This window comes from Mirounga angustirostris, unplaced genomic scaffold (assembly GCF_029215605.1).
Source record: "Mirounga angustirostris isolate CCGP_5_RB_7025 unplaced genomic scaffold, mMirAng1.0.hap1 SCAF_5, whole genome shotgun sequence".
Lineage (NCBI taxonomy): Eukaryota > Metazoa > Chordata > Mammalia > Carnivora > Phocidae > Mirounga > Mirounga angustirostris.
Genome location: NW_026991713.1, coordinates 3,963,049 through 4,175,254, shown reverse-complemented (window position 1 = coordinate 4,175,254; position 212,206 = coordinate 3,963,049). Strand labels below are relative to the sequence as shown.

The 212,206-nt window shown below is 45.6% G+C and overlaps 1 protein-coding gene and 1 long non-coding RNA gene across 2 annotated transcripts; both read left to right on the top strand.

Moving 5' to 3' along the window:
- The first annotated feature begins 48,956 nt into the window (after positions 1 to 48,956).
- On the top strand, positions 48,957 to 207,192 carry ATXN10 (ataxin 10). The gene is made up of 12 exons (XM_045872342.2): positions 48,957 to 49,289; positions 69,606 to 69,797; positions 74,527 to 74,609; positions 86,397 to 86,493; positions 89,154 to 89,312; positions 102,154 to 102,234; positions 108,982 to 109,147; positions 117,724 to 117,832; positions 119,718 to 119,887; positions 180,332 to 180,395; positions 206,242 to 206,429; positions 206,871 to 207,192. Exons 1-12 carry the CDS (start codon positions 49,174 to 49,176, stop codon positions 206,871 to 206,873), a joined length of 1,428 nt encoding a protein of 475 aa, XP_045728298.1. The 5' UTR covers positions 48,957 to 49,173; the 3' UTR covers positions 206,874 to 207,192.
- Positions 180,402 to 192,203, top strand: LOC123843152 (uncharacterized). The gene is made up of 2 exons (XR_010411270.1): positions 180,402 to 186,982; positions 189,653 to 192,203. It is a non-coding gene; the product is annotated as an uncharacterized LOC123843152 (long non-coding RNA).
- Positions 207,193 to 212,206: the final 5,014 nt, after the last annotated feature.

Here is a 212,206-nt window from a genome sequence, read left to right as displayed (position 1 = left end):
TCAAGGTCAGATCCTGCCACTCACGAACTGTGTGGCCTTGGGCACATTGCTTTGTGTCTCAGATCCTCAGTTCTCTCTGCTACAGAATGAAAGTAATTCCCTGTACTTCATGGGAGTGACAGTAAGGACAAAATGATCTGATTACATAAACAGCACAAGGACCACCACACATCAGGTCCCCAGGAAATAGCGCTATCATTACAAATAGAGTTGAAGAAGGCATTCTTTATTCAGTTAGTCTCGTGTGGACAAGCCGTGGACACAGCAAGACTCCAGAGGAGTTTATGAGAGAGTCACCTAAAGTGGCTTCGTGTGAGCTGGCTGCCACCACAGACTCCTTGCTCCTTCCATTGGGGACACCAGCAGCTAGAGGTCATGTCCACTTGTCCTCGGGTCACTTCCTGGACCACAGCTGGACTGTCCCCCGGGCCAGTTCGCATATGGTGCCCCCGTCCCTGGCTGCACTCTGCTTGCCTGGATGACGTCTGGGTCTGGGTGTTGGCAACAATTCCTCATCTCCTGTCACACTTCCCAGCATCATTCATGCCAAAGAGATGGGCTCCTAGGGGCTGCTCACCATCCTCCTGGAAGTGGTATGAGACGGAGGGTGACTCTTGAGTGACTTGCGAAGTCTCAAGGGAGAAGTAGAGTGCAGCAGAGCTTGTATAATATGGCCCTTAGGGAGTGTGGGGACAGTCACCGTGACCCCGAATAATCACATTACATTTTGTACAACACCTGTTATGTGTCAGGAACACCTCTGTAACTGTCCCCCCAAATGCACGCACGCATGCACACACATGCACGCTCACGCATGCACACACATGCACGCTCACACACACACACATACACGCATGCGTGCGCACACACTTCATCCTCAGCCCCTCTGCCAGGCCAGCTCAGGGCTATCTTCTCCCAAGAAGACACCTGTCGCATCCCTGGGATGATCCTCCACCCCCGTCACTACAGAATTCATGGTGTCAATTCACAGTGTCACCACCTGTCCTGTGCTCTTGATACATTAGCACAAATCCACAATGCTGCTGTCCCCAACATACTGGATCCGTGACTTTACTTTCTCAAAACTTGCTATCGTAGAACTTTCAAAAATGCATTAAAGTACAGCAAAGAGTCTACGAAACCTCTCATACCCATCACCCAGCTTCAATAATTCCCAACTTTTTGCCAGTCTTCTTTCATCTCTCCCCTCCCCCTGGCTCCTTTATGTTATAGGAACATTTTTTTCAATAAACTTTATTTTTTAGAACTGTTTTAGATTCACAGAAGAGTTGTCAAGATAGGACAGAGTTCACATACACTTGGCCCCCAGTTTCTCCGTTGTTAAGATTTTGTATTAGTCTGGTACACTTGTTATAATTAATGAACCCATATCGGTATGTCTTTGTTAACTAAAACATGTACTTTATTCTGGCTCCCTTGGTTTGTACCAAATATCCTCTTGTTGTCCCAGGACCCCATCCAGGATCCCATGTTACATGTCTCCTTAGCTCCTCTGGGCTGGGACAGTTTCTCAGACTTTCCCTGTTTTTGATGACCTTGGCAGTTTTGAGGAGTACTGGGCAGATATTTGTAGGATGCCACTCAACTGGGATTTGTCTGATGGTTTTCTCATGGTTAGACTGGGTTATGGGTTTGGGATGACCACAGAAGGGAAGTGCCCTTCCCAGCCCCTCCTATCGGGGCACCTGCCATCCACAGGGCTGATCATTGCCAGTGTCATCACCTAGGTGAGGTGCGTCTGTCAAGCTTCTCCACTTGAAGTCACTCTGTCCCTGTGTCCATTCTGTCCTCTTTGGGAGGAAGACATTATGCACAGCCGGGGACTTATTCAGGGATGAGGACTTATTCTCCACCATCTTGAGAGCAGAGTGCAGGAATATTTTAAGGCAAATCCCAGACATCAAGTTATTTCATGTTTAAATACTTTAAACACTTTTTTCATATACATTTCTATTGATGAGGGCTTTTAAAAACATGACCACCATACCTGTTACACCAAACCATAGTAACGATAATTCCTTAATTATTTCTAATAAGTGGCTTATGGTATTTCTAATTCAACTCAATAAGCACTTAGCAAGATAGGTAGAAGGACCCTGCTGGGTGGGGCAGGGGCGGGGGCGGGGGAGGGGGAAGGTGGTGAGGATACAAAGATAAAAAACACCTAATCCCTGGGATGGGGGGATGGGGAGCAAAAGACAAGGCAATTATTTCCTTAACAAAAGGAACTTTTCATTTACCAAAGGATTCACCTTGGGACTGTTCTACAAAACCAGCCTCCACCTTGTGTTCATGGCTTACAACAGATGGACTTGCTTTAGTCTCCACTTTATTCTCCAAACCTCAGCCCAAACGTGTCTCCCAGAGTTGAGGCTTCTCCTGGATCCCCACCATCCAGGGCACAGACTTCCCTTCATACAACACGTGTTTGAAGCGTGTATCCTGCATAATTCCGGGACTGTCTGACCTGGAGTCCCAGGCATGGTCACCTGCTTCCGGGCAGGGCTCTGGCCACTGAGAGGCCAAGTGATCAGAGCCAGGAACTAGAGGCTGGGGAGGCAAGGGAAGGGGAAGGGTGTGAGCAGGACCCCCTGTGCACCTGCTCCCAAGTCTTGTTGGAGTAGGGCAGGGGGACTGAGGTGAGGCGAGGGGGCTAGAACGACATCCCCTCAGCCTCTGTTCGGTAAACGAAATAAAGTTCAAAGTTAGAAGGTACTAATCATCTATGTGTAGGCAGTTAAATAGTCTCCCCCCAAAAGATAGGTTTAAGTCCTGATCCCAAGCACCTATGAGTGCGACCTTACTTGGAAACAGGGTCTTTGCAGATGTGATCAAGTGGGGGATCTCTGGGTGAGCCCATCCCGGATTTATGGTGGGTCTTAAATCCAATGACAGGTGTGATGATAGAAGAAAAGAGAGAGAGACTCAACATGCAGACCCAAAGGGTATGGCCATGTGGAAAGGGACACAGAGGTCAGTGACGCACCCACAAGCCAAAGATTGCCAGCAACCTCCAGAAGCTGGGAGAGTCCCGGGAAGAATCCTCCCTCAGAGCCTCCGGAAGGAGTTAACGCTGCCGACACGTCGATTCCTGGCTGTGGGGGAACATACGTGTCTGCTGTGTCAGCTACTCCTCGGTTTGCAGTAATTTGTTGCCGCAGCCATGGGAAAATGATATCGTGGGGTGTGTGTGTGTGTGTGTGTGTGTGTGTGTGTACATACATGTGCAGGTATATTTTTAAAATTCCTGCTCCATAGTACATCTTTTGGCTTACATACTTCTTGGACATCATAGATAAAGAATTAATACTGTTATTTCCTCATGTTTTGCAAAAACGAGGCACACCTGAGTGTGGGTGCATGCGCCTTGCACGTCCCTTTGGTCTCAGTCCTGAGGAGAGCAGCTCCATCAAGGCACCTGTTTCCCTGGGAATTGCTGCCGGGGGGGGGGGGGGGGCGGCACAGAGCACAGGGAATCATCCACCTCAACACCACTGCTTCAGTGAAAACAAGCATCCTGAGTGATAGCAAGCGGCAGACAAAGTGCAGCTGCCTTCCATTTGGAGAATTCAGCGGTGATTCCCCGTGGCCACCACAAGTTCAAGGTGCCACGATTTAATTATTCAACATTAGGGGGCATTAGAAGGTTTTGGCGCGTGGTGACGAGGGGTCCATTTTTAACACAGCTGGTGTATTCGTGTCTGTGGCATCTCCTGCATGACTCGGGGTCGTTGTAGGCCACGGTACTTTGATCACGCATAAAACTATGTACGGGAAAGGGTCAGCAGTGCGAGTCAAAGTGAAGCGATTCCTTCGAATCATTAAAACCTCCTGGACTTGGTCTCCCTGCAGGTTAATGTCACCCTGGCTTGTTCCTGTTGACTTTCTGCAGGGACTCAGAGTCCAGTGCTATCGCCCTCTGAGCAGTCTTGCACATGGTGTATTTGGTGCCCCGTGAAATAAACACAGGTCTCTTCCACCTGGTGCCAGTCCCTGAGCCATCCTAGACACTCTCAGATCTCCAGGTCCTGCTGCTCCCTGGTAACTTGCTCCTTTAGAGCAGAGAACCCTGGATCCCAGCCCCACCTGGTCCCATTCCTTCATCTACTCTCTTTAGTTCATTCGTTCATTCATTCGCCTCACTTCGCCCCCACCCACTGGTGACTCATTCCACCTGAGTCATCCCACAGCTGCCAGGCTATTCTTCCAAAACCCAGATCGGATGGAGCTCCCCCTGGTCTCGGATCCTTCAGGGGCTCCCACACCAACCTCCTGGTATGGCTACAGGACTCTTCACACTGGCCCTCCACTTACTCCCCACCACTCCCCCCACCCACTCTAGGCAGGGTCCAGACACATGGAACTTACTCGCACACACAGATCCCTCCACCTCGAATAACACCCTTTCCACCTTCTCTGCCTGGTGAACTTCTCCTGACCCTACAAGACCGAGTAAGGAATGCCAACTGTTGTAGGTGCACATCCAGAAGGACTGAAAGCAAGGACTAGAACAGGTATTTGTACATACATGTTCAGAGCAGCATTGTTCACAACAACCAAAAGATGGAGACAGCCCAAGAGTCCGTCAACAGATGCCTGCACAAACAAGCATGGTCTACCCATACAATGGAATATGATTCATCCATAAAAAAGAAGGAAATAAGCCAGACACAGAAGGACAACTATTATATGGTTCTACTTCTAAGAGGTAGGTACCTAGAAGAGGAAAACTACATAGAAACAGAAGGTAGAGCCGAGGTTTCCAGGGGCCAAGGGCATGTTTTAGGGAGCCAGTGTTCGAGGGGCACAGAGTTCTTGTTGGGGAGGATGAAAAACATTGAGGTAGAGAAGGTGTAGGGACAACAACATTGTGAATGTCTTTGGTATCACTGAATTGCACACTTAGGAATGACGAAAATGATAACTGCCATGTTATGTGTATTTTACCTTAATTTTTTTTTAAAGATTTATTTATTTATTTGAGAGAGCGAGAATGAGAGAGAGAGTACATGAGAGGGGGGAGGGTTAGAGGGAGAAGCAGGCTCCTCGCCGAGCAGGGAGCCCGATGCGGGACTCGATCCAGGGACTCCAGGATCATGACCTGAGCCGAAGGCAGTCGCTTAACCAACTGAGCCACCCAGGCGCCCTTTACCTTAATTTTTGAAAGTTTTTTTAAGCACTCCCTCTACCCAGCATGGGGCTCGAACTCATGACCCCGAGATCAAGAGTTGCACGCTCTACCGACTGAGTCAGCCAGGCGGCCCTCATTTTTTTTTTTTAACTCTAAAAATGAAATGCCAATTACTCTGAGATGCCTCCCTTAATCTCCCAGGTGTGATCCGTTCTTCCCTCCTCTGTGCATTTGGAATCGTCCAGTGGGACCTGCTTGCTGAACTGTACTTTAAATGCCCATTCGAGTGCCCGTCCCCTGCCAGAGAGCCAGCGCCTGGAGGGCAGGGACTCATCCTTGTTCTGGGTTTCCCCTGTCACAGTGTCAGGCACAGAATAGGCTCTTGGCACATGTTTATTGGATGGGAAATTTAAAACCACCGTACTGTGGACTAAATTGGTCCCCCCTCCAAATTCGTATGTTAAAACCCTACTTTCCGGTGTGACTCTTTGAAGATGGGGCCTTTATGGGAGTGATTCAGTGTAATCAGGGAGGGGCCCGGAACTAATAGGGTCAGAAGAAAAGACCCCAGAGATCTCATATGGACATCATATGGACACAATGAGAAGGTAGCTGTTTACAAGCCAGAAGAGAGACTCCCCGGGAACCAAGTTTCTTGGCACCTTGATCTTGCATTGCAGCCTCAGAACTGCAAGGAATGAATGAAAGGGAAAGCCTCCATCTGCTGTGTTTGGTACAGCAACCACGCCATGACACGCCGCGGACACACAGGCCCATCAAGCCATCTGATGACCCGTGACAGCTCCGTGGCCAGTGGGCGCGGCTGGCGGTGGGAGTTAAAGAAGGGCCGGTCTCGGGGGGCGCTTCCTGGTCTCTCAAGAATCGAGATAGTCTAGGGTCTCATGGCGGGACTTCTTTCTGTGATCCAACCTAAATCCACCCTTCTCAACCTCCTCTTTTCCCCCATACCATAACTTCAGTCTCACCAGAAAAGAGGCCGTTCATTGAAAAGGCCCAACACCCACGGGGGCAAGACCCAACCTCACATCTGCCCCGAACCAGGCCAGAGGCCTTGGTCTCACCCCCAGGATCCTCTGTGCCCTCTGCCGAGTGTCCTCTCCGAAGTGTAGCCTGGTGTCGGCAGGTCGGGGTTGGCAAAGACCAGGAGCCGCGTCAGCTTCCTCCGCCTGCCTCGCCCCCAGCCTCCAGCCTCCAGCCTCCGGTCTGCACCAAGAACCGCCTTCTCCCCTTCAAATTCTATATTTGCCATATTGTGTTAATACTGCCAACTTTCAGGGGGAGAAGTAGTCACAGCGATAAAAAGCGCTAGATACCTCCGTAACTACGGTTTAGGTTTTAAAAATGATACATACATGCCTAAGCGGGGCTATAACCCCAAAGCACTAGGTGTTGCTTTAACTGTGGCCAGCCGTATGGGGTTTAGAAATTAGAAAGGAATGTTTTCCACTCTGCAGAGTGGAAACACTCTTATCCCATGACCTATCTTGACAACTTGATGGTTGCTCTTCTCAACCCAGCCTAGATAATTGCATAATTAATTGTGCGCAGGTAACTCACCCAGAGAAGGTGGTTATTAGGAGCGGGGAGCCCAACACCCACTCCCCTGGAGAGTCGCCAGGCTCGCCTCTGCGCCAGGTCTCCGGTGTGAAGGAGCTGCCCGCCGGCGAGCGGGGTCTTCTGCACACGCACCGATCCCAGGACGGCTGGACCCGGGAGCCTGGTGGTCCTTGCCACTGCCTGTTCGTTCTGTTGGGTCAAGTCTGAGACTGTTCCTTGGAACCAAGGCCCTGCCAGGGTAGTTGCAGGGGAGCTGAAAAGAGTTAAAAGCTTCCCTTGGGGCTTTGGCCATTCTCCCTTTGGGTTTCCTGAGATACTTCTAGAAAGCCAGCTTCTACTTCCTTCCCCCCCCTACCCTGTACCCTCGCCGCCCCCCCCCCCCAAGGTGCACTTAGCTCAGGGTCTGACGCACCTGTGCCTGGGCTGGTTCCCTGAGTCCTGGCCACAGTCACCATGCTGGGGAACGGATGCAGCCCTACCCTCTGGTCCCCCCTCCCCGGCCTCCAGGGAGCCAGGCCATCGCTCAGAGAGCTGTCATCTGGAGCAGGTATGTCCTCAGAGGGGCCCTGGTACCGCTGGATTAAATGTTTTGGCTGCTGGAGGCAGGGAACTGGTCCCCAAACCAGACTTGGTTCTTTGAATGAACCCCATCTCCACCACCATCACCACGATTCCTGGCCTCTGGTGCTGCATCTGGAGGCACACATTTCTAAGGGCCTCTCCCCACTTTGCCGTTCCACCAACTGGGCCGATGCAGCCGCCGGTGCTGGAGCTCTAGGATTGGGGGGCATGGCCCGGGGCTGTTGTAGAGGGGGTGGTGGAATAATTCCCTTGTGCCGTTACCCTGCAGACGTCCACCTCCCTCCCTTTGCCAGGAATTCGGGACGAAGTACATGGTGTCTGTGTATGGTCACCTTAATCACTTGCCTATGAGCCCGGGATAACCTTAGAGTACATCACAGAAGCCCATGCTGTAGGGAAGCCTGAAGCCCCCCTCCAGCACCTCTCTCTCCCCCCACACCCCTACAGGAACCTAGAGTCTGCCCAGGAGCCCTGGCTTTGGGCAAGACTATTACGAAGAAGGACAAGCAGGGGTGGGAGGTGATGGAGGCAGGAGACAGGCATGCAGAGCTCTGGGCATTGAATAGGACCGAGAAAGAGGGGATTACCTGGATGGTGGGACCCAGAAGCTATTGAAATGTCACAGAGTAAATGTGGCCATCTAACAGCCTGCTAACAGACCTCTCAGAGTAGTGGCCAAGGGCCAAGGTCCTAAACGGGAAATCTAAGCAAGTACCAGAGCTAACTATAATGGTCACAACTATGACCCTGACATTGTATTATTGCATGAAACCCTCCCTCTCAGCCCTGAGTCCCATGCCCTGGCCACCCTGCCCCAGATCCTGCAGCTTTACGGGTGAATTATTCCAGTCTGTCTGTCGAGAAGCCAGTGATCGGCGTCATTCCTAAGAGGTGAAATCCTACTCTGCATTCCTCGTGGGCAAAGGCAGATAGATCCCAGAAGAAACTCCCCTGGACATCCTTTACTCTCTGACTAGTACACTGCGGTGCATGCTGCAGGTGCTTAATTCTTGCCGCAGAGAGCAGAGCCTGCCTGCCCCAGCGCGAAGAGTTTGCGTTTGTACGAAGAAATGACTTCTGCATTGTCTCCCTCGATGAGCCTTTACTGTCAGGAACTGCCAGAGCCCCCCCAGCAGTGTCACCCTGGAAACCTGAGCACGTCGCCCTCCCAAACCAAAAATCATAGCCCAGAAAGCGCCCGGCATCCCTGGGCCATGTGTTAACGTCACTGACGTCAAGAGAGAACCGCCTCTGGTCTGTGTTGAGAACATTAGTGTTGTAGGTGAACAGGAAGAAATCCATTCCCAGCACAATTAACCCAACTGGGATCTAGGGGCCACTGTCCACGTTCCAGACTTCTTCTGGTCCATGGGAGGGAAAAATGACTTTTTTTTGCTTTTTGTCCCACAAAATTTTGGTGGAGAACACTAACCTGGGGTAACGTGAGATAGTTTATGGGGTCGGTCTGTGGCTTTCCTGCCAAGTTTTCTGTTTATTATGCGACAGGAAGACAGAAGCAGCTGGAGGTGAGGCCCAGCGTGGCGGGTTTGCGCCCCGGGCTCCCTCGGGTGGTCGTTGGCGGGGGTGGGGTGGTTAGGGGAGGCAGGACTCCGGCCGCAGGAGGCGGGCTTGCGGAGCTCTGGGATGGAAGCCACCTGCTGCTCACAAAGTCTGTTTCTAACAGAGATTGGAAGAGAAAAGACACTTCCGACTGGACCAGGATGGGTTTCTTTAGAGAAAGACCATACACCACTTCCAGGCAGCACTGGGAGGTCCTTACCAGTAATACCACCTGGCAGAGGACCTACCTGAGCCTCAGAAGTTCAGGGACTTCCCCAGCCTAGCAATTCCTCCTCTGGTGCCCTCCTAGGCTCTTTCCACCGCAGACAGACTCACAGGAGAGACGGCCTTCCGCCTGAGCTCTGATGAACTCTGTGTAGCCAGTCTTTCCTCCTTACCAACTACGTTCAGTTCCATTGGATAAAAATCAGTTGAATTTTAGTATGCAAATCCCTAGGATAAAAACAACAGCACAACAATAACCAAGCCAACAGGCATGGACGCAGGACAGGATCCTCTGTGCACGGGCACAAAACCTTCCAGAAGGCGCGGCTCTGGCGCTGAATGCCTGGAAAGGGGTCCTTTCCTCCTTTCTCCCTGTAGGGCCACACCCAATGCCTAGCACTTTTCTCCAGCTCATGTCAAGATCCTCCTCAGACTTTTCTTTGTGTCAATGTTCTCATCCGAAGAAGCCAGTTTCTTTACTTGTCTCTTGCAACTTACTGGACTAAATTTTGTTTTCATCTCTTTTGTCAGTTTTTCCTCTATGCTCCAGGATATTTAAGACAGAACTCATTTCAATTTCACAAATATTTAGAGAAATAAATTCTCAAAGAAACCTCCAATGAATCGGTCATAATTTAACTCCACTGACTTTACTAATAAAAGCACCATATGCTTTCAGAATCCTGAGACTCAATATATTCCCTTTCACTTTGGCCACTAGGAAGCTCAAGTCTAAATTTAATGTCCAATTGAGTAATACCCTATCTGACATTTAAAATTTAATTTTACCTCCTGCCTTGTTTCTGATCTCCATTATCTTACTCTATACTGTTCTAAATAAAGCATGTTTTTTGGAGGAAGTCATCTCATATCCTTTTTTGCTTATTTCTTAAAGATTTATTTATTTATTTGAGAGAGAGAGAGCTCGTGAGCACGAGCAGGGGAAGGGGCAGAGGGAGAGAGAGAATCTCAGGCAGACTCCCCAATCAGCACTGAGCCCAATGGGGGGCTCAATCCCAGGACCCTGAGATCATGACCTGAGCCGAAACCAAGAGTCAGATGCTTAACTGACTGAGCCACCTGGGCACCCCTCATATCTTTTGTTTTTTAATGAGGCATAAATTATTATTTTGTAAAAGGTGAAGAGAATATGACAATAGAAATCACCTGACACAAGAGCCAAAAAGATAGAAGCAGCCTAAATGTCCTTCGGTGGCTGAATGGATAAACAAAATATGGTCCATCCACACAGTGGAATATTGTTCAGCCTAAAAAGGAAGGAGATCCTGACATCTGCTACAACGTGGATGAAGCTTGAAGACATTTTGCTCAGTGAAACGAGCCAGCCACAAGAGGACAGTACTGTGTGATTTCACTCACCCGAAGTACCTGAGAAGTCAAGTTCATAGAGACAGGAAGTAGAGTGGCGGGTGCCAGGGAATGAGGAAGTGCTTAATGGGAGCAGTTTCAGTTTGGAAAGAGGAAAACGTTCTGGAGGTGGATGGTGGTGATGGTTGTACAGTGTGAATGTCCTTAACACCCTTGAGCCGCAGACTTAAAAATGGTTAGAGTGGTAAATTTTATAGTATGTAGATGTTATCACAATTTAAAAAAAAGAAAGAAATCACCCGAAAATGAACACTGAAATGTTTGTCTTCTAGAAAATGCCCTACGCCAGTCTCTGCTGTTTTTTTCTTGGTGGAGGGCTAATGGAGTAGCCTCCTCCTTTGGACGCCCGTGCCCTCCTACCAAAGTTGATTGTGTTCTAGGGCTCTCCAAGGAGAATCAAAGTAGCACAAACGCTGACTCACCACCACCACGGGGCGCAGCTAACACAGTCCCGCTCAGTGAGATGAGAGAGGTGAGCCCTGTCCCCGAAGCAGCCCCGCATTCAGCTGAGCGGCAGGGCAGAGCCCGGCGGCCAGCGCAGGACAGGAGCCCCGCAGAGCTAGTCTCTCAACCCCCGCCATGGAAGCAGATGGCCTGGGTTTGAGTCCTGGCTCCACCGCCGTGAGCTCTGTGGTATGGGCACGTGGTTAAACCTCTCTGCGATTCATTCGGGGACCCCGATTCCACTAGTGAAAGCTCCTGACACACAGCCCCCTGCCCCCACCCTTCCCCATCAGCATACGGTGAAAAATACAGTCCTGTCGGTTTAGGTCACTCCAGACACCCTCCTGCATGCTCAGCCTGTCTCCGGACTGCCCTCCATCTGTGGAGGGCAGCCTCTAAGGGACAATGATCACCGTCCCCTTCTCAGAACTACTCTGGCTGGTGTCTTGCAGATCAGCAGGGCTAATTCCTAAGGGCTTGACTTGGATGTTCTGCCCACCTAGTCTCTGCGGGATGCAAACCCACAAAACAGGCAGAAATGATCGCGATGCCAACAAAGTATTAGATAAACAGAGAGCGTGATCGTGGTCCAAAAGAGCTGAAGGCAAATCTGTAACGAGGAAATTCAGTTACAGGCGTAAAGCCTAGTGCGGCGTTCGCCGCACAGTTAGCTTGCAGTAAATACCAGCTCCCTTTATAGCCCCTAGAATACGAACGATCCACTTTCCATATGTAAGAATTGGCAATCACAAGGCAAGGCGAGGCCAAGGCCTGATGGAACCAGCAGTAAAGAACAATGAGCCTTATTGGATTTACACGGTTTGTTACTTATGTAGACAGCGAAAGGGAGAGTAACCGCTGGTGCCAGCAACAGGGAGCTGACTCTGGACTGCCCAAAGTGGTTTCATATCGTGCAGTTGTACCCTGGGGGGTCAAGGCAGGAAGTCTCAGACCTCATCAGAACTCAGGACGGGGTGAGAAACAGGATATCGCATTGCTTCACTGTCTCATGACAGCCTCCTTGGTGGACAGGGAAGAGAGTGACAAAGGGTGTGGTGGCAGCTCCCCCTAAGCCTCCGGTGCTCCTATGGTCCAGGAGGACCACAAGACCAGGACTTGGACCAGCTGTGTTTCAGGCTTTGCCCATGTGACCCATGTGTGGGTACAGGCAGGAGCCAGAACGGAGCTGTTCCCCCACAAGAATATGTGCAACATTGCTAATAAAATACTTGATCAGGCACATAGAAGTTTTGGTTCAACTACAATAATTTCGTAAAAAGGTGATTTCTACACTTGGGTCTTAGTTTGTTGTTTTGAAGTGAGGTTTAATGTAAATACAGTGAATTGTATAAATCTTAAGCACACAACTTAAAGAATGTTTATATTTGGGGCGCTTGGGTGGCTTAGTCGATTGAGCATCTGACTCTTGATTTTGGCTCAGGTCATGATCTCAGGGTTGTGAGACTGAGCCCCACATTGGGCTCCACGCTGAGCGTGGAGCCTGCTTGGGATTCTCTCCCTCTGCCCTTCCCCCATCCACCCCCTGCTCGCATGTGCCCACACGCTCTCACTCTCTCTCTGTCTTAAAAAAAGAAAAGAATGGGGGACCCTGGGTGGCTCAGTTGGTTAAGCGTCTGCCTTCAGCTCAAATCATGATCCCAGAGTCCTGGGATCAAGCCTGAGCCCCGCATCAGGCCCCCCGCTCAGTGGGGAGTCTGCTTCTCCCTCTCCCTCTGACCCTCCGCCTGCTCGCTCTCTCTCGCTCACCCTCTCAAATGAATAAATAAATAAACAAAATCTTTAAAAAGAAAAAAATGTTTATATGTGTATACACCCATGTAATCACACCCCCCCCCAAATATAGAACATTTCCAGGATCCAGAAAGCTCCCATGGCCCAGCACCCAGCGGTGAACACTGTCCTAACTCCTGCCACAATTCTGCTTAGCCTTGGACTTGATATAAATGGAATTATGTAGAATGTACTCTTCTGTATCTGGCTTTTTTGGTTCAATATTATGTCTCAGACATTCTTCTTGATCACTGTGTAGTATTCCACTGTGTGAATGAACTACGATTTATTTATCACAGAGTTGCCATGTACTTCCTCGTCTGTGTCTTTTAGCGGACGCAGGCTCCCATTTCTGATGGGTATACAATTTACAGTATCGCATGGGAGGCTCACTCATTCCATAGCCTCGCCAACACTAGAATTGCTGACACTTTCATTTTAGCCGTTCCGGTTGGCCGTATGACTTCAAGTACTTTCTTAACCAAGTCATATCTCATTGTGGTTTTAACTTGAAATTTTTTTTGTGATGGCTAATGAGGCTGAGCCCCTTCAATTATGCTTTCTGGTCATTTGAAAATCCTGAGTGAGAGAGCTCCTCAAGTCTTCTGTCCAGTTTTGATCAAGTTGCTGGTCTTTTTCTTATTGATTCGTAAAGTTTCCTTATATATCCTGGTTGTGAATCCTTCTCTGAATATATCTCCCAGCCTACAGCTTGTGTTCTCACTCACTTACTGCTTTCTCTTAATGAATTTGTTAATTGCTAATTGGTTAATTTGAAATTGTTAATTTCGATGAGGCCCCATTTATCAATCAGCTGTTTTATGATTAATGGCTTTTATGTCATTTAAGAGATCTGTGCTTATCTGAAAGCCATGATGATATTCTCCTACGTTTTCTTCTGGGAGCTTTATTGTTTTACCCTTCTCATTAGGAATATAGTTTATCTTGAATTCATGTTTATGCTACAAGGTAGGGGTCAGGATCTGCTCTTTTCCGCATGCATATCCAAATCACCATCATTTATTGATAAGAACAACCTGTCCTCCATTCTCTTGCTTAAGTACCTTTATTGTAAAGTAAGTGGACATAAATGTGTGAGTCTGTTTCTAAACTCTGAATCTGATCCCATGCCATGGGTCTATGTCTATTCTAACAGCAGTATTCCACTGTTTAATTACTAGCACTTAATTTTGGTTACTTTTTAGTAGATCTTGATATCTACTAGGGTAAATCTTCCAACTTTGTTCTTCCTCCTCAACATTGCCCCAATTATTCTAGGTTTTTTGCAATTCCATATAAATCAGTTTATCAATATCCACTACAAAAACACGGCTGGGATTTTGATTGAAATTACATTGAATCTGTAGATCACTTTGGGAGACTGGACATCATAACAATATTGTACTTCTCAATCCATGAATGTGGTATATCTCACCAATCATTTAGGTCCTTCCTTAATCTCTCCTTAGAAATGTTTTGTAGTTTTCAGTGTGAATTTTGCACATCTTTCAAAAGATTCATTCCTAAGCATTCTATATTTTTATGCTACTGTAAGTTGTTTTTAATTTAATTGTCTAGTCATTGGCTAGTATGTAGAAATAAGCTAAATTTCATATATTGACATTTTATCCAGTGATGCGGCTAAATTCATTTATTGATTCTAGTAGTTTACAGATTCTTTTGGATTTTCTAGTACGTAATTATGCCTTCTGAAAATAAAAACAGTTTTCCTTTCTTCTTTCCTAATTTTTATATCTCTTTCTTTTTCTTGCCTTTTTGGACTGGCTAGGACTTCCAGTACCATGTTGAACAGAAACGGTGATAGTGGGCAAGAGGAAAGTGCTTAGTAGTTTCATTTACATTAACCATAGAGTTTTTTATTTTTTTTAATTTTATTTATTTATTTTTTTTAAAGATTTTATTTATTTATTTGACAGAGAGAGACACAGCGAGAGAGGGAACACCAGCAGGGGGAGTGGGAGAGGGAGAAGCAGGCTTCCCGCCGAGCAGGAAGCCCGATGCGGGGCTCAATCACAGGACCCTGGGACCATGACCTGAGCCGAAGGCAGACGCTTAACGACTGAGCCACCCAGGTGCCCCAACCATAGAGTTTTTTTAAAATGCTGTTTATCAGAACAAGGAAATTTCTTTTTATTATTAATTGATGGACAGTTTATATCATGAATACATATATCAGATGTTTTCCTGCATCAATGGGCATGATCATACTTTTTTATCCTTTATTCTGTTACTGTTAGAAATTACACTGATTGATTTTCAAGTGTTAAACCGATCTTGCATTTCTAGAATAAACTATTTGGTCAAGAAGTATTATCCTTTTAATGTATCTCTAGATTTGATTTACTAATGTTTTATGTAGGGTTTTCATCTACATTCCTGAGAGATATAAGCCTGTAAATTTCTTTTATTGTAATGTCCTTGTCAATTTTTAATACCAGGGTTTTGCCAGCCTTATAAAATGAGTTGGGAGGTGTTCTTTTTTCTTTTTCTCTGTAAGACTTTGTGTAAGACTGGTATTATTTTTTTCCTTAAGTGTTTGGAAAATGACTAGTGGAACCATCTGAGTCTGGAGTTTCCTTTGTGAGAAGGTTTTTCATTTCAGATTTGGTTATTTTAAACTATAAGTATAGGATGCTTAGGATTATCCATTTCTTCTTGTATTAGTTTTGCTAAATTGTGGTTTTTAGAGAATGTGCCCATTTCTTTGAGGGTGTCCTTTTTATTGGCATAAAGTTGTTCATAATATCCTGTTATCCCATTTAAAATGTATTAGGCTCTGTACTGATGGCCTTCTTTTATTTCCAGTATCGATGTGAAAAAAATCTGGGGCTATGTTTTCTGGGTTTTTTCCGTGATCAGTCTTGACGGGATTATCAATTTTGTTAATCTTTTCAAACACCTAGTTTGGTTTTGTTGTTGTTTCTGTTGTACTTCTCCTCTCTAGTTCACTGATGTCAACTCTTGATTACTATTGTCCTTCCATTTTCTTTAGATTTAATTTACTGGGTTTTTCTACTTTCCTGAGACAGAGGCTTAGATCACCTACTTTCAACCCCCTTATTTTCTAGCTCATGCATTTAAAACTAAAAACTCTCACTTGGGCACTTCCTCAGTGGCTTCTCACAAGTTTCAATACGTTTATTTTCATTATCATTCAGTTCAAAGTATTTGCTAACTTCCATTGTGATGTTTCCTCTGGCCTGTGAGTTATTCAGAAGTGTGTTGCTTAATTTCCAAACACTTGGGGATTCAACAATTATCTTTCTGTTATTAATTTCTTGTTTAATTGCACTGTGGTCAGAGAATGCACAGAGAATGAAATGTGTGATTTCAGCCCTTTGAAATCTGTTGAGACTTGCTCTAGGCCCCAGCATATGGTCTATTTTGGTACATATTCCATGATTTCATTTATCCCTTTCCTGGTGCCATAGATACCATGCATTTTAGCATTTGGTCACTTATTATTTCTCTAGATAGTTAATATTACCCTATATTTACCCTATTCTTCATTCCTTTCTGCAGTTTGGTGCTTCCATCTGGGGTCACTTTCCTTCAGCATGAAGGACTTCATGGGATTTCTTGTGTATTGACTTCCTGGTAACTAATTCTCTTAGCTTTTGAAGACATTTTTGCTTTAGCCTTCATTTCTGAAAAAAAAATCTTCTACAAAAAGATTGGCAGGGTGTTTTTTTTCCCTTTCAACAATTTAAAGATGTTATTCTATTGTCTCCTGGATTACAAAAATGCAAATGCTTCACAGATCTGCAGGTCACCCTTGCCACCTTCCACGTGCGTCATTCCAATGTTGGTATATATGTTCTTGGTACTCTGGGTCCACCAGCCTCTTTTCCATTCCTCAGACGGCCCAAACTCCTTCCCACATTGGAGTCCTTTGCGCTGTTCCCTCAGTCAGCATGCTTGTCCTGGCCCTCATCACCTGGCTCGCTCCACTCTCCCAGGAATCCCTTTCAAACATTCCTTTTCAAACTGTCCATTTTGACCCCTCTCCCAATTCAAGTCAGTTCCCCTTTATAGTCTTTCATCATCTCCTCTCATTTCCTTCTTTTTTTCTTTCTAGAACTTGCCATACACTGCGATGGCATAATGAGTCTTCTTGTTATTTATGTCATCTTGTAATGTATCTGTGTTGCCTCTTTTAGACCACGAGCTCCTCAAAGGCGTGGGCACATCTATTTTGTTCCTGGCTGTCCTCCCAGCCCCCGGCCAAGAACTTGGCACCCTGAGTCTTTCCTCATGCTCACCGGCTCTCCTCCTCTCCCTCTGTGCTCCGTTCACACTCTCCTCGTCCTCCTCCCGGGCTGTGGGTGTGGGGGGTTGGGGGGGTAAACCAACAGCTGCTCTTCTTCTCTCCCACCTCCCGATTCTAGTGCAGACAAGCCAGGGAATTTCTGGGAGCTGCGCAGGTGCGTAGAGGTGGCTGCCTGGCGTGATCGTACTGGCCGGATCATCGCAGGGCTCCTGGCAGCTCGGCTTGATAACATGTTTACCTGAGTCATCTTTGGCAAAGCCTGCCAGGCTCCAGGATGGAACATGTGTGCGAGAAATAGCTCTTGTGTGGCACGCCCACCCCTCTTGAAAGTCAGTCGAGGGAGGCGGGCATGGACGCCAGGGAAAGAAGCCTGGAGAATACCAGGGTTGAGGAGCTCATGTGCCAAATGTGAAGTGGGTTTCTTTTTCAAGAAGCATCGGCACGGTTACTGTTCTGAGCACAGCCCACGCCTCTGGATCTAGAGCGGAGGGGTGAACAGGGGCGAAAGAAACAAAACAGCAAACAGCCTCTGATGCCATTGAAAGCAATCACTGATGATATTGAGATGTAACATTTGCAAAGTCTGCGCCCTTCCTGCAGAGCCCTGGGGCTCGCTGGCGGGACGGGGGCGAGGCCAGGTCTGCGCTGTGTGTTTCCAGCCCGAGCTCCCCTGGCACGGCTGGCTTATCTGCAAGGGCCTGGGCCACACACATTTCGTGGCAAGGGAGCGGCCTCTGCGGCGACGCTTATCTGCTGGGTAGGTCTCGCCCCGGATTCCTTTTCGGGGACTGTGTGAAGCAAAACAAACCCCCAAACCTCTAACGAAACGGGACACAACAAATCAATGGAAACGCCGCGGTAAGGCATGTTCACTTCTGTAAAAGGTTTCTAGAAACCCAGGATGCTTCCGATCCGAGTGACTGGGGCGGGGCCCCGGTGGGGATGGCTCTCTGTGTCTGTCCCCTCGATGGAGCCAACCTGGAAATCACTGGGAACCGCTCTGGACAGACTTAAAGGTAGACTCACTCACTTCGGCAAGACAGATCTGTGGCTGCTTCGAGCTCAGCGATTATACTTTCTGGCAGGAGGAATACACTTAGTGAAAAAAAATACAAATAAAAATAGTGTGACTTGTGGCGGCCCTGACTGTTGCAGCAAGAGCCTTTCTGGGGCCCCCTCCAGCACGCCCTGCACCCTTAAAAAGAACCCTTTCTTCTCTCTCTCTCTTTTCGGTGATGTTACTCTAGCCGTTAGAGGCCTATCCAGCAGAAAGCATCGCATCTCTTCAGGGAGATACACGGGACGGCGTTTGAAAACGGCTCCCAGCAAGCAACCTCTGGCAAAACGCAGAGACTTGCAGCCTCTTACCTGACATCTGTTGGGTCTGGACACGTCCTCTCAGCTCTCTATTTCCTGGTGGCGGACGTGGGAGCACTCACGCACGCCCCGCGCTGAGGTTGCTCCGTGAGCAGTACCTAGTCCCGCGCCGAGTCCTCCCTGCGAGCTGGCCGTCCTCACGAGCAGTCACGGCCCCTGTAATTTGTCACACGCTCTCCCCACCTGAACAATGGATGCGGGCCTCGGCCACAATTTCTACTGAGAACCTGCTAGAATTCTGGGCAAGGGGTGAGAAAATGACATCGGAGGGCACGTGAATGACTTGGCCAAGGTCACAAAGCTGGTCAGATGCTGAGCTGGAATTAAAATGCAGAATTTCTCTTTTTTCTCCTTTCTTTGTCGCTTAACATGCCCTCCCCTGCCCCCAGCCCCCCTAAGAGTGTTAATGAGCTCAGCTTCTAGAAATGCGACCTTTTATACTCAGTCTGTCATGTGGAGAGTTATTGTCGGGCTTTCCTCCCCCGGCCGCCCCTCCCCTCGCTCCTCTGTCAGAAATGAGGACGATCCTGGGGCCGGCCACATGCCGTGGTCAGGCGGGCCACCGCTAACTAGTCTAGCTGGGTAAGAGTTAGCTAGTTTAGGCACCTGACCTCACATTACTCCCTCATAGATGACTCCCCCGCCCACCTCGTCCTCCTTCCGTGAATCTCACAGCACAGTTATTCCTCCTCCGGGGGGGCGGGGGCCCTGCGGGGGAAGTTCGGCCTTTTGGGCCACTTAATAGCTGTAGGGAAAAGTGTGGAAGTCGTGGCTCAAAGAGGCTCGAGCTTCTGTATGGGCTGGTTCACTGCATCTGGCCCTCGCCCTTCGTCACCGATTATCCCAATTAAACTGTGAAGTGGCCCCCAAATTCACATTTCTGAAGTAGATTGTAGGGGTGGGAACAGGGTGGAGGCTCACTCGTTCATTCATTCACTGGTTCCCTCGCAGAGCGTGCTGGGAACCAAGGGCTGTAATTAAGCTGTAGTTCAATTGGATTCACCTGAGTTCTAATTTAAACGCTGTTTTAAGGGGAGGAAGCATTTGCCGCCTGGGCACAGATGCAGGTGGCTGGTAGCTGGAGCGAGAGCAGATGGAGGGGCTGGGGGGCCCATGCAGGAAGGGGGGCGCACAGAGCTCGGTGAGACAACACACGTGGGTTGAGTTCCCGGTGTGGCACGGAGACCCACTGGAGCGTGACAACAGGTAACTGTCATCACGGGTCCCCAGGATTCCATGTGCTCTGTGCTTCACGCACATCATGACATTGGCCATCACGAGACCCCCAGAGGCGAGCCCAGCTGGCACCGATGGGAACGGGGCTCGCTGTGTGGGGGAGGGATGCAGGCTCCAGGCTGGGGAGGGGACGCGTGAGTCTGGGCATGCATAAAGGTCATGGAGCCCCTGTGGAGAGACAGACAAAACAGGCAGGAGGCTTCTGCAGACCGTGCCTTCTCGGGGCAGGGGCGGGGAGGGCAGGGGGCTGAGAGCACAGCTGGAGCTGGACCACGCTGTGCCAGGGGTCCCCCAGACAGCAGTGAGCAGGCTGGAAAGTGTGCTCTCAGTTGCCCTAGCCACATGGCTGCTTGGATTCAGGGAATTATAATGAAAAAGCCACATGCAAATGAGGTAAATTGCAATTAGGAGGAACCACACATGGTCTGTCCTTGAGGAAGCACTGGGGGGATTTGTGCAGCAGACAAAGGATGGAGGAAGGAAGAACATGGCATTGTCCATGAGCGGCACACGGGCCTGGATGCCCCGGGCCCTTGGTCCTGCAGACCTGGCGGAACACCCCTTAACTTGGCGGTGATCAGATGAGCAGTGCACATCACAGCTGCAGGGCCTGGGTAAGGTGGTTGTTACACAGACTGGAGGGAGCAGGGTCTATGAAAAGTAACCAGAATTATCTCCTTCAAACCAGAACATAGGGGCATCAAAAGCTTTAGAGACTTGCCCAAGCTGTACCTGGTAGAAGCAGATTGGAGCATGGGTCTCCCCAAGATAAATTCAATGCCAGTTTTTAGAACAGTCAACCCTACACTCACTGAGAACCCCAGGTGGTCCGGCCTCTGTCCCCCACTCTCCCCCCAGAATTCTTCCCTAAAGACCAGCTTTCCATATTCTGACAACTGGGAGCCACTGTCCGCTGGTGGCTCCCATCTGAAACCCACCACTCGGGCCTTCCCCCGGTGTAGGGCCTGGTCAGCTCCGGAGCATCAGGACCAAAGCAAACAGAGGAGAATCCCTGAGTGACAGAGAATTAAGGGAAAAGGCAAGAGATAAAACAACAGGAATCCCAGAAACTGCTGATGAAGACCCTTAGTGAGATGGGTGGAGATACTACATTTATAAAACAAGAACAGAATATGCTGGAAAGGGATGTTCCAGAACAAGAGAGAGATCCTGTCTGTGGAGATCAGCAGAGCAAGAAATAAAGGAATCTGTATACTGCTAGAGAGTGGGAGACTGTGACTCTGACTTCAGACTACTGTCCTAAAGAGGAAGAGGAGGACAGAGGTGTGGGGAGAAGGGCCTTCCAAGCAGAGGGAGATGCAGGAGTCAGGCCTTGCGGGCGCTGCCTGTAGGGGCCTGTGCGTCCCTGGCCTGGCGTCCTCCACCCAGCAGACGAAACCGAGTCCTGCCTTGGCCGCTTACTGCCCACCCCCCACCGGAGAAGCGCCCGACCTGCCCTTTGCCCCGTGGGTCAAGGGGCAAGTTGTCTAATTTTCCTTTGGCTGACCCCATCTTGAAAGTGATTCTTTGTCCCCCGGAGCAGGCGATGGATACAGAAAGACATTGTGTTCAGGTTTGCAGGCTGTAATCCCTTCATGGGGGCAGGGGTGGGTGGGCGGGCACACCAGTGTTTGTCTTCCCAACCCACAGATAGCCCCGGATGGTGACCTAACTTCCAGCCACCCAAGCCGGAGTGTGCTGCTATTGTTTTGTCTTGAGAAGCGACCTTAGTGTGTAGTTCAGGGTCGACCCTGGAAAATATTAGTCATGGAAATGAAGACTCAGGGAGGGCCTGGGCTGATAGATGCCTCAGACCTGAGAAGGAGCCAGCTAGCTCATCGCTGCTTCCTGGGAGCGGTGACTCTGACTCCCAGAAGTGCTGACGGTAAGACCAGCCCGGCCCGACACATGGACCACGGGCACAAGGACGGGAGAGCCAGGCAGAAGGCCAGAACTCTCCAACACAGATGGCTGAGGGGGACTGAGGCAGGGAGCGGTCCGTGGCGTCAGCACCAGCATTTGCTGGCGGGTAGACCGGGCAGGGCCGGGCTCTCTGCCCCTCACCCTGACACTCTAGAGCCTCTTGCTACTTTGAAAAACGTATGTTCTCAGATGGGGGTTAATCAAGACACTGTATTCTAACACCACCTGCTTTGATTACAGTGGATCTTTCTTTTTTAAAATGTCCAGTTGAAGTTCACCTGACTGGGTCTTTAGAAAAAAGAGAGAGAGGGGTCCCAGGGAAAAGCCGAGGTAAATGACTGGCTCTCCCGCTGGGTGGTGGGGGCTGGGCAGAGATCTGCAAGCCAGAACCCCACCATGCTCCCAGGAAAGCCCTGTGGCGGGGGCCCCAAAAAGGCGCCTGCTTGATGACAAGGCAAACAAGCTGTAGGCAGCCTCCGCCCGCTGAAGAGGACCAGGGACCCCCTCGCGTGTGCCTCACGATATGTACAGAAATGTTTCAGATCCCTCTTTGCCTGACTTTAATCCAACCAGATGAACAGCAGTAAGACAAGGAATATTCCATTCTCAGAGTGATTTTAAGCAGCTGATTTTGACTCTTCTTTGTAAGCCCTTCAGAACACAATCAAGTGAAGCCAGCCCATTTCTTTTCATTTCTGAGATGGCGTGGAGACGTGGCTCAGGGAGTTTCTAGAGCCTTCCAATGCCTCGCTTCTCAGCTTGGTGGCTGTAGGTCAGGTGGGGAGAGGGAGGTGACATTTGGTAAGGGTGGACAGTGCAATTCCAGCCCCTCCCTGCCGCTAGCCAGCTCTGATTCCCTGTTCATCTGCCAGGCACCTGGCTGCGGGTCGGCTGCCCTGTCATGGGAACAGTTTATAAAGAGTGTTGGTCACATTTTTACTGGAAAACTTGAGTGGGTGGGAGGCAGGACAGGTTGGTCTTGGGTTCCCTTACAAACCTTCAAGCAAGCTGGGCTCTCTCCCTCAAAACCTGGGTCAGACTGTAGGCAAGGGAGGCCCAAGTTTGGTAAAAACAAACAAACAAACGGACAAAAAACAGAACAAAACAAAACCAGGGGAAATTTTTGATGATTTCTCATGGTTTGAGCTCCGGGCCAACTCGATTCCACTCAGGACGTTCTAACATTTTCCGCCTTAAACTTCAGATCCCCAGTGAGTTTCAGACAAACGGGACACCTGGGATCAGCAAAATTGGGCCATTTCAGTTAGCTCTCCTTCCCCGCTGAGTCATCCAACCTCGCTGGCCCGCGCAGTGAGAGCTGGGGCCACTCACCCCAAGTTAATATTCCACATCCTCAGGACTAGCTGACTGATGTGTATTTGAGAAGCGAAATCCTCACCGGCTTTTACAATTACCAGGCAAGGATCCCATGGAGGTGATGGAGCAGAGCAGTTATCCCCGCTGAGCTGTTTGCTTGTGGGGGTATTTTGCTGGCCCGGGAAAGGACGTGATAGCTTGGGACTCCAATATTTGCCATAAAGTCCCCTGACTTGTACACCTGCGAAGGCCTTCTTCAACTTCTGTGTCCAGGTAACACCTTTCCAAAGCCGTTCAGGCCAAGTGAGCCCTCACCCCTGTGTGCTTCCCTGTCTACCACAGCACCCCATTTAATATCTGTCCGGGTATCTAGCTGGTCAGGCCAGGAGCTTTCCAAGGCCTAGGGCTGCATCTTGCCCCCCAGGATGCTTTCTTTGGGTGCAAACAGAGGGCTCCTGCCTTGAGCCACTCTTAGCGCAAAGCCTCATGGGACTGCGACGGGTGCTTCTTGGACCTGAGATAGGGCAGAGACCGCAGAGAAGGAAAAGCCTATAACATTGAAAGGCGTTCATTGAAATGGGGCAACAGTTCTCAGCGCCTGGGCTCCTGCTTGCTAGAAAACACAGGCTCCCCCATTTTAGTTTTTCCTCAGCAAGCAGATCGCCCTTCCCCCACTCTTTTCCCTTTCTTTTGTAACCTGTCCCCCAAAAGGAAAATGACAAAATCCTCCCCACAAGAAGATTCTCAGCCGCAGTGACAGATCAGAGAAAATGTTACCCAGCTGGGCATGCGTCTCAATCCATATTCATTCTATTCTTAGCCACCTACCCTCGTCTGTCTGACCAGATTCCTCTGCAAGCGTTCGCGCCAAGGAAATTTGACTTGCTGCCACTTGAGCTATTGTGGATAAATGGGCTTTTAGTTGGCACATCCAGAAACTTCCACCCTCCTCGACCTACCCTGTGTAAGCACTTACGCAGTCTACGGCACGGTTCTGTGCAAGGCACGGAGAGTGCTGACGTTTTTTAAGTCGACTAAGAAAACAAATCAACATTTGTGTTTGTCAGTAAGACGTTGATGGCGTATACATGCGTGTGTGTGTTTGTGCGCACGCCTACACACCTATAAATGAACGACACCCATTGGCGAAAGGGATGCTATTTGGTTAAGACCAAAGGCATCGTTTGCGAGGGAGGCGGTAGAATTAGATGTTGATACGGTAGGTGTTTCAAATGTCAGATCTCAGTGATAATGGGAAGGAAAGGAAAGACGAGAAATGCCTCCTTCAGAAAATACCCATTCATCATTTTCTCTTTTGCAAACACTGAAAAAAGCCGGAGAAGCAGTGAGCCTTTCCTTGAGAGGTGCCCTTCAGTTCCCAGAGAAATGAAGTTTGGTCCGATGTCAAGGTTACTAAGGAAACGCTGTATGCTTCTGAATAGCAAAGCAAATAGACATATAAAACTTGAGTAAATCATTAATTCATTATATTATTATTGATGGGATCTGGAGAGGCTTACATATTCCTTCTTTATTCCAAGTTCTCAAAAGTTTTCTTTCATCACAAAGCAAACACTCGGATGGCCACTTTATGGATAATTATTCCCTCTCTGCCTCACTCTAGAGACGAAGGAGGACCACCGGCTCTCAGATTTTAATGGATCAAAGAAAACGGTCAACCAGGCAAGAGACGTGCGCTTCGTGGTTTGTGTGTGTGTGTGTTTGTTAAATTAGCGGCTGCGGTTTCTGTAGAGAATGGAAAATGCATTAAGGATAGTTTGACTTAAACACAAAGCAACCTTTCCGTTTGACAAACAGATCGGAGTAGAGGTAAAGCCTCACTATTGGACCCAGGACGATGTCCAGATTTCATGGCACACGGACAGGGCTAGGAGGCGTGAGTCACCAAATGCAGGGTGCTGTGGGGTGCAGAGGTGGGAAAGGTCTCCACGTTGATGCAAACCTGGGAGGGACGTGGGCCTGGCCCGGGCCCGAGACTGTGGTCGCGCCTGAAGGGAGTGTCTCAGCTTCCCATTATCCCAGGCGACCTAGTGAGTCAGCGTTTCCTCCTCCTGCGCCCACCAGGCCTGGGGGTCACCGCCAAGGTTAGCTAGCGAGAGGTGAACTGTCCCAGCTGGGTCTTGCCTCTGGTCGTAGATCCAGACCACCTTCACAGGCTGTGTGACCCAAGCCCGTGGCTTAACCTCGCTGTGCCTCTGCTTCCTCCTCCAGCAGCCAGGGTCAGTCCTAGAACCTGCCTGGCAGGGCCGTTGAGAGCACCCCCCTCCCCGCCCCCCGGGTGGACTGGTGCACATCGAGGATGTTAGAGAGGCCAGGGAAGCAGAGGACTGCAGGACTGCAGCCTGGTTGGCAACAGGCCTCGTCCCAGCCACCCTTCTCTTTAGGCCCCAGGGGAGAAAGCGCTTGTCTCCCATCACCCAGCAGGTTTGGAGAGAAGTCTCACAGCCCAGGTCCTCTGCTCCGGAGGCCCAGCTTGCACCGCCAAGGTGAGAGCAATTTCGTGAAATGCCAGCCAGAGGAGGAGCGTCAGAAACGTCTCTAGGTTAAATAAACACAGGCCTCACAGGGACATGCTGTGTGAAGGAAGACAGGAAAGCCAAGGCCAAGGTCACGTGCGAGCGAGAGGTGCCTGGAACACCGGGTGGGAGCAGAGAGGCTCGGGTAGTCCATGCTTAAAGGGTGGGACCAGGGAGAGCTTCCTGGAGGAGGTGGCTTTTGAGGCGGGTCTTGAAGAAAGAAGAGATGCTGAGGGAGTGAAGCCTTGGAGGTGGGGGAGTGCAGGGTGGTGGGTGTCCTTGGACAGAGGGGCACGGGGGGGCAGCAGGAGGGAGAGAGGGAGTCTCTCTTTTCCCTACCTCTTCCTCCCCATCAATACTCTTGGTCCTTGGGGCACCTGGGTGGCTCAGTTGGTTGGGCGACTGCCTTCGGCTCAGGTCGTGATCCTGGAGTCCCGGGATCGAGTCCCGCATCGGGCTCCCTGCTCGGTGGGGAGTCTGCTTCTCCCTCTGACCCTTCCCCCTCTCAGTCTCTCTCTATCTCACTCTCTCTCTCAAATAAATAAATAAAATCTTTAACAAAAAATACTCTTGGTCCTTGGAGATCTCTGTAGGCAAGCGAGGGGGAAACTTCACTGTCAGGTCCTAGGGTCTCTGAGGGTACAACCATCCTAAGCCTCCTTAAAGCCAGGGGCCGGGGCAGGGCCTGGGAAGACCTGTGGATTTTTCTCTCCTCAGGGTCAATGGGGACAGTCAATAATACAGACTTTTGGACCCTCTGGTCCCTGGTCAGGCCAGGGAGCGGCCTGTCCCAAGCTGGCAGCCCAGCATCATCAGGGCCGGTCCTGGCGGCTGGGGTGGGGGCAGGGCGGGCTTGGGGAAGAGTCCCTGTGTCCAGAGGAAGGGGGCTATGGAGATGCTCGTTGAAAGTGGTGCCTGAATTTCCCTCCTGGCCATGCTGGCTTCTGCTTTGAGACCCGTGCATGGAGCTGCCCCTTTGAAGGGATAGGGCTTGCAGCCTGGGGGGTTCCGGCATGGGGGACTGCAGGTGGCCCGTGGGGGCAGCTGGGTGCCTTGTATCTGTGGCGATTTGAGGTAGCCACACTCAGCTTGGGGGGCACCCAGGCCTTCACGTCTGCCAAGACCTTAGGAACAAAACTAGAATACTGTCTATCCTCTCCCCATATAGAATATTGTCTACACTCTCCCTGTGCTCAGATTGGGGGGGCGAGGAGGAGGAGGAGAGAGGCTCAGGACCACCTGAGGGCTGGAGGCCTGGGCATGGTGAGAGCATTTTCACCCCTGAGAAGAGGCAGAGAGATGCTCCCTTTCCTCGCTCTGCAGATAGAGCACTTGAGTCTCGGGGCCGTTAACCAGAACACCCAAAGCACTACAACCAGGAGGAAGCTCGGCGGGCCCAGAATCAGGGGCCTCCGATGCCCTGTGCTCTTCTCGCTCCTGCTAGCTCAGCTCATGGACGGTCCTGCTGTCTTCCCCTGCCAAGCCGCAGGCCAGTCCGGCCCTAGTGGAATTCTCACATTCCGTCGACAGCTGGGGTGAGACCTGAGGGGTGACACCGGGGCTCGAGCCTCCGGGCCCCGTCCACACAGTGGTGCCGCCGGCCTGGGGCTGAAACAGGCCAACGTCGGAAGGGCACTTAGCAGTCAGAGGTGGAGGAGACTGAGGGGGCAGAGGGCAGGTCCCTGAGGCTCTGCGGGGACGTGTCAGGGGCCGGAAGGGACCTGAGCAGAGGGGCTATTTCAGATTGGACATTTCCGTAGATTCCAACCTGTGTTCTAGCTATTCACCGAGGTCGCAGGGGAGCCCCACCATGCGAGGACGCCCATGTTGGATGTCCGACTGGACAAAGCCACCGAGGCTTGCTCTGTGGTTCCTGATTGAGGGAGCGGCCAATCACTGAGACACGGGGGTCCTGACTCAGAAGGCCTGGGGCGGGGGTCGCAGGAAATGTGATTTCAGCCACCCTGTGGGTGTCAGAGCTTGCGACAGGTGGCCTGCGTGCAGGGCTGGTGCCGTCCCTGGTGGTGACTGGGCTGGTGAGAGCTGCTCGCCCCGGGTTTGGGTGTGGAGACCACACGTCTGGGGCACTGAGGGAACAAAGTATTTGGAGCTGTGGGCCTAGAGACCACATCCTCTTTGCTCCCCAAAATGGTGTTGTTATTAAGCACAAAGTTCCCTTGCATGGCTGCCTACAGACCCTGGGTGGACCTGTCCACGGCACACTCTCTGAACCACCAAATGATAGGGTTCAGGATCAACCCCCACTCCTCTTCCCATCCCAGAAGGGCTTGTCTAGTCTACGTGGACGGAAGTGTGTCTGTCTTCACCCCCTCCTTTCAATGGACTGCTTTTCACTTTGGTCATTGTTTTTGCACTTGACATTTCCACTGTCCGGTTCACGAAAGTAACAGATTCCAATCTGTGTCCTCATTTTGCAACCCAGAAATTTCCCTGGGTGTGAACCCTGTGTTTTCAGAGGCTCGTCCGCCTGCCGCTGTGAGACCGGGCGGGGGATGAGTGATGGAGGGGCCCTGTGGTAAACTGAGGAAACGCTGCAAAGCTTTCTGCAGAGGTCCACGTACTCTGCCCTACGTTACTAGCACTCTGCATTGTTGACAGCTCCCAAACAGATTCTTTCCGCGGGGAATCAGCCCTCACACAACATGAATGGGCTCGTTTTATATCAGAAGGCTAAATTTTAACTGACAAATTGGACAGGTTCCCTAAGGCGAGGGTTACTAAGCTTTGTCATTCTCACTAAAAATGTGATTTATAATATATTCCTATTTGCTAGACACTCCTGTTCCCAGGAATGAAGGCCTAGCGCAGAAACAGGAGGTCTTAATATCTTGACCCCATATAAAAACACCCTCCTCCAGAGTCTCCATGAGCAGATAAACAGATGTGCATAAATCAAGATTCAACAGAGCCAAGCAAGTTTAATTTCATTAAGTTTTAATGATAGTTTAAGCAGTCAAACACTTAAAATTCAGGGCAGGGCAAGAGGAACGAACCCACAATTTACTTTAGAATTTTTATATTCTAAAGGAAAGACCTAAGGGTCTGGTGAAAGCGATTTTATTTCCTCCGCTTCTAGTTTATGAAGATGAAAACCGTATCTGTTGTCCCCTAAATACTCTGGTGTTTATGAACACAGAATATGTCAGATAGAAGAGTTGATTCACACCTTCAGCCAAGATTCCTCAGAGATCCTTTGTAAAAAACCACACACAAGAGAGCAGGGTGAACCATCTGCCTTCTTAAAAGTCCAAGTTAAAGTTGCCAACTCATTTTCCCCAAGATAACCGGCGCTGCTGGAAGCTAAGTGGGCAGGAATTGATTTGATCTCTGAATCTCATTGCTTAGCAGAAGTCAAGCAGCCAATTTTTGAACAATGTCTCCATATCATGAAACTTCCTAAAAATCTTCAAGGGGGTAACCTGAGCTTATGAAAAATGATCCTGAATGTCAATAGGACAAAGCTTCCCTTCCAAGATGTAATTAGGGGAGCTTGGAGCACGACTTTCATATTTTACTTGACAAGCCTCTTTTTTTTCTCTTTGTTCTGTCTGTTCCAGAGAGCTCCAGCCGGGCTTCGCCATTTCTTTGTGGAGGGGAATGGTTAAGAAAAACATAGTTATAGAATAGTAATCATTTAAAACTGAATCCATCTGATAGGAATGTTCATTTTACCCAATCTCTCTGTGTGTGTGAAAATATAATACCAGCTATTCTAGGTAGTATGTGTCTTGAATTTAATTGTGTGCATGGTTGAGTTGATAAGTGCTTTGTTCAAAAATGTACCGACTGTATGAGCAAAGGATTGCTAAGAAGTCTGATGTAGTCTTTTGGCTCCACTGAGAGATGTCCAGCAGGTAGACCCCCAAGATGCCTAGGCTGGTCAGAGCTGGCCTGGGGTTCTGTACTATGTACTACATAGGATGGCAGAAATATCCACGACAAATGGAAAATGTCCGCCTGAGGGACTGGGATGCTGAGACGTCCCGGAACTCCCAGGTGAGGTTCTGTAAGCTCAGCACTGATGCGTTTGGGGCTGGATCAGTCTTTGTGTGTGTGCTGGGGGGTGGGGCCCTCTGGGCCCTGCAGGAGGTGAGCGGCATCTTGGTCTCTGCCCACTAGATGTCGCTAGCAGCCTCGCTCTTCCAGGTGTGACAACCAAATGGTCTCCAGACAAATGTTCCCTGAGGGGCAAAATCGTTGGGTTGAGAATCACTGGTCTAAAGAATGAAGGAAGTTGGGCACATTTAGCCCCAAATGACAATATTCACAGGGAAGGTGAAAACTCTTTGCAGGTATGGAATTAAAAAAAAAGTTATTCTGAATTGCTTCAGATGGCCAAACAAAGACAAATGGGGTAGAATTGTAGAGAGCCCAATTTTATCTAAGGATCAGGGAGAACCTTCTAGAAGAACTGCTCAGCTCTCATCCCCAAGGTGCTTATGTTTAGACTAGGCTAGAGTCCCGACTCAAGATGCAGTGCTCTTTCCTCCAACAGATCTTTGTTGGAGCACTTAACACCAGCAAAGCTCCGTGCCGATAGCCTGGCATCCATGATCGGAGCTAGTCTTCTGCTGGCGGCAAAATAGAAAGCTTAAAGGTGGACCTCATGCCCTGGGGTCTGCCTTTCCTCCACACTCACCCCAGTTCCACAGGGAGGGCGGGCAGGACAGCCAGGGCAGGGGCTGGCAGCGAATGGGAATCCCAGAACATGGGAGGCGAAGGAAGGACCCTCCCCTGCTTCCCAACGGACAGAGTTTCTGATCTAGAGTCTCCCAGCTGGTGTCTGAGCCAGGACTGGAATCCAGAGTCCTCCAAGCACGGAGTAAGGTGAGCCCAGGGAGGTAAGCACCTGGCCCAGAGTTAGCCCTAACCCTAATCCTAACCCTTGCTCTCAGCTTCCTGAGCTCTAAGAAGCCACCTGCCTGAGCCTGCACCTCCCCTCCCCCTCCCCCGGCAGGGAGCACTTCCCCAGGTGTCCACTAGGTGGCACTCGGTGGTCTCGAATGACGGGTTTCGCCGCTGCCCCAGACAGAGGCGGCTTTTTTCAGACGTAGCGCTTTCCTCCTCTCTGCCTCTGGCACAAACATTCCAAAATTCCCCACGACAGATTTTTTTGCTTTTCGGCTCCCTGCCCCTGCTTCCAGGATGAACCCCTCCTCTTTCGTAGGGCAGCTCCCCTGTTTAAAGTGCCTGAGAGCAAGAGGCCAGCCTGGCCTGCTGAGCCTCCTGGGGCCTGGGGTGCCCTTTCGGGGAGTGACTGTGGCCGGCCCTGCGCCCCCAGGCATGTTGCTTGTCCCCCCCCGCCCCCGAACATCTTCTTTCTCACAGTTGCCTAGGAACGCCTGCCTCCTCCATCTGTCTCACCTTCTCTACTGCAAACCCCGAAAATCTCCCACCGTTCTATGCCCCACGCCACATAACAAAGCGTGCGGTAGGATGTACAGTGTTCGGGGTGGATGTCACCGAGGGAAAGAAAAAAAGGAAAGAAACATCGTAAGCACAGACACCAGAGACAGGAAACACGTTCAAAGCCAGTAACAATTCGAGTTGTAAAAGCGAGGACCGCTGGGAGTGCGTGTCCACAGAGGGGATCATTTGGTCTGGCAAGGGGCTGGCTTGGGGGCTTCAGTGGGGGTGCCAGGGTGCACCTGCATTGTAAAGGGGGACACCCCCTTTTCCTTGTACCTGGCGAGCACCCCAGGTACAAGGAAAGGTGTGTGCTACGGCTTGGAGGCAGAAACGAGAGACGTCTGCACAGAGCAAACAGAGCCTTTAGGCAACAGAGGGGTCGCTGGGGCCTCCTGCAGGTTCTGAGAGCCACTCCAAGCCCTCTCCCACCCGGGCCTCACTTCCTGTCCCACGTCTCGCACAAAGGTCTCCTCTCCCAGAGGCCGAGGTGACAAATGACCAAACCATCAATTACTTTTAACATTTTTTTCTGGGCGGTTTTGCCTGTGGTGGTGGGGTTGTATGTAGCATAAAAATAACAGAAAACAAAGTTGGGAAGCACTGAGGAAGGGGAAGGGTCACTGTGGACGGGGGTCCAGCTGTGGGGCACTCAACCTGGGACATCTAGTTGTGTGACCATCTCAAGAGAGCGGATGACAGAGATCTCCATGCATTTGGGGGAACGTGTGGACAATCTTCGGGTAGTGGGGTGAACTCGTGAAATGTCTGATTATAAAGATAGTAGCTATTTTGAGCACTCGCTGTGTGTGCTGGACTCTGTTCTGAGAGCCCCCAGGCCCGCCCTCGCTAAATGCTCACAGTTCCCCAACGAGATGGTCCTATCACCACTGTCCATCCCCACCCTTCAGCTGTGGAAACCGGGTCACATCAAGGTTGCATGTCCAGGGCACATGGCTGGTGGCTCTAGAGACAGGGGTTAGGGCATGAGCAGCTTTACTCCAGAACTCCTGCCTCAACCACCATCTACACTGACAAGCCTCCACTAAGAAGGTTCTGAATGATACGAACAAAATAGCATTTAAGGGAGAGGGTTCTCCTTGGACCCAGACTGAAGGAGTACCTGTTGGCAGTAGGTACCTATTAGTAAGTCAGGATGATCGTTGGCTAGCTCACTTGAGACTCAAACGTCCTCATTTGCAAAGTCCCTTCACGTGCATCACCATATTTGATTCTCCCAATAGCCTTGTGCCGGGGACAAAGCAGATATGAGTAACCCCATTTGAAGAGGAGATCACGGAGCCTCAGAAGCCGGGTGCTCGGCTCGTCGGGGTTGCAGCTGGGCCCAACTCTGGCCCAGAGCTCAGCACGCCCTGCGGTGCACTGCGGGTAAGGCTAGAGCTGGGCCAGTTCTCCCGGCAGGTACCTACTACGTGTCAGGCGTGCTAACAGCTAACTTCAACTAATATTTACAATATCTGCTAGGCCGAGTGAAGGGACTTGTGTGCAGCCCCCCATGGAGCTGGCTGAGCCAGGCTGAGGACCCACATCTGCCCAACTACACAGATGTCTGCTATTTCTACCCCATCGAGGACTTCTTCCCCATATCCACCCCACCCCCCCACCGTGTTTCTCCCTCCCACCATGGATTCAGCCCATTTCTCAACCCTCACTTTTCAGGTCTGTGCTGCCAATTCCTGGGTCGGATTTTAGCTCTGAAAATTGAAAGAAGGGGCTTAGCTTAGAACAGTTACGGACAGAATAATTCACAAGGCTCCATAATAGAGGATGGCAGGAGCGAAACCAGCAAAGAAGAGGAAATGAGTGACATAAAAATTGGGGGATTGGGAAGACAATGATAGGGTGGTTAAGGAAGGGAAGGATCTGGTAGAAAGAAAATAAGCTCCGTTTGAGAAATGTTCGGTCGTCAGAGGCGGTGAGAGCTTGCTCCCATGTTAGGTGGAGGGCAAAACAGAACAGCCGGAACTGAGGCTAAGAGGTGAGGGCCAGAGAGGCACATCTGTGAGTCATCTGGAGGTTGGACAGAACCCCAGAAACCAGGCAGCGGGGCCCCAGAGAGGAAGGGAAGTAAGCGAGCGGAGGAGACAGGAGGGGGCTGCCAGTGCTGTGGGTCCCTCCCCACGCCTCCTCCTCGCCCGTGACCTTCACCTCCGCTCCCCCCGGCCGCCCACACCCTGGGCCTTGTCATCACCCATGGCTCCAACTGCACTCCGGGATCCCACTCCCTGACCACAGCTTCCGAAGCTGCCAGTCCTCTCCCGCCTCCGTCCCACCACACCCCCCGCTGACCTCACCCCAAGCTCCACTCCCTGGACTTTCCCACATGGACCAGCGCCTCCCGGCTCCCCATCTCCAGACCTCCAGACCACACAGGACATCCTCACGGGCGTTCTCTTGCCAGTACCCCCAGCGGCTTCGCCCCTCTGTCCTTCCGCCCTGCTCATCCGGCCCAACTTGAGCCAGGGATTTGCAAGGCACCTGTCTTCTCCGCCCTACACCAGCTTCTGCGCTCCAGTGGAGGAAACCCTACACCAAGGATGTCTGGTGCCCACAGAGCCATGGTGCCCAGAGTCAGCTGCTCGCTCCCCACAGCTCTACCTCCTCCTCTTCTCGGCATCTGTTCCAAACCTCCAACATCTTCCCCCAGCAGATGGCTCTGCCTCTGGTTCATGCAGGGCTCTGTGCTGCCCTTACCCACACGTGCGTGTCTCTCCGTGTGCACCACACTCAGTGCTTTGTTCCTGGGTTACCCCATTATCCTCACAACAGCCCCCTGTATGCTCATTTTGTAGATGAGGAACCAGAGGCTCACCGATGACCCTGAGGTTCCACAGCCTGCAGGCGGTCAAAAGAGGTTACGTGTCTTCGAACGTGTGCTCTTAATCCACAGGGCCAGGTGCTGTGCTAGACGCTAAGGATGTAGTAACAAACAAGATAGATAAGGTCCTACCCTTATGAAGCTTATGCTTTAGAAGGACAGACAATACGTAAGTAAGTCAATGACACATTAAGTAAGTATCGACTGCGTTAAGGGCCAGCAAAGGAAGACGTGGAGCTCGTGGCTGGGAATGCTTGGATAGGGTGGTCAGCGGAGACCCCTGAAGGGAAGGTGCGCTAATGGCCTCCTGTCCCTACTCACTACCTACTCGTCCTGTTCAATGGTGGTGCCTGCCCTGTGCTCTGGATACCCTCATCGGCAAGATGGTGTCACCTACGCTGGGAGCAGGTGTCTCCTGTGTAGATGATGAGCCTTGTGGGCTGAGTTACTGAGGCCCCAAGGTGGGAAGGTAGTGGGGATATTTCTGGGGTCAGTCAATCTTCTAGGAAAGAAAAGCATCCTTGGAGACTTGGATCCTTAGCCTTGGGCTGACGCCACAGCTGCATTCATCCACAGAGGATAGGAGGAGGACACCGATTACAATGGAAGCAGGTGAGTTCAGTTCCATCCAACAAATAGTTGTTGACCATCTTGACCCAGGTTGGTTCCCTCGGGCGTGGGAGACAGAGATCTGGGTGCGGTTTATTAGGAAGTGCTTTCGGGAATCAACGCCTTTGGGGAGTCAAAGAAGCAGGACCGGGGAGGGAGAAGATTGGACACTGGTGGAGGCAGTAGGTGGATCAGCCTTAGTACAGTCCCCCCCACCCCTACCCCACCCCTGCCCCATGCTGCTGGGCCCGCGCCTGGCCTCCATCCCTGCCTCTACGGCTCATCAGCTCATGAGAATATGGCTCATCAGTCTCTGTATAGTCTAACTTTGGGCCATTTCTCTTTCCACATGAAATGCATACCAGGCTCACGGCCCAAAGCTCTGTCCCTTCAGATGTTGACTCACCGCTTTCAAGGCCACCCCTGGACGGGGATGCCTTATAGCCACATCCCACTTTTGGCTTGCACCCACATACCAAAAGCAGTGGGTGGCCCTCCAAAGACTGCCCTGTCCTAATCCCTGGAACTCGTGAATATGTTGAATTGCATATGTTAATTGGCAAAGAGGCAACTCAGTTTGCAGATGACATTAGGGTTGCTGACCAGTTGGTCTTGAGATGGAGGATGATCCTGAATTACCTGAGTGGGCCCAGTGGCCTCCCAAGGATTCTTGTAAGTGAGAGTCCGTGTGAGCAACAGAAAGGGAGATGGGATGAAGGTTGCAGAGAACCAGAAGGAGGTCAGTGTCCGAAGGCCTCAACCCTCCAGCCCTGTGCTGCTGGCTCTGCAAGAGGAAGGGGCCACATGCTACGGAACATGGGTGGCCTCTAACCCTGGAAAAGGCAAGGAAACAGATCCCTCCCCGCCACCGAGTCTCCAGAAGGAATGCAGGCCTGTCCCCATCAACACCTCAATGTTAGCCCAGGGAGACCCATTTCAGAATTCCCAGCTCCAGACCCGTAAGATACTAAGTTTGTGTTGTTTCAAGTCACTAAGTTTGTGATGATTCATGACAGCGCCCACCAGAAATGAATATTAATTACATCAAGCAACCCCACCTGTGAATCAAGCTGGTTATATTCCTTCTCCATCCGATCATAAGGGCCTCCCATCCCTGTAGCTAGAGGTGGTGAGAGCTTAGGGACAGGCACCAGAGCACCAGCGAGTGGTAAGGGGCATGAGCCTTAGTGCAGTTCCTCCCCCCCGGCCCCCTCCCCCGCCCCAAAGGTGCTACCTTTGCCCTCTGGTCTTGCTAATCCTTGAGCCCAGACACACTACTTCCATCTTATGGGGAACTGCAGTTGCTCCCTTGGAGTGTTGGATAGAATTCAGGTCCTGATGGGCACTCCTGGCCACACAGACACTCGCTGTTATGGGCAGGTGCTGCGTATCGGCCGGGGCCCGGTAGCGTGCCAGGAGCTTTTTCCCTTTAACAGTTTTGTGAGTTTGGTAGACTTACCCAGTTGTGTAATCATCACAATATTCCTGTTTCAGAATACATCCATTTTATTCCCCCAAATTTCCCTAGTGTCCATTTGCAGTCTATCCCCACCCCTCCCCACCAACCCTGGACAAATACAGATCTACTTTCTGTCTCTATAGTTTTCTCCTTTTTTAGAAATCTCATATAAATGTAATCACACGATATGCAGCCTTTTTTTTGGTCTGACTTCTTTCGCTTACCCTAATGTTTTCATCTGTGGCACGTATCTCTCCCATCTGGCTGGCCTGAGCTCAAACATCTCCTCACCCTGTGTGAGCTCTGGGGATGGTCAAGGTCACAGCTCTTTGATAGCTGTTCCTTGTCTTGCTTCGTGGACTCTCACCTTGTACATGCACAGCTTCATGGTTGGTCAGAGATTCAAGCAGATTCCTATCTGGTTTCTGGAGTTTGTTCTCTGCAGAGTTCCCACCTCCGCAAATTCCAGGCACTTCAGTTTGCAATCTGCCATCTCTGTCTCCTTAGCTCGGTGACATTGTCTTGCTACTCTGGGCCCCTGCTTTCTGCACTATGATGTGGAAAGTTAGTCCAGGCAGAGAGGCCAAACAATCACCCATTTTTGTTCTCTCGGGGATCTCAGTGCTATGTGGCCTATTATTCACGGTCTTAAAAATGTGGGGTTTTGGGGCACCTGGATGACTCAGTCAGTTAAGTGTGTGACTCAATTTCAGCTCAGGTCATCATCTCAGGGCTGTGGGATCAAGCCCGAGTCAGGCTCTGAGCTCCTCAGGGAGTCTGCTTGAGATTCTTTCTCTCCCTTTCCCTCTGCCTTGACCTCCCACCCCCACCAGCTAATGTGCTCTCTCTGTAACAAATAAATAAATCTTAAAAAAAAAAAATGTGAGTTTTCCCCCCATATATTTTGTCCAGTTTCTCGTTGTTTAGAGCAAGAGGGCAAGTCTGCCATTAGTTATCCTTTATGGATATCCACACTTTTCTTGTGAAGTTTTTTCACTTGCTATTATTGTATTCAATCAAATTCACCTTTTTAGTGTGTAGTTTAAACAACTTTGGTAATTGTATACAATTGGTGCCCATCACCACGATCATGATAGGAAACGGTTGCCTTCCCTAAAACATTTCCTCTTGCCCCCTCACCCCCCATCCATTTGTGTTTGAGGTCTCTCATTTAGCATGATATGTTTGAGATTGCCCACATTATTATGTGTGCTAATGTTTTGGTTCCTTTTTATTGCTGAGTGGTATACCATTGGGTGGATAGACCACAATTTCTCTATTCACCAGTGGATGGACACTTGGGTTGCTTCCAGTTTGGGGCTGTTATGAATAATGTTACTATGCTATGTCTTTATATGGAAAGACATATACATAATCTTTGTGTACATGGAAATGCTGAGACATGTTGTAAGTGTATGTTTAACTTTTAAAGATATCACCCAAGGGGCGCCTGGGTGGCTCAGTTGGTTAAGCGACTGCCTTCGGCTCAGGTCATGATCCTGGAGTCCCTGGATCGAGTCCCGCATTGGGCTCCCTGCTCAGCAAGGAACCTGCTTCTCCCTCTGACCCTCCCCCCTCTCATGTGCTCTCTCTCTCTCGTTCTCTCTGTCTCAAATAAAAAAAAAAAATCTTTAAAGATATCACCCAAATGTTTTGCAAAGAGCCATACCATTTTGTCCTCCCACCAGCAATGTATAAGAGTTCTAGTTGCTCTGCATCATCAAGGACACTATTATCTGTCTTTTTTTCTTTTTTAAGTAATCTCTACACCCAACATGGGGCTTGAACTCACAACCCTGAGATCAAGAGTTGCATGTTCTTTCGACTCTGTCCGCCAGGCACTCCTATTATCTGTCTTTCTGTCTTTTAAAACTTTAGTCTTTTTAATGGTTGCACAGCGGTTTCTCGTTGATTTCCCCTTTGAATTATTTGGTGCCTTTGCCAAAACCTAATGGGCCATATGAGTGTGGGTTTATTTCTGGACTCTATTCTATTACATTGATTATGTGCCAAATGCACATTGTCTTGATCCTTGTAGCTTTATAATAAATCTTAAAATCAAATAGTTTAAGTCCATCAACTTTGTTCTTATTTTTCAAAATTGTCTTGGATATTCTTTGTCTTTTGTCTTTTCATATAAGTTTGTAAACCAGCTTGTCAATGTGTGTTAAAATTTTAATTGGAATTGCATTGGATCTATAGATCAATTTGAGGAGGACAGACACATTAACAATATTAAGTCTTCCAGACTATGAACATGGTATATCTTTTCATTTATTTAGGCCTTTTTCAATCTCCTTGTGATATTTTGTAGTTTTCATTGTACAGGTTTTGTACATCTTTCATTAAATTTATTCCTAAGTATTCTTGAAGTGAAGTTGTTCATTGAATTGAATGTGTAATTATTCATTGCTAGTAGGTAGAAATACAACTGACTTTCATATATTAACCTTCTATCTTGCAACCTTGCTACATTCACTGATTAATTCTAGTCGTGTTTTTATATATTAAGTAGGGCTTCCTATATACATGATTAAATAGTCTGCAATAAAAGACATTTTCATTTCTTTCCTAATTTGTATGTCTTTCATTTATTTTTCTAGCCTTGGCTAGGACTTTCAGTAACATAGACACAGTAAGAGCAGATATCCTTGCCTTATTCCTGTCCTTATTCCTGTTCTAACTAAGTCTTTCATTATTGAATATGAAGTTGGGTGTAAGTTTGTTTGTTTTTGTTGTTGTTGTTTGTAGATATCCTTAATCAGGTTTTAAAAGTTTCCTTCTATTTTTAGCTTCCTAGAAGTTTTTTTTTTTTTTTGCCAAGAAAACATTGAATTTTATCAGATGTTTTTCCTTGCATCTTCTGAAATGATCTTTTCTCTTTTATTCTATTAATATGGTGAATCATATTGAGTTTTGGATGTTAAACCAATTTTTACATTCTCAGAATATGCCCCACTTGCTACTGATATATCATCATCATTTATGATACATACATAAAATAACACATAATGTATTATCATTTTTATATATGGTTTGATTTGCTAATATTTTGTGTCTGTGGTTATAAGGGATATTAGCCTGTATTTCTTTTTTCTTGTGAAGTCTTTTCTTGGTTTTGGAATCAGGTTAATACTAGCCCTACAGAATAAATTGGGAAGTGTTACCTCTTTTATATTCTGAGTTTGTGTAGGATTGATATTATTATGTTTTGGGATTGTTTGTTCTAGCTCTGTGAAAAATGCTGGTGGTATTTTGATAGGGGTTGCATTAAATGTGTAGATTGCTTTGGGTAGTATAGACATTTTAACAATGTTCTTCCAATCCATGAGCAGGGAATTTTTTTCTCATTTCTTTGTAATCCTACAAATTTTGATACGACATTTTCATTATCACTGAGTCCAAAACATTTTCTAATCCCTTCTGTGATATATTTTTTGATCCAATAATTTAGACGTTTGTTTTTAAGTTTGCAAATATTTGACAATGTTCTATGTTATTTTATTATTACTGATTTCTAACATAAATTTACTGTAGTCAGAGAACATATTCTGTAGGATTTCAATCTTTATAAGTTTATTAAGACTTATGGCTCAGAATATGGTCTACCCCTGTGCACTTGAAAACAATGTGCATTCTATCATTGTTGGGTGTTAGGTCATACAAATATTAAAAGAGGTTGAGAGAATTGTTCAGAAATCTACATCATTCCTTATTTTTGTCTAGTTGTTCTCGCCATTGTAAAGATAAGAGTGTTAAAATTCCTAATTATTGTGGAATTGTCTGTTTTCCTTTGAATCTGTTGATTTTTGCTTTATGTATTTGAAAACTTATTGGGCAAATACACACTTATGATGATTATGTCTTCATGATGAATTTGCTCTTTCACCATTACGAAGTGTCCCTTTTTTTTTTTTTTGAGAGAGAGAGAGAGTACATGTGTGCCTATGAGCAGGGTGGGGAGGGGCAAAGGGAGAGGGAGAGAATCTGAAGCAGTCTCCATGCTCAGCAGAGAGCCGTACATAGGGCTCGATCTCACAACCCTGAGATCATGACCTGAGCTGAAATCAAGAGTCAGACGCTTAACCAGTTGAGCCACCCAGGCACCCCACGAAGTGTCCCTCTTTTTCCCTGGTAAAACATTGTTTTGAAATCTATGTTATCCAACGTTAATATAGCCCCACTGACTTTCTTGTGTTTATCATTCACATGGTTTATCTATTTCCCATCCATTAACCTTCAACCTATGTCTTTATATAGTTGGCTTAAAAAACCATTCTGATGATGTCTAACCTTTAATTAGAGTGTTTCTTCCATTACTGTCTACTGTAATTATTGATATGATTGGGTTGGGTCTATCATTTTATTTTTGTTTTGTTGGTCTCCTCTGTATTTTTTCTTCTTTGTTGTTCCTTTTAATTTTTCTTTAGAATATTTATCAGAATTTTGTTTCAATTTTCCTGTTGATATCTTAGTTATAATTTCTTTGCATTTTTTTTATTTTTTATTTTTTTGGTGGTTGCCCTAAGGAATACAATATACAATGAACTTATGGGTCAATATCTTGTCCACCTCTTCTGTTGTTATATTTAATACATCTACTTATGTTTTAAACCTCACAAGAAGATGTTGTAATTTTTGCTATGACCCATTATATGGTTTATAAAACAATTAGAAGGGAAAAGGAAGATAGAAAAAAATGGTCATTTGATTTTACCCAGATATTTATCATTTCTAATACTCTTCAGTTTTTCTGAGGATTTGAGTTTCTATCTGACATCATTTTCCTCAGCCCAGAGAAATTTCTTAAATGTTCCTCATGGTGCAACTCTGTTGGTGAGGAATCCCCTTATTTATACTTTATATTAAAATGCCTGGGGCGCCTGGGTGGCTCAGTTGGTTAAGCGACTGCCTTCAGCTCAGGTCATGATCCTGGAGTCCCTGGATCGAGTCCCGAGCAGGGAGCCTGCTTCTGCCTCTGACCCTCCCCCCTCTCATGTGCTCTCTCTTTCTCATTCTCTCTGTCTCAAATAAATAAATAAAATCTTTAAAAAAAATAAAAAAAAATAAAATGCCTGTATTTTCTTTTCATTCTTGAATGATGTTTTTTCTATATATAGAATTCCTGATTTATAGATTTTTCCTTCAGCAGTTCAAAGATGCTGTTCCACTGTCTCCTAGCCTCAGTGGTTTCTGATAAGTCAGCCACTATTCAGATAATTGTTTTTCTGTATGAATGTCCTTTCTTTCTCGATGCTATCAATGTTTGCTCTTTTTCTTTGGCTTTCAATGGTGTGATGTGTCTCGGCACAGGCTTCCATGTGTCTATTTTGCTTGGTGTTAGTTTAACATTTATATCTGCAAATTTCTATCTTTCATCAAATTTGGAGAATTTTGGCCATTATTTTTCAAATGCTTTTTTTTGTGTGTTGTGTTCTCTCTCTTATCCTTCTGGTATTAGAATTAGACTAGTATTTGAACATCTGACATTTCTAACAGGTTCTTGAGATTCTGTTCATTGCTTTTTTCAATGTTTTCTCTTTCTGTTTCTATTCATGGACATGTTCTCTATACGTCTCTCTATCTCTCTATCATCTATTTGTCTCTTGATTCAGTTTCACTTATTCTTTCTTCTGTCATGTTTTTTTCAGGTCTACAATTTCCATTTGGCCCTTTTTATTGTTTCTCTCTGCTGAGATTTATTCTTTCTCTCTTGAGGTTTTTATCCATTGAAGTCATGTTTTGTTTTAACTCATTGAGTTTAGTTAGAATATTTGCCTTGAAATCTTTTTGTCCATTCTAACATCTAGCTCATCATATGGATGGATTTACTTATTTTTTTTTTCCTCTTGAGAATGTGTTCCATTTTCCTGTTTCTAAAGTTAGGTTACTAACTTTTCAAACTGTATAAAAACCATTCGTCCCTACAATGCAACTATTACTAATAACATCAGAATTATTGCCTCAAACTCCAGTAGCCTATTGTCAATCACTTACTCTCAATCATACCTTGAGCCTACCTACAATTTCCTGCCTACTCCCTGTGTTCCTAACTAGCCCAACTACCAAACATCTTTCTCCCTCCTTGCCCACTTTATCCCTCCTGTTTACTCAATTTTATTCCATACATAGTTCAATGTCAACATTTACTGAGCTAACCTAAATATATAACACTGGATTGACCTAGAGTATCTCATCGAATCCTCCCAACCACCCAATTTAGTAGGTATTATTACTATTCCATTTTGACAGATGAAAAAAAGAAATAGGCTTAAAGAGATGGTTACTTGTCCAAGGTCAGGTGCTAATCGATGAAAGCAGGAGTGATACCATGCAGGTTTGTCTGGTTCTAGAGCTCATGGTCTTTCCCAGAGATTGGCAAACCTTTTTCATAAAGTACCAAACGGTTATCATTTTAGGTTTTGTAGGACATACAGTTTCTGTCACAACTACTCAACCCTGCCACTGTAGCATCACAGAAGCCATAGACAATATGTAAATGAATGTGACAGTTTCCAATAAAATTTACAAAAACAGTGGGAAAGATCTGGCTCGCAGACTGTAGTTTGCTGATCCCTGCTCTCAACAATGATGCTATTCTGTTATTTTTTTTCCCTTCAATCTCCAGACTTTTCAGTGTAAAAAAATATTTATAGCATTGTTTCTAAGCACAAGGCACTGAGCTGGGTCCTGGAAGGAATGAGGAAGACAAAGCCCTGCCTTGAGGGACCTCAGATGCCAAAGACGGGACACAAACACATCGGTAGCACCAAGCTGACTACTCAGTGCCAAAAGAGGGGTACAGACTGACTGGAGCTTTTCCTGAACGGACACATGGTATTTTCGCGCAGTCGATGGCAATGGCATAAGCTTTCCAGTGAGGATCACAGGCAGAGATGGCAAGGAGAAAGCTGCAGACAGAGTGGCAGCACAGGCAAGAGTATTTCTATCCCTTTGTCACTCATCCCTTCTACCCTTTACCACTATTCATTTACTTCCTCTCTCTTTTCCTTGCAATAAACATATGCACTTTGGTCCAAATCTTTTTGTCTTGCACCTCACCTACTTTCTCCCTTGCTTTTCTTCCCCCCTCCTTCTTTTTAAAAATTATTTATTTTTACTTCTTGATTACTGATCCCGTTCTGCACCGGGTTCAAGGCACATGTTTATATCACAAACTTCATTTGAAGTTTAATTCATGTACATCAATACAGTTGACACATTAAGGCAAACAACATTGATGTAACATTTAAAAATGCCATTTAGATTTCATGCAATCTTTATCAAAACACCAACAGCATTTTCCACAGAACCACAATAAACAATCCTAAAATTTGTATGGAACCACAAAAGACCCCGAATAGCCACAGCCACCTTGAAAAAGCAAAACAAACCTGGAGGCATCACAATTCCAGACTTCAAGTTATATTACAAAGCTGTAGTAATCAAAACAGTATGGTACTGGCACAAAAACAGACACACAGATCAATGGAACAGGATAGAAAACCCAGAGACAAACCTGTAATTATATGGTCAATCTTCGACAAAGGAGTCAAGAACATGCAATGGGAAAAAGACTGTCTCTCCAACATCTGGTGGTGGACAGCTACATGCAACAGAATGGAACTGGACTGCTTTCTCACACCATGCACAAAAATAAACTCAAAATGGATTAAAGACTTAAATGTGAGACCTGAAACCATAAAAAAAAAAAAAATCCTAGAAGAGAGCACAGGCAGTAATGTCTCTGACATTGGCCATTTCAACATTTTTCTAGATATGTCTCCTGAGGCAAGGGAAAGAAAAGCAAAAATAAACTATTGGGACTACTTCAAAATAAAAAGCTTTTGCACAGTGAAGGAAACCATCAACAGAACAAAAAGGCAACCTGCTGAATGGGAGCAGATATTTGCAGATGACATATCCAATAAAGGGTTAGTATCCAAAATATATAAAGAACTTATACAACTCAACACCCCCAAAACAAGTAATCCAGTTTAAAAATGGGCAGAAGATATGAACAAACATTTCCCCAAAGAAGACACACAGATGGCCAACAGACACATGAAAAGATGCTCTGCATCAGTCATCATCAGGGAAATGCAAATCAAAACTATAATGAGCTATCACCTCACACCTGTCACAGTGGCTAAAATAAAAAACACAAGAAACAAGAAGTGTTGGCGAGGATGTGGAGAAAAAGGAACCCTTGTGCACTGTTGGTGGGAATGCAAACTGGGGCAGCCACTGTGGAGCCACATACTCCATACTGGGTATGGAGGTTCCTCAAAAAACTAAAAATAGAACTACCCTACGATCCAGCAATTGCACTACCGGGTATTTACCCCCAAAATACAAAAACACTAATTCAGAGGGACACATGCACCCCAATGTTTATTGCAGCATTACCTACAATAGCCAAATTATGGAAACAGCCCAAGTGTCCACTGACAGATAAACAGATAAAAGAGATAAGGTATAGATATAGAATGGAATATTGTTTAGCGATAAAAAGAATGAAATCTTGCCATTTGCAGCAACATGGATGGAGCTAGGGAAATAGGTGATGGAGATTAAAGAGTACATTTATCATAATGAGCACTGAATAATGTATAGAATTGTTGAATCACTATATTGTACACCTGAAACTAATATTACACTGTATGTTAACTGTATTGGAATTAAAATAAAAACAATTAATGAAAAAAGAGAAAGGGAAAAAAGCATACTTGGATTGAAGCTCAAAAAAAAAAAAAAAGGAAAGGAAAAAATGCCATTTCACACAAGTGAAATATTAACTTAATTCTGTCAATTCAGTCAAGGTTGATATCCCCTAGTCGATTCTGGGCAGTCAATAACATCCACTGTTTGACCAATTTAATCTCCTTTTGTTTCCCATACTTGCCCATACTACTAGTCTGTAATGCACCTCTCTCTTTTAATCTTCTTCTAATTTTTTTCTTCCTCTCTTCCATCCTTCCTCTTTCCTGTACGTTTTGGATTGGTGTCCTTTTTTTTCCTGGAGGCATGTTATTTTCTTTCTCCTTTCTGAAAATATCTTTAAAAAAATTCTTTGTTCATGAATTCAACTAATATTTGTTGGGAAATTACCATGTGGCAGGTCCTTCCCTAGGTGCAGGAATACATTATATCAGTAAACAAAATAGATAAGTAAACTATGATATAGAAAGTGTTAAGTGCTATGGAGAACAGTTTCTTAGAATCAGGAATTCGGGTGGTATGTTTACAATTTTAAAAATCAACCAGGGAAGCTCATTAAGAGATCACTTCAGCAGATAGTTGAAGGAAGCAAGTACCAGCTGGTAGAGTGTGGAAAGTTCCACGCAAAAGGAATAGCATGTGCGAAGTCCTCAGGGAGGAGCGTACTTCCCCTGGTGGAGGACTATAAGGAGACCAGCCTGGGAGGAAGAGACAGAAGTGATCAGGGGTAAGCAGGAGGAGGGACACAGACTGTTTAGGGACTTCTCCATTGGAAGAATTTTGGCTTTTACTTTGAGTAAAATGGAAATCCTTTAGAGGGTTTTGAGCAAAGTGAAATGTGGACTTACACTTTTTTTTAAATTTATTTATTTGACAGAGAGATAGCACAAGTAGGCAGAACGGCAGGTAGAGGGAAAGGGAGAAGCAGGCTCTCTGCTGAGCAGGGAGCCCGAAGCGGGGCTCGATCCCAGGAGCCTGGGATCATGACCTGAGCCAAAGGCAGCCGCTTAACCGACTGAGCCACCCAGGCGCCCCTGGACTTACACTTTTAAAAAGATCTAGAATATAGGGAGGCAAGAGAAGAAGCCAAGAAACCAATCAGGATATTGCAACATTTCAGGCAATAAATTTGAATATTATGGGGAATGTTTTCTGAAGCATCAGAGTAGTTACAATTGAGGATAGAAAACCAAGGGGCAAGATCTTGACGCATGACAATACATTTGACCAGTCCCCGCTCCTCAAGAAAATACTGAGTGATTTTGCCCTGCTAGTCTCAAGATTGTTAAACATTTTGAACTGTCTTTTGCACTTCTAGGTGATCTAATGCCTGGTACATAATTGGCACACAGGAATGTTTCTGAGATGAACATGCAGGCAGCTGAACCGGTGATGTTGAATTACCTTATCATGTAGCTTGCCCGTCCGTGATATATTTCTCTTGCATACTCTGGTGGTGTTTACTGTGTCTCTAAACTTTCCTTAGCAAAGAACATCAAAAGTGCCACATTATAAACACACTCCTACTCTTCAAATCGAAATGTCCCATAGCAATTTGTACAGTTCTCTGTCATAGCAGTTATCATTTGCCTCTTTTGTCTTGAGTTCCTTCAAGGTTGGGGTCCCTCCACCTAGCACAGGGCTTGGTGACAATATTGAAAGCATACATAACGCGATAAAGGGCAGTGGAAAGAAAATACACGAATTACCAACAACCAGCCACAGAACCTTGTCTGATTCTTGAAAAAATATATTCATTTCCCTTAGAAAAAAACAATTCTTACCCTACTGCTGCAGAATGCAGCTACTTGACTTCTAATTCTATTTTAAGCCCTGGATGACAACGTATTGTCACCCTACCTGAGGTGCCTGGTAAATGATCTGGTATCACCAGGAACCGATCACGAAGTACTGGGAGCTGAGCTCTCAGGGTCTGAGACTTGCACTGTGCTGACAGACTGCTCCACTTCCCAGTTGGGTCCAGGTAGGGGTACCAATCAACCCAATTCAACAGCAGGGCGAGGTCTTCAACCTCATCCTTAAAACGAGCCTCCGACGACTCTCTGACACCCCTACCCCTCCCTCAGAGTGCACCTGTCCCTGTACCCCTTCTTGCTCAGGCCCCTCCCCCGCCCCATCCCCCCTCAGGGCGCACCTGTCCCTGTACCCCTCTTGCCCGGGCCCCCCACGCCCGCATCTCCTCCTCAGGGCGCACCTGTCCCTGTACCCCTCTTGCTCAGGCCCCTCCCCCGCCCCATCCCCCCTCAGGGCGCACCTGTCCCTGTACCCCTCTGGCCCGGGCCCCCCACGCCCGCATCTCCTCCTCAGGGCGCACCTGTCCCTGTACCCCCCTTGCTCAGGCCCCTCCCCCGCCCCATCCCCCCTCAGGGCGCACCTGTCCCTGTACCCCTCTGGCCCGGGCCCCCCACGCCCGCATCTCCTCCTCAGGGCGCACCTGTCCCTGTACCCCTCTTGCTCAGGCCCCTCCCCCGCCCCATCCCCCCTCAGGGCGCACCTGTCCCTGTACCCCTCTGGCCCGGGCCCCCCACGCCCGCATCTCCTCCTCAGGGCGCACCTGTCCCTGTACCCCTCTTGCTCAGGCCCCTCCCCCGCCCCATCCCCCCTCAGGGCGCACCTGTCCCTGTACCCCTCTGGCCCGGGCCCCCCACGCCCGCATCTCCTCCTCAGGGCGCACCTGTCCCTGTACCCCTCTTGCTCAGGCCCCTCCCCCGCCCCATCCCCCCTCAGGGCGCACCTGTCCCTGTACCCCTCTTGCTCAGGCCCCTCCCCCGCCCCATCCCCCCTCAGGGCGCACCTGTCCCTGTACCCCTCTGGCCCGGGCCCCCCACGCCCGCATCTCCTCCTCAGGGCGCACCTGTCCCTGTACCCCTCTTGCTCAGGCCCCTCCCCCGCCCCATCCCCCCTCAGGGCGCACCTGTCCCTGTACCCCTCTTGCTCAGGCCCCTCCCCCGCCCCATCCCCCCTCAGGGCGCACCTGTCCCTGTACCCCTCTTGCCCGGGCCCCCCACGCCCGCATCTCCTCCTCAGGGCGCACCTGTCCCTGTACCCCTCTTGCTCAGGCCCCTCCCCCGCCCCATCCCCCCTCAGGGCGCACCTGTCCCTGTACCCCTCTGGCCCGGGCCCCCCACGCCCGCATCTCCTCCTCAGGGCGCACCTGTCCCTGTACCCCCCTTGCTCAGGCCCCTCCCCCGCCCCATCCCCCCTCAGGGCGCACCTGTCCCTGTACCCCTCTGGCCCGGGCCCCCCACGCCCGCATCTCCTCCTCAGGGCGCACCTGTCCCTGTACCCCTCTTGCTCAGGCCCCTCCCCCGCCCCATCCCCCCTCAGGGCGCACCTGTCCCTGTACCCCTCTGGCCCGGGCCCCCCACGCCCGCATCTCCTCCTCAGGGCGCACCTGTCCCTGTACCCCTCTTGCTCAGGCCCCTCCCCCGCCCCATCCCCCCTCAGGGCGCACCTGTCCCTGTACCCCTCTGGCCCGGGCCCCCCACGCCCGCATCTCCTCCTCAGGGCGCACCTGTCCCTGTACCCCTCTTGCTCAGGCCCCTCCCCCGCCCCATCCCCCCTCAGGGCGCACCTGTCCCTGTACCCCTCTTGCTCAGGCCCCTCCCCCGCCCCATCCCCCCTCAGGGCGCACCTGTCCCTGTACCCCTCTGGCCCGGGCCCCCCACGCCCGCATCTCCTCCTCAGGGCGCACCTGTCCCTGTACCCCCCTTGCTCAGGCCCCTCCCCCGCCCCATCCCCCCTCAGGGCGCACCTGTCCCTGTACCCCTCTGGCCCGGGCCCCCCACGCCCGCATCTCCTCCTCAGGGCGCACCTGTCCCTGTACCCCTCTTGCTCAGGCCCCTCCCCCACCCCATCCCCCCTCAGGGCGCACCTGTCCCTGTACCCCTCTGGCCCGGGCCCCCCACGCCCGCATCTCCTCCTCAGGGCGCACCTGTCCCTGTACCCCTCTTGCTCAGGCCCCTCCCCCGCCCCATCCCCCCTCAGGGCGCACCTGTCCCTGTACCCCTCTGGCCCGGGCCCCCCACGCCCGCATCTCCTCCTCAGGGCGCACCTGTCCCTGTACCCCTCTTGCTCAGGCCCCTCCCCCGCCCCATCCCCCCTCAGGGCGCACCTGTCCCTGTACCCCTCTGGCCCGGGCCCCCCACGCCCGCATCTCCTCCTCAGGGCGCACCTGTCCCTGTACCCCTCTTGCTCAGGCCCCTCCCCCGCCCCATCCCCCCTCAGGGCGCACCTGTCCCTGTACCCCTCTGGCCCGGGCCCCCCACGCCCGCATCTCCTCCTCAGGGCGCACCTGTCCCTGTCCCCCCACCGGCCAGGCTCTTCCTCCCCCACCCGCATCTCCCCCTCAGGGCGAGCCTGGGGCCGCGGCTCCTCCTCCTCTCAGACCCCAGGCCCTCCCGTCGCCCCGCCCCCTCCCTCCCCCGAACTTCCGCTCGCACCCCCGCCCCTCAGGCGGGACTTCCGCTCGCGCCCCTCCCCCCCCGCGTCGTCCCTGTTGCCGCCCGAGGGGAGGCTGGAAGCCTGGCCTCGCGCTCTCCCTCCGGGTCTGAGCTGCGGCGGCGCGTAGGCGGCGGCGGCGGCGGCCTTGTCCGGCGGCCGCGGGGCGCGCTCCCCCCCGCCTGCGCTCCCCCCGCTCCTCCTCCTCCTCCTGCTCGTCGTCTTCGCCCGGCGCGGCGAGCGGCGAGCGGCAAGATGGCGGCGCCCAGGCCGCCGCTCGCCCGGCTGTCCGGCGTCATGGTGCCCGCGCCCGTCCAGGACCTGGAGGCCCTGCGCGCGCTGACGGCGCTCTTCAAAGAGCAGCGGAACCGGTAACGGCCGGGCGGCGCGGGCGAGCGGGGAGCGGGCGCCCCTCGTCCCGGGCGGCGGGCGGCGGAGGCCTCCGCGGGGGGCCCGGGGGGCCGCGGGGGGCTGGCCCCCGCCCCCTCCCCCTCCCGCCGGCACAGGTGCGGAGCCGGGCGCAGGAGGGGGACCGTCCCAGACGAGCCCGGTGCCACCTGCCGCCCGGCTGCTGGCCGATCGCGCGCCGTGGGCCCCGGCCCGGAGCACTGGCGTGGCCCGCAGTCGCGGAGCGGCGTCCCGGCGGGGACGGGCGCGTGGATCGCCGTCGCTGCGCGGTGGGGACAGCCTTTCGGGGCTGGGGGCGGCGCAGTTTGGGGAGTGGGAGCTCCCTGGCCCGGGGGCGGGGGGCGGCGGCAAGACAGGCAAGTGCAAGGGGGCCCCGGACTCCGGCGGACCTGCTTGGGGCTGGCCTTACAAGCTGTGTGGTGTTGGGCGATGTCTCCAAGCCTTAGGTTTTTTTGTTTTTTGTTTTTTGGTGTGTTTTTTGGTCTAAAATGGGACTATAACCTATAACTTAATTGCGGGATTGTACAGAGGGATGAATGAAATAAATAAAGCATGTGAAAATACAAAGTATATGACGCTCTCAGTCAGTGCTTGTTTTATTGTGTTTTAGTCTTCTCTGGGCCTCAGTGTCCTCATCTGTTTACCTGGGAATAACGTCGCACAGCATTTCCCTGCGAGGATTGCTGTAAGGGTTAAATGAGATGATGCATATCAGATCCTTAGTACATAGTACTAAATAAATGTTAGCTGGTATTCTCATCCTTTAATACATGTGTTGACCATCCCCCATGTGCCAGGCTTGTGCTACGTGATGAAGTTGAAAAATGAAGTCCTTTACTGGGAAGTCCTGTTCTGGGGGGAGCTGGCAGATAATTTTATCGGTGGGGGTGTATACAAAGAGCACAGGAAGCAGGGACAGCTAGACGCGGGTTGGTCCAGATGATCAGTCCCCAGAGGCCCTCTAATCTTTAATGGGACAGCTTGGTCTGAACACTTCTCCCTTAGATCACAGTAGAAGCATTGAGCTTTTGAAGGCGTGGTAAAAGCCCAGGGTACTATGTGGACTTTTGGGGAGATAATTAATTGATAAGATACTCCTGGGAGATTTGTTGATTGAGGCAATGCTTCAGCACATCTATACCCTGGTAGACCTCCCTTTCAGTTGATTATTAGCCGTCAGCCATTTACTGAGCACCTACTCTGAAACAGGTTCTTTGCTAGGGGCTGAGGGTATAAAGGTGAATGTGGCATGATTGATCCCTTTTTTTCAAGCGGGGTAGGGGAATCGCTGTGTAAACAAATTATAATGGTCTAGACAAGAAGGTGGTGGCACAGAGGGAATTTGTGGATCTGTTGGATAGATGGTGGGCAAGGAAAGGCCTTAGATTATTTTGGCTGCATGGCTTACAGATGAGAGGGCTAATTAGAACAGTGTATGCAAAGGGATCATATGCAGATTTTGTAGGGCTCCCGAGAGGATTAAATGAAATAACATAGGTAAAGTGTCTGGTACAGAGGTCTCGTTCAAACATCAGATCCCTCTTTATAACCTTTGGGATAAAATCCAAGACCCTGAGCCAGTTTACAAGGTCCTTCTTGAACTGTCGTGAGGGGAGTGGAAGGAGAGCCATTGAAGATTCTTTTTAGGGGGTGGCAAGATAAGTTCTGGGCATTAGAAAGAACTCTCTGCCATATTGGGGATAAATTAGGGAGGGTGAGGCTAGAGGCAGGAGACTTAAGAAGCTGATGTGGAAGCCCAAGTGAAAGAGAAAATTGCCTGAACTAGGACATTGTTAATGGGGATGGATAGGATAAATACTGAAAAATATTTACAAGGTTGAATGGACAGACATCAGGGTCCAATTGGATTGTTGGGGGAGAATGAGCAAATGAAGCTTTCCACATTTGGATTGAGCTTTTCTGGGTCAGTGTCCTTGTTCCATGCAGAGTTTGGAGACCAGGGAGAGGTGAACTGCTGTGCAGGTCTTGGGATGGAGAGGCAGGATTGTGTGGTGGTGCAGAGAGCCCTCCATGAGGGTTTGTAAGGACAGGCTGTTGGTTCTGGTTCTGTCACTGCCTCTCTGTACTTCTTAGAGCAAGTTACTAGTTGCTTCTCCAGTGCAGGTGGACCCAGAGGGAGGATGGGCCAAGGTACCAGGTGCTGGATGGGACGCAAAGTGAAGCAAAATGAGCGGCATGTAGAAAACACCAGACAAAACAAAAACAGACTGAGCAAAGTAATTGATGGAACAAAAGATGAAAATCGTGGCTGAAGTAATATATTTTGTGGTACCTCCCATATGTTTGACGTTACAAACACTAGCTTCTGTGGTAGCTGGAGTAAGAGAAGCATCCTGCTGTAGAAGAACAAAAACTTGGGAACCACGTAGACCTGGACAGGACTTGTGGCTTATCTCTCTGGACTTACTTCTCGTCTTGAAAATGGGGATGAAACTGCTCACTTCGCAGAGTTATCTTGAGGATCTGTGACATTATATGTAGAGCATGGTGTTTCATGCCATTTATTTAATACCAGTAGTTAAAAAGTGGTTGGGTTGTAAGTGACCGAGAACCCAATTGTGTTTAATCTCTTGCTTTTTAGAAAGCAGTTGAAGCTGTTTCAGAAGTTACAATTTATTCTAATTTTTGGGTTTCCAGGGGAAGGGATCCCAGGCTCTCATTACAATTTCTAGCACCCCAAAGTGAACAGATACTCTTATCCCATTATAATGGTTTATGATGTTCCACAAATTCTTTGATACTCCATCCTTCAAGAGGAGGAGGTTAATTCCTCATCCTCATGTAAAATATATATATGTGTGTGTGTGTGTGTGTGTGTGTGACTTCTGAGACAAGGTCATAAACGGCAGTGCCGCTCCCTCTTTCCTCTCTCTTGAATCACTGACAAAGTCAGCTGCCATGTCATGAGGACACTCAAGTATCTGTGCAGAGAGATCTGTGTGGTGAGGAATGTGATGAACCATCTTGGAAGTAGATGATCTTAGTCCAGGGGAAACTTTCAGCCCTCTGTGCAACCTCATGAGACCCTAAGCCAGAACCACCCCACGCAGCCACTCCCAGATTCCTGACCCTCAGGCCTGTGCGAGACCCTAAGTGTTATCATTTTAAACAGCTATGTTTTGGGGTAATTTGTTATACTGCAATAGATCGTTAATATACCGATCTAAATTCTTCATGCTCTGGATTCCATAACCCACTTCTTGAATAGTATCTTAATCACAAAAATCCATAAAAAATTGCTTAGAGTCATAAAATCCCAGTATTAAGATACTGGGTGGTGCCGTTGGTTAAGCCTCTGACTCTTGGTTTCAGCTCAGGTCATGATCTCATTGTCGTGAGATTGAGCCCTGTGTTGGACTCTGCTCAGTGAGGAGTCTGCTTGAGATTCTTCCTCTCCCTCTGCCCCTCCTGCTGGTGCTCATGTCCACTCTCTCTCTGAAATAAATAAATCTTTTAAAGAAAAAGATAATACTCAACTATTCTCTGTGGAAGGTAATTCTGTTTCTTATTACATTTGTTTTATACCTTTTGTTTAATGTACATACCTGCATTTTTAACATTTAACAAGTGATTTTTCTTGCTGTGCTGTGAGTCTTTGCAAGTCATTAAATTCTTTTTGAAACAAAATAAGATATAAGTACATTAAAAATTCTATTTTGGGGTTTTTGCTGGAGGTTTTCCAACCCTTTAGTTACCTTCATGGTGTACCTTTACATCATCTCTCTCTGTGATGTAGCCAGATCCCCAGGTTAACATGTAGAGTTGAATGAAATTTGTTGTCTTACTCTATACCTCCACTGTCCATTAAGTAGCCATTAGCTGTATTGGATTTTAAATTAAATTAATTTAAATTTAAATTTAAAATTAGTTTAAATTAATTAGAAATAAGTAAAATGAATAATTGTGTTCCTTACTTGGACTAGCCACATTTCAAGTACTCGGTAACCACATGTGGTTAGTGGCTGCCCTTCTGGTCACTGCAGATGTGGAATGTTTTCATCCTTGTAGAAAGTTCTATGGGTAGCGCTGCTTACTCTTTTTTTCTGTGGAGAAGATTATGTTCTGGTTCTGAGCATTCCTGAACTAATGTAACATTTTGATACTACTTTCTCTAAATTCTGAAACTGATACCTCTTTGTTCTTCCATTTGATAAAATTGTGTTTGTTTTTTTTTTAAGATTTTATTTACTTATTTGAGAGAGAGAGCACAAGCAGGGAGGAGAGGCAGAGGGAGAAGCAGACTCCCCGCTGAGCAGGGAGCCTGATGTGGGACTCGATCCCGGGACGCTTAGATCGTGACCTGAGCTGAAGACAGATTTTAACCGACTGAGCCACCTCGGTGCCCCCATTTGATAAGCTTCTTGAATGAAGTGAGCATATCACATTCACTGTATCCGCAGCATCTAGCATGGAGTCTGATAATTAGAGGTGCTTGACAAATTTTTGTGGAATTGCTGGTATATGTGTATAGCTTATTACTCATTGTGCATGCTTGGTCTTTTCTTCCAACCTCATTTAAAATATATGTGTATGTATAGGCATATATATGTATGTATGTATGTATACATACATATTTTTTAGCTTTTGTCAGGATGGCTTATTTTTCCTCCTTAATCTGTGTTAAGTTAAAATTGTTTTTCTGGGGGTGCCTGGGTGGCTCAGTCGGTTGGGCATCTGCCTTGGCTCGGGTCGTGGTCCCGGGGTCCTGGGATCAAGTCCCGCGTCGGGCTCCCTGCCCGGTGGGGAGCCTGCTTCTCCCTCTCCTCCCTGCTTGTGCTCTCTCTCTCTATCTCCATCTGTCTCTCTCAAATAAATAAAATCTTACAAAAAAAATAAAATTGTTTTTCTTTTTACTTCCAGGTTTTGTACATCCCATCGAATAGTACAGCTGTTTTCCCTCCATCCTTCTGAACCCCTTTGCCATATAAACTGTTTCCTTTGTTTTAAAGAGAGCACTTATTATATTGTAACATACTTCGTATTATTTTGTAGTGATTTTTTACTGATTCTCTGCCTCCTTCCAGAATAGGAGGCCCAGGAGGGTAGAGATGTTTGGCTTTTGTTTGAATTATTCTGTTGGATAATGCTTCTTGAATTTGAATTTTTTCATCAGTACATCAGCTGGTATTTCTTCAAATGTTGCTTCTTCCCCATTCTTGCCTTTCCTTCTAGGACTCCACTTACCCATGTTAAACCTTTCACTATATATATATATATATATATATATTAAAGATTTATTTATTCGTGAGAGCGAGAGAGAGCATGTGTGCACGCGGAGAGGGACAGAGGGAGAGAATCTTCAAGTAGACTCCCCGCTGAGCACAGAGCCTGTCTCGGGGCTCGATCTCACAACCTGAGGTCGTGACCTGAGCTGAAACCAAGAGTTGGATGCTTAACTGACTGAGCCACCCTGGGGCCCCATCACTATATTTTATATGTATCACAGGCTCCTTTCTCTATTGTCCCTTCTCAGAGTTTCTGTTTGAAAATTTGCTACTAATCTGCTTTCTAGTTTTCTGATCCTCTCTTCTGCTGTGTTTAGTCTACTGTTATCTGCTGTGTTCTTAGTTTCAGATACTGTATTTTTAAGTTATCATATTGCAGAAAAAAGATTACTTCTTGAACATATTAATTATAGTTGATTAATTATAGTTTCAAATTATAGTTATTTGAAAGAATGTGCCTGAGGGGGCGCCTGGGTTGCTCAGTCGGTTAAGCATCTTGGTTTCAGGTCAGATCTTGATCTCATTGCTAGTTCAAGCCCCATGTTGGTCTCCACACTCTGTGTGGGGCCTACTTAAAAGCAACCAAAAAAAATGTGCCTGATAACTTTCTCTTGTCAGTTTTTCTTGTATTCAGTAATTTGGTCCTGTCTCTTTTATTGAACACTGAATGTTGTGTAGGAAAAATTGAGGCCATTTCTAGATATCTTCCCTTTGACGAATATCTGCAAACTCAAAACCAGAATCAGTCTAAAAACTATTTCTTTTAATAATGATGGTGGAACGGGCGCCTGGGTGGCTCAGTTGGTTGAGCGACTGCCTTCAGCTCAGGTCATGATCCTGGAGTCCCGGGATCGAGTCCCACATCGGGCTCCCTGCTCAGCAGGGAGTCTGCTTCTCCCTCTGACCCTCCCCCCTCTCATGTGCTCTCTCTCTCTCTCATTCTCTCTCTCAAATAAATAAATAAAATCTTAAAAATAATGATGGTGGAACAACTTGATATCTAATTGGAATAAAATGACCTTTGGCCCACATACTGCACCATCCACAAAAAATACCTCAACATAAAAGCTAAAACTATAAAGTGTTGGGAAGAAAACATGGGAGAATATCTTTGTGACCTGGAGTGTAGGTAAACATTTCTTATCCAGCACACAGATAACACCATGCAAGAAAAAATTGACTTTATCAAATTAGACTTTGTCAGAATTAAAAACTTACATTCATCTCTAGATACCATTAAGAAAATGAAAAGGCAAGCCATAAACTGAGAAAATACTTGCAATTCATATATCTGACAAAGGACATGTTTTAGAATATACAAAGTGCTCCTACAACGCAATAGTAAAAAGACGGACCTAATTAAAAAATTGGGTGAAAAAATTCTATGCTTCACAAAAGAAGATACAGTACATAAGTGTCCAACAAACATAAAGTGCTCAGTGTTATTAGTCATTAAGGAAATGAAAATTAAAATGAGATACCACTTTACATTCTTTAGGATAGCTGTAACAGCAAAAAAAAGGAAAGTAAGTGTTGGTGAGGATGTGGAGAAATTGGAACGCTTGGACATTCTTAGTGGGAAAGGTAAATGGTGTAGCTACTATGGAAAGGGGTTTGGTAGCTCCTCAAAAGGCTAATGTGACTCAGCAGTCCCACTCATAGGCATGTATCACAGACACAACTGAGAGCGGAGGCTCCAGCACATACTTGTGTGCCCGCGTTTGGTGTGCGTAACTCAGTGGCCAAAAGATGGAAACAACCCAAGTGTCCACCAGCAGATGAGTGGATACACAAAATGTGGTCTATCCACACATTGAAATATTATTGAGCAATAAAAAGGAATGAAGTGTTGATCCGTGCTATACGATATGGATGAACCTTGAAAACATGCTCAGTAGAGGAAGCTAGACATAAAAGGACAAATACATGATCCCACTTTTATAAAGTACCTAGAATTAGGCAAATTGGAGATAGCACATTAGAGGTTACCAGTGGTTGGGGGTGGGGAGGAGTTAATGCTTAATGGCTATAGAGTTTCTATTTGGGGTATTCAAAAAGTTTTGGCATTAGATGGTGGTGGTGGTTGCACAACAATGTGAATGTAATTCAAACCACTGAATTTTACACTTAAAAATGGTCAAAATGGCAAAATTTATGTTAGATACACAGTAGTTTCCCCCCCCACCTTATTCTTGGGGGACATGTTCCAAGGCCCTCAGTGGGTACCTGAAATTGTAGATAGTACTGAATCACATATATACTATGTTTTTTCCTATCCATACTGTCTATGATAACATTTAATTTATAAATTAGGCACAGTAAGAGCTTAACAGCAACAAACAGTAAAATAGAACAATAATAGCATACTGTAATAAAAGTTTTTGTGAATGTGGTCTCCCTCAGAATATCTTTCTGTGCTGTATTCACCCTTCCTGTGATGACGAGATGATAAAGCACCTACCTGCTGGCGTGAATGATGTAGGCGTTGGGGTGTAGCGTTAGGCTGCCATTGACCTGATGGTACATCAGAAAGCGGGCATCTGCTTCTGGACTGTGGTTGACTGCAGGGTAACTGAAACTGTGGAAGGTGAAGTTGTGGATAAGGGCACGGGGGCTACTGTATTTTACCACAATAAAAAAATTAATGCAATATACAAAAATCCATCAAATTATACCTTTGAAATGGGTGAATTACATACTATGTAAATTGTATCTCAAGCTTTTATTTTTAAAAATTTAAAATTAATTTTTGAGAGGGGGGAGGGGCAGAAAGTCCGGAGTGGAGCCTGACGTGGGGCTCGATCCCATAACCTTGAGATCATGACCTGAGCTGAAATCAAGTGTCAGATGCTTAACCGATTGTGCCCCCAGGCGCCCCTCAATAAAGCTTTTATAAACCAAACCATAATGAGATACCTTTGCATACCCATTGGAACGGCTAAAATTAAAATGACTAACAGAACCACATTTTGGTGAGGATGTGGAGCAACTGGAAGTCTCATAAATTGCTGGTGGGAGTGTAAATGGTACACCTGCCTTGGGAAACATTTTGGGAGTTCTTTGTGAAGTTTATTATATACCTGCCTATGACTCTAGGTATTTACCTAAGAGAAACAAGAACATATGTCCACAAAAGACATTAAAAAAATTCTTGTAGTAGCTCTATTGATAATAGCCAAACACTAGGAACATTTCTGTTGTCCACCAGTGGGGAATGGCTAAAACTAGTTGGTAATTTAAATGAATGAACCACCAGCAAACAGTATGGAGGGATCTCAGGGACATGCTGAGTGAAAGAAGCCAGACACATATGTAGTATGTAATTTTGTGTTTATGAAGTTCTACAATTGGCAAGGCTAATCAGTGGTGATAGAGATCTGAACAGTGGTTGTCAAAAGAGGTTGGGGATTGACTGGAAAGGAACATGAGGGAATTTCTGGAGCAAAGGAAATGTGCTTTATGTAGGTGGGGGTATTGGTTGCCTGGGGGCATGCATTTGTCACAACTCATTAAACTGTGATTTGTGTATTTCACTGTATGTAAAATTGTATCTCAGTTTTCTGCCTGTAAGTTATGACCCTTCTCACCAGTCCCCAAAAGAAAATGGGTATTATAATGCCTGCCTTGTAGGGTTGATTGATGTAGGTATCAAGAGTGTGCTGTGTGTGGAGAGTCCAGAATGGTGCCTGGTATGAAGCCGGTGCCCAGCAGGCACGGACATTGCAGGCTCTGGTCTGGGTGCGAAGTGAAAAGAAATGTGTGGTAACTCTTGAGAATTTTGTGTATTTTAAAGTCGTGCTTGTAAAGTCTTTAATTTCATCTCATTTCCATGGTCAGATTCTTGTTTTAATAGGCTTTTGGAACTGCCTCTGAAACTTTGGGATAAGAAATAGGTCTAAGAACAAGAAACTCAATGGAAGAAAAATGGTTTTTCAGATCCAAGATGTGGGCAGTAATTTCATGCCACAATTGTAATTCCTTGGTAGAAAAGTATTTTAGCAATATTAAATAATTTTAAGAAGCTATAAGAACTTCCAGTAAAAAAAGCAAATACTTGAAAGTAACAGTGTTGTGACTTAGGCAGAGGAATTTAGATGAGTTTGCATGGAGTGACTGCTTCAGGAACTGACATTTAAAACAACCATACTTGTGTACTCTTTGGAAAAGGAAATTGAAGCTTTTCATTAGTTTTCTTCCTAGTGTTTTGTTGGTTTAAACTTTTGACGAATCAAAACCACAAATACGTAATAATGTCCATGCCTTTATGGAAGATGATAGAACAGATGATCTAACAAGTACCCATGCAGTTCACTTGCACAGTTAAGGTTTTGTCTTGTTCTCTCAAAGTCCAAAATGGTACTGATCCTCTTAATGTCCTCCAGATGAGAACAAATTACAAGGCAGCAGCTTAAAACCACACACATTTATTATTTCACACGGTTTGTGAGGGTCAGGAATTGCTTGGCTGGGTGGACCTGGCTTAGTGTGTCTCCTGAGGTCGCAGTCAGGCTGTCCACCCGGTCATCCAGCCTCTGAAGGCCTGACTGGCTGGAGCCCCGATCCCAGGCTCTCGCCAGGCTTTGGGCAGAGGCTTCAGTCCTTGCCACGTGGACCCTTCTCTAGGGCTGCTGACGCCATCGATCCAAGAGAGTGTGCTCAAGATGGACGCTGGAGCGTCTTTATAATCTTGGAAATGACCTACCCTTTCTGCTGCATATTGTCATGGTCACGAGAGGGATCACACATCAGGGCATGGTCACCAGGAGGGGGGGATTGTGGTGGGAGGGCTCTGTTTCACTGTCCAGTCCCATGACTTCGTAAGTGACACCCTATATGCTGTATGCGCTACAGTTTGCATGTCATATTTACATTACGTTTTTGAATGCCGCCAGTTTTCACGCATGGAGAGCTAGAGCGTTAATTGCGGCAGTTGTTAAGTATACCAGCACAGGAATACATTATAATTTACCCTTTTACTTACTGATGGATATTTGGATGGCCTTGGAGTTTTTGAATTCCTACCGCACTCTTCTTTCTCCAAATGCAGGGGAGGCCCATCCTAGCGCTGACTGTCGCGTGTTGGCCCTGATCACCACACGGTGTAGGGGGCTTCTGCCTGTCCTGAGCATGCTCCACTCCTTGGTTTTAGACCTGATTGTAGCTGAGCGTTTACATTCAGTTTTTGAGTATGGACATATGTGTCTTGTTTTAAAGCCGGGCTGTGTATTTATATATTTTAAAAAGAACCGTGATTACGTTGTTTGGAATGGAGGGGAGATGTGTCAGGTGTGACAGGCATCTCTGGCGCAGTTCCTGGTCCGTTTTGGGTGATCAGTACATGTCAAACTGCATAGCGCAATGAGAACCCAGTGGCTGTGATGAGAGCACCCCTTCTGAGCGCTGTCCGAGAGCCAGTCAGTAATGATTATTCTGGTTACTTCAAAGCTTTTAGTTTGGTTTACTTTTATTTCATCACTTCACACGTGCCAGTGTTTAGAACTGCAATGGTAGCTGATCCAGTGTTAAGAGCTATAGTCAGCACTTAACATAGCAAGAGCTCAGATGCTAGGATACTGAGTTTGTAAGTATGAATGTCTTATGCCTTCCTTCCTTTGCACATACACACACCTAATTTTCCCTTCAAGATTTAATTACCATTTCACCTCCTACTGAAAGCCTGCCTCCTGCCCTGTTTTCCCTGTGGCACTCTGTGCTTCCCTCTTTGAAAGAGCTTCCCGGAATGTTGTAATCAGTCACCTGCCAGCCCCACTGGAATGAAAGCAGCCTGAGGGCAGGCATCTACTTATTTACCTCTGTATTCTCAGGACCTGCTTGAAGCGCTAGCACAGAATGAGCACTTGATGGGGTTTTTATTATTTCTTGAATATTTAATTTTCTTGAGTCATTAGGTATAAAAAGAGAGTGTAGACAAAAGACTTTAGCAAGGAAGGTATAGAAAAAATGCCAAATATGACAGAGGACTATGATTTCAAAGGTAAAAAAATGCCTTGGTATTCCTAATTGCTTGTATAACTACGTTGACAAACTTTCACAAGGGGAATAGAATGAGCACGTTAGAGGTCATCATATATAGAACCCAAAAATAACCTATCCGTCTGTGTGTACACATACTCACATAGGTTTTCCCCAAACATTACTGAGCCTCTGGCCAGCAAGAATCTTTGGCTGCACCAAAAACAAAAACAAAAAAATGAAACAAAACGAAAAACCCAAAAAAACCCACACGAGTCGTCAGCTTCGCTAAGGTCACCATATGGCATCTTGACTCAACCATGATTCAGATCAGCTTTGTTGAGAGAGAACATCAATTAAGTGACGCTGTAAAAAGCACTTTGCAGAGTAGGATGACAGTTTCCTTTATTTTTACCTAGGCCATGAGCTGGAGGACCACATGGAACGATTTGGTAAGGTGTTCTGACTCAACTTCAAAACACAGATGTGGTCAGGGTGAGCCACCCTCACATTCAATTATCTTAAATGGACAAAACAGACAGGAAGACGTTGGAGCCAGCAAGTCAAAGTAAATAAGGCTGGGGCTGTGACCACCAATGCCCTCAGAGCAGAATTTCTCAGCTCCTCATTCTTCCAGTCTTTTGTAGTGGTCCCTGGACTTTGGGCAAGGAAACTCACACAGAGGCCCAGGAACCCCGGGCCCGCCTGCACTGAGTCAACCTCTGCCCGCCACAGGCCTGGATAAGTCATGTCCGAGTTCAGGAGCCCGTGTGTGAGCCAGTGAGGCTCTTATCGCAGCCCCCGAGCCGTTGGCGTGTGTCGGGCACAGGGAAGTGCCTGGCATGCAATAAGCACGATTTAAGTGTTCGTGGTTGTCATCGTCCTTGAGAATATTTACAGCTTTATCGAAGGACGTTAAAGAGGACAAATGGTAAGATATACCATTACATGATGGAAAACCTCAGCGCAAAGACATCCACTCTCCCCAGAGTGACTTGTGGTTTCAGTGCCCCTGAAAATAAAATCTCGACAGGCGTATTGGTGGAAATTCACAAGCTGATTTTCTCATTTATATGGTGAACGAGGTTTTATGTTACTCCCCGATTCCCTTAAGGCTTTGTATGAACCCTTTTCTGACTCCTCAGCTCTGAAAGCCCTTCGTGTTTGCCCTCCACAAAATTCTATGCATCCTCATTTTCTTCTCTGAACATTGATCTTCTTGATCGAAGTGAAATACGCTTGCCTCTGAGGGATGCCTTTCCAGAAGGTCTTCCAAGTGGGAGGCTGTTTTCTCTCTCCAGCGTACCGTGGGCTTGAAGGCGTGCTAGGCATTCTCCTTGATGGTCCTGGCTGCTTTCAGATCTTCTCCTCTGGAAGCCTTCCAGCTTTCCATCTCACGCCATCATTGTGTACCCCATGTGTGACCACTTTGGCCGCTAGAAGAATTCCCTGGGTCACTTCACCTCGTTCCTTGAAGAGTGAACCCTAGGCCACTGTTAACTCTGCACTGCTTGTCTGATCTTAAATCTTGGTTATTTCGGTATTCACATAGATCACCATTCTGTTACTCTAGCCTTTTTGTTTCTTGTCTTTCTGCCAATGAGCTTGACCACCACCCTGCCTAACCACAGACTGCCAGCACCACCCAGGCCTTATCACTAACTAGAGCTGCCTTCCTGCCACAGTCTCTGGCCCCCTGTTTGATCTTTTCTAGGTCACCTCCCCCAAGGGTCTTCAGTACGACCAGGGCCTACAGTCTGTTGATCCTACTACTTTTTCTGTTTCTGTTGAAATTTTAAGTAGGCTCCACACCCAACGTGGGGCTCGAACTCACAACTCTGAGATTAAGAGTCCCGTGCTCTACCGACCGAGCCAGCCAGGCGCCCCGATCCTACCACTTCTATTTCCTGTCCCTTCTGTTCCTCGGGTTCACATTTTCCTTCTTGACCCACGTTAGACTGACGGGTCGGTAATAAAAGCATTGGCTTGTGTATCCACCCTTGGTTCCCTTGTCTCTGCCTCAGGCTTCCCTGGGACGACTGCAGCTCTGGTTAGAGCTGGCTGTGTCCTCTGCCTGCACCCAGGTGACTGCGCAGGGCTGGAGAAAAGCTTACAGCCATGCTCACCGGTCTTGCAGGAAGCTGACGATCCTTACGGAACCGTGCTGATGGGTCTGTGTGTAGATTGGTCACGAGCTTGCCTTAGTGCTGCCTGGCAGTCCTCCTGTCTCTCCCTAGTCCATTCGGTCTCCTGCTGTCCTGGTCAACCAGGTCACACCTTTCGCTTTCCTTAACTTTCCGTTGTCTCTCCCTCATCCTCACTCCTGGCTTCCTATTTTACTGAGAAGAAGGAAGCAACCAGAAGGTAATTTCCAGGACTCCCCATCACCCTCTCTCCCCAGCCACCTGTATCCGTGCCCATCACCTGCCTTCCCTTCTGGCGCTGTGGATGAACGACCCTGCTCTGAATGCCACCACCCTCGGACCTGCACACTCTACTTCACTCCCTTTTGCATGCATTGCTCCAGTAATTCTCCCCCCCTTCTTAAATCATCAGTTTTACCCTTTCTGTTGGATTATTTTCATCTGATTATACATCTGTAATTTTTCCCATTGTGAGAAAACTATTTTCTTGAGCTGTGATCCCATTTTTCTTCTCCCTTTTATAATGGAACTTCTCCAAAGAGTGATTTATATTTACCTACCTCAGTTTCTCATTTGAACCCCATTCTATGTTGCTAACCAGCGGTGTTCCTCTTCAGTTCTTCGCTCCCTGGACCTACCAGCTGTGTTTGATGGAGTTGCTCACATCTTTTCTCCTTGAAACACTTTCTTCGACCGCCTTGCATGCCACCACCCTCTTCTGAATCGCCTCCCTTGTTGACTGCTCCTTCCTGGCTCCCAGGGCTCGGTCCTCAGACCTCTTCTCTCTCCTCCCTGTGCTTACTTCACTCCCGAGTGACCTCGTTCAGTCTCGTGCTTCAATACTCTCCGTCTGCTGGTAGCTGTAACATTTTGCCCAGGCTGAGCTTTCCTTCTGAACTCCAGACTTGTGGATTCCCTTGCCTCCCGCATGGTTCATTGTTTCTGGAAAGCACCTCCAGCCTCACCAGTCCCAGCCTGCGGAGCCCCCCACCCCCTGGATACCTCCAGGCAGCCTTCTCACTTTCAGTGAGGAGCTGCACAGACATCTTTTGTGATGTTGCTCAGGCCACAGTTCTGGAGTCCTCCCTGAATCCCCTTTCTCAGATGGCCCTCGTGACAATTTTCTCATCAGATCTCGTCGGCTCTATCTTGAGAATATATCCAGAGTCTGATCTCTGCTTACTCTGCTGCTGCCATTCTTTTCCTAGAACAGGGTCCTAACTGGTCTTCTGGTGCCTTCTCTTCCTCCCCTGTGGCCTGTTCATCACAGAGCAGCCAGAGGGGTCCCTCAGAATCAAGGGCTCTAGAGCCCTCCGTGGCTTCCTGTCAGGATACAAGCCGAAGTCCTTCCAGCTCGTGCGGTGTGGTTCCATCTTGCCTCCGACTCAGGTTACCTTTCCATTCCCTCGTCGGGCTGCCTCTCCGCGAGCCCTCCGTCTTCCCTGTGATGCACCGGATACGCCTTTGCCTTCCATCCACGTCTCCCAGGAAGGGGCCCGGCGTTTCCTTACCGTCTCTGGTTCTGTGCTCAAAGACCACTTTTCTGAATAAGGTTTTAATAAGGTTCTTAATGAGGCCTTATGTACAAAATCTTTCTCTGCCTGAGAATATGAAGACATTCTCCATACATTTTCTTCCAGAGCTTTGTAATGTTGGCTGTAGCATGTAATCCTAGATGCATCTGGAGTTCCTTTCTCTGTCTGGTTATATAGGTGAGGGCCCAGTTCCATTTTCCCCATATGGCTAGTGGTTGCTGCGGCCCCACAGAGTGGCCCAGCCCCCCACAGATCCCGTGGCCCTGCTGTCACTCGTCAGGTTGCTTTGACTGCAGTGCTGTTCCTGGACACTCCAGCCAGTGGTTTAACTTTCCACCTGTGTGCCAGTTTCACCTTTTCTTGGCTTCTTTCACTCGGCATTGTGCATTTGCGACTCAATTCTGACGAGAGGTGAGTTTTGACTGTAGTGAGGACAGTGGGAAAGGGGGAAGCGTGTCATTTTTGGGGGGAGTGGGGAGAGGACTGATGTGTGTGGACTCTTTAAAGCAGGGGTGCTAGACTGGTCTGGGGGCCACGTTGGGCCCACCTTTTATGAATGTCTGTGTCTTTTTCTTTTTTGTCTTCAATGCCCTGTGAGTAGGTTTTACATTTTTAAATGGTTGGGAAAAATACACTTTGTGGCACATGAAAACTGCATGAACTTTAAGTGTCAGTGCCCCTCAGTGGAGCTTTATGAGCACTCAGCCGTGTTCGTCCGCTCAGGTGTTGTCTGTGGCAGCCCTGTCTGTCGGAGCCGGGACACACGTGGGCGGGCCCTCCAGTCCCAAGTGCTTGACGCCCTGGCCTTTTCTAGATAAACGGTTGGACTGCGCTGTCAGGGACAGCTTGAGAGTTCCAGATGGAACAGAAGAGGGAAGGAAGAGAGCTTGAGGTCTACAAAGATGAATCTCAGAATTCTGCCACAGGCGGTTTCTGGCAGGAGAAGCAAATGTTTTTATTTTCTGTTTTATTTTGTTCAGTCCAGCTGGTTAGATCAGTAAGCAGGGTGCGGGGAGGGGTGGGGGGGAGATTGTGGTTTTAAATAACAACCAGTGATTTTTTTTTTTTCTGCTGCAAGGGTTTATTATTATGTTTAGTCTACAAATTTGATCTTTTAAGAAAAATGCACAAAATATTCAGTTGAAACCTCATTTCTGGTTCATCAAATTTCAAATATATTTTCCTGTGCTGAACAATATATTCTAGTGCTGTCGAAAACACAGCCAAATGATTTGTCTTTGTTCATTTATACACACTCTGTAATTTTTTGAAAACCAAGATTAAGATACAAAATATCAACAAAACCACCAGTGATTCTTATTTTAATCTTGGAACTTGGGTGCAAGGTATAGAATCCATCTTTTCTCAAGCAGGGAAGTCTCAGCAGGGCAGGGCAGTGATGAGCCTTTGGTTTCCTTTTCAGTAGGAGGCCCAGCCTGACGAATGACTGACTGGAAAATGTGTGTGCACAGGGGACCGCGGGCCTATCTAATCTCTGACATACGGTCATGGGGAGTTTTCTTTAATTTTACTCAGACGGGACTTGCCAAGATTAAACCTACAGATCTGTTCAAACTTGAAGGAAATGAAATTCTATCTTTTGTAGAATTCAAAGGCTTTTTTTTTTTTTTTTTTTGTAATGTAACATTTCATCTGTACGTTGTCTTCGGGGTATGCATTCCTATCTAATAGGAATGTCTAACAGTTGAATTTTAATTGTCCTCCTAAGTACTTTCTGCCTTCTGTGAATACAGTAGCTAAGCTTTTTAAAGTCTGAATATTTTGTGTTAGTTTGGTTAGAGCAGAAGTGACAGCAATTATGATCATTAATAGTAACATTTGTAATATGGAACGATTGATCTTTACTGTTCCACTGTCGTTAATCATTTCACATATTTAGCCGCATTGTCTTGACTGTGAACTTAGAACTTGAAGACAGAGTACATTAGGGCTATTTGGATCTGTTATACCAAATAGCTTTCTTTCAAGGCTGTCGAGGAATACAGAAGTATATACAAGACTGTTAGATGCTTTCCTAGTTCTTTTTTTTTTTTTTAATATTTTATTTCTTTATTTGAGAGAGAGAATGAGATAGAGAGAGCATGAGACGGGGGAGGGCCAGAGGGAGAAGCAGACTCCCCGCCGAGCAGGGAGCCCGATGCGGGACTCGATCCCGGGACTCCAGGATCATGACCTGAGCCGAAGGCAGTCGCTTAACCAACTGAGCCACCCAGGCGCCCTGCTTTCCTAGTTCTTACTGGTAGCGAGTGAAAGCTCTTTCTGTCTGCATCTGATGAAAGTTGTTCATGTATTGTACACAAAGATGGTGAGTCAAGTCTATAACCATTTATTATATCACTCTCAAGGAAAGGGTTTTTTCCTTCTACTCTTTCTAGGGGAGCCAGACATCCAACAAATAGTCTTTGCTATCGGGAAATTTAAAATATGGTCAGTCGGGTTACATTCCCTCTTTAAGCTCATCTGTTGTGTCACCTGTGGAGAAGGAGAAATTAGATGTTTGTTAAGTCTCAGTCATAAGATACCTACATTTTACTGAAAACATGACCTTTTTTCGAGGATAAAGGAGATATGCAGGCCAGGATATATGGATTCCCTAACGGGAATGGAAGAGGAGAACGGATACCTCGATTGTTCTCCATCTCCGGTTGCTGCCACCCCGTGCACTAAGTCCCCTGCTCACCTCGGCTGGTGCCTGGCTCAGGGTGCATGCTCAGTATGCACCTGTGAGGCAGGCAGATGCCACCGAGCGTGCGGAATGTCTCATCACTGTTTTCAACTTGAATAAATACAATTAGTGAATGCCAGATCTGGGCCCTAGAGATACAGAAAAAAATAGGATAGGCTCTGTTTTCCCGTGATTTATGGGCCAGTGGGGGATCTGGGCTGGAGAAGTGAGTATAATCTAATGTGGGTATTAGTCCAGTCTTCTGGGTGGAGTTCAGTGGGACGTTGAGGTGGGAGCTGGTCTGCCTGGAGTAGCGGGAGAGTTTCTCCAGGGCTGGGAGTGTTCAAAAGGCCTCAATAAAGAGATGCAGGATTTTGCAGGCAGAGAGTTGGGTGGGGGTTGTGTGGAAGGTGCATTCTGGGGAAGGGTGTACGTTTAAGCAAAGAGGTTTGCAAGTGTCTGGTGTTTTCAGGAGTCTATGGGTGTGCAGCCTGGGGAGAGCAAATGACAGTGATCACCGTCCCGAATTGTTTTCTCTTCACACCGCAAACGTGAGTTGCCGTGTGCTGAATAAGGGCTACCATGATGATTCTCTGGCAGCTATTAATAGTTATTTTGACTTTAGGAAGATGATGATTGGCCTTAGCTCAGTTAAACATTTTTCTTTTGATTAAAAGTGTAACAAAGGAGAAAGGCCTGGTGCGTATGTGACAGATTATCATGCAACATTGGGAATTATTCATAGGATAGTTCGCGAACTTACTAATTGTTCCATGCTTGGACTCTCAGTTCTCCAGTTTACCCAAGAACAGTGCTTTTTTTCGCATCTTGCTTTATCATCTACCACAGTTTGAGTCCAAAGCTTTTGATGTGTTCGATACCAGTACTGAGTACAACAGATGTTAAGGTTTTAAAGAGCGGCTTCTGGGAAGACCGTTCACGGTAGCAAGGTGGTGCCCACATGAGGGTAGCTTGCAGAGGCCCGGCGGGCAGAGGTCATGTCGGCTTCCTCATCACAAGTGAGATGATGCTCTCTCAGTAGGAGAAAGAGGCATTATTGCAGATTATTCAAGGGGTCGCACTCTCCTTTTATTTGACCATAACATTAAATAACAGATGCCATCAAAACTTTGTGCATTTGGGGGCCGATGATGAGATTCATTCTTTGTTGTAGAAATCCGGATCATGCTTGGTATCCATCGACATGTTTTAAACTCTTGGGTATTTTCTTAGCATGTTAACATCTGCGCCATATTTAGTACTCCTTAAAGATGCCTCGAGAGTGTGCGTGAATTTTCTTTATGGCAAATCGTCACTGAAAAGGGCTTATGTGTGTAATTGTTTCTTACAGTCGCTGAGACGGGGTAAGTACTGTACCCTTGGGCTTCCACAGTTTTATTTGGTCACTCAGTCACTGATGAAATAATGTGATATACGTCCTCTGTCCGTGAGCTGAAAACATGCCAGTTGCAGTACAAGGACTCGGGGTCCTGAAGCTCGAGGAGGGGCGCGTCACTGGGCCCCGCCAGCGCCTGAGCGGGCCCAGTGACTTCGGTGGCTCAGTGTCAGGGTTCTGTAGGAACTAGCAGCTCCCTGGTAACCTGGCGCAGTGTGAGGAAGAGGACGGGGGTGCTGGGATTCCACGACTGGGCCGCGACCACTCATATGGTCGGTGTGAATCTTCGAGAATCTCTCCACTTGTCCAGCGCAGCAGTTTTTTCTTCTGACCTAAAACAGATGGCTGTTTCTTCAGGAGATTCGTGGAATGAGGAAGTTGGCTTGCATTTCGGAGCCATGTTGCACAAAAAATTCTTATCTTCATAGCTCTGTAATGATAGTCGGTGCAGACCGTGCTTCTGGGATGAGAGGCATGTGGGAACTGAGATGCCCAGAGGGACAGGTCACAGGTTCATTTTTCTCCCCTGGGCATGCACTCTAGGTGGAAGGGTGCCCTCGCTCGCTTGCTCACTGCTTGCTCGCCCTCTCCCCCTCATCACTATCTCTGTTTCTCTCCGTGTGTTTCTCCCTGTTTATCTCCCTCCTTCCTCCCTCTCCTCCCCTCCCTTCCCTCCTTCCCTTCTTCCTTCTCTCTCTCTCTCTCTCTCCTTCTCATCTGTGCAGCGGAACATATATAAAAGCTCCGTGCATGTGTTGCTGGATTCTCAGTATCTAGAGAATAGACGGCGGGTTGGCCTCCCAGACAGCTTCATGAATAGTGTTTCTCGTAATTGTACTTTAGTACCTGTTGGGCGGCAGCAGACACGGTCATATTCTCTTTCTAGAACAGAGATTTTACATAATCTGTTTTGATTAAGGACAGATCCATAAGCATAGACCCTCCCCTGAGACTGGCATTTGGGTTGTCATAGGGGGTGGGAATACCAACTCGGACTGCTTCTATTGGAAATGGGCCTCTGCCCGTTATTAGCCCAGTGATATGGGCAAGTTACTTAAATTCCCCTCGATTTCACTTGTCTTTAAATAATACATGAAGAGGTTGGTAAGAACGGTGCCTGGCTGAGCACTCCGGGTATGTAGCTCTTCGATTTTGTGTTGTAAGTTAAGGAGTGAGAACAGACAGGTCTACCCCACCTCCCCACAGAAATTAGGATAAGCAGTATTCTGAATAGGACATTGGGAAATTAGATTTTTTCCCTCTGGTTGGTAACAATTTTATCCTTTTTTTTTTTTCCAGAGAAACCGCACCCAGGACTATCTTCCAAAGAGTCCTGGACATCTTGAAGAAATCTTCCCATGCTGTTGAGCTGGCCTGCAGAGATCCATCCCAGGTGGAGCACCTGGCCTCCAGCCTGCAGCTAATAACGGAATGCTTCAGGTGTCTTCGAAATGCTTGTATCGAGTGTTCCGTGAACCAGAATTCCATCAGGTAGTGTTCTTTGAGGTGACATACATACCTTTGATTGTATTTCCTTGCATATGTGTATGCTGGTCTGCCGTATAGGTTTATCGGTGAGAAATAGTTTTGGCATCACGGTATTATTACCCAGTGGTAACCACAAGGCTAAGATTACATCTCCAGGGGACCAGTGCTCTGCAGTCTTGCCACTGGACACTTGCAGGCGAGCATATAAATGATAGGACGTATAATAGAGTGTTTTTAACATTAAAGGTTATTTCGGTTTCTTCTCTTTCTAATATGTTTTGAGGTATTTGGTTATAGACATATAGCATGGTGATTTTAACTTAATTTTAATTACCTGATCCTAGATTCTGCCTTTCTAAAGGCATATACAGTTCTGGACCTCACTTTTCTTAGTTGTAAATGTTTTAATTAGTTTTAGTGTTTTAATTAGTTAGCCTTGTGTTTACTTTCAACAAGGAGTGTGTCTTGTAGGTTTCTAAGATGACCTATTTTAAAATTTTCTTTAGATCATGCAGAGTTGCAAGCTCTCCTTCTACCGATTTTATAAGGGGCATGTTTCTGAAAGGAGGTAAGAATATAAACGAGAGAATTATTAGGTGCCGTTTTTGTTCTTTTGCTTGTTACTCTCTCCTCCCAGAACTGAGCACCTTTCCTCTTTGATTTAATGGAATCTTCTTTTTATTACAAATTTTTACTTGAGATGAAGTCAGAAGCCACAAAGAGCACGCTCCCCTTTCTTTCCTGGACTTGAATGTAGACAGAGCCTCCAGGCCTCTCTGTCACTGCTGTGGTGGGTGAAGCTGGGCTGGTCCAGAAGCCACTCGAGGGACCCCCTTTGCTGCCTAGACGGTCTTATACCTGAGGCTTTGATGTGATGAATGAGATTTTTAAGATCAAAGGAGAGTGGGGATAAATGCCAGGGTTGTTTAATTTCAATACTAAGCAGACCTTGCTGTCCATTTGCAGGTAAATGCAGAGAAACATTAATAATGTTGCTAATAATAGTTAGCATTTTAGAACATAACTAGTTATGTGCTAGAAACGAAGCCAGGGGCGGAGGCTAGTTTGTTTTGTCCCTTTCCTGGCAGGGAATCCCCTCCGGTGTGATGGGGGAGGGAAAGGAGAGCCTTAGAACAGAAACTCTTGACTGCGGGCTGGCAAACGCATCCTTGTGCCTTGCCAGCCTCGCCGAGAAGGAAGCGAGCGTTCGGTGGGCCTGCCCTCCACACCAGGCTTTGTCCCCAGGGCTTAACTGCAGTGTCTTGTTTTATTTCTAGAACAAACCCAAGAAATAGCATGCTACTGTTTTTCCACTTTCACAAAAGAAGAAACTGTGACTCAGGCTAAGGAACTTGTGTGACAGTCCCCCATTCCGTGAATGGTAGAGCCAGGGAATGCTCTCTGTGACTCCCAAGCTCAGCTCAGAATCAGTTGTCATAACTGCCCTGAGACACCTGCTGACCCTGTTGTGGGTGACTGCTCCATCCTTTGAACGGCCACGGGACCCTGAACTGGGGCCTCGACCTTCCTGAGGACCGGTCTTCCCCTCTGGAAGTCAGGGCAAGCAGTATCTCCCACCCAGGGCTGTTGGGCATTTTAAATGAGATTACTTATGCAAATTGCTTCCTGTGCTGTGCCCACTGTCTGCTCAGTAACTGTGTTTCTGCCCCCCGGGAACGCTAGTGCAATAAAAGTGTATGATAATACAACTTTCTTAGCAATTAATCTTTATTTTCTTTTTCTGAGTGTACAAGTGATATGCAAACTATAAAAATTCAAACATTGCAAGAAAAATACTGTGGCAGATGAAATATCAGCTGTCTTCTGGCAGGGCCATCTTCTGGGGGGCAGGCACTGAGCCACTCTTCCTACCAGTCTTACAAGTAAAGAACAAAGGAGCAGCTCCTTTGTTGCTCCCTCTGACCGTCTGGCCTTGGGGAAGGCCGAGAGGGCCTACCTGTGTCCACACCACCCCTGACCCTCTTGTTCTTTTTTTTTTTTTTTATTCTTACGTTAATCGACCCTCTTGTTCTTTAAGGAGTGAATGTCTTGGCTTAATTCTGATTCGTGTGGAGAAGCGAAGGTAGGGAGCTGTTTCTGTTGTGCTGTAACAGATCGCCGCAAACATAGTGGCTTGCTCAGACAACAAGTTTGTTATCTTACCGTTCTGAGTCAGAGGTCCAGAATCAGCCTCATTGACCTCAAGTGAGAGAACCAGTAGGGCTGGTAGTAGAGATTCTCTCTCTCTAGCAGAGAATCCATTCCCTGGGTTTTCTACCTTCTAGAGACTGCTTGTATCCCTTGTTCACGGCTCCCATCTTCAAAGCAACACCAGAGTGTCTTCAGTGACTCTGTGACTCCCACCATCATGCATCCCCCTGCTAAGGACTCTTAGGATTACATGATGCCCACCCAGATAATCTAGAATAATCTCCCCATTGCAAAACCATTAATTTAATCATATCTAAAGTCTCTTCTGATATTTTCTGACCAGTTTTGATTCTTCAGCAGCAGCTGGGTGTCCAGCAATTCAGTTCCATTCTGACACCACCTGCCTGGGGTCAGTGGCATCAGATCCCATAACTTAAAGGACTCGGTCCCATAAGACGGCCCCACTTCAGATGCGAACGGGTTGCCCGAGCTACATTTCTGCCTAGCTGATGCCATTGTTCTCCCCACCACAGTCCACCCCGTGGCCCCTAAAGATTCTGTGTGCGGAATGCATTCGTCCCTTCCCGAGGCCCCACATTTTTTACCCTGACGGCATCAACTCGAGTCCAGAATCTCATCTAAGTCTCATCAGCTGAAAGTCCCAAATCTCATTATCCAGTCATCTGAATTACTTACGGGTCAGACTCTGGATGTGTGCATCCTGGGGTAGAATTCCACTTTATCGGTGTACCTGTGAAACCGGACCAGTTACCTGCTCTCCAAATGCAGTTTGGGGGCAGGCCTAGGATAACCATTTTGGACATTATCCTTTGAAAGAGGAGAAAATAGAAGGAAAAGAGGAATCACTGATCTCGAGCAAAGCCATTTCAGCTAGGTTTCAAGGTCTGGGAATAATCGTCTGGAGCTTGAGGCTGTGCCCTTGGCCCTGCCCTCAGAGTCACCCTTCCTTTTTCCCAAAGGGAGGATGTGTTTGCACCTGAGTCGTTCCATCAGTCTACTTCCTGCCTATAGAATTTTGGGAGTCTGACACTTTTTTTTTTTTTAATTTCATCCTTTCTCTGTGCATTTTGTCCAAGTTGGCAGAGTTTCTCCTGGTAAAACATTTTCAACAATGGTGTGGCTCTCACATGTATGTCATGGGGATTCCCACGATTAGACAAGAGGGTCCTGCACAGAGCTTTTCTAGATAACCCCATCTCTATTCCTCGGTTCTGCCGAAGTGACAGAGGGGAATGAGTCCCACCGTCATCTGTTCAAAGAGCCCCCTCCCGCCCTGGGACTGAACACTCTGACCTTTTGATCGTTCCTAGGCATGAGCAAAAGGTTGTCCACCTAGCCCCTTGGCTTTCTCTGCAGAGCACTCCTTCTTGCCAGTGACTGTCCCGGTTTTAGCATCTTTTGCCATCTGGCTAGACTGAGAATTTCCCAAAGCAAGACCCGATTCTCTCTTCATCTCCTTTATCTCTCCCCTTGGCCTTTTATTAGATGCAACAGGAAGCAGTCAGGTCACACCTTCAGCATGGGGCTTGGAAATGTGCTCAGCTCAATATCCAAGTTCATCATTTTGCTGAGCTTCTGCCCCTGTGGGTAAAAGGTCCCCTTTCCCCAGTTTCCAGGGATAGGTTCCTCACTTCCTTCTGAGCCCTCACTGGCCTTGCCTTTGGCGTCCACGTGCCCACCAGCAGCCCGTGAAGGCGTCTGAGCGTTTCCGATGCTGCTCACTGTTCTTCCAGCCCCTGCCCACTGCCAGCTTCCCGAGCCGCTCCCACATATTTGGATGTTTATCTACAGCAGCATCGCTACTCCTGCTACCCCAAATCTGGATTACTTTCCTCCTGCTGCTGTGACGAATTACCAAATGCTCCGTGGCTTTAAACCAACACAGAGTTGTTATCTTTTGGTTCAGGAATTCAGAAGGCTAGAATGGGTCACTGGCTGAGTTCCCTGTGGAGGCTGTCGGGGAAAATCCATTTCCTGGCCTTTTCTAGAAGCTTCTAGAAGCCTCCTGCATTCCTGGGCTCACGGCCCCTTCCCCGACTCTGACACCCTCTTGTATTCCTCTTTTTTTTTTTTTTTAAGATTTTATTTATTTATTTGAGAGCGAGAATGAGAGAGAGAGAAAGCATGAGAGGGGGAGGGTCAGAGGGAGAAGCAGACTCCCTGCCGAGCAGGGAGCCCAATGCGGGACTCGATCCCGGGACTCCGGGATCATGACCTGAGCCGAAGGCAGTCACTTAACCAACTGAGCCACCTAGGCGCCCCTTGTATTCCTCTTTTAAGGACCCTTGTGATCCCATTGGGCCCACTGGCTAATCCAGGGTGATCTTTCCATCTCAAGGTCCTGAATCTACTCACAACCCTGAGGTCCGCTTTGCCTTGGGAGGTAACACATTCGCAGGTTTTGAGATAATGTTGCGGACAGCTCGAGGGGTCACGATTCTGTTTACCACAGATGCCGTGAGCCAGTAGTCGCAGCTCCGTTCCCCGGATCATCATTTGAAATGCAGGCTCAAGAAAATTAATGGGTCTGACTTTGTCTTTTTAAAAAAATCTTTTATAGGAACTTGGATACAATTGGCGTTGCTGTTGATCTGATTCTTCTTTTTCGTGAACTGCGGGTTGAACAGGAATCCCTGTTGACAGGTACTGTGATTCATGGGTTATTTGTACCTTTGAAAAGGATTTAAAAACCACAGCTTTGAGTTAAAGCAAATGTTTTGTATTTCGTGATACGGAGAAACTTATTTAGTGATGTTAGCGAATTAGCATAAGAGAAGGTTGCCACAACTTCCTTTCCTTGCTCTGTTGTGGGCTGAGTTACGCCCCTCTACTCTCCCCCAAATCCATATGGTGGAGCCCCAACTCCTACCACTTCAGAATGTGACTGGATATGGAGACTGGGCCATTAAAGAGATCAGTAAGGTAAAATGGAGTCCTACGGGTGGGCCCTAATCCATTATGGCTGGTGTCCTTGTAAGAAAAGGAGGTCAGGACACAGACAGACACAGAGGGACGACCAGGCGAGGACACGGCAAGAGGACCACCATCTGCAAGCCCAGGAGCAGGGCTCAGAAGGAACCAACCCTGCCCACACCTTGATCTTGGACTTCTACCCTCCAAGTCTGAGAAAATAAATTCCCGTTGTTTAAGCTGACCAGTCTGTGGTGCTTTGTTAGGGCAGCCCTTGGAAAGTAATACAGCGTCTCTGTATTACTCGTGTGGATGTGGCATGCCTGTTCTCGGTGCTGGGTGTGATCCCAACAGTGAGGAGAGCAGACAGAAGAATCTTTGCCTCCGCGTGTTTACAATGCAGCGAGGGGAGTCCGCACTAAATATGTTACGTAAGTCAAGTATATGGCGTGACCGAGAGGGAAGGAAGCTCTGATTGTTCATAGCTGTTGATAAGGGATTAAGAGAAAAACCAGGCCTCTTAATTTGAAGACCAGGAAGCTTTTCTAGACTTTTTGGTGAATGTTTTTGGTTCCTAAACTATTAGCATCCATACTTGTCCTTTGGACAGGGGTTATTATCGTAATATCATAACAGTAAACAGCACTTTAACATACGACCTCTTTATCCAAGGACTTGAAACACTTATGGGCAAACCCAAGTCATTTAATAATGAAATCTTTTTATTTATTTGTTTGTTTATTTTTTAAGTAAGAAAATCTTAATGTAAATGTCCATCTTATAAGAAGATGTACTAGATTGTCGGTTGGAAGAATTCTTCTTAATAATAATCTAACAAATGCTTCCTCTAAAGGAGAAATCTGCAGCTGTTTGTAAAATCTGATCTGATTTACAGATTGATTTCCGTTAGCTCTCAGTGCCTTCACTGACTAAACAGTGAGGCCTGCTTCTCTCACGTTGATACACTTGCTGCTGTTGGCAGGCAGGTAGGGAACTCGAGGTGGCAGCCTCTTCACAGGTGGAGAAACAGAGGCACAGAGTATGGTGGCTACATTAGCTGTCAGAGGTGCTGCTTGCTTGGTTTAGTTCTCCTACTATTCTGTGATTCCTTCGTGTTCTCATGTAAAACTCCTTTGTTAAAATTCGTGCATCTTTCTACTTGATTTAGAGTTCTTCCTTTGGGAAATTGTAATTATCTCTTGAATTAATTACATCATCTTCGACTCTGCGCACAAAGTGTTTGCTCTATGTTTTTTTGGACAGCGGTAGTTTCTCAGGTATTGTCAAGAAACTGATAGGGTGTAGGGTTTAGTGGGAAAGTGTTTTTAAGATGTTACATATTTAAAGATCTTCTTGTAGCTCCATTTTATGATACAGCAGAAGCCTCCGTGCTCAAATTGGGGGATGAAAAATCAGCAGTAAAATCCAGATTTCCCTCTGTCACATGGAAAAGCAGCCTATTTTTGAAGTCTGTGTGTGGTATGGCAATTCAGAAAGAGTTCAGAACGTACTGCATTTTATAATTACTGGAAAATACTGATGTGGTGGATAGTGTGTTACTGGCAGTGCCGAAACGCCGTGGTGGGCAGAAGAGGGTTTCCCTGGTGATGATGTATTCCTAAATAAGACACCCGAGAGGAAGCACCGCACGGATGCTGTGATTAAAGAGCCATCAGAGCGAGCCAGCCCTTCCTTGGCGCGGTGAACCCCATCCCCGCACACCCACTGAGCGCCGTGTCTCCTGAAATTACCCCCTCCCTCTGCTTCCCGTCCTTCTGTCAGCACGTTATGTGCCCTCCTGCCTTCCCTGGACTCCCTGGGCTGCTCTGCTCCATCCGGGATCAGCCACAAAAGACTTAGAATGTGGTGTTTATGTGATAAAACACTGTTTCACGGGATCGATGTTCTCTTCACTGAAGCAATCCATGATCTAACAGAAAACCTAAAGGAGCCAATTTCTGACACTTTTTATGACCTGGTTTGTCACTGATGGAGAAATTGGTTGTGTGGCTGGTGGCCTGGCTTTTCACCAGCCAGAGGGCACGTCTTCATATGCCTGTGTTGTGTTGTGTTGGTGTGTCAGAGTGTTTCACAGTTTTGGCAGCTGCAGTTGAATTTAATTAAGGAACGTATTTCTTACATGACATTCATGCAGTGTACAAAGTAACTGCTTTAAAGTGAACAACCAAGTGGCCTTGAGAGTGTTCACAATGTTGTGCAACCACCACATCTAATTGCAAATACTTCCATGGTTCCGAGAGGAAAGCCTCTACCCACTGAGGGTTCTGTTTTCTGTCTTTATGGATTTACCAATTCTGGATTTCTCATGTAAGTGGCATCCGAGAATTATGGGACCTGTTCGCCTGGCTTCTTTCAGGAAGCAGAATGTGTTTCAGAGTGTACGTATATTGTAGCAGGTATCAATACTTCGTTTGTTTAGATGACTGAATAATACTCTGTTGTGTGCACGTTTTGTGTATCCATTCATTCATTGGCGGCCACTTGGGTTGTTTCCGCCATTTGGCTGTGGTGCCACCGTTTGGCCATTTAGAACAGCACTGCTCTGAACATGCCTGTATACGCATTTATTGGAGTCCCGGTTTTCTGTTCTTTTGGGTATATACCTAGCAGTAGAATTGCCGGGTCAATTTCCTATTTAAATTGTTAAGGAACTGCCAGACTTTTCTCAGCACCTGTGAACTGTTTTACATTTTTGCCAACAGCGTACAGTATTCCAGTTTCTCCACATCCTCGCCGGTGTTTATTTTCCTTTTTGGGGGTTATAGTCATCCTGATGGTTGCGGAGTGGTGTCTCATTGTGGTTTTGATTTGTGTTTTCCTCATGATTAATGATACTGAACATATTCTTATGTGCTTGTTTTGGCCATTTGTAAATCTTCTTTGGGGAAATGTCTCGTCAAGTTCTCTGCCCAGTTTTTAATTGGGCTGTTTGCCTTTTTGTGGTTGAGTTGTTTTTTTTTTTTTTTTTTAAAGAATTATTTATTTATTTTAGAATGAGTGTGTGCAAGCAGGGGGAGGGGCAAAGGAAGAGGGGAAGTAGACTCCCTGCTGAGCTGGACTCTGGGCTCCATCCCAGGATGCTGAGATCATGACCTGAGCTGGAAGCAGATGCTTCACTGACTGGGCCACCCAGGCGCCCCCGTTGTTGAGTTTTAAGAGTTATTTCTATAGGGGCGCCTGGGTGGCTCAGATGGTTAAGCGTCTGCCTAACCGCATCGGGCTCCCTGCTCAGCGGGAAGCCTGCTTCTCCCTCTGCATCTCTCTCTGTCTCTTATGAATAAATAAATAAAATCTTAAAAAAAAAAAAAGAGTTATTTCTATATTGTGCATACTAGCAATTAGGTGGAGTCTGTAGATCCACTTGGGGAGACTTGCCATCTTCATGATACAGAGTCTTCCAGTCCATGACATGGGCCATCTCTCCCCTGTTCTAGGTCTTTACTTTCCACTGTGTCAGCTTTACGTAGATGATGTGAATTTGTAGGCAGAGTTGGATGGATATTACTGAGGCAAGGAGGCAAATGGGAGTTAAATAGTGTTTTTTGCTTTTTTCTTGAAAAGGGCGGTCCACAGTGTTCCTGAATTTGTTTGGAATTCCACAGTGAAATTTGGATTCTACAGTGAAACTTAAAAAAATTTTATAGTATGTTAGTTCAAGCCTAATACAAGCCTTCGAAAAGTATTCTGGTTCTTAATAAAGTGCCCCTACTGTGTTGTGGCTATTTCTCTGTGAGAACCTTATTCTTGGTGGATTTTTAGCAGCGTATCTGTGCTAGCGTTTTGTTACCAATCTTGAGGTAAACACTGTAATTACATTGTCAAAATAATATTTAGAGTATTATTTTCAGAGAATAATTGCAGTGGTGTGACAAATATATTATGCTCATCAAATTTTATGTAAACACAGGCATGAGTTATTTTAATTGAATTATTGGTGGTGTTTTTGGCCTTTATTTGTTTTTAATCTGTAAAAATAATGTTGAGACTTTTGAGGGGCTTTGTAACATTTGCAGTATTTACACAGATCACTTGATAAGCTGTTTGGTAAAAGTAAACTGTCATTAGTACTTGTTTGGAGTTTTCTTTTCTTGCTGCTGGGACATCTTTAAACCTTTTCCTTCCTGGAATTGTGTTCTGATTCAGAGTGCTAATTTTTAGTTGCCCAAATGATTGTTAGGTCAGTTGGCTTACAACTTACATTGTTGGCTTGTGTGTGTGTGTGTGTGTGTGTGTTAAATTAAATTCTACAAGGGTTTGTGTGTTAATATTCTAAACTATTCGGTAAAAATATAAATTGTCATTTTAAATTGTGACAAGATTAAAAATGGGGATATAAGTTTTCATTATAAACAATTTCTATGATTTCATTATAGAGTAATTTTTAAAAACTCAGAAAAGGGGAAAGAAAAACAGTCATCACGTATACGCAGGCTGCTTTGGACAAACACTTGGCTGTTTTAGTCCCTTGTCAGTATTTTGCCTGGGAATGAGTGTGTGCCTGCAGTTTTATATCTTCTTTTAGATTGTGAAGGTAATTCAGTTTTGAAGTTCTTGGTTCATCATTTTCTTGTCTTTGTATTTCTTAGTATTTCTTTGTATTCTTATCTCAGTGTTTCCATATTTGGCCACGATTCCAGAACTCTCTGAGCCTGCGATTGCCGAGTTACTGTGAGCAGGTGATGGGCACAGGCACATCGCGTATCTCTTCCTTCTTAATCTTTGCAGCTCCTCTGCCTCTGAGGTATCAGGAGCGCAGCCCGTTCTGTGCTCGGCCAGGGGTTCACGGGGCTCAGGCGATAGGCCTGGAAGGGAAGGCCCAGTCCCAGGAGAGTCTTGAGGATGGAGGGCCGGAGCTCTGGGGCTGCACCAGGAGGCCCACCCCTCTTCCAGCAAAGCAGAGGTCTAGCAAGTTTAAAGACTTCAGAAGTGCCTTGCTCTTAAAATTGTCTCGTGGTTGCTGCCCTATGGGGATCCTTTCATGGAGCAGAATCTTTCATTTCAACTCCTTCTCCTGTAACTTTTTACCTTCCTTGATTGGCCTGGATTCCTGGGGGGGGCGGGGAAGAGCCACCTCTGGTTTTTGCCAGCCCTGCTGCTTTTGCCCAAAGGCAAGTGAGGTGATCCCTAGAGCTTTGTGTCAAAGGGCTGGCATATTAATGCCTAGCTCCTAAGGTTGTCGTGGGGATTAGATGAGGTAACATGGTTAGAACACAGTGTCTAGGACCTAGTAAATTCTCAGCAAGTGTTAGGTACTTTTATTACTCTTGCCTCTTTGCCTCATGCTGTACTTATGTGGGTATTTGGTTCCCCAGAAGTGTCTTGGTCTCCTTCCACTCGGGATCTCATCACATGCCATTCCGCCTGCATGGGCTGCCCTGGCCCTGATGTGAACCACTTCAAAATCAGTGAGCAAACAGTAGGGTGTGGGTGTGGACACCTCAGCATGCATGCCAGGCATAGTTGGGGCATGGCCCTGGGAGGCTGAGGCTCAGTCAGGCAGTGGCCTTTTAGGTATGGGGTGTGTCCTGAGGAAGGGGCTGGGACAGGGGTGGGCCTGCAGGGATTCATGGTCGTGTCTGGTTACCACAAAGCACAGAAGTATTTTAAGTATTTCACCAATTAGCATCGCTCTACCCATGGGAACCATACGAATGTTAGCTGGCTTCTTTCAGCGCACCTGCCCTGGTTAAGAGCTGGTGTTGAAGGCATACAGCCCACTCCGGGTTTTGGCTGGGCCCCTCACTAGCTGTCGACCTTGGCTGATTTATTGAATCACTCTGTGCCTCCATTTCTTCATCTGTGAAATGTAGATAATGCGGTCTGCCTTATTGTGAAGATAAAATAAGAATCCACGTAAATCACACGTGCATATCACATTAGTGATTGCTTAATGCTAGATATTGTTCTGGTTCTTAGGCAGTCATTATTCAACTCAAGCTCTCACCCCCTGTCTCTGTTTTCGTATTGGCGTTGCCAGGGCTGGGAGGCCACAAACACACCTGTCCTTTGCTTTCTGTTAGGGTCAGCTAATAAAGGATGCGGTGGGAGGCTGGCAGGCAGGAGGAGGGAGGGTGGGACTTGCCCCCCATTCGTGTCTCCCTTGGAAAGCCGCAGCTGCTGCCCCCTTCCAGCCTCCTTGTGCTCACCCCGGGAGTACCGTTACCAGCTGCCCGGGGCCCTTCCCGAGTCCCACTCTCGGAGGTGTCCTCCATGCTTCCGAGGCCCGCACAGTAGCTGGGCATCCCCTTAACCCTGAGGCCTGGGTTCCAGCCCTGCAGAGCCCCTGCCGGCTCCGGCTTCTCAGAACCTTACCTGCTTCCCTCCATGCCTTCAGTTCCAAGGGTGTAGCCATTTCCTGTAGCCGTAATCTCCGTGTTACCTCAGTGTTGCCTTTGTGGTTTAATTCTTTATACTCACTTTTTCTTCGTTGAAATAAGTAGTCTTGTCCGCCTGACTTGGTCCGGGCTGATTTAGCCCTCATCGTGTTCTAAGGTCCATGCTTGGTGCCCTCTTGCTCCCAGTGGGGCCCCTTCCCCTTCCTCCCTCTCTTCCCTGCTCCTCCCTCCTCCTCTTCCTTCTCTCCATCCTCTCTGCCAGCGAGGGCACGTCCAGGAGATGGGAAGCACGCCATAACTTGAACAGGGAAAATTTAACGGAAAGAATCACTAACTCTAGCAAGGGCTTGAAATCACCGGGGATTGACTACTAAGAAGTACAGACAATGCCAGAGAATATAGGATTTGCAGATATGTTGGGCTGCCAGTACACCTAGGGCTGAGATGGGTGTCCAAGGGAGAGACTCCCCCTCCCCAGATCTGAGATCCAGCTCTCCTTGGAGATGGCCTGGTCATGGCTCACTTCTCGCGTGGAGAAGTTGCTGAGAGGCGGTGGTGGTGGAACTTGCTGGAAATCCACCGTCTGGGGTACAGGGGAAGTTGTTCACGGGGAGGTTGCTTTGAAGCATCCTCAGGAAGTTTTTGGCTGCTGGACACATCCAGTTGGTCACGCTCTGCAGGAGCTCATCCCCGGGGAAACTTCACTGCAGGGGACGGGTGCTCTTTTTCTATTGGTCTATTTATCTATTCCTGCCCTAGTACCATACTGTTAACCTACAATTACTTACTGTTTTGTGAAGACAAATCCTCTTACCTAGTGATTTTCAACAGCGTCTTCGAGAAAAAAAGTTTAGTGTCTTCCAGTGTTTGGCCATCCTTTGTCTTACTGGCCTGGATTTTCAGTAGAAAGTTGACTGGAAATGGTGATAGCAGATATTTCTGTCTCCTTCCCTTTCAGAAGGAACTCTTTCTCCAGTTGGCTATTCATTATAATGTGTGCTGTAGATTTTTTGTTAGATACCCATTTTTAGGTTAAAGGAGCCCTCTTGTAGTCTTTGGTGGCTGGGAGTTTTGTTTTGTTTTGTTTGTTGTTTGGAACTGTGAGTGGGTGTTGAAGTTCATCACATACATTCCCTGCTGTACTGGAGGTGATCATACAGCTGTGCCCTTCGTAGGTTAACGTGATCAGGTACAGATTCTGACTCTGTAACATTAAAGCAGCTTTGCAGCGCAGGTGTAGCTCGGCTTCATCATGCTGCATGTGACTGGATTCAGTGTGAAATACATTTTTAGTATTTTTTACATTCTGTTCGCGTCCTTTTTCCTGCTGTGCTTGTTCTGACTCAGGTATCACAGTTATGCGAGCCTCACCAAGTCGGTTAGGGTCTACTCTCTCTTCTGTTCTTTGGAAGAGTTGTGTAAAATGGAATGATTTCTTCCTTCAATGTGATTGGGCAATAAAGCTGCCTGGGTCTAGGATCCTTTTTTTTTTTTTTTTTTGTGGGAAAATTTTCGACTGCTGGTTTGATGACCTTAATGGGTACGACTGCAGGTGCTCCCTGAATGTTTTACAGAGGCGGTTTTTGGGAGCTGTGTTCTGGGGTTTTGTTCATTTAATTTAAATTTTTAAACAGTGTGGCCTAAAGGTATTTGCACTATTTTCTGACTTTCTTTTTTGATGTCTGCAAGATCCATGGCCATGTCCTCTTTGTCATTTCTGAAAATTTAATGTCTTTGTTCTTTGTGCCTTTTCTCCTTTTTGATCAGTTTTCCCAAAGGTCAGTCAGTACTGAGCTTTTTGAGGAGTCACATTTCGGATCTCAGTATTCTCTTTTTATGACTGCTTTCAATTTTATTAACTTCTTGCTCTTAATCTTTTTTTCTTCCTTCACTGTTTTGGGTTGTTTTATTATTCTTTTTGTAATTTCTTGAAGCAAATGCTTATAGCTCATTTATTTTCTTTATTCTTCTTTCCCAAAGTATGTGTTTTAAAGCTATGAATATTCCTCTGTGTACAGTGTTAGCTGCATCTAGAAGCTTTGGTTTCTGGTATCTTTGTTGACATTTGGTTTGAAATATTGTATTTCCATTGTGATTTCTTTTCTGTCCCCATAGGTTATTTAGGATCTGTCTTCTAATTTTAAACATGTGGGGATTTTCTAATCATTTTTGGGACTTATTTCCTCCAAGTAATTGTATATAAACATAATTGTAATGTAGTAAGTGAGCATTATCTGTATATCAGTTTTTAAAAATGTGTTGAGGGACTCCTGGGTGGCTCAGTCGGTTAAGCATCTGCCTTCAGCTCAGGTCATGATCCCAGCGTGCTGGGATCAAGTTCCGCATCGGGCTCCTTGCTCAGTGGGAAGCCTGCTTCTCCCTCTACCTACCACTCCCCCGCTTGTGCTCTCTCTCTCTGACAAATAAATGAAATCTTAAAAAATAAATAAATAAATAAAAACGTGTTGAGAGTTGTCTTTTGCTCCATTATATGGTGAAGTATTGTTTTATGATATGCCTTACGTCCTTGGAAAGACTGCATATTCTGCAGTTGAAAAAAATTTTTCCTTTTTTACTAATCAACTTCATGTATAACCCAGTGGGTATTCTGCTAAGCATGAGATTACCACATTGGGTTGATACAATCACAGAAATAAATCCAGAATTATGATATTTTATGACTGTGTGACTTCGGTCAGGTTCCTTATAACCTCTCTGGGTCTTGGTCTCCTGAGCTCTCTAATGAGGGTGAAAGTACCTGTCTCAATAGTAGGATTCTCAATAAGGATTTATACAGTAAGCACTCAGGGTATCTATTTAGAGTCTCTGACAACAGGAACAAACACGAGTTTTCATGTAACATTTGGAAACTGGACTTTTTAAACCAGCATTTGTCAAGGCCATATCATGTGCTAGTGAAGAGGGGTGGCCGTCTGAGCCTTTTCTGTGTTCCCTGCTGAGCGCTCAGCAGTGTTAGTGGGTTCCCATGTCATCCTTACGACAGCTCTACAAAACAGGTACTGTCACGTTATGGTGAAGAACTTGGATCTCACAAAGGTCAGATAGCTCACTCAGGCTCACATTAAGGTAGGACTTGCATGTAGGTCTGTTTTTCTGGTCACCAAACCGTTCTTTTGTGCTGTTACTCTCTTTCCTTTAAATAGACTATTTTTCAGAGCAGTTTTAGGTTCACAGCAAAAATGAGAAGGTGTGGAGACTTCTTGTGCTGCCCCCACCCCTGCACAGCTTCCCCCCGCCGTTGACATCTGGCACCGAAGGGACAGCTGACCCTGAACAATAGGTTTGAACTGCTCAGCTCCACGTATATGCAGATTTGTTAAAGAGCAGGACTGTAAATTTGTTTTCTCCTTCTTAGGATTTTCTTCTCTCTAGCTTGCTTTATTGTAAGAATACAGTATATAACATATGTAGTATACAAAATATGTGTTAACTACTTAGATTATCCGTAAATTTTCTGATCAACAGTAGATTATTTGTAGTTAAGTTTTGGGAGAGTCGGGAGTCACGTGGATTTTTGACTGTGTGGGGATCAGTACCCCTAACCACCTGTTACACATTTGTTACATTGTTATTACCCAAAGCCCATAGTTTACATTATAGTTCATTCTTGGTGTTTTACATTTTATGGGTTTGGACAAAACTATGTGCAGTGACCTGTATTTACCATCATAGTGTCACACAGAGTAGTTTCACTGCTTTCAAGTCCTCTGTGCTCTGCCTGTTCACCGTCCCTGCCCTCACCCCAGGCAACCATGGATCTTTCTAACGTCTCCATAGTTTTGCATTCTCCAGAACGTCATAGTTGGAATCATACAGCATGTGGCCTTTTCATTGACTTCTTTCACTTGGTAATGTGCGTGTAAGTTTCTTCCATGTCTGTTCATAGTTTGATAACTCATTTCTTTTTAGTGCTGAATAATATTTCATTGTCTGCTGTGACCACAGTGTGTTTATTCACCTACGGAAGGACGTCTTAGTTGTAAACATTAACATGCAGGATTTTGTGTGGACATAAGTTTTCAGTTACTTTGGGTAAATACCAAGGATTGTGATTATTGGATTATACATTAAGAGTATGTTTAGTTTTGTAAGAAACCACTGGACTGAACTCTCCTCCACAGCGGCTGTGCCCTTCTGCGTCCCCACCAGCTGTGGATGAGCGTTCCTGTTGCTCCATATCCGTGCCAGCACTGGGTGTTGTCAGCATTCTGGGTTTTGTCCAATATTCTGCAGTTTTATTTGGTGAAATAGTCTAAATCTGTCAACTAGGTTGTTATTAAATGCTATTAAAATCTTTTAAATATACTAATTTTTTGTCTGCTTATTTATTAAGTTACCCAGAAAGATGTATAACTTACTGCCAAATTTAATTGTGGATTTTTCTCTTCCGTGCTTTGTCAGTTTTTCTTTTGTGTGTGTGTATGTGTGTGTGTATGAGGCCATATTATTAGGTGATTGTAATTTAAAATTGTTAATATCTTTCTGATTAATTAAGTCATTCTGAAATGGCCTTTTTTTTTTTTTAAAGTTTATTTTTTTTAGTAATCTCCACACCCAACGTGGAGCTTGAACTCACAACCTTGAGATCAAGAGTCACATGATCCACTGACTGAGCTGGCCAGGCACCCTGAAATGACTTAATAATAATCTCCAATAATGCTTTTTGCCTTAATGTTTATTACATCTCATTTTAAGTGGTGTATGACTTCCTTTATAGGCTGGTATTTGCCTAATATATCTTTTTGCTATTCTTTAACTTTCAATATTTCTATAGTTTCATGCTTTAGATGTTTGTTTTCAATAGTAGTAAGTTAGATTTTATAAAATCCAGTCTAAGAGTAGCTCTTTTGATTGGAATACATAATCCAGGGATATTTAATGTAAATTAGAGGTATATTTATGTGTCCATTTACGGTCTTTTAAAGAAGTTAATTAATTTTGTCTCTAGTACATTGTTTTAGTAAGGCATTTTAATATTAATGTCGTGTCCGAAGTTTCATTGCAGTGAGAGACTTACATAAGTAAAGAAGCTAACAGAAACTTCCTGTTTAATAATGTCGAATGTTTTTTTTATTAAGATATGTTCATTCAGTATGTCCAAAAATTTTAAATTATATCTTTTTTACTTTTTATAAATCCTCAGCTTTTCGCTGTGGCCTGCAGTTTCTAGGCAACATTGCCTCGCGGAATGAAGATTCCCAGTCTGTTGTTTGGGTGCATGCTTTCCCAGAACTCTTTTTGTGAGTATATTGATAAAAGGGTTTCTGACTTCTAAAAAGACTGGTTATATCATTCCATTTACATCAAGTTCAAAAACAGGAAAAACTAACATTTGATGGTAGAATTCAGGATAATTCCAGGTGATTGTTGGTGGGTGGTGGTGGGTTCAGTACGAGCTGGGAGAGGTCATGAAGGAATCTCCTGGGGTTCTAGGAATGTTCTGTGTCTTGATCTGGCTGGTAGTTATGGAGGTGTATCCATATCTAATAATTTATTGGGCTGTACACTTAAGTTTTACGCCCTTTATTGTATGTCAGTTGTATTTTAAGAAAATAAAAGTTTTGATTAAGAAATACTAAGTTTACTATAATTGATAAGAAAACAAATTTTTTTTTTTTTTAAGATTTTATTTATTTATTTGACAGAGAGAGAGGGAATACAAGCAGGTGGAATGGGAGAGGGAGAAGCAGGCTTCCCACGGAGCAGGGAGCCCGATGTGGGGCTCGATCCCAAGACCCTGGGATCATGACCTGAGCTGAAGGCAGACGCTTAACGACTGAGCCACCCAGGCGCCCCGATAAGAAAACAAATTTATAATAAAAAAGCCATAAACCGCTGAAGTATGGGCAGTGAACTAGTCATTTATTTATTTACTGAACACTTCTTTATTTTATTAGGGGGGAGGGGTTAGGGGAGAGGGAGAAAAAATGGGGTGGAGGGTAAGAGGGGAGGGAGAGAGAGAATCTCAAGCAGGCTTCATGCCCAGCTTGGAGCTCAACATGGAGCTTGACCTCATGACCCTGAGATCATGACCTCAGCTGAAATCAAGAGTCATGACTGACTGTGTCACCCAGGCGTCCCTGTTGAGCACTTCTCATATGCCTGGCACAAGGCTGTATGTTTTGGTAGATCTGGAGAGCTGTAAGATGTGGATAACCAATCTGTCCAGATTGGTTCATGGTGCTTTTCCTGGTGATGTACTATTTTGTTTTGATCAGCGTTGTTGGTTCGTAAGAAGTTGAGCATGGAGATAAAGGGTGAGCAGGTAGCAGAGGAAGGATAGGTAATAGGAGAGTCACTGTCTGAGAGTGGGAGGCCTGGCTTCTCATCCAGGCTCTGTTGCCAACGAGTGGGGTGTCTTTGGTTGTGGCAACAGTGTAAGCAGTAGAGTAGGAGTTGTCGTTCCTGTGCCCTGGGCTGGGCGTTCTCTGTGCGTTATCCCTGTCCTGGTCAGCAGCCCTACAGGGCAGGTGGTGCTATCCCCTGTGGGACAGGCTGGGGAACTGAGGTTGCTGGTAAATGGCATAGCTGCTCTCTGGATCCAAAGGCTGCACCTGCTCAGATAGCAGCTGCTGAAAGTCTCTGCTGCCTTCCCTGGTGGTAGGGTGTTCTGGGCTGTGCATAAAGGGTGATGTTCAGATCAGATGAACTCGATATAAACAGATAACGGTTCACTGAGTCTACAACTGGCTCTCAAATTCCTGCAAATAATTAAGAGTTAGAGGCATAAAATCTTTATGATTAATGATAATTAAGCTTAGGTGGGAGGAAAGAATTGTGGAATTCAAGCTACAGGAATAGAAATTACTTATTCTTGAGAATTCATTCCTTTAAAACACTTTGAATACCTAATATCTGTGAGGTTCTGAGCTAGGTAAGTGGAATATGGGTAATTTAGATATGTTTATTACTTCCCCAAAGCCCATCTTCAGTGGGGGAAATAAAGGAATAGGTGAGCACACTGTAGCGTGAGAACGGACATAGTGAGGGTCAATCCAGACATCACAGAAACACAGAGGAGAGGCCCTTCAGCAGGGTGGTCAGAGAAGTCATGACAGTTTACATGGTGGTTTTACTGATGGTGTCAAATCCGATCCTCACTGAAGCCCCATGAGATAGGCCAAGGAGGTCGTTGTATTCCATTTTTATATCAGAAAACACACTTGCAAGAGGTTATTTGACTTCACTCTGCATGTATCTGTGAGACAAATATAACCAAATTTGAATTCCAGCTTTGGGAGGCACTGGCTTTGTGCCCTCAGGCAAGTAAAGTCAACACAGTCTTTTTCTGTAATATAAGGATAATATTTCCTCCAGAAGAGTATTATGACGTTTAACTGAAAAAACAAGTCCTGCCATAGTGCACGACCCATAATATTGTTGACAGTTGATAAATCAGTGACCTTCCTGAGATCACACAGCTGATGGGTGGTGAAGCAGGACTCCCACTGGGGCTCTTGCCTCCCCATTCTCTCTCTTTCTTGCCAGGATACCATCTTTCCTCTAAACATTCTGTCCCTCATAACTAGTGAAGGAATGCCTGTCGTTAATGATGTAGCATGTTTTGCCTTTGTTTTTTTTTTTTTTTCCTAACAGGAGTTAACATTTTAATGTTTTATAAATGTAATCATTTTATCTTTTTCTTTAATCAGATGGCATTTGCTTTTGAGTCTTAAGTCAGCTGCATCTTTAGTATTGGATGCTTTGTGTTGTGACTCATTTTATATTGCTATTTTTACAGTAAATAGTATACTTGTTTCAAAGTGTTGTACTTCATTAAATCCTTAAAAACATCAGTAGGCACTGAATTTGTTCATGGGATGATTCTTATATATGAATCATAATCATATTTTATCGTATTGCTGAATGGGGCTCACACTCTCCTTTCTTTATTTGGAAGGTCTTGCTTAAATCATCCAGACAAAAAAATTGTTGCCTACTCGTCAATGATTTTGTTCACATCCCTGAATTCTGAAAGAATGAAAGAACTGGAAGAAAACCTGAACATTGCTATCGACGTCATTGAAGCTCACCAGAAGCAGCCTGAATCAGAATGGCCGTAAGTATCTTGTTAGAAATTTGATTGCTTAAGAACATTCTAACAGATCACTTTCCTTGCAGAGTAAGAATTTGAATTCTAATAATTGAACGATACAAGAAAAGTTTCTCCACAGCACCTGGAGGCTTGGGAAAAGGAAAGTGAGGTGTTAGAATTTTTGTGTGGTGGCAAGGACTGGGACACAGCCTGAGAACACGCAGCCCTCTGGGGCATTCAGATCAGACTGCTGTGGTTGTACCAGGTAGTTCATTAAGGATTAGACCTTGATATGTGTCTCATGGGCTTCTGCTCAGTTGAGGTATTCACTGTCTTCCAGATTGTTATGTCTGTCTCCCACCTCCGTACATAATGCTTCATTTCTCTCTGCTTATTTTTAAGATTTTTCTTTGTCTTTTCAGAAGTTTAATTATGATGTCTTGGCGTGGATCTCTTTGGGTATATCCTCTCTGGGTTCTCTAGACTTCTTGAATCTGAAGGTTTATGTTGCCAAATTTGGGGAGTTTCCAGCCATTGTTTGTTTGAATACTTTTTCAGCCTCTCCTTCGGGGCCTCCGTGTCAGGCCATAGAAGGCCAAGGCTGAGGCTGACTGTAATCGGTAAAGACACAACAAGTCACTGTTAGATTTAGACAGTTTGTTACTTCAGTGGACGGGGAAAAGGAGAAGCCTTGATCCTCGTCCCACATGCTGACAAGGGGCTGGAAGACTGGGATGACCGTAGGGAGATGCCCCATTGCTTGAAGCGGTTTTACATTCTGAGGGGGTGGGCAGACAGCTCTGTATCTCATCAGAAGGACATCTCATCTGAGTGTCCCTGGCAGCCTCCCACGGGGCAGGAAGGAGACGCCTCAGAAACCTCGGGCCTCCCATTCTTGGATTCTGGGAGGATCACAGTCTGTTGTGCTTTTGTCCGCATGGCCTGTGTGCATGTGTGGGAGGCCACAGGGCCCTCAGAGCAGTGCCTGTACTCTGATGACACAGACCTTCGTCTTTTCTTGTTGCCCTACAGTTCCCTGAGGCTCCTCTGTTCAGGGTTTTGACTTTTTGTGTCTTTTAGTTTTGTTGTTTGCATTCTGTTTTCTCTTTTACGCCAGTACCTCACTATCTCGATGACTGTAGCTTTGTGTAAGTCTTAAATCAGAAACTAAGTCTTCCAACTTTGTCTTCTTTTTCAGGAGTTTTTTGGGCTCTTGTGGGTCCCTTGTGTTATATATTAATTTTAGGATCAGCTTTTCAGTTTGTTCAGAGGAGCAGCTAGAGTTTTGGAAGACAGTACGTGGATCCGTAGTTGAATTTGAGGAATATTGCCATTTTAACTAGATTAAGTTTTCCAGTCCATGTGTAGGGGTATCTTTCCATTTATTTAGGCCTTACTCACTTCTTTAATGAAGTTCTGTAGCATGTTCGTGTACAAGTCTTACATAGCTTTAGTTCAGTTAATTCTAAGTACTTTATTTTTGATGCTATTTAAGGGGAATTGTTTTCTTAATTTCATTCATGGATTGTAAATGGCAAGTCTATAGAAATATGGTTGATTTTTGTATGTTGATTTTATATCCTGCAACCTGAGCTGAACTCATTATTAGTTCTGATGGTTTTTTGCGATATTTTTTTTTTTTTTTAAGGACTTTGTTTATACAGGATCATGTCTTCTGCAAATAGATAGTTTAACTTTTTTCTGTCCAATCAGGTCGCCTTTCTTTCTTTTTCTTATGCAGTTGCTCTGACTAGTACAATGCTGAGTAGACGTGAAGAGCAGACCTCTGCGTCTCACTCCTGATATCAGGTGGAAGGCTGTCAGTCTTTCACCACTGAGCGTGAAGTTTGGTTCTCCGTAGTGACCCTTCTTCAGGATGAGTAATTTTCCTGTACTTACTCGTAGTTTGTTGAATGTTTTTTATCATGAAAGCTGTTAGATTTTATCAAGTGCTTTGTCTGCATCTGTTGAGGTTTTTGCTCCTTATCCTATTACTATAGTATATTATGGTGATTAATTTTATTTTTTATTTTTTTATTTTTTTCTGAGATGGAGTGCGTGCATGGTGGGGGAGGGGCAGAGGGAGAGGGAGAGGGGGACAGAATCTCAAGCAGACTCCAAGCTCAGTATGGAACCCTGTGGGGGGCTTAATCTCACAACCTTGAGATCATGACCTGAGCTGAAATCAAGAGTCAGACGCTTAACTGACTGAGCCATCCACGTGCCCCTAATTTTGTTTTATTTTAAACCAGCTTGTCATCCTGGGGTAAATCCCACCTGCTTATGGTATATGATCTTTGCACGTTGTGGATTTGACTTGCTCATGTTTTGTTAGGGACTTATGTTTCTGTGTTGATAAGGCATATTGGGCTTTAGTTTTCTTTTTCTTGTGATGCCTTTGCCTGGTTTTGGTATCAGGTTAACACTCGTCTCACAGAATGAGTTGAGAGGTGTTCTCTTATGTTTCTGTTTTTTGTTATTTTGGGGAAAAGTTTGCAAAGGACTGGTGTTAATTTTTCTTTAAATATTTGGTAGAACTCACCAGTGAAGCCATCTGGTCTTGGGCTTTTTTATCATTGTCGGAAGTTTTTTGATGACTCATCCAATCTCTGCTTGTTATAGGACTGTTTAGGTAGTTTACTTCTTCTTGGGTCAGTTTCACTAGTTTGTGTCTTTCCTGGAATTTGTCCACTTGGCCCAGGCAGCCTGATATGTTGGCACATAGCTATTCGTAGTACTCCCTTAGATTCCTTTTTATTTACATGAGGTTGGTAGGAATGTTTCCTCTTTGTTCCTGATTTTAGTAATTTTAGTCTGTATTTTGGTTGCTGCAGCTTAAGATTTGTCAGAGTTTTGATCTCAGAGAACCAGCTTTTGGTTTCATTGATTTTTTTTTTTCTTTCCCTGTTCCTTTTCTATTCTCTATTTCATTTATTTCTGCTGTGATCCTTATTTATCCTTCCTTATCAATTTGTGTTTAGTTTGCTCTTTTTCTAGTTTCTTTAAGAAACTATAAGTTTTGGTTATTGATGAAAGGGTTTTTTTAATGTAGGTATTTACATCTATAAATTTCTTGGTAAGAGCTGTATCTCATATATTTTTATCTTAATCCATCTCAAGTTATATCTAATTTCTCTTATGACTTTTTTCTTTGACCTGTTGGTAATTTAGGAGCTTGTTCAATTTCCCGTATTTGTGTATTTCCTGAATTTCCTTTTGCTATTGAGTTTTAGTTTTGTTCCATTGTGGTCAGAGAACACATTTTATAAAATTCTGTTTTTAATTTTTAAATATATTGAGGCATGTTTTATGGCCAAGCGCCTGGTCTGTCATGGAGACTGTTCCATGTGCGTTGAGAGTATTGCAGATTCAGGTTTTGGTGCTGTGTAGACGCCCGTTGGGCCTTCTGTTTCTTGTGGTCTTCCGTCCACCTGTTCCGCTCATTACTGGAAGTGGACCGTTTTCTGTTTCTCCAGTCGGATCTGTTGTGTTTTGCATTTCTTATTTTCAGGCTCTGTGGTCAGGTACACTTTGATGTTTGTAATTGTTACATCTTGAGGAATTGGCCCTTTCATCATTGTAAAAATCACCAAAGATGCAGTTGTTCTTCGTTTTGTTCCCCAGTTTTCCTGAGGATCTATTTTATGCATGTTTTCACGGAGCTGTCAGTGTGCTCGGGGCACAGGTCGTGTCCGCGCAGGGGGCCTTGAGGGGGTTGGGAGAGGGAGGAGCAGGCTTCTGGCTGAGCAGGAACCAGTAGTAGCCCCACCTGCACTTCAGGGGCGAGGGATCAGCTTTCTCAGTTTGGGTCTCTTTCAGCATAAACTTGATTGTTCTGTTGAAATTATACCTAGTTTTTAAGTTGTTTATTTTTCTGAACATTTATTTGTATTTGAATTACCGTGTGCACGCAAACACAAGTTGGTGCATGAAAATAGTATGATATCGTGCTTGACTTAGATTACCTCCCTCCAGATGCTGATGTTTCATAAACACGATGGATGACTCATTAGCGCCTGCTTACTTAGAAAAATTTTCTGTAGCCGAATTCTGTTTCATTTAAGTATCTTATCTTAGATCACAGGCAATTTTCTGGCAGCAATGGAGTAAAGGGCAAAAGATGAAATCCACTTCATAAGAGCTCAAGTTAGAGTTCTCAGAGGTCAGCAGTGGAGGTAGGCGGGAAAAACGATGGGAGTTAGTGGTAGTAGCTGATGTCTTCTGTCACGCAACAGTGATGCTTCGATTTGTGTGAGAGGGACTCTGCATTTGCTAAACAAAAATGGGATCCTGAAATACAGGCATACTTCAGAGATATTGCAGGCTCAGTTCCAGACCACTGCAGTAAAGCAAACACTGGAGTAAAGAGAGGCAAATGAAATTTTTGGTTTCCCAGCGCACGTAAAAGCTACATTCACACTATAGTGTAATTTAGTAATTTAGCATTTTCTCTTACAAAAACAGTGTACGTACCTTAATTTAAAAATACTTTATTGCTGGGGCGCCTGGGTGGCTCAGTTGGTAACTGTCTGCCTTCGGCTCAGGTCATGATCCCAGGGTCCTGGGATCGAGCCCCACATCGGGCTTCCTGCTCAGCAGAGAACAGAGCCTGCTTTTCCCTCTCCCAACCCCCATCTTGTGTTCCCTCTCTCGCTGTGTCTCTCTCTGTCAAATAAATAAAATCTTTAAAAAAAATACTTTATTGCTACAAGATGCTAACCCATCAGCTGAGCTTTCAGTGAATGATAATCATTGATCACAGATCATCATAACAAATATAATAATAAAAAAGTTTGAAATATTGTGAGAATTACCAGAATGTGACCAGAGACACGAGGTGAACAATGTTGGAAAACTGGTGCCAACAGACTTGAAGACACAGGCTTGCCACAGACCTTCAATTTGTAAAGAATGCTTTCTCTGCGAAGCATAGTGCAGTGAGGCGCAGTAACATGAGTTAAACCAGCATCCAGAGGCTTCCAAAAAAATTGTTACTGTTTACAAACGTTAAATATGAACCCACCCCTGAAAATTAGAGAGCACACACTCTTGGCCCTCCCACCTGCTAACATTATGGGATAGCTGACAGAGAGTACAAAACTGGATGGTGTTTGAATTCATGGGTTTGGTGTCTTTTCTTGGAACGGGACAAATGTAAGGTTTCAATAACCGGGTTTTTTTGTTTAGGTACACCAGAGACACAGGAAAGTGTGGGTGCACTTGAGTTATTAGGATAATGTCCTTCTAAAAATGTTTGCTCCTTTTGTTTGTAGGTGTGAAAGATGTTTTCGTGCTCTTAGATAACCCGGGATGAATCCAAGGGTTGGGTTTGGGTGTTTGAATTCATCTCAATCCCACAGCCCCAGTAAAGGTGCCTGGGAGATCCTGGCTCCTGTGATATCTTTTTCAGAGATTATAACTCATTTGTTTTCTAGTAGAATTTTCTGCCTTACGTTACTCACGTTTGACCCCCTGAAGAGGTTATTTACCTATAACAGGAAAAACTGTTACTTTCTGTAACAGCTCTGTGAGCTTTGTCCAGATTGCGTAGGAAGCAGCTGTGGGTTGGATTTCCCAGAAATCAGAATAGGAGAGCGGCACTCATTTTCTGGAGTGTGTTTAAATCAGATTCTTCATTTAATTAGTGAAGTGTAAAAGAATTTTCTAGGTTTTCACAGTCACTGAAATCTATTTTATTCGTAAGTGTAGCTTTGACATTGTATGCTTATATGGAAATGGAAATAATAAATGGCTCTCATTTGAAAAAGATTTCCCTAAAACCTTGACTTCAGGAATACCTACGTTTACCAACGACATACTGATCTTTGTATTTTTTTTTAACGTATGCTCCTTGAAGCTTAGAGATGGCTTTTAGCACCTTCTACATGGCATAGACACACTGCATTGCAGATGATAATTAACCTGTCTGTAACTGTTCACATGCTTTAACACCAGTGATAAATGAGGAAGACTGAGAGAAAGAAGGAGATGGGAAGACAGACCTTCATGCATTTTGGGTTGTAGCCAGTATGGAAAATGATGTAAAAATGTAGTCAGTGCTTTGGCATCAACAACTTGATTCGTGAATGTGCGCTTTTCTGTAATCACATTGAAATGACGAATTTCAAGATTGGACTCGGGAGTTTTGCCTCTGACTGCCTGCATGAGTCTGTTTTGGCACCAGAAACAGAAAGTAGTAGATGAAGCAAGCCTGTGACCTTCATGCACACGGAGGGAGAGAATTCAGTGTATACGCACGCGTGGGTGCGCGTGTATGTTTAATTCAGGACCTAGCAAACGGATCACATTTCTAGTTTTTTCTTTCTGTAAAAGAAATGTTTCTCTGATGCCCCTTCTACTCCAGCTTCTGCCTTTGTTAGAGTATATTTGTGACCTTCCCCCAAGACCATTTGTCCTATTTTCCATAGAATTGGGAGTGTTATTTGAGTCTTACAGTCTCTAGATGTCCTTGTGGCATTTTAGGTTTCAGATTAGTGGCACCCCACCTCCCTCACACAGGACTACCACAGAATTTCTGAATTTACAGACATAGTTGTTCTGCAAAAGAATTTAATCACAGATTTAAAGTCTGTAACTTAGAAAACATTGAACGTGATTGAGTCTCTTGTCTTCGTCTTTGGTTTCCCTTGAGCAGATGTTTGGTAAGAAAGTAAATCGAGTGAATTCTGAGTGAAAGTTGAGAATTTTACTTGTATCTGTAGGCAACATGCTGGGATGGAGAATATATTATATTTAGAAAAACAATCTCAGCAGCTAACACAAACTTACACATAATTGACGGCCGTGTAGTTACCACTTTCCAGTTGCAAGAAAAAAAATCTCCCTCCGGTTGGCATCTCGTGCTCATTGCTTTGTGTGTGTATTTGCCATCGGTATTCTCCACTAAATGTTACCCTTTAAGGTGGTGTAGCAAAGAATTCTAGTTGTTCATATGGACGTCCACACAGAACGCTTTCTTCTGCCTTTGTGTAAATTGAATGTGAGTAACAGTTATTCTTGTCCTCCAAATAGTTAAAGTAAAAATGCACTTATCTTTACTCACTAGTGGACGTTTCTTCTTTGTTGAATGAAAAAAAAGAATGGAAGGGGCGGCTGGCTGGCTCAGTCGGTGGAGTGTGCAACTCTTGATCTCGGGGTCGTAGGTTTGAGCCCCACGTTGGGTATGGAGGTTACTTAAAGATAAAATCTTTTAAAGAAAAAAAAAGAGTGGAAGAATTTTATCCTTGATCATTTTGAATGGAAGGTGACATGAAGAACCAGACCCTAAGTTCCCCTAAAACTTCTTTCCAGAAGGGCTGCTTGAGCAAAGGGCAAGCTCTGTAAAGAGCATTTTGAGAGGAACCGTGGAACCATGGAAGTCAGAGGTGGAGCACTCATCTTGACTTTTAGGTAATGGGGGCACCTTCCCCAGGACACTCAACCTCTGTGGGCCTCTCTTTCTGTATGTCCTTATTTCTCGAATGAAGGGACTGATTTAGATTAGACATTCCCAGGCTTCTGAGCTTCACGTCCCGTGTGTTTAAAGGCGCACCGAAGCCGCTGGAATGGTTGGTTTGGCACGAGGAGTGTTGGCTGACAGTGTCGTCTGAGTGCTGTCACTCTGAGCCTTGAATGGTGGCACTTCCTCGTAGCACACGGGAATATGTCATTCTTGCCCTTGGCTCCGATGGCTTTGCGTTTTTAATTATTTTTGGTTAAGGCGAATGAGCCCGTATTCAGCTCTGGTGACTTCTTTTTTGCATTTGACTGTAACCCAGTGACATCTGAGCTTTGTATCATTGCCACCCAGTACTTACCTGAGTAACTCAGAAACTCTGAAAAATGAGCAGTCCGTGCTTCTGTAGGCACACATCAAAGTTTTTCCTGGGTTGATCTCCTGATCTGAGTTCCCATGTGTATCTCCCTGGTTCGGGGCCTGGCTCGCACTGAGGAGCGGTGCCGAAGCAGCTTTGTTCTGACTTATTTTGGGTCTGCCACGAGGATGCTGTGGAGACGGTTGTCCCCTGTGGCACAGGAGGAGGGGCTTTGGGCTCCGTGCAAGGAAAAATTGCCCTTTTCCTGAGGATCCGATGCCCTTTTATCTTGGAGAACTCCTAAGGTAGAAACCACCCCTACTCTGCGCAGGCTTGTAGGAAACCCAGAAAACTTAAAATGCTCACTTTGACCATAAACTAATTAAGTCCCTGATCACTGATTGAGTGTTTGAAGTGTTCCAGGTGCTGTTCATGGCACTGGAGATCGAAAATTCGGACATTACGTTTTGGTGAGAGACAGATCATGAGCACCCCCCTCCCCAATAAATGTATAATGTGCCAGATGAATGCTTTGAAGAAAAACACACACCATGTTTTATGTACTAAGCTATTCCTTAGATGGTGCTGGGCTCACAGTAAACAGGATACAGTATTTGCTATTTTGTTAGTAGTAATTTAAATATGTCTGCCCAGAAATAGCTTCTGGTAAGATGAAACATATCTGAGTTCTCCACTGAGCTGCCAGGGCCACCAGATGATGTCCCACCCGGAGACGGCCATACTTTCACTCCTTAGCAGGATGTCTATGAAGCAGAAATAAACTTGAGAGGAATTTTCCAGGATATGCTTAAATTACATATTTAATTCTTTGATAGATAATACATTCATATGGTTCAAGTATCAGAAAGCTTAGTTTCCCTCCCAGCCATCCCCCTAGTTCCTCCATCCCTGTCCCCTACGCAGGTGAGCTGCTTACTTGCTTCTCAACACACTGTTGAGCCTCTTGTTTTTTTAAAAAATTTATATATGTAGGTATATATATATATATATATATATATATATATATATATGTATGTATTTAAAAGATTTTATTTATTTATTTAGAGTGAGTGTGTGAGCAGGGGGAGGGGTAGAGGGAGAAGGAAAGAGAATCTCAAGCAGACTCCATGACGAGCATGGAGCCCGATGTGGGGTTCAATCCCAGGACCCTGAGACTATGACCTGAGCCAAAACCAAGAGTTGGAGGCTCAGCTGACTGAGTCACCCACACGCCCCTGAGCCTCTTGCTTTTTTAACCAAATGGTTTATTTTTGAGATCTTTCCATATAAGTATATAAAGAACTTTCTCTTTATCTTCCGCTGTGTGAATATACTGTGATTTATTTAATCAGTTCCTTATTGGTGAACATTTAGGTTCCCCATGTTCCATAACTACGGAACGTGGCAGGGAATAGCCTTGTTCATACGTATGTTATATTGCACGTGGGCAGGTATGACTGTCCGATAACTCGTAAGTGCAATCACAAGGTCAAAGGGAACATGCTTTTTTATATTCTAACAAATACTGCTGAGTAGTCCTTCGTAGCTTTTGTATCAATATATAGTCTTCTTGGCCACTGCAGAGGACCTGGTTTCCTCCGTTATTGCTAACAGAATGTGCTCTCAGACTGTTGGATTTTTATTTTTATTTTTATGTACATTCTTGTTTTCTTTACCCATTTTTCCATTTGGATGTCAGTCTTATCCTTATCTATATGTAGGAATATTTTCTAAATTAGGGCCAGTAGTCCTTTGTGTGAAATAAAATGCAAATATTCTTTCTCACTTCTTTGTCTTTTGACTTTGCATGTGGCTTTTTTTTTGTATATAAAAATTTTTGATGTTTTCGCAGATGAAATTGTCAGTCTTTTTTATGTCCTGTAGATTTTTGGGAATAGCTATAAAGATCTTTGTTCTACTAAGGTTTTCGTCCAGTATTGTATCATTTCAGTTTTGAGGTTTAGGTGTTTGATCTGCTTGCGCTTTTTCTTGGTATAAAGGTCAAAGTATGGATCCACTTTCCTTTCTGCTCTAGATGCTGTTGATGGTCACATCGGCCGAGCACCAGAGTGGCTGTGACATGTCTCTCCTCTGCCCTTCCCCATCGCTTTCACCCTTACCGCCCCATGTACCTGGAAACCTTTTCAACTCAGGTTCCACCTCTTGCTTCCTTCTGAGTGTGTCTCCATCTGCTATTAGGCCTTAAGGATTTTATAAACATACTGATCAAGTCACAGTTATCACACACGCGTTAGAATATTTTGTTTGTTTAAGAGGAAATTTGCCAAAGTGCCTTTTATTTCCACGACCTGATTGACTTGGGCCTGTTGTTTATTGTCTGAAAACTGTTGTTTCATATATTTTGCCTGCTTTCATAGTTGTTTGAGGTAGGAGGGTAAGTTGTTAGTCCATTATGCCTGGAATTGGAAGTGATAGTTGGGAGGTTTTCACACTCTTCAGCCATTGAATGTCAGTGTAGAGGTAGATGATCTCAGAACCATCTTTACTGAGTGATGTTGTAGGAGCATTATCTCTGCACTTGCAGAATCCACTTTCTTTTCAGCTGCATGTGTAATGTTCACCAAGATCGACCATAATCTGGGCTATAAAAAGTCTCAGTAAATATACAAAAAGGATTGAGAACATACAGAGTGTGTGGTCTCTGACTACAGTGACCTTACATTAGAGAACCGTAATCAGACGATATTGAGAAAAATTCCAAGTTTTTGGAAATTAGCTCATCTAAAGAATCAGTTTGTCAAAGAAGAAATCATAGGTCAAATTAGACAGTCTTTTGAACTGAAGGATAATGAAAATACAGAATTTGTGGGATAAAGCTAAAGCAGTGCTTGGAGGGAAATGTATAGCTTTAAATGTTTCTACCAGAAAAGAAGAAAAGGTCTAAAAGCAGTGACCTCCATGAAGGTTCTACTTTCTGAAGGTAGACGAGAGCACAGAATAACCTGAGTAAACAGAAGCAATTGATACGAGACCAGGGCTGAAAACAGTGACCCAGGAAACAGAAATCAATAGAAAAAATTAACCAAGGCTAGATTGGTTCTTTAAGAAGATCAACAAAGATTGATCAAAAAGAAAGAAAGAGCACACTGGCTGGTGTCATGAAGGAGGGCATAGTCGTCATGGGACCTTGGCTGAGGGACGGGAGGGCCCACAGCTGGGGGCCAGTTGCATTCCAGGATGGAAGTTTTTGGTCCTGAATCCTTCTTCAAACCCTCCTCGTGTTTGCCTGGGTATAGTTCCCTGAGTGCGCTGATATCCTGTTTTTCCATGTCCCCCTTCAATGAGGGACTCACAGAATACCTCCTTCGGCGTCCTGAGCGTCCTGCCTTGGCCCTCTGGTTAGATCAACTTTGTTATTTCTCTACTCTACAAAGTTTATGTGTGTTGCCCCTGAGACATTTTTGTCTAATTCTCTATGTGTGGGCTTTTCTCCACTGTTAGCATTTTGGAATATGGATTGTGATCTAGCTCCTAGCACAGTTTTGGAACATTGTGGGTTTTTTAAAAAAAATACTTTTTATTTATCATTATTATTTGTCTGTTTTTTGAGTGATCAAGCGAGCACAGGGAGGGAGGGGCAGAGAGAGAGAGAGAATCTTAAGCAGGCTCCACGCCCAGTGCGGAGCCTGATGCAGGGCTCCATCTCACCACCCTGAGATCATGACCTGAGCGGAAAGAGTCTGATGCTCAACCAACTGAGCCACCCAGGTGCCCTGGAACATTGCATTTTTGAATGAACGTTCTTCTGGGAAAATGTTTTGAGCTCCAGAAAGCTAAATCATGAATGAGCTTTAGGATCACTTTTGTGTACCTGGCTTAAAATGCATGAATTTCTGTTGTTGCAGTTTAATGACCTACCCAAACTGGTATGAGAACTGTTTGAGAATTTTCTGTATATCCATTATTACTAGAAATATCTTATATCAAAATGCTGATCAGGGGCGCCTGGGTGGCTCATTCGTTGGGCATCTGCCTTTCGGCTCGGATCATGATCCCAGGGTCCTGGGATCGGGCCCCACATCGGGCTCCCTGCTCGGCGGGAAGCCTGCTTCTCCCTCTCCCACTCCCCCTGCTTGTGTTCCCTCTCTCGCTGTGTCTCTCTGTCAGATAAATAAATAAAATCTTAAAAAAAAAAAAGTGCTGATCAGTTATTTTGAGGGCTGTGGAAGAAATAGAACACATGTTTAGATTTTGTTTTTATATGAGTGGAGTGTGTTGTGGTAGTTAATATGGTTCATTTGGTTACATACTGAAACACATACTTTCATTATATTTTTTGTTAAGTGGTTAAATAAACTGTGTTCATAAATATATTTAATGCTTTACAGTCACTCTTATGCTATAACGTTGGTTATAAACAGTATATTCTTTAGTTCTTAAGCCTGCAGATGCCCTCTGGCCAATATGATTCAGAATTAATTAATAATACTGTTCAATCTTTTTAGTTGTCACAGTGGTACTTTAAAGAAATACGCTTATAATCTTTGCCTCAGGGTTTCCATAAGTTGATCTTTGAGTTTAGATAAGTGCATTGCTTGACAATGAGGATGTTTTCTTGGTAACTTGAGAGCTCTTACAGACAAGGTAATCAAGCCAGTATGCATTACCAGGTTGTTGGCATACGTTTAAATAAAACGTGTGACATGTCCATTTCTCTAGTTAATTTTAGCACTTAACCTTCTGAGTAGAACAGTTTAATATGGTTTCTGTTTATACCTGAACTTGTAGCTAAATTTCATTTTATAGTTAAAATGGAACTTAGATAAGACCTATAGTTGAATACATTTGAATCATTTCAATAAATATTTCTGAAGTAAAATTGGAGAAACCTATTTTGAGGGTTTTTATTTTCTTTTAGCCGCTAATGGAAAAATAGTATGTGAACCTCTTAGAACATTTTAAGATTACAGCACATCAAAAGTTCAATAAAAAGAAGTACTTTTATGTGTACAATGCCCATAAAGTAGATAAGGCCATGTCCATTTTACTATGTTTCTAGTAACCACACTTTCTCCTCCTTTTTTTCTTAGGTTCTTGATTATTACAGACCACTTTCTGAAGAGCCCGGAATTGGTGAAAGCGATGTATGCCAAAATGAGCAATCAAGAAAGGTAACCCCAAAAACCAGTGTGGTTTTGAGTATTTAGCATTCCATACAGAGTATCCTGTACACATGACTGAGAAACTGTGTGGTTTCTTAGTTGGCACAAAATCTCTAAATACATGTTTCTGTGTCAGTAATGGTTTTAAATTGGTTGGTTAACATTACAGCTTAGCCACAGCAGGCAATGATTTACGTGGGGCTGCACGATCCAGGTTGGCGCCATTATTCAGTAAAGGCAAACTCAGAAACGTTAAGAACAAAATGTTATGCCTGTCCTTTGATTGCAGTTGCGTATTTGAAACGTGCTTCTGTGTTCACATCACTGGTGTAATGATTTGGGACATGCCCCACTCAATGTGTAGTTTTCCCGTAGGTATTTCAGACGAAGACTGGGTACCCATCTGTGATCTCCCTGCTATTGTAGTGGGAAGAGCAGTGCCTGCCGAGCACGGAGACCATGGCTCCCTGCCTCCTCGTGATGGTAATTCTGTCTGTGACCGTAGCCGGGCCTTTTACTGTGTTCGGATTCAGTTTCTCGGCCTGTAAGATTAGAGGATGGAATGGCATGATTCGCAGCGCTCTGGATGACTCCCATAGCTCATGTGTTCCCTAGCCTTATTGGGAATGTTGCCTTAGGAAAAATAAAACTTACTTTGAAATCACGGATCTAATGATCAAAAACTTTAAAAAATGTTAATCTTTTGATTGTAGTCACAATTTTTATAATTGCTGTGGTTTTGAAATTCTTACTATCTCTGTGGCTTCCAAATAATTAAGCTTTTACACTCCTTTGTAGTCTCATTAAGTGGGATTTCTTCTTTAATAGCTTCAACAAAAAGGAAAGTTTGAGCTTTTAAAGTCAGTTTAAATGCCATGTTTATAAATCCAGTGGCCCCCCCCATATGCATACTTCTGTTGCAGAAAAAGAATTATTTGTAGTGTTTTACCTAAAATTAGTGACATGAAGAGCAGTGCTATCACTTGGGAAGCGGCTTTGCAGTAAGGAATACCCGCACGCAAGGAGAATGATACACAGTTGAGTTGTATTTTTAATATTCAGTTTTACATTTTCCATATTCTGTCGAAGGATCTGTTTTTAAAGTGCTCTGTCATGTAACCAAATGAAGAAGCCAGACTAAACATTTTCCATTTTTACTTACAAATACGTTGTAGCCGCTGCTCCCCTTCGTGCAGCGTCTGTTCACGTGCCACGGCCCCTCTTTCTTGACTTTTCTTCCCGAGGAGAAGTGCTTTTGTTTCTTCGCGTCATTTGTCATGCATTGTAGTGTATTGCACACCTGCATGCTGCTCGTGTGACCCTGCCGTTGGGCTGTCGGCCCTGCGAGGGCACAGGCTCCATCTTTTTCTTCCGGGGTGGCCATGTTCCCAGATGGTGCTTCGCACGTCAGGGTGCCAGAAAAAGTCGTTTAGATGAAAACACGAGGAAGTGAATGAATTTTCTTACTCGTGAAAAGGTCTGTCCAGTTAGTGCACTGACTCCTGGAATGCCATCTGCTGAGGTGGGAACCTCAGAGCCCTCAAGTCCCCTTCTGCTGCCTGAGTCTCGGGCAGCACCTTGCTGTGAGCGCCACCTCGTGTGTCCTGAGGGGTGTGGCGTGTGAGGCCTTTACCAGGCAGCTTCATCTCCAGCCCCTTTCCCCTGCTCTCAGTTACCACATCATGGCGACACAGAACTTCTGTCGGTTCTCAAGGCCTTCCCTGTAATCTCCTGCTTTTGCGGATGTCCTTTTCTCTGCCTGCAGTGTCCTGGCCACTCACTGCCTCTCCTTCTGGTGAATGTACAGCCAACCCTTGAGCAACGTGGGTGTGAACTGCGCAGGTCCACTTATATGCAGATTTTTTAAATAAGTACAGTCCTGTAAATACATTTTCTCTTCCTTCTGACTTTCTTTTTTAAAAGATTTTATTTATTTATTTTATTTTTTTAAAGATTTTATTTATTTATTTGAGACAGAGAGAACGAGAGAGACAGAGAGCACATGAGAGGGGGGAGGGTCAGAGAGAGAAGCAGACTCCCTGCCGAGCAGGGAGCCCGATGCGGGACTCGATCCAGGGACTCCAGGATCGTGACCTGAGCCGAAGGCAGTCGCTTAACCAACTGAGCCACCCAGGTGCCCTCATTTTATTTTATTTTAGAGAGAGCGCCGGTGTGCATGAGCAGGGGTGGGGCAGAGGGAGAGGGAGAGAGAACCTCAAGTAGACTCCGCACTGAGCACAGAGCCCAACGTAGGGCTCGATCTCACATCCCTGAGATCATGACCTGAGGTGAAGCCAACAGACATTTAACTGACTGAGCCACCTAGGCAGCCTTCTTTCTTATGATTTTCTTAATGACATTTTCTTCCCTCTAGCTTACTTTATTGTAAAAACACAGTATATAATACATACAACATACAAAATACGTGTTAATCAACTGACGTTACCATAAGGCTTCCAGTCAACAGTCGGCTATTAGTAGTTAAGTTTTTGGGGAGTCAAAAGTGATAACATGGATTTTTGACTGACCCTGTGGTGTTCAGGGGTCACCTTACACTCATGCTTTTAGGCCCTTGTCAGAGCCTGTGTGAGCTTTTTGTGGTGACTGACTCAAACGATTGGCTGAGGGGCCTGACGAGTTCAGTGTTAATGGGTGTGTGTGCTGGTGTGTGGGGGGGGAGGGCGCAGGGAGGAGGGGAAGGGGGTCTTGGCAGGAGCACTGAGTCTGCGGTCAAGTAGAGCTCTTGGGTTCCCTGTTGACTCCTTTTCAGGCAGTTATGGGTAATTCTGTGTTCACAGTTGTGAGTTTGCAGATTAATAGGAGTGAAAAGATTAGAGTTTTTCTCAACAGGGATATGTAATGAATTAACTTCTTTTCTGTGCACCTGGAGTGGTGCTGCATGCCTTGTTTGTGAGAACTGAGAACATTCTCTGTGTTCTGTGGTTCAGGTGAGGAACTTCACGAGAGACCCCTGTGGAGACACCGAGGGGCTTTTGGGAACACACATCAGAATCGCCTGAGGAATGCCCAGGCTGTGGCCCCACCTGCTCAGTTAGAATGTCCAGTTGGGTTAAGGGCTGCCAGGTTTACACATTTGAGGGTCAGTCAGTAAAACAGGTAGTGTGTTCACCAAGTGCCTGTGGGGGTCCCAGGGGCATCACAGGGACAGTGTGGGTGGCTCCGGAGGGAAAGTGCTTGGAATGTCACCACTCATTGACTCCAGACTACTCGGTGAGAAGTTTAGGATATGGAGTCAGAATCATTTCACATGGTTGACTCAGCAGAAATGAGAGTCTGCGTTTATACGATTTTCTGGTCCTCCTCCCCGATGAATTGCAGTGTTATTAGATTAAACCTAGCTGCTCTTGGAAAACGCTTGGGTGGTTCTCAGGCTTATAATCTGTACAGCAGAGTAGTGAACAGCAGAGGTAGTTCTGTGGCTCATGGCTTTGGTTAAGTTACCTGTTCTTGTGGAACCCTGGTCCATCTGTAGAACGAGGATAAGAACAGTAGCCGCCCCATGAAATTGCCGTAACTGATTGAAATCTATGAGGAGGCAGTGCCTGGTGCGGGATTATCACAAAGTGAATGAGTTGCTAGTTCTGCCTCTGGGCTTCTGCTGCTGGTACCCCCCCGCCCAGCCCCCATCACCACCGCTCTGCCACCTTGTCTCTTCCTCCAGGTGGCATCTTACAGCCGTTTCATTTCATCCTCCAGAGACCCTGGGAAATGGGTGTTATTCTTGCCGTCTGCCCCACTGGGATCTGCGGTGTTGTAGGTTCGGGTGTTTGCCCCGGGTTACAGAGGTAGCTGGGGGAATGTTTGAACTCAGTCTGTCGGATGCCAAAATCAGTGATCTTCTTCCCCACAACACAAGAATTTCTTACCTCTGTGACTTATTAAAGGACTAGTGAGATTAATTCAGCCACAGCTTTGTGCCTGTGTCTCGGTTAGCTTGTTCAGGTTAATGAAAGGTTTGGCTTTTGTGGGCACATCATTCAACAGATCGTATATGTGGAGAGTCCAAATGTGAATTCATGGTTCGTTGGAGCTCTCAGTCCTGAAATTTGAATTACATTTTATTTCTAGGATTAGAGAGTATTATTTCATGCCCTGCTCATAAAACTTGCTCACCCACGTGTCCCCCATCCTCCTTTGCCCCTCACTCCAGTCCTCTCATAAACAAACTTCCCATTTCAGGACAGCACAGGCGAGGCTATTAAAATTGTAGCCTGCATTAATTTAAGCATAACTTTCAAATAAAAATTTTGCTATAGAATTTTCCCTTAAAATTCTTCAAATGTATATATATTGCTTTTTTTTTTTTTTTTTTATGAAACAGGAATCCTCGTTTTGAGGAGAGACTGTGTAACTATTTAATCAGAAGTGGATCAGAAAGATTGTGAATGACAGCCGGTGGTTGAGGGAGAAAATCCTAGAAGCTCGAATCTGAATTGAGGGGTGTGTCTGGTAGCCTAAGGCAGACCCGAGTGAGGATTCCGGGGTTTAAGGACGCAGGACTTTCACACCGATGTGTGACTGTAGACAGCTAGTCCCTGACCTCTTCAACTAGGTCTCTTGCTTTTTCATCCTTCACTTCTGAGTGAATAAATACATGACTGAATAGCACTTGTATTCTGTTACCTTTTCAAGGAAGGATTTAGTGTGGTTCCCACACAGCTGCAAGAAGTAAGACATTCCACATCATGTCCCATTTTCCCGGATTCTGCAGGACGTTTCAACTTTCAACACACATATGGTTTCTGGCTTGCAAATGGAGGCGGCAAATGTAATGCGCCATTAAAATAAATGAATTTGAAAACAGTTTCGTACTGGTGTGGTGTGTCCCACACGTGATTCCTGTATTTGACCAGAAGGATGGTTTTTGATGGTGGCTCTAAGTAGAGGGAGTTGGAGAGTTTGATGGGGACTCGGGTTGGGATGGCCCCAAATTGTTGGACCCACTCCCTAATAATGGACAGAGAATACAATAGAAGTAGGATCATTTAATGAAGTCTAATTTATTCTCAGGTGATAGTTAAACTTGATTTGTATTTTTAGATTTTGAACATTCATTTTTTATTTTTTCCTTAAGATGACACTACTTCTCTGCTTAGCTGTCCCGTGTTACAATCACACAGTAGAGTGGAGAGGTGAGGCTCCTGAGCAGGGAGAAGTCCGAGGGGTGGATGGCCTCCGGTGAGCTTGTAAGGAAGGCCGCGTCTGTGCTGACCATATCTATCAGCTCCAGCTTCCAGGTCTCCCTCAGAGTGTCCCCTGGGACTCCAGGGCCTTCCCACTGCTGTTGGACAAGCTTGGGTACCATGCTGGGCCTACCTTTTCTGTCTTGGACCTCACGCAACTCCTTCACGATCTCTTCTTTCTCTTCGCCCTGTTGAGTAATAGTCCACAAGGTGCTGAATTCCCTAAAACCAGAGCTCATGACTTCTCATACCTAGCAATCATTGCCACACTATTCCAATTTAAAAGGAGTATTTTTAAAGCAGACATTTGGGTTCCTTAGGTGGCCTCCTCCCTAGCGTTCCCGGAAAGTTGTCCTGCCTGGCTTTATGGCCTGAGAGGACCCCATTCATTTTTAAAGTTTCTGAGTGAATGAGGGAAAACAAAAACATCCTAATGCTGAACTATTTGTTCTTTTGTGCTCAATTGAGACGATTATTTGTTTTATTTTGGATTAATGATTGCTCTAAGAAACTGGAGGCTTTTAGGAATTTTGGAAACCAGTGAGGTCTGTGTGTGATTTTTCCAGACTGATGGTCTTTTTCACCATTTTGCAAAACTACAGGAAGAGTTTGGTATAGTTTTATTTCGTACTTGAAACTTGCAGCAGTAAACAAGTTCTTTGTTTGTTTGGTAAGAAATGCTCCGTGCCTATTGTAAGTGTATTTTCCCCACTTGCTTAGCATCCATGTCCTTTCTGGTTTGGAGATATTTAAATGAGAATTACGCATTTAATCCCAAGTCACAGTGTGATTTTGGGAAACATCCTGCTTGGTTTATGCTGGATAGACTACCATGTATAGGATTCATTTTTTTTTTGTCGGAGAAGGAAAGAGTTTGTTAAATAGAAATACTTATGGGATCATTTAAGTGTTGATGTAAAATGGCCTGGGTTTGGTCTTCAGACTTATGTTTTTATGAACTGAAATAACGAAACAATCAAAGCCAGCCTTTACAAGAAGGACAGTAGAGTGAGGAGCTGAGGCCCGTGGCCCAGCAGTGAGAGGTGGAGTCCTGTGCGTGGGTCCCGACATGGCACGTCTGATTACGGGCAGGTGAGTCAGCCTCACTGAGCCGTATTTGCTGAGCGTAGCCCAGGCCAGTGACAGTAGCTGTCTCTCCGAGATCATGCGCGTAGAAAGTTCGTTAGCCCAGTAGTGGGCTGTGAGTAAACGTTACTAGCCCACGAACCTCGCTGTTGTCGTTGTTCATGTGTCAGAAAACCTAATCCGATAGCATTTCTGAAATGTTGAATCAAGGGCTTACCGGAATGCATATAGAAAAGGTGCTGGTTTCTGTAGTCAGGTCACATCAAAGAAGTCAAGATTTTAAAAAATAGGTAGTCGATGAAAAGTCATTCTAGTCACACAAAATATTTCCCTAGCTAGACATTATAAACAGAGTAAGAAACTTAAAAATAAAAATACTCTCTTAAAATGCTCTCTCTCAATATTTTTAGCATTGTACGATTTCAGTATTACCTATTCATGTAAAACTCCCTTGTACGTTTTACAGAGTTACACTGCTAGACCTCGTAATTGCGAAATTAGTGGGGGATGAGCCACTGACCAAGGATGACATCCCTGTGTTTTTGAGCCATGCCGAGCTGATTGCAAGCACTTTTGTGGATCAGTGCAAGATGGTGCTAAAATTGACCTCTGAGCAGCATGCGGACGATGAGGTAAGAGGACACATTTCAGAATCTTGGATGGGAGAGAGCAGGGAGATTTTCTAAGCCAGCTAGGCCCTCTTTGAGAATTCTTTTTTAAAACTTGAAAAAATTCTGCATAAGTAATGAATGGACTGCGACGGACTGAATGTTTGTGTCTCCTCCCCTCCAAATCCATATGTTGCAAACCTGATGGCCAAGGTGATGGTCCTAGGAGGCTGGGCCTGTGGGAGGTGAGTAGGTCTTGAGGGTAGAGCCCCCAGTGTTGGAATTTAGTGCTCTTACAAAGAGACCCTGCAAGAATCCCTTGCCCCGTCTGTCGCGTGAGGACACAACGAGAGGTCGGCCATCTGCAGCCTGGAAGAGGGCCTTCATCAGAACCCAGCCATCCTGATCATGGACTTCCAGCGTCCACAACTATGAGACACCAGTGTCTGTTGTTTCTAAGCCACCCATGGACGAGGACAGTTAAGAGAATACAACAAGGAAAAACAGTGCCCTCATTCCTACCATTCAGAGTTAATGACTTGAAAACAAATTCTAGTTAACATATTTTTTAGGCAGATAACATCAAATATATGCGTGCATCCATGCACACACACACACAACCATATATATATTAAAAATGAGATCATGCTGTGCTGTTTGTAAGTTTCTCTTTTTTTTTCTCCTGAATGTAAGTTTTATGAGGGTAGAAGTTTTGACTGTTATGTTCATAGTACTGTGCACACAGTAGGCGCTTAGTATTTGCAGAATGAATAAACAGTACATTGTCAGTGTCTTTTAAAAAGTCAGTGTAGCATTAGAAGTGAAGAGTTTGCCATAATCTATTTGTCCAGCTGTAAGTTGGACGTTCTGGTTGTTCTTATTTCTGTTTCCTGTAGTTAGTGCTGTAGTATATGTCTTTGAAATTCTATCTTTGTACCTTTCCCTACTGTTAACCCAGGAGCGGAATTGCTGGGTGTTAAGGGTACATCCAGTTTTGTGGGGTTTTTTTCTTTTTTAAGATTTATTTATTTATTTGGGAGACAGAGAGAATGCACACACTTGAGATGGGGGAGGAGCTGATGGAGAGGAAGAGACAGAATCTCAAGCAGACTCCCCCCTGAGCATGGAGCCTGATGCTGGGCTTGATCTCAGGATCCTGAGGTCATGACCTGAGCCAAAATCAAGAGTCGGACACTTAACTAACTGAGCCACCCAGGAGCCCTGGGGTAAATCCAGTTTTTTAAAGCTTATATTTCTAAATTGCCTTCCAGAACATTTGTTTCTTCTGTCGTTATAAAACATTCCCGATCATACACCATCCTGGCTAGCTTCTTCAAGTAATTTTTTTTGTTTTACTTTCCTCAAGGCCGCCCTGGATTATTCCAGTCTTTACTAAGGGGATGGAAGCATTGATACATCCTTCACACTTGAGAAATCTCTTTATTTTTGTCTGTCCCATCTTCCTTCCCTTCTGTCTTAAAGTTAGAATGGTTCTTTCTCTGGAATACTACTCAGCAGTAGAAAGGAATGGGTTTGTGATACAACAGAGGAGATGAATCCCAAACATCCCTCCTGAAAGTAGCCAGACTAGAGAATGTATCTTAATGATTCCATCTCTGAAATTCTGTAGAAGGTGAAACTTACTGATACAAACAAAGCAGATCAGATGTCACCTGGGGCTGGAGTGAAGGGGTGGATTTGATTGTGAAGGATATGAGGGTACGTTTTGGGTAAGAGAAGTGTGGTACATAGCTGTGTACCTTGACAAAACTCTGTACGGTACGCTCCAGATGGATGTATTTTATTGCATGTCAGCTGTACCGCAAAAACACTGATATGAACATTTCCGTGCCGATGGGAGTGATGGGTGCAGAGCGACTCCCGTGGGCAGAGAGGTGTGAATAGCTGGGAAAGGGCTCCATCCACTCTATCTGGATCCTTTCACATTTCCCTGGATCCTGTGTGTGTGATGCCACAAACATGTTAACTTCCTCTGTAAATGCAGGCCATGGTTATGACTCTTCTACCACGACAGTAGATTTCCTTCTCTGTGACTGTACCTTTTTTCCAGGTTACTTTGCTGTGGATGTTCTGTGCTGTGTCCTACAGACCACGTTGGGTCTCGCTGACAGAGCTGGTATCTTATTCCTCGTTTCTGTGATAGGAGAGGCCAGGTCTCGACTCACTGATGCCTTTCCTTTCTGGAGATAGATCTGCCTCTGTTTCCAGCAGGAGGAGCAGTGAGCTGTGCCCCAAAAACGTAAAAGTTAATTCTCTGGGAGACAGGAAAGGAGGTAAAACTTAGTACTTGTTAAACCACAGCTTTAAGCTTTTTCAAGGCACTGGCATTTTTGGTATGGATGACCTCAGTACTGTAAAAGGAAATTACCCGATGGAACTTTTTATATTGAGGAAAATTTATATTTTTCTTTTTTCTCTAAAAGGGGAATAATTACTATATATTAATAAATAGAAATTTGTGGAGCGTTTTCTTTTGAAAAGCCCAGAGATAGTTCACTGTTTTATTTTATTTTATTTTATTATGTTATGCTAGTCACCACTCATTGCATCATTAGTTTTTGATGTATTGTTCCATGATTCATCGTTCACTTTTTAAAAAAATTGATCGGGCGCCTGGGTGGCTCAGTTGGTTAGGTGTCTGCCTTGGGCTCGGGTCGTGGTCCCGGGGTCCTGGGATCGAACCCTGTGTCGGGCTCCCTGCTTGGTCTAGAGTCTGCTTCTCTCTCTCCATCTGAGCTTCCCCCCTGCTCGTGCTCTCACTCTTGCTCGCTCTCTCACTCTCTCTCTCAAATGAATAAAAAAATCTTAAAAAAAAGTTGATCTATAAAAGTCATGACTTGTGCATATTAGTATATATGTGTTCTCCTTTAAGTTAGACATTTTTTAAAAAGCTACAGTAGTTTTTAAGAAGACCTCTAACCCCAATATTTAATATACCATATACCCATATACCCAGTGGTATACTGAAGCCAGGCTATATGGACTTCTGAGAGTCAGTTGTTAAATATTCAGATATCCATGAGCTGACTGTTGAACTTTCTGTAGCTTGAAATTGCCATGGTGGAAGTATTTCTACCGTGGAAATCAGCAAAGGCCACAGATCAGGGCTCTCTGCTCCTGCCTCCTTTTCCATCTCCCCAGAGCCAGCAGACCAGCAAAACCTCTGCGTTTACCCAGTTGTGATATTCTTAGGACAAGATATCCAATAAGGGTCTCATAATGCTGTGGCCAAAATATTGGAGTGAAAATTGTCATCTTGGGGTCATCTATTGTGTATTTGTATAATTGTTGGGTTTTAAAATCCTGAGGATTTTTTTTCATGTCTTCCTTAATAGAAACAGTCTGAGGATTTCACATTCACGTATGTGTTTCTGTCTTTGGTATTTTTTGTGTACTTGTCTCCAGTTTCTGAGAACGTTTTCTTCGGTGCTAATGTGCAATTTATCCTGTAGGACTTAGGGTTCAGTTCAGCTTTATCTCGAGCCTTAGTCTTGTTGCTTGTAGGGAGCCTGGCCTTTCCTCTGGAAGTTAAATAAATTCTTTTTAGTTTCGTATTTTGTTTTTAGTTTCGTATTCATCTATTACGAGAATTATCCTCAGGTGGTGGGTTTTTCATTGTTTTATTCCTTGTGTTCCCCAACTTACGTTATAATATCTGTTAATATAGTAGGTATTTAATAAATATTTGTGGAATAAGAAAGGGTAATCTTTCATTCCACAGACTGATAAGGGATTAAATATTTGTACTGTGCAAATAATATTTGCTTATTAAATAAAAAAAAAAATTCACACTGAAGTCAGTGAAACAGAAGTCCTCATTCCCGCCCAGCCCCTGTCTGTTTTCTATGGACATATCATCATATACTTTTTTCTTCTCTTCTCAGAGATTTTTGTAAGTATACACCTGTTTTTTGTTCGTTTCTTCTTCTTCTTCTTTCTTTTTTTTTTTTTACAGTACTACCTTTTTTATTCTTCAACTTCTTTTTTCGCCTAGCCTGAAGTGTCTTGTACATCTTTCCATTTAACACATTATGTGCCTTCATCTCCTTCTTCCTCACAGTGGAGCAGAATTCCACTAGACGGAGGAGACGGAATTTCCTCATTTGTTCTCCGTCGACATACACTTTAGTAGCTTCCAGGGTTTTCCTCAAACCTTTACAGATAATGCTGTAGCTTGGATATCTTTGCAATTTTGGACAGGCAAATCTGGAATTGTAAATTCCTGGACGTTGAATCACTGAGTCAGAGAGTCTGTTTATTTAAAATGTTTAGAAATACTTCTAAATGCCATACCAAAAGAACATGGTAGTATATGGGTCTGCAGCCTTTCACTAATCTGATTTAATGCCCATTTCTCTGTAACTGTTTTCAGTGTCCAGCATGTTCATTTGTTTTTCATATTAGGTTACCTTTTAAAATACATTTATTAATGAGCATTTTCAGAAGATTAATGTTTTTGTCATATATACAGGAAACTTCTCCCCCCCCATAGTTAATTTTTTGTTTGAATTTATTATGGTATTCTCAGCCTTTTAGAAGTTTGTATTTTTGTTTTTAATCTAGTTAGGCTTACCAGTTTTATCCTTATGGTTTCTGAAGTTTCTTACGTATTTAGTAAAACCATCTCCACTTAGATTGTGGAAATACGCACCTGTATGTTCTAGTTCTTTCAGTATTTGGTCCACATTTTTAACTGAATTTGTTTTTTGAGCAAGGAGGGAAGTATAGATCCAGATTATGTCTTTTGATGATCCAAGATTCTATAATCTTTGGTAAAGGACCACTTGGGTTTGAATCCTGATTTCCTCTATTACTGGTGTGTGCTCTTGGAAAAGTTACTTATTCTCTGTCCCCCAGTTTCTCTGCCTGGAAGATGAATAGTATTTTGACGTAAGCATTTACTACACTGATCGGTACATAGTGCTCCCTAAATGTTAGCTGTTAATTGTTGTGTCAATACTATTTAGTGAATGATCTCCTCCTTTCCACTATTTTTAATGCTACCTTTGTCATATATTACATTCTTGTATATTTTTGGATCCATTTCTGTGTTTCTGACGTTTTACAGAGAGAACCAGTGAGATACTAACAGCTATCAAAGAATTCAGAGAGCCACGTGTTTATACACGATGAAGGAATGCTGGAGTGATCTGACCCATAGATGCAAACAGTGGTCTGTGCACAAGGCAGTAATTAATTGCATTCCAGCCAGACCCAAGTAATCTACGTTTCTGTGGACAAGAGTCATTTGCACTATTATCAGTTTTCTACAACTTAGAATATTGTAAAATAGTTCAAAGACACTAAAGGGTAAAGTTAACCCAGACAGATGATCTAGACAGGAGACTAATCTTTTTTCCCCCCTCTTCTGCCCACTGCAGAGGCTCATTCCTTTGATGTGCCTGTGTCTGTTTTCCCCAGTGCCTGATTTAATGACTGTAGTTGTATAATACTTACAAATACTAGAAGGGCATCTCAAATATTCCTCTTAGTTTTTAAGAGAATCATTTTCCTGGCTTTTTTTTTTCATTATTGGTTTCCAGATGTTCCTTAGAAACACATTATTAATAAAAGGATTCTAATGATTAAAATTGGGAATGTGTTAGGTGGAGCTAGATTAATGTTCTTTTGGGTTTAGTTCATTTGACATCATAGAATTTAGGAGCTGGAAAGAAACATCTACATGATCTCTTCCAACCTTCTATTTTTATTCTTATCTTCTTATCATGGAAAATTTCAAACAGACTAAGCGAAAAAAGCGTCCTGAACCCCATCACCCACGTCAGCAGCTCTCTGTTCATTACCGCTCTTGTTTCATCCATGATCCCAACTTGATCTAGCGGCAGCAGCCCTGGATTGAAGCAAAATTCCAGCATGTCTCATCAGTGCATCATTATCTTATACGTATCTTTAAAAGATGAGTCACACCCAAGTCAACTACAGTTAGCACACCGAAAAAATTAGCAGTATAATTATAATATCAAGTAAACAATACTCAGATTTTTGCCCCATTATCTAATAATTTTGTTCAAGTTTATTTCTTCAGATCAGGATACAAACAAAGGCCATACATTGCAATCTGTTGTTGTATCTCAAATATCCATTAATGTATATGTTCCCCTTTCTTGCCCTTCTTCTCTTCTTTTTTTCCGCCTTTTCCTTTTTGCTAGTTCTTTACTGAAGAAACTGGGTCGTTTTACCTGTAGAGTTTTCTGCAGTTTGGATTTTGATATTATCTTCATGGTGGTGTTTCACACATTGCTCTTTTCCTTGCATTCCTGTGACTGATAATTAATTCCAGAGAGCTATTCAGATTTGGGTTAGGTTTTTATGTCTTTTTTTCCCAGTGATGTTTTATTGTTGATGATACATGCTTTCTTTCATCAAGAGGCACATAATGTCTGGTTGTCTCTTTTGTGATGTTAGCCATTGTAAATGATTGTTACCTGGGTCCGTTCATTCTTTGGGGGTTCTGAAATGGTGGTATTTTGACTCTTATCGTTTAGAAACGTCTCCTAGTCAACTGTTAGGTTATACAAGGCACATTTTGATTACCAATATTCAAAGTAATGAATTGGTTTTGTGGCATCTGCAGTGAGTTGTTCCGTTTTGATTTCATCACTATTGTGATGTCATAGTTTTAAAACCACCTGATTTCTTTCTCTCTTCTATTTTTTAAAGATTTATTTATTTAGAGAAGGAGCAAGAGCGAGAGAGTGAGAGTGAGAAAGGAAGCAGACTCTCTGCTGACCATGGAGCCTGACGAGGGGCTCGATCCCAGGACCCTGAGATCATGACCTGAACCAAAACCAAGAGTTGGACACTTAACCAACCTAGCCACCCAGGCGCCCCCAGATACTTGAATTATTTTCAACCCATTTTAGCTGTAATTCTCCCTAGTTTTCTTTTCTTTTTTTTTTTTTTTTAAGATTTTATTTATTCATTTGAGGTACAGAGATACAGAGAGAGAGAGCATGAGCAGGGAGAGAGGCAGAGGGAGAGGGAGAAGCAGGCTCCTTGCTGAGCCAGGAGCCTGATATGGGGGGTATGACCTGAGCAGAAGGCAGACGCTTAGCCATCTGAGCCACCTAGGTGCGCCTCTCCCTAGTTTTCTAATGTGCCATTGCTGGCCAGTGAGAGCCTTCTCAGGTTGCTTCTGATTCCTTCCGACATGATCCTGATCGTCTCTCACAGCTTGTTTTCTGTGTTCAGGATCATGTGTCACGTGTTCTGCCCCCAATCTACAACCAGTCAGCCACTTCTTGAAGGGGGAATGGCATCTGCAGATGACAATCTGGGCAACTGCCCATTCACAGAAGAGGGTGCTGACGCACGACGCCCACGGGTTTGCTCAAGAGTCTTTTGAATTTGGCTCTGATTTCAACCTTCTCATCTAGATATCTCCCCTAACTTGTTAAAACAAGCAAGTGAAAGCTAGAGTAAAATTAAAGATTCAAGGCATTAAAAATGTGTGTTGTGGGGCACCTGAGTGGTGCAGTCAGTTGAGCATCCAACTCTTGATTTCGGCTCAAGTCATGACTTCTGGGTCATGGGATCAAGCCCTGTGTCGGGCTCTGCACTCAGTGCAGAGTTTGCTTGGGATTCTCTCTCTCTCTCCTTCTAAATAAATAAACAAACAAATAAATAAATGAATGAATAATAAAAATTTTTTAAAAAGTAAATGTTGTTTCTTGTGGTTTCTTTTGAGATTTCAGAATGGTAGATTAGAATATTACCTTTAAATCTCCTAACTGAAGAACATGTTTAGTAAGTACATGTTTAGAATTAGCAAAAAGAAGTAGTTTATTTTTCTTTTGAAGAATGTTCTCTTTATGACCTAGATTTATAGCATCTACCGCATTTTGCCAAATAATGTGCACTTTAAAAATGAGGGCCAAAATCTGTACAAAATTGGATTTTACCATTTTATTCAGATTACCTAATACCATATAGTTGGTAGCTGGTGGTTTTTTGTTCATTTGGTCCATGTGATAATCAATTCTTGAGTAGTTATGTGAACTAACCTTTCCAAATAATGTTATCTTTTCCAGCCTTGCAAGATACTGCATAAAGGTTTATATTTACTGAGAAATAATGCATGTTCTTGCAGCCAGAGTTCTTTCAGCCACAGTATTTTACAGGATTCCTGTGGACAAGAAATTTATGTATTTCATGGGATAGTTGTATCTTTAAAGTAGAACTTGCTTGCTGGGAATGCTTTAAAAAGAAAGTATTTGCATAAATGTTATGTACGTAGCTAGTAATTTTGAACATTTATTCCACTGTTGGAAGGTATTTTTGCTTGAATAAGAACTTTTCTGACTCTTCGCTCCAAGAAGACACATAATGACACATAATCTCGCGTTCTTGATGGCAGATGTTGCTGTTAGTGAAAATGATTGTTCACATACAGATTTAATATCTGTTTCGTTCTTGGTCGTTTTGTTTTCTCTCTTTAGATGCTGACTTTACCAGCACCAACTCTTTAATATTTTTCGTAGTATTCCATTCTCTTACCATTATTTATAACAGTTGCAAATTATTTAGCTTGACTTAAAAGTCATGTTTTCTTTTTTTAGGAGGCGTTGGCCACAGTTCGGCTTCTTGATGTCTTGTGTGAAATGACCGCTAATACTGATCTGCTCAGCTATCTGCAGGTTTTTCCTGGCTTGCTGGAAAGAGTGATTGGTGAGTGAATTATCCCACATGCTGTTCTTTGTAATTAAGGAATCTTTGGCTTGTCACGCTGAAGTGTAAGTCCAAACACAGATCCTTAATTTTCGTTGTATTGCTCTATTTTTGAGATTTTTTTTTAATACCTTTTTTTCTTGGGAAGAATCACTGTGTTTTTGTACCAGCTCTGGCTTCTGCCACTGACCTGCTGTTTCACTCCTGCTGCCTGACCAATAGATGAGGGTACTACTGTCTGTTAAGCAGAGTGTACCTCATGGATGTGTCCTTAGTAGCGTTGTGGCCACGTGGTGGGAGGTTTGTGATGATGGGGGCGGTTTCAGCAATGATGATGGGGATTTTTATATTCGTTTTCCAAATTTGTTAAGTATATTTTTCCCTATTACTTTTATAGGGCACGAAGAATAGTGCCTTACACATAGTGATTATGTCTTTGATTCTTAACCATCGGTTGGAATACCATCCTTGCTAAAAAGTTATTTGCAAAATAATTCAAGTAGAACCTGTTCCTTGTGGTTAGCCATACTTAGGGTGTTGTTATTCACTGTTTGCTATTTTTTTCCTTTAAAAAAGGATTATACTTACTGTGGAGATGCATATGCTAAGAAAGATGAATTTGTATCGAGGTGGGTAGATGAGTCAGCAATGAGCTATAGAAGATGTTTAGAATCTCATGTGAGTGTTTTATTTTGAGTGCAGTGCTTTTAGTGGTAATTAAAATAACCACAAACCTAGGAAACAGAATCTTTTTAGAAAAACGTGTATGTTTGGATCCAGGGCAGACATGGGTTGTCTTCCCAGCTCTGCCAAATTACTGACTTCTCTGAGCTTGATTTCTTCATTATAAAATTGAGAAAGTGATACTTGCTTTTTTTTTTTTTAAGATTTTATTTATTTATTTGTGAGAGAGCATGCAAGCAGGGGGAGTGGCAGGCAGAGGGAGAAGCAGACTCCCCGCTGAACAAGGAGCCCGATGTAGGACTTGATCCCAGGACTCTGGGATCATGACCTGAGCTGAAGGCAGACGCTTAACCACTGAGCCACCCAGGTGCCCCGATACTTGCCTTTAATAGGTTTGTTAAGGGTGTTAAATGGGATAACGTGGAAACACTTAAGTACAGCTTCTGGAAGATGATCTATTTTCATATGCTGTCTAGACGCATTTCATAGAGCATAATAATTTTTCCTCTTTTGAATATAGCCAGACTAGATTTATGGAGAGTACATGTTGCCTTCCGATTACCTGGACAGTGAGAAAAAAAAATCAACCTACTTCTTGGTTTTTGTCATATGGCTCATTACAGAATAAGTATTGATTGTATTTTAGATGTAGCTGACTGTAGTTGTCACATGAGTTCCTTCATAAAGAATTTGGGATTGGAAACTTCTTTATAAGAAAGATTGCAGAAGGTGCCTGAGTGGCTCAGTCGGTTAGGTGTCCGGCTCTTGGTTTTGGCTCAGGTCATGATCTCCCGGCTAGGGGATCGAGCTCCTGTGTCAGGCTCTGTGGCTCAGTGGGAAGTCTGCTTCCCCTCTGCCCCTCCCCTCGTTCACACACATGCATGCGCATACACATACTCTCCCTCTCAAATAAATAAATAAATCTTAAAAAAAAAAAAAAGAAAGATGGCAGAAAATTTTTAGCTAACTTTTCTTTGTGGATAAATAGAAAGTCCAGGTTGGGATAATCATTATGGCTTATCTCCCCAAAACCAGCGTTGTGAAAAAATTTCAAGCAAAAGAAGAGTTTTCTAATCATTAAAGGTACTTTACCTTTATTTTATTTTAGTCCATTAATGTAAGTTAGATTTGTATATGGAAAGTCAGTACAAAATGCCAAAAATTTTCTTAGGGTAAATAAAACTTACTGTTTTCGTTGTAGACCTTTTACGACTGATTCATGTAGCTGGCAATGACACCACAAACATCTTCAGTAGCGGTGGCTGCATAAGAGCAGAGGGCGACATCTCAAATATGGCTGAGGGCTTTAAGTCTCATCTCATTCGTCTGATCGGAAATCTGTGTTACAAGAATAAAGACAACCAAGACAAGGTAAGATTGTTTCTCGGCATGTTTCATATATATATGGCTTCATTTAGAATATGGTATTTAGAATTTAGAATATATACAGTTCTTGGAATGATAGTTTGAGTGCTTAGAAGGTAGCATGAAATAATACGTGTGTGCGCATATTCCCACAGATACGGGTCCTAGGTCACATTTGTTTTTATCAGGATTTGTATTTTTGTAATTTTGCATTGTATTTGTCCTTAATGTGTTTGAGCCAGTCTCCTTTCTCATAAATTGTCAATGCTTGTCTAAGCCAGTGCATATCTTACATCATGTAGAGAACAATCAACAAAAACAGGTATTTGAAGTGCCTAGAAGTTTTCAAACACATGATAGACATTTAATAAATAGTTATTATGGACCATTATCTTAATAAAAAACAAAGAGAACTTTAATCTTGACCTACATTTATGGATGATAGCATCATAAGCATTTCTTCTGTTTTGAAATTGATACAGTATTTAAGTATTAAATCTTTAGAAACTCAGTAGACTGCCATTGGAAACCTCTTTTGTGCTGAATAGCTTAGAGGTCACTATATTGATAACATGAGAAGGTGATAAAAAAGATGGCAGAATTGGACCACATGCTTAACATTGAACTAGCCTGCCTATATTTTCCTAGAGTTTTTCTTTGGGTGGCATTTGTTTTGCTTCATCAGATATCAGATACTTATGTGGCAGATTCTATTTTTCCAAGATGGCTGCAGAAACACGCCTGCAATATGACTTTGCCATTCTCCCATCAAGGATTAGCATTTGTTTCTCCATTTTCAGTCTGGATGACGAAAAATCTCTGTGACTGCTTTGAATAATCACATGTGGTGGGAGTGATCTTGTATCATTTCTGATAGAAACCTTGACTGATCTGGCAGATTCCATTTTTAGCCTCGTCAAAGCTGGTTAACCATGTCAGATGTGCAGATCCCCTGAGATCACTATGCCGTGATTTGCTCAGTCTGCATGGAGAGAAGCCCTGGAGGGTGAGATGTAATGAAGAGAGAGAGAGAGAGAGATGCGTCAGGGAATACCAAGGCAGCGGACATGTGGGCAGGAGACCATCTTGGAAGTTTTCTAGGTAGTTGCGCGCTTCCTTAGTTCCAAGCTCGGTTTCCTAGTTGCACAGCTGATGCCACGTGAATGAGGGACAGCCTGCCTGACAGAGCCCTTTCTGAATTTGTGACCCACAAGATTATGAGGAATAATCCAAAATTGGGGAAAAAATAAGTGGTGTGGGTTCTGCTTCTGTTAATGGTCCTGTAAGCTGCTGTAGGACTGAACCTCCTGCAAATAATAATTACAAACTCTGGACAAAAGACAGCCATGTGAAAATAATCAAATTTGACACAAACATGCAATTTTGGAATTGAATTGCCCCTTGGAAGAAGGGAGCGGCGCAGCGTGTGCTCTGTAGGACACTTAAAACTCTAAAAGAAAATCTGCACTCCTTTCATCTTAAAGATTAAATGGACAGTTTGGAGGAAGCACAGCCATTGGAAAATGAAGGAGGGACTCCTGGGGAGGAGAAAGCAAGCCCCAAATTCTGTGTATCAGCTGTCTGAATCCATGTGATGCCTGAATCACACATGTAGGGCAGGATCCAAGCAGCTAAGCTACGGATAAAAGAATTGTACTGAGTTTTGAGCTGCCACACCAGATTGGACAGTGTAACTCCAACCAAGATAATTGCCTGCTAAAATAAAAATATCAACATTCTTTAGAAGAATATAATAGAATCCCGAGTTTCCATAGCATAGTATTCTCAATGTCCAGGATAGAATTCAGGCTTACTTTAAGCACAAGAAAATATGACCCATTCTCCAAGAGAAAAAAGATAATCAGCAGAGACTACAATGACACAGATGTTGGGTTTAGCAGACAATGATTTGAAAGCAACTCTAACTATGCCCAAGGATGTAAAGGAAAATATGCTTCTAATGAATGAAAAGATAGTCAGCAGAGAAATAGACACCAAAAAGAGAACCAAATGGAACATCTAGAATTGAAAAATATAGTACCCAAAATAAAATTTAAAAATTTTACTGAATGAGCTTGACAACTTAAGAGATGACAGAGTAAAGAGTCAGTGAGCTTGGAGATAGGACAGTAGGAATCATCCAGTCGGAAGAGCAGAGAAAAGATCGAAAATAAAATGGTCATCTTTAGATGGCTAAGTTTTGGAGGAATAGTATGTTGTGTAGCATTTGATAGTTAGCATACTTTCTACAGGACATGGCCCAGAACCAAATGCCAGATAACTTGCTCTCATGTGTATACCATTTCGACTCCTCCTCATTTTCAAACAGGTGTGAGTGGAAGACTACTAATCCCCTCCCCACCCTGGAAAATTACTGGACCGATTTTTGTAAGAGAAAGTGGATAGAGAATAAAACACACTTTGCCTTTTTAATGACCAAGACTGCCTTTCTTGAGGAGCACAAAAGAGGTGGTTTTTCTTGTGTTTAACTATTCTTTTGTTGCTAATTTGGATTGGCCTCTTATAGGAACAAAATGTAGTAACCCTTAAAAGGCTTATGAAATAACTCACCGAAGTCAGGATCAGATTGCACCATAAGTAAATATGGAGCGTGCCCAGGTGCTGCTGTGGAGAGGTCACTGGGGCTCACAGGAAGTCGGGCTGTGTTTCTTCACGTGTGCAATTGCTAATAGCACTGCTGATTTCTGAGCAAACATTCTCGAAGGTATGAAGAAGTTCATTCTTTGAGTATAAGAATGCCTCTGTTTCTCCTGCTTTCTTACCTATGCCAACAAAATGCCTTCCCTGAAAGCATGACTTCTGGGATCTGTTTCTCCTTCCGAAGAATCGGCCACAACGTCACAGTCTTACTCTGCATGTTTCTGGATTCTTGTCGCCAAATCCTGATTCTAGCTGGGTGTGACAGACCTTGACCTTGCCCATTGTTGCCTCAAAGAATAGAGGTCACGTGCTCTAAAGATGACTTTAGTTACGATTTTAGAGAAATGGATGATAATGTAGCAGGTCTTTTTCACCAGGCTGTTAATTCTCATTGTGTTGTCCAGATGACTATCCCACTTCTACCCAAATTTGGGCCCAAAGGGAAATTTGGCTTTCTCTGCTCTGAGACTAAAGATTTGAGTTAGGGGGATTTTGTATCCTCTAACGGGATTTAGTTCCTCCTTCACCTGGAAGGAGGGTCTGATAACCTGTTTCATGTTTACTATGTCACAGGGTTGTGCATAGTGACTTAACGTGTATTCTCAACTTGGATCTTTGTATCAGTCCTGGGAAGCAGGTTCTGCTGACCACATTTAGGAGAGGCTGTCAGGTGGTTGAGTTGCGTTGTCCAGAGTAGAATTTAGATTTGTCTGACTGAGCTCCTGGGCCTGTGCTCTCTTCCCTGGACCACAGTGCCTCATTTAGGAGCTTTCCAGGGCTTTGGAGGAAGAGGAAGTCAATAGACTTCCTGATGGACTTCCCATCGAAGATGCTAGAGGCTTGTGTATCCATTTCTGCGAGGCTAGCCAGGCCCCTTCTGCCCGCTCTGGGTTCGAGCCTGGCACTCCTGGGTACTCACATCTCTGTCTCTGACTCATCCATTCATCAGATGTGCATGTTCCCAGCTCTGGGGGTCTGTTGATGGAGAAGACAGACCGGTATCTCTTCCTGTGAAGCTTTAACTCTAGGAGCACCTAGGGACTATCCTTGCTTCTTTGAACTAGGATCCCAAGATGATTGACTAATGATTGTCCTAGATCTTTGTGCACTACCAGTTGCTCTGAGGTTTGATCAGAAGCCATTTCAGCCCAGCTGGGTCTCTGTGCTTGCCTGTGTCCCTTCAGTCATTGCATCGAACGTGGTGCCCACCTACTGGATGGCGCCCCTTACAGTTGGGTGGCCCTTTCCCTGTTACAAAGGTCTTCTCATCCGCGTTAGTTTGTTGGAGCCTTAGGACACCTCTGTGGAAAAGGCTGAAAAGCCATCATCATTTTCTTTTTTTATTTTTTATTTATTTTTATTTATTTGACAGAGAGAGAGAGAAGGAACACAAGCAGAGGGAGAGGGTGAGGGAGAAGCAGGCTTCCCGCGGAGCAGGGAGCCCGATGCGGGGCTCGATCCCAGGACACTGGGATCATGACCTGAGCTGAAGGCAGATGCTTAACGACTGAGCCACCCAGGCGCCCCCATCATCATTTTCTAAATGAGGAGACCAGCGCTCAGAGAGACTGTGATTTAGTTCCATTAGCATTTATTCAGTGGGAACCACTGAGCTGCCTGCCTGGGGGAGACAGAGTCACCATAGTAGGCCTGTCAGAGAGGAGCAGGTGTGGTCCTCTGGGCAGGCTGCACCAGCAGCAGCCCCCTCTAAGCAGGGACGGGGCCCGGACTGCACCATCGTGATAGGAAGGGTGATAACCCCCTTTTGCGTTTGTGTCTTTGGGCTGTATTTAAGGGAGTCAGATGTGTCTGGCCTCAAATGAAAAATCTGCCTTGGGAAATTATTTCCCCAGTCCTCCCGTGGATCTTGAACTCTTAAGTGTGCGCACGTGATGAGTCGTAGTGTTTCCTGGATTGTAAAGGAGTCACTGGACTTCCCTTTCCCAGGTCGTAGTAGGGAGCTGTTCCCAAACACTTGGTGACTTCTATTCTTACCTTGTTTTTTGTGCTCGACAAAACATAGTATTTCCTTGCTACTCTGTACTGATTAGTTTACTTTTAAACCTTTGTGGACCTGAAATGGAGATTCTGTTTTGGTTTCTATTGTAAGAAGCATATGGGTATTAATGCTGTAAATACGAAGAAAGCATTCTTTGGCTTCCTCTTTGTTAGCGTAAGGAATGCATGGTGTGCTTTTTTTCTTCCCTGTTCTTCTTTCCTTCGCTATTGTCAGAAATGCTTTAAGTGAATTCTTGATGAGACGAAAACCAAAAAAATGGTTGCTGTTTTTTTCCATAAAAGCTGATTGCATTTTTTTTTCAAAGTGGATAGGCAAATGAACTAGTTTGTCTACCTTTCATCCCCCCGCCCCCCAAGAAATTCTATTGACTAATAAGTTGGGCCATCCACAGTTTGGATTATTCAGTCCATTCTGCCAAAAGTTTTGTGGAAATGCTGCTCAGTTTCTTCTTTTCCTTCTCCTCCCTGATAGAAAAGATTCCCAGCATTCACACATACGTTTGCTCCCATGTGTTCAAACATATGCACATAGCAAGCCTTCATTACAGCCGTGACTTCATTTTAAAAATAAGTCTATAGTGTACAGAAAAGTGGAGCATGAGAAGACCAGAAACTGGCCAATTCTGAATTCCAGCTCAGAATTACCTATTATGAAGGTAGGTTTCATTTATATACATGAAAAATCTCTGATATATTTTTCATTAAAATGTTTTGCCCATTATCCCCGACATCTAAATTGTGCCTCCCACGTAGTAGGCATTCGGTAAATTTTTCTTGCTTGAGAATTTATTTTTAAAACATTTGTCCAGTGTCCATTACATACTGAGCACAGTTTTAGGTTCTGGAAATATAAAGCAAGTAAGACATGATTCTTGTCTTCAAGGAGTGTATATTTTACTATAAAATTTCCTTACTGGGGCGCCTGGGTGGCTCAGTCGTTAAGCGTCTGCCTTCGGCTCAGGTCGTGATCTCAGGGTACTGGGATTGAGCCGCACTCAGCGGGAAGCCTGCTTCTCCCTCTCCCACTCCCACTCCCCCTGCTTGTGTTCCCTTTCTTGCTGTGTCTCTCTGTCAAATAAATAAATAAAATCTTAAAAAAAAATAATAAAATTTCCTTACTATATTTGCAGACAGAGACATGTAGTAGAAAGAAAATAACTTCCCAAATGAGAAGCAATGTTCCTCTAAATTTTGGGTTCTGTAATTATTTTTGAAAGTCTTTTTTATGTTACAATATATTTGAATATACTCTAACTTACTGTAATTTGTCTCATTTTTATTTGACTTACCCATATCTATATTTTAGACCATAAGAACGTCTACCTAGTGTAAAACTTGCAAGGAGTTAGACGGTATGTTTTTAATCCCAAATAGGTTTTGTAGATCTGAGTATATTTTTTTCATTAACTGTAAATAAAGTTTCAACTAAATTTACAATTGTTAAGTATTCATAACATGATCATTTTTTAGCTCCTTTTTTGGGGAGGGGGCTGGATGCCCTCAGGTTTTCACATCTAGATGTGAGGGGTCAAGAGCGGGCTAACTATTAAACCCTTTTTTTTAATGATTCTATTTGACGTGTTCTCAAGTAGCGTTATCTGCCCATAAAATCATGAAGCTTCAATGATCGATTGCTGTTTCCTCATCATTTTATTCAGGTGGTTGCTCTGCGTGAGGGTTTGTACTTGTTTCTCCTGCGCCCATGTACTGGCTGAGTCGTCAGCTCCCCGGGTAATTGATGGTTGTGCAGAGAAATGAATGCGTGGCCAGGGTGGGATTTCCTTTGCGCTGCTGTAAAGCGGGCCCTAGGCTCTCTGTTCTCATGCAAGACCAGCGTCTGCACGCTTGGCCCGTGCTAGCTAGTGCTGTGTGCACTTGCCAGCCTGCCCGTGTCCTTTACCCGGGTGACCTTAGCTTGGCCTTTGGTACTCAAGGTCAGAAGGTGCCTTCTCTGCAGAACCTTCTCAGATCACCGCAGAAGGCCCACACTCTCCTCTCTAGCCTGTACCTGCTACTCTTAAAGCCTGGCTTTATCCTTGACTTGTAAATATAGTACTGACTTTGGGTTCCAGCACGTTTCCGGATATGTGTGTTGTTAACAGCTCCAGTGTAATACACATGTATAAAGTGACCCCTGGCAAATCATGCTCAGTTTGATTTGGGCGTCACTCACTTTACCTTAGCCAGCCCAGTTCGTAGTCCTCCCCACCCCCCCACTCCATCCGTTCCCCCCCCCCACCTACCAGGGGTTCCTCGCTTCTCCCTTGATGATTAGTCTTTCATGAGTCTGCTCTTCCTGGTTGATAATGGCGTAATCTGCACACTCTGCCAGGGACATATTTTTCCCCTTTTACAGGAATCTAACATACTGTACCTCAATGCCTGACTACTTGGGGAATTCCAGGGAGGCTGCTGAAAACATCCCGGCAGTGGGCTCGCCCATCAGTGGCTCCTCGGTCTTTGTGCTGTTTGTCACATTCAGCTCCACAAATATGGGTGATGCGCATACAGGAAGCTTCGAGTAGTACAGGGAACCCAGACGGGGCCTCGTGGTTAGATACCCCAGGTCTGCCTTGTGGTTTTACCGGCTCAGCTGTGTGAGCGTGGGCAGATGATTTCACCTCTCCGAGTCTCAGCTCCTTCGTGTATAAAATGGAGACTGACACCTGCTGGTGGGGCTGGCAGGAGGAAGTGTGATCACGTATGTGACGTGTCTGATGGCGTGTGTGCGGCCTCTCAACCTCCGTTCTGGTTCATGCCAGTGTCTCCCAGCACATGTATTGAAGTCGAAGTTTGTAGAAAGCATTTTGCGGGTATTTACAAATTACAAAGTAATCCTCACGTTCTGTACTCTGTGTTCATCACCTTTCTTAATAGACGGGACTTTTTGGAGGAAGTAAAGTGAAGCAAACATGAGAACTTTCTTCGGGACCAGAATCCTTTTTTTCCTTGTCAGTTTGACCACGCATGCTCTCTGCATTGAATTTGTCTTTTGTTACTGTCTTGTAAAGAGCCCAAGTGTTTTCTGTGTGGATCCCCGAATCCGTTCTAGCTCACTTCTGAGAGCGTGTTAAGGAACTTTCAAATGACGGGCCTGTGGCCTGTCTCGGTGAGCCTCTGTGTTTTCCTCAGTTAGAAACAAGTTGCACAGAATCCCAGTTTATTGATTTGAAGATTGAATGTATAGGCAAGATCTGGCTTGCTTAGAATTCCTCTTCTTTGTAATGTAATCCCAGTTCAAGAAATATGTCAAAATTCATAAATCAAGCTGTCACCATTAGTTTCCTGAACCTACAGTTCCTGTTACAGTAGGTGAAATTAACATTCCTATCTAGAGGACACATATCATGGCTTAGCTTGGTGCAGCTGTAAATTTTTTCTTTTTAAAGACCCAAAACCCCTTTTTGTGTCTCATCATAGAGTGATCAGCTTGTTCTTTTGCAGAAAAGAGGTAAATTATTTAAAAGGAAGAACCACAGTAAATATGTAAATAAAAGGTAATGATCTGCTGTTCTCTGTTATTAGACTCTTGCGCACAAACTAGGCCCTGGGCCCCTGTGGACGATGCCACCGCCACCTCTCAGTTCCTCACCGGGCTGTGAGCTCTTTGAAGGCATCACGCACCCGGTGTAACCCCTGGTGTGCGGCGTCATGGACGTGTACCCCGTTTTACTGGCTAATCAAAGCCCGGAGGAGCTAAGTTCCTTGCTTGGGGTGATAGCAACCAGAATTCCCAGTCCAGGACCAGACTCTCAAGACTGGGATGCCAGTGTTTCTGCACTCCGCAGAGGGGGACATCTCTTGATTTCTTGAGGTCTGTCATTTGGGATCTTTGGCCAGCTCTGTGTGAATCCTTAGAGTCGGCACCTTTTGTCGAGCAGCGCAGGGGGGCGCTAGTGGCAGAGTCCTTCGGGACAGTGCTCACGTTCCGTGGTTCTTGTGAACGGTCTTTGACCTCTGAAGTGCTCCCTGGAGGTTAGTGTAGAGAACTGCGTTTCTGGGATGTGCGTATTCTGAGAAGCACCGTTTACCCATAGCCTCCATACCAAAAGGGAAGATATTGGGCAAGTATTTTGTCCGTGGTGACTCAGCACTTTATGAAAGCCTGGAATCCAGTTTTCTCAACTGCCACTCCGTTTTCTTTACTGTGCCCTGTGATCAGTTTCTAGACAACAGGGATTTTAAACGGATTTGTGTTTAACAGTAAAAACAATTATTTCACAGTATCCATAACAAGAAATATCTGAGACTTTAGGTGAAGGAAAACCAGCCACATAAACTGAGAGAAGTATCTGGTTCCTTGATGGAAAAGTGGGATATTATAAAGCTGTTGTCTTTAAACTCATTTATCTGTTTATTGCTAGACCAGTAAAATCCCACTGAAGGGAAAAAACCCAAGATTTTGACAAAAAAACATGAAACTAATTGGGGAATTGTCTTAGCAATATTAAGATCTACTTTACAGCTAAAATAGTCAACAGTATATGGAGTGTATATATTAGTGGAAGAGAACATGTGCTTTTGGAAGCAGACTCCTGAGAAGTGAGAAGTTGGCCTGTGACAAGGGGAGCCCACCAACCAGAGAGGAGGCAGAGCTTGTTTTATCAGTGAACCGGGAGTAATTGGTTAACTGTGAAAGAAACTGAGCTCCCCCCAGAATCAAGTTGTGTTGACGAAGGAATAAAATGCTACAGCTAGAATCGTGAGAATCTGGAATAGCAGTTCGTTGGTTTTTCAGAATAACCAAGGATATTTTATGGAGTAGAGGTAATGAAGATTGGTAATGAAGATTATCACAGATTTGACTATTCCTAAGTGTGGAACTCAGCCTTGAACCAGCTTGTACCTGGGTTCTGCCAGACAGTAGGAGGCTGACCTCGAACTAATTATGTATCCTCTCTGTGACTCAGTTTACTCAACCAAAAATGGAGTCCTCATAGGACTCAGGGCAAAGGGGGGGTTGTGAGGGGTAAATTAGATGATCCACTTGAGACACATGCTAAGCTTTTAGTCACGGTCAGCTCTATTTATACTTACGCTTATTTCAGTATTATTATATTATAATAGGAACAACCTACTTTTCCATCAAGTGGAAATGCTTAAGTAAATTATAGTAATATGATACGCATCCAATAAAAATCATGTTTTCAGAGAGCATCTGTTCTCTTGATAGCACTCAGGATGACGTGGTCAGCAGGACTAAAGGAACGGGACAACACGGGACTGTATGTAACAAGCCCTACTTTCATGTGCGTCTACGTCGTACGTGGATTTAAGGTGCACAAATGCACACGCATGCGACAGAGTGACCCTGAACGAATGTACTACATTGGCAGCTCCTCTCTCTGGGTGGTAAATTAATGACGGGTTTCTGTTTCCTGTATACTTTTTGTAGTCTTGACAGTGAATGTGAATTACTTTAATAATAGCAAGAAAGCGCTGTTAAAAAAGGAAAGGGGCGCATGGCCAGAGGTCCTGATAAGACAAGAATCTCCGTAGTTCATTAGTAACTGACGTTTTTCTTTCTTCTGCGTGCCTGGTGGGACAACATCGCAGCCCCTCCTTGGCCAAGGTCCCGGGGTTTTAACAGTTACAGTTTCAGTTACATTTTTAATTGAAAGATTTTAATAAGTAAAACGTTGGCATAAGATCTGGATAATATTGCTAACAAATAATTAATAGCCTGGTTGGAGTCAGTAGGTGGTGTGTGAGAGAGAGGGAGGGAGAGAAGAAAATATAAAGAAGAAAATATTCTTCCAATGTGCTGCACATTTTTTCCCCTCATCAAGGGAATGGGAATTTGAATTTACCCTGTGTCGTCAGGTGGTGCGGTTCATGAGGTACATGAGCCTCTGCCGAGTGTCTGTGCTTTCTATTACGTATCCCAACCTAGGGAACTCTGAGTGCTCCTTGACGTTGTGAAATTTCTTTATATCTCCCCAGGCTCTGTTTCTTTGGTTCAATGAGAAAAGTGCTCTTATTTCAAATAGTGGGGAGTTCTCTCATTTTTTAAAAGACTAAAGTGGCGCTGTCTGTCACACATCTGAAACAGTTTTGATCTTTAGCATATTTCGTTTTTTTTTTTTTTCCTTTCTTTTTTTCCCCCCGGCAGCAACTGAAAACTAAAAGGATCCAAGCCATGTCCCCATAATGGGCTTGTTTCCATCAGGGCTTGAATGCACAGTCGGACTGCCTCCCCTAGCCTCTTAAAAGCCTATTGCTTATCTTGTTCTGATAGAATTTAACTTCATACCCATTACATTCAGATGGACCAAGAATGATATTTAGTCTCAAGCTGTGGATTTTGGTTTGAATTTAGATCTGCTGCTTTGTTGCACTGAAGAGTAAAGTCAGGAATAATTTGGAGTCCAAGTATGAAGGAATATGCTATTTGGCGTGGTGGCAAGAGCTTTTAGTTCAGCTCAGCAAATATGTATCTGCCATATGCTGTGTATCAGCCAGGACTCTAGACATGGGGAATGCAGAAACGGATTTGGCCTCGTGCTTCCTCCCAGGGAATGCACAGTGTAAAGGGGGAGACAGGTGTAAAAACGGATCGTTCCAACAGAGTGGTGTGTGTAATTCAGAGTGGTAGTAGAAGTGTTGTAAATGCTTGGTGGAAATGGCTCACCTTGGAGCTTCCAGAAGAGCCTCAAGGAGCAGGGCGGCGGGTGGAGGGAAAGGTTGGCCTTATGAGCGGGTGTGAGGATCCCCCTGCTGCATGCTGGCCTTGACTGGACCTGAGGGTGGGAGGCGGGGTGCAGAGGGGGCAGGGCAGGCGATGGGGCTTTGTGTGCCTGGCCGATGGGCTCTGAACTCCACTGTCCTAGTAAATTCATTAAGTATCTTTCATCTCTGAGGATGATCTTGGTTCTCTTTCATAGCCACATGTTCCTTCCTTGCATTCTTTCTGTGTATTTTGTCTTTTGCCATACTTCTGTTCTCTTTCAGACTGTTGTATTATTTCTAGCCCTTGAGGTATGTTTTCTCATTTGTCACCCCCCACCCCAGTTCCTCTCCCCTCTCTCCCTCCCTCTGTCTCTCTCCCTCCCTCCCTTCTTTCCTCCCTCTCTCTATCTCTCCGTCTCGTCTCTCCCTCTCTCCTTCACTCTCCCTCCCTCCCTGTGGTTTACTCCCAGGGGTTTTCCTGGTCCCTGGGTTGTAGACTTGTTTTCACAGAACAGTTTGCCTTTGCTTCCATCTCCTACGGCCCTAGAGGGCCCACACATCCTACCTTTTACCAGTTTCCGTATTAATGTTATTTCTTGACTCAGGGTTCTGGTAGCATACTAGCAGTGTGAGTGTGGACCCAGCACCTACATGTTGTAGTGGCCCGCCCTCCCCCCCCCCCATCTCTGGACAGACCACAAGCCTCATTAAACTAGTGGACAGAGTTTTCACGAAGTGGTAGCCTCTGGTGGGGGACCTCATTCTACACTGGGGGTTTGCATTCCTTGTCACTGCGCTTTGTAGGCTGAAGGCCACTTGTCTGCAACCCCACCATGGTTCTGAAAACCCAGCCTCTAGGGACTTCGTCCTGGTTGGCTGCTGGACACCTTCACTTCTGTCTACCTCTCTGGCTTTTCATTTCTGGCATCTCGGGGGATGCAAAGTCTGTCCAGTGATGGGATGATGCCCAGGACCCCCAAGTCCTGGAGGGTTAGGCACAGAGATGAGTCCTGTCAGCCAAGTAGAGAACTTCTGGGTCCCTGGGAGCAGGTGGGCTCTAGGGTTTACTGTGTGAGCCTTCCCCTGATTGTCTGCTTCCAGTATCTGCATACTCTTCCCTTCAGCATGAGAACATTTTGATTTGGGGGAAAAGAAAGTTGAAATTTGTTTTTTGACTTCCTAGCAAGGCAGTCTTGTACATGTCACTTCTCAGAGTCTGTTTCTTCATCTATAAAATGAGATATTACCTGCCTTACTCATTATGAGGATTGAATTATTATTGATGGTGGTAACATTGATAACTGCCTTTTATGCGCGTCTCCTGTGTGTCCTGGAGTGGGCCATTCTACAGATCTCTTTCATTTCAATCCATCCAACTCCACAGCCCGTGTTGCACTGTGTCGTTCTGCCTCTCTAGGGTCAGCATGGAGGGAGGGCCTGGCTCACAGCCCGCTAGTCCCTCTCCGTTGATGCTCTTTCTGAAGCTCTTGGAGCAGGGCCTCGGCCTCTCTGAGACACGATCTTGGGCAGGCAGCACCCAGAAATGGGAGCCAAGAGAGGGAGAAGGCTAGGGTCCTTTTCTACCTGTGAGCTGGTCTCTGCCTTCCTTCTGCACAAGGACTGGCTGGCTCTCTTGCCAGGCAGCATTCTTGAGCTCAGGAGTGCTGGGTGTGGGGCCCCAGGAAGGAGAACCCTATGTGGTCCCTTGCTGGTCAGTTTCACCCTCAGAGTGGATAGCCTTCTAGGTTGGCTTCAGGAAGTCTCGAGCCTGCATTGTGCAGAAAACATCTGTGCAGAGCTCCCTTCCCCTGAGTGAAGAAGGGCCCTGGATCTCTGTGATCCTCCATCTTCCCTGTGTGGTTCCGTCATGCCGAACCTTTTGTGTCTTTTAGTTCAGATTTACGATAAAGTGTACATGCACCTTGGAGGGGAAACACTTTTTTTTTTTTTTAAGTAGGCTCCACACACACTGTGGGGCTTGAACTCACAATCCCGAGATCAAGAGTCCGACCCTTAACCGACTGAGCCACCCAGGCGCCCCGGAGGGGAAACACTTGAAAGCCTTATCGGTCTTGTACATATTTGTGTGGTGTGTTACCCTCTTTTCCTGAGTGCAAACTCACTAAGGTGGTTAGGAGAGCCCACGCTTCACTTCTGTGGTCGGTCACTGTGGTCTGTTCTTTGCTTATACTCTTCATGACCCTAATAGTAGTAACTTGGACACCTGCATTTTCTTTTGGAGAAAAGGCATTGGTTACCTCGGCCACTTACTTCAATTGGGAAAAGAGGATTTTAAGCCTTATTCAAGAGCCTGGAAAAGTAAATTACTTCTAAAATGAGTAATAGCAACCATCACAGTCTTAGAAACACGCGGTGTGTTGTGCCTGTTGTGTGGAGACCACCTTCTCAGCCCTTCCATCTCGGAGCGTATCTAGCCTCATGACATTTCCTAGGGTAGGCCGTATTATTACCCCTGCCTTATAAATTTGTGAACAGAGGCCCATCGGGCTTGAGTACCTTGTTCAGGGTCACGCACAGCCAGTCAGCGACGGGACCGTGTTAAGAATCCAGGCAACCTGGCTCCAGACCGACACTCCAGACCAGGCCACGCCGCCTCCCAGCCACCTGCTCTCCTCTCCACGTTTGGCCTAGACTCGGTGTTGGCCGGGTCTCTCTGATAGCTGTCCGTTGGGGACATTGTGAGCCTAAAACAGGATTCTTCCCGTTTTCTCTGATTTCAGTGAATGCCTACAGAATACCCAGTATCAATCTTTCAGGTGGAGGAGTAAGTTTTTTGTAAATTAAGTTTAAATAGGTTCTCTTTGCTTATCCAGACAATTTTTAAGTTTTGAAAGACTGACATTTCCAAAAAGATGTCTTTATTAAAGAAAATTTTATCCGCTAATATATGATACACACACACATAGACACGTATACATAAGCAAAGAGAATATGTGTTGTTTAATCATTTAAAGAAAAATCAAGTATTAGCATTAAAAGAAAGTCGCTAAATAGCCATGGTGAACTTTTTAAAGGGTCTTTGCAGTTTCTGTGTGACGTTTTCTGAGGAGGCCCTTAGGCAGGGGAGACCTTGCTCCCTTCCAAGCCGAGGGGCCAATCTGAAGCTTCCGTGTAGGTGGTGGGGAGGTGATTGTCCTTTTCAGGTTGAACTATTTGTATTATTTGTATTATTGTACATCTTATGTTACAAATCCTTCCCCAAGCTGCTCTTAGCTCATGTTACTCTTGGATATTTGAATAATTGCTTTAGCGTGAGACTAATTTCTGGGTATGACTTAGTGACAGTGTTAAATTTACCCACTGGAAAAATCCAACGGGAAACTTGAAGAGGAAGCCCTTTTCTGTGGCAGAGTTGGGGGCACGAGGGCCGGTGGAGTTAACTTTTTCGTCTGCTGAATCCCATGGGGTCGGTGCGTGAACATGGAGGAGGAGGGCGCCGGCGTGAGGAACATAACTGAGATGAGAGATACAGTTTCAGATGTTTCTGAAGCAAATCACGCCCTCCTCCTTTCTGTGGCAAGGAGTGACTTTGGGTCTGCACCTGCAGCTCCAGAACGGACAGCCTAGGGGCTGGGGGCGTGGAGGAGGAGGGCTGGGGAAGTCTGAGCAGGGAGGTGGGTGGCGGGGGTGTTGACAGGAAAAATCCGACTGGCAGGCCTCTGGGAGCAGGAGGGGAGGGCGTGTCTCCTGCCTGCTGGAATTTCAGCCCTGGCAACTTTTGGCTACATCCTCCTCCCTCCCCCAACCATAAACACAACACAACACAACAAAAACATATCCCTGTCTTTCAGTGCAGAGAGGTGCAGTACCAGCTGCTCGGTAAAATGTGGCCACGGGGAGGCGCACCCTCTGGTTCCTCGGGTTCGGGCCCCAGGCCCCAGCGGGAGCCCTCGGAGAGGCCCAGGATCCTGGCCCAGGAATGCCCCGGCTTCTGAAGTGCACCCTGGCCCAGGCTGGGGCCCCACCCGGAGGGTCATCGGCCCTGGGGTCCCTGAGGAGTGTGGTCCAAAGGGGGAGGAGTGGACGTTTCATTCAGCACTTTGAAGGGAGAAAGAAACCGGTCCTTTCTGTATTCTCTGTAAGACAGATTTGTTTCTAATCTTGAGAAATCATTTTTAGCAGTTTTAGAAGAAACCTTAGTACAGCATCAGGAAATATGGAGAGGGTAAAAACCTTTTTTTCCACGTGTGTGTAGGATTCAGGGAGTTTTGAGTATACTAACCTCATAAGTACCATTGTTTTGGAATTTTAGGTGTTAATCAAAATTATGATTAAAATTCTCAAATTAATTGGTATTTTATTCTCTTTTAAGTGCTACTCTCCTTTTTGCATAGTTTTTATAACCAGTGCAGCTCGGCTTTATTAGAAAATTAAGCCCTGATGCACTTTTCTCCAAGCAGCCTTAGTCACTTGGGCTATAATGATTAAATTGGCATCTCTTAGACTTTCCTGTGTACACTGTTTATTGATCTTAAATTTGTAAAAGAGAAAACACAAAGTTCAGTTTTGTGGGGAGATGCACACATTCAAACTAAAGTTAATACTTCAGTGTTTGTACGGCAGGGAGTGACGTGGCCCTTTGTCACTGGAACAGTGCCATCAGGAAGGCCCCGTGCAGTGGTTGGGGGCCCCGACACTGCCGCCACAATCCGGGTCAGCGCCGGTCACCCTGCACTTCCCGGGCTCCTGCCTGACCTTTGGCTCCGAATTGTCCACCCTGCTCACCGCCCTCCGCCGCAAAGTAGGTCTGTGACCTCCCCGGGAGTGTCGTCACGAGAGTTCCCTGAGGCCCCGTGTGCAGGAGCGGGCGGGCGCGGACCGTCAGTGTCTCCACGGGGCACCACAGACCTTCCAGCCGTTTTGGATCCGTGTGAAAGCTCAGCAAATGAAATGACGTATTTGTGGCTTGAGATCTACCCACTTTAGTCTTGGACGTCACTGTTTCTGGGTCAAAACTGTAGATTCAAATGATTGGTTTTGAAGAACTGAACTGCCCTGTGGACGATCACACCTGATTTCCAGATTGCTTCTGCTGTGTGCCAGGTCACAGCTCTGAGAATTCTTCGTTAGCGCCGTGTTTCATGTGCTGACAATGATCTGGAGATGTTGTTTTAGGTTGCCAGGTGTTAATTTAACACACAAACTGGCCTGTGTGCTTGCGCGTGCATGCATGCCTATACACCAGCGGGAGAGTGCCAGGAGCGGTAATTTAAAGTGAAATTGACAGAGCAGTATGTAATGTTTTATACTTAGGCAAGCTCCTGATGTACAGCTTCATGTGACATCTCGTTTTTTTAAAAGCCTGAGGCATCGGTAATCTTTATAGCAAGAATTCTAGTGCTGTGTTATGCATTCCAGGCTTACTGTCTATTCTGCCCGGTAAATATATGGCTTTTATGGACTTATAAATCATGACAGTAGGATTCGTGCATATCCAGAAACGAGGGGATTAAATCTTTACAGAGTTACCAAGATTTAATGTAATTTAGACATTATTCTTGCTTAGAAGTAACATTCTTATCTAAAGGCAGTATATTTCATATCTTTGGAGGGAACTTTTAAAAACACATCACCTGAGAAACAAATACTGAGGAAGAGCATACTGTATGCCAAGCATGATGCTGAGTGCTGGGGAGAGGGATGTGAGAGCGGCGGTCCCAGCCCGTGAGTAACTCAGCACCTAGAGGAAGATGCTAGAAAGGAAGAGTTGTGCTTTTATGATAGAGGTGAGAAGGCGGTGCTGTGTGGTGGGGCACAGAGCAGGGCAGGGCAGAGAATCCCCCATTCTTCATGGGGCTCCGAAGCTTGAAGGAAGGAAGAAAGGCTTCCCGAGGGCGTTGATGCGGCGCAAACTTTCAGGATAAGTAGTGTTTAATAATGTTGTCAGCAGGGGCCAGGTTCTCCTAACCGTTCATAAATTCCTCCCTCCCTCCCTCCCTCTCTCCTCTCCTTCACGGGAGCTAAGGAAACCAGGAGGGTGGGTAGAGCAGTTCGTAGTAGCTGGCTTCTCTCTCTAATTTACAGACAACAAAATGCACAGCTATTTCATGAATGGTTTAATGAGTGTCGACAAATGTATACACTTGTGTAACTGTCACCCCAGTCAAGATGTACAGAACATTTTCATCACCTCTGAAGGTTCTACCGTGTCGAGGCTGGCTTCATGTGGCAGGACAGCATTGTGCAGAGGAGTAATGGCCCTAAGTAAGGAATGAGGAACAGGGCGGAATCTTGGATTGCATTCTTTTCCTATGGTGGAGACAGACTTGTGCTAATCCATCCACATTCCTTTGCTTAGACTCCCCTGGGAGCAGTGGCCCACGTCCTGGCGGTCCTGGCAGACGCCGTGGCCCGGTTCAGGGCCCCCGAGTAGTACGTTTTTGCCATCTATGGATGACGCTCCTGACCCTCAGCACGTGCTTTTAGCCAGATTTCATGCAGGCCAGGTGCCTCTGAGAGTGGGTCTTCCTTAACATCGACCTCTGTGTGTATACCCAGCACGGGCGGGGTTTTTCAAGCATCAGGGATTATTACTCCACATTTGTTCCTTTAGCTCGGCAAGCGTTGACGGCGTATCTGCCTTGTGTCAGCCTCTGTTAAGCTCTGGGGTCCAAAAGCCGAGTCTGATGCAATTCTTCATCTCGAGTAGCTTATGGTCCAGTGTGGGACACAGACGGTTAAATGGAGAGTTACCCTATAGAAGCGGGTAGTCAGCAGTAACGCTCCTCATCAAGACTTGGGGTATCGGCAGAGCTTCCCGGGAATAACAGGAGTTACCACTTACGTACAGAGTGCTTACTAAGTGCTGGGCACAGTTCTAAGTACTTCGCTCCTTTACTCTTCTTGATGTTATTTTTCCCATTTCGCACTTGAGGACACTGAGGGCCAGAGAAGTTAAGTAATGTGCCCAAGACCACACAGCTCTTAAGCGACATGAGCAAGAAATAAACTTTGTTATTTTAGGCTGCTTGGGTTTCGGGGGGGCTGTTTGTCACTGCAGCATAACCTAGCCTATCCCAGCTGGTAAGAACGTCAGTATGGAAGGGATTAGAGAGGAGCCCCCCTCTGCCCCCCTCTCCTCCCACGCGGGGGAGGGGAGGCAGTTGGAAGTTGGCCACGGGCATCTGGAGTGGAGGGAGGCCACAGTGGGGCGTGGAGATAAGACGGGAAACGAATGGAAGACTGGAGAGGAAGCAGACGGGAGAGGCAAGGCTGCAGGGGACGTGGCTCTCAGTGGGCCAGCCGTGGGGAGACGTGAGCTTCTCGTGGCAGCCTTCCAGTTGCAAGGACCACCTCGGGAGTTTGAGCTGAGGTGAAGATACCGTGTAGAATATGGCCGTGAGGCTGTAAAGTGCATCCTTGCCGCTCATCACTCTCCTGAGCATCGGCAGGCGCCTTGCCCAGCGGGAGGGCTCCGAACCTGTCCAGGGGTGGACAAATGAATGTTCTCAAATATGATTACTCTTTTCCCGTTCAGCTTCTCTGAGCTCTTGTTTAATGCCACGTTTCCTCCTTTTTTACTTCCCTCTAACCTTTATAGGAAGATGAGGAGCAAAAACAATAATCGATATAATTGTAGCATAATAGGTATAAACTCCTTTTAAAAAGAGAAAATTAAATGTTTTGTGCTAGAAAATATGTCTTTCCTTTTTTGAAACTTCCAAATCCAGTGAATAGGACATTTTATACAAGCCTTTGCTCTTTATTTTTTTATCATATACTTCTTCCCTGCTTTTGCCTAGTCATTATTAGTAATTACACAGAAATCTGTTTTAAGCTTACACCCCAGGGAATGGCAGAAGTTGGTTGCTTGTCTAAATGGTCTCTAATTAAAGTTGAAAAAAAATCAGGTCGTCGTGGAGATATTTTTCAAATGTTGGCTAAAACAGAAGAGGCTGGGTTATGAGCAATGAGGTTGCAACTGTTTGTACTTAAGTGGATCGAAGTATAATTTGTTTGTTTTTTTTTAAAACTACATCTGTCTGGGATGTTGTAGGTGCGGTCCTGATTTTTAGCTGGTGAATGGACTAGGTAAGTCTGTGCCTTCTGACTCCCAGGTTTTTCTGATTTTTAAAGCATTTCTTATTTAAACCTATGTTTTTACTTCACTTTATGGTTTACATGAGCTGAACAACAAAAATTAATCATGCAAAATTATAATATACTCATAACAGTTACAGAAATAGCGAGAGGCTTGAAGTTATAACGGGGGCAAAGTAAATTAATTCCCTCTGTCCCTGCTGGCTTTGGTCATGGCATTTCTGAAACCGCTCTTGTAACTCTTTCCCCCTGTGGGTCTCCCTCGACTGGCTGTATTTCTTTCTGGAGGGCAGTTACCTCAGCTGCCTTTTCTCTGTGTGTTGCCTGACCAAGGACTTGGCCCAGATAGGTACTCACACATTTGTGGATGCTTTCCCCCTGCCAGCCGGAAGGGGTGACTGTTTCTTATTTCTCTCTGTGACAGGTAAAGTAGATTATTTCAGTCAGATGCAGGATCCTTCTGAGTATATCTTCTTCACTTAATATTGCTGATCACACACACACACACGGTGACATCTTTGCGTGTATCTCTACACTGTGTTCTTTAATAAAATAGTATTCTCACCCAGATTGGCTCAACTGTAATCAGATGTGTGCCCTTGAACTTGTTGGGCCTTCCTGGATAACCCACTGTCCCCCCTGACTTGGTCTGGTCAAGGCTCTTCCTTCTAGTTGCTCTCAAGCTGACTCGGGGAAAGCTGAGCCAGAGGGTGTATATTAAGGACACAGTGAGGACGTGGAATCCTAGAGCAGGGACTGAAGGGCCTCCAGGACCTCAGGGAACTCTGGAGCCATTAGAAGCCAAAGCTAACTCCATTCTCCCTCCAAGGCCACCCAACTCCACATTTGGCCTGGCTCTTCATGCATCCTTACCTCACTGGTCTGGAGCCTCCGGCTGACACATCTAGTCCCTGTGTGTCTTGGTTCCAGATCCTAAGTGAGAATAATGGCATGGCCTCTTTTGGGTCAGTTTCCATCCTGGTTGTGGGTCCCTGACTCCTCAGAGTGTGGACCCTGGACCAAAGACAGAGGCATCCCCTGGGGCCTTGTCTGAAATGCAGAATCTCCACTTCACACCCACTGAATCAGAACCCACGCTTGAACGGGATGCCCAGGTGGTTGGAAGGGGCAGTAAATTTCAGAAGCACTTGTGGAGGCCACGGCCACTCCTGCACAAAGAACAGCAAGGGACTGTTTCCTGGAGTAGAGGTTGTGACTATAACTATCCTTCTGATCCTAGTTTAGAAGGAAGCGTAGAAAATGACCCTGCCTGTGGCCATCCCTTCCTGCCCTCCCTGCCCTGGTAACTAACACTCAGCGGGGGAAGCTTGCCCCTGGGCAGAGTATGGGGGGGGGGCGGGGAGGGCAGGACGGTTGGGAGGAGTGCAAGCCTGAGAGGTCCCTAGCATAGGGTGGGGGGATGGGCCTGATGTGTTCCCAGGAGAACAAGAGGTAACTGGCTAGAAAGGAGATTTTCTTTTGGAGGGCTCCTAAGAGATAAGGCGGTGAGTAAAGGTTTGGTCAAGATTATGGAAGGCCTTTGAGTATCCAGCCGAGGAATTTGGACTTTATCCCTCTTGCCCACTTCTCTCTGACACACCGGCAGTCCTCTTGCCCTTCGCTCCCACCCACAGCAGCCTTGTGTACTTTTCTCTCTGCCGGATTCTCACTCCCTCATTTCCTTCGGGTTTTTGCTCATCTTATCAGAGGCCTTCCTACCCCTCCTCCCTTAAAATTGTAACCCCCCCTCCCCCCCGCTACATTCCCTCCCTTCTCGTATTCCTTTGGCACTCACTTGCCTTTCCTCTGGCACGTTTCCTGCCATCTGTCATTCTGTGTGTTTACAGGATATGTTTTGTATTTGTCTGCTTCCTACCCCCACTCCCATTCCTAGATTGTAAGTGCAGGGAGGGCGGGCAGGGACCCTGGGTCCCAGGATGGAGGCGTGGGGAGGGCGGGCAGGGTGGGCAGGGACCAGATGTCTCTTGGCTGTTCCAGTGCCTGGAACAGCACCAATTGTAAGTAGGCTGTCCGTGCAGACTGATCAAATGGGGAAGTATTTGCAAAGAGCCTCGCAGGGTGTGAGATGGCCACTGTTGGGTCGTTCACCACTTTGTCCTCCTGCAGTGTTTTCCAGGCTCCCTTTGCTGCTTTTCTCAGGCCACTCCGTGTCACTGGGGACAACGGTAATAACTGTGTAATGAGTTCTGCTCCAGAATGGGGCCGACCCGGCTTCCCTGGGCCTTTCCAGCGGCCTTTCCACTTATCTTTCATCCCGGGCACTTGGAACCTTGTCCTCCAGACCTCAGTTGACTCAGAGCTCTCTCCCCTTGTGCGGGACTGAAGTATGTGATCCTAACTTCAGAAGCTTGCTGTGTTTCTAGATCCAAGTTGTCTGCGGTGAGTCATCTTTCCCTTTCCCCTTCTGCGTGAGTGGGGGCTGAGTCGGCACCCCCACCCTGTCCCCGCCAGCACCTTTGGCCGATGCTGCTAGATTCCCGATCATCCCCTCGGCGCCCATCAGCACAAGGTCAGGGTGTGTGCTGGGAGTTGGCGGAAGGGCTTCTCCCATCAGCAGGGCTCACAGCCGCTCTCCCCTCCTCTGTGCGTCCTTCACCTTCGGGCTTGAACTCCCAGGAGGCCTCAGCTCTGCATCTGGCTACCCCGGTTTGTTGTGCCTGTCTGTCCAGACTTCAGTCTGACTCACTGTTTGTTATCCTTTGTCTTCCACCAGTGGCGGTTCTGTTGACTTTTCCCCCCTCGGCTTTTGTGGCCAGATTCAAGCTAAGATAGGGTTTTCTCTTTTTTGGTATCAAATCCTTGTATGCTTTAGTGAAGAGGCACTAAATAGGCTCTTAAGTAACCGAGGAGTTTATCCAAAACTGTGTGAAAATGCGACTCCCTGGATGGAACAAACAAGAAAATTCCAGAACCACACATGTATGTAGTAAGCCAGGTAGTTAGTGAAACTCACAGATACTTCTGCTGCTCACACATTCTGTCTTAAAGTCCAACAACTAAAATGTCAGCCCCTTCTTCTGGTGTATCAGCAACTGTAGAAATGCTTGTCCGTATTAAACTTTATCGGGCTTTGATTGCGAAGAACCTCACATCCTTAGTTTCTGCTGTTCAATTTCAGTCAGTTAATTCTCAACGGCCATTGTTTCCAGTAATCCTGTTTTTTACAGTGTAAATGATCATATGATAAATTTTCTATTTTGTAATTGATAAAAACCCTCTCAGGAATTTTGAAGAGTCATGCTGATAGGGAAGCAAAGAGTAGAAAGACTGGGGGGCGGGGGAGGGGGTGGTTCAGAGGAGATCACCTCCCATCCCTGGGTCAGTCCTGGAACGCTGCAGCAGTGAAAGAAATATTTGCCTTTAGTGCAGGAATGATAAAAAGCAGCAGGTTGCAGCCGACCGGCAGAGGAATATGTAGAGGAGTGAGACGGGTCTAGGAGCCAACGGGAGGGAACCAGAGAGCTGGAGGAGCACAGCAGGCTTTCAGAAAAGCCACTTTTTTTTTTTTTTTAAGATTTTATTTATTTATTTGTCAGAGAGAGCGAGCGAGCACAAGCAGGGGGAGGAGAGGCAGAGGGAGAAGCAGGCTCCCCACTGAGCAGGGAGCCTGATGAGGGACTCGATCCCAGGACCCCCAGGATCATGACCTGAGCCGAAGGCAGACGCTTAACCAACTGAGCCCCCAGGTGTTCCAGGAAAGCCACACTTTGTCAGTAGTTACAGAGAGAGAGTAGTTCAGCTGTGCGGGAGTTTATCTTCGAGGGTTTCGAGCACATTTTAACTCCTGTAAACCCAGTTTCTAAAATTGCACGAAGTTGCTCTAGAGGCTGCTACCGGGGTTCATGGTCTGAGGCTGCTCTTCTGTCCCCTACCCCCACGTGCTCCCCAGCACTGCCAAGTTCGCCCCTCTTGGGTTACGCATATCTTCAGTGCAGATGTTTTAAAACCCTTGTGTCATAAATCACTCCTCCAACATAAATTATTTCCTAGCAAATTCCTTAATCTTGCTGTTCAAAATATTGCTTCTTCTCATCAAGGCGGGACTAGAAGGGAAGTGTCCTGCCTGAAAACGGCCCTTGTTGACATCATGTGCTTGGGGCAGGAAGACTTAATTTCATGCAGGTGGCATTTCTCCTGATGTTAACTTCTAAATTTAATATGATCTCAGTAGTACTCTTGGGTTTTTTCCCAGAGCTGGGTAAGTTGATTATAAGGTTTGTATAGATGAATAAATGAACGATAATAGCCAGGAAAGTCCCTGAAAAAGAAGAACGACAGATAATTCTACCAGATGTTAAAACGTAAAGCTTCCACAACTAAAACAGTACAGTCTTACCTCATGAAGAAACAGGCTAATGGGACAGAATAGAAAAATCCAGAAATAGATACAGGTGTTTTGGGGAATTGCATGTATGATAAAGATGATGTCTCAGGTCACTGGAGGAAGAGAAGGACGGTTTTATAAATGGTGTTAAGGAGAACTGGATATCCAGTATCTTTTTGATAAAATTGGATCCATCCTGTAGACCACGCACTGGTTTGGCAGAGTGCCAAATGCCAGAAATCTACACGTTAAAACACCTGAACCTGCAAGTGTTAGAAGAAAACATGACTGAATTCCTTCGTACCCTAAGAGCTGGGAAGACTTTCTCATATCGCTCAGTCTGAAAGCAGTAGAGAAAATCTTGGTAAATTTAAGTGTATTTAAAACAGGAAGAAAGCAAAACCCTCTAGAAGGCACAAAGGAAATAGGTGGAGTGAAACAATAAATAACAAAATGGGAAATATTTGCGACTTAATCACAGAGAGCTGACATCTGTAAGACATCGTTTCTTAAAATGAGGAAGAGAAAGACCAGTGGCCCTATAGAAAAATGGATAGAAGATGTGAATGGAAAATTTACATGAACATAAACGCGGAGGGCCCTCAAATCCATGAAACAGTAGTGCTCTACCCTGCCCATGAAGAGACAAGTTCACGTGAAACCACACGCTGAGATGCTGGGTCTCACCCGTGGCCTCGGCCGCAGTCCCCGGGGCTAGGCTAGTGTCTGTCCCAGAGACGAGCTCAGGACCATTAACTGTACGTTATTTATAATTCTAAGAAGTTGGAAACAACCCAGATGTCCCTCATTAAGGAGTCTTGTATCCATACAGTGAGATACAACGCACTACAAAAATAAATGAAGCCCCCCTCGCTGTGTTCTGTGGAGCGATCTGTTGTTGTATGAGAACAGCAGTCGCCAAAGACCGTCAGACTCTGCTGTCTTCCGTGAACACGGGAGAAACTGAGTGCCTCTCTATACGCACACACTCGCGCACACTTTCCTTCCCGTATGTGTTCAGAGAGAAACTGGGAGAAAATAAAGATTAACTTTTTTAAAACTTTAAGAGGATGGGGTAGTATAGAGAGAGATGGAAATGAGAATTCTCTGCATGTCCCTGTTTTACAGTATTTCTTTCAACTTCCTGTGTGTTTTACTTAATTTAACAAATGTTAACAAATACAAAGGCATTCCTTCAAACGAAAGTGAGAAGGGGGGGGTGGGAGGGGAAGAAGGAATCTAACTCTGACACCAAAAGAGTTATTTGAAGTGACTTTAAAGCATTTGAACCATATCACACTAGTGGGATACATCCTGGGGGCAGAAGCGCCGCAGAGAGATGGTAGAGCGCATTCTGTTGTCAGGAGCAGTGTTGGTACTGTTACTCTGAAATACGTACTTAGACACTCACGTTTATATACTTATGTGCATGTCACATACTTTGCATGTAGGATAAAGAAAACAAGCAGTCGTGTTTGTGCTGTTAGGAAGCAAGATTTGCAGTATAAAACAGATACAAATATAGAAGCAAAGACATTTAGAACCCCTTGGTTTGAAGTTTGAGTCGGGACAAGCAGTATCCATTCATGGTTGGTAATTTTCCTTCCAGAAAATGTATATTTCCTAGCTTTCTTCACTGAAAAAGACTAAAAACAATGAGCCCCTGTAGCATCCACTTTGTGTTTTCTGAATCCCCTTTCTCTAAAAGGAACCAAGGCGTCTTGGAGGAATGGCAGGCTCTAGGTGAGGCAGACAACTGGGAGGATGTCCCTTGGAAGGGGTCAGACTTCCTGGGGCGGTGACACAGGAACACAAACACCTACTTGAAGGGTTGTCCGCTGGCCAGAGGATGAAAAGGAAAATCGAGTAGTGGATTGAAACATACCAAATACATAAAAAGCGATATGCTCATAATGCACGATGTAAGGTGTAATGCTACAGATGGAAGAATTCTCATCCATCACTTTTGAAGATGACTAAAGACGCCAATTCATTATTCTGGAAGTTTGAACTGTACTTCAGGGCAATCAAAGAATTGATGAGAGACACTTCTTCATAGAAGAATTCCAGCTAACAAGTGAAGAAGGAACCGTGTTATAAGAAAATCACTGTTTTACTTGTGCAGTCCTTAAAGAACGATAGGATTTAGGTATCCATCATCAGCACCTGCTGAGAGCCATTAGGGTAAACCATTGGGGTGGAACTATATAATGGCTACGTCGGGCCCCAGCACCAGGACCCACTGATAGAAATCACTGATGGGCGTTGGGGGGACCAGACGTCGCACTTTCTGATGTTATGCAGCAGGAGGTACAGCGGGCCCTGTGGACTTCCTTGCTGAAATATTTGGGATCAAATCAAACCTCTCGATCTAACTGCCAGCTTAGAGAAAATGTAGGTGGTAGAGAAGCAAGGTAAACACAACATCTGAATGCAGAAGAAATTTACAAGATAAACAGCTGGTGGCTTCAGTCAGGGGCAACCTGAAAACAGAGGGGAGAATTTGAAAGACACATAGGAAGCCTGTTGACCGATGGTGGTGTGTGGACTCTGCTTGAGGGCAGCTTTGAACACACTGTTGCAGAAGGACACTTTGGAGGTGTCCGTGGATAGTTGAACGTGGACTAGCTGTTAAGAGAATAGTGAGGAATCATAGTTAATCTTTTTTTAAAAAAGATTTTATTTATTTGTCAGAGCGAGCGAGAGTAAGAGAGAGCAAGTGAATACAAGCAAGGGGATTGGCAGGTGGAGGGAGAAGCAGGCTCCTCACTGAGCAGGGAGCCTGATGCGGGACTTGATTCCAGGACCCTGGGATCATGACCTGAGCCGAAGGTAGACACCCAACCAATGGAGCCACCCAGGCGCTCCTGGAATCATAGTTAATCTTACAAAGCAAAGTCATGCCGTATGTTAAGGTGGTATCTGTTAGATATACTGAAGTATTAGCCAGTGAAATGGTTTGATGTGTGAGGCTTACTTTAAATAGAATTAACGCGTGGGAAGAGGGTAGTTGAAAGAGGATTGCTAATGTGTTGGTAATTTTGGAAGCTGGGTGTTGGGTATAGGGGTATTTATTATACTTCTCTCTCTAGTGTGTGGTGTGTTTGGAAATTTCTATTTCAAAAAACGGTTAAGAAATGTTAAAGTTAGGGGCGCCTGGGTGGCTCAGTTGGTTAAGCGACTGCCTTCGGCTCAGGTCATGATCCTGGAGTCCCGGGATCGAGTCCCGCATCGGGCTCCCTGCTCAGCAGGGAGTCTGCTTCTCCCTCTGACCCTCCCACCTCTCATGTGCTCTCTCTCTCTCTCTCATTCTCTCTCTCTCAAATAAATAAATAAAATCTTTAAAAAAAAAAAAAAAAGAAAAAGAAATGTTAAAGTTATTCTTTGTTGACCTTAAATTGAAAGCTCTTGGTGGGTAAAGGGATTCACCGTGGAATCTGAAAACTTGATCAAGAGAGTCGCATGTGTCGTGCAGATGGATGCCCCCTCCCAAATATATGTTTTAATTGTTAGATTCATAGACAACAAATATTTCCACACTCTCTGGTTGGTGCAGGGCACTGTGCTAATAGGTTGGTAGGGGAATTAAGGATGAAATGGTCACAGTCTTGCCGCATGATTAGGACAGAAGGCCACAAACACCCCAGTGGGGGGAAGGAAGAGATCGCCTGGACTGGGCATAGGTACAGAGGAAGAAAAGAGTGAGTCCCAGTTTGGCCGAAGCCAAAGCCGAAGTCTTGAATAGACTTGGTCAAGGAAAGTGGACCAAGGCCCATCCACAGGCCCACGGAGCTAGTTTGGAGTACCTGCTGGCCAGGAGCTATGTCGCCCGTATTTTGTCTCCCTGAGTGGCCTGGTACAGTGCCTGCTAGGTACTCATAAAATGTTTGCTGAATGATGACTCTGTGCACAGTAAGGGAGCCTGATCTGAGTAGAAACTTGTAAGAGTGTCAGGAAGTTTAAAAAATACAATTTTCTGATGGAACACAGGTTTAGGTATGTTGGCTGAATAAAAAGTAAACTTTGCCACAAGTGTTTTGCCACTCTATAAATAGATTTCTAATAAGGATACCAGATGCAGTTTCTTGGAGCAGGCTGTGTCCCAGATGGTAAGGCTAAGAGCCCCCGAGGCGGAGTTTAGTGTTTGTGGTCTAATAATGCTACAGCTTCCTGAGAGCTTGCTGTGTGCTGGGCCCTGAGCTTTATGCTGGTCTGTGCCTACAGGACATGTTACCCCGTCCAAATGAGGAACCAAAGTCACAGGAGGAATTTGCCCAAACCAGTTACAGCAAAGTAGGATGGAAACGTAGATCTGTTTGAATTCCATTTTAAGCAGAATTTTTTTAAATGAGATAGGATAAGATGGAATAGAAAATGCTTCATTTTTCACACGAGTTATTTAGCAAGAACAACACATCTTGTGATAACTACTGGGGCCAGGTGGGACAGATGACATGAGAAAGAGAGGGGACGGTATGTGGTGAATACACGAGTGACTGGATGTCCCCACACCTGTATGTTCTGTAAGAGTTTGAGCTTGTGTGTGTGTATTAAGTTGCATGTAAAACGTATTTCTGACTGTGGGGCAAGCTCAAAAATATATATATAATCACCATTGCTGAGGGCTGTGTGAATGAGCTGGAGGGTAGCCGGACGTGCCTGTGAAGTGCCCTTGAATGGACCAGGTAGAGGGTTCACCACAGAGCAGGTATCTGAGCGTGGGAGAGAGGCACCTGATGAAGCATGGCCCGTTGTGGGAGATGTGGGTGCATCAGCGCTCACTGCTGCCAGGTCCAGCCCAGGATCAGAGAGGGCTCCTTGACATGAGGAGAGCTGAGGGCCAGGATCCAGCAGCCTCACACTTTCTAGCCCTTGCCTTGACTCATTAGCCAGTGAGCTGTCTGCTTTGATCACATGGCCTGGGAATGACCCCGGCTTCCCTCACTGCTCCCTGTGTGGCCTTTCAGAAACTGTTCACTTGGAAAAAGAAGACAGCAACCTTCCCATACAGAAGAGCTTCCAGCCAGCCTGGGAAAGCGCTAGGTCAGCTGTTTGGGCTTCCCAGGGCTGCGTCTTCCCATTCAATTGTTGGCGCAGAGTCTGACCACCTTTGGGGGACCACAGTCTCTTAAGCCCTGTTCTCCCCAGGGCACTCTTAGCTGCATCCCATCAGGAATGGGATTCTGCTGGGATTCTGGATCCCCGAAGGGCTCTGTCGGCCGTTCCAGCCAACTCTGGCAGCTCTCCCAACAAGGGCATCCCAGGCAGATGCACCACAGACATCTCTGTCTTTTCCAGAGTCTTCCTTGGGGTGTCTTTCTTTTTCCCTCTCTTTTTTCACACCAGAATTAAAGAAGTTTCTAGAGCACATAGGTATGCTGGATGGTCAGCCTTTTCTGCGTAATTGACATGAGGGCCCTTAGCAGGAGAGCACAGAGGCTCTGCTGGAGGGAGAGCACTCACTCAGAGAAGATTCCAGAAGACCTCGTGGTGACTTCTTCCTGCAGATAGACTTCTCCAGTCTGACCACCTCAGAGTATGCGGCACACCTCCTGGGAACCAGCAGACTGAGGAAAGTCTGGAGGAAAGATGGAGGAAGCCTCCTCCATCTCTTAGGGCTCAGTATCTTTTGAGCTTCTTTCTTCTGTTTTTAATCATCATACAGTAAAATTGACTTCTTGGGGGAATATACAGCTTTTTGAATTTCTTGCATATGTATGTAGATTCATGTAATCACCACCGCCACAATCAGGATACAGAACAGGTCCATCATCCCAGAAATCCCCGTGTCACGTCCTTCCCCAACCATAACCCCCGCAACCAGGGTTCTCTTTTCTGCTACTAGTTTTTTGTTTGTTTGTTTTTGTTTTTTGAAGATTTTATTTATTTATTTGAGAGAGAGAGAGAGAGATCAGGAGCAGAGGGGAGGGATAGCGGGAGAAACAGACTCCCCGCTGAGCTGGAATCATGACCTGAGCCGAAGGCAGACGCCCAACCAACTGAGCCACCCAGGCTCTGCCACTAGTTTTATCTCTTTGAAGGTTTCATATAAAGGGAATCATAGGATGTATATAACATTTTGGGACTGACTTCTCTCACTCATCATAGTGTCTTGGAGTGTCATCCAAGTGATCAAAAGTGAATTCCTTGGTACTGCCAAGTAGTATGACATCATGTGGGTGCACCTCCATTCCCTCGTCTGTTCACCCATTGAACATTTGGGTGGTTTCCAACTTTTAGCCATCACAAGTAAAGCTGCTGTGAGCATTTGGATTTAGGCTTAAGTTTTTATTTCTCTAGGGCCACTACCCAGGAGTGAGCCTGCTGGATCCTATGATCATCTCTGTTTAGTTTTACAAGAAGCCACCAAACCATTTTCCAGAGTAGCTGCTATACCCTTTTGCATTTCCACCAGCAATATAGTGGAATTCCAGTTGTTCCGCACCCTTGTTAGCACTTGGCATCGTCACTAGTTTTTATTTTAACTATTCTTTTTTTTTTTTTTTAAGATTTTATTTATTTATTTACGAGAACGAGCACGGGCAGGGGGCAGGGGAAGAGGGAGAGGGAGAAACAGGCTCCCCGCTGAGCATGCAGGGTTCGATCCTAGGACCCTGAGATTGTGACCTGAGCCAAAGGCAGACAGTTAACCAACTGAGCCACCCAGGTGCCCCTATTTTAACCTTTCTAATAGGTGTGTAGTGGGATCTTGTTCTTTTTGTGTTTCCCTAATGGCTAACGATGGTGGGCATTTTTTCGTGGGCTTTATTTGCTGTCTGTGTATTTTCTTTGGTGAAGTGTCTGTGCAGCCCTTCGCCCATTTTTAAACTGAGTTATTTTATTGTTGAGTTCCGAGAGTTCTTTATATATTCTGGGTACAGTTTCTTTGTTGGATATGTGAGCCACAGTATTTTCTCTCAGTCTGTAGTTTGTCTTCTCAGTTCCGTGACTATGTTTTTGACAGAGCAAAAGCTTTATAATTTTGATGAAGTTTCGTGTGTCTGTTTTTTCTATTATGGGTCATGCCTTTAGTGCCCTTCTAAGAACTCTGCCTCGTCCAGGATTACAAAGGCTTTCTCATATGTTTTCTCCTAAGAGCTTTATGGCTTTATGTTTTATGTTTAGATCTGTGTTCCATTTGAGTTAGTCTTTGTGTCAGATGTGAAGTTTAGGTCAAGTTGCCTTTTTTTGCATACAGATGACTGATTATTTCAGCACCATTTGTCAGAAAGACTATCCTTTGTCCGTTGAATTGCTTTTGCACCTTTGTCAGAAATCAGATGGCTCTTATTTGTGTGGGCCTGTCTCTGGACACTTTATTCTGTACCACTGGTCTTCATGTCTCTTCACCAGTACCACACTGGCTTGAGTACTACAGATTTGTATAAAGTCTTAAAATTGGGTAGTGGGATTCTCTCAACTTCGTTTTAGCTCTTCTGCCTTGTTTGCCTGTCCATGTAAGTTTTAGAGCATAGCTTGTCTATAACTGTACAGAACTCTGCTGTGATTGTGATTGGAATCGAGTTAAATCTACTGCTTGGTTTGGGGGAGAATTGATACTATTGCACTGAGTCTTCCAACCTATGAGCAAGGAACGTTTTCCTATTTGTGTAGATCTCCTTCGATTTCTTTCATCAGTGGTTTGTCATTTCCAGCATTCAGATCCTGTATATGCCTTGTTAGATTTATATCTAAATATTTCCCTTTTTGAGGAGCTATTATAAATGGTATTTTAAAAAAAAAGATTCAGTTTCTGGTTGTTCATTGCTTATACATGAAATACAATTGATTTTTATGTGTTGGCCTTGAATCCTGTGGCCTTGCTAAGCTCACTGACTCTACGGGTTTTAAAATATAGATTCCCTGGCATTTTGTACATAAACAATCATATCCTCTGCAAATGAGGATGAGCTTGTTTCCTCCTTTTCAATCCATGTGCCTTTGATTGCCGTTTCTTGTCATCTTGCACTGCCAGGCCTTTGCTGATTACGCCGCAGTGTCTGTCTCTTCCCTCCGACGGTGCTGAGTGGGAACAGAAATCACTTTTTACTGAATGGAGAATTATTAAAATTGAAGAGAAAACTAAAAAATAATCACAAGCAAAAGTAAAAAGAAAGAAAGAAAATGGCATGATGTTTAAAAAAACAAAAAACCCAACTGTTGGAAGAACAAGAGAAAAGTAGTTATATTTATGCTCAGGCCTATTTGTATGTCAAGATTTCCTATTCTGGAATTAACTGTGGAGAGTTCTCACTTATTCCAGTCCTTTCTGGGTACAGAGAATGGCTAGTAGAACTGAATTGTAAAGAAATGTGAAACCATGGCAACCAAGCATCTTCTGGGCTTTTGGACAGAAAGGGGCATTCTGTTCCCATGTGCTCCAGCTCCCCCCATCCCAGTGCGTGCGCCCGCCTGTGCCTGCGTTCACAGGGAGCCTCTGTGACAGTCTCTGCTGCCTGGCGTGGGCCTGCAGCTGCTACATGGTACGCCACCACCTTCTCTTGACAGTTTCCCCAGGGGGGTCTTTGGCCGCATACCATTTGCCTAGTGGAGAGAGTGAGCAGATGCTGTGCCTGTCCCCAGCGGACCCTGTCTCTCTTCCAGTTTTACAGTTAAGACAGTCTAGGGAGAGCGTGAGAGCAGGCAGCTCAGTGGGTGAACTCTCAGGGTCTCCAACCCCTTCCCTGTGAAAACCAGAGCTGCCCTGGAGGGAGAGAACACTGCTTTGTTCAAAGAGACGCGTACTGTGAGATTCCAAGTGCCCTCCTGACACCCACTGCCTCCCAGGCCCTGACCAGTGCTGGACAGCAGAGGGTCCAGTTCCAGGAAATCATCAGCATCAGGTTCTTGAAGAGGAAAAACGAATTTTAAATGGTTTTTTACAAAGTGGACATGGGGGCTCGGGGGTGGGAAACATTAAAGTAGTTTCCTGCTTTTTTTTCTTCCCCTTCACCCTCCCCCCCCACCCACCCCATAATCCTAAAACACTAGTGTCTGATCACCAGAGGCACTTACTGACCATGCAGATCAGGACCCCACTGTTTCTAGTGGTTGTATTCCGCCCTGGGATCATCTCTGAGAAACACTGCCCCTCAGTCCTTAACCATCCTTTGAAAAGGAGGGGCGGAGCGGGCGGGGGAAAGAAGATCGATGTGCGCCCACAAACGAGTGTGGGCGTCTGTGACACACACATCAAGATGCCTCTTTGTGTTGAATTGGCAGCAAGACCAGTAGCTCCCTGGCTCGGAGACGGGGCTCAGCGTGAGGACTGTTAGCTTAAGCACTCCGTCCATTAGGCAGCTTCATTCAGATTTTATAGGAACTTGAGACTGAAGTTGGGAGAGCACAAGCACTGCGAGGGCTTGTAGAAGGGGCGCACGACTTGCTGCAAGCTCACGTTTAGTCCACGTGAAGCCATCTTTATTCTGTTCAAACACTGGCTTATTTGCCTGATGAATGAGATTCAGAAGTAATTACTTGGTAGTGTTTCGATTTTATTACAGTACAATGAATATTGGAAAATGTGGCTAGAGTGAGGCTTTGGGCCGTTTTAGCCTGTGCACCGACACCTTTCCTGCCCAGCTTTAGGTCGTGAAGCAGGGCTTCATGCTGTCTCACACTATGACACAAACCGTGGAAGCTTCTGTCACCTCATTCAGGCCCTCACAGCAGCCTGAAGTGAGACGAGCCCCCCTTCGTTGTTGAATGGAAACCTGGAGCTCAGGAGAGGAAGGGGAGCTGCCATGTGGCCCCTCCTCAGCCCACTAGCTCCATCCCAGCCTGTGCCCGCCCGCCCACCCGTCCGTCCGTCCGTCCCTCAGCTTGAGCTCGAGGTCGGCCCTCCAAAGCCCACGGCTGTGCGTCATCGCCCTTGAGCACATCACATGATCTCTGAACTCTGGTTTTCACATCCTTTCATGTCCTTAAGATCAGGACGGTGATACCCTCTGTAACCCTGGGCCTGAGCAGGAAAACACCGCAACACAGGGGCTCCACCATGGGCTGCGCGTCCATCAACCTTAAACCGCCCCCCAGTTTGTTAGTAGTAACTCATCTTTTTACCACACTTCGCGCTTTACGAGGCAGTGTGATGTGCACATCACTGAAGGTTTGCAAAAGCATCGTCTTTGCTGAAAACACTCTCTCGAGTCACAGGGGGTGTGGGAAGAAATCGCTGTGGTGCACGGCGGCGGCCCCTCCAGATAAACTCCCAGAGAGTTGTAGAATGAATCTTCCTATTTCTAGAAGAGCAAAAATGGTCTCCAGTGAGCCGAACATTTTGCGGTGGTGTTTGTCTTGGGCCTTGTAACTCGTGCGTGGGTATGGTGTTTTCTCGAGGTGAAAGAGAGCAGACGGGTCCTGTCATTCTGGTGGGCGAGTTGCGTCTGTGGGGCTGGGTTCTGTCGGAGCACTTCGTTCTCACGGTCAGAGAGGAAAGGTAAGTCGCTCTCTGTTCAGAAGTGTATCAGCAGATGGGAGCAGTAGGTTGTTGAAAGGGCTCTGCAAGACAGAGACTGTACTTGCCAGGTAGGATACGTGATCTGTATCTTTCATTGGACCTTCCTTCATTTTTTTTCTCTTTTAAGAGTTGTCCCTTTCAGAAAAGTTTACACACCAGAGCCGTATACTTTTTGTACACTTGGCAGGGGCCACAGACTCCCTGAGACCTATTCTTGGACCTCAGAGCTAGAACCCTGGGAATTAGAGGGAATTCAAGTGTGGGGCGGAGGGAGCCTTTGGACTTGAAGGCAGCAGGTGCTCGCTAGCTGTGTGACTTGGGGCAAGAACAGCTGAAACCCAGCTTCCTCAAAACACAGAGAAAAAGAATGCCTGCGTTATATCTCTCGGTTGCATTTACGTAAAGTCTGTCCAGTGATTCTTGGTAGATGACGTCACCCCAAAATACCAACTGCTGCCGCCACTGTTTTTAAAGCATTTATATTCTAATTAAATTCATGTTTGTGCCAGTGAGCCTTAGATAAACGTGAGTTTGTAAAATTTCTTGATGGGAGGACTATGCCTTTCTCAGCTTTTTATTTTCACATATCAGTTTGCACATGATTTCTCAGTAAATGAATGTATTGAGTTGAACTTCCTGAGCCAAGTAATATTTATGTCAGTCGGAGACTGGATAGCACTGGGCTTGAATGATTTTATAAATATATGAGCACTAATCTTAATCAAAAAGCTACTTTTAATTTTGAAAATAATTTATTAGGATTTTTCTATTTAAATTTTACGGTGTTTCTCCTAAGTGATACCATAGTTCCTGACAGTGGCCAGCACGAAGGAGAAGTATGTCATACTTGCTACATACTGAATAGTCTATAATTACCAAGATTATCCAGTTAGCATAAAGTGCAGTTATGTTAGCATGAAGTTTCGTTATGTAGTTGTTACCATAGCTGGAGTCGGGTGAGTGTTTAAACCTTTGTGAACTCAAAATTCTTTTATGATGATGGAATATTTCATGTTTTAGTACTCTTCATACAGAGTATGTGTTCAAATATTTTACAGATACGTGTTTTTTACAGGTTCATATAATATATAAAATGCATTTCTGTTCCAAGAAAAATACAAGTGGTAAACAGTTGGGAGAGAGCTTGCATGTTTTCCTTTATTATCCTGTCTGATGATTAATGCATTCAGCTATGTTCAGCCTCACGTTTAACCAGGTTAGTGTTTAGTTTTGGTTAGGCTGTTTTCCTTATGAGAACAGAAATGGCCAATCCTGTGCCCTACCTGTCTTCCAGATGGAGTCTTTGCATTGTTTCCAAATCACAGTGCTTAATGTAAGGTCAGATTTTCTTGTGAAAACAGATTTTGGATTAACTATATCTGTGCCCTTGCCCACGCCCCTCCACACCTGCCTGTGCACTTATGCTCCGGCAGCCTGCTGAGGTCAGGGTTCTCATTTCAAAACGGAAGAGAGAGTTGGGGCTCTGGTTTGTAGCATAAAAGTGCAAAAGCCAATTTTGAGTGCATGGTAGATCGCAGGTCTCCCTTTCATAGAGACTGTGAGGTTTAATGGAAAGGGTATGAACTTTCAGGTCCACGGTGTGGCCTGGGACAAAGCCCTTTAATAGCTGACTCTCTGGCTCCCATTCACCTACTTGCTTGATTGTTGTGAGGATTTAATGCAGAGGTTGGCAAACTATAGCCTTTTGGCCTCTTCTTATAAATAAAGTTTTATTGAGACACAGCCATGGCCATTCCTTTAGTATTGTCTGTGGCTGTTAACACGTTATACCAACATGGTCAGGTCGGTGTGACAGAATCCCGAATGGTTTGCAGAGCCTAAACTATTTATTTTCTGGCTCTTTACAGAAAAAGTTTGCTGCTTCCTGATATAATGCAATCAAAAAACAGTGGTTTGAGTCTCAGCTGTGCCACTCAGTAACTGTGTGACCTCGATCATGTTCTGTGACCTCTTTGTACCTTAATTCTTCCTCTACGAATGTCATTTATTTATTCATTCAATGAGTGTTACAAATGTCATTTATTTATTCATTCAGTGAGTGTTATGTGCTTGCCATGTGCCAAGGACTGTTGTAGGCTGAGGAAGTGCAGCAGTGAAGAAAAAACACCATACCTGCTCTCGTGGGAGCTTACATTCCAGTGAAATGTGTTTGGTGAGAATAATAATAGTGCATAGTGCACAGGGAGGGCCTAATAAATTAATATTTGTAAAAGCGCATTTAGAACATTCCTGGGCATAGGCGATCATAAATAGAATACGTGCCCTATGATGTTAGCTATTATTATTATGCTGAGTATAGGGTTGTTAATGTGTAAAACAAAATAGAAACTCAGTTCAAGGTTGCAACCCTTATAATTCCGTGTTTACTGTCCATGAGGTTTTTACTGAAAGAATGAATAACTAGAAGTAATAAGGGGCAATTAGCTTCATCAAGAGAGGGAATGGCTCATAGGAAACCGTGTGTAAGTAAAATAGTGTCACTCTGTAGTTCCAGCTCAGAGCAGTGTGAATTCATAGATTGCTCTTGGTACAGCGGGCTGCTCAGTTGCAGAAGATGAGAGCAGGAAAAGTAGAAAATCTGATACCACCAACCCCTTCCGTATTCACCTGTGGAACTTGGAGCTAACTCTAGCATTTTATGCTCATTCCATATTTTAAAATTCCCATTAGACATCAGATTCCTTGGACTTCTGAGGTTCTTCGAATCCAGTTAAGAGTAGGGAGAAAGAGTACTGAGGAATGTAAGGATGAGCCGAAAGGCTAATATTCGTTGAAGTGGTGATTATGTTTTAAGACAGAAGATTAATATTTGAAGATATAAGATTGATACTAGTTTCTTTATATACATTAAATACTGATACTCTAAGTTGGTGTTAGTGCACAAGGTCCTAGGACCTGAGTATTTTACATGTTAGTACTTGGACAGGTATAGGGAGTAAGGTAGAGTTAATTGGTGAGTGGAATGAATACATAGCATCAAAGGACCTAGAAGCCCCTGATTGTATGACTTGGGGAAGATAACTTCATTTTGCTAATTTTTTCATTTCTAAAGTAAGGAGATTGGACCACGTTTTCCAGGTCCTTCTCAGTTCTAATTACGTAATTTGTGAATTTTCTCTTTGACCAGATTCCCCCAAATAGAAGTCTTTGTATTGTTTTTTCTCTTCTGCTAGATCTGCCATTTTTCCTTCACGTAATGACATGACACCTTTGGTCTTCATGGTTCTAAGTAAAGAGTGCATGGTATTAGAGTGACAGGGCCCTACTCTTTCTGAGATGTTATCAGTTTCCTCATCTTCTTAATCAGGCTAATTCCTCTCATAGCCCTCACGTGTAGGTGGGGGTGTCGTTTGATGCACTACGTATTTACCTGAGGCACTTTCTGAGATTCCAGAATACAATTCACAAGACTAAAGATGGATGAGAAGGAAGAGGGCTGTGTTGTGTTGTGTTGTTTTGTCTGTTTAAGGTGGAAGGAGGAAAACCTGCATGGCTGGGAGCTTTCAAAGACTAGACTTGCCGTTGCAGCGAATGGCTGTGACCGCTAGCAGTGACTTCAGGTTCTCACTGGACAGCTCTGTCATTTTTCTGTGTTGTGCTCTATCCTTTTTCCTGTAGCACTCTCCCTTTCGCAAATTACTCTGTAGGAAATGTTAATACCTAAAAATTTATATGATGTGAAATAGTCAATTCAGGATTGTGTTGTATAATTACAGATGTGAAAATTAAATCTACAGTTCATGGTTGTCTTCTGGCAGAGATTAAATAAAATTCATATATGTTTTCTGAAAATACAAAGAAAAAAACATTTTTACTTTATTTGAAAATATGTCATTCTTCTGGAACTTTCATTTTTAGGATATTTAGTAATTAGTAATATGTTCTAAAAAAAAAAATCACTGGTTGATAAAGAAGTAAAGTGGAAAAATATACTCAAATGATTTTACCGGGAGTCATTACCCTTAAAAACATAAGGTTAATATTATCTATGACTTAATATCTATTATATTCCAAATTCATGAAATCCTGAAGAATTATAAAATCAGGGCGCCTGGGTGGCTCAGATGGTTAAGCAACTGCCTTCGGTCAGGTCATGATCCCAGGGTCCTGGGATTGAGTCCCACATCAGGCTCCCGGCTCAGCGGGGAGCCTGCTTCTCCCTCTGACCCTCTCCTCTCTCATGCTGTTTCTCTCTTGCTCGTTCTCTAATAAATAAATAAATAAAATCTTTAAAAAAAAAGAATTATAAAATCAACATGACACATTACATCAATAGGATAAAGGATAAAAACCATATGATCATTTCAGTAGACACAGAAGTACAACATCCATTCATGATAAAAACCCTCAACAAAGTAGGTGTAGAGGGAACATACCTTGACGTAATAAAGGCCATATATGAAAAACCCACAGCTAACATCTTACTCAATGGAGAAAAACTGAGAGTTTTCCCTCTAAGGTCAGGAACAAGACAAGGATGTCCACCCTCGCCACTTTTATTCAACAGAGTGCTAGAAATCCTAGCCACAGCAGTCAGGTAAGAAAAAAAAATAAAAGGCACCCAAATTGGTAAGGAAGAATTAAACTTTCACTATTTGCAGATGACATGGTATTATATATAGAAAACCCTGAAGACCATCAAAACTACTAGAACTGTTAAATGATTTCAGTAAGGTTACAGGATACAAAATCAATACACAGAAATCCATTGCATTTCTATATGCTAATAATTAAGCAGCAGAAGGAGAAATTAAGAAAACAGCCCCATTTGCAATTGCACCAAAAATAATTAAATACCTAGGAATAAACCTAACCAAAGAGGTGAAGGACCTGTACTCTGAAGATTATAAAACACTGATGAAAGAAATTGAAGATGACACAAAGAAATGGAAAGACATCCCGTGCTCATGGATTGGAAGAACAAATATTAAAATGTCTATACTACCCAAAGCAATCTACAGGTTTAATGCAATCCTATCAAAATATCAACAGCATTTTTCACAGAAGTAGGACAAACAATCCTAAAATTTGAATGGAACCACAAAAGACCCCTAATAGCCAAAGAAATCTTGAAAAAGAAAAGCAAACTGGAGGCATCACAATCCAGACTTCCAAGTTTTATCACAAAGCTGTAGTAATCAAAACAGTATGGTAGTGGCACAAAAATGGATACATAGATCAGTGGAACAGAATAGAAAACCTAGAAATAAACCCACAATTACATGGTCAATTAATCTTTGACAAAGGAGGCAAGAATATGCAACGGGGAAAAGTCAGTCTCTTCAACAAATAGTGTTGGGAAAACTGGACAACAGCATGCAAAAGAATGAAACTGGACCACTTCCTTGCGCCATACACAAAAATAAACTCAAAATGGATTAAAGACGTAAATGTGAGACCTGAAACCACAAAAATCCTGGAATAGAGAAAAGGTAGTAATGTCTCTGACGTCAGCCGTAGCAACATTTTTCTAGTTATGTCTCCTGAGGCAAGGGAAATAAAAGCAAAAAATAAACTACTGGGACTACTTCAAAATAAAAAGCTCCTGCACGGCAAAGGAAACAACAAACAAAACTAAAAGACAACCTATGAAATGGGGGGGAGAGGGGAAATATTGCAGATGACATACCTGTTAAAGGGTTAGTATCTAAAATATGTAAAGAACTAATACAACTCAACACCCAAAGAACAAATAATCTAATTAAAAAATGGGCAGAAGATATGAACAGATATTTCTCCAAAGAAGGCATTTAGATGGCCAAAAGGCACATGAAAAGATGCTCCACATCATTCATCATCAAGGAAATGCAAATCAGAGTGAGATATGACCTCACACCTGTCAGAATGGCTTAAAATCAAAAGCACAAGAAACAACAGGTGTTGGCGAGGATATGGAGAAAGGGGAACCCTCGTGCACTGTTGGTGGGAATGCAAACTGGTGCAGCCACTCTGGAAAACAGTGGGGAGATTCCTCAGAAAGTTAAAAATAGAGCTACCCTGCTGATCCAGCAATCACACTACTGGGTATTTACCCAAAGAATACAAAAATACTAATTCAAAGGGTTACATGCACCCCGATGTTCATTGCAGCATTATCCACAATTATGGAAGCAGCCCAAGTGTCCACTGATAGATGAATGGATAAAGAAGATGTGGTATAGATATACCACAGAATATTTTTCAGCCATAAAAAAGAAAGAAATCTTGCCATTTGCAACAACATGGAGGGAGCTGTAGAGTATTATGCTAAGTGACATAGTTAGAAAAAGTTACCATGTGATTTTACTCATATGTGGAATTTAAGAAACAAAACAAATGAACAAAGGAAAAAAGAGAGACAAACCAAGAAACAGACTGAAGTATAGAGAACAAACTGATGGCTACCAGAGGGCAGGTGGGTAGGGGGTGGGGGAAATAGGTGATGGGAATTAAAAATAGACTTACCACGATGAGTGCCGAGTAATGTTTAGAATTGTCGAATCGCTATATTGTTTACCTGAAGCTATTATTACACTGTATGTTAACTATACTGGAATTAAAATAAGAAACTTAATGGAACAAAAAAAGAAGATACCCACCTCATAGGATTGTTAAGAGGGTTCATGAGATCATAGCTGTGAACTCTATAAATTGTAGAGCACTATCAAAGTTTGGGCTGTTATCATTTTAAAAAGGAGGAATTATAAAGGTAAAAGGGAAGAGTGTATAATTTTAAGCTGCTGATCATTGGCTGTGTTCACAGTGTATGGTTTGAAGACAGCAGAGGGTGAATCAGTGCCTCCTTACTGCCTATTCTAGAGTGCGGCTCATGGCGAAAGGCTTTATGTAGTGTGGTGGTTAGGAGCTCTAGTTCTAGAGTGAGGTAGCTCGAGGTCCAAACCCTAGCCCTGCTGTGGACTGGGAGTGACCCTGTGTGAGCCTCGTTCCCCCTCAGGAAATGGGACAGCAGGAAGTCCTGCCTCAGAGGCTTCTTGGGAGGATCGGGATGGACCATGTAACAGGAGCAGTGCTGGACGGAGCGGAGCCTTAGTGAATTGCAACCACGCTTAATTTTGTGTGCACATGTGCATCCCAATCTTCTCAAATCCAAACCTCGATCAGACTTCTTTTTTTATCTCCTAATGTAAGTCCTTTGCACCTTGAAGACGCCTATACTGGGAATCGGACCTCCGGTCCTGGATCTGGGTGGCATAGATGCCCTTCTCTTATGTTCCTCCTGCTAATAAGCACTGCTAGAATCCCTGGACGTCATACATAAACAAAGGAATCTTCTGAAAGATGGAGAGAAGAAGGCAGGCTGCCTAGGAGCCTCGGGACTCCAGGAAGAGCCCAAGGGTACGTTCCTTGGGTGTCTCAGACTGGGTGTTAGAGAAGGGGTCAGTCCAGAAACACCAGTGGGAGCAGACGAAAAACCCCCAAGAGAAGCTTGCTCTCTCTTGCCAAAGGACCAAGAAAGGGGCACTTTAGCAAGGCAAACTTCAAACGATAACTGCCCTACTTCAGACAGACACCACCCTCATCAGCAAAGGGCAGGTGGGGAGCCTAGACTTCTGCCTTCACCTGGATGGAATGAGGTGCCCATCCCCCCGCTGGCGGAGTCCGAGAAGACTGGATGGGGAGCCGGGGCTTCCATCCCTGCTCAGCAGTAACAGGCATCCTCCCTCCCCTGCCCAGCTGTGCTGTTGCTAGAGGCTATGTGGGGCACCAGGACTCCCCCCCCTGTTCGGGAATCAGAGGCATAGAGCGGTAAGGAGGCAAGCCCCCGCCGCCCCACCACACCTCCACTATCAGGAGAGACCCCCGCCTGGTAGTAGCAGGTGCTGCCCCTCACCCCCACCCCCTCGCTCTCATGGTGTTAGAAGAGGCCACTAAAACGGGGACATCTGCTCAAAATTCACAGTCTCATAACACTGCACCTGAAATGTTTGCAGTACAAGTAAAAATCACGCGTAATGTCAAGAGCCAGGCAAATCTCGACCTGGGTGAGCAGAGGCGATCAAGAGATGCCACACCTAGATGACACAGATGCTGGAATAATCTGACAAGGATTTTAAAGCCGCATTCATAAAAGTGCTTCAGTGAGCAGTTAGGAACTTGAAGCAACGGAGGAAATAGGACATCTCCGCCAAGAAGCAGGAGATGTAAAGAAAAGCCAAATGGAAATTTTAGGAATGAGAAATACAGTAACCTGAAATAAAATGTAAAAACCCGATGGGTGGGCTTAGAGCACAGTGGGGACGACGGAGGAGAAAATTCGTGAACTTGAGGATAAAATAAAAATTATCCAGTCTGAGCAACAGAAAGAAAATAGATGGGGGAACAATTGTCGGAGCCTCGGGGACATGTAGGGTTCTAATATATGGTCTAAGATTCTGTCATCAGAGTCCCAGAAGGAGAAAGGAAGAGGGTGGAGCTGAAAATGGGGTCAAAGGAACAATTATCCAATTTTGACAGAAAGCCTACACAGATTCAGGAGGGTCGAGACTGGGTCATGTTTCCTTTGATTAGCTTGTGGATAGTAAGTGACCCACCTCTCTGGAAATGTTTATGATTTCATCAGCCCATCTATCCTATTACAACAAGAAGAGATCTTGTTTTCAGTCTTTTATTCTTAATGAGTAAGACCTGCTTGCCTTATCTTAGTCTAGGTTACATCAGCCAGCATGTTCAACAAAAGCATAGCAAGATAGTCTTGGTGTTAAATAATTTGTTTTCCTAAACCAGCAATTACCTGGTTATATGCCCTAGAAATGAATGCTTATGTCCACCAGGAATCATGTGCCTGAATGTTCATAGTAGCCTTACTCGTAAGAGCCCCATGCTGGAGAAACTCCAGATGTCCATCGCTGATAGAGTGGATAAAAGTACAGCCTGGTATGTTCGTACAGTGGAATAATACACAGCAATGAGGAAGGACAAGCTCCTGTGATTGGTGGCAATATGTTTAGCAAAGAAAACCCACCCAAGAGAGTGCAAACTGTATGGTTCCATTTACCCAAATTCCAGAACAGGCAGAAATAATCTAAGAGGGTAGAGTACTGGTTATAGTAGGGGGCACAGAGAGCCTCTGGGTGCTGGAATGTTCTTTGTCTCGATCTGAGTGATAGTTGCATGTTCGTGTACATAGCTAAAATGTCTACAAGCTGTATACTTTACTGTAGGAAATTAAATTTTAAAATAAAATGTGTGTTCTGAAACACAAATCTCTACATGAAGTCTTTTCTGTTGCCTTGAGGATTAAAGTGAAACTCCCAAGCTTGGCCTTCAAGGCCTCTCTGATTGGCCCCACCCCGGTTCCTCTTCTGTGTCCCCATGGCGCATTGTGTTCCCACCAGTTCTGGAAATGAATGACGTGTTCTCTCATCTCTGGGGCCTTCCTCGCTCCCTTATCCCCACCCCACCCTGACTGTGGTCAGAGCAGCAAATGAGCCTGATTCACCCACTGGCCACCACTGTAGGGTCTGTCACAGAGCAGGTCTATTTTCGAGTTTTGTCAGATGAGTAGATAGTTGTAGGGTGTCCGCAAACAGAATCAGCCTAGGGAAAGGACCCAAAGATGGTGCTCTGATGTTCATACCATGCTGGTGGTGAGGTTCCTGAGGGCACTGCACACCGGCCAGGTCTTTCCTGCTTGGGGGGCTGCTGCATTTGTCACCAGAGGCCCTTCCTAGTCTGCGGGGCCTGCGACGCACTGTCCCCATGCTTGTGGCCGTTCCAGGGCCGCGGCTGTGCCTCACTGGCCCTTCCTCTCCCCTTCTCCATCCCGAGTACTCTCGGCTCTGCACGTTGAGATTTCCCAGCACATTTACTGTTATCTTGGACTAGAAATCCCCTCCTGCGGTTTGTATGGTGCAGTCAAATAAAACCTTGGAAGTTTTAACAGACCCGGGCTTTGCTGCTCACTCCTCTCCGTGACTGGGAACAAGCTACAGATCACATTTTCTTGATCTATCAGAGAACACCGATTCCTACCTTGCAGAGCTGTTACGAGCACCAGCTTTTTGCTGGTGCCGAGGGATGTGTTTCTGAAACATGTCACCTCTATTCATAGACATATTCTCCTCATTGTAATCTGCACCTGCAAGGGGACAGTGGGGCTTCTTTGAGAGACCACAACAGGCTGTCGGCATGTCAGTCAAGATTCATAGGAGGCCGGCCGGGGAGAGAAGGACAGCGTGTTGGTTTCCTCAGGCTCCCCTGCTGGCTTCCTTCCTCCCTGTGCCCGTAGGACATAGGGCTCCTCACAGGGCCCAGATCAAGATATTCCTCCCAAGGGCCAACGTGTGCCAAGATTCCAGGTGCTGGCTAGAGACGTGAGCTCTCAGCAGGTCTTGTCTTTTCTTTTTTCTTTTCTTTTCTTTTCTTTTCTTTTCTTTCTTCTCTTTTCTTTTCTTTCTTCTCTTTTCTTTTCTCTTCTCTTCTCTTCTCTTCTCTTCTCTTTTCTTTTCTTTTCTTTTCAACACCACGGGCAAGTTGATAAATCGTTTCCAAGTCTGTATTTATTAGTGGCTGGGAGCTCATCGTATTACAGCGAGCAGTTGAGATTCTGTCCATGGGTTAACAATTAAAGACTGAGTGTGTTCCGGACAGATTTCTGTTTGTTCAGGCACTGAAGTGTGACACCGTAGATGATGTGGTAGGGGTGGGAATCACACCCCAAGAAGCAGCGGTGGAATGCATATTTTTAAAAACTTGCTATATGGGTTATTTTTGTTCTAAACATAGCTGTGCGTGATCACACAGATGTCCCAGCACAGCTTTCCCGAGCTGCTTTGTTTTCTCTGCCACTGACACGGTTTCCTGACCCCTTTCTGGTCTTACTGCTTTCTCAAGTCATATCTTATGGCCCCTTATAAGGAGGCCGTTAAGTGGAGTAGAGCTTTAAGTCATGTGCACTCAAGCACATTCGAGATCAGTTCACATCTTGATTCATTTTCCCCTGTTTCTGCTTGAAAACAGAGGTCTTTCATCTAGCTCTCCAGCTACTTCGCTGGGCAGCTTTTGATGATTTGTTGATGAAACCATTTTCAAGAAATGGCTATGGTGGCAAGATAACCCTGTGTCTAAGCTTCTTCCCTTATAATTCTGCTAGTTTAAAGTTCTTTGCAAAGAACGCAACAAAAATGCCCTAAGTAGAAGGACAAATAAAGAAGATTATATTACTATCTGCCATTTTAGTGAACACTTTCTGGAAGGCAGGTATTGTGCAAGACATTCGCTTTTCTCACCTCCCAGGTAAGTGAACCCTCTGCTTTGGCAGTCGAGCTTTCTGCCTGGTTTTCAGATGAGCCCAAGGTGACTCAGCTGAGTTCCCGTCGCTCGACCCTTGTTACTTAGAAGCCTGAAGAAGTGGAACCTCGAGTCAGGAACAGTGCTGTGCCAAGGGCCGGCACCTTCCTCTAGAAGGGGTCTGCTTGGCAGCCTCTGGACCCTGTTCTCCCAGACCAAACACTTGAAGATGTTTTGCATTCCAAAGCAGTTGAAAATACCTCTCCGACATCCTGCCCTGAGGTTTCTGGTGGTTCCATACTTGGCCAGAGTGGAAGCACCTACTGATCTCACCTTCATTCATGGGATGCTCGTTGAGTTTCTACCATGTGTAATCCATTCCCTTCACACTTAACGACTACTGTTTCTTTCAGCCTTGTAAGCAGAATGCAGTAAGCGGCTTTAAACCCAGCTTGTTTCATTCATTCTTTATAAACAAAGATTTTGTCTACTCGGTGAAGAATTCATGAGAAAATCGCACTAACTTCAGATGCACATGTTGGCTAAAGAAGAGTTAGTTGTTAATCTTCTGGAATTTGGTAGTTGAACGTAAAAAATATTTTTATTAATCACATTGTCCTTTGTACTTGGGAGTACTTTAAGAGTCTCAGTGTTGCTTTTCTTGAAACGCTTCTCTGTTTTTCCATGAGCTCTGTCAGAACATTGCTGTGTCGCCCTATTGGGTTTTGCTGTGGAGTTGGAGTACCGTCTTCTCTCTTCTTTCTGAGTGGGCCTGGCCCCATAGCCGGTCCCTGGCTTCCTTTCCACGTGCTCTTCTTTCCCAAAATGCTCAGCCTTGCAGTGTCTTGGCCAGGCTCGCCTCTGGGGTGCAGTCTCTGAAAGTCTCAGTCACTCCTGGCTCCTGCCACGGCTCTGCTCTTGGTACTGTCCGCCCTTCGCCGGTGTTTGCGCTGAGGCTCTGCGGTGGCCTGGTCCCCTGTGGGACACTGGGCCAAGGCTTGTCTCATGGTGACTGTCCTTCTTGTGTGTACACTTATTTGCTCACCTGTTGCAAGACTCATAGGTTCTTCCCAACTCAGGTTGCAGAACCCACTCTGCGGGTTTTAGCTGGTCTGCAAAACTTTACCATTACCTCCTAAAATCTTCGCTTCACAAAACCGTCCCAAACTGTAGGTGGAAAATGCTCAGCCTTTCTAATAACAACAACAACAACGATAATAATAATAATAAAAAGAGTGAAGCTAGAAAGTAAAAATTTTTGTCTCTTTAAGAAAAGCAACTTTGGAAAAAATTGCTCACTGTCAGTAAGGATAAAGTGATACAAAGGATAAGGATGATACGAAGTGGAAAGACCCTTTTGGGGCACAGTTTGGCAATGTGTATCAAAGAGATTTAAAGATGATTGTATTTTTCATCTAGTAGTTTTTCCTTGCGGAATTTCTCCAAAGGAGAGGATCAGTGATGTCATAAAAATATTGATATATGGATGTTCATTATATTGTTGGTAAAAACAGATAAATTATTCAAGTGTCCTGAACAGGGAAGGTGAAATAAATTATGGTAGATGGTAGTAATGGAATGGTATGCACCATTTTAAAAATCACATTTTCAAACAATTTTTATTACGTGGAAAGATACAGGATAGCTTCTATATGAAGATGATCTTCGTTTTTAAATGTATATGTGTATAATATATATGAGTTGAACAAAAAAGCCTGGCGATACATGAACATGTTCATGGATGGGATCTGTCCCTACCTCAGGCCTGGGGCCTGACCCTTGAGATAAGGGATCAGATTCTCAAATGTCAGCCTGGGTTGGGGTGAGATTTCAGGGTGGTGGTGATCACGAGCTGAAATGAATTCTAGTCCTCACTGGCACTGAAACTGACCTTTTTTGTTCTGCCCTCCTGCTTGACCCCTTTGTTTGCCCTCAAGCGGAGAGGGACAGAGGGGCTCAGGGACTGGGGAGCCCACTGGTTATTTCACTCCCACCTTCCAGCCCCCACTTGCAAGACTGGCTTTTTTTTTTTTTTTAACCTTGGGCATGCAGTAGACTTAGGGAATCAGTTGTCTTGAAGTTGAATTTCCCATCGAGGTCGCTTCTGTTCTTCTCGAGGACTGGGCTGGTACAGCAGGAGTCGGTTGGAATTAAAATATTTTTTACTCATTTTAGTGAGGTATGTATGTGCGTATGTGTTACTCCTATAATCTTAACAAGGGAAGCGATTTGCAGCCCACATAATTTGGTTTAGAAATCAGCTTCTGAAAAGTTACCTGAAAAATGATCAGTGGACAAATAATCTGATGGTCACTGTGGCTTTTAAAGAAAATCTTAGCCCTGTGGATTTTCAGTTACTGATTATCTCCTTCCAGGAAAAAATTCATATTTCTTACAAATTAATCCATGAGAAAGTGCTTACATTTGCCTGTAGTATCTAGTGTTGGATTTCTCAAACCTTTTGATGAAACCGTATTTGGCGATGATGCCGAGGCTTTAGAAGGAGCACAAAAATCTCTCTTCTGAGACCCCTTAAATGTGTGAATGCTTTAGGACTTGGTCCTGAGCCCTTCACTGTCTGTAGCCACCTCCCCTGGGAGGCCCCTAGTCCCAGGCTTTAAAGACCATCTGTCTGTGTGCAGGTGACCCCGTGTACCTCTCAAGCCCAGTTGTGTCCCCTGGGCTCCACAGTGGGATACACGGCAGTTCACACTCTCCATAAAGGAGACACAGAGGACGTAACTGCTGGTGTATACTCAGATGTCTCCGAGCTCTTCCGTGTCTCAGTAAATGAAACCAATCCTCCTTTCTCTTCCCCAACCACCCCTCTAGAAAGCAATTCCTGTCAGATCTGTCTCCCATCAGCTGCAGCTTTTATCCCCAGTGCACCTGTCCCCTTTCCACTCACCTGCTGCAGTGAATGCTTCCTGACAGGCCTTCCCTTCTTGCTCTTCCTCACCCACATCTTTATATGGCAGCCAGAGGTCCTCTTTTTGAAAATCCACATTGGATTATTTCATTCACCTGTATAAAATCTTCGATCACTCCTTTTACACTTAGGGGAAGAAAAAAGATCCAGATTATTTTCCTGACCTTCAAGACTATATTCTAGGAAGCTGAATCACCTAGGGGGCTTTTAAAATATACACATGTGCATTTGTATAATGCCTGGACCATCGCCCCCAAGATTCAGATTAAGTTGATGTGTGGTGGGATCAAGGCATCACTTTTAAAAGCTCCCCAAGTGATTCGGATTCATAGGAAGGATTGAGAACCGCTACTCTGTGGCAGCGATTTTTAAAGTTCAGCATGCATCCTAATCATCTGAAGGCTCGTTCAACAGCTCTCTGCTGGGCCCAGCCCCAGAGTTTCTGATTCAGTAGGTTTGGGGTTGGCTCAGGATCTGCATTTCTGAAGAACAAGTCCCCAGGTGATGCTTAGGCTGCTGCTGCAGGGACTCAGCTCTGAGAACCGCTGTTCCACGGGTTCTGGCTCCTTCCTTAACTGCCTCGCCCCAGCATTTCGCCCGTGCTCCCTGCACAGAACCATGCTGATTTCCTGTCCGTACCCCAAATGTGCCCAGTTCTTTCCACCGGTAAGTCTGTACTTCCAGCTCCCTTTCCCTTGGGTGATTTGGGTTCCCTCTAGATTGTTGAGTGCTTGCCCCATTTGCATGCTTGGGTCTTAGTTCAAATGTCACCATTTTATAGAAAAGTATTACCTGGCCGCCCTGTCTAAAAGAGAGCCTCCCCTGTCACTCTCTAGCTGATCATCCTCTTTATTCCCTTTATAGGAATTATCATGATCTGTACTGTTTTTCTTTACTTATTTCTTGCGTGTGCACTCTCCTGGATGTGTCCCGCACTCTCCGCCCCCCCCACCCCCCCGTGCTAAGTTGCAGAAGCACCAGGACTTTGTCTCCCTATATACTTGTGGGTGTGTGCATGGGGTCAATCATCAGAGCTGTTTTACCTCCTTCATATCCACGTATGTTTTCAGCAACTAGTTACTGAGGGCAAGGCACAGGATGCAGGAATGAAGGAAGCATGCTTCATGTTAGCTGAAGACCCCAGAGCCTAATGAAAGAGTCAGACAAACAAATATATATGTATGCCGTGGACTTCATAGAACCACTAGTCCTAATCAGACTCACTAGTCTGATTGTCACTGCCCTGGGAAGGAGCAGGTGAAGGACCTGGAGAGGCCATCAGATACTACGTTAATACAGCTCTCTCTACAACGTAAAGAGAGCAGATGTCTACCCCTCTCAGCATTCTTTCTGGGTTTTGTTGTTGTTCTGCTAAGTATTGGGCTAAGAGTGTGTCCCTTCTTCGGAGAAAGCTTCATTGTCAGGACCATTCTGCTCCCACCTTTATTATGAGGCCACTCTTGCTGCTTCTACCAGCCATGCTCCTTTCTTTTTCCTGGACCACTGGTGGAGAGCAGAGATTTTGCTCCCAGAAGATTCTTAAGTGGGTCACACCAACCCATGAATTAAATTAACTCCAAAGTCACTTTGACCTCAAGGCAGAGAATTCATTGCATATTAAGAGACTAAATTCAGTGCAATAATAAAATGCCCACAAGAGGTACTCTAAATTTGAATATTAATTCTATCTCATTATCAAATTCCCAGGGAGACATTAAAATCCAAAGATTACATTCCATTTTAAATTAAAGTCCAAGACATTAAAGTCAGATTCTCTGCTCATATGAGTTAAAATTCAAAGAGATTGAAGTTTAAAATGTATCCTGTCCAACTTATTCTGTGTAAACCTGCCTGGAGAGTGACTCCCCATGCCTTCCTGGGATCAGGACTTCTTTACCTGCTGCAGGCCAGGTTGGTATCTCGCAGGTTCACAAACCCTAATACCAAATCTCTGACATGCCTCACTTCTTAAAATTGAGAAAAGTTAACAGGGCACGGGTTTATCATGGCACTGCCCCCCCCCCACGCCAGAGTTAGACAAGCCAGTGCCCAGTCTGCTCATGGTTCTTCCCAAGCAAAAGCGTGTCCCCAGAAACCAGCAATTAATAGTCTTTGCTGCCAAACAGCAGAAAGTTTGTGGTGTCCGAGGGAGAGTGTTGATGCAGAAAGGCCTCATTTCTGCTTCCCTAGACTTCCGTGAGTCTGTGACAGTCGGTGGCCTGTGACACTTAGGGGTTCTCTCCTCACTCATTTCTTGGATCCTGCTTCTGTGAGCAATTCCAATGAGCCAAGCCCATGGTTTTTCTCCTGTCCTGGGTTTTGTGGGGCCCCAGTCCCAGTTTCTGTTCCAGTAACAACCAGAACATCTACCCCATCTCGGAGAGCGGTTAGGACTGGGTGTGTTTTCACGTCCCTTTAGATCTTTATCCCAGCCTTCTAGATAATTATTTTCCACTTTATATCTGGGTAATTGATCTACTAAGATTTCAGCTTTTACTCCTGGAAAAAAAAAAAAAAATCACTCTTTCTTCACCTGAATCAGCCTGATTGCTTTCTTCTGTTTTTGTTCTTCTGCTGCTTCCATTCTGACCGTAGGACTGAGCACCGTTGACACCACTCTGGCTTCTCTCTGATTTCTAGAGTCAGGTTGCTCCAAACAAAGACCTTTTTAAGTCGCACTATTTTACTGAGTTTATTTTTCTACATCAGAGTAAGAAGACCATCTCCTTGTGTTTTTTTCTGGTCTTGGGATCTACCTAAATTCTCTCTTAGCATGTATGATACTTACTACAGGTTTTTGGCACATAGCCTTTTTCAAGTTAGAAAGGTTCTCCAGTTTTCTGAGAATTAAAAAAAATCACAAATAGGTGCTAACCATTACCAGATGCTTCTTCAGTGATATTGCGGTAATTCTTAGTATGTTAATGAGGATGATTACACTGTAGATTTTCTGGTCGGCGTTGGGATCATGGTGAATTTTTGTAACATGTTTAATTTAGTCCATCTAATACTATTTGCAGGATTTTTTGTGTGGGAGTGGGAGGGGGTATATATTCATAGTTAAAATAGGCCTGTAATTTCCTATCCTGGTCTGTCTTATGCTGGCTTTGGACCAAGTCAGAGTAGCCTTCTAAAATGAGTTGGGAAGCTTTCTCTCTTGTCCTGTTATTTTGGAACAACTTATATACATAGTAGATTATGTGGTCCTGAAAACTTTGGTGGCACTCACTTGGAGAGCCGTTGGGTCTTTGAATGTTTTTGTCAGTGAGTCTTGGTCATTTTTGTATCTTTAAATAATTTAAATATTTAAATTATTCTATTCAAGAGTTTTATTTATTGTGTCAATGCTGATGTTTTCTACTTTCCTCAGAGATATCCATTATACCTTGATTTCTAGCTTTTTTCATAAAACTCATAACATTTTCATCTATGTTTTCTGTAGCTGTTTCTCTCTTTTCATGCTGTTCTTTTAAATCGATGTCTCTCTTTCCTTCCTTCATCAATCTTCCTGGAATTTTTTTCACTTTATTAGTGTTTGTGAAGAACCCCCTTTGGCTTTGGTTCATCTTTCTGCGGGGCTGGTATTCGCCACCACGCTGACTCCTGCCGGCCGTCAAGAAGAACAAAGATAACAAGCGCTAACAGGCGTCTCTTGAGCAGCAATGCAAAACAGGAGTCAGTGGAGTAACGTCTCTAAAATGCGAAAACTGCCAGTCTGGAATTCTATATCCAGCTAAGATATCCTTCACAGATGAAAGTAGAATAAAGACATTTCTAGATGGACAAGAGAAATTGCCATTAGTGGAGCTGTGCCCTGAGGGGTGTTGAGGGAAGTTGTATCGAGCGAAGGAAAGTGGTGCCGGATGAGACCTGACTGTAAAGAATTGAAAGCCCTGGAATAGTTCAATATGTGGCTAAAAACAAAATACCTTTATCCTCATTCTTAGATTTACTTAAGAGGCTCTTTGAGTCAATCGTAACAGCAGCGCATTCGGGGGTTTATAATGTATGTAAACATATGCAAGCAGTTCCCCCAGTGCCACGCGGGGTGCCCGGTTTGAGACTCTGACACCGTGTGTGAAACAGTGTAATACTGTTTGTAGGTAGAACACAGCAAGTCAAAGATGCATCCTCTAAACCCTAGAGCAACCATTTAAAAAAACCAACAAAGGAGAGAGGGTTAGTAAGTGGCACGAGGCTGCTCCGTGGCTGATGAGAGCTGGGGGCGAGCCCCGGAGGTGGCGGAGCCGCGTGGGAGCTTTCTGGGCGAGGCAGACGTCCTGACCTTTGTTTGTCTGTGGTTGCACAGGGATGGCTACGGTCTGCTATATGTTAGTCATAGCTCAACAGAGCTTGGTTTGGGAATTTAAGAAAAAAAGAAAAAAGCACCAGAGGGGAAACCGTGAAGGGCACTGTGCTCCATTTTAGGGGCTTCTGGCAGGGTTTACGATGGGTCCCCCGTGCTGGCTCAGTGGGTGCTCTTGGACTCGGCACGGGTCAGGAATTCTCAGCTCAGCTGCACGTTGGAATCACTGGAAGACTTTGTCCAAGACTCTGATGCCCAGATTTCACTTTGCGAGATTGTGATTTCTTTGTTCTGGAGTTGGGACCACAGGATTAGTACTGTTTGAAACCTCTCAGTAATGCCGATGTGGAGCCAAGGTTGTGAACCACTAGCCTACGGCTCTACGTGCTAGACAAAGGTTGTCTGCAGAATTTACCAGATGTCCTGTAGCGTCCTGAGTAGTAGCAACATGACTTGTTTGTCTGGCAGTGGCCGCAGCTCAGTCATGAAGAGCCCGGGGTGAAGCTGTATAAAACGGCATGACAATGAGTGCAACATGGAGGTGAATGATGCTGTGTGTTTGTGGGACTCAGAATTGACTGTGTGAGGCAACAGTTGGTGAGGGGCTGTGGGTGAGGCTTAGCAGCCAGCATCACACTCAGCTCGTGAGACAGTCAAGAGAAACCTGGGACTAACCTAGAGTCACCATGTCTACAAATTCCCTGCTTATGGAACTGTCCATCTTTATGTTTTGGAGCTTTGCTAAAGCCTACCTTGTGTTTGGTGAAGGAGTCCTGTGTCCGGCCCTTGGCAAGTGTGGGTCGTGAAGGAAACCTTCAGAACCTCTGAACCAGGTGAAAGCAGTGTTACACATGCTGCCGTTTCTTATGTCCTGATTACGTACGGGGTGCTGTGCTGAATGCTTCCTCACGGATCTTCACTGTGACCCTGTGAGGTGGGCGTGACCCCCTTGTCTCACCAAGTCTAGACTTCGTGAAGTTCAGAAACCTCCTCAGTGTTCCACAGCTGAAAGGATGAGCTGGAATTCTCGTGTAGATCTGTCTGCATCCAAAGTATCTACTATCCCTCCAGGTGATTGGGGTGATCATTGAGTCTTGGCCCATGGGCGGGTGCATCCACATTTCCGACTGGATGGTCCATTTCATCCAGTGTCACCTTTGGGTTCCAGGCCCTTTGAGTGGCTGTCAGCGTGTCTGAGGATGGCTTCATCCCCACAGAGACCTTGTTGGAGCGTTGCCACACCCCCGCTGGTCATTGATTGACTTCAGAATGAGGACTCTGATGAACTTTCTGTTTGTGTATTTATTTATTTTGCGGAGCTGTGTTGTGAACACACTTTTACCAAATGTCAGTTAGGCTCGATTCACTACATATTTAATGGAGATTAGGTCCTGCGTTGGTATTGTGCTCTGGGCTTTCTTCGGGTTCTTGGAGTTTTGCATTTACCGTTTGATGTGAGAGCAGCCAGAACAGTTGAGGCTCTGTTTTCTGTCCATCCAGTATATTTTCCCAAAGGAGCCTAGATAGTAGAGGCGGGCCTGCACACTTGGCAGAGTACCTTCTCCGAGATGATTGGCCAAGGCGGGAGGGAACAGTTAGCAAATCAATTAGTCGTCTTTCTGTTTACACTTTATTTCCAGGGGCTAAATGTTCGTTTGTTTAAGCCAGACTTGCTGTCTTGTTGAGATGTGTTAGCTCGTGAAAGTGTTGACTGAGCTTGGCTCCTTGATATGCACTACAGCTTGTGACTCATTTATTATAGGTCTAGAATCAATTCCCAACATGTTAGGTAAGAAAACAAACAGCTTCCTTGTTTTATGAAGTGTGAACAGAAGAAAACTTGTTAATTTCCTAATTGTTCTCCCCTGCCCCAGATGGGAGCTACGCACATGTAGCCGCTGCAGTCAACTCGAGTTTGGTCGTAACACGGTTGTGTTATCAGTCACCCCTCCTGAAGGGCTGGCATCTGCGTGTTCTTATCCCAGGGATGGAACCTGAGTCCATTCTTCAGTTTATAATTGTACGTTTGCCATAATGCCACCGTCATCCTTGTCTAGAGATCATGTATGTTATAAACGCTTAATGAATCTCTATAAAAATTTATCTTGTATTGGGGCACCTGGGTGGGTCAGTTGGTTAAGCGTCTGCCTTCGGCTCAGGTCATGATTTCAGGGTCCTGGGATCAAGTCCCACATCGGGATCCTTGCTCAGTGGGGAGTCTGCTTCTCCCTCTGCCTGCCGCTCCCCCTGCTCGTGCACTTTCTCTCTGTCAAATAAATAAATAAAATCTTTAAAAAGAAATTTATCTTGTACCATTTCATAATGGAGCAGTGTGAATGAGAAATACTTACCTGAGAAAGCATGCCCCCCATTGAGCCACCACCCTAGTGTAACCATGATCTTCAAGAGCTCTTTCATTCATCCTTACTGCCCTCCTGAATTTCAAATTTTAGCGTGTGATTTCATTTCCTTCAAAGGAAATCTTACCCATTTAGCATCCCTGAGAATTCTACTTTATCCACCCCCCCAGAAAATGAGACATTTTTTTGCATCAGATATTAGATCCTGAATAGTTTTCTCACCAAAAAAAAAAAAAAGATTTTTGAAAATAAACTTAGTGGTTTGTAGACAAACCAGTTTTTTGTATGAGGTGCAAAGTAGGATTGTAACCTTAGCTCTGTGGAAGTTCTCCTCCTGCTGCTTCATCCTTGCAGGAGGTCCGCTCCTGCTCCAAACCCCTGAACTCCCTGTGTTAGTGTGACCAGCTGCCGCCATCATGGAGCACCGCCGTGGGCTGGCCTCCGTAGCAGTCAGTTCCCTTCTCGCAGCCACCCTCGGAAGCGAGCCCCACCCTCCCGCTTTATGGGCGAGAAGACGCAGTCGCCAAGGTGAAATGACTTGCCCAAAGTCACTCGACTCAGCAGTGCTGCTGCAGAACCAGGCTTCGACCCCAGCACGCTGGCTCCCCAGTGCTCGCCCTTCATCGCCGTGCTGCCCGGCCAGTTCCTGGAACAGCCCTGTTCCTTCAGATCTCCCCCCTTTTGCACACGCTCTTCTCCCTGCAAAACATCCTCCACGGCCCCCTTGATTTGTCCACTTAGTGCATGTTTATGCTCATCCCGAGCTAAATGTCCCTTCTGCAGGGAGGTCTTCCCTGCGAGTCCGGTGCTATATAGTCAGACACCCCGCTATTCCGGTATGTTCCAGGAGGATTTAAGATCACACATTTGCAAAGGGCTGGAGGGTCAGGTGGTATTCCGTCATCGCTATGCCATCCAGCAGGCCCTTGCTGCTTGCCTGTATCCCTCCTCTTCACCCCCGAGCAGAGCCGTTGGAGATGTCATTGTCCCCCACATCGGGATCCTTGCTCCGTGGGGATGCGTGGCAGGTAGATGTGTGGCAGGTTATTGGAGGAGACATGCGGCGTGAGGGTTGCGTCGGGAAGCTTTGAATAAAATCTCACTTTGAATATAAAACCACTACCAGTTTGGCCCAAAAATTTCCTGCTGCTCTTTTCAAGCACATGGCCCCTTCCAGGTGCAGCCCTCTCTAGGGTTCTGACCTTTGGTGCCAGCGCTCCTCACACTACCTGTGCTGAAGAACTGCTCCTCTTTTCTTATAAGAATATAAGATACTCTTATAAATATCTTTATAAAGATATTTACAAATTTATTTTTATATATTTATATTTTTATTCCTCAGTATGTTTATGAAATATAATACAAATGAATTACTAGAAAAATAAAAATTTTAAAAAGATCTGGAAGACTCAAACCTAGATGTTATTATAAGATTCAGGGGACATAACAGCATAACCCTGTTAAACCGTTAGCACAGTTTCTGACTTCTTCCCCTCCCGGTCTGTTTTCACAGACTTCCGGTGGTCTCCAGGCCCCTTGGAATAGCACTTGTTAGTTAAGCGATCCTGGGGAGGGTACTTAGACTCATGAGCCACTTCCTTTATCAGTAAAATGGAGCCAATAATGCTCACCCTGGCCTCACCAGAATGAAAGGAAACATGATGAAAGTGTTTGTCATCGCCTCGTGTGTACTAGATGTCTGTTACATTCATTTCTCTTAGATTGATTCTCTTCCTGTCTGCCTTTGTGAAACTGACGATGGTCGGCAGCAGTGACCCTGCTGCGGGTGTGTGCGTCGCATGCAGTGGGAGGTCCGCCATCCTCCACTGGGACAGGTCCCCCACCGACGGTGGCTCGACTTAGGAGTTTTCAACCTGACGATGGTGTGAAAGGGATAACTCGTTCCATAGAAATTGCACTTGGAATTTTGAGTGTGGATCTTTTCTCGGGCTAGCAATACGCGCGGTACAGCTTCCCATCGGCCACCCCATCATGAGGGTCAGCAGCAGCTGATATGCTGACAGCCGTGTTGTACTCTTCAGCCTTTCTGTTTCTCACTCTGGACAGCAAATTGCATGAGATATTTAACACTTTATTATCATTTGATAATCGGCTTTGTGGCAGATGATTTTGTCTCACTGTAGGCTAATAATGTGAGCGTTCCAAGCACGCTTAAGGTCAACCAGGCTAAGCTGCCATGCTCGGTAGGTTGGGTGTAGTAACGGTGGGTTCATTGGGACATAACCCCATTGTGAGTCGAGGAAGATCTGTAATTCATCCAGTACTGGGAATGCTCACCTCTGCTTGTCTTCGCTAAGGCCTTTACAGTAAGCAGCTAGGAAGTTTTTTTTAGAGATTGAAAAATAGATCAGGAAATCTTGCTAATATTTCTAATTTGTAAGTGTAAAATTATCTTTGGATTTGATACTTCTTTTTTATGCTGAAAATCTTAGTTCCTAATAACATTAATTACCCTTTGCTTTAAATATATGGAAGTTCAGAATAAATTAAGCTGAATGCCATTTGAAGATTTCTCTCTGAGCTTAGGATACATCTCATCAGGGACCTATCAGCACCACGCTCTAACCAACTGAGCTAACCGGCCACCCTCTCATCAGGGACCTAAAGTCAAATACTGTTTCAGTTCTGTGAAATAGTTTTTCTTTGTTTTACATGTCATCAGATTAATCTGCTTCTGTTTTCTATTTTTATAACTTTAGTAAATTTAACTTTTTTTTGAGGCATAATTGACATACAACATATTACCTTCGGTGTACAATATAATGACTCAATATTTGTGCATATTGTGAAATAATCACTGTAAGTCTAGTTAACATCCATTATAAATTTAATTTTAGAAAATTATATAAAACATATTCAGGATTCCAAAGTCAGAATTACATAAGCAGGTACATTAACAGAGGCCTTGCCTCCGTTCCTGTTTCTCGTGCCTCATTCTCTCCTCACCCCCTATGGATAACCGTTACTAGCTTTTTGTTTAACGCTTCATTGTGTCTTCTGGGAAATAGAAGCAAATTTGTGTATTTCTCCCGATGCATGACCCAAAAGGTTCACAGATAAGCCCGTGCTGCACTTGGGTTTTTTCACTGACCATTCTGTCCTGGCGATGCCTGCAGAGTAGTGCGTTAGGTCGCCCCCACTCCCTTTCACAGCTTCCTACCTTGGTGTCTGTGCCGTAGTTTATTCGACCAGCCTGCGTTGCTAAACATCTGAGTCGTTTCTGGGGTCTTTGTGGTTGTAAATTGTGCTGTACGCAACATGATTAGTTATCAGAGAAATGCAGGTCAAAACCACAATGACACAGCACTTCACACCCACGAGGATGGTCAAACAAGTATTGAGAAGGATGTGGAGCCATTGGAACCCTCGTGCATGAATAGAAAATGGTGCAGCACTTTGAAAAATGCTCCGGCGGTTCCCCAAAATGTTAAAGAGTCACCAAGACCAAGCAATTTCCCCTCCAGATGTACAGCCGAGAGAATTGAGTATGCATATCCACTCAGAAACACATACACAATGATCACAGCGGCTTTGTCATAATAGCCAGAAAGTTGAAACGTTTCAACTCAAATGTCTGTCAGTGGATGAACGGATAAATAAAATGTGGTCTGTCCGGACGGTGGAATATTATTTAGCCGTAAAAAGGAATGAGGTGCTGTTACATGCTGGAGTGTGGATGGACCTGAAAGTGTTACGCTAACTGAAAGAAGAGGCCACATACCGAAAGGTCCCATTTATACGAAACGTCCAGAATAGGCAAATCCATAGACAGATCAGTGGTTGCCAAGGCGTGGGCCGAGGAAGAAATGAGAAATGACTGATAGGTATGGAGTTTCTTTCTGGGGATAATAAATGTGTCCTAAAACTAGGTAGTGGTAATGGTCGCACAGCTGTGTGAATAAACTAAAATCCACTGAATTGTATGCTTTAAGAGGGTGAGCATCATCGTGTGTTGCAGTGAATAACGTGTGCAAACATAACTTCGTGTGACTGTGCGGTTTGAGGTGCTGTCCTGGGACTGGGATGACTGGGTCAGAGAGTAATACCCCATGTGAGTCCGCTTCACCCCAAGCAGCCCCTCCGCGGGGGCTGGGCCGTCTGCACTCTCCAGCAGTGTGTGAGGACGCCTGGCTCCCCGTCGCCTGCTCCTTTGCCACACTGTTGGGTGGGAAGGGTGTCTCAGTGTGCTAGCCGTTTGCAGGGTTGAACACATTCCGATGTCCGTGGCCCATCTGCATTTCTTTGTTTCGGTGCCATTTCTGTTCATATATTGGATCCATTGTCTTCTACTGGATTGCTGGCCTTTTCTCAGTTTTTAAAAGTTCTTTATATTTAAAATATGAACCTTTTGCCTGTGATATCTTACAAATAATTTTCCCAGTTTCTGTTTGCCTTTTTAAAAAATGTAGTCCAACTTTTAAAACCTTTCTCCTATTGCTTCAGGATTGCGAATCGGTTTGAAAAGCTTTTCCTACTCTTAACATAGAAAAACAATCTACTGACTAGTACTACTAAACTATAATAAACTCAGCTCCATTTGGAGTTTATCCTGGTGAACAGTATTGGGAAGAGATCCACTTTATCCTTTTTTATATGGCTATCCAGTTGCGCCAGCATTTTTGAGGAGGGGTGAAAGGAGAAATAATGTATCCCTTTTTGTTTATATGTCTGTTTTTAAATATTTCTGGGTTGGTGTAGGTGTTTTAGATACAGGTTTCCCCCGATAACCAAAAGCAGAGAGTTCCTCTGAAGCCTTATAAGCTGAGAGGGCAGAAGGCAAAGAAACAATTACCCTTAATTTACATGGAAAAATTTTTGAGCATTTTCAGTCCCCAAAAATAACCTACCAAATCCTACCAAATAACACATAAAACCTAAAGTAACACTAACATGTCGTAAAAGCAGGAATGATACAATAAATACGCAGCCTGTGTAAAGTAGAAATGATGTATGTACAGCAGAGTGTAACTTAGCAGAAGGAGGTGGACGGCGTGCACCCCGGAAGGCTCTGAGGTGGTGACTATGGGTGTTGGGCTGAGTCGTCGGAGGTTGGGGTGATGGGAGGTACAGGAGACCGGGCTGTAGCAGGGGGAGGAGGAGGGTCACCTGTTAACTGACGTCTCATCATCATCTGAATCCATTGGGGCAGGCCGGTCACTAATGTCTAACCTCCTGTGTCTGCCTGCCCTCGCTGTCGAAGGTCACGTTTAGAACTCTGCTGTGGTTGATGGGGCAGGCTTGAACTACGACAGAATGCTATTCTGTTGTAGCAATGAGTAAGGAAATAGAAAGGAGAAACAAATCCTCTATATCTCCAGTGTGACCCAAGCTTTTCTCAGCGTATAAATTTGCCTTTTCCTTTCTCTGCAGGTCAACGAGCTGGACGGCATTCCCTTGATCCTGGACAGCTGCAGCATTGACGACAGTAACCCCTGTATCCTTGCATGGGAGGCGTGAGCGTCCGTCCGCAGTCGGGACGGCACAGTTCCCTTTCCTGGGGTTCACTGGGTGTGGGGCCACTGGCTTTCTTGTGTGCTCGTTCCTCAGAACTAAGCCACTTTCTCAAGGTTCGGGAGCTGCAATATCACTCTTGCAGTCTGTGCGGGGTAGTGAGCTGGAGTGTTCAAGGTGGGGGGCATTCTAAACCGGCCTTCTCCTCACTAGTGCTTTAAAACTCTGGGGGGGAGAGCATTCATCCACGGTCCCCGTGTGTGCGACAGGGCGCCAATGTCACCTTTCCAAACTGTGTGTGTTCCTTGGGGTAAATATGAAGAATTTCGGGGTTCTTTTGTGTTTTTTTTGTTTTTGTTCTGCTCTAGACAGTCTTAGTATCCAGTCCTTTGGGAAGAACCATCTTAGCCATGGTTTAGTGACAGAGGGACATCAGGGGCACTCAGAGGCCCCAGGAATGGGGAGAAACATTTCAGTGGCACCAAGTACCCATTTTGGATGGGTTCTGTCCTGTGATCCTCTTTATTGAAGCTGGGGGCTCCGGTTCTTGCCTTTGCCTGGGTGACCACCCTTGATGAAGGGCATACAGGGAACCTACTTACTCCATCATGTCACCTTAGTGACATTGTAGGAAACGGATCTAGAACAGTGATGAGGAGCTCAGCCTGTTTAGGTTTGAGAGGTATTCTGTGTAAGTTCAGGACTTCGTGGTGAGAGCCGGATTCAGTCCAGTCTCTCGCCCTGGCCTCTGCGTGCCCTTGTGTCAGTTGCACATGTTTGGGGAGGGGGATGAATAAGGACATGGAGAGTGTAACCCTGAGAGACAGTGAGTAGCCCAGCCTAGGACTGAGAAGATGGGGGAGGGGGGCATTTAACGAACACCCCCACTGTGGTTTCTGTGAAGAAGAGAAAAGGAGATGATGAAAATCATGTATTTGAAGTACGTAGATGGAGACATGCTATTACTATGCTAAAGATACCATCATTTGTCTGATTAGCAATAGAAGAAACTCTGATTTTAAAGAGCACAACAGTTTATAAGCTCAGTCAGGAAAAGACAAAACAGCCTCAGAAGACTCTTCTTTGAGGTAAAACGGAGTTGGCTCACTGCATCACATTATAATCAGGCACAACAGGCTCTGCGCCTCACAGAGCTCTGAAATTTGTTTTAGCTCCAGAAAAAGAAAGGAAAAAGAAAAAAGTAAAGCTTTCGGTCGCAGGAAAGCAGTACAAGAAAGCTCGAGCACAGTTACAGTTGGTGCGCTTCCTGATGAAAAAGATGAATTATTATGAAAAAAGAAATTCACGCAGGGTCTCGTATACCCCGAGTTGACCTCCTAGTGAACGAAGGTTTTGGTCACTAATCTTCGGCTGCGACAGTCTCTTGCACACAGCATGTTGTGGCTGAACAGACATGCCACCTGTGGTTCACACTTCCGGGCTCTTTGGCCTCCTCCTTGCCAGGCCTTGATCTGTTCCTTCCCTCCTTCTTTCCAGAAACATTCCCTGAATCCTTCCTGTGTGTTTTTGCACATCACCTTATTTAATCCTGCCGGCTTCACGAAGCAGGTACTGTCGTCATCGTCACCCCGATCTTGCAGATGAGGACGTACACTGGGAGAGTCTCAGCGGCTCATCCTAAGATCAGACCCAGAATGTAAGCTTGGTGTGTGCCTGGTTCTCAGCCGCGTTCCTGTCCTGCCTCCTCATGAGTCACAGGGAGGGGATAGAACACGTCCAGGGAAACCACAGTAACCTGTTCATGTAGAAGAGAAATCATTCAACATGTATATGGATAATCTGTATAGATAACTAGCTTTTACGGTGATAATTAATGAAGACTTGCAAGACCCCAGAATATTCTTAAAATTGTCAAGAAAAGTTAAAATATTACGTAGTTTAGTATTATGCATATTCATTAATTCTTTGGAGTTTTATTTATTAAAGCCTACCACATTGTAAAGGCCTGTAAATTTTAGGCATAATAAGATACGAGATAACATACCAAAATCTCAGAGCAAAGGGAAAATGATGGTTTTGAAGAAATGAAGAAGCACTAGAGCCTAGGGAATCAGTCTTTAGATGTGAGCCATAAATTAGAACCTGGCTTCCTAGTAGCCAGAGCAAAAGGGACATGATTCAGATTGTAGAATAAAACCACACCAGGGCGCCTTCCATGCTGTTCCTCTGCTCTCACCCACAGGCAAGTTTGCCAGAGAATTCTCTTAACTACCCTGACTTTTCGTCCTGACCTCCCATTCACTCTCCCCCACCCATTCTTAGGTTTTTTCCTTTCTTATATTTTCTGTTCATCAAAATAATACATCCTTGCATATTGAGTTATTCATTGAAATTGCATTGAACTAAAATAAATTTGGTGAGAATTGACACCTAAACAATACTGTCTTCTTTTGGTTGGTATTTACGTGGTATTACATTTTCAACCCTTTTATTTTCAACTTCTCTGTATCAGAGTTGTTTCTTGTAAACAGCATGTAGTTGGGTTTTTTCTTTAATCTAGTTTGACAATCTCTGCCTTTTAGCTGTTGTGTTTGGCCCATTTATATTTAATACAATTACTGATCTATTTATATTGAAGCCTCTCTATATGTCCTTCCTATTTTATTTTCTTTTTCTCTCTTTCTTTCTTTCTTTTAGATTAATTATTTTGTATAATTCAGTTTTTATCTTTTTCTAGTTTAAATGTTCTTTATTCTTTCTTCTGTTCTGTTAATACTGGGAAGATTACAACATGCATCATTAACTAAGGAAAGTCTGATGTTTCTCAAACCTTTACCCCCTTCCCAGGACCATTTAGTGGCCCCCAACTTACATGCTGTTGTTGTTACACACTTTAATTCCATTTTCAAACCCCATAATGTCAGTGTTCATTTAGATCTATCCACATATTTACTACTTTCCCTGCCCTTCACTCCTTGTATCTCTGTTTGTCCAGCTGGGATCATCCTCCTTCTGCCTGAAATCTTTAGAATTTCCTTTAAAGTGGGGCTGTTGGTGAGGAAGTAGATGAGTTTGTTTGAAAATGTATGCCTGAGGGGCACCTGGGTGGCTCAGTCGTGAGCCTTCGGCTTAGGTCATGATCCCGGGGTCCTGGGATCGAGCCCTGCATTGGGCTCCCTGCTCTGCGGGAAGCCTGCTTCTCCCTCTCCCACTCCCCCTGCTTGTGTTTCCTCTCTCGCTGTGTCTCTCTCTGTCAAATAAATAAATAAAATCTAAAAAAAAAAAGAAAATGTATGCCTGATACCACCATTTTATTGGGAGAGCTGCAGGACCTCTACATTTTAACGTGTATACTTTCACTTCATTACATTATTTCCGGCATGGTATCTGTTATCCTCCCATGCCAGAGTATCTCTGTTTTATCCTGTCATTGATTAATGAATCTTCCAGTCTTCTGTTGAGGTAAAGAAAGGGGATCTAGGGATACACCTACGTTTTAACTTTGCAAACAGGCCTTCTTTTTTACCTCCCATTGAAGAGGTACATGTGGGCACCAACATCTGAGCTTTGGGGGGTTCTGCAGGGCAGAATGTTTCTCTCATTGCCAGTTTAGGGGCAACTTTCTTGGGTTTGCTAAATTACACAACCGTAAGCCATGGCCCTGTTACTTCTTTTCTGTCTGCCTTTTAGCGTCTGAAATTTTTTTTGTGGTTGAAGGTTTGTGTCTTTAAAAAATCCAGTAGGTCTTCAAAAGGGCATGTAGGTAGGTGAAGGGGCTCATAAGCTTCATCATTTGCTTACTGTCGCCAGTCATCACCGTGTTGCCAGAATCAGTGGTACTTTGTTGTTCTCGTCGTGTTAAAACTCAGTTCTAAAGAATTAATCACTTCCTCCTTAACATAACTGCTTCTTTCTTGGCTTTCATGATAGTACCTTCTATAGGTTTTCTTCAGGTCTTTCTGGATCCTTCCTCTCTGAGTCCTTTGTTGCCTCCTCTTCTGCACAGCTCTTAAATGTCGGAGCACTCCTGGACATTGTGGAGCTCAGGAGTGCTCGCCTCACTCTGCATCTTCTCCCTAAGGAATCCCACCCATTTATTCTTTAAGTTCATTCCGTGTTTGTTGAATACCTTTTATGTGCCAGACACTCTCTGGGCCCACAGAATGACAGGGAATCCTGTAAGAAGGCTATGGCAGTCGTCCAGGCAAGAGGTGATAGTGGCTTGGACCAGTCTGTTACCGTGGAGATGGTGACATGGACTTGTATTGTGGGTATCTCATGGCTTTAAAGATCTCTTTTCCTGTGGCTCCCAAATTCAGTCTCTAGACAAAGCTCTCTTCTGCTTCTCAGACAAGTTTCTAACACCCTGTGTTAACATTTGCTTGTATGTCTTACCGACGCTCCAAACCTAGCATGTCTAAAGCTGAACTATTACTATCCCCGTAAAACCATCCCCTCTCTTTCTCAGTGCTTGGGGGAATATCTCCATCCATCCAGTTGCTCAGGTCAGAAATCTGGTAGCCATGCGTGATGCTGTTTCTTTTTATTCTCCTGCCTCTAAGGTGTCACCACATCTTACTGATTCTCTCTCTGGAACATGTCCCAGGTCCATCCACTTTCATCCATCTCCTTCCCACCACCCCGTGCATACTCTCGTCACCCTGGCCTGGGTCAGCCGTAGCTTCCCAATTCCTATTCCCCTCCTTCCCTTGGGGTGTTCAGCAGATAAGGATTCCCCATCCATTCAGTGCGATCTTTTAAAACCAGAACAGGATCCTTCCTCTCTGTCTCTCTTGACTCTCCCTGCCCCCCACACCATCTCTCACAAATATGCCCCATTTACAGAATCTCCAGGACTGCCCATTGTGCGTAGAGTAACCCAGAGTCTCCAGCATATCCTGAAAGGCCCCGTATGACCCTGCCCCTGCCTGCCTCCCATTTTTATCCAGAGCTGTTCCTTCCCTTCTGCAGCATCCCCTAGACACACTTTCCTTTTTTGTTTCTCAGATGAACCTAATTGTCACCTCAGGCAGTCACCCACACTGACCTCTCACCTGAACTACCCTCCCCTGGTCCGGTCCTCCTCGTGCTGCCTGCCCAGCTCCCTCGGTCCCGTCCTCAGCCAAGTGTCCCTGGAGCCCGGGGAGGTCAGGTCACCCCTCCTAGAACCTGCTTTGTCAGCTTATCACAGTCTGTCGTTAAATATTTGTGCATTTACATCTCGGTTACCCTGGGCCAAGTTCTCTGAGGGCAGGGACCATTTTTGTTTTTCACCTCGGTATAATATGCCACCATCTGGCACATAGTAAACATCTAATAAATGCTTCCTGGGGGGTAGATAAATGAGTAAAACAGTGAACAGATAGCAGCCCAGGGAGGGTGTGTGTGGTTTATTGGTGGGAGTAGGGGTGGTTTGAAGCCCAAGAGAAATCTCTCCCATGGGTTCTGTGGTTCTTTTGTGAATTAAGTAAGCTCGGTTCAGCAGTGATATTATTCCAGATTTGTTCGGTTTCACCCCTTCTTCTAATTAACACCAGCCAAGTTTTAATTGAACTTTGATTTCAGTATTTTGTGTCAAAAAGCAATGTATCTTTTGGAGTATGCTTAGACCAGGAATCATGCTGATGTTAACTGTCAGTTAATAAAAATCCCCCCACACTCCGATCACTCTGGGTCAGCTGGTCATGCCCACGTACTATGTAAGCATCCTCCTTGGGGTCGGGATGAGGGCATGTGACACCTGTGGGGGACAGGCCTCGTTCCCCAGGGGAAGTCTGCGGTTGGGACCCTGTGAGACGTCTCCTCCACTTTCTTGGCCACCCTTGGGGATTAGGCACTTCAGGCTGGCTGTCCTGTCAGAGCAAACTAGGGCTGACCCCCACCCCCACAGGCTAGGAACCTAGGACCGAGGCTCCATTTCTTAGAGGTCGATTCTGGAGGCCAGCGGGGATTTCCAGGTTCGGGGAAAAGACAACATGTCGAAAGGGTGCTTAGCGGGGAAGGACTGCCCCCCACTCACTGCTGCTGCGCCAGGGGGCACAAGCCCAGCCGGGGTCCAGCTGTTCACTCGCCCGCTCGCTTGTGGGTCACCCACGGTAATGACACGGTGGCAGATGCCGTCGGAAAATCCCAGCTCTTCTGCCACAGAGTCAATTTCTTATTTGTCCGTTCATTGTGGCAAGTGGGATTTTGTGTTGTTGTTTCCAAATAGAAACCACTGAGCTTTATTTGAAATGTTTTTCTTTCATTCTTTTTTGATCTGTGTTTTCATCATTTGTCCTTGATGTGGGTTTTTTTGTTTTGTTTTGTTTTTATTGGAGGGGGAGGGGACAGGCACAGAATGAGAGTCCAAACAGGATTTTTTTTTAATCTGTTCTTTTCTTTCTTCCCCTCCTTTCTCTCTTTTCCTTTTTATTTTTTTATGTTTTTTATTTTCAGCATGGAGACATCTCATTTGTAAATTTTACTTGCGTATAGAAATGTAGCAGTTTACAGGAATGATAAGCAGACGGTGTTTTTCCCAGTGACCCTGTGTTGAGGAAGCGTGGCATGTGGAAGGAGCAGTGGCCCTGGGGCCTGACACACCTAGGTTCTGCCTCTTGCTACCTTGTAAGCACTTCATTTGCCCTCTGTGAGTTTTAGCTTCTTTGCTTATAAAATGGGCCCGGCCCCCACAGGGTCATCATGTTTGTAAAGTGCCCAGCATACAGTTTTTCAATAAATAGATGTTCTCATACAAACACCCTATTATAGGTGTTAATTCCTATGAGAAAGGTGAATTTTCATGTACGATTGCACTTGAATCAGTGGTAGGACTCAAATAATCATGATAATAAAAGTCCTATCACAGAACAGAGTAGGGAATCCAGAAACAGGTTCCTGCATACACAACAGAGCCCACTGCAGCTCATCCAGAAAAGGATGGTCTTTTCCATAAATGGAGTTAGACTAATTCAGTGTCCATAATGGGGAAAAAATAACCCAACTACCCACCTCACACTGTTCAGACACATTAACTCAAGATGAATCAGACCTCCGTGTGAAAGATAAACTTAGGAGTCCCCAGAGGGCATCTGTAGGAGAGCAAAGTGGTTATTAGGTTGGGGTAGACAAAGATTTCTTAAACAAGACATAGAAATTGTAACCCAGGACCACGTACTATAAGAGAAAGACTTGGAAAAGAGATTTGCGTTACGGATATCTCCCAGAGGACTCCTGTCCATAGTATGTAAAGGGCTTCTATAAAAGGTAATTCAGGTTTTAAAAGAAGACTCATGGCATTTCGGGAAAGATGAAATCCAGATGACCAGTAAACTTGTGGAAAGAGGTCGACATTGCCAGTCGTCAGGGAAATGTGAATTTAACCCACAATGAGAAACCTGCCAGAATGGCTCATATAAAGGACCGACAGTATCGAGTGATGGCGAGGATGTGGAGCAAGCTGCTGAGGATGGAAATTGGAATAATCCCTTTGGAAGACTTTCTGGCAGAGTCTGCTGACCCCAGACCCACACACCTGCCCTGTGAGCCGGTTTTCCACTCCCAGCACATCCCTGAGAGAAGTGCACACGAGTGTCTGTCAGAAGATGTGCAAGAACGTTCATGGTGGCATGATTTATAATGGCCCCAAGGTGGAAACATCCCAGAGACTCCTCAGTAGTAGAATGGATTAAAAAAATTGCGTGAATTCTTTCCTTCTAGAAAAACTTCTCCTGGGTGGGATCTGTGTCGTCTTGCTTCTGCACCCTGACTGCACCCACGTTCAGAGCAGTGAGCGGCTAGGAAAGCTTTCCCTCCCTCTGGAGGGAAAGAACTATGTTCTCTTTTTTCTGAGTCCTCGGTATTAAATAGCTGATGAACATTCAGTGATTATTTGTTCAGTTGTTGGGCTGACAAACACTAGAAAAACTCTTCATGCTGCTTTAGTTTAAAAAGGTAAACTTTTTTCCCCAGTGATTTAATTTGGTTTTTTAAAGCCTGATTGATTCTCTTACCCCTCACCTAGTGTGTTTGAAGATGTGCAAACCAAATATTTCTCCCCAAGCAAAGCAAACAAGTGCACACATACAGGCTCGCAGGTTAGCAGAGGCCTCCCTGGGGCCCTGGGAGTGAGCCGAGCCCGGGGCTCAGGATTGGACAATGTTTTGGTGCTGCTCCCAGGCTGCTGAGAGTGTAACATGCCACCAACAGCCCCCCAACACACACACACACACCCACACACACGGATGCATCTAAATGGAACCCTTCAAAGTGAAAGAGGGAAGAAGTCCTGTTTATGTGGCTTCTGTGGTATCCTAGCAACCAGTTCCCCAGGGCCTGGAGCTGATGACCGGAGGAGTCCCTACACGGTTATGAATGAGGCTTTCACAAAAGTGGGCCGTTTCCTCGTTCAGGTGTCTCGGCAAATAGACAATTTTAAAATGAGACTCAAACAGGTCAAATTGAACTCCCTCAGATCGTGTCTGCTTAGCTTCTAGTTATGTGCTTCTAGTTTCCTTCCATCTCTAAAACCAGAGGCTAGAAATGACGAGTATCGTCAGCACACGGATTCTGCGTCGAGCAGGCCAAGGAGCGGCACGGTGGTTCCACCTGCCTGTCCTCGGGTTTTGTCTTGCTAAGCCTGGTTTGCTCTGCTCTTCCCCCATCTCTGAGGCCAGGGTGCGTCAGGGGCTGCTGTATCTCGTTGACTTGCACTAAGAGTGAGATGACTTGAGGTTTATCCTCACTGAAGTTAGGAAATGGGAGTCCGTCTTTCCCTGTGGTGAGGTGCCGAGTGTGGACCATGTTCCCTGCAGGCGGCCCCCTCCCCCTTGCACGCACTCACCCTGGGCAAGGACCCGGGCAGGGCCGCCACCACCACACGAGAAGCAGTGGCCTTAGAAACCACCTCCCTGGCCTATCGCATCGGCCACCTGGCTTTGAGATGACACAGTGTTTTCTTAATTATACTTCTCAGTAGTTACTGTTTTAAGTGACACCACATAAAATTCATTGGAAACCAGAAACAAAAGTTTATGCAGATATTTATTACTATTAATTCTTACCCTGAGGGATCCTGCACCTTGTGGCTGATTGATTTAACAGTGCCGTCCAATGAGTGTAACTTTAGGGAAAGAATGTCCCTGGGAATACATAGTAGACATTCTCACCTCAATAATTCCTCCTTACTAGTCTTCCATGGTGGTTGTGAATTTGCTAGCCTACGAAGGTATTTTTAATTTTGAAACGACATGAAATAATTTTTTATATCATTTTTTTCCTGTTTTTTTTTTTTTTAAGATTTTCTTAGAGCAGTTTTAGGTTTGCAACAAAATTGCGAAGGTGGTACAGAGATTTCCGCCATGTTCCTGTCCCCGCACGTGCACAGCCTCTTTCATCATCAGCGCTCCCCAGCAGAGTGGGACATTGCTACAGTTGGTGACTGTCTACTGACATATCACTGTCACCCATCATCACAGTCCACCATTTACATGAGGACTCACTCTTGGGGTCGTGCATTCTGGGAGTCTAGACAAATGTGTATGACGCGTGTCTACCGTTGTAACATACAGAGCGTTCTCACTGCCCGCAAAACCATCTGTTCTCTGCCTGTTCATCCCTCTCCACAAACACTGATCTTTTTTATTGTCTTCATAGTTGTAGCTCTTTCAGAATGTCTTGTGAAAGTCGGAATTACACAGTATGAGGCCTTTCAGATTGGCTTCTTTGACTTAGTGCTCCAGTAAGAGTCTTCATGACTTCTCAGAGTTTGACAGCTCATTGCTTTTTTAGGGCTGAATAGTATTCCAGTGTCTGGATGGACCAGAGACTTGTTTTCCAAAATTGCTTTCTCTAACAGTATCTTTGCACCATGGTCATTCTGCACATGTCCCCAGTGTCTCTACAGGATACAGTAGAGCTTTAGTAATTCTTTGCATTTCAGGATGCTTACATCTACCGTATAGACGAGACCATAAAGAAATGTCCGAAACGTCAGCCTAAACTTCACATGTGCGACACTTTCCTTCAAACGCAGCCTCCTGTGGGGCTGCAGTCCGATTCCAGAGAGCAAAGTTTACCAGTTACCAAGAGATCCATTGATTGATTGATTGTAATCTCTGTGCCCAGTGTGGGACTTGAACTTATGACTCAAGATTAAGAGTCTCATGCTCTACTGAGTAAGCCAGTGAGGCACCCCATGAAGAGATTCTTTTGGTGCCTTGTAATCTACTTCCCCTCTGTCCCCAAATGTCATTACCAAGAGGTGTCACTGGCAGATCTCATGTGACAAAGAGCCCTGGGGCAGTTGGTAGGGGCAGTTGGTAGGCGCAGCAGTCCCCGAGGATGAGGGTCTGCCTTCGGAAGAGCTGCTGAATTGAGAACCTACTCACCACAGGCACATAAAGGGTCTCTAGTTCCTGATGCATGACCTATGCTTAAGAAGTAGTAGTAGTATTTAGCTTTATGTATTTTCTTACAAAGTTAATTATTTGCCAGTTTTTCTTTCTGCATTCCCTTTCTTTATTAAAAAGAGCAATGACTTTTGAGTGTGTTTAGGATGTTAATAAATGATTTTTTTAAAATTGGTGGACTTAAAATAACATTGCTACACAGACCGTGTATTTTGTAAAACACTTGGGGAGAGATTGGGTTGCCGAAGCTTGGCAGAGAGAAACGTGTTCCAGGTATTCCTGACTAATGTCAGTATTTTTGCCTAAAATGACCTCAGTCAAATTTAGCAGTGACAGACAAGGGTCTGGTCAAAACATCGGTGTGCCACAGTCAGTCCAGCACTGTTAAGTAGTAATTCCCTGGCTCTTTTGTTTTGAGAGCCTCAGTCTTAGCAGGAAGTGTTGTGCTCTCTGTGCCACTTACTTTTCTAGAACCATCAGATTAAAAAAAAGAAAAAATGAAAACCAAACAAAGCCTATTGGGTGAGTGTTTGAGTCTCTGAAGGAACGAGCTCGGTGAGCAGCTAGTCCTTGTTGACTCCGTGAAGGAAGCTGTGTGCTGAGCCCCTGCTTGGAGGCTGATGGGAAATGTATGTCCAGATGCCACTTTCCAGGCGGTACCAGCGGGTGGGACGGAAGAGAGCCGCACCAGGGGCCCTGCATCCCGAGCCTCTTGGTGTCTTCCTGCAAACCACCTGTAGGAAATACAGGGCCTGCTTCCTGCGCGGAGTTGACTGCCTCACAGGAGTGAGGCATGCTGGCCTGGCGACAGGGAAAGGGAGGCCTCCTTTTGCTCAGGCTTTCTTAGTCCGTGGTTTTGTGGACCTACATTCACTCCTTCACTTGGACACTGGCACAGATCCGGAAAACATAAAAAGAAAGCTAACTTTCAGATATCCCCTTTCCCACTCTTACCGGCCTCTGGTCTGCTGCATATCCCTTCTGAGGCAGAGGTGAAGTGCTTTTGGCCCCGGGGCAGCAGGCGTTGTGCTGTGGGTCGTGAGCCCTGGCCACCCCGAGAAATCCGCCTGCTCCCAGCCCAACAAGGCCCGTTGGTTTCTGCGAGCTGCCAGGAAAGGCTGTTTGAGGAGTGGACAGACCTTTTCTTCAGGGTTAACTGAGTACAACTGAAAACAGGCCCCATGCTGGGAAGAAGCCTCATGGGTGGACGGAAGCCAGGCAAAAGCAAAAATAGGAGGTGGATTGCAGTTTGACAACAAGGACCCAACCGTGCACTTGACATTTTTCACATGACCACGACGAGCCTTACTTTTACAAGAGATACTTGTCTTCGTGTTTGGTTCATGGCCTAATTTTTCATTCTTCTAGAAGCTCACAAAATGATGACTTTGTCAGATGCAGATAAAGATCTCTACGCTTTCTGGGTAAGGATAGGAAAAGCCTAGAAAAAGACAACACATTTTCTGAGAGAAATCAGATTGTCAGAATCAAAACGACTTCTTTCTTTCTCTCCTAAAGCACTTTTAGAAGCTAGCACCACTCTTATTCAAGCGTTTCTTCTGTGTGTTAAGATTAGGAAGCACCAGGAAATCCTAACAGGTTTTCAAGAAGGAAATGGTGGCGAAGGTGCCCAGCTGCCTCCTCCCACCTGGCTGCTGATGCATAGCTGGTTGGGCCGTGGCCTGGGAGCCCGCTGCACGCGCTGCACAACGTCTGTGCACTGAGGTGGTAGAACCCACAGAATTCGGAAGCTTGGGGTGTTGGGGCAGTATTTCTTAGTGCAGGCGAGTTGGCAGACCTGCACACCTTCAGTCCTAGTTCAGTTGTCATGCTAAGTTTACGAGACCGTTCCTATCTTGAAACAGAACGTGCCCACCAAAAAGTGGGAAGAGTGTGTACGTGCTGCTTGTAAAAAAAAGATTGTAAAGCAGACGTACGTGTAACCAGCACCCAGGTGCAGACAGGATCGTGGCCCAGCTCTGCAGAGCCTGGAGCAGCCTCCGCGCTTCCCCGGTGGGCTCCCATGCATGCCTTCCTGCACAGGGGGCTGTGGTTGGCTGTTTCTGAATCCGCTTACATGGAATCATGGCTTGCGTTGTTTTGTCATCTGTCACTCAAAATCGTTCTCCAAATCGTTGCAAGTAGTTCATCGTGAGTGTTCCATCCCAAGAACATGTAATAGTTACTTCATTGAGCTGTTGGTGGACATTTAGGTATTTCCACTTGGGTGCTATTACAGTTAATAGTGAATGGTGCTTGAACATTTCTGGAATTTCTGTCTTGTAGTTTGTGTATCTTCAACGCTCTTCTCCAGGACACCGAACTTTTCAGAATCGGCTGTACCAATTTATACTCCCGTCCTACATCTTCCCCAGCCCTTGATACAGACTTTAAAATGTTTGCCCTTCTGATGAATGCAGCATGCTGCCATGATGCTGTTTGAATCCCTCTGGTTAGTCATAAGCATGTTTTGACACTTACCGACCATCGGGACTTCCTGTGTCACGAAGATGCGGTCAGATATTTCTTTGTCTCTATTTACAATTTCTTTCTCTTTTCAAAATTGATTCATGTTCCTGTATTCAGGCTGTGAATTCTTTGTTCATTTATGTGCATTGAAAGAGTCTCTCCTATTCATGGCTTGTTTTATTTTCTTGTTTTTATTTTTCTTACGGTATCTTTATCGTTGAGATATTGAGTGTACAACGTGTGGGCGTCTCCGCACATGTACACACCCTTGCAGCGCTCACCCAGATGGAGATTCAGGCTGGTCCCATCCCCTGGAGGGCTCCTTTGGGCCCCTTCTTACCCAGCCCAGTTTCCAGAGCTGACTCTGATCTGACTTCTGGGGTGCTCAGGTGTTTTTTCTTCCCTCTATGGTTAGTGGGTTTTGTGTCTCACTGAGACCCTGAGGCTGGAAGAGCCTTTTTCTGTGTTTTCGCTGGCAGCTCTCCAGTCTTGCCTTTCTGACAGAGCTGCCATCTACCGGAAGCTAGTTCTTACTCGGATGTACAGTCAGGGTGCAGTTTTTTCATTGTCCCCCTGTGGTTCTGCAGTTGCCCCACTACGAGAAGACCTTCCTTTTACCCCTGGCTCCACGGGGCCACCTTGTCATAAGTCACTGTCCCGTAGGCATGATTCTTTTCCTGGCTCTGTTCTGTGTTCAGAGGATGGGTCTTCCACGGCCCCTCCCTGATACCGTCTTCATTACTAGCACGTGACCATCCTGATAGCAGGTAGAGCCAGAATGTGAAACAGCCTTTCAGACACGATCCTTTTCCTGTGTTGCTGGATTCAGGTCCCTGGTGTGTGTCTTTGTCATTGCTTCCATCTGTGGCTTCTGCGTTTCCTGCTGTCCGCTGGGGCATGTGGTGGACACTGTTCTCGCTGCTGGGGATACAGTGCTGGCCAAGGAGGAGGCCCCTCCGTGCTCTCGTGGGGCTTGCGGTCTGGTGGGGACAGGCGCTCGGCTTCTCAGGGACGGAGCCCTGGCCGAGCTTGTCCTCTCTGCCCCCAGGAGCTGGTGACGCGCCCCCACTGGATCTGCTGCCTATACCTGCTTGTGAGCTCCCCGAAGGCAAATGCGTCCGATTGACCTCTTTTGCAGACGTCCCTGGCAAAGAGAGTGCTCGGTAGTAAGTGCCGGCTTGAGCGGGGGTGGGGAGGGGGCGCATCTTCCTAGACTTTCCGCCTCCCTGCCTGACCCCACCTGTCAGCCCTTGCTAGTCTCCCTCCTGGCGCACTGACCTCCCTCCTCCGCTGGTGTCCCCAGCTCCTTCCTCTCCCAGGCTCGCACACGCTTGGGCTTCTCCCCTGTGTACACTGGCCAACCCCGACTGGTTCTTCCAGTTTGAAATACACAGGAGAGAATACCGGAGAGAAGTCTTCCAGGATTCCAGCTCGAGCAAGACCCCCTTTCATTGTTCCATCTTCTGCTGTCACGTAACATTGTGGCTCTGATAATCATGTGGAATTACGTGCTGCTTTTCATGAATGTTCCACGAAGGTCATGGCCACGGCGGCATCAGGCTGTCCCCATCACGGACCCTTACTTGATGCTTCCTGAGCACACAGACGAGTATGCACAGACTGTTTCCGCTCCTCCTCCCTCCATGGTGATCACCTTCACTCTCTGTCCCTGCACTGAAAATTGACAAAGGGAGAATGGAGAAACCCAGGAATGGTGCTGTGTTTAATGAGACCCCCATGTGGCATCGGGTGCTGGCGGGGAAACTGGTTTCAGGGATGCATTGAACGGTCACATGTGCTGGGGGGCGGGTGGGACAGCGGCCAGAGAACTAAGTGGTGCTGACAATTGAATAGACAGAGGTTTTTCCTGACCCAGGTGATCTAGCTCTTTTTTTTTTTTTTTTTTAATTTTATTTTTTTGACAGAGACAGGGAGAGAGAGAACACAAGCAGGGGGAGAGGGAGAGGGAGAAGCAGGCTGTCCACCGAGCAGAGAGCCCGATATGGGGCTCGATCCCAGCACCTTAGGATCATGACCTGAGCCGAAGGCAGACGCTTAATGACTGAGCCACCCAGGCGCCCCTCTAGCCCTTTCTGTGGCCCAGCTTTGTTGACCGCTGGGGGTACAGTAGTGGCCGGCCTGTGAGTCTAACAGAACTAGCCTCTTCCATGCCAGGCATCTGAATTTTATTTAAACCTCATGACCACTCTTTGAGACAGATACTGTTATGATCCCCATTTTACAGAAGAGAAAGTTGAGGTAGAAAGGTTTTGTAACTGGCCACGGCTCTGCGCTGGTGCTCAGCAGGCTCAGCATTTAGAACCTGTGCTTTCTGACTCCAGGACCCAAGAGCTTTGTCTCAGTCCTGGGCTGTCCTCCAGCATGCGGGGGAATGGCTTTGTCCCCCTCACAGAATGGGTGAAGAAGCTGAGGCAGAGGGTAATGAAGCCCCAGGCCAGACAGGAGCCAGGGCTTCCACAGCCCGCCTGGGGCTCCTGCTGTCTCTCAGGGGTGGTGGGTGCCAGGTGCGGGGCGAGACACACCGCAGACGTCCCCTCCTGCTGTCCCCTCAGTGACCTGACCAGCTTTACCCTGGCGTGCTTATATAAACTGCCCCAAATCACACATCTTATGAAATGGCAGTGTTGGAATTTGAACCCAGGTCTGTCTTGTTCCATGACCTTCCTCTGGCCACTGTGGGCTCCTCATGGACCCCCCCCTTCCCACGCTTGCCTCACTCCAAACCGCTGTCCATGCAGCTGCCCCAAGAGAGTGTCTTGATTTTTCTACTTCACTCCTGCTATGGCTTCTAATTTTACTGGAATAAAATACAGTCCTTACCATCTCCTGAATCCTCAGAATTCAGGAGAATTCTGCCTACCTCTGCCTCATTTCATTCCACTCTCCCCACATCCCGCTCCAGCCACAGAGGTGCCCCCTCGACGTTTCTTGGTGCTTCCGTGGCTTATATGCAGCCCACAGCTGTCTGCCCCGGCTCACTAGGTGACTAGGTGACCGGTTTCTTTTTATCCTGTGGGTCTCAGCTTGGGGGTGCCTCCTCAGAGAGGCGTCCTCCCACCACCCTTGTCTGGTGAGTCGGTCTCTGGAACATAGGTGCCGCAAGGGCAGGGACGCAACCGTCCTGGGAGCTGTGATGTCCCCAGCACCGAGCGCAGTGTCTTCACTTTAGCTGTGTGAGTGACTAGATTGTGGTTCAGTTCTTGGGACAGTCGGGTGTGTGACCAGCAGCTTAAGTCTTGATTGGTGTCTACACTCTGTTCTTGTACCAGGGTCATGTTCAAGAAGCATAGAGAGGAGGAAGAACGTGTTGGAATATCAGAGGTGTCTATAATGAGATGAGATTTTCCCCCCAGAGTGAGGAAGCTGGTACTCTGGAAGCTTTAAGACAAGTGTCCGGGAGGAGCTTTAGAACTTAGTGTCCCCACCACAACCAGCTGTGGCCTTTAAGTCATCTGGAGGGATAGTTATTTCCAGTCACTGTGGAATATATTTGCACATTATAAATGTCTCCTGGAGGTTGTACGCAGAGTTCCTCCTGTAACAAGATCATCGAGCGTTCCGGGTCTGCACTCTGCTCGTAGCTCACCTGTTACTGTGGTAGAAACGGAAGCCGACAGCACGAATGGGAACTGCCACCCCCTTCCCTGCTTGCTTTGATGCAGGACGACCCAGCGTCTGCAGGCCCACCCACCCTTGATGGCTGACTTTCTGGGACTTGGCGAGGAGCAGGGGGAGAGATGGAGAGGTGAGCCAGGACGGCCACGGGTGACCCATGGAGCAGACCATCCCCAGGTGACATCTGGGTCAAGGACAGTGACGACAGATGCTCGGCGCCTAGTGTACGCAGCAGGAGAAACCTCCTTGACTCTTTGGTACCTGCTGTGTCTCGTCTAAAGTCTGCCAGAATCCCCACACTGTTTTTAATGTAGCCGTGGTGGCTTAGAAGTATCTCTGACCCTCAGATATGCTGTAGTAACGTAGGACATCGTTAGTGCTAGGCCAACGCTGGTCTTGGTCATTTAGATGAGACTACTTATTTTTTCTACTCCAAATATTAATTTCATTTTGAACTGTTCATTAGCTACTTCCCAAGTTACTTTGCAGAGGTGGTCATTCTCACTAGTATCTCCAAGCTTATTTTATCCTTTGGGATTTCTTTGAAGAGACGGGGACCTTATTTCAAGTGTCATAAAACCTAGCATTCCTTTAACTGGCGGCATAGGCAAAGCTTCGAAGCTTGCATTCAGACTGAGCCAGAGGCAGAACCGGCCACCCCTCCCGCAGAGGTCTCTCCTCGCCTGTGTGCTCACTGACGAGTGCTTGGGAGCTGTGTGGCATTGTTGTTCCGAGGGAGGGTGCTGGAGCCCACACCCCACCCTGACTTGGCCACTTCGGTTGTGTGACCGCGGACAGGCCCGAGCCTCCTGTATCTTGTGTTCTCATCAGTAAAATGGGGGTGATAGTACGCACCTATTGCATAGCGTGTTTGTAGAGGATCGAGTGCTTTCTCTGAGTGCCTGGAATGGTCCCTGACATGTTCTGGGCGTGGGAAGGCTGCCGCCACTCTCTTACTATCACCTCTAGACTGTTGTATGCAGATAAACTGACGCTCTTTCTGTGAGAGACTCTGGGATGAGATCCTGGCAAAGCCTTGCGTACATTGAAGGCAACAATAATGTCCCTGAAGAGAAGTTCATTTGAGGCAGCTTGTGAGCCGACGAGTCCTTTATCCCAGAGAGCCCAGCGTGCTTGACAACCATCCTCTTGCCTGGTAGACGGGGCCTTGAGCTCCCAGGCTGTCTCTGCTGCGCTCCCTCTGGCTTCTGCTCACACCATGTCGGTCCTCAGGGCCCCGCGATCCCCAGGGGCAGCACGCCCTCTCCTGCCGTGGTCTCCACGGTGAGGCCCAGCCAGCTCAGCGCCGGCCGGGGCCAGCTCGCCCCTGCAGCCCCAAGGCTGACTTTGTGAATAGTGCTGGGCATCTGCATGCACTTACTCAGTAACGTCTCACGTACGGTCCAGATGCTGCGGAAGAACTTCCAGGTAGAGAGAAGGCAGGCACCAAGGGGCCTTCGTCCAGCAAATAGCTGAACAGTGTCTCCTCTGTGTGCCAGGAGGTCCAGTGACGAGGACAGCAGTCCCAGCCCACAGGTGCGCATGTTCTGTAGAAGGACTCAGATTTACCCGGTGACAGCAGCCTGAGAAGGGGCACCGAGAGGGAGGGTCACGGAGGGGAGGGACACGAGGGGCACTGGGGGAATTGTTGAGCGTCTGGGACATGCCAGCCGTGTTCTGGCCTGGCCAAGCACACGGCACGCTGGCGTCTCAGAAGCGACATTGGAGGGCTGCCCCGAATACAAATGGAACCACTTCATGGCCCCAGAAGCCTCTCGTGTGGTTTAAGTTAGAAGTGGTATTGGTTGTTTCTGATCCCAAAACCTGTGTGTGACATGGACACCAGACTCTGACTCTTCATACCACACTATGCTTTCAAGTGGCTAGGGAGACGAGTTCAAAATACGTAATGTACGAAATTAGTTTCAGGGCCGGAGGATCCTCGACCACCAAAACCCCGTGGATGTGAGATACCTGCCGCGCGGCCCTCGCTCGGCCACAGAAGCTTTTGGAGTGGGGAGTGCGTGTGGTGACGGAGGGCAGGGTATCATCTTCCCGTCACTCCCCCGCCAGACGGACAGGCTGGCTGGTCACGGTGACAGCGACATCTACTTGGCTCATCTTGGGTGCTTGGGCTTTAGACATCTGGGATTTGTCAGGGGCCCGGAGTAAGCACGCACGTGTGGCTACTGCTGAGGACGCGGGGCCGTGTGGGGTAGAGACGCGTTCCGGGCTGGGAGGAAGCCTGTGAGGGGGTCACCGTCGGATCTCCCCCGGAAAGCTCCACTTATGGAAAGTAAATTGTGCGTACCAAGCGCAGAGAATGTGCCCTTTGTTTCAGAAGCACTAGGAGAGTGCCGAGTTGGGTGAGGCCGGGAGAGAAAACGTCTTTGGTTGACACTTGCGTGGACACAGTTCGTTCTCCTGGGCCTTGTGGCACTTGCTTTGATGTCCCAGTTCCCTAGGGATGTGGAGGCCAGCAGGCACTCTCTGCTCTCAGAGACGGTGTTTCTGGGATGACTTTTCCCTCTGAGAAGACGAGCTGCTAACCCCAAGTACTATGTTGTGTTCTTCAGCTGGGGACCTGTAATCTACAGAGCTGGCGATTTGTAGATTCCCCCACCCTCTTCTGTTAGCCTTGTTGTTTTTACCACTCTCAGGACTCATAATTAGCCAGTAAGTGGCAAATAAGAGAGGACGCATCCATCCATGTGTAAATGCTGTTAAGACCTGACACACCGCAGAGCCCAGGGCAGCACGTATCGGCACGACGCTGAGACACTTGACCCACAGATGTTCCCTCGTATTAAAATACAAAAGTGTGGGGGGAAATTAGAAACCAGATAGACCAACAATTTGGAGAAGGAAGAGGGAGCCAGATGGGTGGTTTGTGGTGATTATTGGGCACACTCTGGTTTCCAGTAGGGAGACCCCAGATAGAAGCCGCACAAGAAAGACTCCTGCTTTAATTTTCCGACAGAGAAGAGTATGTAGTTAGCTGAATGACATAATGAGAGTGAAGAGCGGAAGGTAATTATGGTAGACGAAGGTGGAAGTGAGGTGAAGTATGTCGGCATTTGGAGGTGGAGGCAGCCCGTGCAGAAGAAGCGAGGGCTGCTTTGGGGAAGAATGGCGGTGGTGTTTTCCAGGTCTGTCCCTCCACAAGGACCTCTCCTGCCCAACCGCCTCCTCTGCCCAGTGTTGCAGCTAAGCTGCCATCCCTCCTGCGTCCGTAGCTCAGCACCTTCCTACTCTCCCAACGCCCCTGGGCTGTCTGAGCTCTTTCTCTTTTACCACCTCCACTTGGAAGTCCTCCCGGGTTTGCACAACTCCTCCTCCTCCAGCACAAGGCTCAGGGGAGCCCGGGGGTCCCTGGGCAGCAGTTTGGGAAGTGCCATGGTTTCCCTCAGAAAGCACATACTTGGAGGGCAGGGCTGAGGTCGGTCAGGACTCCAGGAATGCCGCCCCCACCCCGAACACGCCACCCCTGCCACGGGGGCAGTTTCTCGGACTTGAGTGGCTGGGACGAAGGCAGAAGTAGGTCATTGCAGCAGGAGGAGAAGTCACCCGTTCGGTGCCGCGTCCCATGCTTGTTCTTTGGCTGACAGACTTGGCACATGTAGAAGTATTTTGGTTTTTAGCAATGTGAAGCATTTCCCGAACCATTTTAAACTAAACTCCTTTCTTGCACTCTGAAAAATTCTGCAGTTGTACCAATTCTGTGAAGATACTAGTTTAGATATGGAAGTTATTTAAAACCATCCTCATCTTTAGCAAAGATTATCACTGGTTTTTGTAAAGGCCTGCTAAAGTAGGCTGGCCTCGCTGAGCATCCTCTTCTCAGACCAGCCTCGTAAAAGGTTTCTTCATACTCTCTGCCCTGTTTAATAGTCTACTTTGTTAGGAAGTACGTAAATCCCTTGCCATAAATGGATTTGTTGCCTACAAATAATTTTAAAGAATATATCCTGGAAGCAAAAATTAAATGTAGATACTGAAATATAGTACGTCTACTGGTTATATCCAGAGTATAGATTATATTAGATACACATGTATACATCGTACATGTGTAGACTTAAAGCATTATACATACATATGGCAAACGTAGTATGTATACACACATACCAGCGAAACCTTTTAATATATGTAAATTGTTTTAAATAATACAAGTTTTTCAGTGCCAGGACTTTTAAAAGCTCATTTATAAAATTCAACAAATACTGACTAATGCTTTCCATGTTCTAGGCCGGAGGTTGACCAGCCTTTTCTGTAAAGGCTTAAATTTTGTGTTTTTGGCTTTGCCAGCCATACTGTCTCTGCCCCCAGCTCAGCTGTCAGAGCAAGAAAGCAGCCGTAGTTGGTACATAAATGAACGGGCATGGCCGCGTGCCAGCAAAACTTCATGTATTATGGGTACTGAAGTTTGAGTTTCAAATAATTTTCACGTGTCACACGGTAGTAGTAGTCTTTTGATTTTTTTTTTTCCCCAAGCATTTAAAGATACAAAAACTAAACTTGTGTCCACAAAAAACACAGGCCCTGATTTGCTGATCCCCGTTCTCAGCAGTCTTCCAGCTAGAGAGCTACAGCGGTGACCCGAACAGAGTCCCTGTCCCCACCGGGCCCTGTGTTCCCGTACAGCGCAGGACTTTGTAAGTGCCACGGGTCCGGTAGCTGACAGGTGTTGCCTTTCTTAGAGGAGTCTTCCTCATCGGACAGTTCCAGCTTTAGTGTTTGCACTCACCTGACCTGAAAGTGAATTTGGGGGGAAGCCTGGGTGGCTCAGTCGGTTAACTGCCTTCGGCTAAGGTCATGATCTTGGGGTCCTGGGATCGAGCCCCACGTTGGGCTCCCTGCTCAGTGGGGAGCCTGCTTCTCCCTCTCCCTCTGCCCCTCCCCCCTCCCCGGCTTGTGCTCTCTCTCGCTCTCTCTCTCAAATGATCTATAAAGTGAATTTGACACATAAATGTGCTAACGAGTAACATCCTCGCTGTGAGGTATTTTTTCTAGATCGTGTCGTCTGCCGGCCCCCGTTTTTGTGCCCCGCGAACGCCGCCTCGTCTCACTTGTGCCAGGCCACCGGGTTCGGTGCTGGGCCTGCGTCGTTCTGAAGCGAGGGCCGAGGCTGCGGGCCCTGGAGCGGCCTTCACCTTCCCAGGCACAGCAGTACTGAGCTGTTCGTCTCCACTGTCCTCTTTGCCTGTTTCCAGACACCAGAGTGCTCTGCCGAGGAGCCGGCCGGCCCTGTGGCGTCCCCGCTCCAGAGTGCTGATGACAGGGCTCTTTCAAGGTAGTTTGTAGCCCACAGGCTCACGCCTTGTGTGTATGGTAGCTATGGAAACTTCAGAAGCCGTCTCTCCAAAGCTAAGCACACAATAAAGCACTTCACGTGTTGGTAGGATTAGACTTTAGAAGATGTTTAATGTTCTCCCCCACTCTTTCTTTCCGTCTGTCTCTTTAGAGAGGGAACAAGAGGGCAATGTGAATATTAACTGGGACTCGCTTTAATCTCCCTAGTGACACTCGGGGCTGGCGCGGGGCTGCCCGGGGCTCTGGGCTTTCACAGCCGCTAACAAGGACAGCCATGCATATTCATGAGCCAGGCTCGTGCGTGAGACCCCGTTTGTAAGGGCTGTGTTTCAGTGTTTCTCTTTTCAAACCAAGTTTTATGAAAGAAACACCACTGAATTTGGTTTTTTAATTATTATTAAGCCAGAGACCCTAGTCGGTAATGCAAAAATGTTCTCACTGGAAATGGGGACAAAGTCGAGCTTGTCTGTGTGGCACTTAATTTATAGCCAGACAACACAGCCCTGAGTGTGGGAGCTCACTGGAGGTGGAGACGCAGAGCACGCCTTTTGTATTTGCCCAGAAAAAGTGTGTGGCGGAACGCCGTGTTCCGACTCCACGAAATCCTCCTCTTTTAAAGAGGAAGTACTACCATTTCCCTTATATAAGAATGTGAAACATGCATTTAAGGGAAGAGGGTGGGGGGCTTGCCGTCCAGTTATTTCTCATCTTCAGGGTGTGCACAGGGCTGGCTCCAGTGTGTGGCCGTGCTTCTCCCAACCCCTCCACTCCCTCCGCACACTCCCTCCGGCCCTGTGAACGCCAGTTTTGGAAAAAGACAAAAATGCCTTTTCTGCTTTGGGCTTTACTGCGTCTTCTGTTAGGTTGTCCATTTGGTGGCTGTGCCGGGCATCCGTCCCTCGAGAAGTCCACAGCTGTTGCGTTTTGTTCCTGGCGTGGTGCTGGCCACCTGTCGGGAACCTTCACCGCTCCCGTTCTCCCCTGTGCTCCTCTCTCCCTGGATGTAAACTGGGCGGCGTGTCGGGGTTTAGTTTCCAAGTGCGTTGAGGGTGAAGTGCCGCAGAGCTCCCGTGGCAGGATTTTCACAAAATGCGCCCATTGCCTTGGCACGATGAGCGTGATTGAGATCTGCCCTCTCATCTGCCCACACGGTGGGAATTCTCCTGGGGTCTGTTGACATGGGCCCTTTGTGGACACGGTGCACGCAGCTTTCTTGCCTGGCTTGCATTTATACGGGTTTCCTTTCATCTCATCCCTCCACCCTGCCAAGCCCTGAGTCAGGAAACCACCCCGAGAACAAGCAGGAAAAGCAGAGCTCGTGAGGCTCACTGCGGTGTCACCACGGCCCCACCCACGGGCTGAGTGGGACATAGCGCTGCCGGGGTCAGACGTCCAGCGGACCTCGCCCGGCGCCGTTCGCGGGGTGTTCAGGCGGACACACAGACACAGTCAGCGCTCCTGTAGCGTCCACAGCCCGCTTGGTGTCAGGGGCCAGACTGGCTGCTGGGGGTGCACAGATGGACTCGGGGCGGCTCCCGCCCTCACGAGGCTCACAGACAGGTGAGTACGGCGCAGCAGGCTGGGCCAAGGGCTGCTAGAGAGCGCGCGGCAGACCCGCGCTGGGCGCACCTGACCCACACCGTCCGGAGGCAGGGCCCGGCGTGGCGACGTGGCTGGAGCCCAGATGCGAAGGGCGCCTGGCAGGAGAGGTACGCAGCGGCCCTTGGCAGGGGTCTTGTTTGCCCTGTAACAGTTTGATCAGTGCAGCTCTGGAAGGTGGCTCACTCTCCAGAGACACCCTGCCTTTCGTCTGGCAGCACCAAGCTGACGCCGGATTCCTCCATTACTGGGCCCCCCCCACCCCCCCTCCCGTTTCCAGGAGCTCTCATGGGCCATAGAGGGGAGTTTCGGGTTTCCTGCTTTCAGTCACATTTCAGTGAATTACCAGGAAGCTTTGGAAAGAAGTGCTTTGCTCCTGTCGTTAGCATTCAGGAATTCTACACGTGAGCTAAAATTCTTCAGTCTTCTGTCTTTTCTTGCCTACATTTACCCTTCAGTTGTTTGCTCCTTCAGTCAGATGTCCAGACACCGCCTCCCCCTTTTCGTACAGAGCGAGGAAATGCATTTGTAGAGTGATGTCATTCTGGATGAGAAATCACTTGCAGCATACGATTCACGGTTCAGAAATTCACTAACACGTTAGAAGTGTTTGTCATCTAGGATCCTCACTTTTATTCTCTATACTGGCGTAGAGTGGGGCTTCGGTGATTGTGGAAAAGGGGGAGAAAGTCACAATTAGGCTTTGTGCATTTGAGCATTTGTAGGGATTCTATCTCCAGAAAGAAAATACAGCCCTTATAAAGGTACTGGGCTTTATCATCGAAGGATGACGGGTAAATGGCAGAAGGACATTCTCCCACCAAATTATAGAATCAGCATCAGCTGGGCATCAACCGTTCCTATTCTGTGCCATCTGGAACAGGTTGGTCATTTATACTCACAAGTGGTTTTGATGGTAAACCTCCAGAGACCAGTGGGTCATTCACTCAGCAAACATCTGCTCATCCTCTTCTTGGGGCCCATGGCCCCAGCCGGCAGGGGCCGGGAGAGGCCGGGAAAGGCAGGGCCAGCGTGGACCGTCTGTGATCAGGGGCCATGAGGAGCTCGAAGGCCTTGTCAGGATTGTGAACCAGCGTGGGTGTGTCGGAGGGACTGGGATGGAGTAACCTTTTAAAACCCCAGAAGATCTGTCCTGAACGTAAAACGGCCATGTTTACTGCATCTCACTTGGCTGACTTCAGTGGACAGGCTCATTTTTTACTACCTTGCTCTGAGGTTACTGAACTAGGGAAGCAGTTTGATTCACATTCTTTCTCAGACTCTACAAGAAAGAGCCACAGGCTTTATGCATATTGCAGCCTTTCTCTGTGGCCTCCTGCGTCCAGCTGAGGGAGCTAGAAAGGTCTCAGCGCTGGCCTCCCCGCTGTGCTGGGAGCTAGGACAGGGTCAGAAGCGTTGACCCTTCAGGCTGAAGAGGCTGTTACGTTCTGGGGACACAGATGCCCCCATTCTGACATCAGAAATGCCTGCACCAGAAACACCCTGCAGTTGGGGGGAAAGAGCTTGTTTTTCTTGCCAAATTCCATCCGATTGTGGGCAGGGAGGCCTTGCTTTATTGGAGAAAGCATTTACTCCCCCCTAGGTGTTTCGTTATTCCCTCCGGACTAACAGAAGGTGCCGGGCCCACTGTTCCGGGCATTGCCTACACGTCCCTGGATCCATGGGTTGGTACCCCTGGCAGTTTCTCTACGGTCTTTTCTAGAACAACATAGAGCAGCAGTTTAATGCTTTCCTGAGATTTACACAGTTCTTGGTCACTGAATAAAAGACCTCAGTAAATAATACAGCGATTCTGTCTTCTGTCTGCTGTGAAGGATGCTATGCTGAACGTGCAGAATGGGGGTGGGGGCACAGCAAGGCCAGAGGACGAGATGCTTTCTTGAGAGCACAAGTATGCAAACTAAGGACAGCAAATCCTTCAAAGGCTTTCTAGCTCCATCTTTAAAATGCGGCCGAATGAGGGAAATTCCATGATGACTCCTAGGAGACAGTTCTTATTTATAACTGAGCTGGCTTTAAACAAGATGAGTCTCTTGTCTGCTTCTAACTTGGGCATCTTTGTGACTAACGCTGTTGTGCTCTTATTCTTTCTCTGGTGGCTCAATAACATGGTTATCTAAGTGTGTGTGTGTGTGTGTGTGCACGCGCGTGTGCGTGCGATCATAGAGTTCAGATGTTTCCCTGCTCATTCGTTCATCAAATCTTGATTAAGTACCTCCATGTGCTGGACATCACACACGTACACACATGTGGGACATACATGTACAATGCATGTGTTGCAGCTTTCTCGTTACTTCCCTCTTTGGATGCATATTCATATAGAACATGCTCTGTGAGAACTTGTTCGCTGATGCTGTGTTCCTGCCCTCCCTTTCCAATAACGCTCATGTGAACTCCCGAAACGGGGAAGTACATTGGCAGATTCCTTCACTCGGCCTCCAGTTCTGACCCAGTGGGTGGTGTACGCCATCCGCAACCTTACCGAAGACAATAGTCAGAACCAAGATCTGATTGCGAAGATGGAGGAACAGGGACTGGCGGACGCATCCCTACTTAAAAAGATGGGCTTTGAAGTTGAGAAGAGGGGTGACAAGCTGATTCTGAAACCTACTAGTGACCCACCTCCGCTGGTGAGTGTGCCAGAGCAAGCCCCTCTGGGTCCAGCCTCCCCGTTCCCTCGGCCTGTGACAGGGTTCCTTCCTGAGAACATGGCTGGGCGCACTTTGCCTTCTAAAATGGCCAAGAAAGCCCGAAATTTAATTGCCAATAATTTTGGGTTTTTTGTTCAGGCTTTATGCTGCCATTGTCTTAAAAGTTCAAACTCATTTTAGGGGAGAAATATAAAAGTCGTATCAGAATTTTTACATGGTCTGAAGTTTCTAGATTTTCTAGTGGAGAGATGGCTAATGTTGGCTACTATGAAAAGAGCAGGAAGCTCCCTATATAATAATAGTGAGTGTTTCAGGTTTCTCTCTCAGCTCTTGACCAAAATTCTCTTGTGTTTTTCCCCCCCTTGGATGACTCTTATAAATAGATCTGTTACATCTGCCATTTTGTTTCTTTTTCCTTAGTGAATGAACTCTCCATCGAAATATCTGAATTTTTGGAATCTGTTTCCTGGATTTTCGTCTTCTGCAGTATGTGAAATTGCAAGTGTTTGAAGATTTATTAAGTGCAAATTCAGGAACACATGAATCCTTTAGATAATAGAGTTTAATGTGGATAAGCTCAAAAGTGAAAGTACATGAGTATTCTGTTGTTTCTTTGCTTTAGAAACTGTCTGGTTTGCCTTTGTCCCCATGGATACAGTGTGCATTTAAGTAATATATTGTACTTACTGTGGCAACAGATAATAAATTCTTCTCCTCGAGGGTGCATCCCTTATTTGGCAAAGACTGGAGCATTTGATTGGATTCCATTTGTTCCTTCAGATGGCAAATCAGCCTGATTCCTTTTCTTCTCTGCTTGTTGGGTTTTCTGCACTCTGCCAGGCAGTTGAAGTAGTTTCTCACTGTGATTAATTCTAGCAATCTCTTTTCACCCTTTCTGCCTTTCCAAAACATTGACAAGACTCATTTCCAGCTAATTAATTCGAGAGATGCTGAAGAATAGAGAAGCTCCATCTTCATTTTAGGGACTGGGCTGTGCTGTCACTGAGCCCGCCCTTTGGAACGTTGTCGTTGCAGGGAGTGAGCGGAGCGGGGAGAGCTTGCAGGCCATTAACTCTTCTCTTTCCAAATCACCTGGGAAGAGACCTCCCGGACCATTGTGCTCCCAGGGGGATGCCTGCCTCTGACCCACTTTTCGTACCTCTGTGAAGGGGGCTCTGTGCACAGGACCACAGGGTTAAAGAGCGTCCGTGTCTTGTTCACTTTCAAAGGCACGGTCTCCCAAAGCACGCCACCCCAGTTCTGGCCACGGCTCCACTTTCCGGAATTGCAAAAGTAGCTTTGGGGAGCGAGAGCAAATTTGACCTGTATCTTTCTATTTCCATCTTTCTCTCTCTCTCTCTCTCTCCCTATATATATATACATATATTAGAGCTGGAGCATTAAAACGAGCACTGAAATTTCAGATCATTGATGTAACCAAAAAAGCTCTAGAAGGGAGGTCATGTATGAACATTCCTGAACAGCCAGTTATTAAAAGCTATCTAGAGATTTTGCACAGTTCTTGTTGCATCTTCCAAAATAAAAACAACAAAGATTCAGCCAGAAGTGTTACAGAAATACTGATTGTTCCAGAGTAAAGTGCTTTTAAGTTTTTTTGGTAGCCATACTTAAATTGCTTTTGTAAAAACAGCTTAAGCATATTCAGAATGAAATGAAAGTTGTCCCCCTTGCTAATGTACTCTGTATCTCCGAAGAAACTCAGCTTCTAGAATTGTGGTAATCTGTGAATAACATTTTTTTTCTCTCTCATTTATGACATTCCATCAGTAAAGAAGCCTTTGCAAAATTTAAAATGCACAAAGAAGTCGTTCTTTCCTGGGACACAAGGAGTTAACATCCTGTCCTCTAAATAGAGGGCCCGCCAAAGGAAAAAAAAACAGTGGGAGTCCCTTTTTCCTTTTAACAAGTTTGCAATAGACACTTCTTTTTCTTCTTCTCTCAATGGATGTATGCACACCAGTGGAATCAAACAAACATGTCGGTATAAGCCATATAATAACAAACACAAATAAACAAAAGGGAGCCTTGTGTGGGAACACAGAACGGGGTAATGGCTGTGTGTTTTCTAACTAGGAAATGTGGGGCTTGCATAGTGAAAACAGGCTGACAGCTGCATTGTGGCTGCTTGGACGCCCTGGATGGCTAATCCTCCAGCACAACCAACAGCTTCCCTGTCCTCCCTCCACCACTTGGCCATTCTGAGAGCCTCGTTCTACATGCTTGCTGCAGAGGATTAAATCACCATCTCAATCAGGCATTTAGAAGAAGAAGAAAGGCAGGCAGGCTAGCCTTACAGCATTTGTAAAGGGACAGAATGGTCGCAGCAAGTTTTGTGACCATATTATCTTCCAAGAGCAAACTAACAAAGCTGTTCGATTTTTTAGCCTGTTCCGTTATCAAAGAAAGTGGGGGAAGGCTTTTCTGCTTGATACTGAGTCCAAGTATTTGCAGAGTGATTTTGTTTAATGCGTTAACAATGCATGTTAATGTTTCAAAACTACTTGCACGATTTTAGTAATATGCTATTATAATTTGTCCGTATTTTTTATATATGTATATGTCCACATGAATGCACCTCGTAGGGTTGTTTGTGAGGTTTTTTTAGAAGCTAATATTAAGATACGTTTTTGTTCAGTAACTTCTGAATCTAGCCACAGAGCTTGGAAACTACTAAAAATGCCCATTTTGCAAAATGAAATACAGAGAAGTGATTGTGGTCATTTGGGCTACAATTAGTACATTTTAAGTCAAATGGGCACAAGATATATATATATATCTTGTGCCCATTAATATATCTCATGCCCATTACCTACTGAAGGCATCAATATCCTGTTCTTTTACCAACACCTGGAATTGAAATGTTATTTAAATGTCATCACTATCCCTTCATTTCCATCCTTGAATGAATAAACAAAGACATTGTAATAGAAATGCCAGTCTCTGCAGGAGGAAGACTTTAAAGTACATGTTCCATCATCAGTAAGTTCTGCACATAGGAACCAGTTTTTACATGAGAGTCAATAAAATTGAGACAGAATTGTAAAATGCAGAGAAGTTGAGGAAGAACCCTACCACTCAAAGTCTGAAACAAACCCAGTCCTTTGGAAGGTGGTGGCGGGGAGAAAGGGCACTTTGGGCGCTGTCCACGGTCCTGATAATTCTAGGCCCAGTGGCCTGTATATGAAAATCAATTAAAAACCTTGTTTTCAAAATTCACATTTTTCCCCTTGCGTTTGTATGATATAATATCTATTTTTCTTTTCCATACAAATTTTTATATACTTATTTGGTTTCTTTTTTACATCAAATCATGTTTAGATGATATTTTACAATATGAATTTAATTTACCATTTATAACCTACATGAATTTTAAAGGTAAGTTTTTTTCTGTAAATGTAGTGGTGTTAGTATTAACTCATTCATCAGACTTTCCTCATCACAGCCAGTTATGTCAGTGGAAATGACTTTTTGAAGGTTTTGATCATTGTTTATTGTTGCTCCAATTAAAACCTTAAATTAGAAACAGCACATTAAATGTTTCTTCTTGTTTAAACAACATCAAATACGTTCATTTATGCACAGTGTGTCCTGCTCGTTTTGCATGAGTTCAGTGAGAACTTCCGTGGTATTTTTTGCACGGGTGTAATTTTTGCTGCCGCCGTGTAAAGCACGGTGCTCAAAAGGCACAAACAAGTGAGTGCGTGTGGGTTATGGGTCCCTGTCTCTTGCCCGTGTAACTGGGCAGACTCCGTAAGCTCTGCGTCTCCATTTGCTCAACCAGTAAAATGGCACTCATGGTACCACCGACCCACAGGAGTGTCTGAGGGTAAAAATTAACGAACACGCTGACAGTATCTTTTACGTGGTGAGCATTCAATCCTCCCAGCACTCTTCTTGCTTGACGTGCATCTTCGGGCCCTTTGCACCTTCACCGTGAGTATTTCTGATAGAAACACATGGAAACTGCACCTTGCCTCCCGCTGCCCCCGTCTCCACAGTGCTGGACACGCAGGAGGTGCTCACCAGATGTAGTGTATGTGGTCGGCAGATCCTTGTGGGATGCCTTCTGTGTGCCAGTGTTCTCAGCACTTCGAGAATATTCATCATTTAATCTTCAGAGCAATGATACGGTGTGTTCTAGGGTTAATCCCATTTTGTGGATGAGGAAGTTGAGTTGCAGGGGTGACCGCCCAGGGCCACACAGCAGGTAATGCGTAATGATTAATTGCTGTAGTTAATTAGAAGGGAATGAGTGAGGAGGAAAATATGGCTTCTTTCCCAGAAGCATGGAAAGTAAATCTAGCAGAAATGCCTGGACTGTGGCTCAGGATGTAGAGCAAGGGGAGCTCCATGGGAAGAACGTGAGCTTTGCAGTTAGAAAAACCCGAGTTTAAATCTCAACTCCACATAAATTGCTTAACTGCTCAGGGCCTACATCTCCTCAAGCAGTGTACCAGGCCAGCACTGGGGGTCCAGCAGTAAAGAAGGCAGACACGGTCTGTGCTCTCGTGAAGCTTCAGTTCTGATGAGAATGACAGAAAATTAACAAGTAAACAGATCAGAACAAGGGCATCACATACTGCAGTGAATGCCGTGAAGAAAAGGTGATGATACAGATGGTAAGCTGGGTGCCCTTTCTGAGATGATCGCATCTGACCTGTGCGGAGAGCTGGGGCGGAGCACTCACCGTGAGACAGCACCAAGCACAAAAGCCCCAGGATGGCAAGCTTCACATGGTGGCCAGGCCAGTGAGGCCAATGCCTGGTGACCGGGTAGAGGTGGCATGAGGGAGACTTGGTCAGAGGGGTAAACAGGAGTCCAATCATGCAAGGTCTTCGAGGCCAAGGGAACTTGAGTCTTACTTGAAATGTGTTGGGAGGGTACTAAGTGGCATCCAGCATAGGAATGAGAAGATCCACTTCACGTTTTTCAGTGACCACTCTTGCTGCTGTGTAGAAAATGAATTGCAGCGGAAAAAGAACAGAAGCAGAGACATAATTTATGGAGCTACCGAAGATGGTGATTTAGACACGTGTGAGTCAGTGGCTGTGGAGAGACAGGTTTACATTTGATTTATGTGTTGGAATTCATAGGTCTTGCTGATGGATTGTTGAGGATGGGCTAGATGAAGTAAACAAGAATAACTCCTAAAATTTTGTTGAGCAACTGGGTAGATGATTATATGCTCCCCAAAGTGGAAAAGTTTGATGCGAAGGGGCAGAGAGAATCGAGATTCTCTTTGGGGCAAATTAGAGTTTGAGATGCTTTTGAGACCTCCCAATGGAGATGACTTTGAAAAGCAATTACGTATGCGAGCCTGGAGCTCAGAAGACCGGTCAGTGCTGGAAATACATGTTTGGAGCTCAGTAGATGATAATTTGAAGCAATGGAGTTAAATGAGATTGTCTAGTGCAGGGCTGTATATAGAGAAGAGGGCCAACTACAACCTGTAGCCCACATTTTAAGCCTGCATATAAGCCTGCACTTAACATTATAGCTTAAGATATTTCCATATGCTAAAAGCTCCTCCTAAGAAGAGTTTCAGTGGCTGCATCATCAAGATATTCCATAGGAGGCTTAACCATTCTCTTGTTATTAGGCATTTTGTATTGTTTTTCATCATTATAAATATCGTCGTGAACGTCTTGGTGCATAGAGCTTCATTTGCATCTTAGGATGCATACTATGGGAGGTCAAGGAAGGAAGATATGGTTGGGGAGCTAAAGGATATTTTC

Coding starts and splice junctions, on each gene's coding strand:
- ATXN10 (XM_045872342.2), top strand. CDS start 49,174: ATGGCGGCGCCCAGGCCGCCGCTCGCCCGGCTGTCCGGCGTCATGGTG. Junction 102,235..108,981: donor AAAATGAGCAATCAAGAAAG/GTAACCCCAAAA, acceptor TACGTTTTACAG/AGTTACACTGCTAGACCTCG. Junction 109,148..117,723: donor AGCAGCATGCGGACGATGAG/GTAAGAGGACAC, acceptor TTCTTTTTTTAG/GAGGCGTTGGCCACAGTTCG.